At 39.8% G+C, this 288,358-nt stretch overlaps 1 protein-coding gene and 1 pseudogene across 6 annotated transcripts in view; one reads left to right on the top strand and one right to left on the bottom strand.

Annotated features, from left to right (window-relative positions):
- Window positions 1-7,706, bottom strand: part of LOC135610101 (uncharacterized) — an 11,269-nt gene extending 3,563 nt beyond the window's left edge. The window contains exons 1-4 of one of the 6 annotated variants that reach the window (XM_065104144.1): window positions 7,480-7,706; window positions 4,340-4,465; window positions 4,222-4,250; window positions 1-2,979 (exon numbers count right to left, since the gene is read on the bottom strand). The exon at window positions 1-2,979 is cut by the window's left edge and continues 15 nt beyond it. In XM_065104144.1, coding sequence (XP_064960216.1) covers window positions 1-2,979; window positions 4,222-4,250; window positions 4,340-4,465; window positions 7,480-7,491 — 3,146 coding nt within the window. In that variant the 5' untranslated portion in view covers window positions 7,492-7,706. The other 5 variants (XM_065104145.1, XM_065104147.1, XM_065104146.1 and 2 more) reach the window with 5 other exon arrangements.
- An 850-nt stretch (window positions 7,707-8,556) lies between these two features.
- On the top strand, window positions 8,557-9,774 carry LOC103974330 (serine carboxypeptidase-like 34; annotated as a pseudogene).
- Window positions 9,775-288,358: the final 278,584 nt, after the last annotated feature.

The raw sequence follows: 288,358 nt of genomic DNA, 5'->3' as shown, positions 1-288,358 counted from the left end.
CGTCGCCAAGGAGGCTGGTCAGATTCAAAATATTCAAAAAAAAGCTCCGCATGATCCATGTGAATGCTTTTATCAAAAATCTCCTCTGCAGCAGAAGAAGATGATTCTGATAAGCAAGCATTTGTGTCCTTAAGAGGTTGGGGCAATAACATCGATAAGTTTGGGAAAGAGCCCAAATATTTTTCTCTCTTATCTTCCTCACAAGTTATGGCTGCCTCTCCACTCCTATTGCAATATCTGGCACTCCTGGATTTTCCAAATAATTGAACAGCAGAAAGATAAGGTACAAAATATGCAGTAAACTCAGAACGACCATTATGTTGCCTTCTAGAATTGCAATAATCGTGTGCCCTCACTTCCAACCCAAAGCAGCCAGGCTCTTCATACCACTGCCAAATGCTCTTCAAGGCAATGTTAGGAATCTGATGGCAGCAAAAAGAGTTACTTATTAGTTGTTCTGGAAAACAACTGCTGCAGCTTCTGCTATGTTGTGTTTTTCTAATGACTGGGGAGGCAAGAAAAAGAAATTTCTCGAAGTTAGCACATGGATGGCCAGTTACCAATTGAACAACTTCTGCCATGGTCTGCAATTTGTAGGCATCATTAACAGCTTGTATTATCTTGTCTAATTCAGTTGCAACACTGTTAAATTCCTTGTCTTTCATTTCATTTGTTTGGAAATTGATCTCAGCATGTAGATCAGAAGCTTCAGCTGAACGAGGGCAGCTGCTCAACTTTTTGATCAATTTACTAGCTCCAGGATTTGAGAATTCTCCATCCTTGGAAACAGAAAATAATTTATTCAAACTTGAACCCACCAGTCCAGCAGCATTTGGATATGATCGATCAGTAACTGCATCATCTGTGATAGAAACCTTTTCAAAATAGCCCGTATCTGAATATACGGAATCTTTTCTCCCCACTGGGACCCACTTCTGTATCAGATTCCCAGCACTGCTTGACAGGCTGCTAGATTCTCGGTACTTTGTAGGACCAACTTCGGAATTACCTTCAATCTGCCTGTGACCAATCTGATTCATTGTTGTTGGAGTTTGGCCAATTTCACTATGAACAGCTGGCAAATCCATAAGACAAACTCCATTGCATGTGTTTCTTGGTGGCGTTGCCTCCTCAGTATGCACATGTATTTCCTTCTCTGGTTCTGGTTGACAACAGTCATCAGTTGGCTTAGCCAAACATCTTTGGGAAAAGCTATTGTTAGGTGATCTAAATCCTATGTTGTGGTCTTTATCAACAGCTGTGAATGATGAATTCCGCAAACATTCTTTTTGCTGAACATGATGCTTCAAGGCTTTGTCCATGTCACTCTTACCAGTATGAGATCCACTAATATTACATTGATTTGCATGTTTCACAGCTGAACTAGATTTGCTTTTCACACTATTTACTGAGTTTCCAACTGCGGATTTAGATAGAGGTTGAACTGTCTTAGGACAATTGGGTGCTGCTTGGCTTGCCTCTATCTTAAATGTATCATCTGGACAAGGGTATCTGTAGGTTGTTCCACACTGTTTTTGCTTTAGCCCAACAAATTTATCAAGTTTCATTTTTGTCTTGGTTTCCTTGGATGAAACCTCACCATGAGAAGACAAAACACTGACATTATTAGGTTTAGAAGCACCTTCCTTCCTTTCAATCTTCTGGACCTTCTGCCATATGGAGTAATTATTATCTTTACCTGTGTGACCATGATTGTTTGCAGTAAAATATCTGTTTGTTCCATTTAAACTACCATTGCCAATAATTCTTCTAGACCTTCTACCTCGCTTTCCAGCTATAACAGGATGGAAGTCATCGTTGCTGCCAGCCTGACTGCTGCAATCAGCTCTTTCAGTACTGCTGCAAGCATCAAGGACATCATTTGACAAATAGGCATCACTGGTGTAACAGTTATTTGATATGTCAGTATTCACACTGCATAAATTTACAGTTGTGTGAGATGAGGATTCATGTTGTATAAGCTCTTTAGAAGGTGAAAATATTTCACCTTCTGAAGAACTCGGTTGACTTTCATCCTTGACAGGTGACCGCATCACAGTGTCATCACTAGAGTTCTCGCCAATATCACTGTTAGAACCATCAAAAGATGAATCAACCACGGAATTATAATTATCCATAGAGATGCTTGAGAAATTATCATGAAAAATGTTGTTTTCTTTAAAAACTACTTCTCTAGTGCTCCCATCAGATGAAAATGGAACCATTACTGCATCTTTAATTGTGCTTGATAAATCCAGATAAGCTGTAGTGTTGCATCCGAATTCATCACGAGCAAATATCTGAGGTGAAGAAACTGGTTCAAAATCATCCATCTCATCGCTGTAAGATGTACATGACAATAAGGTTGTTGAACAGTCAACGAATTCAACATTATTTGCGCTATCATCCTTCTCTACAGTGACATCAGTAAACAACAAATCAGGGGGTGTTGCCTCATCTGACAATTTAATATCTAAAACATGTTTGGCTGAAGAAGATAGACTACTGCTTTCAGATGTTTCAAAAGCAGATGCGCTATAGTTGTTTTCCTCACATTGAACATTTGAGTCAGTCAAAACCTTTCTGGATGCAATTCGTTTATACTGCTTTCCTTTTTTTTTCCCTTTCTTTCGTGAATTTCTTTTAACTCTCTTGTCCACCTTTGGAATAGCACTTACCAAAAAATCTGACCCAACTGCACTTGGGTTATCACAAACTGAACCAGAAGAATTACCTGATATTAAGCAGCCAGGAAGAGAAGTAGTTGAACTGTCTAGAGAATTGGATAATTTGTTCCTGCTGTCAGAGTGGTCCAAACTACTTGCCTCACTGGAAATGCAAGATGAATTTAACATCACAGGATCCTTGAACACATTTGGAGATGGTGACTTGGAATTTTCCATATTAGAGGAAGATATAGATTCAAAATTCTTTCTACAAAATTCGCCTGGCAAGAGTGAAGGAAAAGGTGACACTTTCCTGGATGCATGAGTGTCAAGGAAAATGATTGTCAATAAAGGCAACCTGACAAGCAATTGTAGAATAGAATCAATAGATGTCACATTCTGAATTAAGAAGGAAAATGCAAAAATAATATATACAGAGAGATAAACATAAAAGGTCAAAATATAGCACAGGCCATTTTCATCTGTTAAAAACAGAAATTACCGAGGTAGGAAGTATAGGATTAGCTACAAAGAGCAAACCAAATACTAATTACATAAGGAACTAGACAGCATTTGAAACATCTGAAAAAGAATTCTAAAAGAACAGAATTACAGGAGAGCAAATGTAGTAAGTTTGTCAACCCAAGTCAACAAGCAACTTATGCACCTGCTGCCTTTTTAGTTTCAGATACAAAGCAAGTGCCTGGTCCTTTAAAAAATTCCTACACCTTCCTAGAGATAACATATCTATGATTTATTGGTTATTATGAATGCATGGTACTGTATTTGACATTTAAAATCTTCAACAAGTGTCTTCGACTTTTCTTTTTAAGGACTCCTTAGTCTTTTAGTCTTTAACATGAGTAAAAGGAATCCTATGACTGGGGAGAGTCCAGCAGAGAGTGAGTGACAGAGGGAGAGAGAGATTTCCTTTCTCTTGTAGATGCCTCATGCAGATAATTCGTCAGCATGGGCCCCGTGCCAATCAGCATAAACTAAATGCATTGCATAAGTGTTATTGGAAAACCTCCACCAACACATCATCCAACATTGACAGCTTATATGCACGAGATGTGCTGATAAATACACCTCAATATGTCAATATGGTAATCCTTAACTGAAATGCAAGCATTTATATCATTTCTTTGTACTTTCTTTGAGTCCTCCGGCCGCATACCAAATCCTTTAAACTATGCCTCTCAAGAGGTGATTATCCAGGAAAGACTAGCTATCTAGGGGTTTAAAACATTTTGAATCAAGGAAATTCTTTGTTCCTTCTTGATTGTAATATGACTTTGAATCACGAGGAAAGTTGAGTCCATAGAGATCCACCTAATGCAAGAACGAAATTAATAATTTTATCTAAAATGTAGAAAAATAAATGCCACCTAAACTTTATAAAAAAATGACAAAGCCTTGGTATGACCACTTTGAAAATATCAATAAGAACCAAACACAAATGGGAGAACAAAATTCAACAGAGATCAGAGTGGTCCATCTAACAAAGTCAACATGGCTAAGGTGGTAAATAATGTGATGACAAAAACAAAATTACCTCTGTTCAGAACTCCTAAAGCCGAATTCCTGAAGAAAAATGTGTGCATGCATCGTCAGAAACCTATGACATGAAAAGAAGCATTTAAAACAATATTCCACACAACAAAATCACCAACCTTTGAACAAGACTGGTAATTGTTCTGATCTATTGATCTCCTAAAGGTACTACGGATTCTCCTGTCTGCAGACTTTTCGAAGATACTGTCTGTCCTCCCATGTTCATAGGGCATTGTCAATCGTGCCTGTCTATACACAAAGAGATTAACTAAATGCACATAAACCAATAAGCAATGTCACTTAACTAAAACAGCAGAAAAGGTCAACAAAATATCTAAGATCACAAGCACACAATGGAGGAAAATTGAAAAGTTAAATATTCTTTAAGAAAATGTGTATGTTAGGCTATTTGTCAAATTAAGGAGCTCTCTAAGAAGTTTTAAATTTGAAAAAGAGCAGTACATGATTCTTTTGTATCAAGCAAATTAGATTTTGCCTGCATAGTGCTTGCTTTTGTATTAACTGCTTCTTCATCAATGCTAAAAAAAGACTAGATAATTTTAAAAAATCCAAGAAATTGGGTAGTATCATTAGTGAGTGCAATTTTATTCAACTATTGCAATGACAGCTTTAGGGTTTTCATTTCAAAATTTTGGCAGCAGAGAATTAAATTTTTGAAAAATAAAATCAATTAACCAATAGTTACTTGAATTTGTGTTCCTTCTGTATTTTGATTGCGATTTAACAGCTTGAACCTCCAAAGTGAACCTACATACTTGGGGATGTCATGCAAACAAGAATATTATTAACATGATAGGACAAAATGAAAAATTCAAATGTAAAAACTATTTTGGGAAAAAGATTAGTAAAAAAAGTGAAAACAATTCTATAGCCTACGAAGTAGGTTTTTACTGACTATAGGAACATATTGATGCAGTAGACAAGACATATTTGTATATGGTTTAGTAAGTTCTAAATAATATTGCTACAACTGGAGAGGTTTCCAATGCACTGCATTTCAATTGACAAAACAAACTTCTTCATGGTATCCCAAATCAAAGTGCATGAAAGATAATTCTTCCATAAAACAGCCAACAATTTGCTCAAATATACAGAAGATAAGGCCATTATGATTGTTATCATTAAGTCTCCTAAAAAATACATGTAAATTATCACTAAATTACTAATAAAAGAAGATGCCATGAGATTCGGAAAAGTTGTTTACTCTTCAATGAAACCAATATTTCCAGTTAACCCATGCAAAAATTCTCATGATAATCTCATGCTATTATCACTAAATTTCTAATAAAAGAAGATGCCACAAGACTTGAAAAAGTTGTTTACTCTTCAATGAAACCAATATTTCCAGTTAACCCATGCAAAAATTTCTCATGATAATCTCGTGCTAAATGCCACAAGGCACATACCCTTCTCATTGACATGCAATAAACAGACAACGATCAACCAAACATGCATACAAATAAAGATGCACCATCAGCATGAATCATAAACCCTGGAAACAGCTTATCATGCCCATTCTCAAGCTACATAGGATGTCATGGAAAGGAAAATTAAGCTACATTTTACAATAATAAGTTCTTTCTTTTTCAGGTAAAATCACAGTCCATCAAGACCGCAATTTAGCATGAACTTCATTTTAGGGATAAAAAAAAATGACCCAAAAATGAAAGTAGTACTGAAAGCAAGGCCTAGAGGCAAAGACAAAAAAGCAGCTCAACTCATCCATAATTTTCCAAGGTTAAACGATGTTACTGCCATTATCATACTCCAAGATCAGAAGGATACTGAGTAATATTGACTTATGATGAAATGCCAGGATATGTATACTCAAATTCCATATGTACAACTCTCCACGTTGAACCATTCAGATTATCACCATATAATATAAAATTATAGAAAGAATAAACCGGTTAACAAATAATCAGTAATGAGTGTACTGGTCTGATCGGTCAATTGTGTAGATCTTAAAAAGGTAGAAAATATTCAATTGCAATTCAACTGTTAAAAGCAAGGTTTGGTCACTAGCACAACCCACCCTGATCCTAGTCCTGTGAAATACTTGCCTATGCCATTCCACAAGGCTGTGCTAGCCAACACATTAAATTCTCCAAAATTATATCACCTTTGCATGCCATTCCAAAGCCCTGTTGGCACTATGTTTATTGATTTGCATAATGATCTTTGATCAAAATTCATGTTTCATCTATTCATAAATAAGTGTTCCACAACAAAGGAAAACCAGCCAAACCCTGGTAAGGCAGCAAAATCAAGTCCAAACTGTCATCTATATTTTAAGATGCATTGTAGAAAATTATACAGGAGAATAATTGGTCAACATGAGATGAGCTCTTAGGCCAAAAATACAGGGAAATAGAGCATGAAAGAACGGAAATACGAAGCCTGTAGCTGAAAATGAAGACCTAAGTTCCAAAAATCGAATTCCCGACCAAGAACCCATCGGTCACAGTCTTCTTAACAAAGTTCATACATCAGAGGGAAGAAGATGAGGGAAACCAAAATGAAATTCCTGACGTGCAACGATGTTCTTTAAGGAAAGATAGCCAACTATGCCATTAAATACCACACGAAAAACAAACTATTTACACCGCAGAATGAAACCTCCAGAGAACTATCTTCCCCAATTTTTACATACACATGAATTCGGAAAGAACGTCGAATGAAAGAAATCTCAACATTTCAGAAATCTTCGATTGGGAGGAGCGTGCACAACGTCGGAAGCATGACAACAAACTGCAAACTCTAACCACAAAACCCCCACTGCCCTATAGCCAAAGGCACCCGTACCGGCAGAGAAGAAAAAGAAGGCTAAATCGTCCCTCCCACGTAATCACCTCAATCAAAAATCCAGGATTGACGCATAAATTTGAAGAACAGGCAACAGAATTGAAAAGATCGAGATGACTACATACAAAAGAGCGCGACAACAACCACCGACCGGAGAGACTCCACCGCAAGCATGCGCGCGCCGGGCAAAGCAACGCGGCGGATACAAATCATTTCCGATCGAACAAGAAAGAGACGGAAAGGGGAAGATCAAAAAGGAAAGGGATTAGGAAAGGGAAGAAAGACAGCCTGTTTTACTAAGAACAGTAACAATCGGAATCATCGCACTCGATATAGGAGAAGCATTTACTAACTTTAGAGCACGGGAACGCCAGAATCCTCGGGCTGGAGGGAACCCAAATTAATCCAAGACAGAGAGGAGAGGGGACGAGACCTGCGAGCGCATCCGACAGCAGCAATAGCAACGGCGGCGCCGGACTTCCTTTCTCCACCCGTCTCCTCTCTCCTTCCTCCTTCGGCGATCGTGGAAGAGAGAGAGGTATTCCTCCTCTGGTGCGTGCAGTGTCGTTTTCGCGACTGCGAACTCGAAGCGCAGAGAAGAGGGCGACTGGCTGCGGGTTGGTGAGAGAATAGAAGATATTATCACGAGATAGGGGGAAGAGAAACCGGGGGGACGAGACCGAGGGTGCCCGAGGCCGTTAACCACTACCACTGTTGTCATTGGAAGGCGCCGGGGCCCATAGCTGGGCCACGCGACCCACCGGATTACGATCTGGGTATGGGAGTACAGGAAAGAACTCTGGGACGGGGGAGCGCAGGGGAAGCGTGGGGGGAGTGAACGGTCGGATCTCAATGCACAGGTTGATGCGTGCAAGGAAACTGCTTCCTTTCCGTTGCGGCTCCCTCCACCAAGCTATAAGCCCCCCGCAAATGCCGCGTCATGTCATGAGTCACCCAATCGACCCGTTCGATGTGCGCTGCATCGGCGAGGCGCGACAACAAATTGACATGTATTAATCCTAACCGGTTTAATTTAACCCAAATCAAACCGGATAATCACGGGTTCGAGTGTAGGAGTACTTCTTTTTTGCATGACGGGAAATGAATCAATCACTCGATAGGATGAAGGAGGTGCGATTTCGGGGAAAGGGGGACGATACGAGCGATGCGGGATCACACGAGAGACGCCTCCTCACAAGTTGCGTGAATCGGCCTCTGTTATGATACGAGATGAGAAAAAGAATGCTGGAATGAACCACAAGATCGGCGCCCTTTTGATAGGAGAAGAAGAATATAACAATATTCTTCCCCTCAAAACAGAGAAGAAGCTCGTCCACGATCCCCTCCGCAACCAAGATTCGTCCCCTCATCTCTCACTCTCTCTCTCTCTCTCTCTCTCTCTCTCTCTATATATATATATATATATATATATATATATATATATAAGCTATAAGAAAACCTCAAGAAATCAAGAAAAGAAGTGCAGTCAAATCAAACACATTAATTAATCATGGCTGCCTTCGCCTCTAAATCTCACGCACTCTGCGTTCTGCTGCTTCTCTCACTTTCTGCCGCCGCCTTGGGCCACTCGAGAAAGGTCCTGTACGAGGAGGAGGAGGAACAGGAACACAAGTTTGATCTCGTCAGCCGGCTTCGCGGGCAGCCGGAGGTGAGCTTCCGGCAGTACTCAGGGTACGTGACGGTCCACGAGTCCCACGGCAGAGCGCTATTCTACTGGTTCTTCGAAGCCACCCAAGACGTGGAGAAGAAGCCCCTCCTTCTGTGGCTTAATGGAGGTGGGGGAGTCTCTTCTGCCGACTGACGGCGTCGTTGCTCGGACTGATATCGATCGCTGTGTTATGTTCGGGGCCTGGTTGTTCTTCCATCGGCAATGGAGCGGTGGAGGAGCTCGGCCCGTTCTTGATGCAGAAGGGTGTTCCGGAGCTCGGGCTCAATGAATATTCCTGGAACAAAGGTAAGCAAGCATGCAACAATAGTTCCTAGTAAGCATGCAGAGATTCAAAGTTTGTTCTTTTCTGTGACACTGCTCCAAATCACCGAGGCAAATTTGCTGTTCCTCGAGTCTCCGTTTGGCGTTGGATTTTCCTACACGAACACAAGTTCCGACTGCGATGGCGCCGGCGACGAACTCACTGGTAAGTCCGACGATTAACCCTGTCATTGATGACAATATAATCTTTGATCTTCTCACTGCGTTACGGCAATCGACGCGCATGCTTTTCTCTTGAACTGGTTTAAGAGGTTCCCGCAGTTCAAGTCCCACGAGTTCTACATCGCTGGAGAAAGCTACGCAGGTAGAAAACCGCACCATATTCTTCTCCCCCTACCGCCGATCCTAACGGTAAAGCTACGCAGGAAGAAAACCGCACCATCTTCTTCTCCTCCTACCGTCGATCCTAACGGTTTTGTTTGCTCAGGGCATTATGTTCCACGACTCGCTGAGAACATCTACGAAGCAAACAAGAAGAGCAAGGAGGAAGATCGCATAAACCTTAAAGGATTCATGGTACGAACAATATCTGTATGTGAATCTCGTGTTGCTGGCACTCGAAACCTTTGCAGATGATGGGGTTTTCTTGTCTCGGTTCAGATCGGGAATGCGGCAATCGATGAGGAAACGGATTCTGCCGGCTTGGTGGATTACGCATGGTCTCATGCAGTTATCTCTGATGGCCTCTATCATCGCATAAGCAGACTTGCAACTTGAGCGTACCAGAAGATGATTCCTGTGATCTTTTGCTGGATATGCTATACGGAAACTACGGTGGCAACGACATCTACAACATATATGCGCCTGTATACATGTATAAATACTGAAAACATCACAACGAGGAATATAGCTTCTTCTACAATTTCTATCTTCTATCTTATTTGTTTAATTCTTTACACTGCTGCTTGCCTAGAGCAAACTCTCTTATCGTTGTCCGACGCTGACGCTGCCACTTTGCACTGGTACCTCTAGCATTGTAGACACTAGTGCTTCTTCCCTCACCTATTGCTCCATCCTCACCATCATCCTCACTAGCAACAGCAAACCACCTCTCTGCCATCGCTATCGATCCGATCTCCCGATCTGATTCCGCTAAGACTCTACTGTCGACCACCGAATCACTACTGGTAGATCTCCCCATCGTAGCCCTTGTTCATGCCAAAATTCCCCTATTTCATTGGTATGCTTGGTGGCCTGTTCTTTTCGTTGTCAACCAAATCGTAGCTTCATTCACCGCTGCCAGTGTTCTCCTACTAGAGACGACGGATTTTCTTTAAGGCCGCCTATCATTTCCTCTGCCTCGGCGCACCTCTAGCAACATTAATCTGAAGCAACAAGGGCATTCTTCCTCTCGGTGGCACATCTTCTACTTCTTCCTTTCTACGTTGGTTCTTACAAACCGACGGAGCAATGACCAATTCTTTATAGTCATCCTCACTCTAGTAGTTACCTCCCATCGCAGCCATGCGACCGCTTCCTGGTCGGAGTCCACCGCCTCCCCTTAGGTCGCAGTCGCAATCGCTCGACCATCTCTCCTCGCGGTGATGTCTTCGCCCCTCAATCGCATCACAACAGCTTCATCTCAAACAATACTTGGTGAACAATGATTGTCTTCTTCTCTCCGCCACCGCAACCATTCGCTGCAGCCTAACGCTGTTAGGATCAGGGTCAGCACTAAGAGGGGGGGTGAATTAGTGTAGCGGTAAAAACTACAACGGTTTAAAAACTTCTGTACGATAAAATCATTTCCGACGTAAAACCATTTTCGGAAACTTAACTTAAATTGAAAGCATACAGAAGTGTAGTTGATGTAAAGTGATGGAGGTAGTTTGCAGTTAAGATAAATAGTAGAAAGTAAATGTAAACCGAGATTTAGAGTGGTTCGGTCAATCTTGACCTATATCCACTTTTGGCTTCCTCCTCCGACAAGGTCATCGGCGTTTACTAAAGGCCTTCCTTCAATAGGCGAAGGCCAATCACCTTTTACACCCCTCTTCTCCTTTTACCAGGTTTAGGAGATAACCCTTACAAGCACTCACTTACTCCTCTCTTAAACTAGTCTAACACTTAAAAGAGGGAGAGGAGATCATACAAGATTTTAGCAGCGTTTCTTTCTTTTTAGACTCTCTGTGCTTGTGTGCTTTAACCAGGGATGAGAGGGGTATTTATAGGCTTCAAGTTAATTCAAACTTAGAGCCTAAAATTTTTCCATCCCGGTTCCCCGGGCACGGGTGGTACCACCACCTGCACTGGGCAATACCACCGTCCAGTGTCAGTCTGCCCTAGGCGGTACCACTGCACAGGTCTGGCGATACCACCACCTCGGGGGTAGTGCTAGGCGGTACCATCGCCTAGACTAGTGGTACCACCGCTTGGCACCCTGCCAAGGGTGGTACAACTGCCCAGACTAGCGGTACCACCACCTGACACAGTCTCGAAGACTGTGCCACAATGGTGAGACTTCTTGGGGCACTGTTTGGGCATCTTATTAGGCCCAACACAGTTCTTACATGGGCCTAGCTAGCCCCTAATTAGGTTGGTCCAAATCCAAGCCTAATTACGTGCTAACTATAAAATCCTAAGACATTTGCTAAGCTAAACAAGCCCCTATGTCTATTCTTCCGATGAGCTTCCAGTGATCTTCCGACGATCTCTCGGCAATGTTCCGGTAGACTCCCGGCGGGCTCCTGGACTTCATGACGATCTTCTTGGAGAGTTCCGATAAGCTTCTCTGGCAAGCTCCGAGACTTTTCGATTGGTTCTACCAGAACTTTCGACGAACATCCGGACTTTCGACGAACTCTCGAACTCCCAACGTGATCGCATCCTTGACTCCGAGACTTCATTTTGCTCCATGCCTTGCCATCGTAGTTAACCCTACACATGTAAAACATACTTCGATCTAGACAATTAATACTAAGTATTAATCAAGTTGTCCGGTATGTCATTGGTTCCTTGATGCTTCGTCCGATTCTTCGGTGCATCGTCCTTTCCTACGACCTATTGCCCAATTGGCCAGTTGACTCCGTAACTCCGATATCCTTGGCGCAATGTCCACTCTTCTTGGCCCGATGCCCGAATCTACGGCCCAAAGCCTTATGTCGATAAGTCGACCGATCCATTGACCCGACGTCCAATCTTTTGATATGTTCCTCCGGCCCAATATGATTTTTCCTACTTTAATTGTCTCATCCTAATCAAAGCATCCTGCGTCACTCAAAATGCAGATTAAAACAGAAACACATATCAATTGGTTTTATCATCAAAATACGAGATTTAACAATCTCTCCCTTTTTGATGATAACAATCAATCGACGACGGAGTTTACCTTAACTCCCGGAGTTTAAACAAATGCCCCCTATCAATATGGCATATTGATAGAAACTCTTCGATTCAAAAATCCAAGCAACATGTCATGATCAAATCATGCACGACATCAACATACTTCTCCCCCTTTGTCATCAACAAAAAGGAGAAGTTCCAACTCTTATGTGTTTAGAGATATAGATTCAAATCATTGCATGAAAAACATAGTGTCAAATTTTATCATCATACAATTTGTAAGCTAGAAAATTTAGCAAGTTCTATAATATACAAGTTAGCCAATTTTACAACATTTTAGAACATACAAGCTAGCAGTTTTGAGATATTCAAGAAAGCAACTCTTGCTTCTTGAAATATGCAAGTTGCAAGCTACCAAATTTTTTCTTCCTTTGCAATGTTTGAGCTCGCAATTTTGCTTCCATTGCAAAGTGCAAGTCTAGCATGTTTAGCATCTTGAGATAGGCAAGATAACACATTTTTATATTTTCTTGAGATTTCAAGCTAGCAATTATCGGTGATGTTCAAGATAACAATTTCTTCTTTTTTGAGAAGTACAATTTTTGCTTTCTTCTTGAATTATACAAGCTAGCTAGTTTGCCTCTTTTCATGATGTCCACGCTAGAAATTCTTGCTCCCCCTTTGTCATGGTCAAAAAGAAGGGAAGACCCATTACATCAATTTTCAAATTATGATAAAGGTAAGTAATTGTTCTTATTTGTGCATCATTATATTTTTAAATTAGAACATGCATAATTTTAAATCCTTACATTTTATTTTTTATGCACGATTCCGAAAAATAAATCATTCATCATAATGAGTATATCGATACTAAAACATTAAGCATTTATCAACATTTTGATTATGATACACATCATATGTATCACACATATCATCACAATAAAAGCATAAGTGTTGCATGCATCATTCCAAAACATTTCACGCCGTACAAGTCATAAATACAAGGAAATCATGTCATGAAAGATAAGACTACGTGAATACCAAAAGATATGATTCATAAATAAATTTTTTAATAAAATGCAAGAAGTCATGGTTACGATCTTGATTTACATAAAGTTTCAAAACATAATTATCAAGATCATGGTTAGTTTTATAGATCTCCTCTTTAGTAAATGGTAAAAGGAAACATAGGAGTACAAAGAAGATATCATGATTAAAAAAAATCTCAAATAATTTCAAGAGATTAAGATCATGATTTGAATGAAATCATTCAAATTTAAATCATCAAATCAAAATTATTTTCAAGAGATTCATACAAATCAATAAGATAGAAAAAAAGAATTTTCAAGAACGATGCTTTTCTCTTTTTAGTTGTTTAAATTCATTGATTTATTTCATTTATGCCAAATAAAAATTGTGCATTAACGTTTAGGATCGAAAAATGAATTTTATCATAAAAACCATCAAGTCCAATAACTCACAAAAATCATCATATATAACTTTAAAATCTCATACATAAAATCGTCAAATCATGGTATCAAAACTTCAATATTTTCATTATAACATCAAGCAAGGTTTCATTGAACATAATTTTGAATGATTCTTATAGATATCTAAAACTTCTTTAGTTTTAATTTATATAATTGACTTTATATTAGCATGCTTAAATTTTTGTTCTTATGTCAAAACCATACATCATGTTTAAAAGAAAAATAAAGACAAGGTTCATAAAAAAATATCAAGCCTTCCATACAAAAGCTATGCATCGTTATTGAAAAGCAATATGAAAATCATCAAAATACATATTCTTGCTTCTCAAGCACATACATAAGATTAATCTTACTAGGTGTACAATTATTAGATTTATATCTAACATTTTATTGCATTAACATAAAACATGTAATTTTTATTATCATTTTCAAAATTACGAGCATGATCATATTTTTGTATTTTCTTTTTTAAACATTTAATTTTCAAAAAAATTAATTCAAAACTAAATTATAAAAAAAATGCATTATGAAAAGCATCATGTAATTTCGAAGTAAATTAGGGAGATTTCAATTACCTCATATTTGAAAGCGGTTAAGGCGTAGTTTGCTACCTCGCCTTTCTTGATTTTCTTCTCATCTTCGGAGGAGCTCGATTCATCCCAATTTTTATTCTTCTTCTTGTGTTCAAAGCAAATAGTTCCATTTTTTTTATTCTTTAACTTTTGTTTAATGAACCTTTTAAATTTCATTTGTAGTTCAAGTTCACCATCACTTGAGCTTATGCTCGAGTGGTTTTCAATTGTTCTATGTCCCAAATCCTTCCTATTCTTTGGAAGGTTGTTCTCAAGTTCTCTTTTTGTCATATTATTTATTTCATAGGTCATTAAAGACCTAATTAGTTCTTCGAGTGGAAGATTGTTTAGGTTTTTAGCTTCTTATATGGTCGTTACTTTAGGTTATTTAGGTTTTTAGCTTCTTATATGGTCGTTACTTTAGAGTCCCAAGTTTTAGAAAGCGATTATAAAATCTTGTTTATAAGTTCAAAATCTGAAAAACTTCTACCAAGTGCTTTTAAACTATTGACAACATCCGTAAAATGGGTGTACATGTCAATAACGGTTTCACTTGGTTTCATATGAAAAAGTTCAAAATCATGCATTAAAAAGTTGACTCTAGAATCCTTAACTTTGCTAGTGCCTTCGTGTGTAATTTCGAGAGTGCACTATATGTCAAAAGCCATTTCGCACATAGAAATTCGATTAAACTCGGTTTTATCTAAAGCACAAATAGAGCATTCATAGCTCTAGCATTTATAGAAAATGTCTTCTTCTCCAAATCATTCGAATGGTTCATTGGAAGAGAAGACATTTGAAAATCATTTTCAACAATGTTTCATAGATTTAAATCTAACGAAAGTAAGAAAACTCTTATTCGAGTTTTTAAATAAGTGTAGTCCGTCCTCTTGAAAAAGGGAGGACGAATGAGAAAGTGACTCTCATGAAAGCCGAAATGAGTCATTTCTCTTGGGTGTTAATTCAAATAAGAAATCACGAGGCTCTGATACCAATTGTTAGGATCAGGGTCGGCACTAAGAGGGGGGAGTGAATTAGTGTAGCAGTAAAAACTATGACGGTTTAAAAACTTTCGTACGATAAAATCATTTCCAACGTAAAACCATTTTCGGAAACTTAACTTAAATTGAAAGCATACGGAAGTGTAGTTGACGTAAAGCAATGGAGGTAGTTTGCAATTAAGATAAATAGTAGAAAGTAAATTCAAACCGAGATTTAGAGTGGTTCGGTCAATCTTGACCTACATCCACTTTTGGCTTCCTCCTCCGACGAGGTCACCGACGTCCACTAAAGGCATTCCTTTAATAGGTGAAGGCCAATCACCTTTTACACCATTCTTCTCCTTTTACCGGATTTAGGAGATAACCCTTACAAGCACTCACTTACTCCTCTCTTAAAGCAGTCTAACACTTAGAAGAGGAAGAGGAGATCACACAAGATTTTAACAACATTTCTTTCTTTTTAGACTCTCTGTACTTGTGTGCTTTAACCAGGGATTAGTGGGGTATTTATAGGTTTCAAGTTGATTCAAACTTGGAGCCTAAAACTTTCCTATCCTAGGTTCCACGGGCATGGGCGGTACCACCGCCTGCGTTGGGTGGTACCACCGACTAGTGTTAGTCTAACGCTAACACTGCCCTGGGCGGTACCTGTTGGGAAATCTTGGGGGCGACATCAGATGCGCAGCGGAAGAACAAGAAAATAAAATCCCCGATTCCCAAAGAGATGTTCGTCATCGTGCGAAGAATGGTGCGCAAAATCCGCGAAACTGAAAAACTGCATATAGAGTAGATTGTGTTACCTAGGGAGATCGTATATCCCTGTTTCCTTGCAGATCTTTAGTAGAGGGTGAAGGAGGTCAAGCGTCCTCTTCTCTAGCGGTGATCCACACAGTAGGGCTGTGACGACGCTCCTCAAAACTCCAAGCCTGCTTTGAGGTGGAGAAGGGAAGGATAATAGGAGAGGCAAGCAAAGGCTCTAGCCTATGAGGCTTTGAATCCCTCCTATTTATAGAGGCCCCCTGTCAAACCCTAATGGGTCCTCCCCTAGTGGGTATTGGATCTACATCCAATAACCTAAACCTTTTAGATTAGTGGATCTCTATCCAATAATCTCTCATGGGCTCTTATTGGATCTTGTCCATGGGATCTAATAATTCAGGGGCTTATTGGATATCCAATAAGACAAGGGCTCCGTCGGATATCTCATATACGAACCTCTACTCACCGTAATGCCTACCATATGTGTGTGACCCTCTAGGCCCAATATCGAGCTGGCCGTGAGTCAAACCTGTCAGAACTCCTTCTAACTCAGTGAATTATTATCTCTGTAATAATTCACTCGACTCATCGACTACGGACGTGCTAGGCCACTACGTCGTAGTCCCTAGACGATACAGGGGAATCCAATCCATTGGACATGCCTGTCCTCAGTTTCTGTGTACCTATAGTCCCTCATCCATCTAATATCCCAGAGACCGTATATCGAGCATGGTGCTGTCAGACCCATACGGTTTCTACTCGAGTCTCGCTCTAATCGGATTCTCCTAGAGATCTCTTTTTCTCTCAACCCGAATGACCCTGGCCAGAGATTTATCTAAGCAAGAACATATGGGATATTCCTATCATGACGCCGAGAGTGGATGATCCTCTATTGACACTTAATAGCTCTCGTAAGGTCGACTACCACTCCCAATGACCAGCTGTACTAGAATTGGGACAGCCAAACCTATAAGTCTGGTATCAAAGAGTGGAGCACTCATACAAGACATCCTTGGTGTCTCAAGTCTAAGGACCAGATACACCACTAGGACTATGGAATCGCTGTCTGACAATAAGGCATCATCAACCATCTAGCATTCCATAAGCAGATCAACCAGTGAACTCATTCTCCAATGATAACCTGTACTATATCCATAGTGTCCCTACACGAGCAGCTATGAGACCAGGTGCATCCATCATATGGACGGGTATACAACACACCAGTCTATCCGGTTATCACGATGTCCCTCTCGAGTAACCTGTGACCGGGATTATTTATGATCTGTGTTTAAAGGTGAATCGATCTTATTATCGTGATCTCATCACGATCCGATTCCCATTGCACAAATCCAAGGACATCACAACATATATATATATATATATATATATATATATATATATATATATATATATATATATAATAGTTATAAAGTGATATATGCCAAAATATAATAAGCAAAAAGATTCTGTATCAAGTCACACATGCCATCACTCATGTGATTGGCTTGCTGGGCACGTATGACTAGCAATCTCCCACTTGACCTAAAGCCAATCACCTATGTGTCTGATCCCCATCAGACCCTTGTGACGCTCAAAGATAATATGAGACAACGACTTTATAAGTGGATCTGCAATGTTATCTTCGGATTAAACTCTTTCCACTGCTATATCTCCTTGGGTTACGATCTCTCTGATAAGGTGGAACCTCCTCATAACATGTTTAGATTTCTGATGAGACCTAGGTTCCTTCGCTTGAGCAATCGCCCCATTGTTATCGTAATATAAGGAGATCGGCTCCTCGCTACCCGACACGACTCCCAAATCTGTGATGAACTTCTTCACCCAGACTCCCTCCTTTGCTACATCTGATACATCAATGTACTCCGCCTCTGTGGTCGAGTCAGCAGTAGTATCTTGCTTGGAACTCTTCCAGCACACTGCTCCTCTATTCAAGGTGTACATATACCCTGAATTCGACTTGCTATCATCGACATCAGACTAAAAACTTGAGTCCGTGTAGCCTTCAACCTTGAGGCTACTACCTCCATATACTAGTAAAAGATCTCTAGTCCTTCTCAAGTACTTAAGAATACACTTTACTGCTTTCTAGTGCTCCAAGCCTGGATCCGCCTGATACCTGCTTGTGACACTCAGAGCATGCGCTATATCAAGCCTAGTACATAGCATGACATATATGATAGACCCTATTGCTGACCCATAAGGTATCATATCCATGTTCTCCCTTTCTTTTGGAGTCTTTAGGGACATACTCGTAGAAATCGATATCCCATGTCTCATCGGTATGAGACTTCTCTTGGAATTTTCCATGCCAAATCTTTTGACAATGGTTTCTATGTACTTGGACTGGGACAAGCCAAGTATTCTCTTGGATCTATCTCTATAGATTCTAATCCCCAAGATATAGGATACTTCCTCTAAGTCCTTCATGGAGAAGTGTCTAGATAACCAAGTCTTTACTATGGATAGCATTCCTACGTCATTCCCAATGATCAGGATGTCATCCACATATAACACCAAAAAGGTAATAGTGCTCCCACTTACCTTCCTGTACACAAGGCTCATCTTCGTTCTTAACGAAGTCATAAGATCTGATTGCCTCATCAAATCTTATGTTCCAACTTCGGGAAGCTTGCTTTAGTCCATAAATGGATCTAAGCAACCTACACACCTTATTTGGGCAATTCTTGGACACGAATCCCTCAGGTTGCATCATATACACCTCCTCCTCGAAGTTCTTATTGAGGAATGCAGTTTTCACATCCATCTGCCAGATCTCATAATCATAGTGTGCTGTAATAGCCAATAGAATTCTGATGGATTTTAGCATTGCTACGGGTGAGAAGGTTTCATCGTAGTCAACACCTTGCCTTTGATGATACCCCTTAGCCACTAGCCTTGCTTTATAGGTCTCTACCTTTCCATCTACTCCGATCTTTTTCTTAAAGATCCACTTGCAATCGATGGGTACAATACCTTCGGGCGTATCAACTAGGTTTCAAACCTTGTTGGAGTACATAGAATCCATCTCAGAATTCATGGCTTCTTGCCACTTCCCGGAGTCTATACTCATAATAGCCTCCTCGTAGGTTTAAGGATCAATATCCTCAACATCCTCTCCTCTAATATGTCCCACATATCTCTCAAGAGGATAAGATACTCTGTCAGACCTACGTAAAGTTGAAACTTGTGTATTAGGGTACCTGAACAGACTCGGGCTGTAGAGTGGTGCTTGAGCTTGGTTCTCCAACCTCGCTCAACTCTATCATGCTCCCACTATCTCCGCCAAGAATGTGTTCCTTCTCAAGGAACACTGCTCTCTTAGCTACAAAGACCTTTTGGTTCTCTAGATGATAGAATAATACCCACAAGTTTCCTTGGGGCATCACATAAATTTGTATCACTCTGTCCTCGATTCTAACTTATCGGGGTTGTGTCTTTTAACGTGGGCAGGGCAGCCCCAAATCTTAATAACCTTAAGATCAGACTTCTTCCCTTTCCATATCTCATATGGTGTAGACACTACCGACTTAGTTGGAACTCTGTTCAGAAGGTAAGTTGTGATTTCTAGGGCATATCCCCAGAATGAGATGGGTAGGTCAGCGAAATTTATCATGGACCGAACCATGTCTAATGGCGTTCGATTTCTCCTTTCAGAGACACCATTGAGCTGAGGTGTATAAGGAGGTGTCCATTGGGATAATATCCCATTGTCCTTGAGGAATTGAGTAAACTCTGTACTTAAGTACTCACCTCCTCGATCTGATCGAAGAGTTTTGATATTTTTTCTAGTCTGGTTCTCTACCTCATTCTTATACTCTTTGAATTTCTCAAAGGCCTCGGACTTGTACTTCATTAAGTGTACATATCCATACCTTGAGAAATCATCAGTAAAGGTAATGAAGTAGGAGTAACCACCAATGGCATGAGTTGACATGGGTCCACATACATCACTATGTATGAGTTCCAACAGCTTAGTGGCTCTCTCTCCAGTTCTACTAAATGGAGAGTTGGTCAGTTTTCCACGAAGGCAAGACTCGCAAGTTGCATATGACATATAGTCGAATGGATCTAGATATCCATCATTTAGCAACTTTTGAATCCTTCTTTCATGGATGTGACCTAGCCTACAATGCCACAGGTATGCACTGTTCATCTCATCTTGTTTCCTCTTTGACACATTTACATTCATGATATGTGGAGTAGTGTCTAACATAAATAAACCTTTATACAATATTCCTCTCGCCAATCTCCCCTCGGCTTTGCTAGAATTTACAATAAATTGTAGATGTGATAAGCAATTCTGGTATCCAATACCAATGCACTATCACAAAAATCTAACAATTGGAGATTGATCATGAATGTACCTGAAGCTTCTCCAAGCTTCTATTTCGCCCTCTCTGCAAGGTACTCTTTGCAGTTCCTCTTCCGGTGCCCATCTTTGCCATAGTGGAAGCACTGGCCTTTGTCCTTTGTTGAGTCTTTCTTAGCAACCTTTGCTTTACCTAGTCTGCCCTTGCCCTTTCCCTTCTTAAGGGACCTTTCTGCTTTCCTTTTCTTTCTGGTCTCGCTAGTGTAGAGAACTGGCTTCTCTTTCTTAATAGTACTCTCTGCCTCCCTCAACATATTGATGAGCTCTAGGAGAGTCACCTCAAGCTTGTTCATATTAAAATTCATTATGAACTGTGAAAAGGAATCTGGTAGGGACTGAAGCACAATGTCCACACACAAGTTATCCTCTAGGACCATTCCTAGACTTGTGAGTTTCTCTATCCACTCAATTATCTTTAGGACATGGTTCTGAACCGGTGTCCCCTCAGTTATCCTAGCGCGGAAGAGGCTCTTGGATATCTCATATCGCTGAGTCCTTCCCTATTCCTCAAATAATTTGCTGACATGTAGGAGAATGGATCTGGCATCCATCTTTTCATGTTGTCTTTGTAACTCAAGAGTCATAGAGCCCAACATATAGCACTGAGTAAGAGTGGAGTCATCAATGTACTTCACGTAGCGAGCGATCTCATCAATATAGTAAGAGTGGAGTCATCAAGGACGTACACGATTTCTCCGCCGTGAGAATAATTCTCAAGTTATGGAGCCAATCCATATAATTTGGACCAGTGATGCAGTTGACATCAAGTATGCCACGTAAGGGATTTGAAAATGACATTTTCTGTAAATAAAGATGCAGTAGAAATGAATAACATGCAGATTTTGCAAGAAATAAACTATCAAGATATGGACTTCTATCTTAATATGCTCCCACTATTTTACTAATGAGTCATGCGACACCCTCAGCACGTGAAACGGAAGTCTCCGGCAGACTTCTAGTGGGGATCAAGATCCAATCAGCGTCTTAGTGTAACCTCGAGGGACTTGACCATTCACACTAAGCCTAAAAGGTAGGCAACTCTTGCTGATCACAACTCCTTATGATTCCCATCATGTTCGGCCTCCGAATCACCATGGTTTCGAGGGACTCGACCAACCATGATGCTCGGTTAAGTCAACACCTTCGTTACAAGATGAGTCTGATTTGATGATATACCCTCGAGGGACTCGACCAAGCATACCATGTCCTCAGGTCACCGGTGACATCTCTATGTCATAAGCAAGATAGCGAATCACGATATAGGTGAGTCTCGAAGGACTCGACCAACTCAACCTACACCGGGAATAGGTTCCTACTTATAACGATGGAAGGCCACGTGGGTCAATCTAATTGCCTCATATTTACCGATTTAATATTATCGGGAGAGATGTTTCTATTATTTGGTCTCCTAATATGACATGTCATACATATACATATTTAATATATATCTACATCGCATGCAAATATATATACATATCTAGTATGTGTATAAGCAATCACACCAGATGATCAAGGACCGCAACCTAATGTGATTAGGCCCGAGCCAGTAGGCCTAATCACTCACATCAAGATCTATGTGTGCAACGATGCATCTTCATGCCCTTTGATCATCCATCTCATCATCGTCGGTTCCGTCGACATCTCGATGCATCTTCATGCATAGCTTTTTGGATTCCGCGTATACTGGGGGATTCTTTTTATACTGAACTGAGTCGACGAAGACATCAGCAGCAATGATTAATACAGTTTCTTATTGCAGTTGAGTTTGTATACGTTGTTTGGTGTCTACGGGATAGGTATAGTGATCATCCGTCTCGTGGGTCCCGCTATCGCATCCACGCTCCCGCTGCACCTCCTCATGTGATTATAACTTAATCATAGGCACGCAGGCCCGATAATAAACGAGAAATATAATGGAGGCTCATAGACCCCAATAATAATAATCACAAGTACACACATCACACGGTCTATGATCATAAGTCCACACATCATACATCACATGTATAAATAATCATCATCATGTAGGACTACTAGATAATAATAAAAATAATAATCAACTAAACTTTTTAATTAATTAGTATTTTATGAAATCAGGAACATATAGGGAATTTCTTAATTCCTAGGGGTATTTTCATAATTTAGACAAAAGATAGAAATTGGAATTTCTTAAATTCACAAGGGCAAAACTATCTTTTTGTGCAAAACCCTAAGCCCCTCTCCCTCTCCTACTACTGTCGCTACCGCCATCCTACCGGTGGCGGGCTGTGCGGTGGAGGGCGGGGTCGCTGCCCTCGCCAGCAGGCGGCATGCTCACTAGCGGTGCTGCCCCTACAACTGGGCGCCCCTCGCCTACAGGCGGCATGCTCACTAGCGGGGTCGCTGCCCCTATGGGCACCACCCCCCTCCGCGGGCGGTTCTGCCCGTGAGGCAACGCTCGCTGTTGAATCTCGGATTTTGATGATGAAATCAATTGTCAATTGTTTGTCTAATCTGTGTGTTGAGATAAGTGTGCAGGATTAACTACGATGAAAGTAAGACATGCAGCAGGAGTTGCGCCGGAGTCATGACAATGATCACGTTGGGAGTTCGAGAGCTCGACGGAAGTTCGGATAGTTGTCGGAGGTTCTACGGGAACAAATCCGAGAAGTCCAGAAGCTTGCCAAAGGAGCTCGTCGGAACTTGCCAAGTGGATCGTCGCAAGTCCAGGAGTTTGCCGGAAGTCCGCAGGAGGATCACCGAGGGTTCGTCGGATGATCGACGGAAGTTCGCCGGAAACTCGTCGGAAGAAGCTGCAGAATATGTCTTAGGAAATAATTGTAGTTAGCACATTGATTAAGTTAGAAATGGGAGGTGATCCCATTAGCTTAATCTTAGGGCAATTGGGCCCCTGAAAGAATCAAATTGGGCCGAATGGATTAACCCATTCGGACCCTGATTACTGTGGGAGGTGCAACCGCCCAAGCCAGGAGGTAGCACTACCTAGGCTGTTAGGATCGGAGCGGCACTAAGAGGGGGGGGTGAATTAGTGCAGCGGATTAAAACTTCGATTTTAATAAAATCTTTCGTACGTTAAGAACAAAACTTGAGAAATTTAATTTGAAGGTGTATTCTTAAAGTTGCGCAGCAAGAGTAATAAGGAACTAAAGCAGTAAGAAGATTTGCAGTAATGTAAATGACAATAATAAAAAGCAAACCAGAGATTACGCCGATTTTTAGAGTGGTTCGGTCAAATGACCTACTCCACTTGCGAGGACCCTCTTCGATGAGGCTCCCACCTTCCACTAGCAAGTCTCTTGAAATGGAAGGGTAAACACCCCTCTTACAACTCTTTACAAGCAGTTCACTCTCTTACAAATTTTTAGCAAGAATGAAGGAGGTGAACACTAGCAAATTGAAAACAAGACAAGCTAACACTTTTCTAAGGCCTTTCTCTCAAACACTTGCTGCTCCAAAAAGTTGTTCTCTCAGCTGAGATTTGAGGGGTATTTATAGGCCTCAAGAGGATTCAAATTTGGGCTTCAAAATTTGAATTCTCTTTGGGTTCCCGCTGTTGGAGGTGCCACCGCCCAGCCAAGCGGTGCCACCGCCCAGCGCTCGGGTGCTGGGCGGTGCCACCGCCCAGCCAGGAGGTGTCACCGCCCAGCTAGGCGGTGCCACCGCCTACAGTGTTTTCAGCCCAACTACAGTGTTTTCAGCCACTAGTTGGGCTTTAATCTTGGCTCTCTAGTTCGCTGGTTTAGCTTAATTTTTAGCCTAAACCAACTCTGACTTTAGGCCCAGTTGGCCCCTAACCAGGATATAGGATTATCTCTTAATCCTAATCCTAATTACAAGTGAACTACATAACAAAAACACATCCTAAGCAAGCTTTCAACCGCGAACGTCGAGTCTTGTTTCGGCGAGCTTTCCGACGAACTTCTTCCGACGGACTCCCATCAAGCTCCCGATCTTGTGATGACTTTAACGAGTAGCCGAGCCTTCTCGGTGATCTCCGTGAACCTCCGACGATCTCTTCGGCGAACTTCCGATAGGTTCCCGATTTCTTCTCGGTTGGTTCCGGCAGCATCTCCGACGATTCTTCGGACTCTTAAACGTCCATCGATCTTGACTCCGGTATTCTTGCTTTATGTTTTCTGGTTATCGTAGTTAATCCTGCACACACAAGCAAACACTCTACTCCGATCTAGACAATTATTATAACGCAAATTGACATTCTGTTGCCCGGCACGTCATTGGTTGGCGCTTCGTCCGATTCTTCGGTGCATCATCCTCTCTTGCGGCTTGTTGCCCAATCGGCGGTTGACCTCCGCAACCCTGATATCCTTGGCGCAATTTCGCTCTCCTTGGCCCGATGCCCGACGCCCGAAGCCTTCTGCCATCCAATATCCTGACGTGATCTCCTCCGACGCAACGTCAATTCCTCCTGCGTTAATTGTCTAATCCTGATCGAGTAGACCTGTATCACTCAAAATGTAGTCAAACATTTAAACACAATCAATTAGTTTCATCATCAAAATCCGAGATTCAATATAGGCTATGTCTCCCAGCGAGACTGGGCGGTGCAACCGCCCCAGCCAAGAGGTGGCACCGCCCCGGGCTCAGTCTCCGAGCGAGACTGGGCGGTGCAACCTCTTCTGTCAAGAGGTAGCACTGCCAGAGCTCAAGTTTCGATCTCTGCCAGGCGGTGCAACCTCCCCAGTCAGGCGGTGCAACCTCCTGAGCTCGGTCTTCGAGCTCTGGCAGAGAGGTACAACCGCCCCTGACAGAGGTGGCACCGCCTAGAGGCTCAGTCTTCGAGCTCTGCCAAGCGGTGCAACCGCCACAGTGAGGAGGTGCAACCGCCTGATCCCGGAATTCCGGGAATTGACAGATTTGAGCTCCAAATTTGAACTGGGTTGGGGCCTATAAATACCCCACCCATTCAGCACTGAAAGCACAGAACACACACTCGAAATCTTGCTGTCTTTCTGTGGTTCTTAGAGCTCAAAACTGCTAGTTCTCCTCTTTCTGTTCTTCAAAGTTTGAGTTGTAAAGAGAGGAGAGAAAACTTCTGTAAGGGTTGTCTCCTAAGCCCGTCAAAAGGAGTGAATATGTAAGAAGGTGGTTGGCCTTCGCCTATTGAAGGAAGGCCTCTAGTTGACGTCGGTGACCTCATGGTGGAGGAAGCCAAAAGTGGAGTAGGTCAAGATTGACCGAACCACTCTAAATCTCGGTTTGCATTTCCTTTAAGCATTTTACCTTCACTATAAACTTCTCAATAGTTACTGCCCTCTGCGATTTTATAAACAAGTTTCAACGTTTAGACGTAAATCTGCGTTTAGACGTAAATCTGCGTTTAGACGTAAATCTGCTTTTTCGTATGATCATCATATTGCAGATTACATTTACGTTTTGAGCTTTACCAATACTGCACACTGCCTTTATACTCCTGCTTAAACTGCGTCTTATCTAATCAAGTGATTTACGAATCAGCATTTAGACGTAAATCAGTTCTTTCGTACGAACTTCGGATTTCAGTTTGCGCCGATATTCTGGTTTTCATCATAGCTGCAAACTGCCTGCTTAGTTTGACATTAACATTGATTAGTATCAACTTTCATACAGAAGTTGTTTTTATCGGTCGAACGCAGCTTTCGATTTTAATTGCAGAAAGTTTTCCGCTGCACTAATTCACCCCCCCTCTTAGTGCTCTCGATCCTAACAATTGGTATCAGAGCACGGTTAACTCTCAAACGGATTAAAACCCAAGAGAGATGGCTTACGCCGGAAACCAAGAGGGTCATTCTATTACACGTCCACCCATGTTTAATGGGACGGACTACACCTATTGGAAGACCCGAATGAGGATCTTTCTTATCTCTATGAATGTTGAACTTTGGAATCTTGTCGAAAATGGTTTTTCGAAGTCTTCTCTTCCAATGATCGATTGGAATGATTTGGAGAAGAAGGCTTTCGCTCTCAATGCAAAGGCTATGAATGCCTTATTTTGCGCACTTGATAAAAACGAGTTTAATCGTGTTTCTATTTGTGAAATTGCATTCGATATTTGGCATACACTCGAAGTGACTCATGAAGGCACAAGTAGAGTGAAAGAGTCAAAAATCAATCTTTTGTTACACTCTTTCGAACTTTTCCGAATGAAACCGAGTGAGACTATTGGTGACATGTTTACCCATTTCACGGATGTCGTCAACGGTCTAAAAGGACTCGGAAAAAGTTTTTCGGATTTTGAGCTCGTAAATAAGATTCTAAGATCCCTTCCTAAGAGTTGGGATCCTAAAGTCACTGCTATTCAAGAGGCAAAAGATCTAAACAACTTCCCTCTTGAAGAACTAATTGGGTCATTAATGACCTATGAGATGACTTTCAAAGCTCATGAAGAGCAAGAAGACATCCTTCCAAAGAACAGGAAGGATATGACACTTAGAACTTTGGAAGACCACTTGAAAGAAAACTCAAGTGATGAGGACTGTGACGATGACTTGGCACTTCTAACAAGAAAATTTAAAAAATTCATTAAAAAAACAAGTTTAAGAATGACACTAAAAATAAACTTGAACCCAAGAAGGACCAAATTATTTGCTATGAGTGCAAAAAGCCGGGACACTACAAGAGTGATTGTCCCCAAGCCAAAAAGAGAACAACAAAGAAGAAGGCGCTCAAAGCAACATGTGATGATTCGAGCGCATCCGAAGAAGAGGAGTCCAACACCGAGCAAGTTGCTCATTACGCCTTAATGGCCATCGGAGATGAGGTAACGAATTTATTAGATGCTGATTTATCTTTCGATGAATTATTAAATGCCTTCCATGACTTATTTGATGAATGCAAGATTATCAATAGAAAATACAAATTGCTAAAAAAGGAGCATGATAGTCTTACTTGTGATTTTGATAAGTTAAAAACTGAATATCATGATAGTTTAAATTCATATATCAAATGCCATGATCTAGAAACTCTCCAAAAAGAAAACCTGCTACTTAAGGACACCTTGAAGAAATTCGAGGTTGGTAGCAAGTCATTGAACATGATCCTTGCAAACAAGGGTCACGTTCCAAAAAGGAGTGGAATTGGATTTGTGAGAAGTCCTCACCGAAATCCAACCACCTTCATAAAAGGCCCCATCTTACATGTTCAACACCAAACCAAATGCAACTTTTGTTACAAATTTGGACACAAGACGCATTATTGTCCATTCAAGAAAATAAGTCCAAACAAACTGACTTAGGTTCCTAAAGGAACCATGATAAACTCTATGCAACATGATAAACAATGTAGATCTATCTTTGAGGCACCCAAAAGCAAATGGGTACCTAAAAATCATCCTTTCTTGTAGAAACCCACACCATCGCAAGCTAGGAGCAAGAGATGGTACCTTGATAGTGGATGCTCAAGGCATATGACCGGAGATCCATCTCAATTCTCTAAGCTCACTAGCATAGACGAAGGCTATGTCACCTTCGGAGACAACAACAAGGGTAAAATCACAAATGCGACCTAGATACAATCCTGTTTAACTTTTCAGAATTAGAAACATATGATTCCCAAATTCACATATCCCTGGATTTTCGAACCCATCAATTTCATCCGTTCATAACCTTCGAATTTAACTCTATATCATGAAATGACTAACTCTGTCATGAACTTGCAAGACTTATCAACTTGAAGAAACTATCACAAACATGTGTACGACATTAAGAATGTGCACGTTAAAAATCTACCTTGATCGTGCAAAAGTCCCTGTCTTAAAATGAAAATTCTTACGTAATTACGTAAGTAAAGTTGATTGCTGTGAATGAAAATTCTCCTCAAGACAGAAAAATTGTCAGATCAGAACAAGTGCTCACCAGGCGGTGGCACCGCCCCAGTTGGAGGTAGCACCTCCAGCTGTCACGTGTTGCAAGCGGTTGCACCGCTCCAGCCAGAGGTGCAACCGCCCGCAACTCTGCCCCTTTATAACTCAAGCTAGGGCCGGCGGTGAAACCGACCCCAACTCATTTCCTTCCCTCCTCTACTCTCCCAAGCCTCCTCCATCCCCATTTCCCCCATCTTAGCATCCCAAATACCCTTCATTTCGAAGCAAAGCATCAACATTCCTTCCCTCTCTTGAAGATCTCATTAAGGTACTCTCTAAGAAGCCCTTAAACTCTGTTTCTTGATTCATTTACTTTTGCTCATCACTATTATTCTAAACAGCAGTAGTTATGGGATCTAGAAGATCCTCAAGGGACAAAGGAAATAGGAGATTAGTAGAAGACTTTGATTCCACCCTTTTCGATTCAAAATACCATGCTGAAAAATTTTCCTCTTTTGAACTTAGGAGTGTCAACAAGGGAAAATACGTAGAGTTAAGTGAGCTAAGAGACTTAGAGACAATCTAGTGGTTTGCAAACTTAGATATACTCCCTATCTTACAAATTAATGAACCCATCTATCCAAGACTAGTAAGATTGTTTTACAATAACATACTAGTAGATGAAGAAGAAAGGATGTCCACCTATCTCTTAGGACAACACATTTCAATTACGGATAGATTCATTTACGATATGATAGGCATTCCCATGAAAAGAAGAGGACTTTACTTTAGAGGATCATGGGATGATGAAAATGTTGGAACAACATACGTTGAAGCCCTACAAACAATTTTTGCCAATCCGAACTTAGCATTTGTTCCTAAAAGTTGTGAACATTTACTGCCTCTAAACACTAAGGTACTTCATCACATCCTAACTAGCATCATTCTTCCTAAACAATATCATCATGATGAAGTAAGCCAATTAGAATTAGGAACTATGTATATGATCATGAAAGGACATGACATCTGTCTTGGTTATCTTATCCAACAAAACATGTTAGAACTATCTAAGAAAGACATGATGCTCCCATATGGTGGTATAATAACTAGAATAATGAAAGCCTACGATATTCTAATACCACCGGAAGAAGAAGTAATAAAAGTAGATAGATTCAGCATAATTAATAAAAATCTACTTCACCGACTAAGATGTTTTTATAGAAACGATAACTGGGTTAGAATGCCAAGAAGAACTGATCCCCCTCAACCAGAACCAGAACCAGAAACACCAGTCTTTAGGGGTACCCAATCTCCTTCGATCTGTCCCTTTGAGGAAACACATCCATTTGAGCAAACTCACACATCATCTGTCGAAGATATTGGGATTCGGATGGACCGATTCGAACAAAGACAAGAACGGCTTGAACATCGACAAGATCAAATCCTAACTGAGCTGCAGCAAATTCATCGACAATTTGACTCTTTATTTAGGCACTTTAACTTTCCACCTCATGAATGAGCTTGTATGAACACAATCATCCGTTGTTGTTATAAACTCCTCATGATGGACTTTGTCTTTAATATGACATGTTGTAAACTCCGTATGTTACTCTTTATTTACCTTGATCTGTGAGCATATATGCAAAGGTTCAAACATCTCTTGTTGTTTATCTCGGATTTTACATTGAAACTAAATGTTTTGAAAACCTTGTGCCTTGATAAATATAAAGTGACATACTAATGTAGTTGATAAGTCAGTAATATGACATTGATACGAAACATCAACTAGCTGATATCTTTACAAAACCTCTAAGTGAAGAACAATTTGATTTCATAAGAAGAGAATTAGGAATGTTGATGTGTCCGAATACTTAAACCAGTTAAACTTATTTTTCGGACTTTATTGAATGATCAAATCACTTGATTACTATTACATGCCTTGGTATCACTTGATCAAATAACTTACTTATGTTTGAATGCATGGAAGAGTTCATTTCATTTTCGGATTTGCTTAATAATTTGAATGCTAAAAATCGGATTTTCCTGTACACTCTTATGTAATTTTTTTTTTTTTGGAAAAATGAGTTTCCTCCTTCATGCACAAAGAATTATAACATACAAGGAGAAGAGGTATTCAAAGCATTATACGTGTCATGCCTTCCTTTATGTGCTTGATAACCTGCTTATATTGTTCTCCTGGAATCACATCTACCATGCTTTTTGTTGATGACAAAGGGGGAGAAATATATGAATTGATATGTTTGCTATCACTGATGTTGATATGGTTGCTATCACTGATGCTGATATGTTTGCTATCACTGATGTTGATATGGTTGCTATCACTGATGCTGATATGTTTGCTATCACTGATGTTGATATGGTTGCTATCACTGATGCTATGATTAGGCCATACTTGCATCACCAAGAAATATATGATTGCTATCATTGCTATGATTAGGCCATACTTGCATCACCAAGAAATATATGATTGCTATCATTGCTATATGCCCTGTATCAAGATATCAAACAAATTTGCATCGTACGAACTGATTTCTTACCATGTGATGCAATGCTACACTTGCTAAATATTCATATCATGTAATGATATCAAAATCTTGCTTCACAGCTTTACATATCGATATCTTACAATATGATGAATTGCTACAATTACCATCATTCAAACTTGTTATATTTGAAAATGAATGTCAAGCCTTGACATCATCTTCAAAGAGATACATCATGATAGAAATTATGATAGGAATATGTCTCTTGAATTTATAAAGTTTTTAAATTCAAGAAGTATGGCATATAGACAGGGGGAGTTAAGGTTAACTCCATTATCAATTGATTGTCATCATTAAAAAGGGGGAGATTGTTGAATCTCGGATTTTGATGATGAAATCAATTATCAATTGCTTGTCTAATCTGTGTGTTGAGATAAGTGTGCAGGATTAACTACGATGAAAGTAAGACATGCAGCAGGAGTTGCGCCGGAGTCATGACAATGATCACGTTGGGAGTTCGAGAGCTCGACGGAAGTTCGGACAGTCATCGGAGGTTCTGCGGGAACAAATCCGAGAAGTCCAGAAGCTTGCCAAAGGAGCTCATCGGAACTTGCCAAGTGGATCGTCGCAAGTCCAGGAGTTTGCCGGAAGTCCGCAGGAGGATCACCGAGGGTTCGTCGGATGATCGATGAAAGTTCGCCGGAAACTCGCCGGAAGAAGCGATTGACGCACCGGAGCAAGCTGCAGAATATGTCTTAGGAAATAATCGTAGTTAGAACATTGATTAAGTTAGAAATGGAAGGTGATCCCATTAGCTTAATCTTGGGGCAATTGGGCCCCTGAAAGAATCAAATTGGGCCGAATGGATTAACCCATTCGGACCCTGATTGCTGTGGGAGGTGCAACCGCCCAAGCCAGGAGGTAGCACCGCCCAGGCTATGTCTCCCAGCGAGACTGGGCGGTGCAACCGCCCCAGCCAAGAGGTGGCACCGCCCCGGGCTCAGTCTCCGAGCGAGACTGGGCGGTGCAACCTCTTCTGTCAAGAGGTAGCACTACTAGAGCTCAAGTTTCGAGCTCTGCCAGGCGGTGCAACCTCCCCAGTCAGGTGGTGCAACCGCCTGAGCTCGGTCTTCGAGCTCTGGCAGAGAGGTGCAACCACCCCTGACAGAGGTGGCACCGCCCAGAGGCTCAGTCTTCGAGCTCTACCAGGCGGTGCAACCGCCCCAGTCAGGAGGTGCAACCGCATGATCCCGGAATTCCGGGAATTGACAGATTTGATCTCCAAATTTAAACTAGGTTGGGGATCCACACAACAGGGCTGCGACGACACTCTTCAAAACTCTAAGCTTGCTCTGAGGTTGAGAAGGGAAGGAGAATATGAGAGGCAAGTAAAGGCTCTAGCCTATGAGGCTATGAATTCCTCTTATTTATAGAGGTCCTCTGTCAAACCCTAATGGGTCCTCCCCTAGTGGGTATTGGATCTGCATCCAATAACCTAAGCCTTTTAGATTATTGGATCTCTATCCAATAATCTCTCATGGGCTCTTATTGGATCTCGTCCATGGGATCCAATAATTCAAGGGCTTATTAGATATCTAATAAGACAAGGGCTTCGTCGGATATCTCATATCCGAACCTCTACTCATCATAATGCCTACCATATGTGTGTGACCCTCTAGGCCCAATATCGAGCTGGCCGTGAGTCAAACCTGTCAGAACTCCTTCTAACTCAGTGAATTATTATCTCTGTAATAATTCACTCGACTCATCAACTACGGACGTACTAGGCCACTACACCGTAGTCCCCAGACGATACAAGGGAATCCAATCTGTTAGACCTGTCTGTCCTCAGTTACCATGTACCTATAGTCCCTCATCCATCTAATATCCCAGAGACCATATATCGAGCTTGCTGGTGTCAGACCCATATAGTTTCTACTCGAGTCTCGCTCTAATCGGATTCTCCCGGAGAACTCTTTTTCTCTCAACCCGAATGACCTTGGCCAGGGATTTGTCTGAGTAAGAATACATGTGATATTCCTCTCATGACGCCAAGAGTGGATGATCCTCTATTGACACTCAATAGCCCTCGTAAGGTCGATTACCACTCCTAATGATTAGCTATACTAGAACTGGGACAACCAAACCTATAAGTCTGGTATCAAAGAGTGGAGCACTCATAGACTCAGATATACCACTAGGACTATGAAATCGTTGTCTGACAATAAAGCATCATCAACCATCCAGCATTCCGTAAGCGGATCAATCAGTGAACTCATTCTCCAATGAGCACCTGTACTGTATCCCTAGTGTCCCTACACGAGCAACTATGAGACCAACTGCATCCATCATATGGACAGGTATACAGCACACCAGTATGTCCGGTTATCACGATGTCCATCTCGAGTAACCTGTGACCGGGATTATTTAGGATCTGTGTTTAAAGGTGAATCGATCTCATTATCGTGATCTCATCACGATCCGATTCCCATTGCACAAATCCAAGGACATCACAATATATATATATATACATATATATATATATATACATACATATATATATATATATACATATATATATATATATATACATACATATATATATATATATACATATATATATATATATACATATATATATGCAATAGTTATAAAGTGATATATGCTAAAATATAATAAGCAAAAAGATTCTGTATCAAGTCACACGTGCCATCACTCACGTGATTGGCTTGCTGGGCACCTATGACTAGCAGTACCATCGCCCAGGTTTGGCGGTACCACCACCTAGGGGGTAGTGCTAGGCGGTACCACCGCCTGACACAGTCTCGAAGACTGTGCCACGATAGTGAGACTTCTTGGGGCACTGTTTGGGCCTCTTATTGGGCCCAACACAATTCTTCCATGGGCCTAGCTGGCCTCTAATTGGGTTGGCCCAAATCCAAGTCTAATTACGTAGTAACTACGAAATTCTATGATATTTGCTAAGCTAAACAAGTCCCTATGTCTATTCTTCCAGCGAGCTTCCGATGAGCTTCCGGCGATCTTCTGACGATCTTCCGACGATCTCTCGGTAATGTTCCGAAAGACTCCCGGCAAGCTCATGGACTTCACAGCGATCTTCTTGGCAAGTTCCAACGAGCTTCTCTGGCAAGCTCCGAGACTTCTCGGTTGGTTCCGCTAGAACTTCCGACGAATGTCCGGATTTCCGACGAACTCTCAAACTCCCAACGTGATCGCATCCTTAACTCCGGGACTTCATTTTGCTCCATGCCTTGCCATCATAGTTAATCCTGCACATGTAAAACATATTTCGATCTAGATAATTAATACTAAGTATTAATCAAGTTATCTGGTATGTCATTGGTTCCTCGACGCTTCATCCGATTCTTTGATGCACCGTCCTCTCCTGTGACCTGTTGCCCTATCGGCCAGTTGACTCCGCAACTCCGATATCTTTGGCATAATGTCTGCTCTTCTTGGCCCGATGCTCGAATCCATGGCCCGAAGCCTTCTGTGGATACGTCGACCAATCCACCGGCCCGACGTCCAATCTTCTGACATGTTCCTCCGGCCCAACATGATTTTTCCTGCTTTAACTGTCTTATCCTGATCGAAGCATCCTGCGTCACTCAAAACGTAGATTAAAACATAAACACATATCAATTGGTTTCATCATCAAAATACGAGATTGAACAAACACAGCACTTGCAACTGCTGGTATTAGATCGCACCCACTACCGCAACAGCAGAGATTGAGACGACGGTGGTGTCGCCGCTATTGCAGTCATTGTTGCTTGCAGCAGCATCAACAATAATAATAGTGGCAGCATGGATCTCATTGCTTGCTTGAAATTAATGCCCAAGTGAAGACTTGCCAAGGAGAAACCATCATACGACAAATACAAGAAGACTCTTTTGCTTTGAAAGTTGGAAAGTAACGCATAGATCCTGTCCAAATCTTCTTTAAAATTCCTGAAGGTTGGAGCTGTGATCGGTACAAGAGGCCTCCTCGCAGCAAAATAGACCTGCTCTTCCTGCAACCCCTCCCTCTCAATCGCTATGCCCACTGCATCGACACTTCTTCCAGCTTGATGACCACACGCCACTACATCTAAAACCCCAAGACTAAGCCACCATGGAAGCAGCGTCATCTTCTGCTCCGATCAAGTGCCTCTTGAAGCAGCTAGAACTACTAGTGTAGTTGTGGATACCACACGAGCAACACCAGTCACCAAGCTTCACATCCCAACTCCAGCTTCTACTTTGGCACATCCACAAACATCATCAACTCGGCTGCAGAGCCACCGCCCACATCTCCGACCGTAACGTAAACATAGGACTACTGTTGTAGTCCACCCTCTCCACGCCCAGCTTGAGCTCACTGCATCATTGGCATGAGTCCCGTGAACACTATTGCAATCTCATTCCCCTGGTTCCTGATCGTTGCATCTTGCTGCGCTTTGCTGTTGCTTGCCGCTAGCCTCTTGTCACTACTGCCATCTAGCGAAAGTGTGGTGGGCTCCTGTGCTCACCTATATTCTGCTCTACACAGCGAGGACACCCATGTCTTCCTCCGACGGGTGTGCTTCTCCAATCACAGGCCACACCTTCATCCACCATCCACTACTCGGCTGTTAGAACCCTTGCAAATTCTAAACTTGGGGTTGATCTCTTTAGGGGATCGGCCTCCTTAGAACTCTATAGGGGTTCCTCCCTCCAAGTTGCTGCTTAAAGACTGCAGAAAAGATTCATTTATTGCTTATGAAAAGAGAAGGAATACATGGCTATTTATAGGGCTTCTAAACCCTAACTCCTAATAGGACTCCTACTTAAGACTCTTACTTCTAACCAACTCCTAATAGGACTCCTACTCAAGACTCCTATTCCTTTACAACTCCTAATTCTTCTATAAGAAAAAACCTCCTACATGAATGCCCCTCTCAATTAGGACTCTCCTAGCTAGAGTCCTAACAGAATGTCCCTCTCAATTAGGACTCTCCTAGCTAGAGTCCTAACAGTTTTACATGAATGTCCCTCTCAATTAGGACTCTCCAAGCTAGAGTCCTAACAGACCCGCCCTCTTCAAATCAGCCTTGTCCTCGAGGCTGATGATTCGTGAATTCTGGGAATTTGATCTTCAAGTCGTCATAGTTCTCCCAAGTGACATCTTCTATTGGTAGGTTCACCCATTGTATTAGCACTTCATTAGTGGGTCGTCGTCGTCGAGTCACGATCCGTCGATCAATAATGGCACTTGGCTAGGTCTGGAGTTCTCTTTGGGTAGTCATATTTAGTGGGTGGCTTTGGGCTATCTCCAAGCACCTATTTAAAACTTCCGTCTGGCTGTTGGTTTGTGGGTGATATGTAATACTCCTTTTCAATTTAGTACCCTGCATATGGAATAACTTTGTCCAAAATATGCTTTTGAAGATGCAAGTAGAATTTGTTACAAGCACAATGTATCCCTTATAGCATAATTCTTTTGAGTCCCGATTGTAATGAGCCACGGAGCTTGGTGCTTCCTCTAATTTTTTTTATATCTTACTGGTCTCCGAATCTTCCTGCCATTCCATCTTAATATCCTCAAGGAAGTCGCTGGTTGGAAGTAAAACGACCGAAAATTCAGCTTGCTCAGGTAGTTGCGAAAGCGCATCTGCAACAACATTCTCTTTCCACATTTTGTAAGTTATTTCATAATCAAATCCAAGAAGTTTTGTTACCCATTTTTGCTGCTCGGGGGAAGATATCTTCTGCTCCAAGAGATATTTTAGGCTTTTATGGTCGGTCTTGATTTGAAAGTATCACCTGATCAAGTACGATCTCCACCTCGTTGCTGCGTGCACAATGGCGAGCATCTCCTTATCATATGTTAACATGTTTTGATAGGGGGGAGACAATGTCTTGCTAATGTATGTGAGTGGTCGACCATCTTGCATGAGAACGTCTCCCATTCTGTCTCCAGATGCATCGGCCTTAATGACGAAGGGTCGGTTGAAATCTGGTAGCGCTAGCACCGACGTCGTCGTTATGGCTGCCTTAAGTTTGTCGAAGGTAGTGGAGGCTCTATCCGACCATTGGAAGACATCTTTTTCCAGTAAGGAAGTAAGTGGTGCACTGATCTTTCCATAGTTTTTCACGAACTTACGGTAGTAGCCTGTTAAACCCAAAAAGCCATGTAGCAATTTTATGTTCCTCGGGGTAGGCCAGTTTTGTAGTGCTTCAATTTTGAAGGGGTCCACCATCACACCTTCCTCTGATATGATATGCCCAAGATATTTCACCTTTTGTTGAAGAAAGTAAAAATTCGTAGTGGCCGTTGTGTGTTCGAAAGGCGGTTTTCGGTATGACTTCTTCATACACTCGTATTTGATAATACCCGGATCGAAGGTCCAGCTTTGTGAAGATTTGTGCTCCCTTTCATCTAGCAATTCATCTGCTATTGGAATAAGGTATTTGTTCTTGATGGTTATGCCATTGAGAGCTCGGTAATCAACGCATATTCGCCATGTTCCGTCCTTCTTGTGTACAAGTAGCACCGGTGAAAAGTAGAGGTTGCAACTTGCCCGAATAACTCCTGTTTCAAGTATCACTTTTAAAATCCTTTCTATTTCATCATTCTGGAGATGTGGATACCGATATGGCTAAGTATTTGCTGGAGATTTGACTAGAAAAATCATTATACAATGATCATGCCGACGAGTAAGAGGTAGGTTGTGTGGCTCATCAAATATATCTGAAAATTCAGCAAGCAAAGGAAATAGGTTTGGAACTTCAAATTCTATTGGCTCTCCTTTAATTTGCTACTCAAGTTGTACCAAAAAGCCCCTGCATGCTTTATGCAAAACCTTCTCCATTTGTTGTGTGCAAATCATTGTTACGTCGCCCTCACGTTTCCCATGCAGTATAACTTGTTTCTCCTTACTGTAAAATTTTATAAATAGTTGCATAAAATTCTAAGAAATATCACCTAATGTCATCAACCATTTAATTCTAAGTATGGCCTCATGATCATCAAGAGGGAGGAGGAAGAAATCTGCAATTATCTCTTGGTCCTGCAGCAACAGTTTCACCTGCGGGCACCTATGATCACACTTCAAAATCCGTCCATTGGCGACCTTAACGACAAACCTGCTGCAATTCTCAATAGGTAAGTTCATATGGACAGCAACCTTATTGTTTAGGAAGTTATTAGTGCTGCTCGTGTCGATGAGAATAGTGATCGGTTGTTGTTTGAGAAGGCCTCCAACTTTCATCGTTTGCGGGTTTGAGTAGCTAGCTAGTGTATGTATCGTAACTTCGGTCGGTTGTGGCTCTTCTTCTGCATCTTTTTCTTCATGTTCAAGGCTCTCTTCTGAATGTTCAATGACCTCTTCTTCTATCGGTTCAATCATAAGAAGTCCTCCATTACTACAGCGATCCTCACGGCTCCACGGCTCGTCACAATGCCAACATAACCCCTTCGCATATCGCTCCCGAAGCTCTTCTCTTGTTAACCTCTTTGGTGTAGGGACTTGGTCAATAGTAGGGGGGGGCTTCAATATTACTGGTTGAGGAGCGACCCTAGTCCTCCGAGCTTCATGGTTCAATTGGTCCTCTTGATGTCGTGTGAAAGAGATGGCTGCCATAAGCGTATACGGTTGTCGCGCTTTAACTTCTCCTCGGATCTCCGGCTTCAAGCCCTCAATGAAGGTCCTCAATAGCTGTTTTTGAGACCAATCATGAGTTTGATTAGATAACCTTTCAAACCTGGTTTGGTACTCCTGAATGGTGGAAGTTTGTCGGATCTTTGCTAGTTGTCCATCAATATTCTCGTAATCGGTTGGTCTGAAGCGGATCAGCAGTCCTTCTTTGAATTGTTACCATGAAAGGACTCCATAAGTATGTTCAAACCAGTCAAACCACTGTATAGCATCTCCTTCAAGATGTATAGCTGCAATTTTCACCATAGATACATCCGTGGTTTTGTAGTATTGAAAATATTGCTCCGCGCGCGAGATCCAACCAATCGGGTCTCTTTCTTCCCATCTAGGGAAGTCCACTCTCATGCATGGATAGTTGGGTTCAGTCATAGAGCCTCCCCTCCCTTGGAACTTACCTCTTCGAGCCTAGTGCGATTGGGCAAAGTTCTCTCCGTGATATGATTTTTTCGGGCTTAGTGGTCGGCCCAATATGAGTTCGGTAAAGAGCGTCCGAATCTTATCCTCCATTCGCGCCTCCAAGGCTTCGAATTTAGCATTGATTGCCTCCTTAGATGTCATAGTATATGCCTCCAAATCTATGATGTTAAGATCTCTCTTTTGTTGTCAGGTTAAAGTTATGTATAGTTGAGAGAAGTGATGGTCGAAAGGATTGGTGGATCGATGGATGTAGGCTACGATTTAGGCTTGTTTTGTGGCTGTTTTGGGTACAGTTTGAGGGTGTGGTTTAGTGGAGTTTTAGGGCTATGGATGAATATTTTGGATCTGTGGTAGATGGTAGCAAAGGTTTGATAGAAATCAGTGGAAGTTTGTTAGGACTCTAGCTTGGAGAGTCCTAATCGAGAGGGACATTCATGTAAAACTGTTAGGACTCTAGCTAGGAGAGTCCTAATTGAGAGGGACATTCTGTTAGAACTCTAGCTAGGAGAGTCCTAATTGAGAGGGGCATTCATGTAGGAGGTATTTTCTTAGAGAAGAATTAGGAGTTGTAAGGGAATAGGAGTCTTGACTAGGAGTCCTACTAGGAGTTGGTTAGAAGTAAGAGTCTTAAGTAGAAGTCATATTAGGAGTTAGGGTTTAGAAGCCCTATAAATAGCCATGTATTCCTTCTCTTTTCAGAAGCAATAGATGAATCTTTTCTGCAGCCTTTGAGTAGCAACTTGGAGGGAGGAACCCCTATAGAGTTCCAAGGAGGCCGATCCCCTAAAGAGATCAACCCCAAATTTAGAATCTGCAAGGGTTCTAACACCTGGTATCAGAGCAGCGTTCTTGGCATCTCGCTGCCCTTCCACTGCCATCCATTAGCCCTCCACAACCACCCAAAGCAATTCCCGCAATTGCTTAAAAGATCATCGCCGAATTCCGTCATCATCTCCACCACCGCGGATCATCCTTTGATCTCCCCGTGAAATGCAACAGGTTCTGATTTTCTACCTTTCTGCTACTGCAATTTAGTTATCCTTATTCAAAAATCCAAAAAAAAAAAAAACTGTTCCTATATTGCTGCATAAACCTTTCGTCACAAAGTTTTCATCTCTACGACGAAAGATACATTGTAGAATTCCAGCCGCATAGTACCATTTGTTTGATCTTGCTACTATGCTTTTTCTATCCAAATTTCTAGGAAATTTTTATGACATCTTTGACACTTCCTAACAGCAGATTTCCCTTTGGTTTTTCCAAAAAATTCTCAATATAAACCATTGATCTTTTACGTCAAATCTGCTATACTTGAAAATCTGCACTGTAAAATTTCAGCCGCATAGTACTGTTTGTTTGATCTTGATACTATATTGTTTCTAACCAAATCTCTACGAAATTTTTATGATATCTTTGACACTTCCTAACAGTGGATTTCCCTTTGGTTTCATCCAAAAATTATCAATATAAACCATTGATCTTTTACGTCCAATCTGCTATACCTAAAAATCTGTGCTGCAGAAAATTTCAGCCGCATATTGTTGCCTTAACCCATCTATTTGCAATCTTTTTTGAATAAAATTTCTTATACACTTCATAGATCATCTTGGCTTCTATATAAGATTTATATATTAAGAAATTCATCTCCAAAAATGATTTTATGTTGCTGCAAATTTTCATCGTAACCCGCTGAAATTTTTCGACGAGAATTCTGCAATCTCAATTTGCACCAATTTCCTTGCTGTTATAATGCCGAAATTTTCTTGATTAAATTAGATATCCTTGCTGTCATATAAATTAGATATCCACCAACCCTTTCGACCATCACTTCTCTCAACCTATACATGTCTTTGGAGAGAGATATTAACATCATAGATTTGGAGGCATATACTATGGCCTCTAAGGAGGCAATCAATGCTAAATTCGAAGCCTTGGAGGCACGAATGGAGGATAAGATTCGGACGTGTTGAATCTCATATTTTGATGATGAAACTACTTGATATATGTTTATGATTTAATCTGCGTTTTGAGTGACGCAGGATGCTTCGATCTGGATGAGACAATTAAAGCAGGAAAATCATGTTGTGCAGGAGGAACATGTCAGAAGATTCGACGTCGGGCCGGAGGAACAAGTCTATTGTTATTTCTCGATTTTGAGTATATGAAATCATGTTCAATTTGAAGTTATGATTAATGAGTATACATTTTTGAAATTATGTATGATGATTCTTGATTATCGATTTTCATGATAATAACAGTGGCTTTAAAAAATTGATGCATGTTTTCATAAATGAAAAGGCATGCTAACATGAAATCGACCACTTAAAATGAAACACTTAAAAAAGGGGAAAATATATTATCAATGAAATCATGAATCTATTTATGTTATAAATTTTGTGAGCCATAAAAATGATTTTGATGATTTAAATTTGAAATGAGTTTTATCAAAATCATGATCTTGATTTATCAAATTGAATGAATTGAAAATGAATGATGATTTTTCTCTTGAATGATTGTGACTTGTATTCCTTGTATTCATGATATGATTTTTATGCAATTCTTTGTATTCATGAAATATTTTTCTCATCACCCAATTATTTTTTTTCAATATTCCTCAAGTGATGATATGAATGCATGAGATATTCATGAATTTATTTTGATGTATGTAAATGAGAAGTTTCGATCATGCATGGTAGGATGCAATGTGACAAATTAATACCATGATGATTTGAAATAATTATGATTTGGAATGATGCATATGCTTTTTATTATGATAATGTATGATGTGTATCATGAATGCTTAAAAAAAAAAATTAAATAAATAAATGTTTATATCATGTTGGATGGTTCTACATATTATGCATGATAAGCTATAGTGATGAGTGAAACAATGATTGAAATAATATGAATGATGATTTGGAATCATGCATATAATAATGAGTTTGTATGTTTTGAAAATGTGCATGTTTTAATTTGAAAAATATAATGATGCACAAATGAGATTAATACTAACCTTTGTCATGATTTAAAAATTGATGTAAAGGGTTTTTCCCTTCTTTTTGACAATGACAAAAGGGGAGATAGCTAGCTTGCACAATTCTAGAAGAAAGTAAAAATTGCACTTCTCAAAAGAGAAGAAATTGCTATCTTGAACATCACCAAGAAGCGCTATCTTGCAAATCTCAAGACACACAAATGCAATCATGCAAAATTTGTAATTTTGCACATCATTAAAATTTATGATGCTTTGGTGATTATGCATGTTCTAAAATGTTATATAATTCACTAGCTTGCATGATGTAGAACTTAGCTATATTGAACATCACAAAGGAATGCTATCTTGCCTATCTCAAGAAGCAAAAAGTTAACTTGCACATCTAGCAAAATTTATATTTCAAGAAGCAAGAGTCGCTTCTTGAACATCTCAAAATTGCTAGCTTGCGGGCCTTAAAATGTAAAATTTTTTTACTAGCTTGTATATGGTAAACTTGCTATCATACTACCATGATGATGAGCATGCCTTATCTTCATGATTATATTTGAAAAACTATGGCAAAAATATGTCCGAATGATTAAACGTGTTAAAATTATTTTTCGTACTTTTTTGATTGAATGATCAAATCACTTGATTGCCATAATGATTTTACACAATTACTTGCCATGATTACATGTTGGAAATTATGTGCTTAAATACAAAAATTTCCATGATAATAAGCATGTTTTACCTTCATGATTGTAATTGAATATCTCTAGTAAAACCCTGTCCGAATGTATGAAAGTGTCAAATTTCATTTTCGAATTTTCTTGATCCTAACAATTGGATTTTCTTGATACATCATCCTTTTCCGAACTTAACAAGCATATGTCATATCAAGTTTAATTCACATCATTGATTTTTAACATATGGAATCATCTAGCAAATGCACTTATCATGTGAAAAATATTTTTCAAGAAACATATTTGATGATTCCCTCTTATAAAAGGATGATATTTTTATATACAAGGATTTGACTCACTTACATATCTTAATCCTTGCAAAAATGAAGTGTGCTTTAATATCTTATCGATTTGAACTTCACATATGGCTTTCCTCCTTCATGTAAAAAGATAACAAATAAAAAGGAAGAAGCAATAAAAGCTATCTCCATGTCATGTTTTCCTCGAGATGTTTGCATAATTGGTATCCTATCACTCACTATTGGAAAATGACATAAACCAACTTATGGCATCGCACTTATATTTAAAATTTGCTTATATCGTTCCCCTTGTTGTTGATGACAAAGGGGGAGAAATATATAAATTGATACTATGAGTGCCATATTTGAAGAATATGAATAGATGTCATGAATGCCATATTATGATGAGATATCAAAAGCAGCATTCATATGAATAGGTGCTATGAATGTCATATCATGTTAAGATATCAAGAACTTGAATCACAATTTTACATGTTGATATCTTACCATTTGATGATAGCAAACTTGCATGATGGTAACAATAGATATTATGTTTTTTATGCAATGAGTTAAAACTTACATCACAAACACTTGATTGTGGTACTTCTCCTTTTTGTTGATGACAAAGGGGGAGACGTATGTTGATGACATCACATGTTATGCATAAGTTTATGATGACATGTTGCTTGGATTTTTGAATCCAAGAAGTTTCTATCAATATGGCATATTGATAGGGGGAGTTTGTTTAAACTCTGGGAGTTAAGGTTAACTCTGTTTATGATGACATGTTGCTTAGATTTTTGAATCTAAGAGTTTCTATCAATATGACATTGATAGGGGGAGTTTGTTTAAACTCCGGGAGTTAAGTTTAACTCCGTCATCAAGTGGTTGTCATCATCAAAAAGGGGGAGATTGTTGAATCTCGTATTTTGATGATGAAACTACTTGATATATGTTTATGATTTAATCTGCGTTTTGAGTGACGTAGGATGCTTCGATCTGGATGAGACAATTAAAGCAGGAAAATCATGTTGTGCCGGAGGAACATGTCAGAAGATTGGACGTCGGGCAGGTGGATCGGTCGACGTATCGACAGAAGGCTTCGGGCCGTGGACTTGGGCATCGGGCCAAGAAGAGCGGGTATTGTGCCAAGGATATCGGAGTTGTGGAGTTAACTGGCCGATTGGGCAATAGGCTGCAGGAAAGGACGATGCGCCGAAGAATCGGACGAAGCATCGAGGGACCAATGACATGCCGGACAACTTGGTTAATTGCTTAGGATTAATTGTCTCGATCGAAGTTTTTGTTTTTGTGTGTGTAGGAGGAGTTGCACCGGAGTCATGACAATGATCACGTTGGGAGTTCGAGAGCTCGACGGAAGTTCGGACAGTCGTCGGAGGTTCTGCGGGAACAAATCCGAGAAGTCCAGAAGCTTGCCAAAGGAGCTCGTCGGAACTTGCCAAGTGGATCGTCGCAGTCCAGGAGTTTGCCGGAAGTCCGCAGGAGCATCACCAAGGGTTCATCGGATGATCGACGGAAGTTCGTCGGAAACTCGCCGGAAGAAGCGAGTGACGCACCGAAGCAAGCTGTAGAATATGACTTAGGAAATAATCGTAGTTAGCACTTTGATTAAGTTAGAAATGGGAGGTGATCCCATTAGCTTAATCCTGGGGCAATTGGGCCCCTGAAGAACTCAAATTGGGTCGAATGGTTCAACCCATTCGGACCCAGGTTGTTGTGGGAGGTGCAACCGCCCAGGCAGGGAGGTAGCACCGCCCAGGCTATGTCTCCCAGCGAGACTGGGCAGTGCAACCGCCCCAGCCAAGAGGTGCAACCACCCAGGGCTCAGTCTCCGAGCGAGACTGGGCGGTGCAACCTCCTCTGTCAGGAGGTAGCACCGCCAGAGCTCAAGTTTCGAGCTCTGCCAGGCGGTGCAACCTCTCCAGTCAGGCGGTGCAACCGCCTGAGCTCGGTCTTCGAGCTCTGACAGAGAGGTGCAACCGCCCCTGACAGAGGTGGCACCGCCCAGAGGCTCAGTCTTCGAGCTTTGCCAGGCGGTGCAACCTCTCCAATCAGGAGGTGCAACCGCGTGATCCCGGAATTCCGGGATTTGATCGTTTTGAGCTCCAAATTTGAACTGGGTTGGGGCTTATAAATACCCCACCCATTCAGCACTGAAAAGATACAGAACTACATCGAATTCTTGATCTTTTCTGTGAATCTAAGAGCTCAAATTTGTGTAAAGTCCAAAAGTTCTCCTCTTTCTGTTCTTCAAGTCTTGAGTTGTAAAGAGAGGAGAGAAAGGTTCTGTAAGGGTTGTCTCCTGAGCCCGTCAAAAGGAGTGAAACTGTAAAAGGGCAGTTGGCCTTTGCCTATTGAAGGAAGGCCCCTAGTTGACGTCGGTGACCTAGTCGGTGGAGGAAGCCAAAAGCGGAGTGGGTCAAGACTAACCGAACCACTCTAAATCTCTGGTTTGCTTTTATTTTGAGCACTTTATCATTACTGCAAACCTCCTACATAGCTACTGCTCTTCTGCGCTTTTACGAACGAGTTTCTTTACAGTTTTCGTTTATGTCTTGATTCCACTTGTAACTGCAAACTGTCTTCTGCGCTTTTACGAACGAGTTTCTTTGCAGTTTACATTTACGTTTTGATTCTATTTATAACTGCAAACTGTCTTCTACAATTTTACGAACGAGTTTCAAGGTTTAGACGAAAATCTGCATTTAGACGTAAAACTGCATTTAGACGTAAATCAGCTTTCCTCGTACAATCATCAGATTTCAGTTTACGTTTACGTCTTGATTTCAACTGCATACTGCCTTCTGCGAGTTTACAAACGAGTTTCAAAGTTCAGACGTAAATCTGTGTTTAGACGTAAATCTGCTTTTTGCAGATTACTTTTTGAGCTGTACAATAGCAGCACACTGTCTTTATACTTCTGCTTAAACTGCTTTTGATCTAAACAAGTGATTTACGAATCGACACTTAGACGTAAACCTGTTTCTTCGTACGAACGTCAGATTTCAGTTTACGCCGATATTCTGGTTTTCTTCATAGCTGCAAACTGCCTTCATAGATTGACTACAATCTTTCTTAGTATCAACTTTCATATAGAGCTGTCTTTATCGTTCAAACGCAGCTTTCGATTTTAATCGTACAACGTTATCCGCTGCACTAATTCACCCCCCCCCTCTTAGTGCTCTCGATCCTAACAGGACGCTCTTTACCGAACTCAGATTGGGCCGACCACTCAGCCCGAAGAAATCATATCAAGGAGAGAGCTTTGCCCATTCACACCAAGCCCAAAGATATGACTTCCAAAAGAGGGGAAGCTCTATGACCAACCCCAACTATCCATGCATGAGAGTGGACTTCCCTAGATGGGAAGAAGGAGACCCAATTGGTTGGATCTCGCGCGCGGAGCGAAATTTTCGGTACCATAAAATCGCGGATGCATCTATGGTGAAAATTACAGCTATATATCTTGAAGGGGATGCTATACAATGGTTTGACTGGTTTGAACATACTTATGGAGTCCTTTCATGGCGATAATTCAAAGAAGGACTGCTGATCCGCTTCAGACCAACCGATTACGAGAATATTGACGGACAACTAGCAAAGATCCGACAAACCTCTACCATTCAGGAGTACCAAACCAGGTTTGAAAGGTTATCTAATCAAACTCATGATTGGTCTCAAAAATAGCTATTGAGAACCTTCATTGAGGGCTTGAAGCCGGAGATCCAAGGAGAAGTTAAAGCGCGACAACCGTATACGCTTATGGCAGCCATATCTTTCGCACGACATCAAGAGGAGCAATTGAACCATGAAGCTCGGAGGACTAGGGTCGCTCCTCAACCAGTAATATTGAAGCCCTTAGCCCCCCCTACTTTCGACCAAGTCCCTACACCAAAGAGGTTAACAAGAGAAGAGCTTCGGGAGCGATATGCGAAGGGGTTATGTTGGCATTGTAATGAGCCGTGGAGCCGTGAGCATCGCTGTAGTAAAGAGGGACTTCTTATGATTGAACCGATAGAAGAAGAGGTCATTGAACATCCAAAAGAGAGCCTTGAACATGAAGAAGAAGATGCAGAAGAAGAGCCACAACCGACCAAAGTTACGGTACATACACTAGTTGGCTACTCAATCCCACAAACGATGAAAGTTGGAGGCCTTCTCAAACAACAACCGATCACTGTTCTCATCGACACGGGCAGCACTAATAACTTCCTAAATAGTAAGGTTGCTGTCTATATGAACTTACCTATTGAGAATTGTAGTAGATTTGTCGTTAAGGTCGCCAACGGACGGATTTTGAAGTGTGATCATAGGTGCCCGCAGGTGAAACTATTGTTGCAGGACCAAGAGATAATTATAGATTTCTTCCTCCTCCCTCTTGATGATCATGAGGCCATACTCAGAATTAAATGGTTGATGACATTAGGTGATATTTCTTGGAATTTTATGCAACTAATTATAAAATTTTACAGTAAGGAGAAACGGGTGATACTGCATGGGAAACGTGAGGGCGACGTAACGACGATTTGCACACAACAAATGGAGAAGGTTTTGCATAAAGCATGCAGCGGCTTTTTGGTACAACTTGAGCAACAAACTAAGGGAGAGCCAACAAAATTTGAAGATCCAAATCTACTTCCTTTGCTTGCTGAATTTTCAGATATATTTGACGAACCGCGCAACCTACCTCTTACCCATCGGCATAATCATTGTATAATGATTCTTCCAGGCAAATCTCCAGCAAATGCTCAGCCATATCAATATCCACATCTCCAGAAGGGTGAAATAGAAAGGATTGTAAAAGAGATGCTCAAAACAGGAGTTATTCGGCCAAGTTGCAGCCCCTACTCTTCACCGGTGCTCCTCATACGAAAGAAGGATGGAATATGGCGATTATGTGTTGATTACCAAGCTCTCAATTGCATAACCATCAAGGATAAATACCCTATTCCAGTAGTAGATGAGTTGCTAAGGGAGCACAAATCTTTACAAAGCTGGACCTTCGATCCGGGTATCATCAAATACGAGTATGCGAAGAAGACATACCGAAAATCACCTTTTGAACACACAACAACCACTATGAATTTTTGCTTTCTTCATAAGAAGGTGGAATATCTTGGGCATATCATATCAGAGGAAGGTGTGGCAGTAGACCACTTCAAAATTGGAACAATGCAAAACTAGCTGACCCTGTGGAACATAAAATTACTACATGGCTTTCTGGGTTTAACAGGCTACTACTGCAAGTTCATGAAAAACTATGGAGAGATCAGTGCACCACTTACTTTCTTACTGAAAAAAGATGTCTTCCAATGGTCGGACAGAGCCTCCGCTGCCTTCGACAAACTTAAGGCAGTCATGACGACGACACCGGTGCTAACACTACCAGATTTCAACCGACTCTTCATTATTGAGGCCGACGCATTTGGAGTCGGAATTGGAGTCATTCTCATGCATGATGGTCGACCACTCATATACACTAGCAAGGCATTATCTCCCTCCCATCAAAATAAGTCAACATATGATAAGGAGATGCTTGCCATTGTGCGCGCAGCAACGAGGTGGAGACCCTACTTGATTGGCCGACGATTTCAAATTAAAACTAACCATAAAAGCCTCAAGTACTTTTTGGAGCGAAAAATATCATCCCCTGAGCAGCAAAAAAGGGTAATAAAACTTCTTGGATTTGATTATGAAATAACTTATAAAAAGGGGAAAGAGAATGTTCTTGTAGATGCGCTTTCACAGCTACCCGAGCAAGTTGAAGTTTCGGCCGTTTCACTTCCGACCAGCGACTTTCTTAAGGATATTAAGATAGAATGGTAGGAAGATTCATAGACTAGTAAGATTATAAAAAAAATTAGAGGAAGCACCAAGCCCCATGGCTCATTACAATTGGGACTCAAAAGAATTACACTATAAGGGACGCATTGTGCTTACGATAAATTCTACTTGCATCTTCACGAGCAGATTTTGGACAAAGTTATTCCATATGTAGTGTACTAAATTGAAAAGGAGTATGGCATATCACCCACAAACCGACGGCCAGGCGAAAGTTTTAAATAGGTGCTTGGAGACAGCCCAAAGCCACCCACCAAATATGACTACCCAAAGAGAACTCCAGACCCAGCCAAGTGCCATTATTGATCGACGGATCGTGACTCGACGACGATGACCCACTAATGAAGTGCTAATATAGTGGGCAAACCTACCAATAGAAGATGCCACTTGGGAGAACTATGACGACTTGAAGATCAAATTCCCAGAATTCACGAATCATCAGCCTCGATGACAAGGCTGATTTGAAGAGGGCGGGTCTGTTAGGACTCTAGCTTGGTGAGTCCTAATTGAGAGGGACATTCATGTAAAATTGTTAGGACTCTAGCTAGGAGAGTCCTAATTGAGAGGGACATTATGTTAGGACTCTAGCTAGGAGAGTCCTAATTGAGAGGGGCATTCATGTAGGAGATGTTTTCTTAGAGAAGAATTAGGAGTTGTAAGGGAATAGGAGTCTTGACTAGGAGTCCTACTAGGAGTTGGTTAGAAGTAAGAGTCTTAAGTAGGAGTCATATTAGGAGTTAGGGTTTAGAAGCCCTATAAATAGCCATGTATTCCTTCTCTTTTCAGAAGCAATAGATGAATCTTTTCTGCAGCCTTTGAGCAGCAACTTGGAGGGAGGAACCCCTATAGAGTTCCAAGGAGGCCGATCCCCTAAAGAGATCAACCCCAAGTTTAGAATCTGCAAGGGTTCTAATAAAGTTGCAGCAAGTATGTGCTTTCTTGTAAGAGTAGAATTGTCGTCGAAGAAACAACGGTTTCTCGACGTAATTTCCACCAAAAACTTGAGAGAATTGAGGGGGGAATTGATAGCAAAATCACAGTTTATATGACAGCAAGGATATCTAATTTAATAAAAAAAATTTCGGCAGTATAACAGCAAGAAAATTGGTGCAAGTTGCGATTGTAGAATTCTCGTCGAAAAATTTCAGCGGGTTACGACGAAAATTTGCAGCAACATAAAATCGTTTTTAGAAATGAATTTCTTAATAGATCAATCTTAGATGGAAGCTAAGATGATCTATGAAGTGTATAAGAAATTTCATTCAAAAAAGATTATAAATAGATGGGTTAAGGCAACAATATGCGGCTGAAATTTTCTGCAGCACAGATTTTTAGGTATAGCAGATTGGACGTAAAAGATCAGTGGTTTCTATTGAGAATTTTTTGATGAAACTAAAGGGAAATCTACTGTTAGGAAGTGTCAAAGCTATCATAAAAATTTCGTAGAGATTTGGATAGAAACAATATAGTATCAAGATCAAACAAATAGTGCTATGCGGTTGAAATTTTACAGTGCAGATTTTCAAGTATAGCAGATTTGACGTAAAAGATCAATGGTTTATATTGAGAATTTTTTGAAAAAACCAAAGGAAAATCTGCTGTTAGGAAGTGTCAAAGATGTCATAAAAATTTCATAGAAATTTGGATAGAAAAAGTATAGTAGCAAGATCAAATAGATGGTACTATGCGGCTGGAATTCTGCAATGTATCTTTCGTCGTAGAGATGAAAACTTTGTAACGAAAGGTTTATGCAGCAATATAGGAAGAGTTTTTTTCCTGTTGCAATTCATGAGGAGATCAAAGGATGATCCGCGGAGGTGGAGATGATGGTGGAATTCGGCGACGATCTTTTAAGCAATTGTGGGAATTGCTTTGGATGATTGTGGAGGGTTGATGGATGGCTGTGGAAGGGCAGTGAGATGCTAAGAATGCTGCTCTGATACCAGGTGTTAGAACCCTTGCAGATTCTAAACTTGGGGTTGATCTCTTTAGGGGATCGGCCTCCTTGGAACTCTATAGGGGTTCCTCCCTTCAAGTTGCTGCTCAAAGGCTGCAGAAAAGATTCATCTATTGCTTATGAAAAGAGAAGGAATACATGGCTATTTATAGGACTTCTAAACCCTAACTCCTAATAGGACTCCTACTTAAGACTCTTACTTCTAACCAACTCCTAATAGGACTCCTACTCAAGACTCCTATTCATTTACAACTCCTAATTCTTCTATAAGAAAAAACCTCCTACATGAATGCCCCTCTCAATTAGGACTCTCCTAGCTAGAGTCCTAACAGAATGTCCCTCTCAATTAGGACTCTCCTAGCTAGAGTCCTAACAGTTTTACATGAATGTCCCTCTCAATTAGGACTCTCCAAGCTAGAGTCCTAACATCGGCCTCAGATCAGTACACATCCTCAAGGATGTCTTCATTATCTTCTTTTGATGTTCTAGTTACTATTTATGTAGGGAATCATAGTACTTCTCCACATATAGGACTTATCTCCATCAATGCTGCCACGTTAATTCCTTTTAAATTATCCAAAGGTGGCAACTATGTATCCTAGCAGGCCCAGTTTTCTAATCTCCTATTTGGATATGACTTACTAGGCTACGTTGATGGCTCTCTCAGTTGTCCACCAGCCATGATCAATATCCATAGAGAACCCAGTCCAATACCAAATCAAGCTCACAAACTATGGCTACGTCAAGATCGTCTTATCCTCCAAGCTATTCAAGCCTCAGTTGCTAGATTCGTCGCTCCATTGATATCTTCATGTGCAACTGCTGTAGAAGCATGGTGTAAGCTACAAACAACCTTGGTGAATCATTTGTGTACTCACAGCTGAGTCTTCTATCTAGTCTAATGAAAACAAAATAAGAGGGAAGTATTATCGCTGATTATCTACAAAATATCAAAGTTATAATCGATGACTTGGCTTTGATAGGTCATTCCCTATATGACAAAGAAGTCATCATCCATATCCTTAATGGCCTCGGAGACGAGTACAAGGAATTGATAGCCACAATTCGGGCACGTGACTCACCAATGTCATTTAAAGAACTCTATGATAAGTTGACTAATTATAAGACATATTTGAAGTGCGAGGACAAATTGTCCGAACCGACCATCACAGCTCAAGTCAGTCACAAGTCCAAGAGGAAAAGCAACCAGCACAATACGACCATCACCAAAGGTTTGGCCAAGATATCTCTTGCCCCTATGGGTCCCAAGTAACCCCCCTTATCCTCATCATCATAATTTCTCACAAAGTGGCAACTCCAATCCTCATCAGCCTTGGCATCCTACCCTCATAAGCCAACAAAGAGTCGTCTGCCAACTATGTGATAAAATCGGCTACTCTGCTAAAGTTTGTCGGTCTCAACTCCAACTCCTTGCTTCGTCACAATGGCCTCAGGCGAATCTCATAACTACTCTAACCACTAGCCAACCCAATTGGATTGTGGACTCTAGCGCCTCCTATCACATCATCTATGATCTTCAGAATTTGTCTATCCACAACAACTATGATGGGAATGAAGATATCATCATCGGTGATGGTAAAGGACTTCCTATCACTCATACTGGTTCCACAATGCTTATTTCTGATACTACAACCTTGACACTCGATGATGTTCTATGTGCCTCTCATATTAAACGAAACCTTGTTTATGTTTCTCAATTTTGAAAACACAACAATACTTCAATTGAATTATTTCTTAATTCCTTTATTGTTGAGGACTTGAGTACGGGGGCATCCTTGGTCCAAGGCCCGAATAGAGGCAACATTTACGAATGACCGTTAGCTCCATAAATAACCCAATCCATTGTTCACTCTTCAATTGTAGCTCCAATTGATGTGCGACATTGTCGTCTTGGTCATCCCTCGTCCCTTATTCAGCAAAAAATACTTTCTTGTTACTCTCTTCCTATTTTAAATCAAGTAGTTCTATAATGCATTGTGATGCATGTCTTAGCAATAAAAGTCATCGACAACCCTTTGGCACATCTTCCATATCATGCTCTAAACCATTTGAAATTATTTATACCGATGTTTGGGGCCCTGCTCCAATCATTTCTTTTGACAAATTCAGATTTTATGTCATTTTTATAGATTACTTCATTAACTACACATGGTTATATCCTCTTCATCATAAATCTGAAGTGTCCACAATCTTTACCAACTTTCTAAAGTTAGTTGAGAACTACTTTTAGTCTACAATCAAAATAGTTTACTCTAATGGTGGAGGTAAACATCAAGCCCTGATATCCTATCTCTTAGCTTGTGATATACAACACCTCAAGTCAACCCTGCATACTCCTCAATTAGTTAGCTCTGTCGAACGTAAACATCGGCATATAATTAAAACTGGTCTCACACTTTTACATCAGGCCTCTATGCCTTCAACCTTTTGGACAATAGCCTTTCAAACTACAGTCTACCTTATTAATCAAATGCTTACACCAGTCCAACAATACTAGTCCCCATTTGAAAAAATGATTCACAAACCTCCAAACCTTCATAAACTCAAAGTATTTGGTGTTGGGAAATCTTGGGGGCGACATCACATACACAGTGGAAGAACATGAAACAAAATCCCCAATTCCCAAATATATGTTCATCGTCCTGCAAAGATTAGTGTGCAAAAATCCACAAACTAGAAAACCACGTATGAGATAGATTGTGTTACCTAGGGAGATCGTATGTCCATAAATCCCTACAGATCTCTTGGAGAGTGTGAAGGAGGTCAAGCGCCCTCCTCTCTAGCGGCGATCCACACAATAGGGCTACGATGATGCTCCTCAAAACTTCAGGCCTGCTTTGAGGTGGAGAGGAGGAGGAGAATAGGAGAGGAAGCAAAAAGCTCTAGCCTATAAACTATTGAAACCCTCTTATTTATAGAGATCTCATGTCAACTTAACCCTAATGGATTCTCCCGTATTAGGTATTGGATCTCCATCCAACTACCCAAGCCTCTTAGATTAGTGGATCTCTATCCAATAATCTCTCATGGGCTCTTATTGGATCTCATCCATAGGATCAAATAATTTAGGGGCTTATTGGATATATTTAAGATAGGGGCTCCGGTGGATATCTCATATCTGAATCTCTACTCATCACAATACCTACCATATGTGTGTGACCCTCTAGGCCCAATATCAAGCTGGCCATGATTCATATCTGTCAGAACTCTTTCTAGCTTATTGAATTATTATCTCCATAATAATTCAATCGACTCATCGATTGCGGACGTATTAGGCCACTACGCCATAGTCCCTAGACGATAAAGGTGAATCCAATCCATTGGACCTATCTGTCCTCAATTACTATGTACATATAGTCCCTCATCCATCTAATATCCCATAGATTGTATACTGGACATGGTGCTGTCAAACCCATACAGTTTCTACTCGAGTCTCGCTCTAATCAGATTCCCCCGGAGAACTCTTTCTCTCTTAACCCGAATGACCCTAGCTAGAGATTTGTCTGAGCAAGAATGTTAAATCTCATATTTTGATGATGAAACTAATTAATATGTGTTTATATTTTAATCTATGTTTTGAGTGATGCAGGATGCTTCGATCAGGATGAGATAATTAAAGCTGGAAAAACCATGTTGTGCTGGGGGAAAACATGTCAGAAAATTGGATGTCGAGCCGAAGGAATGATTGACGTATCGACAGAAGGCTTTGGGCCATGGATTCGGGTATCAGGACAAGAAGAGCGAATATTGCGCTAAGGATATCGGAGTTACGGAGTCAACTAGCTGATTGGGCAACAAGCCGCAAGAGAGGATGATGCGCCAAATAATCGGATGAAGCGTCGAGGGACCAATGACATGTTGGACAACTTGATTAATGCTTAGTATTAATTATCTAGATCAAAATATATTTTACATATGTAGGATTAACTACGATAGCAAGGCATGTAGCAAAATGAAGTCCCGGAGTCAAGATCGAGATCATGTTGGGAGTTTGAGAGTTCGTCGGAAGTCCGAACATTCGTTAGAAGTTTTGTTAGAACCAGCCGAGAAGTCTCAGAGCTTGCTAGAGAAGCTCGTCGGAACTCGCCAAGAAAATCATCATAAAGTCTAGGAGCTTGCTGGGAGTCTGCCGGAACATTGCCGAGAGATCGTCGGAAGTTCGCCGGATGATCGTCGGAAGAATAGACATAGGGACTTGTTTAGCTTAGCAAATGTCTTAGGATTTCGTAGTTATCACGTAATTGGGCTTGGATTTGGGTCAATCCAATTAGGGGCTAGCTAGGCCCATATAAGAACTATGTTGGGCCCAATAAGAGGCCCAAACAATGCCCCAAGAAGTCTCACCGTCATGGCACAATCTTCGAGACTGTGTCAGGCAGTGGTACCGCTAGTCTGGGCAGTTGTACCGCCCTTGGCAGGTGCCAGGCAGTGGTACCACCCAGCACTACCCCCTAGGTGGTGGTACCGCCCAGGGCAATGTCAATGTCAGACTAACATTGGGCGGTGGTACCGCCCGTGCCCGGGAAACCTGCGATGGGAAAGTTTTAGGCTCCAAGTTTGAATCAACTTGAAGCCTATAAATACCCCTCTCATCCTTGGTTAAAACACATAAGCACAGAGAGTCTAAAAGCAAAGAAACGCTACTGCAATCTCTTTAGAAATTTCCTCCTCCAAGTCTAAGTGTTAGAATTCTGTTTAAGAGGGGAGAGTGAGTGCTTGTAAGGGTTGTCTCCTTAGCCCAGCAAAAGGAAAAAAGCTATAAATGGGTGGTTGGCCTTCACTTATTGAAGGAAGGCCTCTAGTGGACGCCGGTGACCTCGTCGGAGGAGGAAGCCGATAGTAGATATAGGTCACGTTGACCGAACCACTCTAAAATCTCGGTTTGTATTTTACTTTGAGCAATTTATCTTTACTGCAAACCTCTTTAATAGCTTACCGCCTTCAATTTATTACGTATGCTTTCAAGATAAGTTTTCGAAATTGATTTTTTGTCGGAAACGGTTTCATCATATAAAAGAATTTTCGAAATCGACATTTTTATCCGCCGCACTAATTTACCCCCTCTCTTAGTGCCGACCCCTGATCCTAATAATGAATACCTGGGACATTCCTCTTATGACACCGAGAGTGGATGATCCTCTATCGATACTTAATAACCCTCGTAAGATTGACTACTACTCTCGATGATTGGTTGTGTTAGATCTGGGACATCCAAACCTATAAGTTAGGTATCAAAGAGGGGAGCACTCATATAGGACATCCTTGGTTTATCAAGTCTAATGACTAGATACACCATGGGGACTATGGAATCACTATCTGACAATAAGGCATCATCAACCATTTAGCATTTCATAAGCAGATCAATTAGTGAACTCATTCCTCAATGAGCACCTGTATTGTATCCCCAATGCCCCCACACAAGCAGCTATAAGATAGCTGTATCCATCACATGGACGGGTATATAACATACCAGTATGTCCGGTTATGTCGATGTCCTTCTTGAGTAACCTATGACCGGGATTATTTAGGATATGTATTTAAAGGCGAATCAGTCTCATTATCATGATCTCATCACGATTTGATTCCTATTGTATAGATCCAAGGATATCATAATATATATATGCATATATGCAACAAACAATATAAAGTGATAAATGCTAAAATATAATAAGGAAAAAGACTACGTGTCAAGTCACATGTGCCATCACTCACGTGATTGGCTAGTAGGGTACCTATGACTAGCAATCTCCCACTTGATCTAAATCCAATCACCTATGTGTCTGATCTTCATCAAACTCTTGTGCCACTAAAAGATAATATGAGACAACGACTTTGTCAGTGGATCTGCAATGTTATCTTTGGATGGAACTCTTTCCACTGTTACATCTCCTCGAGTTACGATCTCTCCAATAAGTTGGACCATCCTCAGAACACTTCTGATGAGACCCGGGTTTCCTCATTTGAACAATCGCCCCGTAGTTATCGCAATATAAGAAAATCGGCTCCTCGCTACTCGGCACGACTACCAGATCTGTGATGAACTTCTTCATCCAATCTCCCTCTTTTATTGTCTCTACTCCAGCAATGTACTCCACCTCTGTGGTCGAGTCAACAGACTGAAAACTCGAGTTTGTGTAGCCTTCAATCCTGAGGCTACTACCTCTATATACTAGTAAAAGATCCTTAGTCCTTCTCAAGTACTTAAGAATACACTTTACTGCTTTCCAGTACTCCAAGCCTAGATCCGCTTGATACCTGCTCATGACACTCAGAGCATACATTATATCAGGCCTGGTACATAGAATGACATACATGATAGACCCTATTACTGAGGCATAAGGTATCCTATCCATATCCACCCTTTATTCAGGAATCATTGGGGACATACTCTTAGAAAGAAATATCCCATGTCTCATCGGTATAAGATCTCTCTTGGAATTTTCCATACCAAACCTTTTGACAATGGTGTCTATGTACTTGGACCGGGACAAGCCAAGCATCCTCTTGGATCTATCTCTATAGATCTGAATCCCCATGATATAGGATGCTTCCCCTAAGTCATTCATGGAGAAGTATCTAGATAACCAAGCCTTTACTATGGGTAATATTCCTACATCTTTCCTAAAGATCAGGATGTCATCCACATATAACACTAGGAAGGTGATAGCGCTCCCACTTACCTTCTTATACACACAAGGCTCATCTTCGTTCTTAACGAAGTCATAAGTTCTGATTGCCTCATCAAATCTTATATTCCAACTTCGAGAAGCTTGCTTTAGTCCATAAATAGATCTAAGCAACCTGCACACCTTATCTAGGTAGTCCTTGGACACAAATCCCTCAGGCTATATCATATACATCTCCTCGAGGTTGCCATTGAGGAATATGATTTTCACGTCCATCTGCCATATCTCATAATTATAGTGTGCCACAATAGCCAATATAATTCAGATGAATTTTAGTATGGCTACGGGTGAGAAGGTTTCGTCATAGTAAACACCTTGCCTTTGACGATACCCCTTAGCCACTAGCCTTGCTTTATAGGTCTCTACCTTTCCATCTATTCCGATCTTTTTCTTAAAGATCCACTTGCAATCGATGAGTACAATACCCTCGGGTGCATCAACTTAGTTTCAAACCTTGTTATAGTATATGGAATCCGTCTCAGAATTCATGACTTTTTGTCACTTCCCGGAGTCTATACTCATAATAGCCTCATCATAGGTCAAAGGATCAATATCCTTAACATCCTCTCCTCCAATATGTCCCACATATCTCTTAGGAGGATGGGATACTTTGTTAGACCTACATAAAGTTAGAACTTGTGTGTTAGGTGCCTGAACAGACTCGGGCTGTGGAGTGGTGCTTGAGCTAGGTTCACCAACCTCGCTCAACTCTATCATGCTCTCACTATCTCCACCAAGAATATGTTTCTTCTTAAGGAACACCACTCTTTTGGCTATAAAGACCTTTTGGTCCTTGAGATGATGGTATCCCATGAACTTGCACCGCTCTATCTTGGATTTCAACTTATCAAGGTTGTGTCTTTTAATGTGGGCAAGGCAGCCCTAAATCTTAACAACCTTTAAGATCGGGCTTCTTCCCTTTCCATATCTCATATGGTGTAGATACTACCGACTTAGTTGGAACTCTGTTCAGAAGGTAAGCTACGGTCTCTAGGGCGTATCTCTAGAATGAGATGGATAGGTCAGCGAAACTCATCATGGATTGTACCATGTTTAACAACGTACGATTTCTCCTTTCAGATACACCATTGAGCTTAGGTGTATAAGGAGGTTTCCATTGGGATAGAATCTCATAGTCATTGAGAAACTGGGTAAACTATGTTAGGATCGAGAGCACTAAGAGGGGGGGGGTGAATTAGTGCAGCGAAAATCTTTCAACGATTAAAAACGAAAGCTGCGTTCGTTTGATAAAAACTATTTTGATGCAAAAGCCGATTCTAAGAATACTTATGATTAAGTGCAGTTTATGTCTAAACACAGTTTGCGTCTAAGCGCAGTTTACGCAGTTTGCGTCTAAATGCAGTTTGCGTCTAAATGCAGATTGCGTTTAAGCCCAGTTTGCGTCTAAGCGCAGTTTGCGTCTAAGATCAGATTGCGTCTAAGCGCAGTGCAGTTTGCGTCTAAATGCAGTTTTACGTCTAAACACAGTTTTACGTCTAAACACAGTTTTACGTCTAAACGTAGTTTTATGTCTAAACGTAGTTTGCGTCTAAACGTAGTTTTACGTCTAAACGTAGTTTTACGTCTAAACGCAGTTTGCGTCTAAACGCAGTTTTACGTCTAAACGTAGTTTTACGTTTAAAAGTAGTTTACGTCTAAAACACAGTTTTACGTTTAAACACAGTTTGCGCAGTTTACGTCAAAAACACTGTTTTGCAGAATCAAAACGTAAACGTAAACTGTAACGTATGAAAACACCGATTTACGTCTGAATGCAGATTCGGAAAGATCAGCACTTAGAAACTTGTTCGTAAAGGCGCAGAGAGCAGTGGCTATGTAGGAGGTTTGTAGTAATGATAAAGTGCTCAAAATAAACGCAAACCAGAGATTTAGAGTGGTTCGGTCAGTCTTGACCTACTCCACTTTTGGCTTCCTCCACCGACGAGGTCACCGACGTCAACTAGAAGCCTTCCTTCAATAGGCGAAGGCCAACTACCCTCTTACAGATTCACTCCTTTTGACGGGCTTAGGAGACAACCCTTACAAAAGTTTTCTCTCCTCTCTTTACAACTCAAACTTGAAGAATAGAAAGAGGAGAACTAGCAGTTTTGAGCTCTAAGAAACATAGAAAGATAGCAAGATTTCGAGTGTGTGTTCTGTGCTTTCAATGCTGAATGGGTGGGGTATTTATAGGCCCCAACCCAGTTCAAATTTGGAGCTCAAAACGATCAAATCCTGAAATTCCGGGATCAGGCGGTTGCACCTCCTGACTGGAGAGGTTGCACCGCATGGCAGAGCTCGAAGACTGAGCTCAGGCGGTTGCACCTCCTGAGTCTGGCTCGGAGATTGAGCCCCAGGCGGTGCCACCTCTTGACTGAGGGGGTTGCACCTCTCTGCCAGAGCTCGAAGACCGAGCTCAGGCGGTGCCACCTCTCTATCAGGGAGGTTGCACCGCCCAGTCTCGCTGGGAGGCTTAGCCCAGGCGGTGCCACCTCCTGGCTGGGGCGGTGCCACCTCTTTCACTATTTCAGCTCACTTGGTTTGGCTCCAAACTTGGCCCAAACCAGTCCGAACTTGGGCCTAATTGGCCCCTACTTGGGTTATAGGATTAACACCTAATCCTAACCCTAATTAATGTGCTAAGTATGATTTTAAAGATATTTTCTAAGCTATTACAAAGTTCACAAGTCAAGACTTCTTCTGGCGAGCTTCCGGCAAACTTCCGGCGGTCTTCCGATAAACTCTCGGAAACCATTCTGCGGACTCCCGGCAAGCTCCTAGACTTCACGATTTGTTCTTAGCGAGTTCCAACGAGCTTCTTCGGCAAGCTCTGATCTTTCTCGGCGAGCTCCGCGAACTCCCAACGAACCTTCCGGCGAGCTTCCGAAAAACCCTTCGGCAAGCTCCCAACTCATTCTCGGCTAGTTCCGGTAGCATTCCCGACGAACCTTCGGACTTCCGTCGAACTCTCGAACTCGCAACAAATCCTTCGCGCTTGACTCCGACACTTTGTTTCACTTTATGTCTTCATCGTTATCATAGTTAATCCTGCACAATTAAAACAAAACTTCGATCGAGACAATTAATCCTAAGCAATTAACCAAGTTGTCCGGCATGTCATTGGTCCCTCGACGCTTCATCTGATTCTTCGGCGCATCGTCCTCTCCTGCGGCCTATTGCCCAATCGGCCAGTTGACTCCGTAACTCCGATATCCTTGGCACAATAACCGCTCTTCTTGGCCCGATGCCCGAGTCCACTGCCCGAAGCCTTCTGTCGATACGTCGACCGATCTACCGGCCCGACGTCCAATCTTCTGACATGTTCCTCCGGCACAACATGATTTTCCTGCTTTAATTGTCTCATCCTGAACAAAGCATCCTGCGTCACTCAAAACACATATTAAATCATAAACATATATCAAGTAGTTTCATTATCAAAATACGAGATTCAACAATCTCCCCCTTTTTGATGATGACAACTACTTGATGACGGAGTTAAACTTAACTCCCGGAGTTTAAACAAACTCCCCCTATCAATATGCCATATTGATAGAACCTTGAATTCAAACTGAATTCAAGTCATTGCAATATTCATCATGAATACTTGCAACACGTCAACATGAACATATGCATAAACTTATGCATCACATGTCATGTCATCAACATACTTCTCCCCCTTTGTTATCAACAAAAAGGAGAAGTATCACAATCAAGTGTTTGTGATATAAGTTTTAGCTCATTGCATGAAAAACATAATATCAAGTTTTATCATCATGCAGTTTTGAAGCCAGAAAATTTAGCAAATGTTACATCATGCTTAGAACATTCAAGCTATCAAGTTTTAGATATGCAAGTTTTACAGCATACAAGATAGCACTTTTATGCAAGCTAGCAATGTTGCAACATTTTAGAACTTGCAAGCTAGCAATTTAGAGATGTTCAAGAAGGCAACTCTTGCTTCTTGAAATATGCAAGTTGTAAGCTAGCAAATTTTTACGATATGCAAGTTTTGCTTCTTGAGATAGGCAAGATAGCACTTTTGCAAATTTTTGTTTGGCAAGCTTGTGATGTTCAAGATAACAAGCTCTTTCTTCTCTTTTGAGAAGTGTCATTTTTGCTTTCTTTGCAAAGTGCAAGCTAGCAAAATGCCAAACTAGCAAGAGATAATGTTTTACATGAGGCAAGCAAACAATTTGGCAAGTGTTACATTTGCATCTTCTCTTTATATGTGCAAGAAAATAAATAAGTTTTTGCATTTTCTTGACATTTCAAGCTAGCAATTATCGGTGATGTTCAAGATAGCAATTTCTTCTCTTTTGTAATTTTTGCCCTTTTTTTTTTTTTGAATTGTGCTAGCAAGTTATCTCCTCCTTAGTCATTGTCAAAAAGAAGGGAAAACCCTTTCTGTCAATTTCTAAATCATGACAAAGGTGAGTAATCATCCTTATTTCAAAATTCCATAATTGAGATAAACCTTGAATTCAAATCAAGGCAATTTTAATCAAGGTTCATATCATATGCAATACATTACGTAGAAAGCATAAGTATTGCATGCATCATTTTAGCAACAAATCGTATCATTTCATCACATGGCAAGATATCATCAAGTAGAATTACGATGCAAGTTCTTGATATCTTAACATGATGAAAATTCAAATATGGCACTTATAGTATCAATTCATATATTTCTCCCCCTTTATCATCAACAAAAGGAGAAGTAGCTCTAGCTATTTTAAAATATATGCAAGTTTTTATAACATGAAGCTATATTTTCATCACAACATATAAGCACAAAAGCATAGCAAGATTCTTAGGTTCAATCATGGCAATTCAACACTTGCTTCATGTGCAAGATTGTACTTGCTTTTCTTTGCATGTTCTAACTAGCAAAAGCTTTCTCCCCTTTGTTTTTGTCGAAAAGAAGGGAGAAATCAATGGCCAAAAATTTTTAATTATTATACAGGCCATATTATAAAATCTTGTCATGATATCAAGAAAGTTCAAAAAGGACATGATCCATTCAACAAATCCTTTTAATAGGGCAAAATAATTATATAACCAAGAATCATGATTAAAATATTTCAATATCATAGATCAAGTCATGATTCGTGATTCATCATAAAGCAAATTAATTTTCAGTCATCACATAAGGCATTTAAAGAATTTTTGAAACATAGAAGAATGATTAATTTAAGCATGTAATGTTTCAATCAAAATCAAGTCATGAATACCAATACTTTCATATTGTGAGTATCAATTCATGAATACCAAAAGATATTATTTGTGATTTCAATTTTGCAAGATCATGATTATGATTTAGACATAACTTATTCAAATCAAATCGTCAACTTGAAACTCATAATCAAGTCATTAAAATTAATTTCAAAATTCACAAAATATCATGAAATCAAAAGACAAGTTGCATTTCATTTGAAGAACTCCTTTTTGATAAATGTAGGGAGCATAATGAACGATCTTGATTTATAAAGAGCTTCATGTTATAATTATCAAGATCATGATTTTAATAATTATTCTCTTTAGCAAAGAATCACAAAAGCACTTTATTTTTGCATAAGAAATCTCATTGTATTATGATTTATAAATTCTTTTTCTGCATATGAATCATAGGAGATATGTATGTGAAACAAATCTTTGCAAGCAAAGACACTATCATTCATATTTCAAGATGGAATTTATAAGCAGGAATCATTTCATCAAATCCATTTTAGAAAAATATTTTTCAAAAGTGTATGAGAAAATCCGATTGTTAGGATACCAATTGTTAAGTGAATCCGAAAATGAAACTAGTACTTTCATGCATTCGGATAAGATTTTGCTATAGATTTTCAAGTTCAATTATGAAGATAAAACATGCTCATGATCATAAAAATTTATGTATCCAAAACATATAATTTCCAACATGTTATAGTGTAAAATCATCATGGCAATTAAGTGTTTTGAACATTGAATCAAGAATGTTCGAAAAATAATCTTAACACGTTCATGCATTCGAGCACATTTTTGCCATAGTTTTTCAAATATACTCATGAGAATAACACATGCTTATCATCGGCTTAAAATCTCATGCATAAAATTGTTAATCAAAATATTTAATTTCATCATTATGCATTTCTTCAAATCAAACATGATCTTTAATCAAAATCGAGAAATAACAATGGAAATCAACGTAATACACATTATTACTTCTTAACCATGATTTCATATTTTCAATCAAGATCATTTTATTTGTTTATCATAAAATATGCAATATTATCATTTTCAAAATTACTTAGTATGATCATAATATTTTTTTTTTTTTAACATGTAATTTTTAAGAAAATTAATTCTAAACTAAAAGAGAAAAATACATCATGAAAGCATCAAGTAATTTCAAAATAAATTAGGGGGATTTCGATTACCTCATCATTGTAGGCTGTTAAGGCGTAGTTTGCCGCCTTGCTTTTGTTGACTTTCTCTTCTTCGGAGGAGCTCGATTCATCCCAATTTTTATTCTTCTTCTTGCGTTTAAAGCAAGTAGTTTGATTCTTTTTGCTTTTTTATTTTCGTTTCATTTGTAGTTTAAGTTCACCATCACTTGAGCTTATGCTCGAGTGGTCTTCAAATGTTCTATGTCCCAAATCCTTCCTGTTCTTTGGAAGGTTGTTTTGTTCATCATTGTCCTCATCACTTGAGTCATCGCTCAAGTGGCATTCATTTGTCCAGAGTTCCAAATCCTTCCTGTTCTTTGGAAGGTGATTGTGTTCAACATGTTCATCATGTGCATTGTGCACCATTTCATATGTCATCAATGAACCAATTAGTTCTTCAAGTGGTAAGTTGTTTAGGTTTTTAGCTTCTTGTATTGCAGTTACTTTTGAATCCCACTTCTTAGAAAGAGAACGCAAAATCTTGTTTACGAGTTCAAAGTCCGAAAAACATTTTCTAAGAGCTCTTAAACTATTGACGACATCCGTGAAACGGGTGTACATGTCGCCTATAGTCTCGCTTGGTTGCATTCGAAAAAGCTCGAAATCATGCAATAAAAAGTTAACTTTCGAGTCTTTGACACTACTAGTTCCCTCGTGCGTGATTTCAAGTGTTCGCCAAATGTCAAAAGCTGTTTCGCATGTAGAAATCCGATTGAACTCATTTTTGTCCAAAGCACAAAATAAGGCATTCATAGCCTTTGCGTTTAAAGAGAAATACTTCTTCTCCAAATCCGACCATTCGTTCGTCGGTTTAGAGGGAAGTTGAAAACTATTTTCAACGATATTCCATAAATCCAGATTTAGAGAAATCAAGAAAACTCTCATTCGAGTTTTCCAATAAGTGTAGTCCAATCCGTTAAAGAATGGTGGACGAAAGATCGAAAAGCCCTCTTGAAGAGCCATTTCTCTCGGGTGTAAATCCGAAATGAGAAATACCCCGCTCTAATACCAATTGTTAGGATCGAGAGCACTAAGAGGGGGGGGGGGGGGGGGGTGAATTAGTGCAGCGGAAATCTTTCAGCGATTAAAAACGAAAGCTGCGTTCGTTTGATAAAAACTATTTTGATGCAAAAGCCGATTCTAAGAATACTTATGATTAAGTGCAGTTTATGTCTAAACACAGTTTGCGTCTAAGCGCAGTTTACGCAGTTTGCGTCTAAATGCAGTTTGCGTCTAAATGCAGATTGCGTCTAAGCGCAGTTTGCGTCTAAGTGCAGTTTGCGTCTAAGATCAGATTGCGTCTAAGCGCAGTGCAGTTTGCGTCTAAACGCAGTTTTACGTCTAAACACAGTTTTACGTCTAAACACAATTTTACGTCTAAACGTAGTTTTACGTCTAAACGCAGTTTGCGTCTAAACGCAGTTTTACGTCTAAACGTAGTTTTACGTCTAAATGCAGTTTGCGTCTAAACACAGTTTTACGTCTAAACGTAGTTTTACGTTTAAAAGTAGTTTATGTCTAAAACACAGTTTTACGTTTAAACACAGTTTACGCAGTTTACGTCAAAAACATAGTTTTGCAGAATCAAAACGTAAACGTAAACTGTAACGTATGAAAACACCGATTTACGTCTGAATGCATATTCGGAAAGATCAGCACTTAGAAACTTGTTCGTAAAGGCGCAGAGAGCAGTGGCTATGTAGGAGGTTTGCAGTAATGAACGCAAACCAGAGATTTAGAGTGGTTCGGTCAGTCTTAACCTACTCCACTTTTGGCTTCCTCCACCGACGTCAACTAGAAGCCTTCCTTCAATAGGCGAAGGCCAACTACCCTCTTACAGATTCACTCCTTTTGACGGGCTTAGGAGATAACCCTTACAGAAGTTTTCTCTCCTCTCTTGACAACTCAAACTTGAAGAATAAAAAGAGGAGAACTAGCAGTTTTGAGCTCTAAGAAACACAGAAAGATAGCAAGATTTCGAGTGTGTGTTCTGTGCTGAATGGGTGGGGTATTTATAGGCCCCAACCCAGTTCAAATTTGGAGCTCAAAACGATCAAATTCCGGAATTCCGAGATCAGGCGGTTGCACCTCCTGACTGGAGAGGTTGCACCGCCTGGCAGAGCTCGAAGACTGAGCTCAGGCGGTTGCACCTCTCTGTCAGGGGCGATTGCACCTCCTGAGTCTGGCTCGGAGACTGAGCCCCAGGCGGTGCCACCTCTTGACTGAGGCGGTTGCACCTCTCTGCCAGAGCTCGAAGACCGAGCTCAGGCGGTGCCACCTCTCTGTCAGGGAGGTTGCACCGCCCAGTCTCGCTGGGAGGCTTAGCCCAGGCGGTGCCACCTCCTAGCTGGGGCGGTGCCACCTCTTTCACTATTTCAACTCACTTGGTTTGACTCCAAACTTGGCCCAAACCAGTCCGAACTTGGGCCTAATTGGCCCCTACTTGGGTTATAGGATTAACACCTAATCCTAACCCTAATTAATGTGCTAACTATGATTTTAAAGACATTTTCTAAGCTATTACAAAGTTTGCAAGTCAAGACTTCTTCTGGCGAGCTTCCGGCAAACTTCCGGCGGTCTTCCGATGAACTCTCGGAAACCATTCTGCGGACTCCCGGCAAGCTCCTAGACTTCACGATTTGTTCTTAGCGAGTTCCAACGAGCTTCTTCGGCAAGCTCCGATCTTTCTCGGCGAGCTCCGCGAACTCCCAACGAACCTTCCGACGAGCTTCCGAAAAACCCTTCGGCAAGTTCCCAACTCATTCTCGGCTAGTTCCGGTAGCATTCCCGACGAACCTTCGGACTTCCGTCGAACTCTCGAACTCGCAACAAATCCTTCGCGCTTGACTCCGACACTTTGTTTCGCTTTATGTCTTCATCGTTATCATAGTTAATCCTGCACAATTAAAACAAAACTTCGGTCGAGACAATTAATCCTAAGCAATTAACCAAGTTGTCCGGCATGTCATTGGTCCCTCGACGCTTCGTCTGATTCTTCGGCGCATCGTCCTCTCCTGCGGCCTATTGCCCAATCGGCCAGTTGACTCCACAACTCCGATATCCTTGGCATAATAATCGCTCTTCTTGGCCCGATGCCCGAGTCCACTGCCCGAAGCCTTCTGTCGATACGTCGACCGATCTACCGGCCCGACGTCCAATCTTCTGACATGTTCCTCCGGCACAACATGATTTTCCTGCTTTAATTGTCTCATCCTGATCAAAGCATCCTGCATCACTCAAAACACATATTAAATCATAAACATATATCAAGTAGTTTCATTATCAAAATACGAGATTCAACAAACTATGTACTTAAGTACTCACCTCCTTGATCTGATCGAAGTATCTTGATACTCTTTCTAGTCTGGTTCTCCAATTCATTCTTAAACTCTCTCATTTTCTCAAAGGCTTTGAACTTTTACTTCATTAAGCACACATGTCCATACCTTAAGAAATCATCAGTAAAGGTAATGAAGTAGGAGTAACCACCAATGACATGAGTTGATATGAGTCCACATACATCACTATGTATGAGTTCCAGTAGTTCAATGGCTCTTTCTCTAGTTCCACTAAATTGAGATTTGGTTAGTTTTCCATGAAGGTAAGGCTCACAGGTTGCATATGACTCATAGTCAAATGGATCTAGATATCCATCCTTTATCAACTTTTGAATCCTTCCCTCATGGATATGACCTAGCCTACAATGCTATAGGTATGCACTGTTCACCTCATCTCGTTTCCTCTTACACACTTATATTCATGATATATGGAGTAGTGTCTAGCATAAACAAACCATTATGTAATGTTTCTCTCGTGATGATCTCATCATCTAATAATATTGAACAATCATTTTTCTCAAAAACTAATTTATATCCACTAATTGGCAAACATGAAATGGAAATAATATTTTTGATAATAGAAGGAATAAAATAACATGCATCCATTGCAATAATAGCTCCACTAGGTAGATGTAGGGCGACCTCACCAATAGCTACTACAACAACTTTTGCTTCATTACCTATCTTGAGGTCCATCTCGTCTCTTGCCAGTCTCCTAGGCCTTGCTAAAACCTGCAACAAATTACAAATATGATAAGCACTACCGGTATCTAATACCCATGTGTTATCATAAGAGTCTAAAAAATAGAGATTGATCATGAGTGTACTTGAAACTTCTCCAAACTTCTGTTTCGCTGTCTCTACAAGGTATTCTTTGTAGTTCCTCTTCTAATGCCCATCTTTTCCGTAGTGGAATCTGTTGAATCTCGGATTTTGATGATGAAACCAATTGATAGTATTTATGATTTGATCTACATTTTGAGTGATGCAGGAAGCTTTGATCAGGGAGAGACAGTTAAAGTAGGAAGAGTCATGTTGGGCCGGAGTAGAACATGTCAGAAGATTGGATGTCGAGACGAAGGATCAATCGACATATCGGTAGAAGGCTTCGGGCCATGAGTTCAGGCATTGAGCTAAGAAGAGCGGAAATTATAGTAAGGATTTCAAAGTTACAGAGGTCAACTGGCCGATTGGGTAATAGGTCGCAAGAGAGGACGATGCGCCGAAGATTCGGACGAAGCACCGATGAACCAATGACATGCCGGATAACATTTGGTTTGCTCTATTATAATTATCTAGATCGAAGTAGGTTTTAAATATGCAGGATTAACTATGATAGTGATTAAGGCATAAAGCAAAATAAAGTCCCGGAGTCAAGAACGAGATTTCATTGGGAGTTCGAGAGTTCATCGGAAGTCTAGACGTTCACTAGAATTTCTGTCGAAATTGACCGAGAAGTCCAGGAGGTTACCAGAAAAGCTCATCGGAACTTGCTTAGAAGATCGTCATGAAATCAAGGAGCTTGCCGAGAGTCCATTGGAACATTGTCGAGAGATCATCGGATGTTCGCTAGAAGATCTCCGGAAGCTCGCTGGAAGAAACCTAGACTTACAGACTATTTTAGCTTAGTAAATGTCTTAAATTTTATAGTTAGCACATAATTGTATTGGAATTGGGCCAACTCAATTAGGAGCTAATTGGGCCCAATGTTCAATTGTGTTGGGACAAGTGAAAGGTCCAAATAGTGACCCAATAGGTGGAATTGTCATGGCACAATCTCCGAGATTGTGTCAAGCGGTGGTACCATCGGTTTGAGCAATGGTACCACCCAGACTCAATCTCCAAGATTGTCAGGCTGTCACAAACAAAGTTCTAAATAGGATATTTAATGTAGTACTTATGTATGTCTGTATCTTTTGGTTTGTTCATGCTTTGCACAACATGTAGAGGGACGGTTGAAGGCTTAACAGCTCCATTTTAGTTGGGTTTGGTGGCCTTCTTAGACTTGTAAATAAAGGTTATGTCATGTGGACACTTGTGAGAGATATTCGGTCTGTAGTAGACCATTTTGACCCTTTGTTGTGCAACCGTTCAGAGTTTATAAAGTTTGTTTATAATTTGCAATGTCTATGAATTGTTTCCTGAAATGTTTGCTTGTGGATCCCGAGTTAGGCGCTTTCTCTATCAGTTTTCTCTTTTGTATGTCCTAAGGGATCATGGGAGGTTTCGGGGAGACTGATCTTTGTGGACGGACATGCAAGGGTGCCACACGACTTAGGTAAAACCAACTAAGTCCGTGACAGATGGTATCAAAGCAGGACAAGCACTCATAGAAACACTTGCATGCAAATGTGGGGGACCTAGCGGGGCTGCATTTTCATTCTTGCAATTTATCTTGACTGCAAACTGCCATACATCCTTATTGTTCTCACTATGCTCCCCATACTCTTTCAAGTTAATATCTTAACAAAACAGTTTTCATTAAAATCAATTTTTATCGTATGAAGATTTTTCGAACTGGTGATTTTATCCACTACACTAATTCACCCCCCCCCCCTCTCTTAGTGTCGACTCATTCCTAACAGAAGCATTGGCCTTTATCCTTTGCCGGGTCTTTCTTAGCAATCTTTGCTTTACCTAGTCTGCCCTTGCCTTTGCCCTTCTTAAGGGACTTTTCTACTTTCCTTTTCTTTCTGGTCTCACTAGTTTAGAGAACTGACTTTTCTTTCTTGATAGTACTTTTTGCCTCCCTCAACATATTGAGGAGCTCTGAGAGAGTCACCTCAAGCTTGTTCATATTAAAATTCATTATGAATAGTGAAAAGGAATCTAGTAGGGACTGAAGCATAAGATCCACACACAGGTTATCCTTTAGGACCATTCCTAGACATGTGAGTTTCTCTATCCACTCAATCATCTTTAGGACATGGTTTTGAACCGATGTCCCCTCAGTCATCCTAGTGTAGAAGAGGCTCTTAGATATCTCATATCGTCGAGTCTTTCCCTATTCCTCAAACAGTTTGCGGACATGTAGGAGAATGAATCTGGCATCCATCTTTTCATGTTGTCTCTGTAACTCAGGAGTCATAGAGCCCAACATATAACATTGAGTAAGAGTGGAGTCATCAATGTACTTCACGTAACGAGCGATCTCATCCTCGCTTGCCCTTTCCTCGGGCGTAGGCATCACTGTATCAAGGATGGACGTAATTTTCTCCACTGTAAGAACAATTCTCAAGTTACGAAGCCAATTCGTATAATTTAGACTAGTAAGGCGGTTGGCATCATGTATGCCACGTAAGGGATTTAAAAGCGACATTTCTGAAAATAAAGATGCAGCAGAAATAAATAATATGCAGATTTTACAAAAATAAACAATCAAGATATGGACTTCTATCTTAATATGCTCCCACTATTTTACTGGCAAGTCACGTGACACCCTCAGCACATGAAAAGGAAGTCTCTGGCAGACTTCTAGTGTGGACCGAGATCCAATCATCGTCTTAGTGTAACCTCGAGGGACTCGACCAATCACACTAAGCCCAAAAAGTATTCAACTCTTGTCGATCACAACTCCTTATGATTCCCATCCTATTTGGCCTTCAAATCATCATGATCTCGAGGGACTCGACTAACCATGATGTTTAGTTAAGTCAACACCATCGTTACAAGATAAGTCTAATTCGATGATATACCCTCGAGGGACTCGACTAAGCATATCATGTCCTCAGGTCACCGGTGACATCTCTATATCATAGGCAAGATAAGGAATCATGATATAGGTGAGCCTCGAGGGACTCAACCAACTCAACCTACACCGAGAATCGGTCCCTACCTATAACGATGGAAGGCCACGTGGGTCAATCTAATTGCCTTATGTTTACCGACTTAATATTGTCGAGAGAGGGGTTTCTTTGATTTGGTCTCCTAATATGACATGTCACATACATACATATTAAATATATATCTACATCGCAAGCAAATATATATATACATATCTAGTAGGTGTATAAACAATCACATATCATATGAGCAATTACACCAGATGATAATGGACCATAGTCTAATGTGATTAGGCCCGAGCCAGTGGGCCTAATAACTCACATCAAGATCTAATGTGCAGCGGTGCATCTCCATACCTTGTGATCATCTGTCTCGTCCTCATCGATTCTGTCGGCATCTCGACGCATCTCCATTCATCGCAATCGTTTGTTTCGTGGGTCCCTCTATCGCTTCCACGCTCCTACTATGCCTCCTCATGTGATTATAACTTAATCATAGGCACGTAGGCCCGACAATAAACAAGAAATAAAATAGAGGCTCGTGGGCCCCAATACTAATAATCACAAGTACACACATCACATGGTCTATGATCATCCATCCATATATCATATATCATATGTATAAATCATCATCATGTAGGACTACTAGATAATAATAAAAAATAATCAATTAAATATTTTAATTAATTAATATTTTTCTGAAATCAGGGACATGAGAGGAATTTTTTAAATTCTGAGGGGCATTTTCATAATTTAGGTAAAAGATAAAATCTAGAATTTTTAAAATTTCGAGGAGCAAAACTATCTTTTACCTAGAAAACCCTAAGCACCTTTCTCCCTGTCCCTTACTACGGCCGCCGCCACCTTGCTAGCGGCGGCCCCTATGCGGCGGGGGGCACGGGGGCACCGCCCTTACCCTCGCAGGTGGGTGCCCGTGCGTCAGGCGGTTCTGTCCGCGGGCATAGTTCCCGCAGGCATCGTAGTGCTATGGCACCTCACCCCATGGGAGCAACAACCGTAGGCGCCGTTGCCCTCGGTGCCGCTGCACGCGGACACAACGACAACAAGCATCACTGCCCCACGGCGCCTCTGCACACGGGCTGCCAGTGGCAGCGCTAGCGGCTGTAGGCTGCTGGCCCCTGGCCGCTGGTAGCAAGCCTGCTGCACGTAGATGGTAGTGAGGGCAGCAACAGTTGATGCCCTTTCTCACTTTTTCGTTAACGATTTTGACGTCAAAGGCTTCTCCAAAACACAACATACATAGTTCAAAACCAATTTTCGCATGAACAACCAGAAAACAAAATCTCCAATTCCCAAATATATGTTCATCGTCATGCGAATATTGGTGTGTAAAAATCTGTATAATAGAAAATCACGTGTAAGATAGATTGTGTTACCTAGGTAGATTGTATATACCTGAATCCCTACAGACCTTTTAGAGAGGGTGAAGGAGGTCAAGCGCCCTTCTCTCTAGCGGTGATCCACACAACAGGGTTGTGATGATGCTCCTCAAAGCTTCAGGCCTACTCTGAGATGGAGAGGGGGAGGAGAATAGGAGAGGAAGCAAAAAGCTCTAGCCTATAAACTATTGAAACCCTCTTATTTATAGAGATCCCTTATCAACTTAACCCTAATGGATCCTCCTGTATTGGGTATTTGATCTCCATCCAACTACCCAAGCCTCTTAGATTAGTAGATCTCTATCCAATAATCTCTTATGGGCTCTTATTGGTACTAGTCATAGGTACCCAACAAGCTAATTACGTGAGTGATGACACATGTGATTTGCAAAGAATCTTTTTGCTTATTATATTTTGACATTTATCACTTTATATTGACTATTGCATATATGCATATGTATATTATGATGTCCTTGGATCTATGCAATGGAAATCGGATCGTGATGAGATCACGATAATGATATCGATTCGCCCTTAAACACATATCCTAAATAATCCCAATCATAGGTTACTCGAGAGGGGCATCGAGATAACCGAACAAACTAGTATGCTGTATATCCATCCATATGATGGATGCAGCTGGTCTCATAGCTGCTCGTGTGGAGACACTAGGGATACAGTACACGTGCTTATTGGAGAATGAGTTCACTAATTGATTCGCTTACGGAATACTGGATGGTTGATGATACCTTATTGTCAGACAGCGATTCCGTAGTCCTAGTTGTGTATGTAGTCCTTAAACTTGAGACCCCAAGGATGTCCTGTATGAGTGCTCTATTCTTTGATACCAGACTTATAGGTTTGGATGTCCCCGATCTTGTACAACTGATCATTAGGAGTGGTAGTCAACCTTACGAGAGCTATTGAGTGTCGATAGAGGATCATCCACTCTCGGTATTATGAGAGGAATATCTCATGTGTTCTTGTTCAGGCAAATCCCTGGCCAGGGTCATTCGGATTGAGAGAGAAAGAGTTCTCCGAGAGAATTTGATTAGAGCAAAACTCGAGTAGAAACCGTATGTTTCTGACAAGACCATACCCGGTATATGGTCTCTGGGATATTAGATGGATGAGAGACTATAGATACACGATAACTGAGGACAGACATGTCCAATGGATTGGATTCCCCTATATCGTCTTGGGACTATGGCGAAGTGGCCTAGTACGTCTGTAGTCGATGAGTCGAGTGAATTATTATGGAGATAATAATTCACTAAGCCAAAAGGAGTTCTAATAGGCATGACTCACAACCAGCTTGATATTGAGCCTCGAGAGTTACACACATATGGTAGGCACTACGATGAGTAGAGGTACGGATATGAGATATCCGTTGGAGCCCCTATCTTATTGGATATCTAATAAGCCTCTTAATTATTGGATCATATGGATGGGATCCAATAAGAGCCCATGAGAGATTATTGGATAGAAATCCATTAATCTAAGAGGCTTGGGTAGTTGGATGCAGATCCAATACCCAATAGGGGAGGATCCATTAGGGTTTGATAGGGGACCTTTATAAATAAGAACGATTTAGTGGTTCATAGGCTAGAGCTTTTTCTTGCCTCTCCTATTCTCCTTCACATCTTCACCTGAGAGCAGGCTTGGAGTTTTGAGGAGCGTCGTCGCAGCCCTACTATGTGGTTCACCGCTAGAGAGGAGGACGCTTGACCTCCTTCACCTTCTCTTAGAGATCGGTAGGGAAATAGGGATATACAATCTTCCTAGGTATCACAATCTATTCTATACGCAGTTTTAAGTTTCACGGATTTTTGCGCACCAATCTTCGAACGACGATGAATATCTCTTTGGGAGTAGGGGATTTTATTTTATGTTCTTCCGCTACGCATGTGATGTCGCCCCCAAAGATTTCCCAACAGTGGTATCAGAGCTAGGTTGTTCGTGCGATAGATTGGTTTTGAACCACGTGTGTTGTGTTTTGGAAAAGCTTTTGGTGTCAAAATCGTTGACGCAAAAGCGAGAAAGGGCAGTAATTATTGCTGCCCTTGCTGCCGATGGCAGCGCTGCCATCTGCGTATAGGCAGGCCCCCTACAGCCGTGCCCGCAGGCAGGGCCGCAGGCATGGCGGCCACTTGCGTGTGGGCACTATGCCCGCGCACAAGGGTGGCGCCTACGGGTGCTGGACCCATAGGCAGATGCACCATGGGGCGAGGCACCTATGGCCGCGGCACCCGCGGGCAGAGGCGTCGCAGGGCGAGGCGCCTGTGGGCTTAGGCACTACAGGAAGCGGCATCTGCAGCTGCTGCTCTTGCGAGCAAAATCCCCCGTAGGGCCGACCGCCCGGTTCAACCTTTTATCCAAATTATGAAAATACCCTTAAGAATTCAGAAAATTCCCTACATGTCCCATATTTCAAAAAATATTAATTAATTAAAATATTTAATTGATTATTATTTTATTATTATCTAGTAGTCAGATATGATGATGATTTATACATGTGATGTATGATGTGTGGACGGATGATCATGGACCGTGTGATGTGTGTAATTGTGATTATTGTTATTGGGGCCTTCGAGCCTCCATTTTATTTATCGTTTATTGTCGGGCCTACATGCCTATGATTAAGTTATAATCACATGAGAAGGTCCAGCGAGAGCGTGGAAGCGATAGTGGGACCCACGAGACGGACGATCGCGATGCATGAAAATGCATCGAGTTGCCGACGGAACCGACGAGGACGAGATGGATGATCACAAGGCATAGAGATGCATCGCTGCACACATAGATCTTGATGTGAGTAATTAGTTCTACTGGCTCGGGTCTAATCACATTAGGCTATGGTTCATGATCATCTGGTATGATTTCTTATGTGATGTGTGATTGCTTATACACCTACTAGATATGTATGTATATATATATATATATATATATATATATATATATATATATATATTTGCATACAGTGTAGATATATATTAAATATATATATATATATATATGTGTGTGACATGTCATATTAGGAGACTAAATCATATAAACCCCTTTCTCGATAATATTAAGTTAGTAAACCTGAGGCAATTGGATTGACTAACGTGGCCTTCCATCGTTATAAGTAGGGACCGATTCCCGATGTAGGTCGAGTTGGTTGAGTCCCTTGAGACTCACCTATATCACGATTCGCTATCTTGCCTATGACATAGAGATATCACCAATGACCTGAGGACATGGTATGCTTGGTCGAGTCCCTTGAGGATATATCATCGAATCAGACTCATCTTATAACGATGGTGCTGACTTAATCGAATATCATAGTTGGTCGAGTCCCTTGAGACCATGGTGATTCGGAGGTCGAACAGGACGAGAATCATAAGGAATTGTGATCGGCAAGAGTTACCCACCTTTTGGGCTTAGTGTGATTGGTCGAGTCCCTCAAGGTTATACTAAGACGCTGATTGGATCCTGATCCCCACTTTCTATCTGTCGGAGACTTCTGTTTAAAGTGTTGAGGGTGTCGCGTGACTCACAAGTAAAATAGTGGGAGCATATTAAGATAGAAGTCCATATCTTGATTATTTATTTTTACAAAATCTGCATGTTATTTATTTCTACTACATCTTTATTTTTAGAAAATGTCGCTTTCAAATCCCTTATGTGGCATACTTGATGTCAACCACCTCACTGGTTCAAATTATACAGATTGGCTCCATAACTTGAGAATTATTCTCATGATAAAGAAAATCATGTACATCCTTGATACAGTGATGCCTACGCCCGAGAAAGGGGCAAGCGAGGATGAGATCGCTTATTATGTGAAGTACATTGATGACTCCACTCTTGCTCAGTGTTACATGTTGGGCTCTATGACTCCTGAGTTACAGAGACAATATGAAAAGATGGATGCCAAATCCATTCTCCTACATGTTTGCAAACTGTTTGAAGAACAGGGAAGGACTTAGTGATATGAGATATCCAAGAGTCTCTTCCACGCTAGGATGACTAAGGGGATACTGGTTCACAACCATGTTCTAAAATGATTGAGTGGATAGAGAAACTCATAAGTCTAGGAATGGTTCTAGATGATAACTTGTATGTGGACATTGTGCTTCAGTTCCTACCAGATTCTTTTTCATAGTTCATAATGAATTTTAATATGAACAAGCTTAAGGTGACTCTCTCGGACCTCCTCAATATGTTGAGGGAGGCAAAGAGCACTATCAAGAAAGAGAAGCTAGTTCTCTGTTGAATCTAGTATTTTGATGATGAAACCACTTGATATGTGTTTATAATTTAAACTGCATTTTGAGTGATGCAGGTCTACTCAATCAGGATTAGATAGTTAACGCAGGAGGAATTGATGTTGCGCCGGAGGAGATCACGTTAGGATATTGGATGGCAGAAGACTTCGGACGTCGGGCATCGGGCCAAGAGCGAAATTGCGCCAAGGATATCGGGGTTGCAGAGGTCAAATGCCGATTGGGCAACAAGTCGCAAGAGAGGACGATACACCGAAGAATCGGATGAAGCGCCAACCAATGACGTGCCGGGCAACAGAATGTCAATTCGCGTTGTAATAATTATCTAGATCGGAGTAGAGTTTTAGCTTGTGTGTGCAGGATTAACTACGATAATGATGAAGACATAAAGCAAAACAAAGTGTCGGAGTCAAGCACGAAGGATTCATTGCGAGTTCGAGAGTTCGACGGAAGTCCGAAGGTTCGTCGGGAATGCTGCTGGAACTAGCCGAGAATGAGTAGGGAGCTTGCCGAAGGGTTTTTCGGAAGCTCGCCGGAAGGTTCGTTGGAAGTTCGCGGAGCTCGCCGAGAAAGATCGGAGCTTGCTGAAGAAGCTCGTTGGAACTCGTCAAGATCAAATAGTGAAGTCTAGGAGCTTGCCGGGAGTCCGTAGAATGGTTTCCGAGAGTTTATCGAAAAACCGTCGGAAGTTCGCCTGAAGCTCGCTGGAAGAAGTCTTGACTTACGGACTTTGTAATAGCTTAGAAAATGTCTTTAAATTCATAGTTAGTATGTTACTTAGGGTTAGGATTAGGTGTTAATCCTATAAACCAAGTAGGGGCCAATTGGGCTCTAGTTCGGACTGGTTTGGGCCAATTTTGGAGCCCAACCAGTGAGCTGAAATAGTGTAGGCGATGGCACCGCCTAGCACCCGAGAGCCAGGCGGTGGCACCGCCAACATCGGGAACCAAAGAGAATTCAAATTTTGGAGCCCAAATTTGAATCCTCTTGAGGCCTATAAATACCCCTCAAATCTTAGCTGAGATTACAACCTTTTGAAAAGCAATAGTTTGAGTTAAGAGCCTTAGAATAGTCTTTGTAAGCCTTGTTTTTCATATTACTTAAGTGTTCACCTCCTCCCATCTTGTTGAAAAGAATTGTAAGAGTGTGAATCACTTGTAAAGGTTGTAAGAGGGGTATTAGTCCTTCCCCTACAAGAAATTTGCTAGTGGAAGTTAGAAGCCTCTTCGAAGAAGGCTTCGCAAGTGGATGTAGGTCATTTTGACCGAACCACTTTAAAAACTTCTGCGTTATTTGGTTTGCATCCTACTCTTGCCATTTACATACTGCAAACTTCTCTACTTAGTTACTACACTTCCATACGTTTTTAAGTTATCAAGCTTCTAAAATCGGTTTCCATTGATATTGCTTTTCATCGTACGAAAGATTTATCAAAACCGAAGTTTTAATCCGCTGCACTAATTCACCCCCCCTCTTAGTGCCGCTCCGATCCTAACAATTGGTATCAGAGCCCGGTATTTCTCATTTCGGATTTACACCCGAGAGAAATGGCTCTTCATGGCTTTCAAGAGGGCTTATCGGTTTTTCGTCCACCATTGTTTAATGGATTGGACTACACTTATTGGAAAACTCGAATGAGAGTTTTCTTGATTTCTATGAATTTGGATTTATGGAATATCGTTGAAAACCGTTTTCAACTTCCCTCTAAACCGATGAACGAATGGTCGGATTTGGAGAAGTATTTTTCTTTAAACGCAAAGGCTATGAATGCCTTATTTTGCGCTTTGGACAAAACTGAGTTCATTCGGATTTCAACGTGTGAAACGACTTTTGATATTTGGCGAACACTTGAAATCACGCACGAGGGAACTAGTAGAGTCAAAGACTCGAAAGTTAACATTTTATTGCATGATTTTGAGCTTTTTCAAATGCAACTAAGCGAGACTATAGGTGACATGTACACCCGTTTCACGGATGTCATCAATAATCTAAGTGTTCTTGGTAAATCATTTTCGAATTTTGATCTCGTGAGCAAGATCATCCCTTCCAAAAAGGTGGGATCCTAAAATAACCGCAATATAAGAAACAAAAGATTTAAATATTTTTCCACTTGAAGAACTAATTGGTTCATTGATGACATATGAAATGGTTCACAATACACATGACGAACATGATGAACAAAATCACCTTCCAAAGAATAAGAAGGATTTGGAACTCCGGACAAATGAATACCACTTGAGCGATGACTCAAGTGATGAGGACAATGTTGAACTTGAACTTCGAACACTAAATCTTAATAAGTTTATTAAACAAAAATCTAAAATAAACAATGAACTTGAACGGAGGAAGAGGCCAAAGAAGAGGAAGACAACCAAGGATGAATCAAAAACTTCCAAAGGTGAAACGGCGAATTGGGCTTTGACGGGCTTCGACTACAAGGTGAGTAACTCAACTCTCTTGAATTATTTTGAAATTACTTAAAGCCCTTCATGAGTGCTTAATTTAGATAGTAGGAATAGGAAATAAAAATTTGTTTTTCAAAAATTATATCATGTTTTTCTTTGTAGCATCTTTGAAAAATTAAAAATTTGATCATGAAAAGTATATTGCAAAGGTTTCATGCATGTTATGTTTTGAAATGTTGAATGATGTATGCAACATTATAGATGATAGTTATATGATATGTGATAATGCTTAGGATTAATCCATGCATGTGTATTTTGATGATTTTATGTCATGCATGAGTTTTTGAAGTAAATGTTGATTTGATACTCTCATTTTGGATTAATATGATTTTGGTTTAATCATTTTTATGACGAATTAAGATGACATTCTCATGACATATTAAAATAACATAATGCATGTACATATATGTATGAATTTCTTGATAGTCTTTTGATGATAGATGTGATATCATGATGTTTTTATTTTTGATATGTTTGGTCTTGACGGCTTTATGACAAAACTTATGTTTTGATTTTAAATGATAATACATGTATTCATAAAAAGACTTGAATACCCTCACATGAAATAAATTGTATGAAATGGAAATAATTTTCTATCCTATTGAGATTAATGAATTTATTTTACTAATCTTGTGAATCTCATGAAAATAAACATGATGAATATTTTATAAACGAGTTGTCTTATAAGATTTTGCCTTTATGTCTTGAACTTTCATGCTTATATTGATTTGGCATATAAAGACTAAGGCATGCTTAGATGAAAAAGAATCACTTAAAAAATGCTTTTCCCATCTGATCGAGATTAATGATTTCATGATATTTTGTGAATCTTAAAATTGATTTTGATGACTTGATTATGAGTTTCAAGTTACCGATTTGATTTGAATAAGTTTTATTTAAATCATAATCTTGATCTTGCAAAATTGGAATAACAAATAATATCTTTTGGTATTCATGAATTGATACTCACAATATGAAAGTATTGGTATTCATGACTTGAATTTGATTGAAACATTACACGCTTAAATTAATCATTCTCCTATGTTTCAAAAATTTTTTAAAAGCCTTATGAGATGACTGAAAATTAATTTGCTTTATGATGAATCACGAATCATGACTTGATCTATGATATTGATATATTGGTTGTATAATTCTTTTGCTCTATTAAAAGGATTTATTGAATGAATCATGTCCTTCTTGAATTTTCTTGATATCATGACATGATTTTGTAAGTTGGCTTGTATAATGATTAAAATCTTTTGGCCATTGATTTCTCCCTTCTTTTCGGTAATGACAAAGGGGGAGAAATATATGAATTGATACTATGAGTGCCATATTTAAATGATAAATATATGAATTAATGCTATAAGTGCCATATTTGAATTTGAATTATGTTAAGATATCAAAAGAAGCTTGCATCGAAATATATGGTAAATTGATAATCGAAATGCTATGATTGCCATATGCCATGTTTGCATCATATTAAGATATCAAGAACTTGCATTGTAATTTTACTTGCTGATATCTTGTCATGTGATGAAATGCTACGATTGTTGCTAAAATGATGCATGCAATACTTATGCTTTTTATGTGATGCATTACATATGATGTGAATCATGATTAATATTGCCTTAATTTGAATTCAAGGTTTAACTCAATTATGGAATTTTTAAATAAGAATGATTACTCACCTTTGTCATGATTTAGAAATTGACATAATGGGTCTTCCCTTCCTTTTGACAATGACTAAGGGGGAGATAGCTAGCTTGCACAATTCAAGAAGAAAGCAAAAATTACACTTCTCAAAAGAGAAGAAATTTCTATTTTGAACATCACCGAGAATTGCTAGCTTGCAAGTTCTAAAATGTTGTAAAATTGCTAGATTGCATGATAATAAAAATTTAATATTATGTTTTTCATGCAATGAGTTGAACCCATATAACAAACACTTGATTGTGGTACTTCTCCTTTTTGTTGATGACAAAGGGGAAGAAGTATGTTGATGACATGACATGTGATGCATAAGTTTATGCATATGTTCATGATGATGTGTTGCAAGTATTCATGATGAATATTGTAATGACTTGAATTCAGTTTGAATTCAAGGTTCTATCAATATGGTATATTGATAGGGGGAGTTTGTTTAAACTCCGGGAGTTAAGGTTAACTCCATCATCAAGTGGTTGTCATCATCAAAAAGGGGGAGATTGTTGAATCTAGTATTTTGATGATGGAACCACTTGATATGTGTTTATAATTTAAACTGCATTTTGAGTGATGCAGGTCTACTCGATCAGGATTAGACAGTTAACGCAGGAGGAATTGACGTTGCGTTAGAGGAGATCACGTTAGGATATTGGATGGCAGAAGACTTCGGACGTCGGGCATCGGGCCAAGAGCGAAATTGCGCCAAGGATATCGGGGTTACGGAGGTCAATCGTCGATTGGGCAACAAGTCGCAAGAGAGGACGATGCACCGAAGAATCAGACAAAGCGCCAACCAATGACGTGCAGGGCAATAGAATGTCAATTCGCATTGTAATAATTATCTAGATTGGAGTAGAGTTTTAGCTTGTGTGTGCAGGATTAACTACGATAACGATGAAGACATAAAGCAAAACAAAGTGTCAGAGTCAAGCACGAAGGATTCATTGCGAGTTTGAGAGTTCGACAGAAGCCCGAAGGTTCGTCGGGAATGCTGCCGGAACTAGCCGAGAATGAGTAGGGAGCTTGCCGAAGGGTTTTTCGGAAGTTCGCCGGAAGGTTCGTTGGAAGTTCGCGGAGCTCGCCGAGAAAGATCGGAGCTTGCCGAAGAAGCTCGTTGGAACTCGTCAAGATCAAATCGTGAAGTCTAGGAGCTTGCCGGGAGTCCGCAGAATGGTTTCCGAGAGTTTATCGGAAAACCGTCGGAAGTTCGCCGGAAGCTCGCCGGAAGAAGTCTTGACTTACGGACTTTGTAATAGCTTAGAAAATGTCTTTAAATTCGTAGTTAGCACGTTACTTAGGGTTAGAATTAGGTGTTAATCCTATAAACCAAGTAGGGGCCAATTGGGCTCTAGTTCGGATTGGTTTGGGCCAATTTTGGAGCCCAACCAGTGAGCTGAAATAGTGTAGGTGGTGGCACCGCCAGATTTGGCGGTGGCACCGCCTAGCACCCGAGAGCCAGGCGGTGACACCGCCCAGCACCCGAGAGTTGGGCGGTGGCACCGCTTGGCTGGGCGGTGGCACCGCCAGCATCGGGAACCAAAGAGAATTCAAATTTTGGAGCCCAAATTTGAATCCTCTTGAGGCCAATAAATACCCCTCAAATCTCAGCTGAGATTACAACCTTTTGAAAAGCAATAGTTTGAGTTAAGAGCCTTAGAATAGTCTTTGTAAGCCTTGTTTTTCATATTGTTTAAGTGTTCACCTCCTCCCATCTTGTTGAAAAGAATTGTAAGAGTGTGAACCACTTGTAAATGTTGTAAGAGGGGTATTAGTCCTTCCCCTACAAGAAATTTGCTAGTGGAAGTTGGAAGCCTCTTCGAAGAAGGCTTCGCAAGTGGATGTAGGTCATTTTGACCAAACCACTTTAAAAACTGCTGCGTTATCTGGTTTGCATCCTACTCTTGCCATTTACATACTGCAAACTTCTCTACTTAGTTACTACACTTCCATATGTTTCTAAGTTATCAAGCTTCTAAAATCGGTTTCCATTGATATTGCTTTTCATCGTACGAAAGATTTATCAAAACCGAAGTTTTAATCCGCTGCACTAATTCACCCCCCCACTTAGTGCCGCTCCGATACTAACATTCTCTACACTAGTGAGACTAGAAAGAAAAGGAAAGTAAAGAAATCCCTTAAGAAAGGTAAGGGCAGACCAGGTAAAGCAAAGGTTGCTAAGACAGACTCGGCAAAGGACAAAGGCTAGTGCTTCCACAGTGGCAAATATGGGCACTAGAAGCGGAACTGCAAAGTGTTGAATCTCGTATTTTGATGATGAAACTACTTGATATATGTTTATGATTTAATATGCGTTTTGAGTGACGCAGGATGCTTTGATCAGGATGAGACAATTAAAGCAAGAACATCATGTTGTACCGGAGGAACATGTCAGAAGATTGGACGTCGGGCCGGTGGATCGGTCGACGTATCGATAGAAGGCTTCGGGCCGTGGACTCGGGCATCGGGCCAAGAAGAGCGGTTATTGTGCCAAGGATATCAGAGTTGCGGAGTCAACTGGCCGATTGGGCAATAGGCCGCAGGAGAGGACGATGCGCTGAAGAATCAGACGAAGCGTCGAGGGACCAATGACATGCCGGACAACTTGGTTAATTGCTTAGGATTAATTGTCTCGATCAAAGTTTTGTTTTAATTGTGCAGGATTAACTATGATAACGATGAAGACATAAAGCGAAACAAAGTGTCGGAGTCAAGCGCGAAGGATTTGTTGCGAGTTCGAGAGTTCGACGGAAGTCCGAAGGTTCGTCGGGAATGCTACCGGAACTAGCCGAGAATGAGTTGGGAGCTTGCCGAAGGGTTTTTCGGAAGCTCGCCGGAAGGTTCGTTGGGAGTTCGCGGAGCTCGCCGAGAAAGATCGGAGCTTGCCGAAGAAGCTCGTTGGAACTCGCTAAGAACAAATCGTGAAGTCTAGGAGCTTGCCGGGAGTCCGCAGAATGGTTTCCGAGAGTTCATCGGAAGACCGTCGGAAGTTTGCCGGAAGCTCGCCAGAAGAAGTCTTGACTTGCGGACTTTGTAATAGCTTAGAAAATGTCTTTAAAATCATAGTTAGCACATTAATTAGGGTTAGGATTAGGTGTTAATCCTATAACCCAAGTAGGGGCCAATTAGGCCCAAGTTCGGACTGGTTTGGGCCAAGTTTGGAGCCAAACCAAGTGAGCTGAAATAGTGAAAGAGGTGGCACCGCCCCAGCCAGGAGGTGGCACCGCCTGGGCTAAGCCTCCCAGCGAGACTGGGCGGTGCAACCTCCCCAGCCAGGAGGTGGCACCGCCTGAGCTCAGTCTTCGAGCAAGACTGGGCGGTGCAACCTCCCTGACAGAGATGTGGCACCGCCTGAGCTCGGTCTTCGAGCTCTGGCAGAGAGGTGCAACCGCCTCAGTCAAGAGGTGGCACCGCCTGGGCTCAGTCTTCGAGCTCTGCCAGGCGGTGCAACCTCTCCAGTCAGGAGGTGCAACCGCCTGATCCCGAAATTCCAGGATTTGATCGTTTTGAGCTCCAAATTTGAATTGGGTTGGGGCCTATAAATACCCCACCCATTCAGCACTGAGACAGCAAGAACTTACCCGAAATCTTGATCTTTTCAGTGGTTCTTAGAGCTCAAAACTACTAGTTTTCCTCCTTCTGTTCTTCAAGTTTGAGTTGTAAAGAGAGAGAAAACATCTGTAAGGGTTTTCTCCTAAGCCCGTCAAAAGGAGTGAATCTGTAAGAGGGTAGTTGGCCTTCGCCTATTGAAGGAAGGCCTCTAGTTGACGTCGGTAACCTCATCGGTGGAGGAAGCCAAAAGTGGAGTAGGTCAAGACTGACCGAACCACTCTAAATCTCTGGTTTGCGTTTATTTTGAGCACTTTATCATTACTGCAAACCTCCTACATAGCTACTGCTCTCTGCGCTTTTACGAACGAGTTCTGTGCAGTTTACGTTCACGTCTTAATTCCATTTACAAACTGCAAACTGCTCTCTGCGCTTTTACGAACGAATTCTGTGCAGTTTACGTTTACGTCTTGATTCCATCTACAAACTGCAAACTGTCTCTCTGCGCTTTTACGAATGAGTTCTGTGCAGTTTACGTTTACGTCTTGATTTCATTTACAACTACAAACTGTCTTCTGCGCTTTTACGAACAAGGTTCTGTGCAGTTTACGTTTACGTCTTGATTTCATTTAGAACTGCAAACTGTCATCTGCGTTTAGACGTAAACTGCGCTTAGACGCAAACTGCGTTTAGACGCAAACTGCGTTTAGACGTAAACTGCATTTAGACGTAAACTACGCTTAGACGCAAACTGGGTTTAGACGTAAACTGCGTTTAGACGTAAACTGCGCTTAGACGCAAACTGTGTTTAGACGCAAACTGCGCTTAGACGCAAACTGTGTTTAGACGCAAACTGTGTTTAGACGCAAACTGCGCTTAGACGCAATCTGCGCTTAGACGCAAACTGCACTTAGATACAAACTGTGAATCAGCTTTTGCATCATAATAGTTTCTATCGAACGAACGCAACTTTCGGTTTTAATCGCTGTAAAATTTCCGCTGCACTAATTCACCCCCCCCACCTCTTAGTGCTCTCGATCCTAACAATTGGTATCAGAGCGGGGTATTTCTCATTTCGGATTTACACCCGAGAGAAATGGCTCTTCAAGAGGGCTTTTCGATCTTTCGTCCACCGTTCTTTAACGGATTGGACTACACTTATTGGAAAACTCGAATGAGAGTTTTCTTGATTTCTCTAAATCTAGATTTATGGAATATCGTTGAAAACGGTTTTCAACTTCCCTCTAAACCGATGAACGAATGGTCGGATTTAGAGAAGAAGTATTTTTCTTTAAACGCAAAGGCTATGAATGCCTTATTTTGTGCTTTGGACAAAAATGAGTTCAATCGGGTTTCTTTGTGCGAAACGGCTTTCGATATTTGGCGTGCTCTTGAAATCACGCACGAGGGAACTAGTAGAGTCAAAGACTCGAAAGTTAATATTTTACTGCATGATTTCGAGCTTTTTCATATGAAACCAAGCGAAACCGTTGTTGACATGTACACCCGTTTTACGGATGTCGTCAATGGTTTAAATTCACTTGGTAAAAGCTTTTCGGATTTTGAACTCGTTAACAAAGTTTTGCGCTCACTTTCTAAAACTTGGGATTCAAAAGTAACTGTTATTCAAGAATCGAAAAACTTGAACCAATTTCCACTTGAAGAACTAATTGGTTCATTGATCACATATGAAATGACGTGCAATGCACGTGAAGAACTTGAGAACCACCTTCCAAAGAATAGGAAGGATTTGGGACATAGAACATTTGAAGACCACTCGAGCATAAGCTCAAGTGATGGTGAACTTAAACTACAAATGAAACGAAAATTAAAAAGCAAAAAGAATCAAACTACTTCCTTTAAACGCAAGAAGAAGAACAAAAATTGGGATGAATCGAGCTCCTCCGAAGAAGAGAAAGTCAACAAAAGCAAGGCAGCAAACTATGCCTTAACAGCCCACAATGATGAGGTAATCGAAATCCCCCTAATTTATTTTGAAATTACTTGATGCTTTCATGATATATTTTTCTCTTTTAGTTTAGAATTAATTTTCTTAAAAATTACATGTTAAAAAAATTATTATGATCATACTAAGTAATTTCGAAAATGATAATATTGCATATTTTATGATAAACAAATAAAATGATCTTGATTGAAAATATGAAATCATGGTTAAGAAGTAATAATGTGCATTACGTTGATTTCCATTGTTATTTCTCGATTTTGATTAAAGATCATGTTTGATTTGAAGAAATGCATAATGATTAAATTAAATATTTCGAATGACAATTTCATGCATGAGATATACATGATGATTTTTGTGATTGATGGTTTTATGATGAAATTCATTTTACGATCCTAAACGTTGATGCATGTTTTCATTTGACATAAATGAAAAGGCATGCTAACATGAAATCGATCACTTAAGATGAAACACTTAAAAAAGGGGAGAAATATATGAATTGATGCTATAAACACTATGCTATGATTATCCCATGCTTGCATCATCAAGAGATATATGAATTGATGCTATGATTGCCAAATTTGCATTATGCCATGTTTGCATCATGCGTTAAGATATCAAGAACTTGTATCGTAATTTTACGCATTGATATCTTACCATATGATGAAATGCTACAATTGATGAACACTTGAAATGTAATCCTCTATCTTATTGATCTTTCAATAAATCTATGCTTGTCATATATGAATTTATTGAATGTAATTTTGAGGATGATTTCAGATTTGTCAAATGCTTGATTCGTATTTACGACATAAGATACACTTTAAATATGAAACATGCTTCAATCATGTTAAATGCTTCAATCATTTTCTATCTCTAGAGTTCTCGATTTTGATGAAATACAAGTGATAAATTCATTTATGATATCTTGTAAATCACTTGAATTATGAATGAGTTTTTTATGATGTGTTAAAAGAATCACTTAAAAAGAAAATGCTTTTCCCATCTTATCGAGATTAATGATTTCATGATATTGTGTGAATCTCGAAATTGATTTTGATGAAATAGTAATAACGTTATTCATGTTATGAATCTCAAAAATGATAATATGCTTCATGTGATAATATGAATACACGAAACACTTATGATATGATTTTTATACAATTCCGTGTATGCATAAAATATTTATCTCCTCATCCAATAACTTTTCTTTATATTCCTTATGAGATGAAATGAAATAATGCATGAAATACAAATGAGGAGTTATTGATCATGCATGATAGGATATAATTTGACAAAATTGATACCATCATGATATGAAACATTTATGATTTGCAATTATGCATGCAATACTTGTGCTTTCTAATTATGATGTGATGTATTGCATATGATGTAAATCATGATGAGTGCTAAGTTACACATTTTGAGAAGAAATTGCTATATTGAAACATTAATGTAATTATGAATGATGATATGATATTATGCATATAATACTTCAACTTATGATAATGCAATGATAAAATATTCATGATGAAAAATTGTCTTGATATTCATAACTTGATTATTCATCCTTTGTCATGATTTTGAAATCGTTGTAAAAGGAAAAAGAACTACAAAACTGTATTCTTCCTTTCTTTTTGACAATGACAAAGGGGGAGATAGCTAGCTTGCACAAGTCAAGAATATGCAAAAACTTGATTGCTAGCTTGCCTATCTTAAGTAGCAAAGATTGCTAACTTGCTTATTTCAAGAAGCAAAAGTTGTCTTCTTGAACATCACCATCTTGAATATCTCAAGAAGCAAGACTTGCAACCTGCACATTACAATAGGAAGCAATAATCATGAGCCTACACAAGAAAGTTATCTTGCATTTGCTTTCGAAGTTTTTGCTAACTTGTATATCGTAAAAAAATTGCTAGCTTGTAGTCTAAAGAGAAGCGAAAAGTTGCTATCTCAAAAGAAGCAAATGTGCTATCTTGCCTATCTCAAGAGGCAAAAATGCTAACTTGCACATCTAGCAAAACTTGACAAATTTGCATATCTCAAGAAGCAAGAGTTGCTTTCTTGAACATCTCTAAATTGCTAGCTTGCATGTTCTAAAAGTGCTATCTTGTATACTGTAGAACTTGCATATCTGAAACTTGATAGCCTGAATATTCTAAGCATGATGTAACATTTGCTAAATTTTTTGGCTTCAAAACTGCATGATGATAAAACTTGATAATATGTTTTTCATGCAATAAGTTAAACCAATATCACAAACACTTGATTGTGATACTTCTCCTTTTTGTTGATGACAAAGGGGGAGAAGTATGTTGATGAAAGTATGTTGATGACATGACATGTTATGCATAAGTTTATGCATATGTTCATGTTGACGTGTTGCAAGTATTCATGATGAATATTGCAATGACTTGAATTCAGTTTGAATTCAAGGTTCTATCAATATGGCATATTGATAGGGGGAGTTTGTTTAAACTCCGGGAGTTAAGTTTAACTCCGTCATCAAGTGGTTGTCATCATCAAAAAGGGGGAGATTGTTGAATCTCGTATTTTGATGATGAAACTACTTGATATATGTTTATGATTTAATATGCGTTTTGAGTGACGCAGGATGCTTTGATCAGGATGAGACAATTAAAGCAGGAACATCATGTTGTACCGGAGGAACATGTCAGAAGATTGGACATCGGGCCGGTGGATCGGTCGACGTATCGACAGAAGGCTTCGGGCCGTGGACTCGGGCATCGGGCCAAGAAGAGCGGTTATTGTGCCAAGGATATCGGAGTTGCGGAGTCAACTGGCCGATTGGGCAATAGGCCGCAGGAGAGGACGATGCGCCGAAGAATCAGACGAAGCGTCGAGGGACCAATGACATGCCGGACAACTTGGTTAATTGCTTAGGATTAATTGTCTCGATCAAAGTTTTGTTTTAATTATGCAGGATTAACTATGATAACGATGAAGACATAAAGCGAAACAAAGTGTCGGAGTCAAGCGCGAAGGATTTGTTGCGAGTTCGAGAGTTCGACGGAAGTCCGAAGGTTCATCGGGAATGCTACCGGAACTAGCCGAGAATGAGTTGGGAGCTTGCCGAAGGGTTTTTCGGAAGCTCGCCGGAAGGTTCGTTGGGAGTTCGCGGAGCTCGCCGAGAAAGATCGGAGCTTGCCGAAGAAGCTCGTTGGAACTCGCTAAGAACAAATCGTGAAGTCTAGGAGCTTGCCGGGAGTCCGCAGAATGGTTTCCGAGAGTTCATCGGAAGACCGTCGGAAGTTTGCCGGAAGCTCGCCAAAAGAAGTCTTGACTTGCGGACTTTGTAATAGCTTAGAAAATGTCTTTAAAATCATAGTTAGCACATTAATTAGGGTTAGGATTAGGTGTTAATCCTATAACCCAAGTAGGGGCCAATTAGGCCCAAGTTCGGACTGGTTTGGGCCAAGTTTGGAGCCAAACCAAGTGAGCTGAAATAGTGAAAGAGGTGGCACCGCCCCAGCCAGGAGGTGGCACCGCCTGGGCTAAGCCTCCCAGCGAGACTGGGCGGTGCAACCTCCCCAGCCAGGAGGTGGCACCGCCTGAGCTCAGTCTTCGAGCAAGACTGGGCGGTGCAACCTCCCTGACAGAGAGGTGGCACCGCCTGAGCTCGGTCTTCGAGCTCTGGCAGAGAGGTGCAACCGCCTCAGTCAAGAGGTGGCACCGCCTGGGCTCAGTCTTCGAGCTCTGCCAGGCGGTGCAACCTCTCCAGTCAGGAGGTGCAACCGCCTTATCCCGAAATTCCGGGATTTGATCGTTTTGAGCTCCAAATTTGAATTGGGTTGGGGCCTATAAATACCCCACCCATTCGGCACTGAGACAGCAAGAACTTACCCGAAATCTTGATCTTTTCAGTGGTTCTTAGAGCTCAAAACTGCTAGTTTTCCTCCTCCTTCTGTTCTTCAAGTTTGAGTTGTAAAGAGAGGAGAGAAAACATCTGTAAGGGTTGTCTCCTAAGCCCGTCAAAAGGAGTGAATCTGTAAGAGGGTAGTTGGCCTTCGCCTATTGAAGGAAGGCCTCTAGTTGACGTCGGTAACCTCATCGGTGGAGGAAGCCAAAAGTGGAGTAGGTCAAGACTGACCGAACCACTCTAAATCTCTGGTTTGCGTTTATTTTGAGCACTTTATCATTACTGCAAACCTCCTACATAGCTACTGCTCTCTGCGCTTTTATGAACGAGTTCTGTGCAGTTTACGTTCACGTCTTAATTCCATTTACAAACTGCAAACTGCTCTCTGCGCTTTTACGAACGAATTCTGTGCAGTTTACGTTTACGTCTTGATTCCATCTACAAACTGCAAACTGTCTCTCTGCGCTTTTACGAATGAGTTCTGTGCAGTTTACGTTTACGTCTTGATTTCATTTACAACTGCAAACTGTCTTCTGCGCTTTTACGAACAAGGTTCTGTGCAGTTTACGTTTACGTCTTGATTTCATTTAGAACTGCAAACTGTCATCTGCGTTTAGACGTAAACTGCGCTTAGACGCAAACTGCGTTTTGACGCAAACTGCGTTTAGACGTAAAATGCGTTTAGACGTAAACTACGCTTAGACGCAAACTGCGTTTAGACGTAAACTGCGCTTAGACGCAAACTGCGTTTAGACGCAAACTGGGTTTAGACGTAAACTGCGTTTAGACGTAAACTGCGCTTAGACGCAAACTGTGTTTAGACGCAAACTGCGCTTAGACGCAAACTGTGTTTAGACGCAAACTGTGTTTAGACGCAAACTGCGCTTAGACGCAATCTGCGCTTAGACGCAAACTGCACTTAGATACAAACTGTGAATCAGCTTTTGCATCATAATAGTTTCTATCGAACGAACGCAGCTTTCGGTTTTAATCGCTGTAAAATTTCCGCTGCACTAATTCACCCCCCCCCCTCTTAGTGCTCTCGATCCTAACACAAAGAGTACCTTACAGAGAGGGCGAAACAGAAGCTTGGAGAAACTTCAGGTACATTCATGACCAGTCTCTAGTTGTCAGATTTTTGTGATAGTGCATGGTATTGGATATCGGTAGTGCTTATCACATCTATAATTTATTACAAATTCTGGCAAAGCCTAGGAGATTGGCTTAAGGATCTTTGCATAATGGTTTATTTATGCTAGATACTACTCCACATATCATGAATGTCAGTGCGTCCAAGAGGAAATGAGATGAGGTGAACAATGCATACCTGTTGCATTGTAGGCTAGGTAACATCTATGAGGGAAGGATTCAAAAGTTACTAAAGGATGGATATCTAGATCCATTAGACTATGAGTCATATGCGACTTGCGAGCCTTGCCTTCGTGGAAAACTAACCAACTCTCCATTTAGTGGAACTGGAGAGAAGGCCACTGAGCTATTGGAACTCATACATAGTGATGTATGTAGACCCATGTCAACTCATGTTATTGGTGGTTACCCTTACTTTATTACCTTCACTAATGATTTCTCAAGATATGGATATGTGTACTTAATGAAGTATAAGTTCGAGACCTTTGATAAATTCAAAGAGTATAAAAATGAAGTGGAGAACCAGACTAGAAAGAGTATCAAGACTCTTCGATCAGATCGAGGAGGTGAGTACTTAAATACAGAGTTTACCTAGTTCCTCAAGGACCATGAGATATTATCCCAATGGATACCTCTTTATACACCTCAGCTCAATGGTGTGTTTGAAAGGAGGAATCATATGCTTTTAGACATGGTATGGTCTATGATGAGTTTCATTGACCTACCCATCTCATTCTGGGAATATGCCATAGAGACCGCAACTTACCTTTTGAACAAAGTTCTAACTAAGTTGGTAGTGTCTACACCATATGAGATATGGAAAGGGAAGAAGCCCGATCTTAAGGTTGTTAAGATTTAGGACTACCTTGCCCATGATAAAAGACATAACCCTGATAAGTTGGAATCAAGGACAGAGTGGTGCAAGTTCGTGGGATACCTCAAGGAGACTTGTGGGTATTATTTCTATCATCTCGAGGACCAAAAGGTCTTTGTAGCCAAGAGAGCGATGTTCCTTAAGAAGGAATATATTCTTTGTGGAGACAGTAGGAGCATGATAGAGTTGAGCGAGGTTGGAGAACCTAGCTCAAGCACCACTCTACAGTCCAAGTCTGTTCAGGTACCTAATACACAGGTTCCAACTTTACGTAGGTCCGGCAGAGTATCCCATCCTCCTAAGAGACATGTGGGATATATTAGTGGAGAGAATGTTGAGGATATTGATCCTTAGACCTACGAGGAGGCTATTATGAGTATAAACTCCGGGAAGTGGCAAGAAGCCATGAATTATGAGATGGATTCCATGTACTCCAACAAGGTTTAGAACCTAGTTAATGCACCCGAGGGTATTGTACTCATCGGTTGCAAGTGGATCTTTAAGAAAAAGATCGGAGTAGATAGTAAGGTAGAGACCTATATAGCAAGGCTAGTGGCTAAGGGGTATCGTCAAAGGCAAGGTGTTGACTATGACGAAACCTTCTCACTGGTAGCAATGCTAAAATCCATCCGAATTCTATTGACTATTGCAGCACACTATGATTATGAGATATGGTAGATGGATATGAAAATCACATTTCTCAATGGGTCTCTGGGACATTAGATGAATGAGGGACTATAGATACATGGTAATTGAGGATAAACAAGTCCAATGGGTTGGATTCCCCTGTATTGTCCAGGGACTGTGGCGTAGTGGCCTAGTACGTCCGTAGTCGATGAATCAAGTAAATTATTATGGAGATAATAATTCACTAAACTAGAAGGAGTTCTGACAGGTATGACTCACGGCTAGCTAGATATTAGGCTCAGAGGGTCACACACATATGGTAGGCATTACGATGAGTAGAGGTACGGATATGATATATCCGTCGGAGCCCCTGTCTTATTGGATATCCAATAAGCCCTTGAATTATTGGATCCTATGGATGAGATCCAATAAGAGCCCATGAGAGATTACTGGACAAAGATACACTAATTTAAGAGGCTTGGGTAGTTGGATGTAGATCCAACACCCAATAGGGGAGGATCCATTAGGGTTTGATAGGGGACCTCTATAAATAGGAGGGATTCAGTGGTTCATAGGCTAGAGCTTTTGCTTGCCTCTCCTATTCTCCTCCCTCTCTCCACCTCAAAGCAGTCCTGGAGTTTTGAGGAGCATCATCACAGCCCTGTTGTGTGGATCACCGCTAGAGAGGAGGGCACTTAACCTCCTTCACTCTCTCCTAGAGATTTATAGGGAAACAGGGATATACGATCTCCCTAGGTAACACAATCTATTCTATTCGTAGTTTTAAGTTTCATGAATTTTTGCGCACCAATCTTTGCATGACGACGAACATCTCTTTGGGAATAGGAGATTTTATTTTCTGTTCTTCCGTTATGCATATGATGTCGCCCCCAAAGATTTTTCAACAATTGGATCTCATCCATAGGATCCAATAATTTAGCGGTTTATTAGATATCCATTAAGATATGGGCTCCATCAGATATCTCATATTCGTACCTCTACTCATCGCAATGCCTACCATATGTATGTGACCCTTTAGGCCCAATATCGAGCTGGTCGTGAGTCATACCTATCAGAACTCATTCTAGCTCAGTGAATTATTATCTCCATAATAATTCACTCGACTTATTGATTACAAACGTACTAGGCCACTACGTCGTAGTCACTAGATGATACAGGGGAATCCAATCTATTGGACATGTATGTCCTCAGTTACCATGTACCTATAATCCCTCATCCATCTAATATCCTAGAGATCGTATACTGGGCATGGTGCTATCAGACCCATACAGTTTCTACTTGAGTCTCGCTCTAATCGGATTCTCCCGGAGAACTCTTTCTCTCTCAAACTGAATGACCATGGCCAGGGATTTGTCTGAGCAAGAACACATGGGACATTCCTCTCATGATACCGAGAGTGGATGATCCTCTATCGACACTCAATAGCCCTCGTAAGGTTTGTTGAATCTCATATTTTGATGATGAAACCAATTGATAAGTATTTATGATTTGATCTATACTTTTAGTGACGTAGGATGCTTCGATTAGGATGAGACAATTAAAGCAGAAAGAATTATGTTGGGCCGGTGGAACATGTCAGAAGATTATACGTCAGACCGGAGGATCGGTTGACGTATCGACAGAAGGCTTTGGGCCATGGATTCGAGCATCGGGCCAATAGGCTGTAAGAAAGGATGATACGATGAAGAATCGGACGAAGTGTCGATGGACCAATGACATGCCAGACAACATGATTTAAGCTTAGTAATAATTGTCTAGATCGAAGTGTATTTTTACATGTGCAGGATTAACTACGATAGCAAGGCATAAAGCAAAATAAAGTCTCGGAGTCAAGAACACGATTTCGTTGGGAGTTCGAGAGTTCGTCGGAAGTTCGGACGTTCGTCAGAAGTTCTACAGGAACCAACCGAGAAGTCTTAGAGCTTACCAAAGATGCTCATTGGAACTTGCCAAGAAGATCATTGTAAAGTCCAGGAGCTTGCCGGGAGTCCGTTGGAACATTGCCAAGAGATCGTTGGAAGTTCGCCGAAAGATCGCCGGAAGCTCTCTAAAAGAAACTAGACTTACGGACTTGTTTAGCTTAGGAAATGTCTTAGAATTCATAGTTAGCATGTAATTGGGATTGGATTTGGGCCAACCCAATTAGCGGCCAGTTGGACCTATGTAAGGACTGTGTTAGGCCCAATGAAAGGCTCAAACAATGATCCAAGAAGTAGCACCATCGTGGCACAGTCTTCAGACTATGTCAAGTGGTGGTACCACCAGTATGGGCGATGGTACCACCCCTGATAGGGTGCCAGGCGATGGTACCGCCAGTCTGGGCATTGGTACCACCCAGTGGCCTAGTGTTAGGCAGTGGTATCGCTAGACTGGGCAGTGGTACCGCCTAGTGCAGTGTTAGTGTCAGACTGACACTAGCGGTGGTACCGCCCAGTACAGGTGGTGGTACCGCCCGAACCCAGGAAACCCAGGATGAGATATTTTTAGGCTCCAAGTTTGAATCTACTTGAAGCCTATAAATACCCTACTCATCCCTGGTTAAAAGACACAAGCATAGAGAGTTTAAAAGTGAAGAAACACTATTTCAATCACTTGAGAAATCCTCTCCTCTAGTCTAAGTCTAGAATTCTGTTTAGGAGGAGTGTGTATGCTTGTAAAGGTTGTCTCCTAAACCTATGAAAAGGAGAAGAGGAGTGTAAAAGGTGGTTGGTCTTCGCCTATTGAAGGAAGACCGATAGTGGATGCCGGTGGCCTCGACGGAAGAGGAATCAACGAAGTGGATGTAGGTCACACCGACCGAACCACTCTAAAATCTTGTTTGCATTTCGTCTTAACCAAGTTACTTTACTACAAACTATTTTACTTGCTTACTGCCTTCAATACATTTACGAATACGCTTTCAAGTTAAGCATTTTCAAGTTCGGCTTTTATCGTATGAAAAGTTTTCGGAACCGACGTATTTTACCGTTGCACTAATTCACTGTTCCTAACAATTGGTATCAAAGCCTCGTTATTTCTCATTTGGTTTAACACCCAAGAGAAATGGCTCTTTTCAGCTTTCAAGAGGGACTTTCTCTCATTCGTCCTCCCTTTTTTAATGGGACGGACTACACTTATTGGAAAACTCAAATGAGAGTTTTCTTGCTTTCCATTGATTTAAATTTATGGAATATGGTCGAAAACATATTTCAAAGGTCTTCTCTTCCAACGAATGATTGGAATGATTTGGAGAAGAAAACTTTTTCCTTAAATGCTAGAGCTATGAACGCTCTATTTTGCGCTTTGGATAAAACTGAGTTTAATCAAATTTCTATGTTTGAAACGACTTATGACATATGGCACACTCTTGAAATCACACACGAAGGCACTAATAGAGTAAAAGATTCGAAGATTAATTTTTTATTGTATGATTTTGAGCTATTTCAAATGAAGCTGAGCGAAACTATTGTTGACACGTACACCCGCTTTACGGATATCGTCAATAGTTTAAAAGCTCTTGGCAAATGTTTTTCGAATCTTGAACTTGCGAATAAAGTTTTATGCTCACTTTCTAAAACTTGAGAATCAAAAGTAACAGCTATTCAAGAATAAAAAAACTTGAACCATTTACCAATTGAAGAATTTGTAGGGTCTTTTATGACCTATAAAATGACGTGCAATCCACGTGAAGAACTTGAGAACTACAAACCAAAAAACAGGAAGGATTTTGGACTTAGAACAATTGAAGACCACTCGAGCATAAGTTCAATTGATGGTGAACATAAACTCATCACTATAAAATTTAAAAGGTTCATGAAACAAGAATTAAAGAACAAAAATAAAAAGAATGCAACTACTTACTATGAACGCAAGATGAAGAAAGCTCTTTGGGATGAATCAAGCTTATCTAAAGATAAGGAGAAAATCAACAAAGGCAAGGTGACAAACTACACCTTAACGGCTTTCGACGATGAGGTAATCAAAATCCCCTTAGTTTATTTCGAAATTACATGATATTTTTCATGATGCATTTTAAATTTAGTTTAGAATAATTATTTTTCTTAAAAATTACATATTTAATAATGTTTAATGAAAATGCAAAAATAAAATTGGATCATGCTTACCTTTCTAGTGATTTTAAAAATTGTATGTTTTATGATAAACAAATAAAATAATTTTGATTAAAAATGCCTTATGAAATCATGCTTGATGAAATAATGTAATGATGATTTGATATCATGCTTAATGAGTTTATATTTAGAAATGATTTATGATGATCTTTGCAATTTTTACCATAATGAAAGTTGCTTTTTTGGTTTTGAAAATGATGCATGTTTGGATTTGGCATAAATGAAAAAGATATGTTTATATGAAATAATGTAAGTATTTTGCTTGATGATTTTATATTTAAATTATGCATGAGACTTTGAAGTTATTCATGATGAAATGTTGCTTTTTCGGTTTTAAACAAGATGGAGGGTTTTTATACAAAAAATTTAGCATATTGATTTGAAATCATGTTTAATGGTTTTATAATTCAAAATTATGTATGATGAATCTTGCGATTTATGGATTATTGATTTTTACCATAATGAAAGTGGCTTATCGATCTTTGTCGTAATAAATCTTGCACTTTTGTTTTAAACAATGATATATATATATATTTTCATTTAGCATAAAAAAAGGGAGGGGGACAATGGCATGCTTCTATGAAATAAATCACATGAATTGAAACAACTAAAAAGAGAAAAATATTTTTCTTGAAATTTTCTTTTTCTCTATCTTATCAATTTTTCACTAAGAGATTGATAAAGTTGTTTATTTCATTTTGAATCTCTTGAAAGTGATTTTGATGATTTGAATGACATCTAACCATGATTTTTATCTTGATTTCTCAGAACTATAACTTGAAAATTCTTTTTATAAATCAAGATTGTCTACTATAATTTTTTTACTATTTGAGTTATTAAAAAAGAATCAAATATGTCTTTTGATATTCATAATTTATCTTCATTATTTATGCATCTCATCACCAAAATTCTCTTGATATTTTTCATGTGATGATATAAAATTATGCATGAAATACTCTTGATATTATTTTGATGTATACAAATATGAAGTTATGATCATGCATAGTAGGATATAATGTAATTTGACTTTTTGATACCATCATGATTTGAAATATTTATGATTTGTATATCGCATGATATGATTGAATCATTATTATAAAAGAAAAAGGAGATTGTTAGCTTGCACATTGCAAAGAAGAACAAAAAATATATGCTAGCTTGAATGATAAACATGAGATTGTGTTTATAATGCAAATTTATTGTTATCATGATGTGAAAATTGATATAAAGGGAAAAGAACTACAAAATTGTTTTCTTCCCATCTTTTTGATAATGACAAAGGGGGAGAAAGAGTTGCTAATGTGCACATTGTTAGGATCAAGAGCAATAAGAGGGGGGGGGGGGGGGGGGGAGTGAATTAGTGCAGCGAAAAACTTTCGACGATTAAAACTACATTCGTACGATAAGAGCGATTTCGATAGAAAAGCCGATTCGTAAATCACTTTAACTTATGATCAAGCAAGATGCAGTTAAAGCGAATCTATAAAGGCAGTTTGCAGTTATGATGGAAATCAGAATGTAAGCGCAAACTGAAATATGATGTTCGTACAATAAAACTAATTTACGTCTAAACACCGATTCGGAAAATACTGAACTTTGAAACATGATCGTAAAAGCGCAGAAGGAAGTAAGCTATTGAGGAGGTTTGTAGTAAAGATAATATGCTCAAAGTAAATGCAAACCAGAGAGCACTGTGATTTTAGAGTGGTTCGGTCAATCTTGACCTACATCCACTTCTGGCTTCCTCCACCGACGAGGTCACCGACGTGCACTAGAGGCCTTCCTTCAATAGGTGAAGGCCAACCACCCTTTTACAGTTTCACTCCTTTTGACGGGCTTAGGAGACAACCCTTATAGAATTTTCTCTCCTCTCTTGAAAGATCATAACTTGGAAGAAAAGAGGGAGGAGAACTTCTAGACTTTACAACACTTTTGAGCTCTAAAAATCACAGAATAAGATCAGGATTTTGGTGTTTTTGTTGCCCTTTCATTGTTGAAAGGGTGGGGTATTTATAGGCTCCAACCCAGTTTGAATTCTGAGCTCAAAACTGTTAATTCCCGAAATTTCGGGGTCTGGCGGTTGCACCGCCTAGCAGAGCTCGAAGACTGAGCCTCTGGGCGGTGCCACCTCCTGTCAGGGGCGGTTGCACCTCCTACCAGAGCTCGGAGACCGAGCTCAGGCGGTGCCACCGCCTGACTGGGGCGGTTGCACCGCCCAGCTAGAGCTCGGAGACCGAGCTCAGGAGGTTGCACCTCTGTCAGAGGCGATTGCATCGCCCATCCAGAGCTCGGAGACTGAGCCCTGGGCGGTGCCACCTCTGGCCAAGAAATTTGGGTCCGAATGGGTTGATCCATTCGGCCCAATTTGGGTCTGTCAAGGGCCCAATTGCCCCAAGATTAAGTTAATGGGATCACCTCCCATTTCTAACTTAATCATTGTGCTAACTATGAATTTCTTAAGACATGTATTGCAACTTGCTCCAGTGCGTCAATCGCTTCTTCCGGTGAGCTTCCGGCGAACTTCCGGCGAACATCCGATGAACCTTCGGCGATGCTCCGGCGGACTTCCAGCAAACTCCTGGACTTGCGACGATCCACTTGGTGAGTTCCAATGAGCTTCTTTTGGCAAGCTCCTAGACTTCTTGGATTTGTTCCTGCAGAACCTCCGACGACCGTCCGGACTTTCGTCGAGCTCTCGAACTCCCAACGTAATCATAGTCTTGACTCTGACGCAGCTCCTATTGCATGTCTTACTTTCATCGTAGTTAATCCTACACACTTATCTCAACATATGGATTATATAACAAATGACAATTGATGTCATCATCAAAATCCGAGATTCAACAATCTCCCCCTTTTTGATGATGACAATCAATTGATAACGGAGTTAACCTTAACTCCCCCTATCTATGTGCCATAATTGAGATAAGTCATTCTTGAATTCAAAGCCTTTAAATTTAAGAGACATATTGATAAGTTTAAATCATTTAACCTTATCAATTCTCTCATCATGATTCCCATCATGATGTATCTCTCTGAAAATGATGTATGATGTCAAGACTTGACATCTATTTTCAAATTTTAAATGTGAATTATGGTAATGATAGCAATTCATCATATGGTAAGATATCAACATGTAAAATTTCGAAGTAAGATTTTGATATCTTAACATGATGCAAACATTTCAAGTCTATTAGCAATCATAGCATTTCATCACATGGTAAGATATCAACACGTAGGACTACGATGCAAGTTCTTGATATCTTAACATAATGCAAACGTGACATATTGCTAATATGGCAATCATAGTTATCATTAATTCATATATTTTCGATGATGCAAGTATGGCATAATCATAGCATCAATTCATATATCTACTTTTTTTTCAACATAATATGGCATTTATAGCATCAATTCATATATTTCTCCCCCTTTGTCATCAACAAAAAGGAGAACAATATAAACAACATTTAAATATACGTGTGATGCCATAAATAGGTTCATGTCATTTATCTACATAGAGTGATAGGATACAAACATCTCAAGAAAAACATGACATGAAGTGAAAACTTCTTCCTTTTTATTTGTTATTATCTTTTTGCATGAAGGAGGAAAGCCAATTGTGTAGTTCAAATCGATAGGAAATTAAGGTATGCTTTACAAGGATCAGGATATTTGTATGAATCAAATCCTTGCACAAAAAAATATCTTGCTTTTATAAGAAGGAATCATCAAATTTATTTCTCAAAGGGAATATTTTTCGCATGATAAGTCTAAAAGATATGCATTTGCTAGATGATTTTATTTGTCAAAATTCAATGGTGTGAATCAAAGTCCGAATGAGAATAATGTATTCATGAAATCCGATTGGAACTGAAAATTTAATTTAACACTTTCATGCAATCAGACAAGACTATACAATCATGAAGACATGCTCATTGTTATGAAAATTTTTGTATTAATTTCCAACATGTTATTTTAGGCATGTAATGATAATTAAATGATTTGATCATTCAATCAATAAAGTCCGAATAATAAATTTAACAAATTTATGCATTCGGACATATCAACATTCCTAATTCTCTTCTTATGAAATCAAATTGTTCTTCACTTAGAGGTTTTGTAAAAATATCAGCTAGTTGATGCTTAGTATCTATGAACTCTATAATTACATCATGATTAGTAACATGATCTCGTATAAAGTGATGTCTAATATCAATATGTTTTGTTCTTGAGTGTTGAATGAAATTCTTTGTTAAACATATTGCACTTGTGTTATCACATTTAATGGGAATGTTTTTAAGATAGACTTTATAATCTTCTAAGGTGTTTTTCATCCATACAACTTGTGCACAGCATGCACTAGCTACAATATATTCAGCTTTAGTTGTTGATAGAGCAACCGAGTTTTGTTTCTTAGATGACCAGGAAACAAGGGAATGTCCCAAAAATTGACATGTTCCTGATTTGCTTTTTCTATCTAGTCTATGTTGGGAAATCATTGGGGGGGCGACATCATATGCGCAGCGGAAGAATAAGAAAACAAATCCCCGATTCCCAAAAAGATGTTCGTCATCGTGCGAAGATTGGTGCGCAAAAATCCGCAAAACACAAAACTGCGTATAGAGATTGTGTTACCTAGGGAGATCGTATATCCCTGTTTCCTTGCAGATCCTTAGGAGAGGGTGAAGGAGGTCAAGCGTCCTCCTCTCTAGCGGTGATCCACATAGCAGGGTTGCGATGACGCTCCTCAAAACTCTAGGCCTACTCTGAGGTGGAGAGGGAGAGGAGAATAGGAAAGGCAAGCAAAGACTCTAGCCTATGAGGCTGTGAATCCCTCCTATTTATAGAGATCCCGTGTCAAACCCTAATGGGTCCTTCCCTAGTGGGTATTGGATCTGCATCCAATAAGACAAGGGATCCGTCGGATATCTCATATCCGAACCTCTACTCATCGCAATGCCTACCATATGTGTGTGACCCTCTAGGCCCAATATCGAGCTGGCCGTGAGTCATACCTGTCAGAACTCCTTCTAACTGAGTGAATTATTATCTCTGTAATAATTCACTTGACTCATCGACTACGGACGTACTAGGCCACTACGCCGTAGTCCCCAGACGATACAGGGGAATCCAATCCATTGGACCTGTCTGTCCTCAGTTACCATGTACCTATAGTCCCTCATCCATCTAATATCCCAGAGACCGTATATTGAGCATGGTGCTGTCAGACCCATACGGTTTCTACTCGAGTCTTGCTCTAATCGGATTCTCCCGGAGAACTCTTTCTCTCTCAACCTGAATGACCCTGGCCAGGGATTTGTCTGAGCAAGAAAACATAGGATATTCCTCTCATGACGCCGAGAGTGGATGATCCTCTATTGACACTCAATAGCCCTCGTAAGGTCGACTACCACTCCCAATGACCAGTTGTACTAGATCTGGGGACAGCCAAACCTATAAGTCTGGTATCAAAGAGTGGAGCACTCATACAGGACATCCTTGGTGTCTCAAGTCTAAGGACCAGATACACCACTAGGACTACGGAATCGTTGTCTGACAATAAGGCATCATCAACCATCCAGCATTCCGTAAGCGGATCAATCAGTGAAGTCATTCTCCAATGAGCACCTGTACAGTATCCCTAGTGTCCCTACACGAGCAGCTATGAGACCAGCTGCATCCATCATATGGACGGGTATACAGCACACCAGTCTATCCGGTTATCACGATGTCCCTCTCGAGTAACCTATGACCGGGATTATTTAGGATGTGGGTTTAAAGGTGAATCGATCTCATTATCGTGATCTCATCACGATCCGATTCCCATTGCACAAATCCAAGGACATCACAATATATATATGCACATATGCAATTGTTATAAAGTGATATACGCCAAAATATAATAAGCAAAAAGATTAGGTATCAAGTCACACGTGCCATCACTCACGTGATTGGCTTGCTGGGCACATATGACTAGCAATCTCCCACTTGACCTAAAGCCAATCACCTATGTGTCTGATCCCCATCAGACTCCTGTGATGCTCAAAGACAATCTGAGACAACGGCTTTATCAGTGGATCTGCAATGTTATCTTCGGATGGAACTCTTTCCACTGCTACATCTCCTCGGGTTACGATCTCTCCGATAAGTTGGAACCTCCTCAGAACACTTCTGATGAGACCCGGGTTTCCTTATTTGAGTAATCACCCCATAGTTGTCGCAATAAGGGAAGTCGACTTGTCGCTATCTGTATCGACTCCCAAATCTGTGATGAACTTCTTCACCCAGACTCCCTCCTTTGCTGCATCTAATGCAGCAATGTACTCCGCCTCGGTGGTCGAGTCAGCAGTGGTATCTTGCTTGGAACTCTTCCAGCACACTGCTCCTCCATTCAAGGTGTACATATACCTTGAATTCGACTTGCTATCATCGACATCAGACTGAAAACTTGAGTCAGTGAAGCCTTCAACCTTAAGGCTATTACCTCCATATACTAGTAAAAGATCCTTAGTCCTTCTCAAGTACTTAAGGATACACTTTACTGCTTTCCAGTGCTCCAAGCCTGGATCCGCCTGATACCTACTCGTGACACTCAGAGCATGCGCTATATCAGGCCTAGTACATAGCATGACATACATGATAGACCCTATTGCTGAGGCATAAGGTATGATATTCATGTTCGCCCTTTGGAATTTTCCATGTCAAACCTTTTTGACAATGGTTTCTATGTACCTGGACTGGGACAAGCCAAGCATCCTCTTGGATCTATCTCTATAGATTCTAATCCCCAAGATATAGGATGCTTCCCCTAAGTCCTTTATGGAGAAGTGTCTAGATAACCAAGTCTTTACTGTGGATAGCATTCCTACGTCATTCCCAATGATGAGGATGTCATCCACATATAACACCAAAAAGGTGATAGCGCTCCCACTTACCTTCCTGTACACACAAGGCTCATCTTCGTTCTTAACGAAGTCATAAGATCTGATTGCCTCATCAAATCTTATGTTCCAACTTTGGGAAGCTTGCTTTAGTCCATAAATGGATCTAAGCAACCTACACACCTTATCTGGGCAGTTCTTGGACACGAATCCCTCAGGTTGCATCATATACACCTCCTCCTCGAGGTTCCCGTTGAGGAATGCGGTTTTCACATCCATCTGCCAGATCTCATAATCATAGTGTGCTGCAATAGCCAATAGAATTCTGATGGATTTTAGCATTGCTACGGGTGAGAAGGTTTCGTCGTAGTCAACACCTTGCCTTTGACGATACCCCTTAGCCACTAGCCTTGCTTTATAGGTCTCTACCTTTCCATCTACTCCGATCTTTTTCTTAAAGATCCACTTGCAACCGATGGGTACAATACCTTCGGGCGCATCAACTAGGTTCCAAACCTTATTGGAGTACATAGAATCCATCTCAGAATTCATGGCTTCTTGCCACTTCCCGGAGTCTATACTCATAATAGCCTCCTCGTAGGTCTGAGGATCAATATCCTCTACATCCTCTGCTCTAATATGTCCCACATATCTCTCAGGAGGATGGGATACTCTATTATACCTACGTAAAGTTAATACTTGTGTATTAGGTACCTGAACAGACTCGGGTTGTAGAGTGGTGCTTGAGCTTGGTTCTCCAACCTCGCTCAATTCTATCATTCTCCCACTGTCTCCGTCAAGAATGTGTTCCTTCTCAAGGAACACTGCTCTCTTAGCTACAAAGACCTTTTGGTCCTCGAGATGATAGAAATAATACCCAAAAGTTTCCTTGGGGTATCCCACAAATTTGCATCGCTCTGTCCTTGATTCTAACTTATCGGGGTTGTGTCTTTTAACGTGGGCTGGGCAGCCCCAAATCTTAACAACCTTAAGATCAGGCTTCTTCCCTTTCCATATCTCATATGGTGTAGACACTACCGACTTAGTTGGAACTCTGTTCAGAAGGTAAGCTGCGGTTTCTAGGGCATATCCCTAGAATGAGATGGGTAGGTCAGCGAAACTCATCATGGACCGTACCATATCTAATAAAGTACGATTTCTCCTTTCAGATACACCATTGAGCTGAGGTGTGTAAGGAGGTGTCCATTGGGATAATATCCCATGGTCCTTGAGGAACTGAGTAAACTCTGTACTTAAGTACTCACCTCCTCGATCTGATCGAAGAGTTTTGATACTCTTTCCAGTCTGGTTCTCCACCTCATTCTTATACTCTCCGAATTTCTCAAAGGCCTCGGACTTGTACTTCATTAAGTACACATATCCATACCTTGAGAAATCATCAGTAAATGTAATGAAGTAGGAGTAACCTCCAATGGCATGAGTTGACATGGGTCCACATACATCACTATGTATGAGTTCCAACAACTCAGTGGCTCTCTCTCCAGTTCCACTAAATGGAGAGTTGGTCAATTTTCCACGAATGCAAGGCTCACAAGTTGCATAAGACATATAGTCGAATGGATCTAGATATCCATCATTTAGCAACTTTTGAATCCTTCTTTCATGGATGTGACCTAGCCTACAATGCCACAGGTATGCACTGTTCAACTCATCTCGTTTCCTTTTGGACACATTTACATTCATGATATGTGGAGTGGTGTCTAACATAAATAAACCATTATGCAATGTTCCTTTCGTGATGATCTTATCATCTAATAATATCGAACAACCATTGTTCTCAAAAATAAATTTATATCCACTAACTGTTAAACATGAAATGGAGATAATGTCTTTGATAATAGAAGGAACAAAATAACATGCATCTAATGCAATAAAAGCTCCACTAGGCAGATGTAGGGCGACCTCGCCAATAGCTAATACAACAACTTTTGCTCCATTACCCATCTTGAGATCCATCTCGCCTCTCTCTAGTCTCCTAGGCCTTGCCAGAACCTGCAACGAATTGCATATATGATAAGCACTACCGGTATCCAATACCCATGTGTTATCATAAGAGTCTGACAAATGGAGACTGATCATGAATGTACCTGAAGCTTCATCAAGCTTTTGTTTCGCCCTTTCTGCAAGGTACTCTTTGCAGTTTCTCTTCCAGTGCCCATCTTTACCATAGTGGAAGCACTGGCCTTTGTCCTTTGCTGGGTCTTTCTTAGCAACCTTTGCTTTACCTTATTTGCCCTTGCCCTTTCCCTTCTTAAGGGACCTTTCTGCTTTCCTTTTCTTTCTGGTCTCACCAGTGTAGAGAACTGGCTTCTCTTTCTTAATAGTACTCTCTGCCTCCCTCAACATATTGAGGAGCTCTGGGAGAGTCACCTCAAGCTTGTTCATATTAAAATTCATTATGAACTGTGAAAAGGAATCTGGTAGGGACTGAAGCACAATGTCCACACACAAGTTATCCTCTAGGACCATTCGTAGACCTGTGAGTTTCTCTATCCACTCAATCATCTTTAGGACATGGTTCTGAATCGGTGTCCCCTCAGTCATCCTAGCGCGGAAAAGGCTCTTGGATATCTCATATCGTTGAGTCCTTCCCTATTCCTCAAACAATTTGCGGACATATAGGAGAATGGATCTGGCATCCATCTTGTCATGTTGTCTCTGTAACTCTGGAGTCATAGAGCCCAACATATAGCACTGAGCAAGAGTGGAGTCATCAATGTACTTCACGTAGCGAGCGATCTCATCCTCGCTTGCCCCTTCTTCGGGCGTAGGCATCACTGTATCAAGGATGTACACGATTTTCTCCGCTGTGAGAACAATTCTCAAGTTACGGAGCCAATCCGTATAATTTGGACCAGTGAGGCGGTTGACATCAAGTATGCCACGTAAGGGATTTGAAAGCGACATTTTCTGAAAATAAAGATGTAGCAGAAATGAATAACATGCAGATTTTGCAAGAAATAAACTATCAAGATATGGACTTCTATCTTAATATGCTCCCACTATTTTACTAACGAGTCACGCGACACCCTCAGCACGTGAAACGGAAGTCTCCGGCAGACTTCTAGTGGGGATCAGGATCCAATCAACGTCTTAGTGTAACCTTGAGGGACTCGACCAATCACACTAAGCCTAAAAGGTAGGCAACTCTTGCCGATCACAACTCCTTGTGATTCCCGTCCTGTTCGGCCTCCGAATCACCATGGCCTCGAGGGACTCGACCAACCATGATGCTCGGTTAAGTCAACACCTTCGTTACAAGATGAGTCTGATTTGATGATATACCCTCGAGGGACTCGACCAAGCATACCATGCCCTCAGGTCACCGGTGACATCTCTATGTCGTAAGCAAGATAGCGAATCGCGATATAGGCGAGTCTCGAGGGACTCGACCAACTCAACCTACACCGGGATTCGGTTCCTACTCATAACGATGGAAGGCCACGTGGGTCAATCTAATTGCCTCACGTTTACCGACTTAATATTATCGAGAGATGTTTCTATGATTTGGTCTCCTAATATGACATATCACACATATACATATTTAATATATATCTACATCGCATGCAAATATATATACATATCTAGTATGTGTATAAGCAATCACACCAGATAATCATGGACCACAACCTAATATGATTAGGCCCGAGCCAGTAGGCCTAATCACTCACATCAAGATCTATGTGTGCAACGGTGCATCTCCATGCCCTGTGATCGTCCATCTGGTCCTCGTCGGTTTCGTCGACATCTTGATGCATCTCCATACAACACGATCGTCCGTCTCGTGGGTCCCGCTATCGCATCTACGCTCCCGCTGCGCCTCCTCATGTGATTACAACTTAATCATAGGCACGCAGGCCCGACAATAAACGAGAAATATAATGGAGGTTCGCAGACCTCAATAATAATAATCACAAGTACACACATCACACGGTCCACGATCATCCGTCCACACATCATACATCACATGTATAAATAATCATCATCATGTAGGACTACTAGATAATAATAAAAATAATAATCAACTAAACCTTTTAATTAATTAATATTTTCTGAAATCAGGGACATGTAGGAAATTTCTCAATTCCTAAGGGTATTTTCATAATTTGGACAAAAGACAGAAACTAGAATTTCTCAAATTCCGAGGGGCAAAACTGTCTTTTTCCTAGAAAACCCTAATGCCCTCTTACTGCTGCCGTTGCCGCTGCCGCCACCCTGCTGGCGGCGGCCTGTGCGGCGGGGCGAGGGCGCTGCCCTCGCCTGCAGGCGGCACGCTCGCTGGCGGCGCTGCCGTTGCAGGTGGGCTCCCCCTTCGGGCGTCGCTGCCTCCGCAGGCGGTGCTGTCCCGCCGGGTGGGGTTTCGCCCGCGGGAGCAACGGCGGCAGGCGTCGCTGCCCTGCGGCGCCTCTGCCCGTGGGCTGCCTGCCCTGCCAGCAGCAAGCCTGCTGCAAGCAGACCGCCGGCCGGCTACTGCAGGCGCAGCCCCTACACTGCCCGCCTTCGGCTGCGCTGCACGTACGCAGATCGAGGGCAGTAATTGTTGCTGCCCTTTCTCGCTTTTGCGTCAACGATTTTGACGTCAATATTTTTCCTAAACACAACACACGTAGTTCAAAACCAATCATTCGCACGAACAACCTGGCTCTGATACCACTGTTGGGAAATCATTGGGGGGGCGACATCATATGCGCAGCGGAAGAACAAGAAAACAAAAATCCTCGATTCCCAAAAAGATGTTCGTCGTCGTGCGAAGATTGGTGCGCAAAAATCCGCAAAACACAAAACTACATATAGAGATTGTGTTACCTAGGGAGATCGTATATCCCTGTTTCCTTGCAGATCCTTAGGAGAGGGTGAAGGAGGTCAAGCGTCCTCCTCTCTAGCGGTGATCCACACAGCAGGGTTGCGACGACGCTCCTCAAAACTCCAGGCCTACTCTGAGGTGGAGAGGGAGAGGAGAATAGGAAAGGCAAGCAAAGACTCTAGCCTATGAGGCTGTGAATCTCTCCTATTTATAGAGATCCCGTGTCAAACCCTAATGGGTCCTTCCCTAGTGGGTATTGGAACTGCATCCAATAAGACAAGGGCTCCGTCGGATATCTTATATCCGAACCTCTACTCATCGCAATGCCTACCATATGTGTGTGACCCTCTAGGCCCAATATCGAGCTGGCCGTGAGTCATACCTGTCAGAACTCCTTCTAACTGAGTGAATTATTATCTCTGTAATAATTCACTTGACTCATCGACTACGGACGTACTAGGCCACTACGCCGTAGTCCCCAGACGATACAGGGGAATCCAATCCATTGGACCTGTCTGTTCTCAGTTACCATGTACCTATAGTCCCTCATCCATCTAATATCCCAGAGACCGTATATCGAGCATGGTGCTGTCAGACCCATACGGTTTCTACTTGAGTCTTGCTCTAATCGGATTCTCCCGGAGAACTCTTTCTCTCTCAACCCGAATGACCATGGCCAGGGATTTGTCTGAGCAAGAACACATAGGATATTCCTCTCATGACACCGAGAGTGGATGATCCTCTATTGACACTCAATAGCCCTCGTAAGGTCGACTACCACTCCCAATGACCAGCTGTACTAGATATGGGGACAGCCAAACCTATAAGCCTGGTATCAAAGAGTAGAGCACTCATACAGGACATCCTTGGTGTCTCAAGTCTAAGGACCAGATACACCACTAGGACTACGGAATCGCTGTCTGACAATAAGGCATCATCAACCATCCAGCATTCCGTAGCAGATCAATCAGTGAACTCATTCTCCAATGAGCACCTGTACTGTATCCCTAGTGTCCCTACACGAGCAGCTATGAGACCAGCTGCATCCATCATATGGACGGGTATACAGCACACCAGTCTATCCGGTTATCACGATGTCCCTCTCGAGTAACCTATGACCGGGATTATTTAGGATGTGTGTTTAAAGGTGAATCGATCTCATTATCGTGATCTCATCACGATCCGATTCCCATTGCACAAATCCAAGGACATCACAATATATATATGCACATATGCAATTGTTATAAAGTGATATACGCCAAAATATAATAAGCATAAAGATTATGTATCAAGTCACACGTGCCATCACTCACGTGATTGGCTTGCTGGGCACATATGACTAGCAGTCTACACCCAGCAAAATCCGTATTAGCGTAAGCAATTAACTCAAAATTTTCAGATTTTGGATACCATAATCCTAGATTTGTGGTACCTTTAAGATATCTAAGTATTCTTTTAACCGCTTTGAGATGAGATATCTTAAGGTTCGATTGAAACCTAGCACAAAGTCTTACACTGAATATGATATCTAGTCTAGTTGCAGTGAGGTAAAGTAAACTTCCTATCATACCCCTATAAGTTTTTTGATCAAAGCTTTCTCCACTCTCATCAACTTCTAACTTAGTGGAGGTGCTCATAGGAGTGTTAATAGCCTTTGAGCTATCCATATTAAATCTTTTCAGTGGGTCTAAAGCATGTTTAGTTTGACTAATAAAGATGCCATTGGTTTTAGCAAAAGATTCACAAAGAGATTTATTCGTAGAACCGAAGATAATATCATCAATATAAATCTGAACAATGAGAAAATTATTTTCAAAATTCTTGATAAACAATGTAGTATCGACCTTGCCTTTTGTGAAATTGTTTTCAATAAGAAAAGTACTTAGTCTATCATACTAAGCCCTTGGGGCTTGTTTTAAACCATAGAGAGCTTTGGTTAATTTAAATACATGATTAGGGAGGCTATTATTTTCAAATCCGAGAGGCTGTTCAACATAAACTTCTTCAGAAATAAAGCCATTAAGAAAAGCGCTTTTAACATCCATTTGAAATAACTTAAAATTATTATTACTAGCATAGGCAAGGAGCATCCTTATGGCTTCTAATCTAGCCATAGGAGCGAAGGTTTCTTCGTAATCGATACCTTCTTGGTTGAAACCTTTGGCCACTAATCTAGCCTTGTTTCTCACCACGATACCATATTCATCTTGCTTGTTTCTAAAGACCCATTTAGTACCAATAACTAAATGGTCATTTGGCCTAGGAACAAGCTTCCACACCTTATTTCTCTCAAATTAATTTAACTCATTTTGCATTGTGATAATCCATGAATTATTTTTCATGGCTTCGTTAATACATTTATGTTCAATTTGGGAGAGAAAAGCGGCGTTGGCACAAAAAATTTTAAGAGATGAACGTGTTTAAACCCCCTTAGATGTGTCTCCTAGGATTAGCTCCTTAGGATGAGCATCTACATACTTCCAATCCTTGGGTAAGGATGTTTCGGAAGTGGATGCATCCAAGTTGCTAGTTGAAAAAGAGGTTTCATTTAAATTCAAAGAATCGAAATTAACATCATCATCAAAGTCATTTTTCTTGATTTCAGAAATCTCATTGAAAACAACATGAATGAATTCTTCTATAATTAATGTCCTTTTATTGAAGATACGAAAAGATTTAGAAACCGAAGAATAACCAAGAAAAAATCTTTCATCGGATTTAGCATTAAATTTTCCTAAGGCTTCTTTTTCATTCAAGATAAAACACTTACACCCAAAAACTTTAAAATATGAAACGTTGGGTTTTTTATTGTTCCACAACTCATAGGGAGTTTTGGTGAGTAAGGGTCTTACTAAAACTCTATTCAAAATATAGCATGTAGTGTTTACAGCTTCGGCCCAAAAATATTTGGGTAGGCTATGTTCATTCAACATGGTTCTTGCCATTTCTTGTAATTTTCTATTCTTTCTTTCTACTACTCCATTTTGTTGAGGATTTCTTGGAGTAGAGAAATTATGGTTGTATCCATTAGATTTACAAAATTCTTGGAAATCACGATTTTGAAATTCACCACCGTGATCACTTCAAATTGATGAAATCATAAAACCCTTTTCATTTTGAACAAGTTTGCAAAACTTGGTGAAATATCTAAAGCATTCATTTTTGTGTTTCAAGAAATAAGTCCATGTGTATCTACTATAGTCATCTACAATGACGAAGGCGTATTTGCTACCTCCTAGGCTTGATGTAGAGATTGGTCCAAACAAGTCTATATGGATCAATTGTAAGGGCCTAGATGTGCTTATTTGATTATTAGATTTGAAACTACTCTTAATTTATTTTCCTAATTGACAAGCATCACACACATTACCTTTGATGAACTTGATGTGAGAAATTTCTCGTACAAGTTCTTTGGATGATATTTGAGTGATTAGTTTCATGTTAGCATGACCTAATCTCCTATGCCAAAGCCAAGCATCCTCATTCAAAACTGAGAAACATACTTCATTGCAAAGATCATTGATGTTAATGGTGTATATGTTATTCTGTTTTAATGCAATCATAGATGTGTTTTTGTGTGGTTTTTCAATGATGCAAGCATTAGATTCGAATTTGACGATATATCCTTTATCAAATAATTGACTAATACTTAAGAGGTTATGTTTTAAACAATCAACTAACAAAACATCTTCAATAAAGAAGTTAGATTTGTTACCTATGGTTCCTTTGCCAATGATTTTACCCTTGTTGTTGTCTCCGAAGGTGACATAGCCTTCGTCTATGCTAGTGAGCTTAGAGAATTGAGATGGATCTCCGGTCATATGCCTTGAGCATCCACTATCAAGGTACCATCTCTTGCTCCTAGCTTGCGATGGTGTATGTCTCTACAAGAAAGGATAATTTTTAGGTACCCATTTACTTTTGGGTGCCTCAAAAACTGATATACATTGTTTGTCATGTTGCATAGAGTTTATCATGGTTCCTTTAGGAACCCAAATTAATTTGTTCGGACTAATTTTCTTGAATGGACAATAATACGTTTTGTGTCCATGTTTGCAACAAAAGTTGCATTTGCTTTGGTGTCGAACATGTAGGATGGGGCCTTTTATGAAGGTGGTTGGATTTTGGTGAGGATTTCTTACAAATCCGATTCCACTTCTTTTGGGAACGTGACCCTTGTTTGTAAGGATCATGTTCAAAGACTTGCTACCAACCTCGAATTTCTTCAAGGTGTCCTTAAGTAGCAAGTTTTCCTTTTAGATAATTTCTAGATCATGGCATTTTATACAAGAACCTAAATTATCATGATATTTAGTTTTTAACTTATCGAAATTACAAGTAAGACTATCATGCTCCGTTTTTAGCAATTTGTGTTTTCTACTAATAATCTTGTATTCATCAAATAAGTCATGGAAGACATTTAATAACTCATCAAATGATAAATCTGCATCAATTAAATTTGTTACCTCCTCTCCGATGGCCATTAAGGCGTAATGAGCAACTTACTCGGTGTTGGACTCCTCTTCTTCGGACGCGCTCGAGTCATCCCACGTTGCTTTGAGCGCCTTCTTCTTTAATGTTCTCTTCTTGGCTTGGGGACAATCACTTTTGTAGTGTCCCGACTTTTTGCACTCGTAGCAAATAACTTGGTCCTTTTTGGGTTCAAGTTTATTTTTTGTGTCATTTTTAAACTTGTTTCTCTTAATGAATTTTTTGAATTTCTTTGTTAGAAGTGCCAAGTCATCATCACAATCCTCATCACTTGAGTTTTCTCTCAAGTGGTCATTTGAAGTTCTAAGTGCCATATCCTTCCTATTCTTTGGAAGGATGTCTTCTTGCTCTTCATGAGCCTTGTATGTCATTTCATAAGTCATTAATGACCCGATTAGTTCTTCAAGAGGGAAGTTGCTTACATCTTTAGCCTCTTGAATAGCATTGACTTTAGGGTCCCAACTCTTAGGAAGGGATCTTAGAATCTTATTTACAAGCTCAAAATCTGAAAAACTTTTGTCGAGTCCTTTTAGACCATTGACGACATCTGTGAAACGAGTGTACATGTCGCCAATAGTCTCGCTCGGTTTCATTCGGAAAAGTTCGAAAGAGTGTATCAAAAGATTGATTTTTGACTCTTTCACTCTACTTGTGCCTTCGTGAGTCACTTCGAGTGTGTGCCAAATATCAAACACAGTTTTACAAACCGAAACACGATTAAACTCATTTTTATTAAGCGCACAAAATAAGGTATTCATAGCCTTTGCATTAAGAGCGAAAGTCTTCTTCTCCAATTCATTCCAATCGATCATTGGAAGAGAAGACTTTGAAAATCCATTTTCGACAAGATTCCAAAGTTCAAAATCCATTGAAATAAGGAAGATCCTCATTCGGGTCTTCCAGTAGGTGTAGTCCATCCCATTGAACATGGGTGGACGTGTAATAGAATGGCCCTCTTGGTTTCCGGCATATGCCATCGCTCTTTGGTTTTAATCCGTTTGAGAGTAAATCCCGCTCTAATACCAATTGTTAGGATCAAGAGCACTAAGAGGGAGGGGGGGGGGGGGGGGGGGGGGTGAATTAGTGCAGCGGAAAACTTTCGACGATTAAAACTGCGTTCGTACGATAAGAGCGATTTCGGTAGAAAAGCCGATTCGTAAATCACTTTAACTTGTGATCAAGCAAGATGCAATTAAAGCGAATCTATAAAGGCAGTTTGCAGTTATGATAGAAATCAGAATGTAAGCACATATTGAAATATGATGTTCGTATGATAAAACTGATTTACGTCTAAACACTGATTCGGAAAATACTGAACATTGAAACACGATCGTAAAAGCGCAAAAGGCAGTAAGCTATTGAGGAGGTTTGCAATAAAGATAATATGCTCAAAGTAAATGCAAACTAGAGAGCATCGTGATTTTAGAGTGGTTCAGTAAATCTTGACCTACATCTACTTCTGGATTCCGGCTTCCTCCACCGATGAGGTCACCGACGTGCACTAGAGGCCTTCCTTCAATAGGCGAAGGCCAACTACCCTTTTACAGTTTCACTCCTTTTGACAGGCTTAAGAGACAACCCTTATAGAATTTTTTCTACTCTCTTGAAAGATCAGAACTTAGAAGAAAAGATGGAGGAGAACTTCTAGACTTTACAAAACTTTTGAGCTCTAAAAATCATAGAATAAGATCAGGATTTCGGTTGTTTTGTTGCCCTTTCATTGCTGAAAGGGTGGGGTATTTATAGGCTCCAACCCATTTTGAATTCCGAGCTCAAAACTGTCAATTCCCGGAATTTCGGGGTCTGGCGGTTGCACCGCTTGGCAGAGCTCGAAGACTGAGCCTCTGGGCGGTGCCACCTCCTGTCAGGGGCGGTTGCACCTCCTGCTAGAGCTCAGAGACCAAGCTCAGGTGGTGCCACTGCCTGACTGGGGCGGTTGCACCGCCCAACTAGAGCTCGGAGACCGAGCTCAGGCGGTTGCACCTCTGTCAGATGCGGTTGCATCACCCAGCCAAAGCTAAGAGATTGAGCCTTGGGCGGTGCCACCGCTGACCCAGGCGGTGCCACCTCTGGCCAAGAAATCTGGGTCCGAATGGGCTGATCCATTCGGCCCAATTTGGGTCTGTCAAGGGCCCAATTGCCCCAAGATTAAGTTAATGGGACACCTCCCATTTCTAACTTAATCATCGTGCTAACTACGAATTTCTTAAGACATTTACTGCAACTTGCTCTGGTGCGTCAATCGCTTCTTCCGGCGAGCTACCGGCGAACTTCCGGTGAACATCCGACGAACCTTCGGCGATGCTCCGGCGGACTTCTGGCAAACTCCTGGACTTGCGACGATCCACTTGGCGAGTTCCAACGAGCTTCTTTTGGCAAGCTCCTGGACTTCTCGGATTTATTCCCGCAGAACCTCCGACGACCGTCCGGACTTCCGTTGAGGTCTCGAACTCCCAACGTGATCATAGTCTTGACTCCAGCGCAACTTCTGTTGCATGTCTTACTTTCATAATAGTTAATATTGCACACTTATTATTGAATCTCGGATTTTGATGATGAAGTCAATTGTCATTTGTTGTCTAACCTATATGTTGAGATAAGTGTGCAGGATTAACTACGATGAAAGTAAGACAAGCAGCAGGAGTTGCGCCGGAGTCATGACAATGATCACGTTGGGAGTTCAAGAGCTCGACGGAAGTTAGGACAGTCGTCGGAGGTTCTGCGGGAACAAATCCGAGAAGTCCATAAGCTTGCCAAAGAAGCTCGTCGGAACTCGCCAAGTGGATCGTCGCAAGTCCAGGAGTTTGCCGGAAGTCTGCAGGAGAATCACCGAGGGTTCATCGGATGATCGACGAAAGTTCGCCGTAAACTCGCTGGAAGAAGCGATTGACGCACCGGAGCAAGCTGCAGAAATTGTCTTAGGATTTATCGAAGTTAGCACAATGATTAAGTTGGTAATGGGAGGTGATCCCATTAGCTTAATCTTGTGGTAATTGGGCCCCTGAAAAACTCAAATTGGGCCGAATGGATCTACCCATTCGGACCCTGATTGATGTGGGAGGTGCAACCGCCCAAGCCAGGAGGTAGCACCACCTGGGCTAAGTCTCCCAGGGAGACTGGGCGATGCAACCGCCCCAACCAGGAGGTGCAACCACCTGGGTCAGTCTCCAAGCGAGACTGGGCGGTGCAACCTCTCCTGACAGGAGGTAGCACCGCCTGAGCTCGGTCTTCGAGCTCTGGCAGGCGGTGCAACCGCCCCAGTTAGGAGGTGCAACCGCCTGAGCTTGGTCTTCTAGCTCTGGCAGAGAGGTGCAACCGCCCCTGACAAAGGTGGCACCGCCCAGAGGCTCAGTCTTCGAGCTCTGCCAAGCAGTGCAACCGGCCCAGTCAGGAGGTGCAACCGCCTGATCCCGGAATTCCGGGAATTGACAGTTTTGAGCTCAAAATTTGAACTGGGTTAGGGCCTATAAATACCCCACCCATTCAGCACTGAAAGATAGAACTTACACTCGAAATCTTGATCTTTTTCTGTGATTCTTAGAGCTCAAAATTGTTGTAAAGTCCAAAAGTTCTCCTCCCTCTGTTCTTCAATGTTTTGAGTTGTAAAGAGAGGAGAGAAAATTTCTGTAAGGGTTGTCTCCTAAGCCCGTCAAAAGGAGTGAAACTGTAAAAGGGTGGTTGGCCTTCGCCTATTGAAGGCCTCAAGTTGATGTCGGTGACCTCGTCGCTGAAGGAAGCCAAAAGTGGAGTAGGTCAAGATTGACCGAACCACTCTAAATCTCAGTTTGTATTTACTTTGAGCATTTTATCTTTACTGCAAACCTCCTAAATAACTACTGCCTTCTGCGCTTTTACGAATGAGTTTCTAAGTTCAGAGCTTTCCGAATCTATGTTTAGACGTAAATCGGCTTTTTCGTACTATCATTACATATCAGTTTATGTTTACGTTTTGATTTCAATCATAACTGCAAACTGCCTTCGGCGCATTTATAAAACGTATCTCAAAGTTCAGTATCCTCAAAATTGGCATTTAGACGTAAACTAGTTTTATCGTACGAACGTCGCATTTCAGTTTGCGCTTGCATTCTGATTTTTATCATAAACTGCAAACTGCCTTCGTAGATTTACTTTAACGTTATCTCGCTTAATCTTAAGTTAAAGTAATCATAGAATTGGCTTTTACATCGAAATCATTTTTATCAAACGAACGCATATTTCGATTTTAATAGTGAAAGATTTCCGCTGCACTAATTCACCCCCCCCCCCTCTTAGTGCTCTTGATCCTAACAATTGGTATCAGAGTGGGGTTAACTCTCAAACGGATTAAAACCCTAGAGAGATGGCTTACGCCGGAAACCAAGAGTGCCATTCTATTACACGTCCACCCATGTTCAATGGGACGGACTACACCTATTGGAAGACCCGAATGAGGATTTTTCTTATTTCTATGGATTTTGAACTTTGGAATCTTGTCGAAAACGGTTTTTCGAAGTCTTCTCTTCCAATGATCGATTGGAATGATTTGGAGAAGAAGGCTTTCGCTCTTAATGCAAAGGCTATGAATGCCTTATTTTGTGCACTTGATAAAAACGAGTTTAATCGTGTTTCGATTTGTGAAACCGCATTTGATATTTGGCATACACTCGAAGTGACTCATGAAGGCATAAGTAGAGTGAAAGAGTCGAAAATCAATCTTTTGTTACACTCTTTTGAACTTTTCCGGATGAAACCGAGTGAGACTATTGGCGACATGTTTACCCGTTTCACGAATGTCGTCAACGGTCTAAAAGGACTCGGAAAAAGTTTTTCGGATTTTGAGCTCGTAAATAAGATTCTAAGATCCCTTCCTAAGAGTTGGGATCCTAAAGTCACTGCTATTCAAGAGGCGAAAGATCTAAACAACTTCCCTCTTGAAGAACTAATTGGGTCATTAATGATCTACGAGATGACTTGCAAAGCTCATGAAGAGCAAGAAGACATCCTTCCAAAGAACAGGAAGGATATGGCACTTAGAACTTTGGAAGACCACTTAAAAGAAAACTCAAGTGATGAGGACTGTGACGATGACTTGGCACTTCTAACAAGAAAATTTAAAAAATTCATTAAAAGAAACAAGTTTAAGAATGACACTAAAAATAAACTTGAACCCAAGAAGGACCAAGTTATTTGCTACGAGTGCAAAAAGCCGGGACACTACAAGAGTGATTGTCCCTAAGTCAAAAAGAGAACAACAAAGAAGAAGACGCTCAAAGCAATATGGGATGATTCGAGCGCGTCCGAAGAAGAGGAGTCCAACACCGAGCAAGTTGCTCATTACGCCTTAATGGCCATCGGAGAAGAGGTAATGAATTTAATAGATGCAGATATATCTTTCGATGAATTATTAAATGCCTTCAATGACTTATTTGATGAATGCAAAATTATTGAAAGAAAATACAAATTGTAAAAAAGGAGCATGATAGTCTTACTTTTGATTTTGAAAACTTAAAAACTGAATATCATGATAGTTTAAATTCATGCATCAAATGCCATGATCTAGAAACTTTCCAAATGGAAAACTTGCTACTTAAGGACACCTTAAAGAAATTTGAGGTTGGTAGCAAGTCACTGAACATGATCCTTGCAAACAAGGGTCACGTTCCCAAAAGAAGTGGAATTGGATTTGTGAGAAGTCCTCACCAAAATCCAACCACCTTCATAAAAGGCCCCATCCTACATGTTGGACACCAAAACAAATGCAACTTTTGTTGCAAATTTGGACACAAGACGCATTATTGTCCATTCAAGAAAATTAGTCCAAACAAATTGATTTGGGTTCCTAAAGGAACCATGATAAACTCTATGCAACATGATAAACAATGTAGATCTATTTGTGAGGCACCCAAAAAAGCAAATGGGTACCTAAAAATTATCCCTTCCTGTAAAAACATTAAAAACATAAAAATTTTAGGCTGGAGCAAGAAATAATATTCTGCTCCTTGATTCTCAATATTCATAACCTAAGATCCAAAAAGGAACTCGCAATGCTCTCTAGCCTAAATTACAGACGGAGATTATAAATTTAAAATCACAAATGCGACTTAGATACAACCTTATTTGACTTTTCAGAATTAGAAACGTATGATTCCCAAATTCACATATCCCCTGGATTTTCGAACCCATCAATTTCATCCGTTCATAACCTTCGAATCTAACTCTGTATCATGAAGTGACTAAGTCTGTCATGAACTTGCAAGACTTACCAACTTGAAGAAACTATCACAAACATGCGTACGACATTGAGAGTATGCACGTTAAAAATCTATCTTGATCGTGCAAAAGTCCTTGTCTTAAAATAAAAATTCTTACGTAATTACGTAAGTAAAGTTGATTGCTCTGAATGAAAATTCTCCTCAAGACAGAAAAACTCTCAGATCATATCACACTGATCAGAACAAGTGCTCACCGCCTGTAGGCGGTGGCACCGCCCCAACTGGAGGTAGCACCTCCAGCTGTCACGTGTTGCAAGCGGTTGCACCGCTCCAGCCAGAGGTGCAACCGCCCGCAACTCTGCCCCTTTTTAACCCAAGCTAGGGCCGGCGGTGAAACCAACCCCAACTCACTCCCTTCCCTCCTCTGCTCTTCCAAGCCTCCTCTATCCCCATTTCTCCCATCTTAGCATCCCAAATACCCCTCATTTCGAAGCAAAGCATCAACAATCCTTCCCTCTCTTGAAGATCTCACTAAGGTACTCTCTAAGAAGCCCTTAAACTCTATTTTTTTATTCATTTACTCTTGCTCATCACTATTGTTCTAAACAGCAGTAGTTATGGGATCTAGAAGATCCTCAAGGGACAAAGGAAAGAGGAGATTAGTAGAAGATTTTGATCTCACCCTTTTCGATTCAAAATACCATGCTGAAAAATTTTCCTCTTTCGAACTTAGGAGTGTTAATAAGGGAAAATACGTAGACTTAAGTGAACTAAGAGACTTAGAGACAATCCAATGGTTTGCAAACTTAGATCTACTTCCAATTTTGCAAATTAACGAACCCATCTATCCAAGACTTGTTAGATTGTTTTACAACAACATACAAGTAGATGAAGAAAAAAGAATGTCCACCTATCTTTTAAGACAACACATCTCAATTACGGATAGATTCATTTGCGACATGATAGGCATTCCCATGAAAAGTAGAGGACTTTACTTTAGAGGATCATGGGATGATGAAACTGTTGGAACAATATACGTTGAAGCCTTAGGAACAATTTTTGCCAATCCCAACTTAGAATTTGTTCCTAAAAGTTGTGAACATCTACTACCTCTAAACACTAAGGTACTTCATCATATCCTAACTAGCATCATTCTCCCTAAACAATACCATCATGATGAAGTAAGCCAATTAGAATTAGGAACTATGTATTTGATCATGAAAGGACATGACATCTGTCTTGGTTATCTTATCCAACAAAACATGTTAGAACTATCTAAGAAAGACATGATGCTCCCATATGGTTGTATAATAACTAGAATAATGAAAGCCTATGATATTCTAATACCACCGGAAGAAGAAGTAATAAAAGTAGATAGATTTAGCATAATTAATAAAAATCTACTTCACCGATTAAGATGTTTTTATAGAAACGGTAACTGAGTTAGAATGCCAAGAAGAACTGATCCCCCTCAACCAGAACCAGAACCAGAAACACCAGTATTTAGGGGTACCCAATCTCCTCCGATCTGTCCCTTTGAGGAAACACATCCATTTGAGCAAACTCATACATCATCTGTCGAAGATATTGGGATTCGGATGGACCGATTCGAACAAAGACAAGAATGACTTGAACAACGACAAGATCAAATCCTATCTGAGCTGCAGCAAATTCCTCGTGAATTTGACTCCTTGTTTAGGCATTTTAATTTTCCACCTCATGAATAAGCTTGTATGAACACAATCATCTGTTGTTATTGTAAACTCCTTATGTTACTCACCATGATGTGCTTTGACTTGATCCTTGATATGGTTACCTGATATATTTTGAGCATATGTAGAGTTGTAAACGTCTATCATGGTAAATATATGCCCTGTGCCTGGTGGTAAATATAAACTAAATGGTTATCTCAGATTTTATATTGAAACAAAAAGTTTTGATAACCTTGTGCTTTGATTTCCATGATAAATATAGTTTGAAAAAGTGATATACCAATGCAGTTGATAAGTCATTGTCATTGATACTAAACATCAACTAGCTGACATGTTTTGATTTCATAAGAACAATTTGATTTCGTAAGAAGAGAATTAGGAATATTGATGTGTCCGAATAGATAAACCAGTCAAAATTATTTTTTGGACTTTATTGAATGATCAAATCACTTGATTGCCATGTGTTGAAATGTTTTAATTTTTGAAAAACTATAGCATAATCTTGTCCGAATACATGAAAGAATTCATCTCATTTTCGGATTCGCTCAACAGTTGGAATGACAAAAATCAAATACACTCTTATGAAAAATATTTTGAAATGGATTTGATAAAATGACTTTCCTCCTTCATGCACAAAGGATTATAACAAAAAAAGGGAGAAGAAGTATTCAAAGCATTATACGTATCATGCCTTCCTTTATATGCTTGATAACTTGCTTATATTGTTCTCCTAGTATCACATCTATCATGCTTTTTGTTGATGACAAAGGGGGAGAAATATATGAATTGATTTGATGCTATAAACACTGATGCTATGATTATGCCATGCCTACATCATCAAGAGATATATGAACAGATGCCATATATAGAAATGCAACACTTGCTAAAATATTTGAAATGTGTACATCATGTAATGATATCAAAATCTTACTTCATAGTTTTACATGTTGATATCTTACAATATGATGAATTGCTTCAATTATCATCATTCAAAATTATTATGTAAGAATGAATGTCAAGCCTTGACATCATCTTCAGAGATGTCACTTGAATTCTTAGGTCTTGAATTCAAGAATGACTGATCTCAAGTATGGCATGTAGACAGGGGGAGTTAAGGTTAACTCCATTATCAATTGATTGTCATCATCAAAAAGGGGGAGATTGTTGAATCTCGGATTTTGATGATATAGTCAATTATCATTTGTTGTCTAACCTATATGTTGAGATAAGTGTGCATGATTAACTACGATGAAAGTAAGACATGCAGCAGGAGTTGCGCCGGAGTCATGACAATGATCACGTTGGGAGTTCGAGAGCTCGACGGAAGTTAGGACAGTCGTCGGAGGTTCCGCGGGAACAAATCCGAGAAGTCCATAAGCTTGCCAAAGAAGCTCGTCGGAACTCGCCAAGTGGATTGTCGCAAGTCCAGGAGTTTGCCGGAAGTCCGTAGGAGAATCACCGAGGGTTCATCGGATGATCGACGGAAGTTCGCCGGAAACTCGTCGGAAGAAGCGATTGACGCACCGGAGCAAGCTGCAGAAATTGTCTTACGATTTATCGAAGTTAGCACAATGATTAAGTTGGTAATGGGAGGTGATCCCATTAGCTTAATCTTGATTGGGCCCCTGAAAAACTCAAATTGGGCCGAATGGATCTACCCATTCGGACCCTGATTGATGTGGGAGGTGCAACCGCCCAAGCCAGGAGGTAGCACCGCCTGGGCTAAGTCTCCCAGGGAGACTGGGTGGTGCAACCGCCCCAGCCAGGAGGTGCAACCGCCTGGGCTCAGTCTCCAAGCGAGACTGGGCGGTGCAACCTCTCCTGACAGGAGGTAGCACCGCCTGAGCTCGGTCTTCGAGCTCTGGCAGGCGGTGCAACCACCCCAGTCAGGAGGTGCAACCGCCTGAGTTCGGTCTTCGAGCTCTGGCAGAGAGGTGCAACCGCCCCTGACAGAGGTGGCACCGCCCAGAGGCTCAGTCTTCGAGCTCTGCCAGGCGGTGCAACCGGCCCAATCAGGAGGTGCAACCGCCTGATCCCGGAATTCCGGGAATTGACAGTTTTGAGCTCCAAATTTGAACTGGGTTGGGGCCTATAAATACCCCACCCATTCAGCACTGAAAGGTAGAACTTACACTCGAAATCTTGATCTTTTTCTGTGATTCTTATAGCTCAAAATTGTTGTAAAGGCCAAAAGTTCTCCTCCCTCTGTTCTTCAAAGTTTTGAGTTGTAAAGAGAGGAGAGAAAATTTCTGTAAGGGTTGTCTCCTAAAACCGTCAAAAGGAGTGAAACTGTAAAAGGGTGGTTGGCCTTCGCCTATTGAAGGAAGGCCTCTAGTTGATGTAGGTGACCTCGTCGGTGAAGGAAGCCAAAAGTGGAGTAGGTCAAGATTGACCGAACCACTCTAAATCTCAGTTTGTATTTACTTTGAGCATTTTATCTTTACTGCAAACCTCCTAAATAGCTACTGCCTTCTGCGCTTTTACGAACGAGTTTCTAAGTTCAGAGCTTTCTGAATCTGTGTTTAGACGTAAATCGGTTTTTTCGTACGATCATTAAATTTCAGTTTACGTTTACGTTTTGGTTTCAATCATAACTGCAAACTGCCTTCTGCGCATTTATAAAATGTATCTCAAAGTTCAGTATCCTCAAAATTGACATTTAGACGTAAACCGGTTTTATCGTACGAACGTCGCATTTCAGTTTGCGCTTGCATTATGATTTTTATCATAAACTGCAAACTGCCTTCGTAGATTTACTTTAACGTCATCTTGCTTAATCTTAAGTTAAAGTAATCTTAGAATCGACTTTTACATTGAAATCGTTTTTATCAAACGAACGCAGCTTTCGATTTTAATAGTGAAAGATTTCCGCTGTACTAATTCACCCCCCCCCTCTTAGTGCTCTTGATCCTAACACTTATCTCAACTTATGGATTAGATAACAAATGACAATTGATGTCATCATCAAAATTCAAGATTCAACACACATTTCAAAGAGAAAAATGCTAGCTTGCACAATTCAAGAATGAAGCAAAATTTGCTAACTTGAGCATCGCAAAGAAAAGCAACAGTTGCTAGTTTGGATATCATAAAGAGAAGCAAAAAGCTTGCTTATATCAAAAGATGCAAAACTTTTATATATGTAAAATTTGCTAGCTTGTACATTGCAAAGGAAGCAAAATTGACACTTCTCAAAAGAGAAGAAAGAGCTTGCTATCTTGAAAATCACTAGATTGCCTATCTTAACAAGCAAAAATACAAACTTATAAAATTTACAATAAAGCACATCTTTAAAATTAATGATGATTTGGTGATTATGCATGTTGTAAAGTGATAGAAAATTGCTAGCTTACACTTTCTAAAATGATGATAAATTTTGCTAGCTTGTATGATGTAGAACATGCTATCTTACTACCTTGCATATCTAAAACTTGATAGCTTGCATGTTCTAATATGATGTAGCACTTGCTAAATTTTTACTAGCTTGCATGATGATAAAAATGGAGATTATGTTTATTATGCAATTAGTTGAACTTATATTTCCAAACACAAGAAAGTTACACTTCTCCTTTTTGTTGATGACAAAGGGGGAGAAGTATGATGTTATGCATAAGTTTTTGATAACATGTTGCTTATATTTTTGAATCCAAGAGTCTCTATCAATATGGCATATTGATAGGGAGAGTTTGTTTAAACTCCGTCATCAATTGTTTGTCATCATCAAAAAGAGGGAGATTGTTGAATCTCGTATTTTGATGATGAAACTAATTGATAAGTGTTTATGATTTGATCTGTGTTTTTAGTGACGCAGGATGCTTTGATCAGGATGAGACAATTAAAGCAGGAAGAATCATATTGGGCCGATGGAACATGTCAGAAGATTGGACGTTAGGTCGGGGGATCGGTTGACGTATCGACAGAAGGCTTCGGGCCATGGATTCGGGCATCGAGCCAAGAAGAGCATATATTGAGCCAAGGATATCGGAGTTGCAGAGTCAACTGGACAATTGGGTAATAGGCCGCAAGAGAGGACAATGCGCTGAAGAATCGGATGAAGCGTCAATGGACCAATGACATGCCAGATAACATGATTCAAGCTTAGTAATAATTGTCTAGATCGAAGAGTGTTTTTAAATGTGCAAGATTAACTACAATAGCAAGGCATAAAGCAAAATGAAGTCCCGGAGTCAAGAACGCGATTTCGTTAGGAGTTTGAGAGTTTGTCGGAAGTTCGGACGTTTGTTGGAAGTTTTGTAAGAACCAATCGAGAAGTCTCGGAGCTTGCCAGAGAAGCTTGTCGGAACTCACCAAGAAGATCATCATGAAGCCTAGGAGCTTGCCGGGAGTTTATTGGAACATTGCCGAGAGATCGTCGGAAGTTTGCTGGAAGATCGCCGAAAGCTCGCCGGAAGAAACTAGACTTATGGACTTGTTTAGCTTAGGAAATGTCTTAGAATTCGTAGTTAGTACATGATTAGGATTAGATTTGGGCCAACCCAATTAGGGGCCAGTTGGGCCTATGTAAGGACTGTGTTGGGCCTAATGAAAGACCCAAACAATGACCCAAGAAGTACCGCCCGGACCTAGGAAACCCGGGATAAGATATTTTTAGGTTCCAAGTTTGAATCAATTTGAAGCCTATAAAGACCCCTCTTATCCCTGGTTAAAAAACACAAGCACAGAGAGTTGAAAAGTAAAGAAATGCTGTTGCAATCACTTAAGAAATCCCCTCCTCTAGTCTAAGTTTAGAATTCTGTTTAGGAGGAGTGTGTATGCTTGTAAAGGTTGTCTCCTAAACCTGTGAAAAGAAGAAGATGGGTGTAAAAGGTGGTTGGTCTTCACCTATTAAAGGAAGACCGATAGTAGATGCCGGTGGCCTCGACGGAAGAGGAATCGACGAAGTGGACATAGGTCACGACGATCGAACCACTCAAAAATCTGGTTTATATTTCGTCTTGAGCAATTTACTTTACTGCAAACCATTTTACTTGCTTACTACCTTCAATACATTTATGAACACGCTTTCAAGTCAAGCATTTTCGAGTTTGGCTTTTATAGTATGAAAAGTTTTCAGAACTATTTTACCGCTGCACTAATTCAATCCCCCCCCCCCTCTTAGTGCCGACTCTGTTCCTAACAAGGTTGGCTACCACTCCTGATGGCCGGTTGTGTTAGATCTGAGATATCCAAATTGTTGAATCTCATATTTTAAAGATGAAACCAATTGATAGTGTTTATGATTTGATCTGCATTTTGAGTGATACAGGAAGCTTCGAACAGGGAGAGACAATTAAAGCAGGAAGAATCATGTTGGGTCAGAGAAAAATATGTAAGGAGATTGGACGTCGAGCCAAAGGATCAGTCGATGTATCGATAGAAGGCTTTGGGTCATGGGTTTGGTATCGAGCCAAGAAGAGCAGAAATTGAGCCAAGGAAATCGGAGTTGCGGAGGTCAACTGACCGATTGGGCAATAGACTGTAGGAGAGGACGAAGCGCCGAATAATTGTACAAAGCATCGAAAAACCAATGACATGCTAGACAATATTTGATTAGCTTTGTAATAATTGTCTAGATCGAAGTAGGTTTTAAGTGTGTAGGATTAAATACGATAGCAAGGCATAAAGCAAAATGAAGTCCCGGAGTCAAGAACGAGATTTCGTTGGGAGTTCAAGAGTTCATCAGAAGTCCGGACGTTCCTCGAAAGTTTTATTGGAATTGACTAAGAAGTCCATGAGCTTACCAGAGAAGCTCATCGAAACTTGCCAAGAAGATCATCGTGAAGTTCAAGAACTTGCCGGGAGTCCGTTGGAACATTACCGAGAGATCATTAGAAGTTCGCTGGAATATCGCGGGAAGAAACCTGGACTTACGAACTTATTTAGCTTAGTAAATATATTAAAATTTATAGTTAGCATATAATTGGGTTAGAATTGGACCAACTCAATTAGGGGCCAATTGGGCCAAGTTTGGATTGTGTTGGACCAAGTGAAAGGCCAAAATAGTAACCCAACAGGTGGAACTATCGTGGTATAGTCTCCAAGACTATGTTAGGCGATGGTTCGGAGACTATGTTAGGCGATGGTACCGCCAGTTTGGGTGATGGTACCACCCAAACACAATCTTCTAGGTGGTGGTACCACCTAGACATAGTCTTTTAGGCAGAGGTAATGCCCCGTGCAGGCGGTGGTACCGCTCGTACCTTAAAATTTCGGGGATTTAAATTTTGGCTCCAAGTTTTGAAGCCATTTTGGGTCTATAAATACCCTAGCTATTCCTGCATGGAGTAGTAAGAAAAGTGAATGAAAACTCTATGTTTCTAGAGTTCAAAACCCTTGTAAAGTATAGAGTCCCTCCTCCTAAAGTTTAAAGACCATTCTAAAGGAGACTATGAGGGAAGCTTTATAAAAAAAGGGTGTAAAGGTTCTCTTCTGAACCAGTTAAAAGGAGAATTGAGTTGTAAGGGTAGTTGATCTTTGCTCATTGAAGGAAGATCGTCAGTGAATGCTGGTGGTCTCTACAGAAGGAGAATCAGCGGAGTGGATGTAGGTCACGATGACCGAACCACTATAAAACTTGGTTTGCATTTACTTTAAGCTCTTTACTTACATTGCAAACCACCTTACTTGCTTTACCTTCTAAATATACTCTTCCATACGCATTCAAGTTAAATTTATCTTTATGAAATGGTTTTCATCGGAATCAATTTTTCATCGTACGAAGAAATATCAAAATCAGTGATTTTTTCACTGTACTAATTCATCCCCCCTCTTAGTACCGACTAGTTCCTAACACAAATCTATAATTCTGGTATCAAAGAGTGGAGTACACATACAAAACATCCTTGGTGTCTTAAGTCTAAGGACTAGATAGACCACTAGGACTACGGAATCGCTGTCTGATAATAAAGCTGTTGAATCTCGGATTTTGATGATGAAGTCAATTGTCATTTGTTGTCTAATCTATGTGTTGAGATAAGTGTGCAGGATTAACTACGATGAAAGTTAGACATGCAGTAGGAGTTGCATCGGAGTCAAGACAATGATCACGTTGGGAGTTCGAGAGTTCGACGGAAGTTCGGACAGTCGTTAGAGGTTCTGCGGGAACAAATTCGAGAAGTCCATAAGCTTGCCAAAAGAAGCTCATCGGAACTCGCCAAGTGGATCATCGCAAGTCCAGGAGTTTGCCGGAAGTCCGTAGGAGCATCACCGAGGGTTCATCGGATGAATGACAGAAGTTCGCCGGAAGAAGCGATTGACGCAACGGAGCAAGCTGCAGAAATTGTCTTAGGATTTATCGTAGTTAGCACAATGATTAAGTTGAAAATAGGAGGTGATCCCATTAGCTTAATCTTGCGGCAATTGGGCCCCTGAAAAACCCAAATTGGACCGAATGGATCTACCCATAGGACCCTGATTGCTGTGGGAGGTGCAACCGCCCAAGCCAGGAGGTAGCACCGCCTGGGCTAAGTCTCCCAGGGAGACTGGGCAATGCAACCGCCCCAGCCAGGAGGTAGCACCGCTTGGGCTCAATCTCTGAGCGAGACTGGGTGGTGCAACCTCCCCTGACAGGAGGTAGCACCGCTTGAGCTCGGTCTTCGAGCTCTGGCAAGCGGTGCAACTGCCCCAGTCAGGAGGTGCAATCGCCTGAGCTCGGTCTTCGAGCTCTGGCAGAGAGGTGCAACCGCCCCTAACAGAGGTGGCACCGCCCAGAGGCTCAGTCTTCGAGCTCTGCCAGGCGATGCAACCGCCCTAGTCAGGAGGTGCAACCGCTTGATCTTGGAATTCCGAGAATTGATAGTTTTGAGCTCCAAATTTGAACTGGGTTGGGGCCTATAAATACCCCAACCATTCGGCACTGAAAGAGAATAACTTACTCTCGAAATCTTGATCTTTTTATGTGATTCTTAGAGCTCAAAATTGTTGTAAAGGCCAAAAGTTCTCCTCCCTCTGTTTTTCAAAGTTTTGAGTTGTAAAGAGAGGAGAGAAAATTTCTGTAAGGGTTGTCTCCTAAGCCCGTCAAAAGGAGAGAAACTGTAAAAGGGTGGTTGGCCTTCGCCTATTGAATGAAGGCCTCAGAGTTGACGTCGGTGACCTCGTCGGTGGAGGAAGCCAAAAGTGGAGTAGGTCAAGATTGACCGAACCACTCTAAATCTCGGTTTGCATTTACTTTGAGCATATTATCTTTACTGCAAACCTCCTCTAAAGCTTACTGCTTTCTGTGCATATACGATCGGGTTTCAAGCTTTGCACTTTCCGAATCGGCGTTTAGACGTAACTTAGTTTTATCGTACGATCATCATATTTCTGTTTGCGTTTACGTTTTGATTTCTATCATAACTGCAAACTACCTTTATATCCTTGCTTAAACTGCATCTCGCTTAATCAAGTGATTTACGAATCAGCATTTAGAGTAAATCAGTTTTTTCGTACGAATATCATATTTCAGTTTGCGTCTACTATCTGAAGTAGGTCAAGATTGACCGAATCACTCTAAATATCATATTTCATTGGTGGAGGAAGCCAAAAGTGGAGTAGGTCAAGATTGACCAAACCACTCTAAATCTCGGTTTGTATTTACTTTGAGCATTTTATTTTTACTGCAAACCTCCTAAATAGCTACTGCCTTCTGCGCTTTTACGAATGAGTTTCTAAGTTCAGAGCTTTCCGAATCTGCGTTTAGACGTAAATTGGCTTTTTCGTACGATCATTACATTTCAGTTTACGTTTACGTTTTGATTTCAATCATAACTGCAAACTGCTTTCTGCGCATTTATAAAACGTATCTCAACGTCCAGTATCTTCAAAATTGTCATTTAGACGTAAACCGGTTTTATCGTACGAACGTCGCATTTCAGTTTGCGCTTGCATTCTGATTTTCATCATAAACTGTAAACTGCCTTCGTAGATTTACTTTAACGTCATCTCGCTTAATCTTAAGTTAAAGTAATCTTAGAATCGGCTTTTACATCAAAATCGTTTCTATCAAACGAACGCAGCTTTCGATTTTAATATTGAAAGATTTCTGCTGCACTAATTCACCCCCCCCCCCCCCCTCTTAGTGCTCTTGATCCTAACAATTGTTATCAGAGCGGGGTTAACTCTCAAACGGATTAAAACCCAAGAGAGATGGCTTACGCCGGAAACCAAGAGGGCCATTCCATTACACGTCCACCCATGTTCAATGGGACGGACTACACCTATTGGAAGACCCGAATGAGGATCTTTCTTATTTCTATGGATTTTGAACTTTGGAATCTTGTTAAAAACGGTTTTTCGAAGTCTTCTCTTCCAATGATCGATTGGAATGATTTGGAGAAGAAGGCTTTCGTTCTTAATGCAAAGGCTATGAATGCCTTATTTTGTGTACTTGATAAAAACGAGTTTAATCGTGTTTCGATTTGTGAAACCGCATTTGATATTTGGCACACACTCGAAGTGACTCATGAAGGCACAAGTAGAGTGAAAGAGTCAAAAATCAATCTTTTGTTACACTCTTTTGAACTTTTCCGGATGAAACCGAGTGAGACTATTGGCGACATGTTTACCCGTTTCACGGATGTCGTCAACGGTCTAAAAGGACTCGGAAAAAGTTTTTCGGATTTTGAGCTCGTAAATAAGATTCTAAGATCCCTTCCTAAGAGTTGGGATCCTAAAGTCACTGCTATTCAAGAGGCGAAAGATCTAAACAACTTCCCTCTTGAAGAACTAATTGGGTCATTAATGACCTACGAGATGACTTGCAAAGCTCGTGTAGAGCAAGAAGACATCCTTCCAAAGAACAGGAAGGATATGACACTTAGAACTTCAGAAGACCACTTGAGAGAAAACTCAAGTGATGAGGACTGTGACGATGACTTAGCACTTCTAACAAGAAAATTTTAAAAAATTATTAAAAGAAACAAGTTTAAGAATGACACAAAAAACAAACTTGAACCCAAAAAGGACCAAGTCATTTGCTATGAGTGCAAAAAGCCGGGACACTACAAGAGTGATTGTCCCCAAATCAAAAAGAGAACACCAAAGAAGAAGGCGCTCAAAGCAACATGGGATGATTCGAGCGCATCCGAAGAAGAGGAGTCCAACACCGAGCAAGTTGCACATTACGCCCTAATGGCCATCGGAGAAGAGGTAACGGATTTAATTGATGCAGATTTACCTTATCATGAATTATTAAATACTTTCCATGAATTATTTGATGAATGTAAGATAATTAATAGAAAATACAAATTGCTAAAAAAGGAGCATGATATTCTTATTTGTAATTTCGATAAGTTAAAAGATGAATATCATGATAGTTTAAGCTCATGCATAAAATGCCATGATCTAGAAACTCTCCAAAAGGAAAACTTGCTACTTAAGGACACCTTGAAGAAATTCGAGGTTGGTAGCAAGTCATTAAACATGATCCTTGCAAACAAGGGTCACGTTCCCAAAAGAAGTGGAATTGGATTTGTGAGAAGTCCTCACCAAAATCCAACCACATTCATAAAAGGCCCCATCTTACATGTTCGACACCAAAGCAAATGCAACTTTTGTTGCAAACTTGGACACAAAATGCATTATTGTCCATTCAAGAAGATTAGTCCGAATAAATTAATTTGGGTCCCTAAAGGAACCATGATAAACTCTATGCAACATGATAAATAATGTAGATCTATCTTTGATGCACCCAAAAGCAAATGGGTACCTAAAAATCATCCTTTCCTGTAAAAATATATAAAAAAAATTATAAGCTAGAGCAAAAAATAATATCCTGCTCCTTGGATTCGCGACATTCATGATCCAAGATCCAAAAAGAACTCGCAATGCTCTCTAGCCTAAATAGCGAATGAAGATTAAATACTTAAAAATCACAAAAGCGATTTAGATACAATCCTATTTGATTTTTCAGAATTAGAAACGCATAATTCACATATCCTCTGGATTTTCGAAGCCATCAATTTCATCCGTTTATAACTTTCGAATCCAACTCTATAACATGAACTGACTAAGTTTGTCATGAACTTACAAGGCTTATTGTAACATCCCCCATTTTTAAAAATTTAGTAAAAGGTTTGTTTGTAAAAATAAGGATTATTTAATAATTATTTTATATTCAATAATATTATATTAAAATTTTATGGCTAGGGACCTAAGAGTAAATATTAGACGTTTGATATAATTTATGAAAGATTCAGATTTAAGTTAAAAAAAAATAATAATATATAGTGGACATGTGTCACTAGCTAACCTAAGGTTGGTGCCACTTATCTTTGCTCTAAAGATGACACCTAGCCCCTTTCATGCATGCATGACACCTTGCAACTTTTGCATTAGCCAAAACCCAAATAATTAGATGAAAGGTTAAAGAAAACAAACCTGAAGAGTTGCAGCCAACGTGAGCTTGAGAAAAGAAGAAGAAGAAGAAGAAGAAGAAGAAGAAGAAGAAGAAGAAGAAGAAGAGCTTGAGGTTTTTCATCATTTTTCCCACATTTGGGATTCAAATAATTTTAAGGCAAGTTTTCTAACCCCATCCCCACAGTAACCTTAATCTCTGTTTCCATTTTTATTCTGCAAAATTGGAAAGATTTCAACTGAGAACCAGACCTTCTTTCGTTTTGATATAAAGCTATGAATCTGTAATTTTTCGGTAATCTGATCTTTATGCAATTTTTCGGTCATAACATTTTGTAATAAACTCTGATTTAGACAAGACCTATTCCATTTGAAAGTAGACAAAAACATATTTATTTTGATACTAAGATCGAATGATTTGGAGTTTAAATGCCTACTAAGACTTCTATTTAAATTAACCCTACAGATTCTGCAAAATAGGGACTGAAATTTCTGACCTCTTATTGTTTAACTACTTATAACTTTCTGTTGTGAACTCAGATTCATACAAAGTATAATTTATTCGAAGTTAGACTCAAAATGCTTTCTGTATATACCTGATTTGAAATTTTTGGAGTACAATTGCTAACTGAAACATCTGCTTTCATCGACCCTATGGATTCAGTAAAACAGAGCTAATATTTTCAAACCTTTCGCTATGAAATTATCTGTAACTCCCTGTTGTAAATTCCAATTCTTGTTAAACTTGATTTGCCTAAAACTAGATTGACAAATCTTTCTAATGACACCTATTTTGTATAAATTGGAGCATAATTGGTTATCCAAATAGTTCATACAATGTTCCTATCAAATTCTGCCAGAATCGAGCTTTGCTCGATTTCGGCTTTCCTTGTTTCTTCTCTTTGGAAATCGATTTCGGCAAAAACCCTTACTTCATTTAAGCTTTACATTATTACCTTAAATTCTTGTATACTTTTGTCCTTTATTTATTTATACATCTGCAGCTATCATCTAAAGATCCTGTTTGCATCGTAATGATTCGGCACATGCATCCCATTGTTCCGCATTTGCTTTCGATATGTGCCTCTTCCAGTTTCATTTCTTTGGACATTGAACTTATCTAACTTTCTTATTTCAATTGAGCTATATATGGTTTCTTGAAATCCTTGTATGCTCTTGCTTTTGTTTCCTTTCAAATCTGAATACATTGTGAAAGATTATGTTTGTATCGTATTGACTCGAAAGGCATATGTACATTTCATTGTTCGGCATGTGCCTCCAATATATGCTAATTTCATTATTCATACTGTCCCTTTGTACTCCGGTGTTTGTGGGATAAATGTGAACCTTTGCCAGAAATGGTAAAGGGAGTTATGCTTAGAGCCCGCGATGCTCTGCCGGCCCCCTATGACTTCACTCAGACGTGGGTGGATGGAGCTGCCCAGACGTGGGAGACTTATGTTTGTTGGTCATTCAGAAATGGATGGACCATATTATGTTATGATCCCACTTCACTTTCTATGTGTTTGATATGATATCCAAAGCTTTGGCTATGTTTCTATGCATGCTTTGGATAAGAATGAAATGAATGTATCGTCATGTGACATTTGAGCTTCTATTCATGTTTTGTTCTTTGATATATTTCTGAAATGTTATAAGTCTTTGTTATACCTTGAAAGCTACCATATGTCATCGATATGCTCCTTATGCCAATGATATGCTCCAATTACCTTTCCTCGATTGTATGAATAAAACGTGCTTCGAACGATATGATATTGTAATTCTGCATTCAAACAAAACATGCTACTGTTTCATCCTGTATCTCTGCTTTGTATTTTGATACCTCATTCGTTTGAAAACTGTCCTCTTTGCTATGGATATGTTAGTCATTTGCTGAGCTTTATATGCTCACCCCGTTGCTATATAAATTTTTCAGGATAGCTTATCGCTCACTAAAATGTGTAAATTGGGTTGAGGCAGTGGAAGACTAGAAGATTTTGTGGCAAATATTTTGTACTTGATAGGTTGATGTTGTATAAGTTCTTTTTGGGTGTAATGAAATATCAATGACAAATCTAGATTGATGTATCTTGTAAATATTTGAAAAGTACCTCTTATGTCAGGATTTTGGAAATGTTAAGTCTAAACTGTGTACTGATATAAACATGTAGTACATGTTGGTTTTGTGATTGCATTAATTGCCACGCTTATGGATTTATGATATAGTCATGGTTTAGTTAAGTTGCTTTTGGATTTTAAAAATCATCTAGTGACATGATATGTGATTATAGACTACACAGGTTTTGTGAATTGTGGATTGTAGAGGTGAATGACTTGAATGTTTTTTCTTAGTGATCTCAAATATGTGATTGGATCCTGGATTGTTTGATGAATTATAATATTATCAAATTTGAGTTAGGTTCACACCTCCTGAATAAAAATTATATTCGAGGGGGCGTGACACTTATCAACTTGAACAAACTGTCACAAACATTTGTACGACATTGAGAGTATGCACGTCAAAAGATCTATCTTGATCGTACAAAAGTTCTTATCTTAAAATGAAAACTCTTACGTAATTACGTAAGTAAATTTGATTGCTCTGAATGAAAATTCTTCTCAAGACAAAAACTCTCAAATCAGATCACACTGCGATCAGAACAAGTGCTCACCGCCTGCAGGCGGTGGCACCGCCCCAGCTGGAGGTAGCACCTCCGGCTGTCACGTGTTGCAAGCGGTTGCACCGCCCCAACCAGAGGTGCAACTGCCCGCAACTCTGCCCTTTTTAACCCAAGCTAGGGCCGGCGGTGAAACCGACCCCAACTCACTCCCTTCCCTTCTTTACTCTTCCAAAGCTCCTCAATCCCCATTTCTCCCCTTATAGCATCCCAATTACCTCTCATTTCGAAGCAAAACATCAACAATCCTTCCCTCTCTTGAAGATCTTACTAAGGTATTCTCTAAGAAGCCCTTAAATTATGTTTTCTTTCATTTACTCTTGCTCATCACTACTCTTCTAAAATAGCAGTAGTTATGGGATCTAGAAGATCCCCAAGGGACAAAGGAAAGAGGAGATTAGTGGAAGATTTTGATCTCACCCTTTTCGATTCAAAATACCATGCTGAAAAATTTTCCTCTTTCGAACTTAGGAGTGTCAATAAGGAAAAATATGTAGATTTAAATTAGCTAAGAGACTTAGAGACAATCCAATGGTTTGCAAACTTAGATCTACTCCATATCTTACAAATTAATGAACCCATCTATCCAAGACTTGTTAGATTGTTTTACAACAACATACAAGTAGATGAAGAAGAAAGAATGTCCACCTATCTCTTAGGACAACACATCTCCATTACGGATAAATTTATTTGCGACATGATAGACATTCCCATAAAAAGTAGAGGACTTTACTTTAGAGGATCATGGGATGATGAAGCTGTTGGAACCACATATGTTGAAGCTTTAGGAACAATCTTTGCCAATCCCAACTTAGCATTTGTTCCTAAAAGTTGTGAACATCTACTGCCTCTAAACACTAAGGTACTTCATCATATCCTAACTAGCATTATTCTCCCTAAACAATACCATCATGATGAAGTAAACCAATTAGAATTAGGAACTATGTATTTGATCATGAAAGGAAATGACATATGTCTTGGTTATCTTATCCAACAAAACATGTTAGAACTATCTAAGAAAGACATGATGCTCCCATATGGTGGTTTAATCACTAGAATAATGAAAGCCTACGATATTCTAATACCGCCAGAAGAAGAAGTAATAAAAGTAGATAGGTTCAGCATAATAAATAAAAATCTACTTCACCGATTAAGATGTTTTTATAGAAACGGTAACTGGGTTAGAATGCCTAGAAGAACCGACCCCATCAACCTGAGCCAGAATCGGAAACACTAGTCTTTAGGGGTACTCAATCTCCTCCGATCTGTCCCTTTGAGGAAACACATCCATTTGAGCAAACTCATACATCATTTGTCGAAGATATTGGGATTCGGATGGACCGATTCGAACAAAGACAAGAACGGCTTGAACATCGACAAGATCAAATCCTATCTGAGCTGCAGCAAATTCATCAACAATTTGACTCTTTATTTAGGCACTTTAATTTTCCACCTCATGAATGAGCTTGTATGAACACAATCATCTGTTGTTGTTGTAAACTCCTTATATTACTCACCATGATGGGCTTTACCTTGATCCTTGATATGGTTACCTGATATATTTTTCTTGTGAGCATATGCAGAGTTACAAACTTCTCTCACTGTTTATCTCGGATTTTACATTGAAACTAAATGTTTTGAAAACCTCGTGCCTTGATTTCCATGATAAATATAATTTGAGAAAGTGATACACCTATGCAGTTGATAAGTCATGACATTGCTATGATGTTGATACTAAATTAGCCGATATTTTTACAAAACCTCTAAGTGAAGAACAATTTGATTTCATAAGAAGAGAATTAGGAATGCTGATGTGTCCGAATACATAAACTAGTTAAAATTATCTTTCGGACTTTATTGAATGATCAAATCACTTGACTGCCATTACATGCCTAAATAACATGTTGGAAATTATGTGTTGAATACAAAAATATTTTATCTTTTGATTGTATTTGAAAATCTGTAGCATAGTCTTGTCCGAATGCATGAAAGAGTTAATTTCATTTTCGGATTTGCTTAACAATTGGAATGCTAAAAATCGGATTTTCTCGTACACTCTTATAAAAAATATTTTTCTGAAATGGACTTGATGAAATAATTCCATGGATGATAGCATTTCTATTTACAAAAAGTTGTTTCACATATCTTGACTCAAAGTAAACTCACAAATAGCATGAATCAAAGCAATCAACATATCATGTTTTCCTTTATGTGCTTGAACAATTAATTTCCTATCATTTACTATTGGAAATAACATGAATCAAGTAAAGGCATGAAACAATCATCGCACTTATACTCAAAATTTACTTGTATTGTTCTCCTGATATCACAACTACCATGCTTTTTGTTGATGACAAAGGGGGAGAAATATATGAATTGATGCTATAAATTGATGCTATAAACACTGATGCTATAATTATGCCATGCTTGCATCACCAAGAGATATATGAATAAATGCTATGATTTGCATTATGCCTTGTATCATGTCAAGATATCAAACATCATAATTTTACAAGTTGATATCTTACCGTGTGATGAAATGTAATACTTGCTCAAATATTTGAAATGTGTACTTGAAATGTATTCATCATGTAATGATATCAAAATCTTACTTCACAGTTTTACATGCTGATATCTTACAATATGATGAATTGTTACTATTACCATCATTCAAACTTGTAATGTAAAATTTGAAAATGAATGTCAAGCCTTGACATCATCTTCAGAGAGATACATCATGATAGGAATCATGATGGGAATATTGATAAGTTCAAATGATTTTAACTTATCAATATGTCTCTTGAATTCTTAAGGTTTTGAATTCAAAAATGACTTATCTCAAGTATGGCATATAGACAGGGGGAGTTAAGGTTAACTCCATTATCAATTGATTGTCATCATCAAAAAGGGGGAGATTGTTGAATCTCGGATTTTGATGATGAAGTCAATTGTCATTTGTTGTCTAATCTATGTGTTGAGATAAGTGTGCAGGATTAACTACGATGAAAGTTAGACATGCAGCAGGAGTTGCGCCGGAGTCAAGACAATGATCACGTTGGGAGTTGGAGAGTTCGACGAAAGTTCGGACAGTCGTCGGAGGTTCTACGGGAACAAATCTGAGAAGTCCATAAGCTTGCCAAAAGAAGCTCGTCGAAACTCGCCAAGTGGATCGTCGCAAGTCCAAGAGTTTGCCGGAAGTCCGCAGGAGCATCATCGAGGGTTCATCGGATGATCGACGGAAGTTTGCCGAAAACTCGCCGAAAGAAGCGATTGACGCACCGGAGCAAGCTGCAGAAATTGTCTTAGGATTTATCGTAGTTAGCACAATGATTAAGTTGGAAATGGGAGGTGATCCCATTAGCTTAATCTTGGGGCAATTGGGCCCCTGAAAAACACAAATTGGGCCGAATGGATCTACCCATTCGGACCCTAATTGCTGTGGGAGGTGCAACCGCCCAAGCCAGGAGGTAGCACCGCCTGGGCTAAGTCTCCCAGGGAGACTGGCGGTGCAACCGCCCCAGCCAGGAGGTAGCACGGCCTGGGCTAAGTCTCCGAGCGAGACTGGGCGGTGCAACCTCCCCTGACAGGAGGTAGCACCGCCTGAGCTCGGTCTTCGAGCTCTGGCAGGCGGTGCAACCGCCCTAGTCAGGAGGTGCAACTGCTTGAGCTTAGTCTTCGAGCTCTAGCAGAGAGGTGCAACCGCCCCTGACAGAGGTGGCACCGCCCAGAGGCTCAGTCTTCGAGCTCTACCAGGCGGTGCAACCGCCCCAGTCAGGAGGTGCAACCGCCTGATCCTGGAATTCCGGGAATTGACAGTTTTGAGCTCCAAATTTGAACTGGGTTGGGGCCTATAAATACCCCACCCATTCAGCACTGAAAGAGAATAACTTACACTTGAAATCTTGATCTTTTTCTATGATTCTTAGATCTCAAAATTGTTGTAAAGGCCAAAAGTTCTCCTCCCTCTGTTCTTCAAAGTTTTGAGTTGTAAAGAGAGGAGAGAAAATTTCTGTAAAGGTTGTCTCCTAAGCCCGTCAAAAGGAGTGAAACTGTAAAAGGGTGGTTGGCCTTCGCTTATTGAAGGAAGGCCTCTAGTTGACATCGGTGACCTCGTTTGTGGAGGATGCCAAAGTGGAGTAGGTCAAGATTGACCGAACCACTCTAAATCTCGGTTTGCATTTACTTTGAGCATTTTATCTTTACTACAAACCTCCTAAATAGCTACTACCTTCTGCGCTTTTACGAACAAGTTTCTAAGTTCAGAGCTTTCCAAATCTGCGTTTAGACGTAAATCGACTTTTTCGTACGATCATTACATTTCAGTTTACGTTTACGTTTTGATTTCAATCATAATTGCAAACTGCCTTCTGCGCATTTATAAAACGTATCTCAAAGTTCAGTATCTTCAAAATTGACATTTAGACGTAAACCGGTTTTATCGTACGAACGTCGCATTTCAGTTTGCGCTTGCATTCTGATTTTCATCATAAACTGCAAATTGCCTTCGTAGATTTACTTTAACGTCATCTCGCTTAATCTTAAGTTAAAGTAATCTTAGAATCGGCTTTTACATCGAAATCTTTTTTATCAAACGAACGCAACTTTCGATTTTAATAGTGAAAGATTTCCGCTTCACTAATTCACCCCCCTCTTAGTGCTCTTGATCCTAACAAAAGCATCATCAACCATTCAATATTTCGTAAGCGGATCAATCAGTGAACTCATTCCCTAATGAGCACCTGTATTGTATCCCTAGTGTCCCCACATGAGTAGCTATGAGACCAGCTGCATCTATCATATGGTGATTTATGTTTAAAGGTGAATCGGTCTTATTATCGTGATGTCCAGTTATTATACAACACACCAGTCTGTCCAGTTATCTTGATGTCCCTCTCAAGTAACCTTTGGTCGGGATTATTTAGGATCTGTGTTTAAAGGTGAATCGATCTTATTATCGTGATCTTATCACGATTTGATTCCCATTACACATATCTAAGGGCATCACACACACACACACAGACACACACACACACACACACACACACACACACATATATATATATATAAAGTGATAAATGCAAAAATATAATAAGCAAAAAGACTGCATGTCAAGTCACACATGTCATTACTCACGTGATTAGCTTGTAGGGCACCTATGACTAGCATTTAGCTGTCTATATTATCTATGGTTACGTCCCTATACCTCCCATAAGATAACATCAAGATTTAAGCCTTGCATCTTTATAGGATACTCTCTTGAACATAATGCTTTCCGATGTTATAATCTCCACACTTACAAAGTCTTTATATTACGTCATGTTATTTTTGTTAAGTCTATCTTTCCTTCCCAAAACCATGAGTCTTCCGCCATGCGGACCACTCCAATAAACATTCCTCACTGGAATATACCTCTAATCCAATCGGACGAGCCTCTCATAACACCGTCCAATTCCTCCCCTTAGGATCCACACTCTATTACTACTCCATTTCAGCAAGTACCTATTCCCTCTATTACTACTCCACTCATTTCTTCTTAAATTGATGAGGTAATATGTTCAGAAACACAACCATTGACTTTACCTTCTTCTAGACCAAGTGACACTAAGGTACCTCAACCTGACCCGGCCTGTATCAATGACTCTCCACTGCTTATTCTAACAACACAATCTCATAATCTGGTAGCGTCCAAACATCCTATGATAACATGCTCCAATAGTGGTATTTTCAAACCACGTCAAGTCCTTGACCTACATGCTATCACAGAATCCTCATCTAATACCATTGAACCCACCACCTTTACTCAAGCTCAAAAATCTCCACACTGGCATAACGCCATGTGTGAGGAATATGATGCCCTCCTCCATAACTCAACATGGAACCTAGTACCCTTTCATCATACAAAAAATATCATCGGGTGTAAATGGGTCTTTCGAATTAAGTGGAATCCAGATGGATCTATTGCTCGATATAAAGCATGTCTTGTCACCAAAGAGTTTCATTAATGACCTAGAGTTGATTTTACTGAGACATTTAGTCTCATTGTTAATCCCATAAAAATCTAACTTATCCTATGTTTGACCACCACTAAAGGCTGGCAATTACGATAATTGGATGTTAATAATGCCTTTTTACAAGGGCCTATAACTGAAGATGTTTTTATGCAACAACCTCCTGGTTTCATTCATCCTTAGTATCCAAAGCATGTTTACAAACTTCAAAAAGCTATTTATGTACTTCATTAGGCTTCAAAAAGCTATATATTGTACACTGAACTTGGCTCATTTTTTACTTCAGTTGGTTTTATCAACTCCAAGTCTGATACTTTGTTATTTCTATGACAATAACATGGAGGCACAATATATATTCTAGTGTATTTGGATAATATTACTGTCACAGGCAATTATTCTATAGAGATCCAAGCATTCATCAAGCAATTGGTAGATCGATTCTCTCTTAAAGATCTAGGAACCTTGAACTACTTTCTGGGCGTAGAAGCAACATACACATCTTTAGGTCTCCTCCTCTCATAAAGAAAGTACATTCAAGATTTATTATCAAAGACAAACATGCAAGATGCAAATGCGGTTATAACGCCCCTCTCTACTAGTGAACCTCTCAAATTATCTGATGGATGTCTTGCTACAGAACCCATTAAATACTGACAAGTAGTTGGCTCTTTGCAATACTTAGCTCTCACCCATCCAGACATCTCATTTGCCACCAACAAATTATCATAATTTATGTAGCGGCCATCTACTATGCACTAGTCTGTAGTCAAATGAATCCTATGATATCTTAAAGGGACCCTTAATCATGGTCTCTTTCTCCACAAACACTCTCAACTTCATCTTCATCCTTTGCCAATGCTGATTAGGTAGGCAACTTTGATGATAGAACATCCATATCGAGGTATATTGTCTTTCTGTTAGGATCAAGAGCACTAAGAGGGGGGGGTAAATTAGTGCAGCGGAAAACTTTCTGCGATTAAAACGAAACTGCGTTCGAACGATAAAAATGATTTCTGTGTGAAAGCCGATTCTAAGCAAGATAATATTAAAGTCAATCTATGAAGGCAGTTTGCAGCTATGATGAAAACCAGAATATAGGCGCAAACTGAAATACGACATTCGTACGAAGAAACTGATTTACGTCTAAATGCTGATTCGTAAATCACTTGATTAGGCAAGATGCAGTTTAAGCAAGAGTATAAAGGCAGTTTGCAGTTATGGTAGAGCTCAAAATGTAAACGCAATCTGAAATATGATGATCGTACGAAAAAATAAATTTACGTCTAAACGCTGATTCAGAAAGTGAAAGGCTTGAAACCCGATCGTATATGCACAGAAAGCAGTAAGCTTCAGAGGAGGTTTGCAGTAAAGATAATATGCTCAAAGTAAATGCAAACCGAGATTTAGAGTGGTTCGGTCAATCTTGACCTACTCCACCTTTGGCTTCCTCCACCGACGAGGTCACCGACGTTAACTAGAGGCCTTCCTTCAATAGGCGAAGGCCAACCACCCTTTTACAGTTTCACTCCTTTTGATGGGCTTAGGAGGCAACCCTTACAGAAATTTTCTCTCCTCTCTTTACAACTCAGAACTTGGAAGAACAGAGGGAGAAGAACTTTTGGCCTTTACAATAATTTTAAGCTCTAAGAATCACAGAAAGGATCAAGATTTCGGTGTTAGTTCATGCTCTTTCAGTGCTGAATGGGTGGGGTACTTATAGGCCCCAACCCAGTTCAAATTTGGAGCTCAAAACTGTCAATTCCCGGAATTCCGGGATCAGGCGGTTGCATCTCCTGACTGGAGCGGTTGCACCGCCTGGCAGAGCTCGAAGACTGAGCCTCTAGGCAGTGCTAGCTCTTGTCAGGGGCGGTTGCACCTCTTGCCAGAGCTCGAAGACCGAGCTCAGGCGGTTGCACCTCCTGACTGAGGCGGTTGCACCGCCTGGCAGAGCTCGAAGACTGAGCTCAAGCGGTGCCACCTCCTGTCAGGGGAGGTTGCACCGCCCAGTCTCGCTCGGAGAGTGAGCCCAAGCGGTGCCACCTCTTGGCTGGGGCGGTTGCACCGCCCAGTCTCACTCGGAGACTTAGCCTAGGCGGTGCTACCTCCTAGCTTGGGCGGTTGCACCTCCCGCCATAAATCAGGGTCCGAATGGGTTGATCCATTCGGCCCAATTTGGGTTTTTCAGGGGCCCAATTGCCCCAAGATTAAGTTAATGGGATCACCTCCCATTTCCAACTTAATCATTGTGCTAACTACGATTTTTCCTAAGACATTTACTGTAACTTGCTCCGGTGCGTCAATCGCTTCTTCCGACGAGCTTCTGGCGAACTTCCGTCGATCATCCGATGAACCCTCTGTGATGCTCCTATGGACATCCGACAAACTCCTGGACTTGCGACGATCCACTTGGCGAGTTCCGACGAGCTTCTTTGGCAAGCTCATGGACTTCTCGGATTTGTTCTCACAGAACCTTCGATGACTGTCCGAACTTCCGTCGAACTCTCGAACTCCCAATGTGATCATTGTCTTGACTCCAGCGCAACTCTTGCTGCATGTCTTTCTTCTATCGTAGTTAATCTTGCACACTTAAAACAAAACTTCGATCGAGTCAATTAATCCTAAGCAATTAACCAAGTTGTCCAGCATGTCATTGGTCCCTCGACGCTTCGTCCGATTCTTCGGCGCATCATCCTCTCCTGCAGCCTATTGCCCAATCGGCCAGTTGACTCCGCAACTCCGATATCCTTGGCACAATACCCGCTCTTTTTGGCCCGATGCCCGAGTCCACGGCCCGAAGCCTTCTGTCGATACGTCGACCGATCCACCGGCCCGACGTCCAATCTTCTTACATGTTCCTCCGGCACAATATGATTTTCCTGCTTTAATTGTCTCATCCTGATCGAAGCATCCTGCGTCACTTAAAATGCAGATTAAATTATAAACATATATCAAGTAGTTTCTTCATCAAAATACGAGATTCAACAATCTCCCCCTTTTTGATGATGACAACCACTTGATGACGGAGTTAAACTTAACTCCCGGAGTTTAAACAAACTCCCCCTATCAATATGCCATATTGATAGAACCTTGAATTCAAACTGAATTCAAGTCATTGCAATGTTCATCATGAATACTTGCAACACGTAATCATGAACTTATGCATAAACTTATGCATAGCATGTCATGTCATCAACATACTTCTCCCCCTTTGTCATCAACAAAAAGGAGAAGTACCACAATCAAGTGTTTGTGATATTGGTTCAACTCATTGCAAGAAAAACATAATATCCATTTTTACCATCATGCAAGTTTGCAATTATCAAATGGTATGATATCAACATGTAAGATTGCAATGTAAGCTTTTGATATCGTAACGCAAACATTTCAAGTGTTTATCAATTGTAGCATTTCATCACATGGCAAGATATCAATAAGTAAAATTACGATACAAGTTCTTGATATCTTAACGCATGATGCAAACATGGCATAATGCAAATTTGGCAATCATAGCATCAATTCATATATCTCTTGATGATGCAAGCATTGCAAATATGGCAATCATATTAATTCATATATCTCTTGATGATGCAAGCATAGCATCAGTGTTCATAGCATCAATTCATATATTTCTCCCCGTTTGTCATCAACAAAAACGGAGAACGATATAAGCAAATTTTAAGCGTAAGTGCTTGTAATTATTCATGTCATAACTAGGTTCATGTCATTTTTCAATAGTGTGTAATAGGATATCAATTATACAAATATCTCAAGGAAAACATGACATGGAGATAGCTTTGAAAACTTCTTCATTTTTTATCTATTATTATCTTTTTGCATGAAGGAGGAAGACTATTTGTGATACAGCTATTTATGAGTTTACTTCGAGTGAAGTTAGAATCGATGAGAGATTAAATCATGCTTCATTTTTACATGGATCAAGATATGTATGTGAAACAAATCCTTGCAAGTAAAAACACTTTCATCCATATTCATCAAATCCATTTCTCAAATATTTTTCACATGATATGTGTATGAGAGATGTATTTGCTAGTTGATTACATATGTCAAAAATCAATGATATGAACTAAACTTGATATGACATATGCTTGTTAAGTTCGGAAGAGAGTAATGTATCGAGAAAATCTGATTGTTAGGATCAAGAGAATCCGAAAATGAAATTTGACTCTTTCTTGCATTCGGACAAGGTTTTGCTATAGATATTCAATTACAATCATGAAGGTAAAGCATGCTTGTTACCATGGAAGTTTTGTATTCAAGCACATAATTTCCAACATGTAATTGTGTAAAATCATTATGGCAATCAAGTGATTTGATCATTCAATCAAGAAAGTTCAAAAAATAATTTTAACACGTTCAATCATTTGGACGTATTTTTGCCATAGTTTTTCAAATACAATCATGAAGATAAAGCATGCTCATCATCATGGTAGTACGATGGCAAGTATACAATTTTAAGACACGCAAGCTAGTAATTTTGAGATGTTCAAGAAAGCAACTCTTGCTTCTTGAAATATAAGTTTTGCTAGATGTGCAAGTTAACTTTTTGCTTCTGCAAGATATCATTCCTTGGTGATGTTCAATATAGCAAGTTCTACATCATGCAAGCTAGTGAATCTTATAACATTTTAGAACATGCATAATCACCAAAGCATCATAAATTTTAATGATGTGCAAAATTACAAATTTTGTATGTTTGCATTTGTGCATCTTGAGATTTGCAAGATAGCACTTCTTGGTGATGTTCAAGATAGCAATTCCTTTTCTTTTGAGAAGTGTAATTATTTTCTTTCTTTTTTTTGAATTATGTGAGCTAGCAAATTAGCTTTCAAGCATGTTTTGCTCCCCCTTTGTCATTGTCAAAAAGAAGGGAAGACCCTTTACGTTAATTTCTAAATTATGACAAAGGTAAATAGCATTGATGAAAATTCAAGTCTTGAATATCAAAACAATTATTTTATCATGAATATTTCATCATTGCATGCATCATTATCATCATATATATTTTTAAAACATATAAACTCATTATTATATGATTCCAAATCATCATTCCTATTATTTCAATCATTGTTTCAATCATCTTTATAGCTTATCATGCACAATATGTCAAACCATCTAACATGATACAAACATTTATTTTCAAAGTATTTATCAGTATTTTCATGTATGATAATAAAGTGTTAATGATACCGAACATTAAATCAATATTTTTTAAGTATTTATCACTTCATTTTGATCATGAGACCAAACATTCATCATTTAGAGCATTCATGACATTAAATCAACATTTATAATACTTCATTTTAGCAACAACTCATAGCATTTTAAATAATGATTCACATCATATGCATCACATCATAATTAAAAAGCTCAAGTATTGCGTGCATCATTGCAAATCATAAATGTTTCATATCATGATGGTATCAATTTTGTTAAATTATATCCTACCATGCATGATCCTAACTTTTCATTTGTATACATCAAAATAAATTAATGAATATTTCATGTATTCATATCATCACATAAGGAATATCAAGAAGAAAATAATTGGGTGATGAGGTAAACCTTTCATGAATACAAAGAATCATATCATGAATACAAGGAATACATGTCACAATCATTCAAGAGAAAAATCATCATTCATTTTCAATTCATTAGGTTTTGACATTTGGCGAACACTTGAAATCACGCACGAGGGAACTAGTAGAGTCAAAGACTCAAAAGTTAATATTTTATTGCATGATTTTGAGCTTTTTCGAATGCAACCAAGCGAGACTGTAGGCGACATGTACACCCATTTCACGGATGTCGTCAATAGTTTAAGAGCTCTTGGAAAATATTTTTCGGATTTTGAACTCGTAAACAAGATTTTGCATTCTCTTTCTAAGAAGTGGGATTCAAAAGTAACTGCAATACAAGAAGCTAAAAACCTAAACAACCTACCACTTGAAGAACTAATTGGTTCATTGATGACATATGAAATGGTGCACAATGCACATGATGAACATGATGAACAAAACCACCTTCCAAAGAACAGGAAGGATTTGGAACTCCGGACAAATGAATACCACTTAAGTGATGAGGACAATGATGAACTTGAACTTCGAATACTAAATCTTAATAAGTTTATTAAACAAAAATCTAAAATAAACAATAAACTTGAACGAAGGAAGAGGCCAAAGAAGAAGAACACAAAGTGGGATGAATCGAGCTCCTCCGAAGACAAGGAGAAAATCAAGAAAGGCAAGGTGGCAAACTATGCCTTAATCGCTTTCAAAGATGAGGTAATCGAAATCCCCCTAATTTATTTCGAAATTACTTGATGCTTTCATGATGTATTTTCTTTTTTAGTTTAGAATTAATGTTTAAAAAATATTATGATCATGCTAGTAATTTCAAAAATGATAATATTACATATTTTATGATAAACAAACAAAATGATTTTGATTGAAAATATGAAATCATGGTTAAGAAGTAATAATGTGTATCATACTTCTTCTCCAAATCCGACCATTCGTTCATCCGTTTAGAGGGAAGTTGAAAACCGTTTTCAACGATATTCCATAAATCCAAATTCGTAGAAATCAAGAAAACTCTCATTCGAGTTTTCCAATAAGTGTAATCCAATCCGTTAAACAACGATGGACGAACAACCGATAAGCCCTCTTGAAAGCCATGAAGAGTCATTTCTTTCGGGTGTAAATCCGAAATGAGAAATACCGGACTCTGATACCAATTGTTAGGATCAAGAGCACTAAGAGGGAGGGGTGAATTAGTGCAGCGGAAATCTTTCTGCGATTAAAACGAAACTGCGTTCGAACGATAAAGATGATTTCTGTGTGAAAGCCGATTCTAAGCAAGATAATGTTAAAGTCAATCTATGAAGGCAGTTTGCAGCTATGATGAAAACCAGAATATAGGCGTAAACTGAAATACAACGTTCGTACGAAGAAACTGATTTACGTCTAAATGTTGATTCGTAAATCGCTTGTTTAGGCAAGATGCAGTTTAAGCAAGAGTATAAAGGCAGTTTGCAGTTATGGTAGAGCTCAAAACGTAAACGCAATCTGAAATATGATGATCGTACGAAAAAATAGATTTCCGTCTAAACACTGAATCGGAAAGTGAAAGGCTTGAAACCCGATCGTATATGCGCAGAAAGCAGTAAGCTTCAGAGGAGGTTTGCAGTAAAGATAATATGCTCAAAGTAAATGCAAGCCAAGATTTAGAGTGTCTCGGTCAATCTTGACCTACTCCACTTTTGGCTTCCTCCACCGACGAGGTCACCGACGTCAACTAGAGGCCTTCCTTCAATAGGCGAAGGCCAACCACCCTTTTACAGTTTCACTCCTTTTGACGGGCTTAGGAGGCAACCCTTACAGAAATATTCTCTCCTCTCTTTAGAACTCAGAACTTGGAAGAACAGAGGGAGAAGAATTTTTGGCCTTTACATCAATTTGGAGCTCTAAGAATCACAGAAAGGATCAAGATTTCGGTGTTAGTTCATGCTCTTTCAGTGCTGAATGGGTGGGTTATTTATAGGCCCCAACCCAGTTCAAATTTGGAGCTCAAAACTGTCAATTCCCAGAATTCCGGGATCAGGCGGTTGCACCTCCTGACTGGAGCGGTTGCATCTCTTGCCAGAGCTCGAAGACGGAGCCTCTGGGCGGTGCTACCTCTTGTCAGGGGCGGTTGCACCTCTTGCCAGAGCTTGAAGACCGAGCTCAGGCGGTTGCACTGCCCAGTCTCACTCGGAGACTTAGCCTAGGCGGTGCTACCTCCTGGCTTGGGCGGTTGCACCTCCCGCCATAAATCAAGGTCCGAATGGGTTGATCCATTCGGCCCAATTTGGGTTTTTCAGGGGCCCAATTGCCCCAAGATTAAGCTAATGGTGTTAGGATCGGAGCGGCACTAAGAGGGGGGGGGGTGAATTAGTGCAGCGGATTAAAACTTTGATTTTAACAAAATCTTTTGTACGATAAGAACGGAACTTGAAAAGTTTAACTTGAAAGCGTATTCTTAAAGTTGCACAACAAGGGTAATAAGGAACTAAAGCAGTAAGAAGATTTGCAGTAATGTAAATGACAATAATAAAATGTAAACCAGAGATTACGCCGATTTTTAGAGTGGTTCGGTCAAATGACCTACTCCACTTGCGATGCCCCTCTTCGATGAGGCTCCCACCTTCCACTAGCAAATCTCTTGAAATGGAAGGGTAAACACCCCTCTTACAACCTTTTACAAGCAGTTCAACCTCTTACAAATTTTCAATAGGAAAGAAGGAGGAGAACTCTCTAGCAAATTGAAAACAAGACTTGCTAAGACTTTCTACGACTTTTCTCTCAATCAAAATGCTTCTCAAAAGTTGTAACCTCAGCTGAGATTTGAGGGGTATTTATAGGCCTCAAGATGATTCAAATTTTGGACTCCAAAATTTGAATTCTCTTAGGGTTCCCGGTGCTGGAGGTGCCACCGCCCAGCCAGGCGGTGCCACCGCCCAGCGCTCGGGTGCTGGACGGTGCAACCGCCCAGCCAAGGAGGTGTCACCACCCAGCCAGGCGGTGCCACCGCCTGGCACTCCGATTTCACTGGTTTGGCTTAATTTAAGCCCAAACCATATCTGACTTTGGGCCCAGTTGGCCCCTAACCAGGATATAGGATTATCTCTTAATCCTAATCCTAATTACAAGTGAACTACATAACAAAAACACATCCTAAGCAAGCTTTCAACCGCGAACGTCGAGTCTTGTTTCGGTGAGCTTTCCGACGAGCTTCTTCCGACGGAAACCCATCAAGCTCCCGATCTTGTGATGACTTTAACGAGTAGCCGAGCCTTCTCGGTGATCTCCGTGAACCTCCGACGATCTCTTCGGCGAACTTCCGAAAATTCCGATAGGTTCTCGATTTCTTCTCGGTTGGTTCCGGCAGCATCTCCGACGATTCTTCGGACTCTTAAACGTCCATCGATCTTGACTCTGGTATTCTTGCTTTGTGTTTTCTGGTTATCGTGGTTGATCCTACACACTTAACTCAATAATATGGATTAGATCAATTAACCCATCAATTGATTTCATCATCAAAATCCGAGATTCAACAAATGGGATCACCTCCCATTTTCAACTTAATCATTGTGCTAACTACGATTTTTCCTAAGACATTTACTGCCACTTGCTCCGGTGCGTCAATCGCTTCTTCCAGCGAGCTTCCGGCAAACTTCCGTCGATCATCCGATGAACCCTCAGTGATGCTCCTGCGGACTTCCGGCAAACTCCTGGACTTGCGACGATCCACTTGGCGAGTTCCGACGAGCTTCTTTGGCAAGCTCATGGACTTCTCGGATTTGTTCCCGCAGAACCTCCGATGACTGTCCGAACTTCCGTCGAACTCTCGAACTCGCAACGTGATCATTGTCTTGACTCCGGCGCAACTCTTGCTGCATGTCTTTCTTCTATCGTAGTTAATCCTGCACACTTAAAACAAAACTTCGATCGAGACAATTAATCCTAAGTAATTAACCAAGTTGTTCGGCATGTCATTGGTCCCTCGACACTTCGTCCGATTCTTCGGCGCATCGTCCTCTCCTGTAGCCTATTGCCCAATCGGCCAATTGACTCCGCAACTCCGATATCCTTGGCACAATACCCGCTCTTTTTGGCCCGATGCCTGAGTCCATGGCCCGAAGCCTTCTGTTGATACGTCGACCGATCCACCAGCCCGACGTCCAATCTTCTGACATGTTCCTCCGGCACAACATGATTTTCCTGCTTTAATTGTCTCATCCATATCAAAGCATCATGCGTCACTTAAAACGCAGATTAAATCATAAATATATATTAAGTAGTTTCATCATCAAAATACGAGATTCAACACTTTCTTGGCGCTAATCCAATCAGTTGGAGTTCTAAGAATCAAAAGACAATCGCATGGTCTACAACTGAAGCTGAATACCATGCTATTGCCACTACCATTGCAGAACTCAATTAGGTCACAAATCTGCTTAAGGAACTCAACATCTATTCCACTCCTATTTCTACAATATATTGTGATAATGTTGGAGCTACCTATCTATGTGCCAATCCGATGTTCCACTCCCACATGAAACATATTGTTATCAACTTCTACTTCATGTGAGATCAAGTCGTCCGATGTCAACTACATCTTTCTCCTGTACATTTGGTTAATCAATTAGTAGACTCACTCACAAAGCCTCTTGCTCATAAACTCTTTGCATTGCATCGGTCCAAGATTAGTATCCTTAATACGAGCATCATCTTGCACGGGCATGATAGCAAATAAGATTTCTCTAATTGTATGAGGAAATCTCGCTGCTCTGTTAAGGGAAATCCTCCCTCCTAACCTGTATAAATAAGGAGAACATCTCAATGAGGAATATAGCTTATTCTACAATTTCTATCTTTTTTGTTTAATTCTTTACAGCCTCGACAAAAACTTTGAGAGCAGTAGTAGATCCTTGCCGGCGATTGAAGAAGGTAGGCTCAAGTTGTTTGATATACTTGAAGAAGAACTTTGAACTCAAATGTGCAGAAACAGAGCTACAAAATGATAGCAGCTAAGATTTTCCTTTATAACAGCTAAGATTTTCCTAATTATATGAGGAAATATCATAGTTCTATTAAGGGAAATCCTTCTTCCTAACGTGTATAAATAGGGAGCATCATGTCAAACACAAATAACATCTTCTTCATTTCATATCTAACATGGTATTAGGGTCACTTTCACCAAGGCAACTCTGATCTCATAGCCATCGCTGATGCTGCAGCACCCTCTCTCTTTCTCTATAGTGATTCGTTGTTGGCCACCCCTTCCCGATACATTGCATCTCTCTGGTGGAAGGTGATCAAGAAGGAAATCCCACTCGTCCCCCTCTTGGTCTTCGTTTTCTCCTGACGAAGGTTATTCTCCTCTATCAATCTCGTAGGCTGGCGGAAGGCGATCAAGAACCTAGCCCATCTTCTCCCTGGTCCATCTCCCTCCTTGTCTTCATCTTCGTCTTCTCCCTACCAAGATTGTTTCTCTTTCTCTACTTTGGCAAAGTAAAAGAAATATAGCCCAAACTCGTAGAGCATATAGTTAATCCGGAAGAAACTCTTTGTCGCTGTCCGACGTCACCCCGCTACCAGTTTTCTCCTCCCTATGTTGGCGTCTTCTCTTCTCCCACCTAAGCCGATGGTATTCTTGCGGCCACCTGCTTCAACAGCTTGCTCCCTACGGTGGTTGTTTTCCCTGCGATGACTGTCACTTATCTAGAAAATGGCAGTTGTCTTCCCCTGCTGCCATGACACATCTCTACCCTCATCCTCCTAGATTGGTGAGTAGCTTCACCACTTCTTAAAGACTGGTGCCCTCTCCTTCGTCGTCACCAATAAGGGTGTGGCCGCAGGTTCCTGGAGCACCACCTCGATGACTACTTCCCCTTAACTCCTCCGCCTCGTTGAGCAGCATTCAGAACTGGTTGACGCACTTAGTGCAGACCACGAGCCGCTTCCTCTCTGGCCCAATGTGCACTGTGGCATTTGAAGTCGCAACCTCTCACAGAACTACATATCTCTCATAGATCTGTGACGAGAACTACATATTGGCAAGAATTGCATATCTCTCCTAAGCGATCTCCAAAACCTTTAGCCCACACCAATCGAGGTAGTCTTCACTAGTGCATCCTGCACATGTACTGCATGGGGTAGAGAACTCACCCTGTTACGAGCTTCTCTTCTCCATGGATGACGCTCCTAAAGGAAACACAGTTGTAGCCTCTATTTCTATCGTCGACTATTGCTTCCTCGCCAACTGAAGTCTTCAGCTGAAGGTTCCTTCTGCTTCTTCCTCCGTCGAAGCCTCCTTCAAGTTGGCTTTGTGATTTTGCCATCTGCCTCCTCTACCGAGGGCTTCTCTCCCTCAGACTCTGTTGCACTTCTGGCCACCGAACTTGGTTGCAAGTTGTGATCTACACCAATCGCAACCGTCATCGCCTATTGTGAACCACTGCCTCATCATCAACTACCACAAGCACAGCTCAGAGTAGAACAAACCTGCTCTTCCAGGCCATGTTGAATCTCATATTTTAATGATGAAACCAATTGATAGTTATGTTTATGTTTTAATCTGTGTTTTGAGTGACGTAGGATACTTCGATCAAGATGAGACAATTAAGGTAGGAAAATCATGTTGGGCCGGAGGAACATGTCAGAAGATTGGACGTCGGGCCGGTGGATCGGTCGACGTATCGATAGAAGGCTTCGGGCCATGGATTCGGGCATCGGGCCAAGAAGAGCAGACATTGCACCAAGAATATCGGAGTTGCAGAGTCAACTAGCCAATTGGGCAATAGGCCGTAGGAGAGGACGATGAGTCGAAGAATCGGACGAAGCGTCGAGGGACCAATGACATGCCGGACAACTTGATTATTGCTTAGTATTAATTGTCTAGATCGAAGTGTATTTTTTACATGTGAAGGACTAACTACGATAGCTTAAAGACATAAAGCAATTTTTGTCGAAATCGATTTTTATCGTATGAAGATATTTTAAACTGACACTTTTATTCGCTACACTAATTCACCCCCCCCCCCCCCCCCCCTCTTCTTAGTGTCGACTCATTCCTAAAAGTTGGTATTAGAGTTACGTTATTTCTTATTTGATTTAACACCCAAGAGAAATGACTCTTTTGGATTTCAAGAGGGTTTTTCTATCGTTAGTCCTCCTATTTTCAATGGGACGGACTACACTTATTGGAAACTCGGATGAGAGTTTTCTTACTTTCCTTGGATTTAAACTTATGGAATATCATTAAAAATGGCTTTTAAAAGTCTTCTACTCAAATGAATGAATGGAATGATTTAGAGAAAAAAACTTTTTCTTTGAATGCTAGAGCTATGAACGCTCTATTATGAGCTTGAGCAAAAATGAGTTTAATCAGGTTTCTACTTGTGAAACGACCTTTGATATTTGGCACACTCTTGAAATCACACACGAAGGCACTAGTAGAGTTCAAGATTCGAATATTAATATTTTGATGCATGATTTTGAGTTATTTCGAATGGAACCAAGTACGACTATTGGAGACATGTACACCCGTTTTACGGATGTCGTCAATAGTCTAAAAGCTCTTGGTAAAAGTTTTTCGAACCTTGAACTTGTGAACAAAATTTTACAATCTCTTTCTAAAAATTAGGATTTTAAAGTAACGGTCATTCAAGAGGCCAAGGATTTAAATAACTTTCCTCTCGAAGAACTTATCGGGTCACTAATGACCTATGAGATGACTTGCAATGCTCATGAAGAGCTTAAGAACTACCTTCTAAAGAAAATGAAAGATTTTGTACGTAGAATATTAGAAGACCACTCGAGCGAAAACTCAAGTGATGATGAACTTGAACTTCTCATAATAAAGCTTAAAATTTTTTTAAAACAAGAATCAAAGAACAAAAATAAACATAAAAAGAACACAACTACTTGCTATGAACGCAAGAAGAAGGAAGTACATTGGGATGAATCGAGCTCATCCAATGACGAGGAGCAAACCAATGAAGATGAAATGAAGAACTTCGCTTTGATGACTCTCGACAATGAGGTAAACAACTCAACGAAACTCCTTTACTTTATTTCGAAATTACATGATGCCTTTCATTAGTTGTTCTTAAATTAGTTTAGAAATATTATTATAATTTTTTTAGTTGCTTGATAAAAATTAAAAAAAATTTAGGAATCATGTTTATCTTTCTAGTAATTTTGAAAATGATCATGAAAATTACTTGCATTATGATAAATGAATAAAATGTTAGACTTAAATCTAATGCTTAAGATAGATCCTATATATGTTTTTAAAGCATTAATGTATATCTTAATGATTTCCATATTTCTTTTCAATTTTATTTAAAAATATTTTATGATTAATGAAATCATACTTGATGATTTAATGATGCATAATGATGATTTAAAATCATGTTTAATGGTTTTATATTTCAAAATTATGCATGATAATTTTTATGATTTATGGATTATCAATCTTTGCCGGAATGAAAGTTCTTTTTCGGTTTTAAACATTGATGCATGTTTGGCATGCTTCTATGAAACAAATCACATGAATTAAAACAACTAAAAAGAGAAAAGTATTTTTCTTGAAAATTTTGTTTTCTCTATCTTATCAATTTTTTCACTAAGAGATTGATAAAGTTGTTTATGTCATTTTGAATCTCTTGAAAGTAATTTTGATAATTTGATGATTTGAATTTGAATTAGCCTTATCTTGATTTTTCAAGATTTATAACTTGAGATTTCTTATGCATGAATCAAGATATTATATTATTTGATCTCCTTGTTTCTTTTTATCATTTATAAAAAAAATGGAAGAGATTTGTTCAAATAAATCATGTCTTGTGGTATTCATGATTTGATATTAATATCTTTCATATCATGATTTTCATATGATTACCTTTGTATTTATGTGATTCTTAGAGCATTGATGTAAGAAATAAATAAATTGCACCATTAAGAATTCTTCTTTCTTATTTATAATGACAAATGGGGGAAAGAAAATCACTTGCATTTAGAGAGATTGATAAATAGCTTTATTTTATTTTGAATCTATTGGAAGTGATTTTGTTGATTTGATAAATTGAATGAGTTGAAAATAATGATGAATATTTTAAAAATAATTGTTTGTATTATGTTTGATGATACATTTTGATATTGTGCATGATGAGTTGAAGTGATGATGGTTTAAAAAATATTTAGTTAAATGCATGAATCAACAATCTTTTTGTCAAATAAATCATGATTTTTCTTGTGAATTTTTAGAATTAAAACATAAGATTTTTTTTTTATGAATTAAGATCATTTACTATGATTCTTCTTTTCGCTATTTGAGTCATCCAAAAAGAATCATAATTTGTCTTTTGATAGTCGCAATTTGTCTTCATGAATTGTATACCTCATCACCAAGTTAATTTTTCTTGATATATTTCATGTGATGATTTGAAAAATCATGTAATGGGAAAAGTTTTGCATATTAAGGGAGAGTTTTACTAGCTTAGATAAATTGGTGTAAAACTTACTTGATATGCTTTTAAATACTTGCATTGTTAAATGATTCTCCTTTTTGCCCATGACAAAGGGGGAGAAAGAACTAGCTTGCATGTTCTAAAATGATGTAAAATTTGCTAGCTTGCATGGTGTAAAATTTGTTAGCTTGCTTGATGTAAAACTTGCTATCTTACTAGCTTGCATATCTAAAACTTGCTAGCTTGCCCAACTCAAAAGAGAAGCAAGAATTACTAGCTTGCATATCCCAAGTAGAAGCAAAATTGCTAGCTTGAACTTCTCAAAAGAGAAGAAAGAACTTGCTATTTTGAATATCACCAAAAACTTGCTAGCTTGCAATCTTAAGAGAAGAAAGAGTACTATCTTGCACATCTCAAAAGATGCAAAAATTTTGCCAACTTTCATATGTGAAAAATTTACTAGCTTGAATATTCTAAACTTGTTATTTACTATCTCTCATTCAAAAACTTGCTAGTTTGAACATCATAAAGAAAATCAAACATGCTAAGTTTTACATCTAGTAAAAATTATAAATTTGCAAAACTTAAAATTGTTGCTAGCTTGCATGTTGTAAAATGATATGAAATTTTGTTAGCTTACACTTTGCAAAGGAAGCAAAAATTTGCACTTCTCAAAAGAGAAGAAAGAAAATTACTAGCTTGCATAATGATATATGTAATGATGAAATTATGTAATGATTTAAAATTATATATCAAAAACTTGCTAGTTGCACTTCTCCTTTTTGTTGATGACAAAAGGGGAGAAGTTATGTTGATGATCATGCATGGAATGATGTATTGAAAAATTAATTATGCATGATTTTATATTGCTTGGACTCATAATGATTTCATGATTAAATTTGCCTTGACTTGAATTCAAGGTTCTATCAATATGACATATTGATAGGGGGAGGTAAGGTTAACTCCGTCATCAATTGGTTGTCATCATAAAAAAAGGAGAGATTGTTGAATCTTATATTTTGATGATGAAATCAATTGATGAGTTTGGGATCTACTCTGCATTTTTGAGTGATGTAGGACTAGCTTCGATTAAGGAGAGGCAAATTGATTAAAGCAGGAAGAATCATATTGGGTTGGAGTGAACATGTCAAAAGATTGGATGTTGGGCTGGAAGATTGGTCGATGTGTCGATAGAAGACTCGTGCTGTGAATTCGAGCATCGGCCTGAAGGAGCAGACATTGCGCTAAGGATATCGGAGTTGCGGAGGTCAACATACTGATTGGGCAAAAGGCTACAAAAAAGGACGATGCGCCGAAGGATTGGAGGAGTGTTGGATGAACCAATGACATGTCGGATAAAAGATTCATGCTTTGTAATCATATGTCTAAGATTGAAGCAGTTTAGGAGGCTAATTGAGTTAGCTTTTGGTGTAATCATGCTAACTCAATTAGGGGCCAATTGAGCCTTAATTGGGACTAATTTGGGCTTATTGGGAGGCCCATTTAGTGACCCAAAAGTTAGGTCAAGCGGTGGCACCACCAGAACAGGTGGTGGAATCGCTTGTGAGTTGGAAAACTCAAAAAACCTAGTCTCCGAGGTTGTCAGGCAGTGGTACCACTAGTCTAGGCAGTGGTACCACCTAGACATAGTCTTCGATGCGGTAGTACCACCAAATTGGGTGGTGGTACAGCCCAGTGTTAGGCTATAGGCGGTGGTACTGCTAGTATCTTGAAATCTTAGGGATTTGAATTTTGGGTTACAAATTTGAATCCATTTGGGGCCTATAAATACCCCACTCTTTCCTGCTTAGAATAGTAAGAATTGGGTAGAAAGGGGGAAAGAATCCTTGATGAAAAAGAGTTGAAAAAGCTTGAAAAGTGTTGAGTGTTCCCCTCCACCTCTTAAAGTATAGAGTTCATTCTAAGAGAGGTGTGAAACTTATAAAGATTCTCTCCTGAGCCTGTCAAAAGGAGAATAGAGTTGTAAGAAGGTGGTTGGTCTTCCTGTTAGGATCGGAGCGGCACTAAGAGGGGGGGGGTGAATTAGTGCAGCGGATTAAAACTTCGATTTTAACAAGTTCTTTCGTACGATAAGAACGGAACTTGAAAAGTTTAACTTGAAAGCGTATTCTTAAAATTGCGCAGCAAGGGTAATAAGGAACTAAAGCAGTAAGAAGATTTGCAGTAATGTAAATGACAATAATAAAATGCAAACCAGAGATTACGCCGATTTTTAGAGTGGTTCGGTCAAATGACCTACTCCACTTGCGATGCCCCTCTTCGATGAGGCTCCCACCTTCCACTAGCAAATCTCTTGAAATGGAAGGGTAAACACCCCTCTTACAACCTTTTACAAGCAGCTCAACCTCTTACAAATTTTCAATAAGAAAGAAGGAGGAGAACTCTCTAGCAAATTGAAAACAAGACTTGCTAAGACTTTCTAAGACTTTTCTCTCAATCAAAATGCTTCTCAAAAGTTGTAACCTCAGCTGAGATTTGAGGGGTATTTATAGGCCTCAAGAGGATTCAAATTTGGGCTCCAAAATTTGAATTCTCTTTAGGTTCCCGAATGCTGGAGGTGCCACCGCCCAGCCAGGCGGTGCCACCGCCCAGCGCTCGGGTGCTGGACGGTGCAACCGCCCAGCCAAGGAGGTGTCACCGCCCAGCTCTCGGGTGCTGGGCGGTTTCACCGCCCAGCCAGGCGGTGCCACCGCCTGGCTCTCCGATTCATTGGTTTGGCTTAATTTTAGCCCAAACCAAATCTGACTTTGGGCCCAGTTGGCCCCTAACCAGGATATAGGATTATCTCTTAATCCTAATCCTAATTACAAGTGAACTACATAACACAAAAACATCCTAAGCAAATTTTCAACCGCGAACGTCGAGTCTTGTTCCGGCGAGCTTTCCGACGAATTCCTTCCGACGGACTCCCTGCAAGCTCCCAATCTTTGTGATGACTTTAACAAGTAGCCGAGCCTTCTCGGTGATCTCCGCGAGCCTCCGACGATTTCTTCGGCGAACTTCCGACACGTTCCCGATTTCTTCTCGGTTGGTTCCGGCAGCATCTCCGATGATTCTTCGGTCTCTTAAACGTCCATCGAGCTCGACTCCGGTATCCTTGCTTTATGTTTTCTGGTTATCGTAGTTAATCCTGCACACTTAACTCAATAATATGGATTAGATCAATTAACCCACCAATTGATTATATCATCAAAATCCGAGATTCAATAATCTCCCCTTTTTTTATGATGACAATCAATTGATGACGGAGTTAAACATAACTCCCCCTATCTATATGCCATATTATGAGAAGATAAAAAAACACTTGAATTCCATCCCATTGGATTCAAGCATAACCCGATAAGTTCTAATCGTAGAGCTTATCGTTATCCTCATTAAACAATAGTAAGTACGAAACTTCGATGAAAATGATAAGGGACGAATTTTGCTACGACAGAAGATAAAGATTTTCAATATAAATTTCATGATATCAATCTTGTGATATTTTCAAGGATTTGTAAGTCATATAAGACATTCATATCACACAAGTTTTTGTAATTTATATTAGTCATGCTATCGTTCTGGTGTAAGTCATCACTTCTCCCCCTTTGTCATCAACAAAAAGAGACAAGCCAGCTAATTGATGATCATAGAAAAAGGTTTAGCATTTATCAAAGTTCATCATTCAAATTTGCCAGAAATAGTTTATCCAAAAGACATCATCATCTATGCAGATTAAGACAGTAGTTATCTAAAAGGAAAGATCAGTTATCGTTCAATCGATGACAAACTTGAACTTGTTGTTAAAAGCAAACAGAACAAAATAAAAAGATACATCAATTTAATCCTTAGGAGGTAATCCACAGTGCTGATACATGATATCTATTTTTTCATTCATCTGTCGTAGTGTCTTCAAAATTTCAACTTGTTGATTCTGAATTTGTTCTTGCTGTGATTTGATCTGAGATAGCTCCGCCATAATGATATCTTCAGAGGAGGAAACAGGAGCTGAAGGTGCTGTGCCAAAGGGACTAGGAGGAGGAGATTCATTTCCCATAAGAATTGGTGTTTCGGGTTGTTCTATTGGTGTAGGAATTGGATCCGTCCTTCTAGGCTGCCTAACCCATATGCCATTGCTAAAAGTGCACCTAAGTCTTTTCAGCAGGTTTTTTTTATTTATTATGTTATATCGATCATTTTGAATAGATTCTTCATCGGGTGGAATGCAAATGTCATAGGCATGAAGAATTCTAGTGATTAACCTCCCATATGGCAATATAGTATCTTTAGTCATAATATCCTGCATGTGTTGGCGAATTAAGTACCCAAAACAATTATGCTGACCGGTCATAATCCAATACATGGTTCCTATCTCTATTTGACTTACTTCGTCAAGATGAAATTGTTTGGGGAATATGATGCTTGTGATAATGTGATGAAGAATTTTAGAGTTGAAAGGCATTAAGTGTTCACAGCTCTTGGGTAAGAAGTCAAGGTTTGGATTTTCAAAAATTGTTTTTACGGCTTCGGCATAGGTTGCTCCTATTTTTTGACGTCCCATTTACCTTTAAAATAGCATCCCCTATCTTTTTCAGTTATGCCAATTTGCTCACAAATGGTGCTGTCAAATATTCTAATGGGTGTTCCTAGAATGTAAGTGCTTAGGCTATCATTGTCCTCATATAGGTTGGCATAGAATAATCTCACTAACCGTGGATAGATTGGTTCCTCTATTTATAGTAGAGGTAGAGCTTCTAGGTGTGCAAACCACCTAATGGGATCTAAGTCCTCTAGTTCATCCAAATCAATGTATTTTCCCTTATGGACACATCGTGTTTCAAATTTTGGAAAGCTAAGGGCTACCTCTTTTGATCTAAAAAGGTCATGGTTATATGAATCTCCTTCAATCCTTATTCCTTTTGATCTCTTAGGAGCCATGTTCTAGACAAGATGATGATGAAATTGTGAAAAATAAGCAAGAGAAAGAGAAAAGAAAAGAGGGATTTCAAGTGTTACCTTGTGGAGATTATGTTGAGAGATGGAAAGCTTGGACCACCAAGAATCCTTCTCCAATGTTTCTAAGAGTTAGAATGAGGGTTAGAGGGAATGGGAGAGGGTTTTTGAGAGGTTTTTCTTCGGGTTGGGGGCGGTGTCACCGCCGGCCCTAACCCCTCGGGTTAAAAGGGTTACTCGGTCGGTGTCACCGCCAAACCGGTCGGTGTCACCGCCTGGCGCCCGAGCGCCAGGCGGTGCAACCGCCGAATCTGGCGGTGCCACCGCTGGCATCACGCGGAGGAAAGAAAACAATTTTTCTTCCTTCCTTTTGTTTAGCTTCTTCCCTCAAGATCATAAGTTATACTTTAATGGATCATTTTGAATTGAAGAAGAAGGAAGAATTCAAATTCATAATCGAAGGGAAAAGAACGAGTCCTTTTTGTGAAGTTCATTTTAGGGACAATTTAGCATGCCTAATTCCCTTCGGATGAATTCAAATTGGTCTTCATTCAAAGCTTTTGTAAATATATCTGCTAATTGATGCTTTGTGTTAATGAATTCTAGAACAACATCATTGTTAAGGACATGATCGCGTATGAAATGATGCCTAACGTCGATGTGCTTAGTTCTAGAGTGCTGAATTGGATTTTTAGTAAGGCATATGACACTAGTATTATCGCATTTTATGGGAATATTTTTAAAGTGAATTCCATAGTCTTCTAATGTATTTTTCATCCAAATTACTTGTGCACAACATGCACTTGCAGCAATGTATTCGGCTTCCGCCGTAGATAGTGCAACTGAATTTTGTTTCTTGGAAGTCCAAGAAACAAGTGCATGTCCTAAAAATTGGCATGTTCCGGATGTACTTTTTCTATCTATCCTGTATCCGCCAAAATCGGCATCTGCATAAGCTATTAGATCGAATTTTTCAAATTTTGGATACCACAATCCTAAATTTGGAGTTCCTTTAAGATACCTAAATATTCTTTTAACACTCTTAAGATGAGATAATTTAGGATTAGATTGAAACCTAGCGCAAAGTCCTACACTAAACATAATATCAGGTCTAGTCGCGGTGAGGTAGAGTAGACTACCTATCATTCCCCTATATATTTTTTGATCGAAATTTTCACCACTTTCATCCATATCTAACTTAGTCGCAGTACTCATAGGGGTGTTTATTGCTTTTGAATTATCCATGTTAAATCGTTTTAACAATTCTAATGTATATTTAGATTGGTTAAGAAATATACCATCACTAAGTTGTTTGATTTGTAATCCCAAAAAGAAGGTTAATTCACCCATTAAACTCATTTCAAATTCAAGACTCATACATTTGGCAAATGATTCACATAGTGATTCATCCGAAGAGCCAAAAATAATATCGTCAATATAAATTTGCACAATAAGAAAATTATTTTCAAAATATTTAATAAACAATGTAGTATCAACCTTGCCTTTAGTAAAATTATTTAAAATAAGAAAGGAACTAAGCCTTTCATACCAAGCTCTAGGAGCTTGTTTCAAGCCATAGAGGGCCTTAGTCAATTTGAATACATGATTAGGAAGAAGAGAATTTTCAAATCCGGGAGGTTGTTCGACATATACTTCTTCGGAAATAAAACCATTCAAGAAAGCACTTTTAACATCCATTTGAAATAGTTTAAAATTATTACTACTAGCATAGGCAAGGAGCATCCTTATGGCTTCTAATCGAGCCACGGGAGCGAAGGTTTCTTCGTAATCGATACCTTCTTCTTGGTTGAAACCTTTGGCCACTAATCTAGCCTTGTTTCTAACCACGATACCATTTTCGTCTTGCTTGTTTCTAAAGACCCACTTAGTACCTATGACTAAGTGGTCACTTGGTCTAGGAACAAGCTTTCATACCTCATTCCTCTCAAATTGGTTCAATTCTTCCTGCATTGCAATGACCCAAAAATCATCTTTTAAGGCTTCGTCAATGCATTTAGGTTCAATTTGAGAAAGGAAAGCGGCGTTAGCACAGAAATTTTTGAAAGAAGAATGAGTTTGAACCCCTTTTGATGTATCTCCTATAATTTGCTCTTTTGGATGAGCATCTACATACTTCCATTCTTTTGGTAAAGAAATTTCGGAAGAAGATGCATTCAAATGGCTATTTTGAGGAGAGTGTTCATTTAAATTCAAATTATCAAAACCAAAATCATCATCAAAATTATTTTTCTTTAAATCGGAAATTTCATTAAAAACTACATGAATAGACTCTTCTATTACTAAGGTTCTTTTATTAAAAATCCGAAAAGCCTTAGAAACGGAAGAGTAGCCAAGAAAGATGCCTTCATCGGATTTAGCATCAAATTTACCTAAGGAATCCTTTTCATTTAAAATAAAGCATTTACAACCGAAAACTTTTAAATAAGAAATATTTGGTTTTTTGTTATTCCATAATTCATAGGGAGTTTTTGATAGAGATGGTCTTATTAGAACCCTATTCATGATGTAGCAAGCCGTATTTACGGCTTCGGCCCAAAAATATTTGGGTAAACTATGTTCATTTAACATAGTTCTTGCCATTTCTTGTAGGTTTCTATTTTTTCTTTCAACTACACCATTTTGTTGAGGATTTCTTGGAGTTGAGAAGTTGTGATTGTATCCATTAACTTCGCAAAAATTTTGAAAGTCATGGTTTTGAAATTCACCACCGTGATCACTCCGAATTGATGAAATCATGAAGCCTTTTTCGTTTTGAGTGAGTTTACAAAATTTAGAGAAACACTTGAAGCAATCACTTTTGTGAGCTAAGAAATAGGTCCAAGTGTATCTAGAGTAGTCATCCACAATCACAAAAGCATATTTGCTTCCACCTAGACTTGTTGTATCAATTGGTCCAAATAAGTCCAAATGGATCAATTGTAATGGTCTAGTGGTGCTAATTTGATTTTTTGGTTTGAAGCTTGTTTTTATTTGTTTGCCTAGTTGACATGCATCGCATACTTTGTCTTTAATAAACTTTATATTTGGAATTCCTCGTACTAATTCTTGAGATGAGATCTTAGATATTGTTTTCATGCTTGCATGGCCTAATCTCCTATGCCAAAGCCAAGCATCATCATTTACGACGGAGAAACACATTTCATTACTTAGTTCATCAAGATTGATGGTATAGACATTATTTTGTTTTAAAGCAATCATAGTCATGTTATGATTTGGTTTTTCAATAATGCACATATTTGATTCAAATCTAACGATATAACCTTTATCGCATAGTTGACTAATACTCAAGAGATTATGTTTCAATCCATCAACTAGTAAGACATCATCAATAGAAAAATTAAATTTGTTACCAATAGTTCCCTTGCCAATGATTTTACCTTTGTTGTGTCTCCGAAGGTAACGTACCCTTCTTCTTTGCTAGTGAGCATAGAGAAATGAGATGGATCTCCAATCATATGTCTTGAGCATCCACTATCGAGATACCATCTCTTGCTCCTAGCTTGTGGGTTTGTCTACAAAAGAGGATGATTTTTAGGTACCCATTTGATTTTGGGTGCCTCAAAAATTGACCCACTAACTTTGTTATATATTATTGAAACCTTTATAGTTCCTTTAGGAACCCATATTAATTTTTGTGAACTAATTTTCCTAAATGGGTATTTGTAGGCAATATGTCCGGATTTGCAACAAAAGTTGCATTTCATATAAGAGGAAACATGTAATGTAGGTCCTTTTATGAAAGTGGTAGGATTTTGATGTAATCCTTTTACAAATCCAATTCCATTTCTATTTGCGATGTGACCCTTGTGTGCAAGGATCATATCTAATCCTTTGCTACCGACCTTAAACTTGTTTAAGGTTTCCTTAAGAAGCAAATTTTCATTTTTTATTGCTTCTAAATGCTCACACTTAGAGCATGGAGGAGTTTGAAGACTATCAAACTTATCTTGTAGCAAAGCATGCTCTTTCTTTAAGATACTTAACTTCTTGCTAATAGTTCTACATTCATCAAATAATTCATGAAAAGCGATAGAGAGTTCTTCAAAAGATAAATCTTCATTAAATAAATCACATACCTCTTCTCCTAAAGCCATTAGCGCGTAATGAGCAACTTGCTCTGTGTTGGACTCCTCTTCTTCGGACGCACTTGAATCATCCCATGTTGCCTTGAGCGCCTTCTTCTTTGATGTCCTCTTTTTGGCTTGAGGACAATCGTTCTTGTAGTGTCCCGGTTTTTTGCATTCATAGCAAATCACTTGGTCCTTCTTTTGTTCAAATTTATGTTTTATATTATTTTTAAATTTGTTCTTTCTTAAATATTTTTTAAATTTTTGAGTCAAAAGTGCAATGTCATTGTCACTGTCATCATCACTTGATGTTCCTTTCAAGTGGTCTTCTTGTGATTTGAGTGTCATATCCTTCCTGTTCTTTGGAAGGGGGTTCTCGAGCTCGTCATGAGCTTGACATGTCATTTCGTAGGTCATTAGAGACCCAATGAGTTCTTCAAGAGGGAATGCTTTAAGGTCTTTGGCCTCTTGAATGGCCGTAACTTTTGGATCCCAACTTTTAGGGAGGGATCTTAAGATTTTAGTTACTAGTTCAAAGTTAGTAAAATCTTTACCAAGAGCTTTGAGTCCATTGATGACATCCGTAAATCGGGTGTACATGTCTCCGATGGACTCACTTGGTTTCATTCGGAAAAGTTCGTAAGAGTGCACAAGGATGTTGATTTTGGACTCTTTCACTCGGCTAGTGCCTTCATAAGTGACCTCAAGAGTTCTCCAAATATCAAAAGCCGAATCACACATTGAAACACGATTAAATTCGTTCTTGTCTAATGCACAAAACAAGGCATTCATAGCCTTTGCATTTAAAGCAAAAACCTTCTTCTCCGATTCATTCCATTCGCTCATCGGAAGAGAAGATTTTTGAAATCCATTCTCGACAATAGACCAAAGCTCAAAGTCCATAGAAATGAGGAAGATCCTCATGCGAGTCTTCCAATATGTGTAATCCGACCCATTAAACAAAGGTGGTCGTGCAATAGAATGGCCCTCTTGCATGCCAGAGTAAGCCATCTCTCTTGGGTATTAAACCAAATATGAGAGATAACCTAGCTCTGATACCACTTGTTAGGATCGGAGCGGCATTAAGAGGGGGGGGGGGTGAATTAGTGCAACGGATTAAAACTTTGATTTTAACAAGTTCTTTCGTACGATAAGAACGGAACTTGAAAAGTTAAACTTGAAAGCGTATTCTTAAAATTACGCAGCAAGGGTAATAAGGAACTAAAGCAGTAAGAAGATTTACAGTAATGTAAATGACAATAATAAAATGCAAACCAGAGATTACGCCGATTTTTAGAGTGGTTCGGTCAAATGACCTACTCCACTTGCGATGCCCCTCTTCGATGAGGCTCCCACCTTCCACTAGCAAATCTCTTGAAATGGAAGGGTAAACACCCCTCTTACAACCTTTTACAAGCAGCTCAACCTCTTACAAATTTTCAATAAGAAAGAAGGAGGAGAACTCTCTAGCAAATTGAAAACAAGACTTGCTAAGACTTTCTAAGACTTTTCTCTCAATCAAAATGCTTCTCAAAAGTTGTAACCTCAGCTGAGATTTGAGGGGTATTTATAGGCCTCAAGAGGATTCAAATTTGGGCTCCAAAATTTGAATTCTCTTTAGGTTCCCGAATGCTGGAGGTGCCACCGCCCAGCCAGGCGGTGCCACCGCCCAGCGCTCGGGTGCTGGACGGTGCAACCGCCTAGCCAAGGAGGTGTCACCGCCCAGCCAGGCGGTGCCACCGCCCAGCCAGGCGGTGCCACCGCCTGCTCTCCGATTCATTGGTTTGGCTTAATTTTAGCCCAAACCAAATCTGACTTTGGGCCCAGTTGGGCCCTAACCAGGATATAGGATTATCTCTTAATCCTATTCCTAATTACAAGTGAACTACATAACACAAAAACATCCTAAGCAAATTTTCAACCGCGAATGTCGAGTCTTGTTCCGGCGAGCTTTCCGACGAATTCCTTCCGACGGACTCCCTACAAGCTCCCAATCTTTGTGATGACTTTAACGAGTAGCCGAGCCTTCTCGGTGATCTCCGCGAGCCTCCGACGATTTCTTCGGCGAACTTCCGACACGTTCCCGATTTCTTCTCGGTTGGTTCTGGCAGCATCTCCGATGATTCTTCGGTCTCTTAAACGTCCATCGAGCTCGACTCCGGTATCCTTGCTTTATGTTTTCTGGTTATCGTAGTTAATCCTGCACACTTAACTCAATAATATGGATTAGATCAATTAACCCACCAATTGATTATATCATTAAAATCCGAGATTCAACACTTCCCCTATTGAAGGAAGGCCGTTAGTGGATGTCGGTGGGCCTCGACGGAAGAGGAATCGTGAGTGGATGTAGGTCACGATGACTGAACCACTATAAAATGGTTTACATTTATATTTAAGCAATTTATCTTTACTGCAAACTACTTAACTTACCTACTTCTTTCACTACCTTATGAAACACTTTCATGTTAACATCTCTCCGAAATGGTTATTGTTAAAATTGGTTTTTATCGTACGAAGATATTTTAAACCGACACTTTTATCCGCTGCACTAATTCACCCCCCCTTCTTAGTGACGACTCATTCTTAACAGGATGGAGGCCATCAATATCATTGGATGGAGATTAGATTGCACTTGGATAGAGGCCATCAGATTACATTGACTTCAAAATTGGAGCCCAAAAAGGTCTCATCCCGGGTTTCCCAGGTCCTAGCGATACCACCGCCTACAGCACTGACACTGGGCGGTACCACCGCCTGATGCTGTTCGGAGACAATGTTTGGGCAGTACCACCGCCCAGACTAGTGGTACCACTGCTGGACACAGTCTCAAAGACTGTGCCACTAACGGTTCCACCTATTGGGCTATTGTTTGGGCCTTTCACTTGGCCCAACACAGCCCAATTAGCCCCAAATTGAGTTGGCCCAATTCTAACCCAATTACACATAAAACCTACTTTGATCTAGATAATTATTACAAAGCTAAATCAAATGTTGTCCGGCATATCATTGGTTTATCGATGCCTTGTCCGATTCTTCGGCACATCATCCTCTCTTACAGCCTATTACCCAATTAGCCAGTTGACCTCCGCAACTTCGATTTCCTTGGCACAATTTTCGCTCTTCTTGGCACGATGCCCGAACCCATGGCCCAAAGCCTTCTGCTGATACATCAACCGATCCTCTAGCTCGACATCCAATCTTCTGACATATTCCATTCCAACCTAACATGATTCTTCCTACTTTAATTGTCTCTCCTTGATTGAAGCTTCCTACGTCACTCAAAACGCAAATCAGATCACAAACACATCAATTGATTTCATCATCAAAATTTGAGATTCAACAAGGAGGAGAAGGGGAGAGGAGAATAAGAAGTGACAACTTAGAATCCCCAACCTATGAGCCTTTAGTTCCATCCTATTTATAGAGGCCCTAGTTAACCCTAATGGATCCTGCCCTACTGGGTATTGGGTCTCCATCGAATTACCCAAGCCTCTTAGATTAGTGGGTCTCTACCCAATAATCTCTTATTAACTCTTATTGGATCTCATTCATGAGATCCAATAATTCAGGGGCTTATTGGATATCCACTAAGATAGGGGCTCCAGCGAATATCCGAATCTTTACTCGGCGCAATACCTACCATACGTGTATGACCCTCTAGGCCCAATATTGAGCTGACCATAAGTTATTCCTATCAGAACTCATTCTGGCTTAGTGAATTATTATCTCCATAATAATTCACTCGACTCATTGACTACGGACGTACTAGGCCACTACGCTGTAGTCCCCAAACGATATAGGGGATCAAATCCTTTGGACCTATCTGTCTTTAGTTACCATGTACTTATTGTCCCTCAATCATCTAATATCCTAGAGACCATATATTAGGCATGGTGCTGTCATGCCCATATGGTTTCTCCTCGAGTCTCGCTCTAATCAGATTCTCCTGGAGAACTCTTTCTCTCTAATTCGAATGACCTTAGCCAAAGATTTGTCTGAGCAAGAACACACGAGATATTCCTCTCATGATTCTGAGAGCAGATGATCCTCTGTCGACACTTAATAACCATCGTAAGGTTGGCTACTACTCCCAATAACCGGTTGTACTAGATTTGGAACTTCTAAACCTAAAGTCTAGTATCAAAGAGTGGAATACTCATATAGGACATCCTTGGTGTCTCAAGTCTAAGGACCAGATACACCACTAGGACTATGAAATCATTGTCTGACAATAAGGCATCATCAACCATCCAGCATTCCGTAAACGGATCAATCAGTAAACTCATTCTCTAATGAGCATTTGTACTGTATTCCTAGTGTCCCCACATAAGCAACTGTGGGACCAGCTACATCCATCATATAGATGAGTATACAATACACCAATCTGTCTGGTTATCTCGATATCCTTCTCGAGTAACCTATGATCATAATTATTTAGGGTCTGTATTTAAAGGTAAATCAGTGTTAGGACTCTAGCTAGGAGAGTCCTAATTGAGAGGGACATTCATGTAAAACCTACCTAAGCTGACCCCTATTAAAGAGGTGAAGAGGCCGGCTAGGGTTAGGAGGTTGTTTCTTAGAGATGAATTAGGAGTTGTAAAGGAATAGGAGTCTTGAGTAGAAGTCCTATTAGGAGTTGGTTAGAAGTAGGAGTCTTGAGTAGGAGTCCTATTAGGAGTTAGGGTTTAGAAACCTTATAAATAGCCATGTATTCCTCCTCTTTTCAGAAGCAATAGATGAATCTTTTCTGCAGCCTTTGAGCAGCAACTTGGAGGGAGGAACCCTTATAGAGTTCCAAGGAGGCCGATCCCCTAAAGAGATCAACCCTAAGTTTAGAATCTGCAAGGGTTTTAACACCTGGTATCAGAGCAGCGTTCTTGGCGTCTCGCTGCCCTTCCACAGCCATCCATCAACCCTCCACAACCTCCCAAAGCAATTCCCACAATTGCTTAAGAGATCATTGCCATATTCCACCGTCATCTCTACCACCACGTATCATCCTTTGATCTCCCCGTGAATTGCAACAGGTTTTGGTTTTCTACCTTACTACTGCTGCAATTTAGTTATCCTTATATAAAAATCCTAAAAAAATTATTCCAATATTGCTGCATAAACTTTTAGTCATAAAGTTTTCATCTCTACGACGAAAGTTACATTGCAGAATTCCAACAGTATAGCACCATCTGTTTGATCTTACTATTGTGTTTTTTTCTATCCAAATCTATACAAATTTTTTATGATATCTTTGACATTTCCTCACAGCAGATTTCCTGTGGTTTTGTCAAAAAATTCTCAACATAAACCATTGATATTTTACGTCTAATCTGCAATACTTGAAAATCTGCACTGTAATATTTCAGCTGCATAGCACTGTTTGTTTGATCTTGATACTACGTTGTTTCTATCCAAATCTCTACGAATTTTTTATGATAGCTTTGACACTTCCTAACAGTGGATTTCCCTTTGATTTCATAAAAAAATTCTCAATATAAACCACTGATCTTTTACGTCCAATCTGCTATACTTAAAAATCTGTGCTGCAGAAAATTTCACTGATCTTTTACGTCCAATCTGCTATACTTAAAACTCTGTGCTGCAGAAAATTTCAGCCACATATTGTTGCCTTAACACATCTATTTGCAATCTTTTTTTAATGAAATTTCTTATACACTTCATAGATCATCTTGGCTTCCATCTAAGATTGATTTATAAAGGAATTCATCTCTAAAAATGATTTGTGTTGCTGCAAATTTTCATCGTAAACCGCTGAAATTTTTCGATGAGAATTATGCAATTGCAACTTGCACCAATTTCCTTGCTGTTATACTACCAAAATTTTCTTGATTAAATTAGACATCCTTGCTGTCATATAAACTGTGATTTTGCTATCAATTCCCTCCTCAATTCTCTCAAGTTTTTGGTGGAAATTACGTCGAGAAACCATTGTTTCTTCGACGATAATTCTACTCTTACATAACAGCACATACTTGCTGCAACTTCCACTGATTTCTATCAAACCTTTGCTACCATCTATCACAGATCCAAAACTTTCATCCATAGCCCTAAAACTCCACTAAACCACACCTTCAAACTGCACCCAAAATAGCCACAAAATAAGCCTAAACCGTAGCCTACATCCACCAATCCACCAACCCTTTTGACCATCACCTCTCTCAACCAATATATGCCTTTAACCTGACAAAAAAAGAGAGATCTTAACATCACAGATTTGATGGCATATACTATGGCATCTGAGGAGGTAATCAATGCTAAATTCGAACCTTCGAGGCGCGAATGGAGGATAAGATTCGGACACTCTTTACCGAACTCAGATTGGGCCGACCACTAAGCCCGAAGAAATCACATCAAAGAGAGAGCTTTGCCCAATCACACCAAGCCCGAAGATATGACTTCCAAGAGAGGAGAAGCTCTATGACCGACCCCAACTATCCATGCATGAGAGTGGACTTCCCTAGATGGGAAGAAGGAGACCCAATTGGTTGGATCTCGCGCACAGAGCGATATTTTCGGTACCACAAAACCGCGGATGCATCTATGGTGAAAATTGCAGCTATACATCTTGAAGGGGATGCTATATAGTGGTTTGAATGGTTTGAACATACTTATGGAGTCCTTTCATGGTGACAATTCAAAGAAGGACTGTTGATCCGCTTCAGACCAACCGATTACAAGAATATTGACGGACAACTAGCAAAGATCCGACAAACCTCCACCATTCAGGAGTACCAAACTAGGTTTGAAAGGTTATCTAATCAAACTCGTGATTGGTCTCAAAAACAGCTATTGAGGACCTTCATTGAGGGCTTGAAGCTGGAGATCCTAGGAGAAGATAAAGCGCGACAACCGTATATGCTTATGGCAGCTATCTCTTTCGCACGACATCAATAGGAGCGATTGAACCATGAAGCTCGGAGGACTAGGGTCACTCTTCAACCAGTAATATTGAAGCCCTCAGACCCCCCTACTGTCGACCAAGTCCCTGCTAGTCATAGGTGCCCAGTAAGCCAATCACGTGAGTGATGGCACGTGTGACTTGATACAAAATCTTTTTACTTATTATATTTTGGCGTATATCACTTTATAACTATTGCATATGTGCATATATATATATTGTGATATCCTTGGATTTGTGCAATGGGAATCGGATCGTGATGAGATCACGATAATGAGATCGATTCACCTTTAAACACATATCCTAAATAATCCCGATCATAGGTTACTCGAGAGGGACATCGTGATAACCGGACAGACTGGTGTGCTGTATACCCGTCCATATGATGGATGCAGTTGGTCTCATAGCTGCTCGTGTAGGGACACTAGGGATACAGTACAGGTGCTCATTGGAGAATGAGTTCACTGATTGATCCGCTTACGGAATGCTGGATGGTTGATGATACCTTATTGTCAGACAGCGATTCCGTAGTCCTAGTGGTGTATATGGTCCTTAGACTTGAGACACCAAAGATGTCCTGTATGAGTGCTCCACTCTTTGATACCAGACTTATAGGTTTGGCTGTCCTAGATCTAGTACAGCTGGTCATTGGGAGTGGTAGTCGACCTTACGAGGGCTGTTGAGTGTCGATAGAGGATCATCCACTCTCGGCGTCATGAGAGGAATATCCCATGTGTTCTTGCTCAGACAAATCCCTGGCTAGGGTCATTCGGGTTGAGAGAGAAAGAGTTCTTCGGGAGAATCCAATTAGAGCGAGACTCGAGTAGAAACCGTATGGGTCTGACAGCACCATGCTCGATATACAGTATCTGGGATATTAGATGGATGAGAGACTATAGGTACACGGTAACTGAGGACAGACAGGTCCAATGGATTGGATTCCCCTGTATCGTCTAGGGACTACAGCGTAGTGGCCTAGTACGTCCGTAGTCGATGAGTCAAGTGAATTATTATAGAGATAATAATTCACTGAGTTAGAAGGAGTTATAATGGGTATGACTCACGGCCAGCTCGATATTGGGCCTAGAGGGTCACACACATATGGTAGGCATTGCGATGAGTAGAGGTTCGGATATGAGATATCCGACGGAGCCCTTGTCTTATTGGATGCAGATCCAATACCCACTAGGGGAGGACCCATTAGGGTTTGACAGGGGACCTCTATAAATAGGAGGGATTCTTATTCTCCTCTCCCTCTCTACCTCAGAGCAGGCCTGGAGTTTTGAGGAGCGTCGTCGCAACCCTACTGTGTGGATCACTGCTAGAGAGGAGGACGCTTGACCTCCTTCACCCTCTCCTAAGGATCTGCAAGGAAACAGGGATACACGGTCTTGTTAGTGTTGAATCTCGGATTTTGATGATAAAATCAATTGATGGGTTATTTGATCTAATCCATATTATTGAGTTAAGTGTGCAGGATTAACTACGATAACCAGAAAACATAAAGCAAGGATACCGGAGTCGAGCTCGATGGACGTTTAAGAGACCGAAGAATCATCGGAGATGCTGCCGGAACCATCCGAGAAGAAATCGGGAACGTGTCGGAAGTTCGCCGAAGAAATCGTAGGAGGCTCGCGGAGATCACCGAGAAGGCTCAGCTACTCGTTAAAGTCATCACAAAGATTGGGAGCTTGCAGGGAGTCCGTCGGAAGAAGTTCGTCGGAAAGCTCGCCGGAACAAGACTCGACGTTCGCGGTTAAAAAAACTTGCTTAGGATTTTTTTTTGGTTATGTAGTCCACTTGTAATTAGGATTAGGATTAAGAGATAATCCTATATCCTGGTTAGGGGCCAACTGGGCCCAAAGTCAGAGTTGGTTTAGGCTAAAAATTAAGCTAAACCAGCGAACTAGAGAGCCAAGATTGAAGCCCAACTAGTGGCTGAAAACACTGTAGTCGGGCTAAAAACACTGTAGGCGGTGGCACCGCCCAGCACCCGAGAGCTGGGCGGTGACACCTCCTTGGTTGGGCGGTTGCACCGTCCAGCACCCGAGCGCTGGGCGGTGGCACCGCCTGGTTGGGCGGTGGCACCTCCAGCACCGAAAACCCTAAGAAAATTTAAATTTTGGAGCCCAAAATTTGAATCCTCTTGAGGCCTATAAATACCCCTCAAATCTCAGCTGAGGTTACAACTTTTGAGAAGCATTTTGATTGAGAGAAAAGTCTTAGAAAGTCTTAGCAAGTCTTGTTTTCAATTTGCTAGAGAGTTCTCCTCCTTCTTTCCTATTGAAAATTTGTAAGAGGTTGAGCTGCTTGTAAAAGGTTGTAAGAGGGGTGTTTACCCTTCCATTTCAAGAGATTTGCTAGTGGAAGGTGGGAGCCTCATCGAAGAAGGGCATCGCAAGTGGAGTAGGTCATTTGACCGAACCACTCTAAAAATCGGCGTAATCTCTGGTTTGCATTTTATTATTGTCATTTACATTACTGCAAATCTTCTTACTGCTTTAGTTCCTTGTTACCCTTGCTGCGCAATTTTAAGAATACGCCTTCAAGTTAAACTTTTCAAGTTCCGTTCTTATCGTACGAAAGATTTTGTTAAAATCGAAGTTTTAATCCGCTGCACTAATTCACCCCCCCCCCCCCCCCTCTTAGTGCCGCTCCGATCCTAACAGTTAGGACTCTAGCTTGGAGAGTCCTAACTGAGAGGGACATTCATATAAAACTATTAGGACTCTAGCTAGGAGAGTCCTAATTGAGAGGGACATTCTGTTAGGACTCTAGCTGGGAGAGTCCTAATTGAGAGGGGCATTCATGTAGGAGGTTTTTTCTTAGAGAAGAATTAGGAGTTGTAAGGGAATAGGAGTCTTGAGTAGGAGTCCTATTAGGAGTTGGTTAGAAGTAAGAGTCTTAAGTAGGAGTCCTATTAGGAGTTAGGGTTTAGAAGCCCTATAAATAGCCATGTATTTCTTCTCTTTTCATAAGCAATAGATGAATCTTTTCTGCAGCCTTTGAGCAGCAACTTGGAGGGAGGAACCCCTATAGAGTTCCAAGGAGGCCGATCCCTTAAAGAGATCAACCCCAAGTTTAGAATCTGCAAGGGTTCTAACACCTGGTATCAGAGCAGCATTCTTGGTATCTCGCTGCCCTTCCATTGCCATCCATCAGCCCTCCATAATCTCCCAAAGCAATTCCCACAATTGCTTAAAAGATCGTCGCTGAATTCCGCCATCATCTCCACCACCGTGGATCATCCTTTGATCTCCCCGTGAATTGCAACAGGTTCTGGTTTCCTACCTTACTGCTACTGCAATTTAGTTATCCTTATTCGAAAATCCAAAAAAAAAAAAACTGTTCCTATATTGCTACATAAACCTTTCGTCATAAAGTTTTCATCTCTACGACGAAAGATACATTGCAGAATTCCAGCCGCATAGCACCATTTGTTTGATCTTGCTACTGTATTTTTTCTATCCAAATTTTTATGAAATTTTTATGACATCTTTGACACTTCCTAATAGCAGATTTCCCTTTGGTTTTTTCAAAAAATTCTCAATATAAACCATTGATCTTTTATGTCTAATCTGCTATACTTGAAAATTTACACTGTAAAATTTCAGCCGCATAGCACTATTTTTTTGATCTTGATACTATATTGTTTCTATCCAAATCTCTACGAAATTTTTATGATTGCTTTGACACTTCCTAACAGTGGATTTCTCTTTGGTTTCATCAAAAAATTCTCAATATAAACCACTGATCTTTTACGTCCAATCTGCTATACTTAAAAATCTGTGCTACAGAAAATTTCAGCGGCATATTGTTGCCCTAACCCATCTATTTGCAATCTTTTTGAATGAAATTTCTTATACACTTCATAGATCATCTTGGCTTCCATCTAAGATTGATATATTAAGGAATTCATCTCGAAAAATAATTTTGTGTTGCTGCAAATTTTCATCGTAACCCGCTGAAATTTTTCGACGACAATTCTGCTATCGCAACTTGCACCAATTTTCTTGCTGTTATACTGCTAAAATTCTCTTGATTAAATTAGACATCCTTGCTATCATATAATCTGTGATTTTGCTATCAATTCCCTCCTCAATTCTCTTAAGTTTTTGGCAGAAATTACATCGAGAAACCATTGTTTCTTCGACGACAATTCTACTCTTACAAGACAGCACATACTTGCTGCAACTTCCACTGATTTCTATCAAACCTTTGCTGCCACCTACCACAGATCCAAAACTTTCATCCACAACCCTAAAACTCCACTAAACCACACCCTCAAACTGTACCCAAAACTGCCACAAAACAAGCCTAAATCATAGCCTATATCCACCGATCCACCAACCCTTTCGACCATCACTTCTCTCAACCTATACATGCCTTTAACCTAACAACAAAAGAGATATCTTAACATCATAGATTTGGAGGCATATACTATAGCATCTAAGGAGGCAATCAATGTTAAATTCGAAGCCTTGGAGGCGCGAATGGAGAATAAGATTCTGACACTCTTTACCGAACTCAGATTGGGCCGACCACTAAGCCCGAAGAAATCATATCAAGGAGAGAGCTTTGCCCAATCACACCAAGCCCAAAGATATGACTTCCAAGAGAGGGGAAGCTCTATGACCAACCCCAACTATCCATGCATGAGAGTGGACTTCCCTAGATGGGAAGAAGGAGACCCAATTGGTTGGATCTGCGCGCGGAGCGATATTTTCAGTTCCACAAAACTGCGGATGCATCTATGGTAAAAATTGCAGCTATACATCTTGAAGGGGATGCTATACAATGGTTTGACTGGTTTGAACATACTTATGGAGTCCTTTCATGGCAACAATTCAAAGAAGGACTGTTGATCCGCTTTAGACCAACCGATTACGAGAATATTGATGGACAACTAGCAAAGATCCGACAAACTTCCACCATTCAGGAGTACCAAACCAGGTTTGAAAGGTTATCTAATCAAACTCATGATTGGTCTCAAAAACAGCTATTGAGGACCTTCATTGAGGGCTTGAAGCCAGAGATCCGAGGAGAAGTTAAAGCGCGACAACCGTATATGCTTATGGCAGCCATCTCTTTCGCACGACATCAAGAGGAGCAATTGAACCATGAAGCTCGGAGGACTAGGGTCGTTCCTCAACTAGTAATATTGAAGCTCTCAGCCCCCCCTACTATTGACCAAGTCCCTACACCAAAGAGGTTAACAAGAGAAGAGCTTCAGGAGCGATATGCGAAGGGGTTATGTTGGCATTGTGACGAGCCGTGGAGTCGTGAGCATCGCTGTAGTAAAGGAGGACTTCTTATGATTGAACCAATAGAAGAAGAGGTCATTGAACATTCAGAAGAGAGCCTTGAACATGAAGAAAAAGATGTAGAAGAAGAGCCACAACCGACCGAAGTTACGGTACATACACTAGCAGGCTACTCAAACCCGCAAACGATGAAAGTTGGAGGCCTTCTCAAACAACAACCGATCACTGTTCTCATCGACACGGGCAGCACTAATAACTTCCTAAACAGTAAGGTCGTTAAGGTCGCCAACAGACGGATTTTGTAGTGTGATCATAGGTGCCCGCAGGTGAAACTGTTGCTGTAGGACCATGAGATAATTGCATATTTCTTCCTCCTCCCTCTTGATGATCATGAGGCCATACTCAGAATTAAATAGTTGATGACATTAGGTGATATTTCTTAGAATTTTTGCAACTATTTATAAAATTTTACAGTATGGAGAAACAGGTGATACTGCATGGGAAACGTGAGGGCGACATAACGATGATTTACACACAACAAATGGAGAAGGTTTTATATAAAGCATATAGGGGCTTTTTGGTATAACTTGAGCAGCAAATTAAAGGAGAGCCAATAGAATTTAAAGTTACAAACCTATTTCCTTTGCTTGCTGAATTTTCAGATATATTTGACGAGCCGCACAACCTAACTCTTACTCGTCGGCATGATCATTGTATAATGATTTTTCCAGTCAAATCTCCAGGAAATACTCAGTCATATCGGTATCCATATCTCCAGAATGATGAAATAGAAAGGATTTTAAAAGAGATGCTTGAAACAGGAGTTATTCGGCCAAGTTGCAACCTCTACTTTTCACCGGTGCTACTTGTACACAAGAAGGACGGAACATGACAAATATACGTTGATTACCGAGCTCTCAATGGCATAACCATCAAGAACAAATACCTTATTCCAATAGCAGATGAATTGCTAGATGAAAGGGAGCACAAATCTTCACAAAGCTGGACCTTCGATCCGGGTATTATCAAATACGAGTGTATGAAGAAGTCATACCAAAAATCGCCTTTCGAACACACAACGGCCACTATGAATTTTTACTTTCTTCAACAAAAGGTGAAATATCTTGGGCATATCATATCAGAGGAAGGTGTGACGGTGGACCCCTTCAAAATTGAAGCAATGCAAAACTTGCCTATCCCGAGGAACATAAAATTGCTACATGGCTTTTTGGGTTTAACAGGCTACTACCGTAAGTTCGTGAAAAACTATGGAAAGATCAGTGCACCACTTACTTCCGTACTGGAAAAAGATGTCTTCCGATTGTCGGACAGAGCTTCAACTACCTTTGACAAACTTAAGGCAGCTATAACGACGACGCTGGTGCTAGCGCTACCAGATTTCAACCGACCCTTCATTACAATCGGGACTTAAAAGAATTATGCTATAAGGGACGCATTGTGCTTGTGACAAATTCTACTTGCATCTTCAAGAGCAGATTTTGGACAAAGTTATTCCATATGCAGGGTACTAAATTGAAAAGGAGTACGATATATCACCCACAAACCAACAGCCAGACGGAAGTTTTAAATAGGTGCTTGGAGACAGCCCAAAGCCACCCACCAAATATGACTACCCAAAGAGAACTCCAGACCCAACCAAATGCCATTATTGATCGACGGATCGTGACTCGACGACAACGACCCACTAATGAAGTGCTAATATAGTGGGCGAACCTACCAATAGAAGATGCCACTTGGGAGAACTATGATATGACGACTTGAAGATCAAATTCCCAGAATTCACGAATTATCAGCCTCGAGGACAAGGCTGATTTGAAGAGGGCGGGTCTGTTAGGACTCTAGCTTGGAGAGTCCTAATTAAGAGGGATATTCATGTAAAATTGTTAGGACTCTAGCTAGGAGAGTCCTAATTGAGAGGGGCATTCATGTAGGAGGTTTTTTCTTAGAGAAGAATTAGGAGTTGTAAGGGAATAGGAGTCTCGAGTAGGAGTCCTATTAGGAGTTGGTTAGAAGTAAGAGTCTTAAGTAGGAGTCCTATTAGGAGTTAGGGTTTAGAAGCCCTATAAATAGCTATGTATTCCTTCTCTTTTCATAAGCAATAGATGAATCTTTTCTGCAGCCTTTGAGTAGCAACTTGGAGGGAGGAACCCCTATAGAGTTCCAAGGAGGCCGATCCCCTAAAGAGATCAACCCCAAGTTTAGAATCTGCAAGGGTTCTAACAGATCTCCCTAGGTAACACAATCTACTCTATACGCAGTTTTAAGTTTCGCAGATTTTTCGCATCAATCTTCGCACGACGACGAACATCTCTTTGGGAATCGGAGATTTTGTTTTCTTGTTCTTCCGCTGCGCATATGATGTCGCCCCCAAGATTTCCCAACAGTAGTATCAGAGCCAGGTTGTTCGTGCGAATGATTGGTTTTGAATTGCGTGTGTTGTGTTTAGGAAGAATTTTGACGTCAAAATCGTTGACGCAAAAACAAGGAAGGGCAGCAACAGTTACTGCCCTCGATCTGCGTACGTGCAGCGCAGCCGAAGGCGGGCAGTGATAGGATCAAGAGCACTAAGAGGGGGGGTGAATTAGTGTAGCGAAAATCTTTCGATGATAAAAACGTTCGAACGATAAAAACAATTTCGGTGTGAAAGCCGATTCTAAGATTACTTTAACTTAAGATCAAGCGAGATGACGTTAAAGTCAATCTATAAAGGAAGTTTGCAGTTATGATGAAAACCAGCATACGAGCGCAAATTGAAATATGACGTTCGTACGAAGAAACTGATTTACGTCTAAATGCTGATCATAAATCACTTGATTAGGCGAGATGCAGCCTAAGCAAGAATATTAAGGCAGTTTGCAGTTAAGATAGAAATCAAAACTTAAAAGCAAGCTGAAATATGATGATCGTACGAAAAAATAGATTTACGTCTAAACGTTGATTCGGAAAGTGCAAAGCTGAAACCCGATCGTATATGCGCAGAAAGCAGTAAGCTTTAGAGGAGGTTTGCAGTAAAGATAAAATGCTCAAAGTAAATGCAAACCGAGATTTAGAGTGGTTTGGTCAATCTTGACCTACTCCACTTTTGGCTTCCTCCACCGACGAGGTCACCGACGTCAACTAGAGGCCTTCCTTCAATAGGCGAAGGCCAACCACCCTTTTACAGTTTCACTCCTTTTGACGGGCTTAGGAGACAACCCTTACAGAATTTTCTCTCCTCTCCTCTCTTTACAGCGCAGAACTTGGAAGAAAAGAGGGAGAAGGACTTTTGGCCTTTACAACAATTTTGAGCTCTAAAAATCATAAAACAAGATCAAGATTTCGGAGTGTATTCTGTCTCCTTTCAGTGTTGAATGGGTGGGGTATTTATAGGCCCCAACCCAGTTTAAATTTGGAGCTCAAAACTGTCAATTCCCGGAATTCCGGGATCAGGCGGTTGCACCTCCTGACTGGAGCGGTTGCACCGCTTGGCAGAGCTCGAAGATTGAGCCTCTAGGCAGTGCCACCTCCTGTCATGGGCGGTTGCACCTCCTGCCAGAGCTCGAATACCTAGCTCAGGCGGTGCAACCTCTTGACTGAGGCGGTTGCACCGCTCAGCCAATGCTCAGAGACCGAGCCCAGGCGGTGCCACCTCTTGTCAGGGGAGGTTGCACCGCCCAATCTCGCTCGGAGACTGAGCCCAGGCGTTGCCACCGCTTGGCTGGAGCGGTTGCACCTCCTAGTCTCGCTCGGAGACTGAGCCTAGGCAGTGCAACCTCCTGCGTTGGGCGGTTCAACCGCCTAGCAGAAATCAGGGTCCGAATGGGTTGATCCATTCGGCCCAATTTGGGTTTTTCAAGGGCCCAATTTCCCCAAGATTAAGTTAATGGGATCACCTCCCATTTCCAACTTAATCATTGTGCTAACTATGACATTCCCTAAGACATTTACTGCAACTTGCTCCGGTGCGTCAATCGCTTCTTCCGGCGAGCTTCTGGCGAACTTCTGTCGATCATCCGATGAACCCTCGGGGATGCTCCTGCGGACTTCCGGCAAACTCCTGGACTTGCGATGATCCACTTGACGAGTTCCGACGAGCTTCTTTGGCAAGCTCATGGACTTCTCGGATTTGTTCCTATAGAACCTCCGACGACTGTCCGAACTTCCGTCGAACTCTCGAACTCCTAACGTGATCATTGTCTTGACTCCGGCGTAACTCCTGCTGCATGTCTTACTTTTATCGTAGTTAATCCTGCACACTTATCTCAACATATGGATTAGATAACAAATGACAATTGACTTCATCATCAAAATCCGAGATTCAACAATCTCCCCCTTTTTGATGATGACAATCAATTGATAATGGAGTTAACCTTAACTCCCCCTGTCTATATGCCATACTTGAGATAAGTCTTTCTTGAATTCAAAACCTTTGAATTCAAGAGACATATTGATAAGTTAAAATCATTTAAACTTATCAATACTCCCATCATGATTCCCATCATGATGTATCTCTCTGAAGATGATGTCAAGGCTTGACATTCATTTTCAAATTTTACATTTCAAGTTTGAATGATGGTAATAGTAGCAATTCATCATATTGTAAGATATCAACATGTAAAACTGCGAAGTAAGATTTTGATATCATTACATGATGCACACATTTCAAATGATGTTTTAGCAATTATCACATGGTAAGATATCAATACGTAAAATTACGATGCAAGTTTTTTGTTTGATATCTTGACATGATGCAAACAAGGCATAATGCAAATTATAGCAATCATGACATCTCTTGGTGATGCAAGCATGGCATTAATACTCATATATTTCTCCCCCTTTGTCATCAACAAAAAGCATGGTAATTGTGATACCAGGAGAACAATATAAGCAAATTTTAAGCATCAGTGTAATAATTGTTCATGCCTTTACTCGGTTCATGTTATTTTTCAATAGTAAGTGATAGGAAATAAATTATACAAGCATGATATGTGGATCACTTTGAATATTTTTTCCTTTTTATTTGTTATAATCTTTCTGCATGAGGAGGAAGGTCATTTGTGATACCAGCTATTTGTGAGTTTACACTAAGTGAAGTTAAAATCGATCATTGTTCAGGTATCAAGATATGTATGTGAAGCAAATCTTTGCAAGTAAAAGCACTATCATTCATATTTCAAGATGGAATTCATAAGCAGGAATCATTTCATCAAATCCATTTCAGAAAAATATTTTGCACATATAAGTGTATGAGAAAATCCGATTTTTAGGATACCAATTGTTAAGCGAATTCACACATGAAATGAACACTTTCATGCATTCGGACAAGACTATGCTACAGATTTTCAAATACAATCATGAAGACAAAACAAGCTTATGTTATGGAAATTTTTGTATTCAACACATAATTTCCAATATGTTATTTAGGCATGTAATGGTAGTCAAGTGATTTGATCATTCAATAAAGTTCGAAAGATAATTTTAACTAGTTTATATACTCGGACACATCAACATTCCTAACTCTCTTCTTATGAAATCAAATTGTTCTTCACTTAGAGGTTTTGTAAAAATATCAGCTAGTTGATGTTTAGTATCAATGAATTCTATGATTACATCATGATTAGTAACATGATCTCGTATAAAGTGATGTCTAATATCAATATGTTTTGTTCTTGAGTGTTGTATAGGATTTTTCGTTAAGCGTATTGCACTTGTGTTATCACATTTAATGGGAATATTTTTAAGATGAATTTTATAATCTTCTAAGGTGTTTTTCATCCATATAACTTGTGCACAGCATGCACTTGCTGCAATATATTCAACTTCGGTTGTTGAAAGTCCAACCAAGTTTTGTTTCTTAGATGACCAGGAAACAAGGGCATGTCCTAAAAATTGACATGTTCCTGATGTGCTTTTTCTATCTAGTCTACAGCCAGCACAGTCCGCATCAACATAAGCAATTAACTCAAGATTCTCTGATTTTGGGTACCATAATCCTAGATTTGTGGTGCCATTAAGATATCTAAGTATTCTTTTAACTACTTTGAGATAAGATATCTTAGGGTTTGATTGAAATCTAGCACAAAGTCCTACACTGAACATGATATCTGGTCTAGTTGCAGTGAGGTAAAGTAAACTTCCTATCATACCCCTATAAGTTTTTTGATCGAAGCTTTCTCCACTTTCATCAATTTCTAACTTAGTGGAGGTGCTCATAGGAGTGTTAATAGCTTTTGAGTTATTCATATTAAACTTTTTCAGAAAATTCATAGCATATTTAGTTTGACTAATAAAGATGTCATTGCTTAGTTGTTTGATTTGTAAGTCTAAGAAGAATGTTAATTCTCCCATTAAACTCATTTCGAATTCAAGACTTATAGTTTTAGCAAAAGATTCACAAAGAGATTCATTCATAGAACCAAAGATAATATCATCAACATAAATCTGAACAATGAGAAAATTATTTTCAAAATTCTTGATGAACAATGTAGTATCAACCTTGCCTTTTGTGAAATTATTTTCAATAAGAAAAGAACTAAGTCTCTCATACCAAGCCCTCGGAGCTTGTTTTAAACCATAGAGAGCTCTTGTTAATCTAAACACATGATTAGGGAGGCTATTATTTTTAAATCCAGGAGGTTGTTCAACATAGACTTCTTCGGAAATATAGCCATTTAGAAAAGTGCTTTTAACATCCATTTGAAACAACTTAAAATTATTACTACTAGCTTAGGCAAGGAGCATCCTTGTGGCTTCTAATCGAGCCATAGGAGCGAAGGTTTCTTCATAATCGATACCTTCTTCTTGGTTGAAACCTTTGGCCACTAATCTAGCCTTGTTTCTAACCACGATACCATATTCATCTTGCTTGTTTCTAAAAACCCATTTAGTACCAATAACTAAATGGTCATTTGGTCTAGGAACAAGCTTCCACACCTCATTTCTCTCAAATTGATTTAATTCATCTTACATTGCGATAATCCATGAATCATCTTTCATGGCTTCGTCAATACCTTTGGGTTCAATTTAGGAGAGAAAAGCGACGTTGGAACAAAAATTTTTAAGAGAAGAACGTGTTTGAACCCCCTTTGATGTGTCTCCAAGGATTAGCTCCTTAGGATGAGCATCTACATACATCCAATCCTTGGGTAAGGATGTTTCGGAAGTGGATGCATCCAAGTTGCTAGTTGGAGACGGGGTTTCATTTAAATTCAAGGAATCAAAATTAACATCATCATCAAAATCATTTTTCCTGATTTCGAAAATCTCATTGAAGACAACATGAATGGATTCTTCAATAATTAAAGTTCTTTTATTGAAGATACGAAAAGCTTTAGAAACCGAAGAATAACCAAGAAAGATTCCTTCATCGGATTTAGCATCAAATTTTCCTAAGTTATCTTTTTCATTCAAGATAAAACACTTACACCCAAAGACTTTAAAATATGAAACATTGAGTTTTTTGTTGTTCCATAACTCATAGGGAGTTTTGGTGAGTAAGGGTCTTACTAGAACTCTATTCAAAATATAGCATGCAGTATTTACGGCTTCGGCCCAAAAATATTTGGGTAGGCTATGTTTATTCAACATGGTTCTTGCCATTTCTTGTAAATTTCGATTTTTTCTTTCTACTACTCCATTTTGTTGAGGATTTCTAGGAGTAGAGAAATTATGGTTGTATCCATTGAGTTCACAAAATTCTTGGAAATCATGGTTTTGAAATTCACCACCGTGATCACTTCTAATTGACGAAATCATAGAACCCTTCTCATTCTGAACAAGTTTACAAAACTTGGTTAAATATCTAAAGCATTCATTTTTCTGTTTGAAGAAGTAAGTCCATGTGTATATGCTATAGTCATCCACAACGACGAAGGCGTATTTACTACCTCCTAGGCTTGATGTAGAGATTGGTCCGAACAAGTCCATATAGATCAATTGTAAGGGCCTAGAGGTGCTTATTTGATTCTTAGATATGAAACTGCCCTTAATTTGTTTACCTAATTGGCAAGCATCATATACATTATCTTTGATGAACTTGATATGAGGAATACCTCTTACAAGTTCTTTAGATGATATTTGAGTGATTAGTTTCATGCTAGCATGACCTAATCTTCTATGCCATAGCCAAGCATCCTCATTCAAAACCGAAAAACACATTTCATTACACAACTCATTGATGTCAATAGTGTATACGTTATTTTGTTTTAATGCAATCATGGACATGTTTTTGTATGGTTTTTCAATGATGCAAGCATTAGACTCGAATCTGACAATATATCCTTTATCACATAATTGACTAATGCTCAAGAGGTTATGTTTTAAACTATCAACTAACAAAACATCTTCAATAAAGAAGTTAGATTTGTTACCTATGGTTCCTTTGCCAATGATTTTACCCTTGTTGTTGTCTCCGAAGGTGACATAGCCTTCGTCTATACTAGTGAGCTTAGAGAATTGAGATGGATCTCCAGTCATATGCCTTGAGCATCCACTATCAAGGTACCATCTCTTGCTCCTAGCTTGCAATGGTATAGGTTTCTACAAAAAAGGATGATTTTTAAGTACCCATTTGCTTTTGGGTACCTCAAAAATATATCTACATTATTTATCATGTTGCATAGAATTTATCATGGTTCCTTTAGAAACCCAAATTAATTTGTTTGGACTAATTTTCTTGAATGGACAATTATGCGTTTTGTGTCCAAGTTTGCAACAAAAGTTGCATTTGCTTTGGTGTCGAACATGTAAGATGGGGCCTTTTATGAAGGTGGTTGGATTTTGGTGAGGACTTCTCACAAATCCGATTCCACTTCTTTTGGGAACATGACCCTTGTTTGTAAGGATCATGTTCAATGACTTGCTACCAACCTCGAATTTCTTCAAGGTGTCCTTAAGTAGCAAGTTTTCCTTTTGGAGAGTTTCTAGATCATGGCATTTTGTGCATGAACTTAAACTATCATGATATTCAGTTTTTAACTTATCAAAATTACAAGTAAGACTATCATGCTCCTTTTTTAGCAATTTATATTTTCTACTAATAAATAATCTTGCATTCATCAAATAAGTCATGGAAGGCATTTAATAATTCATCAAATGATAAATCTGCATCTATTAAATTCGTTACCTCCTCTCCGATGGCCATTAAGGCATAATGAGCAACTTGCTCGGTGTTGGACTCCTCTTCTTCGGACGCGCTCGAGTCATCCCATGTTGTTTTGAGCGCCTTCTTCTTTGATGTTCTCTTCTTGACTTGGGGACAATCACTCTTGTAGTGTCCCGGCTTCTTGCACTCATAGCAAATAACTTGGTCCTTCTTGGGTTCAAATTTATTTTTTGTTTCATTCCTAAACTTGTTTCTTTTAATGAATTTTTTAAATTTCCTTGTTAGAAGTGCCAAGTCATCGTCACAGTCCTCATCACTTGAGTTTTCTCTCAAGTGGTCTTCTGAAATTTTAAGTGTCATATCCTTCCTATTCTTTGGAAGGATGTCTTCTTGCTCTTCATGAGCTTTGCAAGTCATCTCGTAGGTCATTAATAACTCGATTAGTTCTTCAAGAGGGAAGTTGTTTAGATCTTTCGCCTCTTGAATAGCAGTGACTTTAGGATCCCAACTCTTAGGAAGGGATCTTAGAATCTTATTTACGAGCTTAAAATCCGAAAAACTTTTTCCGAGTCCTTTTAGACCGTTGACGACATCCGTGAAACGGGTAAACATGTCGCCAATAGTCTCACTCGGTTTCATCCGGAAAAGTTCGAAAGAGTGTAACAAAAGGTTGATTTTTGACTCTTTCACTCTACTTGTGCCTTCGTGAGTCACTTCGAGTGTGTGCCAAATATCAAATGCGGTTTCACAAACCGAAACACGGTTGAACTCGTTTTTATCAAGTGCACAAAATAAGGCATTCATAGCCTTTGCATTAAGAGCGAAAGCCTTCTTCTCCAATTCATTCCAATCGATCATTGGAAGAGAAGACTTTGAAAATCCATTTTCGACAAGATTCCAAAGTTCAAAATCCATAGAAATAAGAAAGATCCTCATTCGGGTATTCCAATAGGTGTAGTTCGTCCCATTGAACATGGGTGGACGTATAATAGAGTGGCCCTCTTGGTTTCCAGCGTATGTCATCTCTCTTGGGTTTTAATCCGTTTGAGAGTTAACCCCGCTCTGATACCAATTGTTAGGATCAAGAGCACTAACAGGGGGGGCTGAATTAGTGCAGCGAAAATCTTTCGACGATAAAAACGTTTGAATGATAAAAATGATTTCGGTGTGAAAGCCAATTCTAAGATTACTTTAACTTAAGATCAAGTGAGATGACGTTAAAGTCAATCTATGAAGGCAGTTTGCAATTATGATGAAAACCAGCATACGAGCGTAAACTGAAATATGACGTTCGTACGAAGAAACTGATTTACGTCTAAATGTTGATTCGTAAATCACTTGATTAGGCGAGAGGAAGCTTAAGCAAGGATATTAAGGCAGTTTGCAGTTAAGATAGAAATCAAAACTTAAACGCAAACTGAAATATGATGATCGTACGAAAAAATAGATTTACGTCTAAACGTTGATTCGAAAAGTGCAAAGCTGAAACCCGATCGTATATGCGCAGAAAGCAGTAAGCTTTAGAGGAGGTTTGCAGTAAAAATAAAATGCTCAAAGTAAATACAAACCGAGATTTAGAGTGGTTCGGTCAATCTTGACCTACTCCACTTTTCGCTTCCTCCACCGACGAGGTCACCGACGTCAATAAAATGCGAAGGCCAACCACCCTTTTATAGTTTCACTCCTTTTGATGGGCTTAGGAGATAACCCTTACAAAATTTTCTCTCCTCTCCTCTCTTTACAGCTCAGAACTTGGAAGAAAAGAGGGAGGACTTTTGGCCTTTACAATAATTTTGAGCTCTAAAAATCACAGAACAAGATCAAGATTTCGGAGTGTATTTTGTCTCCTTTCAGTGCTGAATGGGTGGGGTATTTATAGGCCCCAACCCATTTCAAATTTCGAGCTCAAAACTGTCAATTCCCGGAATTCCAGGATCAAGCGATTGCACCTCCTGACTGGAGCGGTTGCACCGCTTGGCAGAGCTCGAAGACTGAGCCTCTAGGCGGTGCCACCTCCTGTCAGGGGCGGTTGCACCTCCTGCCAGAGCTCGAAGACCGAGCTCAGGTGGTGCAACCTCCTGACTGAGGCGATTGCACCACTCAGCTAGTGCTCGGAGACCGAGCCCAGGCGGTGCCACCTCTTGTCAGGGGAGGTTGCACCGCCCAGTCTCGCTCGGAGACTGAGCCCAAGCGATGCCACCGCTTGGCTGGAGTGGTTGCACCTCCCAATCTCGCTCGGAGACTGAGCCCAGGCGGTGCAACCTCCTACCTTGGGCGGTTCAACCGCCTAGCAGAAATCAGGGTCCGAATGGGTTGATCCATTAGGCCCAATTTGGGTTTTTCAGGGGCCCAATTGCCCCAAGATTAAGTTAATGGGATCACCTCCCATTTCCAACTTAATCATTGTGCTAACTACGACATTCCCTAAGACATTTACTGCAACTTGCTCCGGTGCGTCAATCGCTTCTTCCGGCGAGCTTCCGACGATCTTCCGTCGATCATCCGATGAACCCTCGGTGATGCTCCTGCGGACTTCCGGCAAACTCCTGGACTTGCGACGATCCACTTGGCGAGTTCCGACGAGCTTCTTTGGTAAGCTCATGGACTTCTCGGATTTGTTCCTGCAGAACCTCCGACGACTGTCCGAACTTCCGTCGAACTCTCGAACTCCCAACGTGATCATTGTCTTGACTCCGGCATAACTCTTGCTGCATGTCTTACTTTTATCGTAGTTAATCTTGCACAGTTATCTCAACATATGGATTAGATAACAAATGACAATTGACTGCATCATCAAAATCCGAGATTCAACAAGCAGCACAGGGGCTGCGTCTGCAGCAGCCGGCCGGCGTCCTGCTTGCAGCAGGCTTGCGTCCGGCGGGTCTGGCATCCCGCGGGCAGAGGCGCCTACGGCCGCTTCTCCCGCGGGGTGAGCAGCGGCGCTTGCCACCGCTGCTCCCGCAGGCGAAACCCCCCCCCCCCCCCCCCCCCCCCACAAGGGCGGCCGCCCGGCGTGACAGCACCACCTGCGGGCGTTGCCCTACCGACAGAACCGCCTGCGGGGGCGCCCACCTGCAGCGGCAGCGTCACCAGCGGGCGTGCCGCCTGTAGGCAAGGGCAGCGCCCTCGCCCCGCCACATAGGCCGTCGCTAGTAGGGTGGCGACGACGGCAGTAGTAAGAGGGAATTAGGGTTTTGGGCAAAAAGATAGTTTTGCCCTTGTGAATTTGAGAAATTTCATTTTCTGTCTTTTATCTAAATTATGAAAATACCCTTACGAATTGAGAAATTCCCTACATGTCCCTGATTTCAGAAAATATTAATTAATTATAAGGTTTAGTTTATTATTATTTTTATTATTATCTAGTAGTCCTACATGATGATGATTATTTATACATGTGATGTATGATGTGTGGACGGATGATCATGGACCGTGTGATGTGTGTACTGGTGATTATTATTATTGAGGTCTGCGTGCCTCCATTATATTTCTCGTTTATTATCGGGCCTGCGTGCCTATGGTTAAGTTGTAATCACATGAGGAGGCACAGCAGGAGCGTGGATGCGATAGCGGGACCCATGAGACGGACGATCGTGATGCATGAAGATGCATCAAGATGTCGACGGAACCGACGAGGACGAGATGGACGATCACAGGGCATGGAGATGCACCATTGCACACAAAGATCTTGATGTAAGTGATTAGGCCTACTGGCTCGGGCCTAATCATATTAGGTTGTGGTCCATGATCATCTGGTGTGATTGCTTATACACATACTAGATATGTATATATATTTGCATGCGATGTAGATATATATTAAATATGTATATGTGTGACATGTCATATTAGGAGACCAAATCATAGAAACATCTCTCGATAATATTAAGTCGGTAAACGTGAGGCAATTAGATTGACCCACGTGGCCTTCCATCGTTATAAGTAGGAACCGATTCCCGGTGTAGGTTGAGTTGGTCGAGTCCCTCGAGACTCACCTATATCGCAATTCGCTATCTTGCTTACGACATAGAGATGTCACCGGTGACCTGAGGGCATGGTATGCTTGGTCGAGTCCCTCGAGGGTATATCATCAAATCAGACTCATCTTGTAACGAAAGTGTTGACTTAACCGAGCATCATGGTTGGTCGAGTCCCTCGAGGCCATGGTGATTCGGAGGCCGAACAGGACGGGAATCACAAGGAGTTGTGATCGGCAAGAGTTGCCTACCTTTTAGGCTTAGTGTGATTGGTCGAGTCCCTCGAGGTTACACTAAGACGCTGATTGGATCCTGATCCCCACTAGAAGTCTGCCGGAGACTTCTGTTTCACGTGCTGAGGGTGTCGCGTGGCTCGTTAGTAAAATAGTGGGAGCAAATTAAGATAGAAGTCCATATCTTGATAGTTTATTTCTTGCAAAATCTGCATGTTATTCATTTCTACTGCATCTTTATTTTCAGAAAATGTCGCTTTCAAATCCCTTACGTGGCATACTTTATGTCAACCGCCTCATTGGTCCAAATTATACGGATTGGCTCTGTAACTTGAGAATTGTTCTCACAGCGGAGAAAATCATGTACGTCCTTGATACAGTGATGCCTACGCCCAAAGAAGGGGCAAACGAGGATGAGATCGCTCGCTACGTGAAGTACATTGATGACTCCACTCTTGCTCAGTGCTATATGTTGGGCTCTATGACTCCTGAGTTATAGAGACAACATGAAAAGATGGATGCCAGATCCATTCTCCTACATGTCCGCAAATTGTTTGAGGAACAGGGAAGGACTCAACGATATGAGATATCCAAGAGCCTCTTCCGCGCTAGGATGACTGAGGGGACACCGGTTCAGAACCATGTCCTAAAGATGATTGAGTGGATAGAGAAACTCACAGGTCTAGGAATGGTCCTAGAGGATAACTTGTGTGTGGACATTGTACTTCAGTCCCTACCAGATTCCTTTTCACAGTTCATAATGAATTTTAATATTAACAAGCTTGAGGTGACTCTCCCAGAGCTCCTCAATATGTTGAGGGAGGCAGAGAGTACTATTAAGAAAGAGAAGCCAGTTCTCTACACTGGTGAGACCAAAAAGAAAAGGAAAGCAGAAAAGTCCCTTAAGAAGGGAAAGGGCAAGGGCCGACCAGGTAAAGCAAAGGTTGCTAAGAAAGACCCAACAAAGGACAAAGGTAAGTGCTTCCATTGTGGTAAAGATGGGCACTAGAAGAGGAACTGCAAAGAGTACCTTACAGAAAGGGCGAAATAGAAGCTTGGTGAAGCTTCAGGTACATTCATGATCAATCTCCAATTGTTAGATTTTTGTGATAGTGCATTGGTATTGGATACCAGTATTGCTTATCACATCTATAATTTATTGTAAATTCTAGCAAAGCCGAGGGGAGATTGACGAGAAGAATATTGCATAAAGGTTTGTTTATGCAAGACATTACTCCACATATCATGAATGTAAGTCTCCAAAAGGAAATGAGATGAGTTGAACAGTGCATACCTGTGGCATTGTAGGCTAGGTCACATCCATGATAGAAGGATTCAAAAGTTACTAAATGATGGATATCTAGATCCATTCGACTATGTGTCATATGCAACTTGTGAGCCTTGCATTCGTGGAAAACTGACCAACTCTCCATTTAGTGGAACTGGAGAGAGAGCCTTTGAGTTATTGGAACTCATACATAGTGATGTATGTGGACCCATGTCAACTCATGCCATTGGAGGTTACTCCTACTTCATTACATTTGCGGATGATTTCTCAAGGTATGGATATGTGTACTTAATGAAGTACAAGTCCGAGACCTTTGAGAAATTCAGAGAGTATAAGAATGAGGTGGAGAACCAGACTAGAAAGAGTATCAAAACTCTTCAATCAGATCGAGGACGTGAGTACTTAAGTATATAGTTTACTCAGTTCCTCAAGGACCATGGGATATTATCCCAATGGACACCTCCTTACACACCTCAGCTCAATGGTGTATCTGAAAGGAGAAATCGTACTTTATTAGATATGGTACGGTCCATGATGAGTTTCGCTGACCTACCCATCTCATTCTAGGGATATGCCCTAGAAACCGCAGCTTACCTTCTGAACAGAGTTCCAACTAAGTCGGTAGTGTCTACACCATATGAGATATGGAAAGGGAAGAAGCCTGATCTTAAGATTGTTAAGATTTGGGGCTGCCCTACCCATGTTAAAAGACACAACCCCGATAAGTTAGAATCAAGGACAGAGCGATGCAAATTTGTGGGAGACCCCAAGGAAACTTGTGGGTATTATTTCTATCATCTCAAGGACCAAAAGGTCTTTGTAGCTAAGAGAGCAGTGTTCCTTGAGAAGGAACACATTCTTGGCAGAGACAGTGGGAGAATGATAGAGTTGAGCGAGGTTGGAGAACCAAGCTCAAGCACCACTCTACAGCCCGAGTCTGTTCAGGTACCTAATACACAAGTTTCAACTTTACGTAGGTCTGATAGAGTATCTCATCCTCTTGAGAGATATGTGGGACATATTAGAGGAGAGGATGTTGAGGATATTGATCCTTAGACCTACGAGGAGGCTATTATGAGTATAGACTCCGGGAAGTGGCAAGAAGCCATGAATTCTAAGATGGATTCTATGTACTCTAATAAGGTTTGGAACCTAGTTGATGCGCCCGAAGGTATTATACCCATCGGTTGCAAGTGGATCTTTAAGAAAAAGATCGGAGTAGATGGAAAGGTAGAGACCTATAAAGCAAGGCTAGTGGCTAAGGGGTATCGTCAAAGGCAAGGTGTTGACTACGACGAAACCTTCTCACCCGTAGCAATGCTAAATTCCATTAGAATTCTATTGACTATTACAGCACACTATGATTATGAGATTTGGCAGATGGATGTGAAAACTGCATTCCTCAATGGGAACCTCGAGGAGGAGGTGTATATGATGCAACCTGAGGGATTCGTATCCAAGAACTGCCCAGATAAGGTGTTTAGGTTGCTTAGATCCATTTATGGACTAAAGCAAGCTTCCCGAAGTTGGAACATAAGATTTGATGAGACAATCAGATCTTATGACTTCGTTAAGAATGAAGTTGAGCCTTGTGTGTACAGAAAGGTAAGTGGGAGCGCTATCACCTTCCTGGTGTTATATGTGGATGACATCCTCATCATTTGGAACGATGTAGGAATGCTATTCACAGTAAAGGCTTGGTTATCTAGACACTTCTCCATGAAGGACTTAGGGGAAGCATCCTATATCTTGGGGATTAGAATCTATAGAGATAGATCCAAGAGGATGCTTGGCTTGTCCCAATCCAGGTACATAGAAACCATTGTCAAAAGGTTTGGCATGGAAAATTCCAAGAGAGGTCTCATACCGATGAGACATAGGATATCGCTTTCTACGAGTATGTCCCCAAATACTCCAGAAGAAAGGGCGAACATGAATATGATACCTTATGCCTCAGCAATAGGGTCTATCATGTATGCCATGATATGTACTAAGCCTAATATAGCGTATACTCTGAGTGTCACGAGCAGGTATTAGGCAGATCCAGGCTTGGAGCACTGGAAAGCAGTAAAGTGTATCCTTAAGTACTTGAGAAGAACTAAGGATCTTTTACTAGTATATGGAGGTAGTAGCCTTGAGGTTAAAGGCTACACAGACTCAAGTTTTCAGTCTGATGTCGATGATAGCAAGTCGAATTCAGGGTATGTGTACACCTTGAATGGAGGAGCAGTGTGCTGGAAGAGTTCCAAGTAAGATACTACTGCTGACTCGACCATAGAGGCGGAGTACATTGCTGCATCAGATGCAGCAAAGGAGGGAGTCTGGTTGAAGAAGTTCATTACAGATTTGGGAGTCGTTCCAGATAGCGAGAAGTCGACTTCCTTATATTGCGACAACTATGGGGCGATTACTCAAATAAGGGAACCCGGGTCTCATCAGAAGTGTTCTGAGGAGGTTCCAACTTATCAGAGAGATCATAACCCGAGAAGATGTAGCAGTGAAAAGAGTTCCATCTGAAGATAACATTGCAGATCCACTGACAAAGTCGTTGTCTCATATTGTCTTTGAGCGTCATAGGGGTCTGATAGGGATCAGACACATAGGTGATTGGCTTTAGGTCAAGTGGGAGATTTCTAGTCATAGGTGCCCAGCAAGCCAATCACGTGAGTGATGGCACGTGTGACTTGATACAGAATCTTTTTGCTTATTATATTTTAGCGTATATCACTTTATAACTATTGCATATGTGTATATATATATTGTGATTTCCTTGGATATATGCAATGGGAATCGGATCGTGATGAGATCACGATAATGAGATCGATTCACCTTTAAACACATATCCTAAATAATCCCGGTCATAGGTTACTCGAGAGGGACATCGTGATAACCGGACAGACTGGTGTGCTGTATACTCGTCCATATGATGGATGCAGTTGGTCTCATAGCTGCTCGTGTAGGGACACTAGGGATACAGTATAGGTGCTCATTGGAGAATGAGTTCACTGATTGATCCGCTTACGGAATGTTGGATGGTTGATGATGCCTTATTGTCAGACAGCGATTCCGTAGTATTAGTGGTGTATCTGGTCCTTAGACTTGAGACACCAAGGATGTCCTGTATGAGTGCTCCACTCTTTGATACCAGACTTATAGGTTTGGCTGTTCTATATCCAGTACAGCTGGTCATTGGGAGTGGTAATCGACCTTACGAGGGCTATTGAGTGTTGATAGAGGTTCATCCACTCTCGGTGTCATGAAAGGAATATCTCATGTGTTCTTGCTCAAACAAATCCCTGGCCATGGTCATTCGGGTTGAAAGAGAAAGAGTTTTCCGGGAGAATCCGATTACAGCGAGACTCGAGTAGAAACCGTATGGGTCTGACAGCACCATGCTCGATATACGGTCTCTGGGATATTAGATGGATGAGGGACTATAGGTACACGGTAACTGAGGACAGACAGGTCCAATGGATTGGATTCCCCTGTATCGTCTGGGGACTACGGCGTAGTGGCCTAGTATGTCCGTAGTCGATGAGTCGAGTGAATTATTACATAGATAATAATTCACTGAGTTAGAAGGAGTTCTGATGGGTATGACTCACGGCCAGCTCGATATTAGGCCTAGAGGGTCACACACATATGGTAGGCATTGCGATGAGTAGAGGTTCGGATATGAGATATCTGACGGAGCCCTTGTCTTATTGGATGCAGATCCAATACCCACTAGGGGAGGACCCATTAGGGTTTGATAGGGGACCTCTATAAATAGGAGGGATTCAGAGCCTCATAGGCTAGAGTCTTTGCTTGCCTTTCCTATTCTCCTCTCCCTCTCCACCTCAAAGCAGGCCTGGAGTTTTGAGGAGCGTCGTCGCAACCCTGGTATGTGGATCACCGCTAGAGAGAAGGAAGCTTGACCTCCTTCACCCTCTCCTAAGGATCTGCAAGCAAACAGGGATATACGATCTCCCTAGGTAACATAATCTACACTATACGCAGTTTTAAGTTTCGCGGATTTTACGCACCAATCTTCGCACGACGACGAACATCTCATTGGGAATCGGGGATTTTGTTTTCTTGTTCTTCCGCTGCGCATATGATGTCGCCCCCAAGATTTCCCAACAGTCCCTACACCAAAGAGGTTAACAAGAGAAGAGCTTTGGGAGCGATATGCGAAGAGGTTATGTTGGCATTGTGATGAGTCGTGGAGCCGTGAGCATCGCTGTAGTAAAGGGAGACTTCTTATGATTGAACCAATAGAAGAAGAGATCATTAAACATTCAGAAGAGAGCCTTGAACATGAAGAAGAAGATGTAGAAGAAGAGTCACAATCGACCGAAGTTACGGTACATGCACTAGCCAGCTACTCAAACCCGCAAACGATGAAAGTTGGAGGCCTTCTCAAACAACAACTGATTACTATTCTCATCGACACGGGCAGTACTAATAACTTTCTAAACAGTAAGGTTACTATCTAGATGGCCTTACCTATCGAGAATTGCAACAGGTTTGACGTTAAGGTTGCCGATGGATGGATTTTGAAGTTTGATCATAGATGCCCGCAAATGAAACTGTTGTTGATCATGAGTCCTTACCAAGAGATAATTGCATATTTCTTCCTTTTCCCTCTTGATGATCATGAGGCCATGCTCATAATTAAATGGTTGACGACATTAGGTAATATTTCTTGGAATTTTATGCAACTAATTATGAAATTTTACAGTAAGGAGAAACATGTGATATTGAACGGGAAACATGGGGGCGACGTAACGACGATTTGCACACAACAAATGGAGAAGGTTTTGCATAAAGCATGTAGCAGATTTTTGGTACAACTTGAGCAGCAAACTAAGGGAGAGCCAATAGAATTTGAAGATCCAAACCTACTTCCTTTGCTTGCTGAATTTTCAGATATATTTGACGAACCGTACAACCTACCTCTTACCCGTCGGCATGATCATTATATAACGATTCTTTCAGGCAAACCTCCAGCAAATACTCGACCATATTAATATCTACATCTCCAGAAGGATGAAATAGAAAGGATTGTAAAAGAGATGCTCGAAACAGGAGTTATTCGGCCTAGTTGCAACCTCTATTCTTCACCGGTGCTACTTGTACGCAAGAAGGACGGAACATGGAGAATATGCGTTGATTACCGAGCTCTCAATGGCATAACCATCAAGGACAAATACCTTATTCCAATAGTAGATGAATTGCTAGATGAAAGGGAGCACAAATCTTTACAAAGCTGGACCTTTGATCCGGGTATCATCAAATATGAGTGTGCGAAGAAGACATACCGAAAACCACCTTTTGAACACACAACAACCACTACGAATTTTTGCTTTCTTCAACAGAAGGTGAAATATCTTTGGCATATTATATCAAAGGAAGGCGTGATAGTGGACCCCTTCAAAATTGAAGCAATGCAAAACTAGCCTACCCCGAGGAACATAAAATTGCTACATGGCTTTCTGGGTTTAACAGGCTACTATCGTAAGTTCGTGAAAAACTATGGAAAGATCAATGCACCACTTACTTTCTTACTGGAAAAATATGTCTTCCAATGGTTAGACAGAGCCTCCACTGCCTTCGACAAACTTAAGGCAGCCATGATGACGACGCCGGTGCTAACACTACCATATTTCAACCGACCCTTCATTATTGAGGCTAACGCATATGGAGTCGGAATTGGAGCCATTCTCATTCAAGATGGTCGACCACTCGCATACACTAGCAAGGCATTATCTCCCTCCCATCAAAATAAGTCAACATATGATAAGGAGATGCTCGCCATTGTGCGCGCAGCAACGAGGTGGAGACCCTACTTGATTGGTCGACGAATTCAAATTAAAACCGATTATAAAAGCCTCAAGTACTTTTTGGAGCGAAAGATATCATCCCTTGAGCAGCAAAAATGGGTAACAAAACTTCTTGGATTTGATTATGAAATAACTTACAAAAAGGGGAAAGAGAATGTTCTTGCAGATACGCTTTCGCAACTACCCGAGCAAGCTGAAGTTTCGACCATTTCACTTCTGACCAGCGACTTCCTTGAGGATATTAAGATGGAATAGCAGGAAGATTCAGAGACTAGTAAGATTATAAAAAATTTGGAGGAAGCACCAAGCTCCGTGGCTCATTACAATTGGGACCCAAAAAAATTACACTATAAGGAACGCATTGTGCTTATGATAAATTCTACTTGCATCTTCACGAGCAGATTTTGGATAAAGTTATTCTATATGCAGGGTACTAAATTGAAAAGGAGTATGGCATATCACCCACAAATCGACGGCGAGACAGAAGTTGTAAATAGGTGCTTAGAGACAGCCCAAAGCCACCTGCTAAATAAGACTATCCAAGGAGAACTCCAAACCCAGCCAAGTACCATTATTGTGTTGAATCTCGGATTTTGAAGATGAAATCAATTGATGGGTTAATTGATCTAATCCATATTATTGAGTTAAGTGTGCAGGATTAACTACGATAACCAGAAAACACAAAGCAAGAGAACCGGAAACAAGATCAATGGACGTTTAAGAGTCCGAAGAATCGTCGGAGATGCTGCCGGAACCAACCGAGAAGAAATCGGGAACCTATCGGAATTTTCGAAAGTTCGCCGAAGAGATCGTCGGAGGTTCACGAAGATCACCGAGAAGGCTCGGCTACTCGTTAAAGTCATCACAAGATCAGGAGCTTGATGGGAGTCCGTCGAAAGAAGCTCGTTGGAAAGCTCGCCGAAACAAGACTCGACGTTCGCGGTTGAAAGCTTGCTTAGGATGTGTTTTTGTTATGTAGTCCACTTGTAATTAGGATTAGGATTAAGAGATAATCCTATATCCTGGTTAGGGGCCAATTGGGCCCAAAGTCAGATATGGTTTGGGCTTAAATTAAGCCAAACCAGTGAAATTAGAGTGCCAGGCGGTGGCACCGCTTGGCTGGGCGGTGACACCTCCTTGGCTGGGCGGTTGCACCGTCCAGCACCTGAGCGTTGGGCGGTGGCACCGCCTGGCTGGGCGGTGGCACCTCCAGCACCGGGAACCCTAAGAGAATTCAAATTTTGGAGCCCAAAATTTGAATCCTCCTGAGGCCTATAAATACCCCTCAAATCTCAGCTGAGGTTACAACTTTTGAGAAGCATTTTGATTGAGAGAAAAGTCTTAGAAAGTCTTAGCAAGTCTTGTTTTCAATTTGCTAGAGAGTTCTCCTCCTCCTTTCTTATTGAAAATTTGTAAGAGGTTGAGCTGCTTGTAAAAGGTTGTAAGAGGGGTGTTTACCCTTCCATTTCAAGAGATTTGCTAGTGGAAGGTGGGAGCCTCATCGAAGAGGGGCATCGCAAGTGGAGTAGGTCATTTGACCGAACCACTCTAAAAATCAACGTAATCTCTGGTTTGCATTTTATTATTGTCATTTACATTACTGCAAATCTTCTTACTGCTTTAGTTCCTTATTACCCTTGCTGTGCAACTTTAAGAATACGCTTTCAAGTTAAACTTTTCAAGTTCCGTTCTTATCGTACGAAAGATTTTGTTAAAATCGAAGTTTTAATCCGCTGCACTAATTCACCCCCCCCCCCTCTTAGTGCCGCTCCGATCCTAACAAGTGGTATCAGAGCGAGGTTATCTCTCATATTTGGTTTAATACCCAAGAGAGATGGCTTACTCCGGCATGCAAGAGGGCCACTCTATTGCACGACCACCTTTGTTTAATGGGTCGGATTACACATATTGGAAGACTCGCATGAGGATCTTCCTCATTTCTATGGACTTTGAGCTTTGGTCTATTGTTGAGAATGGATTTCAAAAATCTTCTCTTCCAATGAGCGAATGGAATGAATCGGAGAAGAAGGTTTTTGCTTTAAATGCAAAGGCTATGAATGCCTTGTTTTGTACATTAGACAGAAACGAATTTAATCGTGTTTCAATGTGTGATTCGGCTTTTAATATTTGGAGAACTCTTGAGGTCACTCATGAAGGCACTAGCCGAGTGAAAGAGTCCAAAATCAACATCCTTGTGCACTCTTACGAACTCTTCCGAATGAAACCAAGTGAGTCCATCGGAGACATGTACACCCGGTTTACGGATGTCATCAATGGACTCAAAGCTCTTGGTAAAGATTTTACTAACTTTGAACTAGTAACTAAAATCTTAAGATCCCTCCCTAAAAGTTGGGATCCAAAAGTTACGGCCATTCAAGAGGCCAAAGACCTTAAAGCATTCCCTCTTGAAGAACTCATTGGGTCTCTAATGACCTACGAAATGACATGTCAAGCTCATGACGAGCTCGAGAACCCCCTTCCAAAGAACAGGAAGGATATGGCACTCAAATCACAAGAAGACCACTTGAAAGGAACATCAAGTGATGAGGACAGTGACAATGATATTGCACTTTTGACTCAAAAATTTAAAAAATATTTAAGAAAAAACAAACTTAAAAATAATATAAAAAATAAATTTAAACAAAAGAAGGACCAAGTGATTTGCTATGAATGCAAAAAACCGGGACACTACAAGAACGATTGTCCTCAAGCCAAAAAGAGGACATCAAAGAAGAAGGCGCTCAAGGCAACATGGGATGATTCAAGTGCGTCCGAAGAAGAGGAGTCCAACACCGAGCAAGTTGCTCATTACGCGCTAATGGCTTTAGAAGAAGAGGTATGTGATTTATTTAATGAAGATTTATCTTTTGAAGAACTCTCTATCGCTTTTCATGAATTATTTGATGAATGTAGAACTGTTAGCAAGAAGTTAAGTACCTTAAAGAAAGAGCATGCTTTGCTACAAGATAAGTTTGATAGTCTTCAAACTCCTCCATGCTCTAAGTGTGAGCATTTAGAAGCAATAAAAAATGAAAATTTGCTTCTTAAGGAAACCTTAAACAAGTTTAAGGTTGGTAGCAAAGGATTAGATATGATCCTTGCACACAAGGGTCACATCACAAATAGAAATGGAATTGGATTTGTAAAAGGATTACATCAAAATCCTACCACTTTCATAAAAGGACCTACATTACATGTTTCCTCTTATATGAAATGTAACTTCTGTTGCAAATCCGGACATATTGCCTACAAATGTCCATTTAGGAAAATTAGTTCAGAAAAATTAATATGGGTTCCTAAAGGAACTATAAAGGATTCAAAAATAAATAACAAGGTTAGTGGGTCAATTTTTGAGGCACCCAAAATCAAATGGGTACCTAAAAATCATCCTCTTTTGTAGACAAACCCATAAGCTAGGAGCAAGAGATGGTATCTCGATAGTGGATGCTCAAGACATATGACTGGAGATCCATCTCATTTCTCTATGCTCACTAGCAAAGAAGAAGGGTACGTCACCTTCGGAGACAACAACAAAGGCAAAATCATTGGCAAAGGAACTATTGGTAACAAATTTAGTTTTTCCATTGATGATGTTTTACTAGTTGATGGATTAAAACATAATCTCTTGAGTATTAGTCAACTATGCGATAAAGGTTATATCGTTAGATTTGAATCAAATATGTGCATTATTGAAAAACCAAATCATAACATGACTATGATTGCTTTAAAACAAAATAATATCTATACCATCAATCTTGATGAACGAGGTAATGAAATGTGTTTCTCCGCCGTAAATGATGATGCTTGGCTTTGGCATAGGAGATTAGGTCATGCAAGCATGAAAATAATATCTAAAATCTCATCTCAAGATTTAGTACGAGGGATTCCGAATATGAAGTTTATTAAGGATAAGGTATGCGATGCATGTCAACTAGGCAAACAAATAAAAACAAGCTTCAAACCAAAAAATCAAATTAGCACCACTAGACCATTACAATTGATCCATTTGGACTTATTTGGACCAATTGATACAACAAGTCTAGGTGGAAGCAAATATGCTTTTGTGATTGTGGATGACTACTCTAGATACACTTGGACCTATTTCTTAGCTCACAAAAGTGATTGCTTCAAGTGTTTCTCTAAGTTTTGTAAACTCACTCAAAACGAAAAAGGCTTCATGATTTCATCAATTCGGAGTGATCACGGTGGTGAATTCCAAAATCGTGACTTTCAAAATTTTTGCGAAGTAAATGGGTACAATCATAACTTCTCAACTCCAAGAAATCCTCAACAAAATGGAGTAGTTGAAAGGAAAAATAGAAACCTACAAGAAATGGCAAGAACTATGTTAAATGAACATAGTTTACCCAAATATTTTTGGGCCGAAGCCGTAAATACGGCTTGTTACATCATGAATAGGGTCCTAATAAGACCATCTCTATCAAAAACTCCCTATGAATTATGGAATAACAAAAAACCAAATATTTCTTATTTTAAAGTTTTCTTTTGTAAATGCTTCATTTTAAATGAAAAGGATGCCCTAGGTAAATTTGATGCTAAATCCGATGAAGGCATTTTTCTTGGTTACTCCTCCGTTTCTAAGGCCTTTCGTGTCTTTAACAAAAGGACCTTAGTAATAGAAGAGTCTATTCATGTAGTTTTTAATGAAATTTCTGATTTAAAGAAAAATAATTTTGATGATGATCTTGGTTTTGATAATTTGAATTTAAACGAACCCCCTCCTCAAAATAGCCATTTGAATGCATCTTCTTCCGAAATTTCTTTACCCAAAGAATGGAAGTATGTAGATGCTCATCCAAAGGAGCTAATTATAGGAGATACAACAAAAGGGGTTCAAACTCGTTCTTCTTTCAAGAATTTTTGTGCTAACGCCGCTTTCCTTTCTCAAATTGAACCTAAATGCATTGACGAAGCCTTAAAAGATGATTTTTGGGTCATTGCACTGCAAGGAGAATTGAACCAATTTGAGAGGAATGAGGTATGGAAGCTTGTTCCTAGACCAAGTGACCACTTAGTCATAGGTACTAAGTGGGTCTTTAGAAACAAGCAAGACGAAAATGGTATCGTGGTTAGAAACAAGGCTAGATTAGTGGCCAAAGGTTTCAACCAAGAAGAAGGTATCGATTACGAAGAAACCTTCACTCCCGTGGCTCGATTAGAATCCATAAGGATGCTCCTTGCCTATGCTAGTAGTAATAATTTTAAACTATTTCAAATGGATGTTAAAAGTACTTTCTTGAATGGTTTTATTTCCGAAGAAGTATATGTCGAACAACCTCCCGGATTTGAAAATTCTCTTCTTCCTAATCATGTATTCAAATTGACTAAAGCTCTCTATGGCTTGAAACAGGCTCCTAGAGCTTGGTATGAATGGCTTAGTTCCTTTCTTATTTTAAATAATTTCACCAAAGGCTAGGTTGATACTACATTGTTTATTAAACATTTTGAAAATAATTTTCTTATTGTGCAAATTTATGTTGACGATATTATTTTTGGCTCTTCGGATGAATCACTATGTGAATCATTTGCCAAATGTATGAGTCATGAATTTGAAATGAGTTTAATGGGTGAATTAACTTTCTTTTTAGGATTACAAATCAAACAACTTAGTGATGGTATATTTCTTAACCAATCCAAATATACATTAGAATTGTTAAAACGATTTAACATGGATAATTCAAAAGCAATAAACACCCCTATGAGTACTACGACTAAGTTAGATATGGATGAAAATAGTGAAAATTTCAATCAAAAAACATATAGGGGAATGATAGGTAGTCTACTCTACCTCACCGCAACTAGACCAGATATTATGTTTAGTGTAGGACTTTGCGCTAGGTTTCAATCTAATCCTAAATTATCTCATCTAAAGAGTGTTAAAAGAATATTTAGGTATCTTAAAGGAACTCCAAATTTAGGATTGTGGTATCCAAAATCTGAAAAATTCGATCTAATAGCTTATGCAGATGCCGATTTTGGTGGATGTAGGATAGATAGAAAAAGTACATCCAGAACATGCCAATTTTTAGGGCATGCACTTGTTTCTTGGACTTCCAAGAAACAAAATTCAGTTGCACTATCTACGGCGGAAGCCGAATACATTGCTGCAAGTGCATGTTGTGCACAAGTCATTTGGATGAAAAATACATTAGAAGACTATGGAATTCACTTTAAAAACATTCCCATAAAATGTGATAATACTAGTGCCATATGTCTTTCTAAAAATCCAATTCAGCACTCTAGAACTAAGCACATCGACGTTAGGCATCATTTCACACGCGATCATGTCCTTAACAATGATGTTGTTCTAGAATTCATTGACACAAAGCATCAATTAGCAGATATATTTACAAAAGCTTTGAATGAAGACCAATTTGAATTCATTAGAAGGGAATTAGGTATGTTAAATTGTCCCTAAGAATAAACTTGGTTGAATGGATTTTCCATAAAGTTTTTCATTCTTTCTCCGTTCCTCGGTGACTTGTTAAATTATCTTATCCTATCTTGAGTCAAACACCGCTTCCATCTGATCAAGATTAATGATTTTATGATATTTTGAATCTCGAAATTGATTTTGATGGCTTGATTATAAGTTTCAAGTTGACGAATTGAATTTGAATGGATTTGTATTCGAATTATGATCTTGACTTATTGGAGTTACTACTTAAAATTTTTTTTCTTATCCCAATCTCTTCTTTGTACATCTACAATTTTTGTTATTTATAAAAAGAAGAGATTTGATAATATGGATGAATGCTGAATTTTCCTTTAAGATGAACTCTGCGTAAATATTTTAGCATACTTAATTTTGAATGATAAAATCTTTGTATGATCAATGATAATATAGATGAGTGATGTATGATCAATGATAAAATCTTTGTATGATAAATTATGTGCTTCAAGTCTCATTCCCTTTTTGTTGATGACAAAGGGGGAGAAAAGTGATGACTTGTATCATTTTAATAGCATGACTTATATGAATTGCAAAAGCTTGTGTGATATGAATGTCTTATATGCCTTGCAAAATCCTTGAGAATATCACAAGATTGATTGATCATATTGAAAGCATGCCTTACATCGATATCATGAAATTCATGTTGAAAATCTTTATCTCCTATCGTAGTAAAAATTGTCCCATATCATTTGACTTATGATTTTCATCGAAGTTTCGCATTTACTATTGCTTAATGAGAATAACGATAAGCTCTACGGTTAGAACTTATCGGTTTATGCTTGAATTCAATGGATGAAATTCAAGTGTTTTCATCTTCTCATAATATGGCATATAGATAGGGGGAGTTATGTTTAACTCCGTCATCAATTGATTGTCATCATCAAAAAGGGGGAGATTGTTGAATCTCGGATTTTGATGATGAAATCAATTGATGGGTTAATTGATCTAATCCATATTATTGAGTTAAGTGTGCAGGATTAACTACGATAACCATAAAACACAAAGCAAGAGAACCGGACTCAAGATCGATGGACGTTTAAGAGTCCGAAGAATCGTCGGAGATGCTGCCGGAACCAACCGAGAAGAAATCGGGAACCTATCGAAATTTTCGGAAGTTCGCCGAAGAGATCATCGGAGGTTCACGGAGATCACCGAGAAGGCTCGGCTACTCGTTAAAGTCATCACAAGATCGGGAGCTTGATGGGAGTCCGTGGGAAGAAGCTCGTCGGAAAGCTCGCCGAAACAAGACTCGACGTTCGCGGTTGAAAGCTTGCTTAGGATGTGTTTTTGTTATGTAGTTCACTTGTAATTAGGATTAGGATTAAGAGATAATCCTATATCCTGGTTAGGGGCCAACTGGGCCCAAAGTCAGATATGGTTTGGGCTTAAATTAAGCCAAAGCAGTGAAATCGGAGTGCCAGGCGGTGGCACCGCCTGGCTGGGCGGTGGCACCGCCCAGCACCCGAGAGCTGGGCAGTGACACCTCCTTGGCTGGAAGGTTGCACCGTCCAGCACCCGAGCGCTGGGCGGTGGCACCGCCTGGCTGGGCGGTGGCACCTCCAGCACCGGGAACCCTAAGATAATTCAAATTTTGGAGCCCAAAATTTGAATCCTCTTGAGGCCTATAAATACCCCTCAAATCTCAGCTGAGGTTACAACTTTTGAGAAGCATTTTGATTGAGAGAAAAGTCTTAGAAAGTCTTAACAAGTCTTGTTTTCAATTTGATAGAGAGTTCTCCTCCTCCTTTCTTATTGAAAATTTGTAAGAGGTTGAGCTGCTTGTAAAAGGTTGTAAGAGGGGTGGTTACCCTTCCATTTCAAGAGATTTGCTAGTGGAAGGTGGGAGCCTCATCGAAGAGGGGCATCGCAAGTGGAGTAGGTCATTTGACCGAACCACTCTAAAAATCGGCGTAATCTCTGGTTTGCATTTTATTATTCTCATTTACATTACTGCAAATCTTCTTACTGCTTTAGTTCCTTATTACCCTTGCTGTGCAACTTTAAGAATACGCTTTCAAGTTAAACTTTTCAAGTTCCGTTCTTATCGTACGAAAGATTTTGTTAAAATCGAAGTTTTAATCCGCTGCACTAATTCACCCCCCCCCCCCTCTTAGTGCCGCTCCGATCCTAACAAATTGTAAATAGGTGCTTAGAGACAGAAGTTGTAAATAGGTTCTTAGAGACAGCCCAAAGCCACCTGCTAAATAAGACTATCCAAGGAGAACTCCAGACCCAGCCAAGTACCATTATTGATCGACGGATCGTGACTCGACGACGACGACCCACTACTAAAGTACTAATATAGTGGGTGAACCTACCAACAGAAGATGCCACTTGGGAGAACTATGACGACTTGAAGATCAAATTCCCAAAATTCATGAATCGTCAGCCTCGAGGACAAGGCTGATTTGAAGAGAGCGGGTCTGTTAGGACTCTAGCTAGGAGAGTCCTAATTGAGAGGGACATTCATATAAAACCTACCTAAGCCGACCCCTATTAAAGAGGTGAAGAGGCCGGCTAGGGTTAGGAGGTTATTTCTTAGAGATGAATTAGGAGTTGTAAAGGAATAGGAGTCTTGAGTAGAAGTCCTATTAGGAGTTGGTTAGAAGTAGGAGTCCTATTAGGAGTTAGGGTTTAGAAACCCTATAAATAGTCATATATTCCTCCTCTTTTGATAAGCAATAGATGAATCTTTTCTGCAGCCTTTGAGCAGCAATTTGGAGAGAGGAACCCCTATAGAGTTCCAAGGAGGTCAATCCCCTAAAGAGATCAACCCCAAGTTTAGAATCTACGAGGGTTCTAACAATCGATCTCATTATCGTGATCTCAACACGATTTGATTCTCATTTCACAGATCCAAGGACATCACAATATATATGTGCATATGTAATAATTAATATAAAGTGATAAAATGTCAAAAATATAATAAGCAAAAGATTACGTGCCATCGCTCACGTGATTAGCATGTAGAGTACCTATGACTAGTACAATAGTCCTAAGGAAGAAGTATGGCTCACCGCACCTAATTGCTGCAGTCGTCTCTATTGAATCTCAGAATTTGATGATGAAGTCAATTGTCATTTGTTATCTAATCTATATGTTGAGATAAGTGTGCAGGATTAACTACGATGAAAGTAAGATATGCAGCAGGAGTTGCACCGGAGTCAAGACAATGATCACGTAGGGAGTTCGAGAGTTCGACGGAAGTTCGGACAGTCGTCGAAGGTTCTGCGGGAACAAATCCGAGAAGTCCATGAGCTTGCCAAAGAAGCTTATCGGAACTCGCCAAGTGGATCGTCTCAAGTCCAGGAGTTTGCCGGAAGTCCGCAGGAGCATCACCGAGGGTTCATCGGATGATCGACGGAAGTTCGCCAGAAGCTCGCCGGAAGAAGCGATTGACGCACCGGAGCAAGTTGCAGTAAATGTCTTAGGAAATATCGTAGTTAGCACAATGATTAAGTTGGAAATGGGAGGTGATCCTATTAACTTAATCTTGGGGCAATTGGGCCCTTGAAAAACCCAAATTGGGATGAATGGATCAACCCATTTGGACCCTGATTTCTGCCAGGCGATTGAACCGCCCAAGCCAGGAGGTGGCACCGCCTAGGCTAAGTCTCCGAGTGAGACTGGGCGGCACAACCACCCCATCCAGGTGGTGGCACCGCCTGGGCTCAGTCTCCGAGCGAGACTGGGCGGTGCAACCTCCCCTGATAGGAGGTGGCACCACCTGAGCTCGGTCTTCGAGCTCTGGCAGGATGTGCAACCGCCTCAGTCAGGTGGTGGCACCGCTTAAGCTCGGTCTTTGAGCTCTGGCAGGAGGTGCAACCGCCCCTGATAGGAGGTGGCACCGCCCAGAGGCTTAGTCTTCGAGCTCTGCCAAGCGGTGCAACCGCCTCAGTAAGAAGGTGCAACCGCCAGATCCCAGAATTCTGGGAATTGATAGTTTTGAGCTCCAAATTCAAACTGGGTTGGGGCCTATAAATAACCCACCCATTCAGCACTGAAAGGGCACTGAAGTCAGGAGGTGCAACCGCTAGATCCTAGAATTCCGAGAATTGATAGTTTTGAGCTCCAAATTCAAACTGGGTTGGGGCCTATAAATACCCCACCCATTCAGCACTGAAAGGGCACTGAACATACACCGAAATCCTGATCTTGTTCTGTGATTTTTAGAGCTCAAAATTGTTGTAAAGGCCAAAAGTTCTTCTCCCTCTTTTCTTCCAAGTTCTGAGCTTTAAAGAGAGGAGAGAAAATTCTGTAAGGGTTGTCTCCTAAGCCCGTCAAAAGGAGTGAAACTGTAAAAGGGTGGTTGGCCTTCGCCTATTAAAGGAAGGCCTCTAGTTGACGTCGGTGACCTCGTTGGTGGAGGAAGCCAAAAGTGGAGTAGGTCAAGATTGACCTAACCACTCTAAATCTCGGTTTGCATTTACTTTGAGCATATTATCTTTACTGCAAACCTCCTCTAAAGTTTACTGCTTTCTTTGCATATACGATCGGGTTTCAAGCTTTGTACTTTCCGAATCGGCGTTTAGACGTAAATCAGTTTTATCGTATGATCATCATATTTCTGTTTGCGTTTACGTTTTGATTTCTATCATAGTTGCAAACTACCTTTATATCCTTGCTTAAACTGCATCTCGCTTAATCAAGAGATTTACGAATCACCATTTAGACGTAAATCAGTTTTTTCGTATGAATATCATATTTCAGTTTGCGCCTACTATCTTATTAGAATCATAACTGCAAACTGCATTTATATCTTTGCTGCATCTTGCTTAAACAAAAGTTAAAGTGATTTATGAATCGGCTTTCTTACCAAAATCACTTTTAACGAACGAACGCAGTTTTTATTTTTCGTAGAAGGTTTTCCGCTGCACTAATTCACCCCCCCCTCTTAGTGCTCTTGATCCTAACAGTCTCACCCACCTTTTATCATTGTAGACTCCCACTTTGCTTCCTCAGATTGGTATATATCCTTAACATGTCCTCATCATCTATATTTGACGCTCTAGTTACTGTCCCCGTAGGAAACCATATTACTTTTTCCTCTACAAGCATTATATTTCCATCAATGCTACAACTCTCATCCCCTTCAAGTTATCCGAAGGTGGCAACTATGCATCTTGGCATGCTTAATTTTCTAATCTCCTATTTAGCTATGATCTACTAGGCTACATCAATGACTCTCTTTATTGTCCACCAACAATGCTCAACATCCCAAGAGCACCCAATCCAGTACCATGGTTTCCTCCAAGCAATTCAAGCCTTAGTCACTAGATCCCTTGCCCCACTTATATCTTCATGTAACACTACTACCGAAGCCTAGTGCAAGTTGCAAACCACCTTAGCATATCATTCATATACTCACATGCTTAGTCTCCTATCTAGCCTTATGAGAAAAAAAACACGAGGGAAGTACTATTGCTGATTATCTACAAAATATAAAAGTTATCATCGATAACTTAACCTTGATAGGTCATTCTGTCAGTGATGAAGAAGTCAGTGTCCACACCTTTAACGGCCTAGGGGACAAGTACAAGAAACTAGCAGTAGTAATACGGTCACGTGGCTCACCAATGTCATTCGAAAAACTCTACGATAAGTTGGCTGACTTTGAGACATATCTCAAGCGAGAGGATAAATTGCTAGGATCTTCCATCATAGCTCATGTCAGTCAAAAATCCAAAAAGAGAGGCAACCAGTATAACAAGACTGCTAACAAAGGTTTGACCAAGATGTCTTCTAAAGTTATGAGCTCCAAGCAAACCATCCCTCCTCCACAGCATCAACATTTTAATCACAACTATCAAGGCAACTACTTCAATTATCCTCAGCCCTGGCATCCTGAATATCAAAGTAAACAAAGAGTTGTCTGTCAACTGTGTGACAAAGTCGAACACTCTGCAAAAGTCTGTCGATCTTGACCCAGACTTCCTCCTCCATCACATCGGCCCCAAGCAAATCTCACGACTACTCCGAATACCAGTGAACACAATTGGATTATGGACTCTGGCATATCCCATCATATTACCTTTAATCTAAAAAATTTGTCCATCCACAACAACTATGATGGAAATGAAGATATTATCATTGGTGATGGTAAAGGAATTCTCATTACTCATATTGGTTCCAAGATGCTTAATTCACATAAGGTTAACTCCATTATCAATTGATTGTCATCATCAAAAAGGGGGAGATTGTTGAATCTCGGATTTTGATGATGAAGTCAATTGTCATTTGTTATCTAATCTATATGTTGAGATAAGTGTGCAGGATTAACTACGATGAAAGTAAGATATGCAGCAGGAGTTGTGCCGTAGTCAAGACAATGATCATGTTGGGAGTTCGAGAGTTCGACGGAAGTTCGGACAGTCATCGACGGTTCTGCGGGAACAAATCCGAGAAGTCCATGAGCTTGCCAAAGAAGCTCATCGAAACTCGCCAAGTGGATCGTCGCAAGTCCAGGAGTTTGCCGGAAGTCCACAGGAGCATCACCGAGGGTTCATCGGATGATCGATGGAAGTTCGCCGGAAGAACGCCGGAAGAAGCGATTGACGCACCGGAGCAAGTTGCAGTAAATGTTTTAGGAATTATCGTAGTTAGCACAATGATTAAGTTGGAAATGGGAGGTGATCCCATTAACTTAATCTTGAGGCAATTAGGCCCCTGAAAAACCCAAATTGGGCCGAATGGATCAACCCATTCGGACCCTAATTTCTGCCAAGCGGTTGAACCGCCCAAGCCAGGAGGTGGCACCGCCTAGGCTAAGTCTCCGAGCGAGACTGGGCGGTGCAACCGCCCCAGCCAGGAGGTGGCACCGCTTGGGCTCAGTCTCCGAACGAGACTAGGTGGTGCAACCTCCCCTGACAGGAGGTGGCACCGCTGGAGCTCGGTCTTCGAGCTCTAGTAGGTGGTGCAACCGCCTCAGTCAGGCAGTGGCACCGCTTGAGCTCGGTCTTCGAGCTCTGGTAAGAGGTGCAACCGACCCTGACAGGAGGTGGCACCACCTAGAGGCTCAGTCTTTGAGCTCTGCCAGGCGGTGCAATCGCCTCAATCAGGAGGTGCAACCGCCAGATCCCAGATTCCGGGAATTGACAATTTTGAGCTCCAAATTTAAACTGGGTTGGGGCCTATAAATACCCCACCCATTCAGCAATGAAAGGGCTCTGAACATACACCGAAATCCTGATCTTGTTCTGTCATTTTTAGAGCTCAAAATTGTTGTAGAGGCCAAAAGTTCTTCTCCCTCTTTTCTTCCAAGTTCTGAGCTTTAAAGAGAGGAGAGAAATTTCTGTAAGGGTTGTCTCCTAAGCCCGTCAAAAGGAGTGAAACTATAAAAGGGTGGTTGGCCTTCGCCTATTGAAGGAAGGCCTCTAGTTGACGTCGGTGACCTCGTCGGTGGAGGAAGCCCAAAGTGGAGTAGGTCAAGATTGACCGAACCACTCTAAATCTCGGTTTGCATTTACTTTGAGCATATTATCTTTACTGCAAACCTCCTCTAAAGCTTACTGCTTTCTGCGCATATACGATCGGGTTTCAAGCTTTACACTTTCCGAATCGGCGTTTAGACGTAACTCAGTTTTATCGTACGATCATCATATTTCTGTTTGCGTTTACGTTTTGATTTCTATCATAACTGCAAACTACCTTTAAATCCTTGCTTAAACTGCATCTCGCTTAATCAAGTGATTTACGAATCAGCATTTAGACGTAAATCAGTTTTTTCGTACGAATATCATATTTCAGTTTGCGTCTACTATCTGATTAGAATCATAACTGCAAACTGCATTTATATCTTTGCTGCATCTCACTTAAACAAAAGTTAAAGTGATTTACGAATCGGCTTTCTTACCAAAATCATTTTAATGAACGAACGCAGTTTTTATTTTTCGTAGAAGGTTTTCCGCTGCACTAATTCACCCCCCCCTCTTAGTGCTCTTGATCCTAACAATTGGTATCATAGCAGGGTTAACTCTCAAACGGATAAAAACCCAAGAGAGATGGCATACGCCGGAAACCAAGAGGGTCATTCTATTACACGTCCACCCATGTTCAATGGGACGGACTACACCTATTAGAAGACCCGAATTAGGATCTTTCTTATTTCTATGGATTTTGAACTTTGGAATCTTGTCGAAAATGGATTTTCGAAGTCTTCTCTTCCAATGATCGATTGGAATGAATTGGAGAAGAAGGCTTTCGCTCTTAATGCAAAGGCTATGAATGCCTTATTTTGTGCACTTGATAAAAACGAGTTTAACCATGTTTCGGTTTGTGAAACCGCATTTGATATTTGGCACACACTCGAAGTGACTTACGAAGGCACAAGTAGAGTGAAAGAGTCATAAATCAATCTTTTGTTACATTCTTTCGAACTTTTCTGGATGAAACCGAGTGAGACTATTGGCGACATGTTTACCCATTTCACGGATGTCGTCAACGGTCTAAAAGGACTCGGAAAATTTTTTTCGGATTTTGAGCTCGTAAATAAGATTCTAAGATCCCTTCCTAAGAGTTGGGATCCTAAAGTCACTGCTATTCAAGAGGCAAAAGATCTAAACAACTTCCCTCTTGAAGAACTAATCGGGTTATTAATGACCTACGAGATGACTTGCAAAGCTCATGAAGAGTAAGAAGACATCCTTCCAAAGAACAGGAAGGATATGGCACTTAGAACTTCAGAAGACCACTTGAGAGAAAACTCAAGTGATGAGGACTGTGACGATGACTTGGCACTTCTAACAAGAAAATTTAAAAAATTCATTAAAAGAAACAAGTTTAAGAATGACACAAAAAATAAACTTGAACCCAAGAAAGACCAAGTTATTTGCTATTAGTGCAAAAAGCCGGGACACTACAAGAGTGATTGTCCCCAAGTCAAAAAGATAACATCAAAGAAGAAGGCGCTCAAAGCAACATGGGATGACTCGAGCGCGTCCGAAGAAGAGGAGTCCAACACCGAGCAAGTTTCTCATTACACCTTAATGGCCATCGGAGAGGAGAAACCTATACCCTCGCAAGCTAGGAGCAGGAGATGGTACCTTGATAGTGGATGCTCAAGGCATATGACCGGAGATCCATCTCAATTCTCTAAGCTCACTAGCATAGACGAAGGCTATGTCACCTTCTGAGACAACAACAAGGGTAAAATCATTGGCAAAGGAACCATAGGTAACAAATCCAACTTCTTTATTGAAGATGTTTTGTTAGTTGATGATTTAAAACATAACCTCTTGAGCATTAGTCAATTATGTGATAAAGGATATATTGTCATATTCGAATCTAATGCTTGAATCATTGAAAAATCACACAAAAACACGTCTATGATTGTATTAAAATAAAATAATGTATGGACTTGTTCATCAAAATTACTTTAAAGAACTTGTAAGAGGAATTCCTCATATCAAGTTCATCAAAGATAATGTATGTGATGCTTGCCAATTAGGTAAACAAATTAAGGGTAGTTTCAAATCTAAGAATCAAATAAGCACCTCTAGGCCCTTACAATTGATCCATATGGACTTGTTCAAACCAATCTCTACATTAAGTCTAGGAGGTAGCAAATACGCCTTCGTCATTGTGGATGACTATAGCAGATACACATGGACTTACTTCTTAAAACAAAAAAATGAATGCTTTAGATATTTTACCAAGTTTTGTAAACTTTTTCAAAATGAGAAGGGTTCTATGATTTCGTCAATTAGAAGTGATCACGGTGGTGAATTTCAAAACCATGATTTCCAAGAATTTTGTGAACTCAATGGATACAACCATAATTTCTCTACTCCAAGAAATCCTCAACAAAATGGAGTACTAGAAAGAAAAAATCGAAATTTACAAGAAATGGCAAGAACCATGTTGAATGAACATAGCCTACCCAAATATTTTTGGGCCGAAGCCGTAAACACTGCATGCTATATTTTGAATATAGTTCTAGTAAGACCCTTACTCACCAAAACTCCCTATGAGTTATGGAACAACAAAAAATCTAATATTTCATATTTTAAAGTCTTTGGGTGTAAGTGTTTTATCTTGAATGAAAAGGATAACTTAGGAAAATTTGATGCTAAATCCAATGAATGAATCTTTCTTGGTTATTCTTCGGTTTCTAAAGCCTTTCGTATCTTCAATAAAAGAACTTTAATTATTGAAGAATCCATTCATGTTGTTTTCAATGAGATTTCCGAAATTAGGAAAAATGATTTTGATGATGATGTTAATTTTGATTCCTTGAATTTAAATGAAACCCCGTCTCCAACTAGCAACTTGGATGCATCCACTTCCGAAACATCCTTACCCAAGGATTGGAAGTATGTAGATGCTCATCCTAAGGAGCTAATCTTAGGAGACACATCAAAGGGGGTTCAAACACGATCTTCTCTTAAAAAGTTTTGTGCCAACGCCGCTTTTCTCTCCCAAATTGAACTCAAATGTGTTGATGAAGCCATGAAAGATGATTCATGGATTATCGCAATGCAAGATGAATTAAATCAATTTGAGAGAAATGAGGTGTGGAAGCTTGTTCCTAGGCCAAATGACCATTTAGTTATTGGTACTAAATGGGTTTTTAGAAACAAGCAAGATGAATATGGCATCGTGGTTAGAAACAAGGCTAGATTAGTGGCCAAAGGTTTCAACCAAGAAGAAGGTATCGATTACGAAGAAACCTTCGCTCTTGTGGCTCGATTAGAAGCCATAAGGATACTCTTTGCCTACGCTAGTAGCAATAATTTTAAGTTGTTTCAAATGGATGTTAAAAGCGCTTTTCTTATTGGCTTTATTTCCGAAGAAGTCTATGTTGAATAACCTCCTGGATTTGAAAATAATAGCCTCCCTAATCATGTGTTTAGATTAACTAAAACTCTATATGGTTTAAAACAAGCTCCGAGGGCTTGGTATGAGAGACTTAGTTCTTTTCTTATGGAAAATAATTTCACAAAAGGCAAGGTTGATACTACATTGTTCATCAAGAATTTTGAAAATAATTTTCTCTTTGTTCAGATTTATGTTGATGATATTATCTTTGGTTCTACGAATGAATCTCTTTGTGAATCTTTTGCTAAAACTATGAGTCTTGAATTCGAAATGAGTTTAATGGGAGAATTAACATTCTTCTTAGGCTTACAAATCAAACAACTAAGCAATGGCATCTTTATTAGTCAATCTAAATATGCTATGAATTTGCTAAAAAAGTTTAATATGAATAACTCAAAAGCTATTAACACTCCTTTGAGCACCTCCACTAAGTTAGAAATTGATGAAAGTGGAGAAAGCTTCGATCAAAAAACTTATAAGGGTATGATAGGAAGTTTACTTTACCTCATTACAACTACACCAGATATCATGTTCAGTGTAGGACTTTGTGCTAGATTTCAATCAAACCCTAAGATATCTCATCTCAAAACAGTTAAAAGAATATTTAGATATCTTAATGGTACCACAAATCTAGGATTATGGTACCCAAAATCAGATAATCTTGAGTTAATTGCTTATGCTGATGCGGACTTTGCTGGCTGTAGACTAGATAGAAAAAGCATATCAGGAACATGTCAATTTTTAGGACATGCCCTTGTTTCCTGGTTATCTAAGAAACAAAACTCGGTTGCACTATCAACAACCGAAGCTGAATATATTACAGTAAGTGCATATTGTGCACAAGTTGTATGGATGAAAAACACCTTAGAAGATTATAAAATTCATCTTAAAAATATTCCCATTAAATGTGATAACACAAGTGCAATACGCTTAACGAAAAATCCTATACAACACTCAAGAACAAAACATATTGATATTAGACATCACTTTATACGAGATCATGTTACTAATCATGATGTAATCATAGAATTCATTGATACTAAACATCAACTAGTTGATATTTTTACAAAACCTCTATGTGAAGAACAATTTGATTTCATAAGAAGAGAATTAGGAATGTTGATGTGTCCGAACACATAAACTAGTTAAAATTATTTTTTGGACTTTATTGAACGATCAAATCACTTGACTGCCATTATATGCCCAAATAACATGTTGGAAATTATATGTTGAATACAAAAATTTCCATAACAATAAGCATGTTTTGTCTTCATGATTGTATAGCATAGTCTTGTCTGAATGCATGAAAATGTTAATTTCATTTTCGGATTCGCTTAACAATTGGTATCCTAAAAATCAGATTTTCTCATACACTTATTATATGAAAAATATTTTTCTGAAATGGATTTGATGAAATGATTCCTGCTTATGAATTTCATCTTGAAATATGGATGATAGTGTTTTTACTTGCAAAGATTTGTTTCACATACATATCTTGATACCTGTAAAAATGAAGCATGATTCAATTTCTCATCGACTTTAACTTCATGATTTAATCTCTCATCGGTTTTAACTTCACTCAAAGTAAACTCACAAATAGCTGATATCACAAATGGACTTTGTAATCACATCAAATATTTAAGTTGGGAATTGATTTTCTTTCCTTACTTGTTATTATAATTTAAGGAAATCCTAATCTACTTCCTTGTTTGTTGATATGAATTAAAGAAATAACTAGTAAGTATTCCAAATATGATGATATCATATTTGGTAGTATATTAAATGGAAATAATTTATATTAAATAAATAAGAAAATTAAAATTTATTTCCCTTAATAGCGGCTCACCTCCTCCTATTTAAAGGGGAGGGATCTGTCTCCTTCGTTCCTCACCTAGTCGAGCCTGGCAGCGGGAGGAACGAGGAGTTACACCGTGTTGACAAGAGAACGAGGAGTTACACCTGTTGACAAGAGGTAGGTTTCCTTGTCTTTCTTAAATTTAAAAGTTTTAGTTTTTATTTTGATTCTTTGAATGTTGAAAGCTTGTAGTTTGAAAAATGTTTATCAATTCTTTAAATGTTAATTTTTTTTTATTATTACATTAAAGTAATCACTTGTATAATGTTGACCCATGATTAAGTTTTTATTGTAGATTTAAAGATGTTAAAAAAAAATTATATGTTTTATCTTATATTTCCTAATATTACTGTTTATCTTTAATCTTATCTGGATTAAAATATTATTAGATTAAAATATATTATCTAAAATATTTTGTGATATTCATTAATTTGAAATTTAGAATATGCTATTCTGAATGATTTAGAATTTGACTAGAATATGTTGAAAATTTATATGTATTGAAAGCATGATTTTTATGTGAATTTAGAAGGTTATTTCATTATATTAAAGTTTATGTCTTTTAATGTATTATGATTTCCATTTAAATTACAATGTTATTTCCTTGTTTTAAAGCTTATCTCCTTGTCTATCATTCAATGCGTTATTATATTTTTTGTTTATATTGCTAATGAATATATGTTGCGGTATGAAATTATATATTATTTGGATTGAAATTGCTCACAGGCCAGGCCCAACCCATAGGTCAGGCCACAGCCTATTGGCTAGGCCTAATCAGTAGACCAGGCCCAGCCCGTAGGCCAAGCCCAACCCACGGATCAGGCCTTGGCCCATAGGCTAACCCAGCCTAACCATCATGGGTGGTCACATGCGATGCACATGACCAGTCCATGGGCCAAGGCTGGGCCAGCTTTGTGTGATGAATGCCCAGTCATATATAATGCACATGACTAGTAGATGAGCTGGCTTAATCTAGCTCAATATTATTGTTGGATTTGAGCCCAAGTATTGATTGAACTAAACTAGGCTTAATTAGTCTAAATCAATTCAGGGTGATTCCAAAATGATTGACTTATTCAAGTTAGTTTAACCTAAATTGAACCTAATCTAATCCAAATTATACTAGTCTAGGGTGGTTCCAGACCAGTTAAATAAGGATTAGAGATCGGTTCAGTTAGGTCCTAGTAAATTTAGTTCAATTGGATCAATTGAACTAGAGTTCAAGTCAATTGAGGGCTAATTTGTATTATTTGGTATTGATGATATTTGAAAGAAATGTTTAAATGTGTTATTTCATCCCTATATGGACATGACTAGTGTGAGATTATGTTATTTCCCAACCAAGGGCAGGTAGGGCGATTCCCTTCGGGGATTAGCGGGCCGTCAGACGTGGCGGCTGGACGGTTCCTCCATTCGCTGTTGGGAGGAACGTGTCCCCACTTTGGCGGGTGTGGGACACCACTCCATCCGCTGTTGGGAGTGTGATATGAGTTTGCCTCCATCCGCTGTTGGGAGAACACAAACTCATCCCGTAGGATAAAGCCTCTCCATCCGCTGTTGGGGGAGTGCTCCTTCGGGTACTTGATATACGCCAATGGGGTGATTGATTGAATTTTGATCATATATTCATCTTGATTTGACTTTTGGGGTTCCTACTCAGCGTTGCTGAATTTTCTTTATTTTTGATTTTCAGAGCAGCCTCCCTCTAGTACTAAATCGGATTCCAGTGGAGAGCGGACCTTCCTCTACCGCTAGGTAGAGCCACTTGGATGACTCTTGAAGTTAACATCACTATGTTTACTTTTCTATTTGTAATTTGATAAATAAATGAATTGTAATAAATGGTTATAGATGATGAATAAAGTGATGTTTATCTATTTGGCCTATGTGGAAAGATATATATATATATATATATATATATATATATATATATATATATATATATATATATATATATATATATATATATATTCCAGGATGTGACATCTTTTTATGGTATTAGAGCATGGTCTAGGGCCTGTAGGTGTATTAGGTCCCTTGATTGACTCTAACCGATGATTGTCTTTAACATATTATTGGAGTAATGGAGCCAATTCCAGAGATTAGTGGTCCTGTCACTCGGGGTGCTTATGGTCGCAATGCTATTGGTCTACGCACTCGGAGAGGTGTTCAAACAAATAATAACTTGGAAGCTCCACGCATCGTAGAGCAAACCCAGTCCTCCCGTACACTTGTCACTAATTATGGGCCAGCTTCTCCGACTTCGCAGAATGCCCCTCATGCCCCAGCACCCGTCAATGCTCAAGATGACGTACATGGAGTCCTCAATGCTATTAGAGGATACTTTGAGCGTCAGGAGGAACGAGATGAAATTCCACGGGGTAGGAATAATACTTTAGATCATTTTAAGAGATTGGGACCACCAATTTTTGAGGGCAAGCCAGACCCAATCTTTGCTGAACGTTGGATTCGTCAAGTGGAAAAGACATTCGAAGCTATCGAATGTAGGGAAAATCAGAAAGTGCTTTTCGCTTCTTTCATTTTGAAAGGGAAGGCAGACACTTGGTGGACCTCAAAAAGGAGGATGTTAGAGGCTAGAGGTAATGTGGTAACTTGGGAGCAGTTTAAAGATGCATTTTATGAGCAGTTCTTTCCTGATTCAGTTCGCTTTGAGAAACAACAAGAGTTCCTTAGCATCCACCAAGGAAATAGAACTGTAATGGAATATGATCATCATTTCACTGAGTTGGCTCAGTTCTCTCCACATATTGCTTTTAATGAAAGTTAAAGAGCTCGTCATTTTGAGAGGGGACTTCGATCATCAATTAGAAAGTCTGTTGCAGTACTGATTTTACCAACATATGCTGAAGTGTTAAATCGAGCTTTGGTGGTAGAGAAATTGGATAATGAATTACAACAAGCAAAGGATCGAAAGCGACCTTTTAGTGCTGCACCATTTACGTATGGGGGATCACATTCTGGACCCTCAAAGAAAGGAAAAGGCAAATAGTTCAGGCATCAACAAGCAGGAGCTCCTAGCAATCAAGTTGTTATAAGATGTTATTTCTGTGGGAAGACATATCATGTTTCCACCTCATGCCCCATGGGACAACGTGTATGTTTTTATTATCAACAACCCGGGCACATGTCGAAGGATTGCCCACGGAAGCAACATCAACGCCGAGCTCCACCCCAAACAACTGGACAACAACAGCTACGACCGAGAGAGGAAGGACATGCAAGAGTCTACGCACTGACTCACCAAGATGCTGAAGCCTCGGGATCTATTATTAAAGGTATCATCACACTCTGTGGTATGCCAGCATCTGTGCTTATTGATTCTGGTTCTACGCATTCTTTTATATCACCTTGTTTTGCTATGAAACTGCATAAGAATCGTGAGACGATGAATAAAACATTAATGGTAGTAACACCAGTTGGAAACTCTTTGATAGTTGATCAAATATATAGAAACTGTGTTATTACAATTGAAAGTCATCATTTGCTAGTAGATCTTATTCTACTAGAATTTCAAGATTTCGATGCTATCTTGGGTATGGACTGGCTTTCCGCATACCATGCAAGTGTCGATTGTTTTTAGAAGACTGTTACATTCTCACCTCTAGATCAACCACCTTTCAAGTTCATTGGGATTCAAGAAAAGTTCCCTTCTATTATTTCAGCCTTGAGTGCTACCCAACTATTACTGAAGGGATGTCAAGGATACTTGGCCTTTATTTCTGGAGAAGAATCTAAGAAGCCAGTATTAAAGGACATCCCCATTGTACGAGATTTTTCAGATGTTTTTCCTGAAGATCTACTTGCACTGCCACCAAATAGACAGATTGAATTTACAATTGATCTTCTACCTGGTACTGCACCTATTTCTAAACCTCCATATAGAATGGCACCAATTGAGTTGGAGGAGTTAAAGAAACATATCCAAGAGCTTTTGGACAAGGGTTTTATTCCACCTAGTGTATCACCTTGGGGTGCCCCTGTCCTATTTGTGAAGAAGAAAGATGGATCTATGCGACTATGCATTGATTATAGACAACTCAACCAAGTGACCATAAAGAATAAATATCCTCTTCCTCGAATAGATGACCTGTTTGATCAACTTCAAGGTACTCAGGTATACTCAAAGATTGATTTGAGATCCGGGTTTCATCAACTAAAGATAAGGGAAGGAGACATACAGAAAACTGCCTTTAGAACAAGATATGGTCATTATGAATTCTTAGTAATGCCTTTTGGACTCACAAATGCACCAGCTGCCTTCATGGATCTCATGAATAGAGTGTTCCGCCCTTATCTTGATAAATTTATAATTGTGTTCATTGATGATATCCTGATCTACTCCAAAAGCATAGCAGAGCATGAACACTATCTTAAGACAGTTCTGGAAGTCCTAAGGCAAGAGAAACTATATGCCAAGTTAAGCAAGTGCAACTTCTGGCTCAATGAAATTATGTTTCTCGGTCATGTAATTTCGAGCGATGGCATATCTGTTGACCTTCACAAGATTGAAGCTGTGATAAAATGGAAGCAGCCTTCTAGTGTTTCAGATATTAGAAGCTTCTTGGGTTTGGCTGGATACTATAGAAGATTCGTAGAAGGCTTTTCAAAAATAGCAGCACCATTGACCAAGTTGACACAAAAGAACATAAAATTCATGTGGGATGATAAATGTCAACAAAGTTTTCAAGAATTGAAGAAGAAATTAACCAGTGCTCCTATCTTGGTGATTCCTTCAGGGGGAGAAGGTTTTGTAGTGTATAGTGATGCCTCACTACAAGGGCTTGGTTGCGTTCTAATGCAAAACGAGAGGGTAGTTGCTTATGCATCGAGGCAATTAAAGCCTCATGAAAAGAACTATCCTACTCATGACTTAGAGCTAGCAGCTATCATTTTTGCACTGAAAATTTGGAGGCATTATCTCTATGGACAGACTTTCGAAATCTTCACAGATCATAAGAGTCTCAAATATATTTTCACACAGAAAGATTTAAATATGAGACACAGAAGGTGGTTGGACTTTCTAAAGGATTATGATTTTAATATCAACTACCATCCTAGGAAAGCTAATGTAGTTGTTGATGCCTTAAGCAGAAATACCTATAGTCTTGTAGCCTATATGAATATTCAAAGGAATTCTATGATAACGGAGTTAGCAGACTTAAAACTTAAACTTTTATCGGAGACAAATAAAGGTTTTCTTGTGTGTTTGATGGCACAATCATTTTTGGTGGAAAAGGTTAAAGAAGGTCAAAAGGAAGATACATATCTTCAAATGATAGTTAAGGAAATAGCTCAAGGATCTAGACCTGAATTCCTTCAAGCTGAAGATGGTTCTATTACATTCCATAATCGACTTTGTGTTCCCGAAAGCCATCCAGTAAAGATGCAATTATTAGAGGAGGCACATAGATCAAAATTTAATATCCATCCCGGGACTACTAAGATGTATCGAGATTTACGCCAAAACTATTGGTGGCGTGGTATGAAGAGAGATATAGCAGAGTTTGTTTCTAAATGTCTGATATGTCAACAGGTGAAGATAAAACATCGAGTACCTGCGGGAAAGTTACAAAGGATTTTGATTCCTGAATGGAAGTGGGAGCAAGTCACTATGGATTTTGTGACAGGATTACCCAAGACTGTGAAAGGATATGACGGAATTTGGGTAATAGTAGACAGACTTACTAAATCTGCTCACTTCCTTCCAATTAACAAGAAGTATTCATTGGATAAACTAGCAAGCTTATATATTAAGGAAATCATTCGATATCATGGGGTGCCAGTTAGCATTATCTCAGATAGAGATCCAAGATTCACCTCCAAATTTTGGGGAAGTCTACAAAAATCTTTGGGCACGCAGTTAAAGTTTAGTACAGCCTTTCACCCCCAAACTGATGGTCAATCTGAAAGGACAACACAAACTCTTGAAGATCTCTTAAGAGCATGTGCTTTGGACTTTGGTGGGAGTTGGGATATGCACTTACATCTAATTGAGTTTTCTTATAATAATAGTTACCACTCTAGCATACAGATGACTCCATTTGAAGCTCTTTATGGAAGAAAGTGCAGATCACCTGTATATTGGGATGAGGTGGGAGAACGGAAGCTTTTGGGGCCTCAATTAATTCAAAAAGATGCTGATAATATTTGAATTATACGCCAAAGATTATTAACAGCTCAAAGTCGTCAGAAAAGTTATGCAGATCGAAGGCGAAGAGAAGAGATCTAGAGTTCGAAGTTGGTGAGCACGTCTTCTTAAAGGTGTCGCCAACCAAGGGAGTTCTGAGGTTTGGTCAAAGGGAAAGTTAGCCCCAAGATTTATTGGCCCATTTGAGATCTTACAAAAGGTTGGGCCTGTAGCATACAGATTGGCATTGCCCCCGGCTTTGGCTAGCATCCATGATGTATTCCACGTGTCAATGCTTTGAAGATATATTAGGGATCCATCACATGTCATATCTTACCAACCTCTACAATTACGAGATGATGCCACTTTTAGAGAACAACCAACCCAGATCTTGGAAAGAAAAGAACATGTTCTAAGGAACAAAATTATACATTTGGTAAAGATTTGTTGGCAACACCATTCAGACCAAGAGGCAACATGGGAAAGAGAAGAAGATATGCGAGAGCAGTATCCTCATCTATTCTATTAATGAAAGCTAAATTTGGGGACCAAGTTTCCTATAGGAGGGGAGAAATGTAATCACATCAAATATTTAAGTTGGGAATTGATTTTCTTTCCTTACTTGTTATTATAATTTAAGGAAATCTTAATCTACTTCCTTATTTGTTGATATGAATTAAGGAAATAACTAGTAAGTATTCCAAATATGATGATATCATATTTGGTAGTATATTAAATGGAAATAATTTATATTAAATAAATACGAAAATTAAAATATATTTCCCTTAATAGAGGCTCACCTCCTCCTATTTAAAGGGGAGGGATCTCTCTCCTTCGTTCCTCACCTAGTCGAGCCTGGCAACGGGAGGAACGAGGAGTTACACCCTATTGACAAGAGAACGAGGAGTTACACCCTGTTGACAAGAGGTAGGTTTCCCTGTCGACAAGAGGTAGGTTTCCCTGTCTTTCTTAAATTTAAAAGTTTTAGATTTTATTTTGATTCTTTGAATGTTGAAAGCTTGTAGTTTGAAAAATGTTTATCAATTCTTTAAATGTTAAATTTTTTTTATTATTACATTAAAGTAATCACTTGTATAATGTTGACCCATGATTAAGTTTTTATTGTAGATTTAAAGATGTTAAAAAAAATTATATGTTTTATCTAATATTTCCTAATATTACTATTTATCTTTAATCTTATCTGGATTAAAATATTATTAGATTAAAATATGTTATCTAAAATCTTTTGTGATATTCACTAATTTGAAATTTAGAATATGCTATTATGAATGATTTAGAATTTGACTAGAATATGTTGAAATTTTATATGTATTGAAAGCATAATTTTTATGTGAATTTAGAAGGTTATTTCATTATATTAAAGTTTATGTCTTTTAATGTATTATGATTTCCATTTAAATTACAATGTTATTTCCTTGTTTTAAAGCTTATCTCCTTGTCTATCATTCAATGCGTTATTATGTTTTTTGTTTATATTGCTAATGAATATATGTTGCGGTATGAAATTATATATTATTTGGATTGAAATTGCTCACAGGCCAGGCCCAACCCATAGGTCAGGCCACAACCTATTGGCTAGGCCTAATCAATAGACCAGGCCCAACCCATAGGCCAGGCCCAACCCACGGATCAGGCCTTGGCCCGTAGGCTAACCCAGCCTAACCATCATTGGCGGTCACATGCGATGCACATGACCAGTCCATGGGCCAAGGCTGGGCCAGCTTTGTGTTATGCATGCCCAGTCATATATAATGCACATGACTAGTAGATGAGCTGGCTTAATCTTGCTCAATTTTATTGTTAGATTTGAGCCCAAGTATTGATTGAACTAAACTAGGCTTGATTAGTCTAAATCAATTCAGGGTGATTCCAAATTGATTGACTTATTCAAGTTAGTTTAACCTAAATTGAACCTAAACTAATCCAAATTATACTAGTCTAGGGTGGTTCCAGACCAGTTAAATAAGGATTAGAGATTGGTTCAGTTAGGTCCTAGTAAATTGAGTTCAATTGGATCAATTGAACTAGAGTTCAAGTCAATTGAGGGCTAATTTGTATTATTTGGTATTGATAATATTTGAAAGAAATGTTTAAATTTATTATTTCATCCCTATATGGACATGACTAGTATGAGATTATGTTATTTCCCTGCCAAGGGCAGGTAGGGCGATTCCCTTCGGGGATTAGCGGGCCGTCAGACGTGGCGGCTGGACGGTTCCTCCATCCGCTGTTGGGAGGAACGAGTCCCCACTTTGGCGGGTGTGGGACACCACTCCATCCGCTGTTGGGAGTGTGATATGAGTTTGCCTCCATCCGCTGTTGGGGGAACACAAACTCATCCCGTAGGATAAAGCCTCTCAATCCGCTGTTGGGGGAGTGCTCCTTCGGGTACTTGATATATGCCAATGGGATGATTGATTGAATTTTGATCATGTATTCATCTTGATTTGACTTTTCGGGTTCCTACTCAGCGTTGCTGAATTTTCTTTATTTTTGATTTTCAGGGCAGCCTCCCTCTAGTACTAAATCGGATTCCAGTGGAGAGCGAACCTTCCTCTACCGCTAGGTAGAGCCACTTGGATGACTCTTGAAGTTAACCTCACTATGTTTACTTTTCTATTTGTAATTTGATGAATAAATGAATTGTAATAAATGGTTATAGATGATGAATAAAGTGATGTTTATCTATTTGGCCTGTGTGGAAAGATATATATATATATATATATATAAAAAAATCCAGGATGTGACAGCCTTCCTCCTTCATTCAAAAAGATTATAACAAATAAAAAGAAAGAAGTATTCAAAGCGATCTACATATCATGCTTTCCTTTATATGCTTGTACAATTTGTTGAATCTCGGATTTTGATGATATAATCAATTGGTGGGTTAATTGATCTAATCCATATTATTGAGTTAAGTGTGCAGGATTAACTACGATAACCAGAAAACATAAAGCAAGGATACCGGAGTCGAGCTCGATGGACGTTTAAGAGACCGAAGAATCATCGGAGATGCTGCCGGAACCATCCGAGAAGAAATCGGGAACGTGTCAGAAGTTCGCCGAAGAAATCGTCGGAGGCTCGCGGAGATCACCGAGAAGGCTCGGCTACTCATTAAAAGTCATCACAAAGATTGGGAGCTTGCAGGGAGTCCGTCGGAAGAAGTTCGTCGGAAAGCTCGCCGGAATAAGACTCGACGTTCGCGGTTGAAAATTTGCTTAGGATGTGTTTTGGTTATGTAGTCCACTTGTAATTAGGATTAGGATTAAGAGATAATCCTATATCCTGGTTAGGGGCCAACTGGGCCCAAAGTCAGAGTTGGTTTAGGCTAAAAATTAAGCTAAACCAGCGAACTAGAGAGCCAAGATTGAAGCCCAACTAGTGGATGAAAACACTGTAGTCGGGCTGAAAACACTGTAGGCGGTGGCACCGCCTAGCTGGGCGGTGCCACCGCCCAGCACCCGAGAGCTGGGCGGTGACACCTCCTTGGCTGGGCGGTGGCACCGCCTGGTTGGGTGGTGGCACCTCCAGCACCGGAAACCCTAAGAAAATTCAAATTTTGGAGCCCAAAATTTGAATCCTCTTGAGGCCTATAAATACCCCTCTAATCTCAACTGAGGTTACAACTTTTGAGAAGCATTTTGATTGAGAGAAAAGTCTTAGAAAGTCTTAGCAAGTCTTGTTTTCAATTTGCTAGAGAGTTCTCCTCCTTCTTTCTTATTGAAAATTTGTAAGAGGTTGAGCTGCTTGTAAAAGGTTGTAAGAGGGGTGTTTACCCTTCCATTTCAAGAGACTTGCTAGTGGAAGGTGGGAGCCTCATCGAAGAGGGGCCTCGCAAGTGGAGTAGGTCATTTGACCGAACCACTCTAAAAATCGGCGTAATCTCTGGTTTGCTCTTTATTATTGTCATTTACATTACTGCAAATCTTCTTACTGCTTTAGTTCCTTATTACTCTTGCTGCGCAACTTCAAGAATACGCCTTCAAGTTAAATTTCTCAAGTTTCGTTCTTAACGTACGAAAGATTTTGATTAAAATCGAAGTTTTAATCCGCTGCACTAATTCACCCCCCCCTCTTAGTGCCGCTCCGATCCTAACAAGTGGTATCAGAGCAAGGTTATATCTCATATTTGGTTTAATACCCAAGAGAGATGGCTTACTCCGGCATGCAAGAGGGTCATTCTATTGCACGACCACCTTTGTTTAATGGGTCGGATTACACATATTGGAAGACTCGCATGAGAATCTTCCTCATTTCTATGGACTTTGAGCTTTGGTCTATTGTCGAGAATGGATTTCAAAAATCTTCTCTTCCGATGAGCGAATGGGATGAATCGGAGAAGAAGGTTTTTGCTTTAAATGCAAAGGCTATGAATGCCTTGTTTTGTGCACTAGACAAAAACGAATTTAATCGTGTTTCAATGTGTGATTCGGCTTTTGATATTTGGAGAACTCTTGAGGTCACTCATGAAGGCACTAGCCGAGTGAAAGAGTCCAAAATCAACATCCTTGTGCACTCTTACGAACTTTTCCGAATGAAACCAAGTGAGTCCATCGGAGACATGTACACCCGGTTTACGGATGTCATCAATGGACTCAAAGCTCTTGGTAAAGATTTTACTAACTTTGAACTAGTAACTAAAATCTTAAGATCCCTCCCTAAAAGTTGGGATCCAAAAGTTACGGCCATTCAAGAGGCCAAAGACCTTAAAGCATTCCCTCTTGAAGAACTCATTGGGTCTCTAATGACCTACGAAATGACATGTCAAGCTCATGACGAGCTCGAGAACCCCCTTCCAAAGAACAGGAAGGATATGGCACTCAAATCACAAGAAGACCACTTGAAAGGAACATCAAGTGATGAGGACAGTGATAATAACATTGCACTTTTGACTCAAAATTTTAAGAAATACTTAAGAAAGAACAAATTTAAAAACAAATTTGAACAAAAGAAGGACCAAGTGATTTGCTATGAATGCAAAAAACCGGGACACTACAAGAACGATTGTCCTCAAGCCAAAAAGAGAACATCGAAGAAGAAGGCGTTCAAGGCAACGTGGGATGATTCAAGCGCATCCGAAGAAGAGGAGTCCAACACCGAGCAAGTTGCTCATTACGTGCTAATGGCGTTAGGAGAAGAGGTATGTGATTTATTTAATGAAGAGTTATCTTTTGAAGAACTATCTATCGCTTTTCATGAATTATTTGATGAATGTAGAGCTATTAGCAAGAAGTTAAGTATCTTAAAGAAAGAGCATGCTTTGCTACAAGATAAGTTTGATAGTCTTCAAACTCCTCCATGCTCTAAGTGTGAGCACTTAGAAGCAATAAAAAATAAAAATTTGCTTCTTAAGGAAACCTTAAACAAGTTTAAGGATGGTAGCAAAGGATTAGATATGATCCTTGCACACAAGGGTCACATCGCAAATAGAAATGGAATTGGATTTGTAAAAGGATTACATCAAAATCCTACCACTTTCATAAAAGGACCTACATTACATGTTTCCTCTTATATGAAATGCAACTTTTGTTGCAAATCCGGACATATTGCCTACAAATGCCCATTTAGGAAAATTAGTTCACAAAAATTAATATGGGTTCCTAAAGGAACTATAAAGAATTCAATAATAAATAACAAAGTTAGTGGGTCAATTTTTGAGGCACCCAAAATCAAATGGGTACCTAAAAATCATCCTCTTTTGTAGACAAACCCACAAGCTAGGAGCAAGAGATGGTATCTCGATAGTGGATGCTCAAGACATATGACTGGAGATCCATCTCATTTCTCTATTCTCACTAGCAAAGAAGAAGGGTACGTTACCTTCGGAGACAACAACAAGGGCAAAATCATTGGCAAGAGAACTATTGGTAACAAATTTAATTTTTCCATTGATGATGTCTTACTAGTTGATGGATTGAAACATAATCTCTTGAGTATTAGTCAACTATGCGATAAAGGTTACATCGTTAGATTTGAATCAAATATATGCATTATTGAAAAACCAAATCATAACATGACTATGATTGCTTTAAAACAAAATAATGTCTATACCATCAATCTTGATGAACTAAGTAATGAAATGTGCTTCTCCGTCGTAAATGATGATGCTTGGCTTTGACATAGGAGATTAGGCCATGCAAGCATGAAAACAATATCTAAGATCTCATCTCAAGAATTAGTACGAGGAATTCCAAATATAAAGTTTATTAAGGACAAAGTATGCGATGCATGTCAACTAGGCAAACAAATAAAAACAAGCTTCAAACCAAAAAATCAAATTAGCACTACTAGACCATTACAATTGATCCATTTGGACCTATTTGGACCAATTGATACAACAAGTCTAGGTGGAAGCAAATATGCTTTTGTGATTGTGGATGACTACTCTAGATACACTTGGACCTATTACTTAGCTCACAAAAGTGATTGCTTCAAGTGTTTCTCTAAATTTTGTAAACTCACTCAAAACGAAAAAGGCTTCATGATTTCATCAATTCGGAGTGATCACGGTGGTGAATTCCAAAACCGTGACTTTCAAAATTTTTACAAAAGTAATGGGTACAATCACAACTTCTCAACTCCAAGAAATCCTCAACAAAATGGAGTAGTTGAAAGGAAAAATAGAAACCTACAAGAAATGGCAAGAACTATGTTGAATGAACATAGTTTACCTAAGTACTTTTGGGCCGAAGCCGTAAATACGGCTTGCTACATCATGAATAGAGTCCTAATAAGACCATCCTTATCCAAAACTCCCTATGAATTATGGAATAACCAAAAACCAAACATCTCCTATTTTAAAGTTTTTGGTTGTAAATGCTTTATTTTAAATGAAAGGGATGCTTTAGGAAAATTTGATGCTAAATCCGATGAAGGCATCTTTCTTGGTTACTCTTCCATTTCTAAAGCTTTTCGGGTTTTTAATAAAAGAACTTTAGTAATTGAAGAGTCTATTCATGTAGTTTTTAATGAAATTTCCGATTTAAAGAAAAATGATTTTGATGATGATCTTGGTTTTGATAATTTGAATTTAAATGAACCCTCTCCTCAAAATAGCCATTTGAATGCATCTTCTTCCGAAATTTCTTTACCAAAAGAATGGAAGTATGTAGATGCTCATCCAAAAGAGCAAATTATAGGAGATACATCAAAAGGGGTTCAAACTCGTTCTTCTTTCAAAAATTTCTGTGCTAACGCCGCTTTCCTTTCTCAAATTGAACCTAAATGCATTGACGAAGCCTTAAAAGATGATTTTTGGATCATTGCAATGCAAGAAGAATTGAACCAATTTGAGAGGAATGAGGTATGGAAGCTTGTTCCTAGACCAAGTGACCACTTAGTCATAGGTACTAAGTGGGTCTTTAGAAACAAGCAAGACGAAAATGGTATCGTGGTTAGAAACAAGGCTAGATTAGTGGCGAAAGGTTTCAACCAAGAAGAAGGTATCGATTACGAAGAAACCTTCGCTCCCGTGGCTCGATTAGAAGCCATAAGGATGCTCCTTGCCTATGCTAGTAGTAATAATTTTAAACTATTTCAAATGGATGTTAAAAGTGCTTTCTTGAATGGTTTTATTTCCGAAGAAGTATTTGTCGAACAACCTCCCGGATTTGAAAATTCTCTTCTTCCTAATCATGTATTCAAATTGACTAAAGCTCTCTATGACTTAAAACAAGCTCCTAGAGCTTGGTATGAAAGGCTTAGTTCCTTTCTTATTTTAAATAATTTTACCAAAGGCAAGGTTGATACTACATTGTTTATTAAACATTTTGAAAATAATTTTCTTATTGTACAAATTTATGTTGACGATATTGTGTTTGGCTCTTCGGATGAATCACTATGTGAATCATTTGCCAAATGTATGAGTCTTGAATTTGAAATGAGTTTAATGGGTGAATTAACTTTCTTTTTGGGATTACAAATCAAACAACTTAAGGATGGTGTATTTCTTAACCAATCTAAATACACATTAGAATTGTTAAAACGATTTAACATGGATAATTCAAAAGCAATAAACACTCCTATGAGTACTGCAACTAAGTTAGATATGGATGAAAATAGTGAACATTTCGATCAAAAAACATATAGGGGAATGATAGGTAGCCTACTCTACCTCACCGCGACTAGACCGGATATTATGTTTAGTGTAGGACTTTGCGCTAGGTTTCAATCTAATCCTAAATTATCTCATCTCAAAAGTGTTAAAAGAATATTTAGATATCTTAAAGGAACTCCAAATTTAGGATTGTGGTATCCAAAATCTGAAAAATTCGATCTAATAGCTTATGCAGATGCCGATTTTGGCGGATGCAGGACAGATAGAAAAAGTACATCCGGAACATGCCAATTTTTAGGACATGCACTTGTTTCTTGGACTTCCAAGAAACAAAATTCAGTTGCACTATCTACGGCGGAAGCCGAATACATTGCTGCAAGTGCATGTTGTGCACAAGTCATTTGGATGAAAAATACATTAGAAGACTATGGAATTCACTTTAAAAACATTCCCATAAAATGTGATAATACTAGTGCCATATGTCTTACTAAAAATCCAATTCAGCACTCTAGAACTAAGCACATCGACGTTAGGCATCATTTCATACGCGATCATGTCCTTAACAATGATGTTGTTCTAGAATTCATTGACACAAAGCATCAATTAGCAGATATATTCACAAAAGCCTTGAATGAAGACCAATTTGAATTCATTAGAAGGGAATTAGGTATGTTAAATTGTCCCTAAACAATAAACTTGTTTGATTGGATTTTTCGTAAAGTTTTTCATCTTCTTTCCATCTCTTATTCTCCTTCAAATTCCATATGACATGTTGTGAAATCTCGAAATCGACTTTGATGACTTGATTATGAATTTCAAGTTAGCAATTTGATTTAAATAAGTTTTATCTAAATCATAATCTTGATCTTGCAAAATTGGAATCACAAATAATATCTTTTGGCATTCATGAATTGATACTTACAAATATGAAAGTATTGGCATTCATGACTTGAATTTGATTGAAACATTGTATGCTTAAATTCATCATTCTCCTATGTTTCAAAAATTATTTAAATGCCTTATGTGATGATTAAAAAGTAATGTTGAGATTTTCATGAATTTGACGATTTGAATGAGTTTGTATTCGAATTATGATCTTGACTTCGTGAAATTACTACTTGAATTTTTTATCCCAATCTCTCTCTTATACATCTACAATTTCTATTATTCATAGAAAGAAGAGATTAGATAATATGAATGCATGCTGAATTTTCCTCTAAAATGAACTCTGCGTAAATATTTTTGCATACTTAATTTTGAATGATAAAATCTTTGTATGATCAATGATAATATAGATGAGTGATGTATGATCAATGATAAAATCTTTGTATGATCAATGATAATATAGATGAGTGATGTATGATCAATGATAAAATCTTTGTATGATAAATTATGTGCTTCAAGTCTCATTCCCTTTTTGTTGATGACAAAGGGGGAGAAAAGTGATGACTTGTATCATTTTAATAGCATGACTTATATGAATTGCAAAAGCTTGTGTGATATGAATGTCTTATATGCCTTACAAAATCCTTGAGAATATCACAAGATTGATTGATCATATTGAAAGCATGCCTTACATCGATATCATGAAATTCATGTTGAAAATCTTTATCTTCTGTCATAGCAAAATTCGTCCCGTATCATTTAACTTATGATTTTCATCGAAGTTTCGTACTTACTATTGTTTAATGAGGATAACGATAAAGTTCTACGATTAGAACTTATCGGGTTATGCTTGAATCCAATGGGATGGAATTCAAGTGTTTTTTATCTTCTCATAATATGGCATATAGATAGGGGGAGTTATGTTTAACTCCGTCATCAATTGATTGTCATCATCAAAAAGGGGGAGATTGTTGAATCTCGGATTTTGATGATATAATCAATTGGTGGGTTAATTGATCTAATCCATATTATGGAGTTAAGTGTGCAGGATTAACTACGATAACCAGAAAACATAAAGCAAGGATACCGGAGTCGAGCTCGATGGACGTTTAAGAGACCGAAGAATCATCGGAGATGCTGCCGGAACCATCCGAGAAGAAATCGGGAACGTGTCGGAAGTTCGCCGAAGAAATCGTCGGAGGCTTGCGGAGATCACCGAGAAGGCTCGGCTACTCGTTAAAAGTCATCACAAAGATTGGGAGCTTGCAGGGAGTCCGTCGGAAAAAGTTCGTCGGAAAGCTCGCCGGAATAAGACTCGACGTTCGCGGTTGAAAATTTGCTTAGGATGTGTTTTGGTTATGTAGTCCACTTGTAATTAGGATTAGGATTAAGAGATAATCCTATATCCTGGTTAGGGGCCAACTGGGCCCAAAGTCAGAGTTGGTTTAGGCTAAAAATTAAGCTAAACCAGCGAACTAGAGAGCCAAGATTGAAGCCCAACTAGTGGCTGAAAACACTGTAGGCGGTGGCACCGCCTAGCTGGGCGGTGGCACCGCCCAGCACCCGAGAGCTGGGCGGTGACACCTCCTTGGCTGGGCGGTTGCACCGTCCAGCACCCGAGTGCTGGGCGGTGGCACCGCCTGGTTGGGCGGTGGCACCTCCAGCACCGAAAACCCTAAGAAAATTCAAATTTTGGAGCCCAAAATTTGAATCCTCTTGAGGCCTATAAATACCCCTCTAATCTCAGCTGAGGTTACAACTTTTGAGAAGCATTTTGATTGAGAGAAAAGTCTTAGAAAGTCTTAGCAAGTCTTGTTTTCAATTTGCTAGAGAGTTCTCCTCCTCCTTTCTTATTGAAAATTTGTAAGAGGTTGAGCTGCTTGTAAAAGGTTGTAAGAGGGGTGTTTACCCTTCCATTTCAAGAGACTTGCTAGTGGAAGGTGGGAGCCTCATCGAAGAGGGGCCTCGCAAGTGGAGTAGGTCATTTGACCGAACCACTCTAAAAATCGGCGTAATCTCTGGTTTGCTCTTTATTATTGTCATTTACATTACTGCAAATCTTCTTACTGCTTTAGTTCCTTATTACTCTTGCTGCGCAACTTCAAGAATACGCCTTCAAGTTAAATTTCTCAAGTTTCGTTCTTAACGTACGAAAGATTTTGATTAAAATCGAAGTTTTAATCCGCTGCACTAATTCACCCCCCCCTCTTAGTGCCGCTCCGATCCTAACACAATTGATTTCCTATCACTTACTTTTGGAAAATAACTTGAACCTAGTAAAGGAATGAACGACTATCACACTTATGCTCAAAATTTGCTTCTATTGTTCTCCTGGTATCACAACTACCATGCTTTTTGTTGATGACAAAGGGGGAGAAATATATGAGTATTAATGCCATGCTTGCATCACCAAGAGATATATGAATAGATGTTATGATTGCTATAATTTGCATTATGCCTTGTTTGTAGCGTGTCAAGATATCAAAAAACTTGCATCGTAATTTTACGTATTGATATCTTACCATGTGATGAAATGCTATAATTGCTAAAACATTTGAAATGTGTGCATCATATAATGATATCAAAATCTTACTTCGTAGTTTTACATGTTGATATATGATGAATTGCTACTATTACCATCATTCAAACTTGTAATGTAAAATTTGAAAATGAATGTCAAGCCTTGACATCATCTTCAGAGAGATACATCATGATGGGAATCCTGATGGGAGTATTGATAAGTTTAAATGATTTTAACTTATCAATATGTCTCTTGAATTCAAAGGGTTTGAATTCAAGAATGATTATCTCAAGTATGACATATAGACAGGGGGAGTTAAGGTTAACTCCATTATCGATTGATTGTCATCATAAAAAAGGGGGCGATTGTTGAATCTCGGATTTTGATGATGAAGTCAATTGTCATTTGTTATCTAATCTATATGTTGAGATAAGTGTGCAGGATTAACTACGATGAAAGTAAGATATGCAGCAGGAGTTGCGCCGGAGTCAAAACAATGATCACGTTGGGAGTTTGAGAGTTCGACGGAAGTTCGGACAATCGTCGGAGGTTCTACGGGAACAAATCCGAGAAGTCCATGAGCTTGCCAAAGAAGCTCGTCGAAACTCGCCAAGTGGATCGTCGCAAGTCCAGGAGTTTGCCGGAAGTCCGCAGGAGCATCACCGAGGGTTCATCGGATGATCGATGGAAGTACGCCGGAAGCTCGCCGGAAGAAGCGATTGACGCACCGGAGCAAGTTGCAGTAAATGTCTTAGGAAATATCGTAGTTAGAATAATGATTAAGTTGGAAATGGGAGGTGATCCCATTAACTTAATCTTGGGGCAATTGGGCCCCTGAAAAACCCAAATTGGGTCGAATGGATCAACACATTCGGACCCTGATTTCTGCAAGGCGGTTGAACCGCCCAAGCCAGGAGGTGGCACCGCCTGGGCTAAGTCTCCGAGTGAGACTGGGCGGTGCAACCGCCCCAGTCAATGTCCACACCTTTAACGGCCTAGGGGACAAGTACAAGAAACTAGCAGCAGTAATACGGTCACGTGACTCACCAATGTCATTCGAAAAACTCTACGATAAGTTGACTGACTATGAGACATATCTCAAGCGAGAGGATAAATTGCCAGGATCATCCATCGTAGCTCATGTCAGTCAAAAATCCAAAAAGAGAGGCAACCAGTATAACAAGACTGCCAACAAAGGTTTGACCAAGAAGTCTTCTAAAGTTATGAGCTCCAAGAAAACCATCCCTCCTCCACAGCATCAACATTTTAATCACAACTATCAAGGCGACTATTATCCTTAGCCCTGGCATCCTGAATATTAAAGTAAACAAAGAGTTGTCTGTCAACTGTGTGACAAAGTCGAACACTCTGCAAAAGTCTGTCGATCTTGACCCAGACTTCCTCCTCCATCACATCGGCCCCAAGCAAATCTCACGACTACTCCGAATACCAGTTAACACAATTGGATTATGGACTCTAGCATATCCCATCATATTACCTTTAATCTACAAAACTTGTCCATCCACAACAACTATGATGGAAATGAAGATATTATCATTGGTGATGGTAAAGGAATTCTCATTACTCATATTGGTTCCACGATGCTTAATTCACATAACATAACTTTTACACTCGATCATGTTTTGTGTGTACCTCACATCAAATGAAATCTCATTTTTATTTCTCAATTTTATAAATAAAATAATATCTCAATTGAAATATTTCCTAATTCCTTTTTTGCCATGGATTTGAGCACGGGGGCATCCTTGGTCCGAGGCCAGAGTAAGGATAACATTTATGAGTGACAAATTACCCAACCTACTGCCTACTCTTCTATCGCAACTCCAATTGATGTGTGGCATGTCGTCTTGGTCATCCCTCATCCTCTATCCAGCAAAAATTACTTTCTTATTTTTTACATCCTACTCTTAAAATCAGTAGCATTATAACTTATTGTGATGCTTGTTTAAGCAATAAAAGTCATAGACTCTCTTTTGGAATGTCCTCCTGCTCTAAACCTTTTAAAATTATTTATACTAATGTTTGGGGCCCTGCCCCAATCACTTCATTTGAAAAGTTTAGATTTTATATCATTTTCATATACTACTTTACCAAATATTCATGGTTATACCCTCTCTATCATAAATATGATATTTCAACAATATTTTCCAACTTTAGAAGGTTGGTCGAGAACTTCTTTTAGTCTACAATCAAAACAGTTTACTTTGATGGCGCCGGTGAATATCAAGCCCTCACATCCTATCTCTCAGCTTGTGGTATACAACATCTTAAGTCACCCCCATGTACTCTTTAACTAGTTGGTTCACACTCTTCCATTAAGCCTCCATGCCAGCAACCTTTTGGTTTGTAGCCTTTTAAACTACTATTGAGCTCATCAATCGTATGCTCATTCCAATCCTTTATTACCAGTCACCATTTGAAAAACTATTTTACAAATCTCTAAACCTTTAAACACTCAAAGTATTTGGCTGTTTATGTTATCCATGGCTGTGTCCCTATGCTTCGCATAAGATAACATCAAGATCTAAGCCTTGCATTTTTATTGGATACTCTCTTGAACACAATGTCTTTCGATGCTATAAACCACAAACTCAAAAAAAATTTATATCACGTCATGTTATTTTTGTGGAGTCTATCTTTCTATTTCAAAACCCGAAGTCTCTTACTGTGTGCCCTACTCTAACAAATATACATCATTGGAGTACACCGTCGATCCCGTCAACTGAGTCTCCCACAACACTATCTAGTCCTTCTCCTCAAGATACATACTTTCTTGTTGTCCCGGTTTAGTAGCTCCTCACCCTCTTCATTGCTCCTATCGCTTCTTCACAAGGTTCCCCTACTACTGAAGTAATGCCCTCGAAAACACAACCACTACCTTTATCCTCTTTTAGGACTAGTGATACTGAAGTACCTCAACCACGTGTCAATACATCTTCACCGCCTATATCTACAACACAACCTATAGCCCCTAGACATCCAATGATAACACGCTCCAAAAGTGATATCTTTAAACCATGACAAGTCCGTGACCTACATGCTATCACAAAATCTTTGTCAGAGACCAATGAACCTACCACAATTACTCAAGCCCAAAATTTTCTATACTGGTGTAAAGTTATGTGTGAAGAATATAATACCCTCCATAATTCTACATGGACCCTTCTATCCTCTTATCCCACACAAAATATCATCGGGTGTAAGTGGATCTTTTGAATTAAGCAGAACCCAAATGGATCTGTTGCCAGATATAAAGTGCATCTAATTGCTAAAGGGTTTCATCAATGACCTAGTGTTGACTTCACAAATACATTTAGTCCCGTTGTTAAACCCACAACAATTCGACTTATTCTGAGTTTAACCATCTCAAAAGGCTAGCATTTATGACAATACGATGCTAACAATGCCTTTTTAAATGGGACTCTAACTGAAGATGTCTTCATGCAGCAACCTCTTAGCTTCATCCACCCTCAGTATTCAAGAAATGTTTGTAAACTACTAAAAGCTATTTATGGACTTTGTCAAGCTCCAAGAGCCTGCTTGTTAGAACCCTTGCAGATTCTAAACTTGGGGTTGATCTCTTTAGGGGATCGGCCTCCTTGGAACTCTATAGGGGTTCCTCCCTCCAAGTTGCTGCTCAAAGGCTGCAGAAAAGATTCATCTATTGCTTGGGAAAAGAGGAGGAATACATGGCTATTTATAGGGCTTCTAAACCCTAACTCCTAATAGGACTCCTACTTAAGACTCTTACTTCTAACCAACTCCTAATAGGACTCCTACTCAAGACTCCTATTCCCTTACAACTCCTAATTCTTCTCTAAGAAAAAACCTCCTACATGAATGTCCCTCTCAATTAGGACTCTCCTAACTAGAGTCCTAACAGAATGTCCCTCTCAATTAGGACTCTCCTAGCTAGAGTCCTAACAGAATGTCCCTCTCAATTAGGACTCTCCTAGCTAAAGTCCTAACAGTTTTACATGAATGTCCCTCTCAATTAGGACTCTCCTAGCTAGAGTCCTAACAAACCCGCCCTCTTTAAATCAGCCTTGTCCTCGAGGCTGACGATTCATGAATTTTGAGAATTTGATCTTCAAGTCATCATAGTTCTCCAAAGTGGCATCTTCTGTTAGTAGGTTTGCCCACTGTATTAGCAATTCAGTAGCGGATTGTCATCGTCGAGTCATAATCCGTCGATCAATAATGGCACTTGGCTGAGTCTGAAGTCCTCCTTGGGTAGTCATATTTGGTGGGTGGCTTTAGGCTATCTCCAAGCACCTATTTACAACTTCTGTCTAGCCGTCGGTTTGTGAGTGATATGCCATACTCCTTTTCAATTTAGTACTCTTATAGTGTAATTCTTTTGAGTCCCAATTGTAATGAGCTACGGAGCTTGGTGCTTCCTCCAATTTTTTTATAATCTTACTAGTCTCTGAATCTTCCTGCCATTCCATCTTAATATCCTTAAGGAAGTCGCTGGTCGGAAGTGAAATGGCCAAAACTTCAGCTTGCTCGGGTAGCTGCGAAAGCGCATCTGCAAGAACATTATCTTTCCCCTTTTTGTAAGTTATTTTATAATCAAATCCAAGAAGTTTTGTTACCCAGTTTTGCTGCTCAGGGGATGATATCTTTCGCTCCAAAAAGTACTTGAGGCTTTTATGGTCGGTTTTAATTTGAAATCGTCGACCAATCAAGTAGGGACTCCACCTCGTTGCTGCGCGCACAATGGCGAGCATCTCCTTATCATATGTTGACTTATTTTGATGGGAGGGAGATAATGCCTTGCTAGTGTATGCGAGTGGTCGACCATCTTGCATGAGAATTGCTCCAATTCTGACTCCAGATGCGTCGGCCTCAATAATGAAGGGTCGGTTGAAATCTGGTAGTGTTAGCACCGGCGTCGTCGTCATGGCTGCCTTAAGTTTGTCGAAGGCAACGGAGGCTCTGTCCGACCATTGGAAGACATCTTTTTTCAGTAAGGAAGTAACTGGTGCACTAATCTCTCCATAGTTTTTAACGAACTTGCAGTAGTAGCCTGTTAAACCCAAAAAGCCATGTAGCAATTTTATGTTCCTCGGGGTCAGCCAGTTTTGCATTGCTCCAATTTTGAAGGAGTCTACTACCACACCTTTCTCTGATATGATATGCCCAAGATATTCCACCTTCTTTTGAAGAAAGCAAAAATTCATAGTGGTTGTTGTGTGTTCAAAAGATGGTTTTCGGTATGTCTTCTTCGCATACTCGTATTTGATGATACCCGGATCGAAGGTCCAGCTTTGTGAAGATTTGTGCTCCCTTAGCAACTCATCTACTACTGGAATAGGGTATTTATCCTTGATGGTTATGCCATTGAGAGCTTGGTAATCAACACATAATCGCCATATTCCATCCTTCTTTCGTATGAGGAGCACCGGTGAAGAGTAAGGGCTGCAACATGGCCGAATAACTCCTGTTTTGAGCATCTCTTTTACAATCCTTTCTATTTCATCCTTCTGGAGATGTGGATACTAATATGGCTGAGCATTTGCTGCAGATTTTCCTGGAAGAATCATTATACAATGATCATGCCAACGGGTAAGAGGTAGGTTGCACGGTTCGTCAAATATATCTGAAAATTCAGCAAGCAAAGGAAGTAGATTTGGATCTTCAAATTTTGTTGGCTCTCCCTTAGTTTGCTGCTCAAGTTGTACCAAAAGGCCGCTGCATGCTTTATGCAAAACCTTCTTCATTTGTTGTGTGCAAATCGTCGTTATGTCGCCCTCACGTTTCCCGTTCAGTATCACCTGTTTCTCCTTGCTGTAAAATTTCATAATTAGTTGCATAAAATTCCAAGAAATATCACATAATGTCGTCAACCATTTAATTATGAGCATGGCCTCATGATCATCAAGAGGAAGAAGGAAGAAATCTGTAATTATCTCTTGGTCCTGCAGCAATAGTTTCTCCTGCGGGCGCCTACGATCACACTTCAAAATCTGTCTGTCGGTGACCTTAACATCAAACTTGCAGCGATTCTCGATAGGTAATGCCATTCGGATAGCAACCTTACTGTTTAGGATATTATAAGTGCTGCCCGTGTCGATGAAAATAGTGATCGGTTGTTGTTTGAGAAGGCCTCCAACTTTCATCGTTTGCGGGTTTGAGTAGCTGCCTAGTGCATGTACCGTAACTTCGGTCGGTTGTGGCTCTTCTTCTGCATCTTCTTTTGCATCTTCTTCTTTATGTTCAATGCTCTCTTCTGGATATTTAATGACCTTTTCTTCTACTGGTTCAATGATAAAAAGTCTCCCTTTACTACAGCGATGCTCATGGCTCCACGGCTCATCGCAATGCCAACATAACCCCCTTTGCAGATCGCTCCTAAAGCTCTTCTCTTGTCAACCTTTTCGGTGCAGGGACTCGGTCAACAGTAGGGGGGGCTAAGGGCTTCAATATTGCTGGTTGAGGAGTGACCCTAGTCCTTTGAGCTTCATGGTTCAATTTCTCCTCTTGATGTCGTGCAAAAGAGATGGTTGCCATAAGCGTGTACGGTTGTCGCGCTTTAACTTCTCCACGGATCTCCGGCTTCAAGCCCTCAATGAAGGTCCTCAATAGCTGTTTTTGAGACCAATCACAAGTTTGATTAGATAACCTTTCAAACCTAGTTTGGTACTCCTGAATGGTGGAGGTTTGTCGGATCTTTGCTAGTTGTTCGTCAATATTCTCGTAATCGGTTGGTCTGAAGCGAATCAGCAGTCCTTCTTTGAATTGTCGCCATGAAAGGACTCCATAAGTATGTTCAAACCAATCAAACCACTGTATAGCATCCCCTTCAAGATGTATAGCTGCAATTTTCACCATAGATACATCCGCGGTTTTGTGGTACCGAAAATATCGCTCCGCGCGCGAGATCCAACCAATCGGGTCTCCTTCTTCCCATCTAGGGAAGTTCACTCTCATGCATGGATAGTTGGGGTCAGTCATATAGCCTCCCCTCCCTTGGAAGTCATCTATTCGGGCTTGGTGTGATTGGGCAAAGCTCTCTCCTTGATTTGATTTCTTCGGGCTTAGTTGTCAGCCCAATCTGAGTTCGGTAAAGAGCATCCAAATCTTATCCTCCATTCGCACCTCCAAGGCTTCGAATTTAGCATTGATTGCCTCCTTAGATGCCATAGTATATGCCCCTAAATCTCTCTTTTGTTGTTGGGTTAAAGGCATGTATAGGTTGAGAGAAGTGATGGTTGAAAGGGTTGGTGGATTGGTGGATGTAGGTTGCGGTTTAGGCTTGTTTTGTGGGCTGTTTTGGGTACAGTTTGAGGGTGTGGTTTGGCAGAGTTTTAGGGTTGTGGATGAAAGTTTTGGATCTGTGGTAGATGGTAGCAAAGGTTTGACAGAAATCCGTAGAAGTTGCAGCAAGTATGTGCTGTCTTGTAAGAGTAGAATTATCGTCGAAGAAACAACGCTTTCTCGACGTAATTTCCACCAAAAACTTAAGAGAATTGAGGAAGGAATTGATAGCAAAATCACAGTTTATATGACAGCAAAGATATCTAATTTAATCAAGAAAATTTCGGCAGTATAACAGCAAGGAAATTGGTGCAAGTTGCAATTGCAGAATTGTCGTTGAAAAATTTCAATGGGTTACGATGAAAATTTGCAGCAACATAAAATCATTTTTAGAGATGAATTTCTTAATAGATCAATCTTAGATGGAAGCCAAGATAATCTATGAAGTGTATAAGAAATTTCATTCAAAAAAGATTGCAAATAGATGGGTTAAGGCAACGATATGCAGCTGAAATTTTCTGCAGCATAGATTTTCAAGTGCAGCAGATTGGACATAAAAGATCAGTAGTTTATATTGAGAATTTTTCGATGAAACCAAAGGGAAATCCACTGTTAGGAAGTGTCAAAGATGTCATAAAAATTTCGTAGAAATTTGGATAGAAAAAGCACAGTAGCAAGATCAAACAGATGGTGCTATGCGGCTTGAATTCTGCAATTCAAGTGCAGCAGATTGGACATAAAAGATCAGTAGTTTATATTGAGAATTTTTTGATAAAACTAAAGGGAAATCCACTGTTAGGAAGTGTCAAAGATGTCATAAAAATTTCGTAGAAATTTGGATAGAAAAAGCATAGTATCAAGATCAAACAGATGGTGCTATGCGGCTGGAATTCTGCAATGTATCTTTCGTCGTAGAGATGAAAACTTTGTGACGAAAAGTTTATGCAGCAATATAGGAACAATTTTTTTTTTTTTTTGATTTTCGAATAAGGATAACTAAATTGCAGCAGCAGTAAGGTAGGAAACCAGAACCTGTTGCAATTCACGGGGAGATCAAAGGATGATCCGTGGTGGTGGAGATGATGGCAGAATTCGGTGACGATCGTTTAAGCAATTGTGGGAATTGCTTTGGATGGTTGTGTTAGGATCGGAGCGGCACTAAGAGGGGGGGGTGAATTAGTGCAGCGGATTAAAACTTCGATTTTAATCAAAATCTTTCGTACGTTAAGAACGAAACTTGAGAAATTTAACTTGAAGGCGTATTCTTGAAGTTGCGCAGCAAGAGTAATAAGGAACTAAAGCAGTAAGAAGATTTGCAGTAATGTAAATGACAATAATAAAGAGCAAACCAGAGATTACGCCGATTTTTAGAGTGGTTCGGTCAAATGACCTACTCCACTTGCGAGGCCCCTCTTCGATGAGGCTCCCACCTTCCACTAGCAAGTCTCTTGAAATGGAAGGGTAAACACCCCTCTTACAACCTTTTACAAGCAGCTCAACCTCTTACAAATTTTCAATAAGAAAGAAGGAGGAGAACTCTCTAGCAAATTGAAAACAAGACTTGCTAAGACTTTCTAAGACTTTTCTCTCAATCAAAATGCTTCTCAAAAGTTGTAACCTCAGCTGAGATTTGAGGGGTATTTATAGGCCTCAAGAGAATTCAAATTTTGGGCTCCAAAATTTGAATTTTCTTAGGGTTTTTGGTGCTGGAGGTGCCACCGCCCAACCAGGCGGTGCCACCGCCCAGCGCTCGGGTGCTGGACGGTGCAACCGCCCAGCCAAGGAGGTGTCACCGCCCAGCTAGGCGGTGCCACCGCCTACAGTGTTTTCAGCCCGACTACAGTGTTTTCAGCCACTAGTTGGGCTTCAAGTCATCAAAGTCGATTTCAAGATTTCACAACATGTCATATGGAATTTGAAGGAGAATGAGAGATGGAAAGAAGATAAAAAACTTTACGGAAAATCCAATCAAACAAGTTTATTGTTTAGGGACAATTTAACATACCTAATTCCCTTCTAATGAATTCAAATTGGTCTTCATTCAAGGCTTTTGTGAATATATCTGCTAATTGATGCTTTGTGTCAATGAATTCTAGAACAACATTATTGTTAAGGACATGATCGCGTATGAAATGATGCCTAACGTCGATGTGCTTAGTTCTAGAATGCTGAATTGGATTTTTAGTAAGGCATATGGCACTAGTATTATCGCATTTTATGGGAATATTTTCAAGGTGAATTCCATAGTCTTCTAATGTATTTTTCATCCAAATTACTTGTGCACAACATGCACTTGCAGCAATGTATTCGGCTTCCGCAGTAGATAGTGCAACTGAATTTTGTTTCTTGGAAGTCCAAGAAACAAGTGCATGTCCTAAAAATTGGCATGTTCCGGATGTACTTTTTCTATCTATCGTGCATCCGCCAAAATCGGCATCTGCATAAGCTATTAGATCAAATTTTTCAGATTTTGGATACCACAATCCTAAATTTGGAGTTCCTTTAAGATACCTAAATATTCTTTTAACACTCTTAAGATGAGATAATTTAGGATTAGATTGAAACCTAGCGTAAAGTCCTACACTAAACATAATATCCGGTCTAGTCGCAGTGAGGTAGAGTAGACTACCTATCATTCCCCTATATGTTTTTTGATCGAAACTTTCACCATTTTCATCCATATCTAACTTAGTCGCAGTACTCATAGGGGTGTTTATTGCATTTGAATTATCCATGTTAAATCGTTTTAACAATTCTAATGTATATTTGGATTGGTTAAGAAATATACCATCACTAAGTTATTTGATTTGTAATCCCAAAAAGAAAGTTAATTCACCCATTAAACTCATTTCAAATTCAAGACTCATACATTTGGCAAATGATTCACATAGTGATTCATCCGAAGAGCCAAACACATTATCGTCAACATAAATTTGCACAATAAGAAAATTATTTTCAAAATATTTAATAAACAATGTAGTATCAACCTTGCCTTTGGTAAAATTATTTAAAATAAGAAAGGAACTAAGCCTTTCATACCAAGCTCTAGGAGCTTGTTTTAAGCCATAGAGAGCTTTAGTCAATTTGAATACATGATTAGGAAGAAGAGAATTTTCAAATCCGAGAGGTTGTTCGACAAATACTTCTTCGGAAATAAAACCATTCAAGAAAGCACTTTTAACATCCATTTGAAATAGTTTAAAATTATTACTACTAGCATAGGCAAGGAGCATCCTTATGGCTTCTAATCGAGCCACGGGAGCGAAGGTTTCTTCGTAATCGATACCTTCTTCTTGGTTGAAACCTTTGGCCACTAATCTAGCCTTGTTTCTAACCACGATACCATTTTCGTCTTGCTTGTTTCTAAAGACCCACTTAGTACCTATGACTAAGTGGTCACTTGGTCTAGGAACAAGCTTCCATACCTCATTCCTCTCAAATTGGTTCAATTCTTCTTGCATTGCAATGATCCAAAAATCATCTTTTAAGGCTTCGTCAATGCATTTAGGTTCAATTTGAGAAAGGAAAGCGGCGTTAGCACAGAAATTTTTGAAAGAAGAACGAGTTTGAACCCCTTTTGATGTATCTCCTATAATTTGCTCTTTTGGATGAGCATCTACATACTTCCATTCTTTTGGTAAAGAAATTTCGGAAGAAGATGCATTCAAATGGCTATTTTGAGGAGAGGGTTCATTTAAATTCAAATTATCAAAACCAAGATCATCATCAAAATCATTTTTCTTTAAATCGGAAATTTCATTAAAAACTACATGAATAGACTCTTCAATTACTAAAGTTCTTTTATTAAAAACCCGAAAAGCTTTAGAAACGGAAGAGTAACCAAGAAAGATGCCTTCATCGGATTTAGCATCAAATTTTCCTAAAGCATCCCTTTCATTTAAAATAAAGCATTTACAACCAAAAACTTTAAAATAGGAGATGTTTGGTTTTTGGTTATTCCATAATTCATAAGGAGTTTTGGATAAGGATGGTCTTATTAGGACTCTATTCATGATGTAGCAAGCCGTATTTACGGCTTCGGCCCAAAAGTACTTAGGTAAACTATGTTCATTCAACATAGTTCTTGCCATTTCTTGTAGGTTTCTATTTTTCCTTTCAACTACTCCATTTTGTTGAGGATTTCTTGGAGTTGAGAAGTTGTGATTGTACCCATTACTTTTGCAAAAATTTTGAAAGTCACGGTTTTGGAATTCACCACCGTGATCACTCCGAATTGATGAAATCATGAAGCCTTTTTCGTTTTGAGTGAGTTTACAAAATTTAGAGAAACACTTGAAGCAATCACTTTTGTGAGCTAAGAAATAGGTCCAAGTGTATCTAGAGTAGTCATCCACAATCACAAAAGCATATTTGCTTCCACCTAGACTTGTTGTATCAATTGGTCCAAATAGGTCCAAATGGATCAATTGTAATGGTCTAGTAGTGCTAATTTGATTTTTTGGTTTGAAGCTTGTTTTTATTTGTTTGCCTAGTTGACATGCATCGCATACTTTGTCCTTAATAAACTTTATATTTGGAATTCCTCGTACTAATTCTTGAGATGAGATCTTAGATATTGTTTTCATGCTTGCATGGCCTAATCTCCTATGCCAAAGCCAAGCATCATCATTTACGACGGAGAAGCACATTTCATTACTTAGTTCATCAAGATTGATGGTATAGACATTATTTTGTTTTAAAGCAATCATAGTCATGTTATGATTTGGTTTTTCAATAATGCACATATTTGATTCAAATCTAACGATGTAACCTTTATCGCATAGTTGACTAATACTCAAGAGATTATGTTTCAATCCATCAACTAGTAAGACATCATCAATGGAAAAATTAAATTTGTTACCAATAGTTCCCTTGCCAATGATTTTGCCCTTGTTGTTGTCTCCGAAGGTAACGTACCCTTCTTCTTTGCTAGTGAGCATAGAGAAATGAGATGGATCTCCAGTCATATGTCTTGAGCATCCACTATCGAGATACCATCTCTTGCTCCTAGCTTGTGGGTTTGTCTACAAAAGAGGATGATTTTTAGGTACCCATTTGATTTTGGGTGCCTCAAAAATTGACCCACTAACTTTGTTATTTATTATTGAATTCTTTATAGTTCCTTTAGAAACCCATATTAATTTTTGTGAACTAATTTTCCTAAATGGGCATTTGTAGGTAATATGTCCGGATTTGCAACAAAAGTTGCATTTCATATAAGAGGAAACATGTAATGTAGGTCCTTTTATGAAAGTGGTAGGATTTTGATGTAATCCTTTTACAAATCCAATTCCATTTCTATTTGCGATGTGACCCTTGTGTGCAAGGATCATATCTAATCCTTTGCTACCAACCTTAAACTTGTTTAAGGTTTCCTTAAGAAGCAAATTTTTATTTTTTATTGCTTCTAAGTGCTCACACTTAGAGCATGGAGGAGTTTGAAGACTATCAAACTTATCTTGTAGCAAAGCATGCTCTTTCTTTAAGATACTTAACTTCTTGCTAACAGCTCTACATTCATCAAATAATTCATGAAAAGCGATAGATAGTTCTTCAAAAGATAACTCTTCATTAAATAAATCACATACCTCTTCTCCTAACGCCATTAGCGCGTAATGAGCAACTTGCTCGGTGTTGGACTCCTCTTCTTCGGATGCGCTTGAATCATCCCACGTTGCCTTGAACGCCTTCTTCTTCGATGTTCTCTTTTTGGCTTGAGGACAATCGTTCTTGTAGTGTCCCGGTTTTTTGCATTCATAGCAAATCACTTGGTCCTTCTTTTGTTCAAATTTGTTTTTAAATTTGTTCTTTCTTAAGTATTTCTTAAATTTTTGAGTCAAAAGTGCAATGTCATTGTCACTGTCCTCATCACTTGATGTTCCTTTCAAGTGGTCTTCTTGTGATTTGAGTGCCATATCCTTCTTGTTCTTTGGAAGGGGGTTCTCGAGCTCGTCATGAGCTTGACATGTCATTTCGTAGGTCATTAGAGACCCAATGAGTTCTTCAAGAGGGAATGCTTTAAGGTCTTTGGCCTCTTGAATGACCGTAACTTTTGGATCCCAACTTTTAGGGAGGGATCTTAAGATTTTAGTTACTAGTTCAAAGTTAGTAAAATCTTTACCAAGAGCTTTGAGTCCATTGATGACATCCGTAAACCGGGTGTACATGTCTCCGATGGACTCACTTGGTTTCATTCGGAAAAGTTCGTAAGAGTGCACAAGGATGTTGATTTTGGACTCTTTCACTTGGCTAGTGCCTTCATGAGTGACCTCAAGAGTTCTCCAAATATCAAAAGCCGAATCACACATTGAAACACGATTAAATTCGTTTTTGTCTAGTGCACAAAACAAGGCATTCATAGCCTTTGCATTTAAAGCAAAAACCTTCTTCTCCGATTCATCCCATTCGCTCATCGGAAGAGAAGATTTTTGAAATCCATTCTCGACAATAGACCAAAGCTCAAAGTCCATAGAAATGAGGAAGATTCTCATGCGAGTCTTCCAATATATGTAATCCGACCCATTAAACAAAGGTGGTCGTGCAATAGAATGGCCCTCTTGCATGTCGGAGTAAGCCATCTCTCTTCGGTATTAAACCAAATATGAGAGATAACCTTGCTCTGATACCACTTGTTAGGATCGGAGCGGCACTAAGAGGGGGGGGTGAATTAGTGCAGCGGATTAAAACTTCGATTTTAATCAAAATCTTTCGTACGTTAAGAACGAAACTTGAGAAATTTAACTTGAAGGCGTATTCTTGAAGTTGCGCAGCAAGAGTAATAAGGAACTAAAGCAGTAAGAAGATTTGCAGTAATGTAAATGACAATAATAAAGAGCAAACCAGAGATTACGTCGATTTTTAGAGTTGTTCGGTCAAATGACCTACTCCACTTGCGAGGCCCCTCTTCGATGAGGCTCCCACCTTCCACTAGCAAGTCTCTTGAAATGGAAGGGTAAACACCCCTCTTACAACCTTTTACAAGCAGCTCAACCTCTTACAAATTTTCAATAAGAAAGAAGGAGGAGAACTCTCTAGCAAATTGAAAACAAGACTTGCTAAGACTTTCTAAGACTTTTCTCTCAATCAAAATGCTTCTCAAAAGTTGTAACCTCAGCTGAGATTTGAGGGGTATTTATAGGCCTCAAGAGGATTCAAATTTTGGGCTCCAAAATTTGAATTTTCTTAGGGTTTTCGGTGCTGGAGGTGCCACCGCCCAACCAGGCGGTGCCACCGCCCAGCGCTCGGGTGCTGGACGGTGCAACCGCCCAGCCAAGGAGGTGTCACCGCCCAGCTCTCGGGTGCTGGGCGGTGTCACCGCCCAGCTAGGCGGTGCCACCGCCTACAGTGTTTTCAGCCCGACTACAGTGTTTTCAGCCACTAGTTGGGCTTCAATCTTGGCTCTCTAGTTCGCTGGTTTAGCTTAATTTTTAGCCTAAACCAACTCTGACTTTGGGCCCAGTTGGCCCCTAACCAGGATATAGGATTATCTCTTAATCCTAATCCTAATTACAAGTGGACTACATAACCAAAACACATCCTAAGCAAATTTTCAACCGCGAATGTCGAGTCTTGTTCTGGCGAGCTTTCCGACGAACTTTCTGTCGACAGGCTTCTAGCAAGCTCCTGAACTTGTGATGACTTTAATGAGTAGCCGAGCCTTCTCGGTGATCTCCGTGAACCTCCGACGATCTCTTCGGCGAACTTCCGAAAATTCTGACAAGTTCCCGATTTCTTCTCGGTTGGTTCTAGCAGCATCTCCGACGATTCTTCGAACTCTTAAACGTCCATCGAACTTGACTCCGGTATTCTCGCTTTGTGTTTTCTGGTTATCGTAGTTAATCCTGCACACTTAACTCAATAATATGGATTAGATCAAATAACCCATCAATTGATTTTATCATCAAAATCCGAGATTCAACAGGTTGTAGAGGGTTGATGGATGGCTGTGGAAGGGCAGCGAGACGCCAAGAACGATGCTCTGATACCAGGTGTTAGAACCCTTGCAGATTCTAAACTTGGGGTTGATCTCTTTAGGGGATCGGCCTCCTTGGAACTCTATAGGGGTTCCTCCCTCCAAGTTGCTGCTCAAAGGCTGCAGAAAAGATTCATCTATTGCTTGGGAAAAGAGGAGGAATACATGGCTATTTATAGGGCTTCTAAACTCTAACTCCTAATAGGAATCCTACTTAAGACTCTTACTTCTAACCAACTCCTAATAGGACTCCTACTCAAGACTCCTATTCCCTTACAACTCCTAATTCTTCTCTAAGAAAAAACCTCCTACATGAATGTCCCTCTCAATTAGGACTCTCCTAACTAGAGTCCTAACAGAATGTCCCTCTCAATTAGGACTCTCCTAGCTAGAGTCCTAACAGAATGTCCCTCTCAATTAGGACTCTCCTAGCTAAAGTCCTAACAGTTTTACATGAATGTCCCTCTCAATTAGGACTCTCCTAGCTAAAGTCCTAACACTGCTACACCGAACTTGGCTCATTTTTTACATCAAATGACTTCATCAACTCTAAGTCTGATACCTTAGTATTTCTCCGTCACCAAAGTAGCAATACAATATATCTTATGGTATATGTGGATGATATTATTGTTGTTGAATCTCGGATTTTGATGATGAAGTCAATTATAATTTGTTTGATCTAATCTATATGTTAAGAAAAGTGTGCAGGATTAACTACGATAGCAGTAAGACAAAGCAGGTGTTGTGCTGGAGTCAAGATCGAGATCACGTTGGGAGTTCGAGAGTTCGTCGGAAGTCCGGATGTTCGTCGGAAGTTCTGCCAGAACTAACCGAGAAGTCCAGGAGCTTGCCAAAAAAACTTATTGGAACTTGCTAAGAAGATCATCCTAAATTCCAAGAGCTTACCGGAAGTCCACCGGAGCATTGCCGAGAGTTCGTCGGATATTCGCTAGAAGTACGTCGGAAGCTCGCCGAAAGAGCAATTGACACACTGGAATAAGAAGAGTTGTGATCATGTCTTAATTATCATAGTTAGAGCGTAAATTAAGTTAAGATTGAGAGGTAATCCCACTAACTTAATTAGAGGCCAATTGGGCCCTTAACATGGCTGATTTGGGTCGGATTGAATAGCCCAATCAGCCTCTGAAAACATGGCCAACGGTGGCACCGCCCAGAAGACCCAGTCTCCCAGGTGGTTTGGGCGGTGGTACCGCCTAGACTGGGCGGTGGTACCAGCAGTAGTTATTGCTGCTAGTTATGGTACCGCTCCTGTCAGGCTGTGGTACCACCAGAGCTCGGTATCCGAGCTTTGTCAAGCGATGATACCACCCAATGTTAGGTGTCAGGCGATGGTACTACCCAATAACGGCGGTGGTACTGCTAGGACCTTGGAAATCTAGGATTAGATGCTTTTTGGCTTCATTTTTGAAGCCATTGAGGCCTATAAAAAACCCACCCTTTTCTGCATGAAAGGACACGAAAGCATTGAGATAATCTTGCGTTGTTGGGGTGTAAAAATATTGTAAATAAGTGCTAGAGTCTTCCCCCCTTTCTAAGTATTGAGATCATTCAAGATAGGTGTGAGACTTGTAAAGGTTCTCTCCTAAACTCGTGAAAAGGAGAAAGCGCAGTAAAAGGTGGTTGGTCTTCACCTATTGAAGAAAGGCCTTTAGTGGACACCAGAGACCGTGTTGAAGGAGGAATCCAAAAGTGGATATAGGTCATGTTGACCGAACCACTCTAAATTATGGTTTACTTTTCATAAGTGTAATTTACTTTAACTGCAAATCATTTCATAGCAAACTGCTTCTTCTCCTCATCTTGCTTACGCTCTCATACGTTTCAAGTTGCTATCTAAATTCCGATTCGGTTTTCATCGAACGTACAAAATATTTTATACGAAAATCAAAGAATTTTTCACTGCACTAATTCACCCCCCCTCTTAGTGCTTCTCTTGATCCTAACAATTGGTATGAGAGCAAGGTTCACTCTCATTTGGTTTTAAACCCAAGAGAGATGGCATTTGCCGGCAACCTAGAGGGTCATTCAATTATACGTCCGTCCATGTTCAATGGGACATATTACACATATTGGAAGACTAAAATGAGGATCTTCATAATTTCAATAGATTTTGAATTATGAAATATTGTAGAAAATGGCTTTCAAAAGTCTTCTCTTCCAATGAATGATTGGAATGAATTGGAGAAGAAAACTTTCGCTTTAAACACAAAGGCTATGAATGTCTTATTTTGTGCATTAAATAAAAACAAGTTTAATCGAGTATCGATTTGTGAAATGGCTTTTGACATTTAGCACATACTCGTAGTGACTCGTGAAGGCACTAGTAGAGTGAAGGAGTCAAAAATTAATCTTTTGGTGTATTCTTATGAGTTGTTTCGAATGAAACCGAGTGAGGCCATTGGAGACATGTATATTTATGGATGACATCAATGGTCTAAAAGGACTTGGTAAAGGTTTCTCAAACTTTGAACTTATTAATAAAATTTTAAGACCCCTTCCAAAGAGTTGGGACCCTAAAGTAACGGTCATTCAAGAGGCCAAAGATCTAAATAATTTTCCTCTTAAAGAACTAATTGGGTTAATAATGACCTATAAAATGACATGTAAAGCTCATGAAGAGCTTGAGGACACTCTTTCAAAGAACAAGAAGGATATAGCACTGAGAACACAAGAATACCACTTGAAATAAAACTCAAATGATGATGACTTTGATGATGATGTGGCACTCTTAACAAAGAAGTTCAAAAGATTCATAAAAAGAAATAAATTTAAAAATGATACTAAAAATAAATTTGAACCTAAGAAAGAACAAGTAATATGTTATGAATGCAAGAAGCTGTGACACTTCAAGAGTGAATGTCCCTAAGCAAAGAGGAGGCAACTAAAGAAGAAGGCTCTCAAAGCTACATGGGATGACTCAAGTGCATCCGAAGAAGAGGAGCTTACCATCATCGAGCAAGTTGCTCACTATGCACTAATGGCCATTGGAGATGAGGTAACAAGTTCATTTGATGCAAATTTATCCTTTGATGAACTATTAAATGCTTTTCATGACTTATTTGATGAATGCAAATTAATTAGTAAAAAATATAAATTGTTAAAAAAAGGAGCATGCTTCTCTTGTTCATGATTTCGATAGTTTAAAAGTTGAGCACAACGATAGTTTAGCTGTATGTATGAAATGTGATGAACTAGAAACACTTAGAAAGGACAACTTGCTACTCAAGGAAACCTTAAAAAAAATTGAGATTGATAGCAATTCCTTGAACATGATCCTTGCCAACAAGGGTCACGTTTATAGAAAAGGCAGAATCGGATTTGTGAGTAGCTCTCACCAAATCCCTACCACCTTTGTTAAAGGCCCTACTTTGCATGTCTTGCCCCAAAACAAATGTAACTTTTATTGCAAATTTAGGCATGTAGCTTATCATTGTCCATTCAAGAAATTTTATTCACGTAGATTGATTTGGGTTCCTAAGAGAACCTCAAGTGACTCAATGCAACATGATAAGCTATATAGATTGATTTTTGAGGCACCAAAAGTTAAATGGGTACCTAAAAATCATCTATTTTTGTAGAAAAATGTATCATCACAAGCTAGGAGCAAGAGATGGTACCTTGATAGTAGATGCTCAAGGCATATGACCGGAGATCTATCTCATTTCTCTAAGCTCACTAGCCTAGACGAAGGATATATCACCTTCAAATATAACAACAAGGGTAAAATCATTGGCAAAGGAAACATAGGTAACAAATCTAACCTTCTTATTGAAGATGTATTATTAGTTGATGGTTTAAAGCATAACCTTTTTAGCATTAGTCAATTATGTGATAAAGGATATATCATTAGACTTGAATCTAATGTTTGTATTATTGAAAAACCATACAAAACCACATCTATGATTGTCCTAAAATAAAATAATATATACACTATCGAGATTAATGATCTTTGTAATGAAATGTGGTTTTCGGTTTTGAATGATGATGCTTGGCTTTGGCATAAGAGATTAGGTCATGCTAGCATGAAACTAATCTCTCAAATTTCATCTAAAGAACTTGCAAGAGGAATTCCTCATATCAAGTTCGTCAAAGATAATGTGTGTGATACATATCAACTAGGAAAATAAATAAAAGGTAGCTTCAAACCTAAGAACCAAATAAGCACCTCTAGACCTTTGCAATTGATCCATATGAACTTGTTCGGACCAATTGCTACATTAAGCCTAGGAGGTAACAAATACGCATTTGTTATCGTAGATGATTATAGTAGATACACATGGACTTAGATTTTGGCACACAAAAGTGAATGATTTAGGTATTTCTCTAAGTTCTATAAACTTGTTCAAAATGAAAAGGGTTTTATGATTTCATCAATTCGAAGTGATCATGGTGGTGAATTTCAAAACCATAATTTTTAAGAATTTTGTGAATCTAATAGATACAATCACAACTTCTCTACTCCAAAAAATCCTTAACAAAATAGAGTAGTAGAAAGAAAGAATAGAAACTTACAAGAAATGACAAGAACCATGTTAAACGAACATAGCCTACCCAAATATTTTTGGGCTGAAGTTGTAAATACGGCATGCTATGTTATGAATAGGGTTCTAGTAAGACCACTACTTTCCAAGACTCCTTATGAGTTATGGAACAACAAAAAACCCAATGTTTCATACTTTAAAGTTTTCGGATGTAAATATTTTATTTTGAATAAAAAAGATGCCTTAGGTAAATTTGATGCAAAATCTGATAAAGAAATTTTTCTTGGCTATTCCTTTGTTTCTGAAGTATTTTGTATCTTTAACAAAAGAACTTTGATTATAGAAGAATATATTCATGTTGTTTTTAATAAAATTTTTGAAGTTAAGAAAAAAGAACTTGATGATGATATTGATTTTGACACTTCGAATTTAAATGAAACCCCTTCTCCAAATAGCAATTTGGATGCATCTTCTTCTGAATCTTCTTTACCGAAGGAATGGAAGTATATAGATGCTCATCCTAAGGAGCTAATTATAGAAGAAACATCGAAAGGGGTTCAAACTCATTCTTCTCTTAAAAATTTTTGTGTCAATGCCGCCTTTCTCTCGTAAATTGAACCTAAATGCATTGAAGAGGCCATGAAAGATGATTCATGGGTCATTGCAATACAAGAAGAGTTAAATTAATTTAAGAGAAATGAGGTATGGAAGCTTGTTCCTAGACCAAATGACCATTTAGTTATTGATACTAAATGGGTCTTTAGAAACAAGTAAGATGAATTTGGTATTGTGGTTCGAAACAAGGCTAGATTAGTGATCAAAGGTTTCAACCAAGAAGAATGTATCAATTATGAAGAGACCTTCATTCTTGTGGCTCAATTAGAAGCCATAAAGATGCTCCTTGCCTATGCTAGTAGTAATAATTTTAAGTTATTTCAAATGAATGTTAAAAGTATTTTTCTTAATGGCTTTATTTCTGAAGAAGTTTATATTGAACAACCTTCAGGATTTGAGAATGATAGTCACCCTAATCATGTGTTTAAATTGACTAAAGTTCTCTATGGTTTAAAACAAGCCCCAAGGGCTTAGTATGAGAGACTTAGTTCATTTCTTATTGAAAATAATTTCTCTAAAGGCAAGGTCGATACTACATTGTTTATAAAAAATTTTAAAAATAATTTTCTTATTGTTCAAATTTATGTTGATGATATTATTTTCAGTTCCACAAATGAATGTTTTGTGAATCATTTGCTAAAAGTATGAGTCTTGAATTCGAAATGAGTTTGATGGGGGAATTAACTTTCTTTTTAGGCTTACAAATCAAATAACTAAGTAATGCCATTTTTTTATAGTCAAACAAAATATGCTTTAGATTTGCTAAAAAGGTTTAATATTGATAGCTCAAACGCTATCAATACTCCCATGAGTACCTCCACTAAGTTAGACATTGATAAAAGTGGAGAAAGCTTTGTTAAAAAAGCTTATAGGGATATGATAGGAAGTTTACTATACCTCACTGCAACTAGACCGGATATCATGTTTAGTATAGATCTTTATGCTAAGTTTCAATCTAATCCTAAGATATCTCATCTTAAAGTAGTTAAGAGAATTCTTAGATATTTTAAAGGTATCACTAATTTAGGATTATGGTATCCAAAATCTGAGAACTTTGAACTAATTGCATATGCTGATGTGGATTTTGCTGGATGTAGATTAGATAGAAAAAGCATATCTGGAACATATCAATTTTTAGGACACGCACTTGTTTCTTAGTCTTCCAAGAAACAAAACTCGGTTGCACTATCTACAACCAAAGTTGAGTATATTGAAGCTAGTGCATATTGTGTACAAATTGTGTGGATGAAAAACACTTTAGAAGATAATAAGATTCATCTAAAAAATATCCCCATAAAATGTGATAACACAAGTGCAACATGTTTAACAAAGAATCTCATTCAACACTCTAGAACAAAATATATTGATATTAGGCATCACTTTATACGAGATCATGTCACTAATCATGATGTAATCTTAGAGTTTATTGATACGAAACATCAATTAGCCGATATCTTTACAAAACCTTTAAGTGAAGAACAATATGATTTTATTAGAAGAGAATTAGGAATGTTAATTTATCCAAATGTGAAGAACAATATGATTTTATTAGAAGAACAATACCCTTGCTCCATCACTTAATGATTTTTGATACACTCAATCACTTCATGGATTTCATTGACAAATGCATCTCTCGGATTTTTCTCTTGTGAATTTTTAATGAGAAATGGATTTGAGGTGATCATTCATGGAATTTCTTTTATTAGAATTTCTTTTATCCTTCATATGATGATTCTTTCACATGAATTCTTTCTTAATGAAAGAAAAATCTTTATTATGAGATGAACACTTGCAAGAATGAGGAGTTGATTTCACATGAATATCTTTGTTAGAACCCTTGCAGATTCTAAACATGGGGTTAATCTCTTTAGGGGATCGGCCTCCTTGGAACTCTATAGGGGTTTCTCCTTCCAAGTTGCTACTCAAAGGCTACCGAAAATATTCATCTATTGCTTATCAAAAAAGGAGGAATACATGACTATTTATAGGGCTTCTAAACTCTAACTCCTAATAAGACTCTTACTCAAGACTCATACTTCTAACCAACTCCTAATTGGACTCTCAAGACTCCTATTCCTTTACAACTCCTAATTCTTCTCCAAGAAACAATCTCCTAACTATAAGGACTCTAGCTAGGAGAGTCCTAATTGAGAGGGACATTCATGTAAAACCTTGTTAGGACTCTAGCTTGGAGAGTCCTAATTGAGAGGGACATTCATGTAAAACTGTTAGGACTCTAGCTAGGAGAGCCCTAATTGAGAGGGACATTCTGTTAGGACTCTAGCTAGGAGAGTCCTAATTGAGAGGGGCATTCATGTAGGAGGTGTTTTCTTAGAGAAGAATTAGGAGTTGTAAGGGAATAGGAGTCTTGACTAGGAGTCCTACTAGGAGTTGGTTAGAAGTAAGAGTCTTAAGTAAGAGTCCTATTAGGAGTTAGGGTTTAGAAGCCCTATAAATAGCCATGTATTCCTTTTCTTTTCATAAGCAATAGATGAATCTTTTCTGCAGCCTTTGAGCAGCAACTTGGAGGGAGGAACCCCTATAGAGTTCCAAGGAGGCCGATCCCCTAAAGAGATCAACCCCAAGTTTAGAATCTACAAGGGTTCTAACACTTGGTATCAAAGCAGCGTTCTTGGCATCTCGCTGCCCTTCCATTGCCATCCATTAGCCCTCCACAACCTCCCAAAGCAATTCCCACAATTGCTTAAAAGATCGTCGCCGAATTCCGCCATCATCTCCACCACCGTGGATCATCCTTTGATCTCCCCATGAATTGCAACAGGTTCTGGTTTCCTACCTTACTGCTGCTGCAATTTAGTTATCCTTATTCGAAAATACAAAAAAAAAAAAACTGTTCCTATAGTGCTGCATAAACCTTTTGTCACAAAGTTTTCATCTCTACGACGAAAGATACATTGCAGAATTCCAGCCGCATAGCACCATCTGTTTGATCTTGCTACTGTGCTTTTTCTATCCAAATTTCTATGAAATTTTTATGACATCTTTGACACTTCCTAACAGCAGATTTCCCTTTGGTTTTTTCAAAAAATTCTCAATATAAACCAATAATCTTTTACGTCTAATCTGCTATACTTGAAAATCTGCACTGTAAAATTTCAGTCGCATAGCACTATTTGTTTGATCTTGATACTATATTGTTTCTATCCAAAACTCTACGAAAGTTTTATGATAGCTTTGACACTTCCTAACAGTGGATTTCCCTTTAGTTTCATCAAAAAATTCTCAATATAAACCACTGATCTTTTACGTCCAATCTGCTATACTTAAAAATCTGTGCTGCAGAAAATTTCAACGGCATATTGTTGCCTTAACCCATCTATTTGCAATTTTTTTTTAATGAAATTTCTTATACACTTTATAGATCATCTTGGCTTCCATCTAAGATTGATCTATTGAGAAATTAATCTCTAAAACTGATTTTGTGTTGCCGTAAATTTTCGTCGTAAACCGTTGAAATTTTTTGATAAGAATTCTGCTATCGCAACTTGCACCAATTTCCTTGCTGTTATACTGCCGAAATTCTCTTGATTAAATTAGACATCCTTGCTGTCATATAAAATGTGATTTTGCTATCAATCCTCTCCTCAATTCTCTCAAAGTTTTTGGTAGAAATTACATCGAGAAACCATTGTTTCTTCGACGACAATTCTACTCTTACAAGACAGCACATACTTGCTGTAACTTTCACTGATTTCTATCAAACCTTTGCTGCCATCTACCACAGATCCAAAACTTTCATCCATAGCCCTAAAACTCCACCAAACCACACCCTCAAACTGTACCCAAAACAGCCACAAAACAAGCCTAAATCGTAGCCTACATCCACCGATCCACCAACCCTTTCGACCATCACTTCTCTCAACCTATACATGCCTTTAACCTAACAACAAAAGAGAGATCTTAACATCATAGATTTGGAGGCATATACTATGGCATCTAAGGAGGTAATCAATGCTAAATTCGAAGCCTTCGAGGCGCGAATGGAGGATAAGATTCGGATGATCTTTACCGAACTCAGATTGGGCCGACCACTAAGCACGAAGAAATCACATCAAGGAGAGATCTATGCCCAATCGCACCAAACCCAAAGATATGACTTCCAAGAGAGGGGAAGCTCTATGACTGACCCCAACTATCCATGCATGAGAGTGGACTTCCCTAGATGGGAAGAAGGAGACCCGATTGGTTGGATCTCGCACGCGGAGCGATATTTTCAGTACCACAAAACCGCGGATGCATCTATGATGGAAATTGCAGCTATACATCTTGAAGGGAATGCTATACAGTGGTTTGACTAGTTTGAACATACTTATGGAGTCCTTTCATGGCAACAATTCAAAGAAGGACTGCTGATCCGCTTCAGACCAACCGATTACGAGAATATTGATGGACAACTAGCAAAGATCCGACAAACTTCCACCATTCAGGAGTACTAGACCAGGTTTGAAAGGTTATCTAATCAAACTCATGATTGTTCTCAAAAATAGCTATTGAGGGCTTGAAGCCAGAGATCCGAGGAGAAGTTAAAGCACGACAACCGTATACACTTATGGCAGCCATCTCTTTCGCACGACATCAAGAGGAGCAATTGAACCATGAAGCTCGGAGGACTAGGGTCGCTCCTCAACCAGTAATATTGAAGCCCTTAGCCCCCCCTACTATTGACTAAGTCCCTACACCAAAGAGGTTAACAAGAGAAGAGCTTCGGGAGCGATATGCGAAGGGGTTATGTTGGCATCGTGACGAGCCATGGAGCCGTGAGCATCGCTGTAGTAAAGGAGGACTTCTTATTATTGAACCGATAGAAGAAGAGGTCATTGAATATTTAGAAGAGAGCCTTGAACATGAAGAAAAAGATGCAGAAGAAGAGCCACAACCGACCGAAGTTACGGTACATACACTAGCTAGCTACTCAAACCCGCAAACAATGAAAGTTGGAGGCCTTCTCAAAAAACAACCGATCACTATTCTCATCGAAACGGGCAGCACTAATAACTTCCTAAACAGTAAGGTTGCTGTCTATATGAACTTACCTATTGAGAATTGCAGCAGGTTTGTCGTTAAGGTCGCTAACGGACGGATTTTGAAGTGTGATCATAGGTGCCCGCATGTCACGGACAAACTTCTGAACAAGATGTTGGATGTAATGCTTATGTGTGTCCATGTCTTTTGGGCATGTTCATGCCTTGTACAGCATAGAGAGGGGCGGCCAAAGGCTTCAAAGTCCCATTTGAGTTAGGTTGGTGGCCTCTTTAGGCTTGTAAATAAAGGTTGTGTCATGTGGACACGTGCGAGAGCTTTTCGATCTGTAATGGACCATTTTACCCTTTGTTGTGCCATTGTTTAGAGCTTGTAAAGTCTGTTTGTAACTTGCATTGTCTATGAAGTGTTTTTTCGAAGATGTTTGCTTGTGGATCCCGATTGAGGCGTTCTCTCTTGCCCGTTCTCTCTTTTGTTGGTCCTAAGGGACAATGGGAGTCTTCGGGGAGGCTGACCTTTACGGACGGACATGCAAGGGTGCCGCACGACTTAGGCAAAACCAGCTAAGTTCGTGTCACGCAGGTGAAACTGTTGTTGCAGGACCAAGAGAAAATTGCATATTTCTTCCTCCTCCCTCTTGATGATCATGAGGCCATACTCAGAATTAAATGGTTGATGACATTAGGTGATATTTCTTGGAATTTTATGCAACTAATTATAAAATTTTACAGTAAGGAGAAACAGGTGATACTACACGGGAAACGTGAGGGCGACGTAACGACGATTTGCACACAACAAATAGAGAAGGTTTTGCATAAAGCATGTAGTGGCTTTTTGGTACAACTTGAGCAACAAACTAAGGGAGAGCCAATAAAATTTGAAGATCCAAATCTACTTCCTTTGCTAGCTGAATTTTCAGATATATTTGACGAACCGCGCAACCTACCTCTTATCCGTCGGCATGATCATTGTATAATGATTCTTCCAGGCAAATCTCCAGCAAATGCTCAGCCATATCAATATTCACATCTCCAGAAGGATGAAATAGAAAGGATTGTAAAAGAGATGCTCAAAACAGGAGTTATTCGGCCAAGTTACAGCCCCTAGTCTTCACCGGTGCTCCTCATACGAAAGAAGGATGGAATATGGCGATTATGTGTTGATTACCGAGCCCTCAATGGCATAACCATCAAGGATAAATACCCTATTCTAGTAGTAGATGAGTTGCTAAGGGAGCACAAATCTTTACAAAGCTGGACCTTCGATCCGGGTATCATCAAATACGAGTATGCGAAGAAGACATACCGAAAACCACCTTTTGAACACACAACAACCACTATGAATTTTTGCTTTCTTCATAAGAAGGTGGAATATCTTGGGCATATCATATCAGAGGAAGGTGTGGCAGTAGACCACTTCAAAATTGGAGCAATGCAAAACTGGCTGACCCCGTGGAACATAAAATTGCTACATGGCTTTCTGGGTTTAATAGGCTACTACTGCAAGTTCATGAAAAACTATGGAGAGATCAGTGCACCACTTACTTTCTTACTGAAAAAATATGTCTTCCAATGGTCGGACAGAGCCTCCGCTGCCTTCGACAAACTTAAGGCAGCCATGACGACGACGCCGGTGCTAACACTACCATATTTCAACCAACCCTTCGTTATTGAGGCCAACGCATCTGCAGTCAGAATTGGAGTCATTCTCATGCAAGATGGTCGACCACTTGTATACACTAGCATGGCAATATCTCCCTCCCATCAAAATAAGTCAACATATGATAAGGAGATGCTCGCCATTGTGCGCGCAGCAACGAGGTGGAGACCCTACTTGATTGGCCGACGATTTCAAATTAAAACTGACCATAAAAGCCTCAAGTACTTTTTGGAGCGAAAAATATCATCCCCTGAGCAGCAAAAAAGGGTAATAAAACTTCTTGGATTTGATTATGAAATAACTTACAAAAAGGGGAAAGAGAATGTTCTTGTAGATGCGCTTTCGCAGCTACCCGAGCAAGTTGAAGTTTCGGCCGTTTCACTTCCGACCAGCGACTTTCTTAAGGATATTAAGATAGAATGGCAGGAAGATTCAGAGACTAGTAAGATTATAAAAAAATTGGAGGAAGCACCAAGCCCCATGGCTCATTACAATTGTGACTCAAAAGAATTACACTATAAGGGACGCATTGTGCTTACGATAAATTCTACTTGCATCTTCACGAGCAGATTTTGGACAAAGTTATTCCATATGCAGGGTACTGAATTGAAAAGGAGTATGACATATCACCCACAAACCGACGGCGAGACGAAAGTTTTAAATAGGTGCTTGGAGACAGCCCAAAGCCACCCACCAAATATGACTACCCAAAGAGAACTCCAAACCCAGCCAAGTGCCATTATTGATCGACGGATCATGACTCGACGACGATGACCCACTTGGGAGAACTACTAATAGAAGATGCCACTTGGGAGAACTATGACGACTTGAAGATCAAATTCCCAGAATTCACGAATCATCAGCCTCGAGGACAAGGCTAATTTGAAGAGGGCAGGACTGTTAGGACTCTAGCTTGGAGAGTCCTAATTGAGAGGGACATTCATGTAAAACTGTTAGGACTCTAGCTAGGAGAGTCCTAATTGAGAGGGACATTCTGTTATGACTCTAGCTAGGAGAGTCCTAATTGAGAGGGGCATTCATTTAGGAGGTGTTTTCTTAGAGAAGAATTAGGAGTTGTAAGGGAATAGGAGTCTTGACTAGGCATCCTGCTAGGAGTTGGTTAGAAGTAAGAGTCTTAAGTAGGAGTCCTATTAGGAGTTAGGGTTTAGAAGCCCTATAAATAGCCATGTATTCCTTCTCTTTTCATAAGCAATAGATGAATCTTTTTTGCAGCCTTTGAGCAGCAACTTGGAGGGAGGAACCCCTATAGAGTTCCAAGGAGGCCGATCCCCTAAAGAGATCAACCCCAAGTTTAGAATCTACAAGGGTTCTAACAAACCTACCTAAGCCAACCCCTATTAAAGAGGCGAAGAGGCCGGCTATGGTTAAGAGGTTGTTTCTTATAGAAGAATTAGGAGTTGTAAGTGAATAGGAGTCTTAAGTAGGAGTCCTATTAGGAGTTGGTTAGAAGTAGGAGTCTTGAGTAGGAATTTTATTAGGAGTTAGGGTTTAGAAGCCCTATAAATAGTCATATATTCCTCCTCTTTTTATAAGCAATAGATGAATCTTTTCTGCAGCCTTTGAGCAGCAACTTAGAGGGAGGAACCCCTATAGAGTTCCAATGAGGCTGATCTCCTAAAGAGATCAACCTCAAGTTTAGAATCTGCAAGGGTTCTCACACCTGGTATTAGAGTAGCATTCTTAGCATCTCGCTGCCCTTCTATAGCCATCCATTAGCCCTCCACAGTCGCCCAAAGCAATTCCCACAATTGCTTAAATGATCATCGCTAAATTCCACTATCATCTCCACCACCGCGGATCATCCTTTGATCTCCCCATGAATTGCAACAGGTTCTGGTTTCCTACCTTACTACTACTACAATTTAGTTATCCCTATTTGAAAATCCAAGAAAAAATTGTTCCTATATTGCTGCATAAACTTTTCATCCAAAAGTTTTCATCTCTACGACGAAAGATACATTGCAGAATTTCAGCCGCATAGCACTGTTTGTTTGATCTTGATACTTTATTTTTTCTATTCAAATCTCTATGAAATTTTTATGATAGCTTTGACACTTCCTATTAGTTGATTTTCCTTTGATTTCATCAAAAAATTCTCAATATAAACCACTGATCTTTTATGTCCAATCTGCGACACTTGAAAATCTATGCTGCAGAAAATTTCAGCCGCATATTGTTGCCTTAACCCATCTATTTGCAATCTTTTTTGAATAAAATTTCTTATATACTTCATAGATCATCTTTGTTGAATCTCGGATTTTGATGATAAAATCAATTGATAGGTTAATTGATCTAATCCATATTATTGAGTTAAGTGTGCAGGATTAACTACGATAACCAGAAAACATAAAGCAAGAATACCGGAGTCAAGATCAATGGACGTTTAAGAGTCCGAAGAATCGTCGGAGATGCTGCCGGAACCAACCGAGAAAAAATCGGGAACCTATCGGAATTTTCGGAAGTTCGCCGAAGAGATCGTCGGAGGTTCACGGAGATCACCGAGAAGGCTCGGCTACTCGTTAAAGTCATCACAAGATCGGGAGCTTGCAGGGAGTCCGTCGGAAGAAGTTCATCGGAAAGCTCGCCGGAACAAGACTCGACGTACGTGGTTGAAAACTTGCTTAGGATGTTTTTTTTTGTTATGTAGTTCACTTGTAATTAGGATTAGGATTAAGAGATAATCCTATAACCTGGTTAGGGGCCAACTAGGCCCAAAGTCAGTTTTGGTTTGGGCTAAAATTAAGCCAAACCAGTGAATCGGAGAGCCAGGCGGTGGCACCGCCCAGCACCCTAGGCTGGGCGGTGACACCTCCTGGGCTGGGCGGTGGCACCGCTTGGCTGGGCGGTGGCACCGCCAACATCGGGAACATAAGAGAATTCAAATTTTTGGAGCCCAAATTTGAATCCTCTTGAGGTCTATAAATACCCCTCAAGTCTCAGCTGAGAACACAACATTTTGAGCAGCAAGTGATTGAGAGAAAAGTCTTAGAAGAGTCTTTGCTAGTCTTGTTTTCAATTTGCTAGTGTTCACCTCCTTCTTTCTTGCTGAAAATCTGTAAGAGAGTGAACCGCTTGTAAAAGTTGTAAGAGGGGTATTTACCCTTCCCTTTCAAGAGATTTGCTAGTGAAAGGTGGGAGCCTCATCGAAGAGGGGCCTCAACGAAAACGTTACTTTTATCGTACGAAGTTTCCGAAAAGTGTTTAAATCGTGAAAAGTTTATCGCACTTCACCGCTGCACTAATTCACCCCCCCCCTCTTAGTGCCGCTCCGATCCTAACAATTGGTATCAAAGCAAGGTTATCTCTCATATTTGGTTTAATACCCAAGAGAAATGGCTTACTCCGGCATGCAAGAGGGCCATTCTATTGCACGACCACCTTTGTTTAATAGGTCGGATTACACATATTGGAAGACTCGCATGAGGATCTTCCTCATTTCTATGGACTTTGAGCTTTGGTCTATTGTCGAGAATAGATTTCAAAAATCTTCTCTTCCGATGAGCGAATGGAATGAATCAGAAAAAAAGGTTTTTTACTTTAAATGCAAAGGCTATGAATGCCTTGTTTTGTGCACTAGATAAAAATGAATTTAATCGCGTTTCAATTTGTGATTCGACTTTTGATATTTGGAGAACTCTTGAAGTCACTCATGAAGGCACTAGCCGAGTGAAAGAGTCCAAAATCAACATCCTTGTGCACTCTTACGAACTTTTTCGAATGAAACCAAGTGAGTCCATCGGAGACATGTACACCTGGTTCACGGATGTCATCAATGGACTCAAAGCTCTTGGTAAAGGTTTTACTAACTTTGAACTAGTAACTAAAATCTTAAGATCTCTCCCAAAAAGTTAGGATCCAAAAGTTACGGCCATTCAAGAGGCCAAAGACCTTAAAACATTCCCTCTTGAAGAACTCATTGGGTCTTTAATGACCTACGAAATGACATGTCAAGCTCATGACGAGCTCAAGAACCCCCTTCCAAAGAACAGGAAGGATATGGCACTCACATCACAAGAAGACCACTTGAAAGGAACATCAAGTGATGAGGACAGTGACAATGACATTGCACTTTTGACTCAAAAATTTTAAAAATATTTAAGAAAGAACAAATTTAAAAATAATACAAAAAATAAATTCGAACACAAGAAGGACCAAGTAATTTGCTATGAGTGCAAGAAACCAGGACACTACAAGAACGATTATCCACAAGCCAAAAAGAAAGCATCAAAGAAGAAGGCGCTCAAGGCAACATGGGATGATTCAAGCACGTCCGAAGAAGAGGAGTCCAACACCGAGCAAGTTGCTCATTACGCCCTAATGGCCTTCGAAGAAGAGGTAACGGATTTAATTAATGCAGATTTACCTTATCATGAATTATTAAATGCCTTCCATGAGTTATTTGATGAATGTAAGACAATTAGTAGAAAATACAAATTGCTAAAAAAGGAGCATGATAGTCTTACTTGTGATTTTGATAAATTAAAAATTGAATATCATGATAGTCTAGCTCCATGTGCTAAATGCCATGATCTAGAAACTCTCCAAAATGAGAACTTGGTACTTAAGGACACCTTGAAGAAATTCGAGATCGGTAGCAAGTCCTTAAACATGATCCTTACAAATAAGGGTCACGTTCCTAAAACGAGTGGAATCGGATTTGTGAGAAGTACTCACCAAAATCCAACCACCTTCATTAAAGGTCCTATCTTACATGTTCAACACCAAAGCAATTGCAACTTTTGTTGCAAATATGGACATATAACTTACCAATGTCCATTCAAGAAAATTAGTCCGAACAAATTGATTTGGGTTCCTAAAGGAACCATGATCAAGTCTATGCAACATGATAAACAAGTTAGGTTAGTTTTTGAGGCACCCAAAAGTAAATGGGTACATAAAAATAATTCCTTCTTGTAGAAACATACACCATCACATTCTAGGAGCAAGAGATGGTATTTTGATAGTGGATGCTCAAGGCATATGACCGGAGATCCATCCCAATTCTCCAAGCTCACTAGTATGGACGAAGGCTATGTCACCTTCGGAGACAACAACAAAGGCAAAATCATTGGCAAGGGAACCATAGGTAACAAATCAAGTTTTTCTATTGATGATGTATTACTAGTTGATGGATTGAAACATAATCTGTTGAGCATTAGTCAATTATGCGATAAAGGTTATATCGTTAGATTTGAATCAAATATGTGCATTATTGAAAAACCAAATCATAACATGACTATGATTGCTTTAAAACAAAATAATGTCTATACCATCAATCTTAATGAACTAAGTAATGAAATGTGTTTCTCCACCATAAATGATGATGCTTGGCTTTGGCATAGGAGATTAGGCCATGCAAGTATGAAAACAATATCTAAAATCTCATCTCAAAAATTAGTACGAGGGATTCCGAATATGAAGTTTATTAAGGATAAGGTATGCGATGCATGTCAACTAGGCAAACAAATAAAAACAAGCTTCAAACTAAAAAATCAAATTAGCACCACTAGACCGTTACAATTGATCCATTTGGACTTATTTGGACCAATTGATACAACAAGTCTACGTGGAAGCAAATATGCTTTTGTGATTGTGGATGACTACTCTAGATACACTTGGACCTATTTCTTAGCTCACAAAAGTGATTGCTTCAAGTGTTTCTCTAAATTTTGTAAACTCACTCAAAACGAAAAGGGCTTCATGATTTCATCAATTCGGAGTGATCACGGTGGTGAATTTCAAAACCGGGACTTTCAAAATTTTTGCGAAGTTAATGGGTACAATCACAACTTCTCAACTCCAAGAAATCCTCAACAAAATGGAGTAGTTGAAAGGAAAAATAGAAACCTACAAGAAATGGCAAGAACTATGTTAAATGAACATAGTTTACCCAAATATTTTTGGGCCGAAGCCGTAAATACGGCTTGTTACATCATGAATAGGGTCCTAATAAGACCATCTCTATCAAAAACTCCCTATGAATTATGGAATAACAAAAAACCAAATATTTCTTATTTTAAAGTTTTTGGTTGTAAATGCTTCATTTTAAATGAAAAGGATGCCTTAGGCAAATTTGATGCTAAATCCGATAAAGGCATTTTTCTTGGTTACTCCTCCATTTCTAAAGCCTTTCGTGTCTTTAACAAAAGGACCTTAGTAATAGAAGAGTCTATTCATGTAGTTTTTAATGAAATTTTTGATTTAAAGAAAAATGATTTTGATGATGATCTTGGTTTTGATAATTTGAATTTAAATGAACCCCCTCCTCAAAATAGTCATTTGAATGCATCTTCTTCCGAAATTTCTTTACCCAAAGAATGGAAGTATGTAGATGCTCATCCAAAGGAGCTAATTATAGGAGATACAACAAAAGGGGTTCAAACTCGTTCTTCTTTCAAGAATTTTTGTGCTAACGCCGCTTTCCTTTCTCAAATTGAACCTAAATACATTGACGAAGCCTTAAAAGATGATTTTTGGGTCATTGCAATGCAAGAAGAATTGAACCAATTTGAGAGGAATGAGGTATGGAAGCTTGTTCCTAGACCAAGTGACCACTTAGTCATAGGTACTAAGTGGGTCTTTAGAAACAAGCAAGACGAAAATGGTATCGTGGTTAGAAACAAGGCTAGATTAGTGGCCAAAGGTTTCAACCAAGAAGAAGGTATTGATTACGAAGAAACCTTCCCTCCCGTGGCTCGATTAGAAGCCATAAGGATGCTCCTTGCCTATGCTAGTAGTAATAATTTTAAACTATTTCAAATGGATGTCAAAAGTGCTTTATTGAATGGTTTTATTTCCGAAGAAGTATATGTCGAACAACCTCCCGGATTTGAAAATTCTCTTCTTCCTAATCATGTATTCAAATTGACTAAAGCTCTCTATGGCTTGAAACAAGCTCCTAGAGCTTGGTATGAAAGGCTTAGTTCCTTTCTTATTTTAAATAATTTTACCAAAGGCAAGGTTGATACTACATTGTTTATTAAACATTTTGAAAATAATTTTCTTATTGTGCAAATTTATGTTGACGATATTATTTTTGGCTCTTCGGATGAATCACTATGTGAATCATTTGCCAAATGTATAAGTCATGAATTTGAAATGAGTTTAATGGGTGAATTAACTTTCTTTTTAGGATTACAAATCAAATAACTTAGTGATGGTATATTTCTTAACCAATCCAAATATACATTAGAATTGTTAAAACGATTTAACATGGATAATTCAAAAGCAATAAACACCCCTATGAGTACTACGACTAAGTTAGATATGGATGAAAATATTAAAAATTTCGATCAAAAAACATATAGGTGAATGATAGGTAGTCTACTCTACCTCACCGCGACTAGACCAGATATTATGTTTAGTGTAGGACTTTACGCTAGGTTTCAATCTAATCCTAAAGTATCTCATCTTAAGAGTATTAAAAGAATACTTAGGTATCTTAAAGGAACTCCAAATTTAAGATTGTGGTATCCAAAATCTGAAAATTTGATCTAATAGCTTATGCAGATGCCGATTTTGGCGGATGCAGGATAGATAGAAAAAGTACATCCGGAACATGCCAATTTTTAGGACATGCACTGTTAGGATCGAGAGCACTAAGAGGGGGGGGGGGGTGAATTAGTGCAGCGGAAATCTTTCAGCGATTAAAAACGAAAGCTGCGTTCGTTCGATAAAAACTATTTTGATGCAAAAGCCGATTCTAAGATTACTTATGATTAAGTGCAATTTATGTCTAAACACAGTTTGCGTCTAAGCGCAATTTATGCAGTTTGCATCTAAATGCAGTTTGCGTCTAAGTGCAGATTGCGTGTAAGCGCAGTTTGCATCTAAACGCAGTTTGCGTCTAAGCTCAGATTGCGTCTAAGCGCAGTTTGCGTCTAAGCGCAGATTGCATCTAAGCGTAGTTTACGCAGTTTACAGTTATAAATGGAATTAAAACGTAAACGTAAACTGCAAAGAAACTCGTTCGTAAAAGCGCAGAAGACAGTTTGCAGTTATAAATAGAATCAAAACGTAAATGTAAACTGCAATGTAAAGATCGTACGAAAACACTGATTTACGTCTGAATGCAGATTCGGAAAGATCAGAACTTAGAAACTTGTTCGTAAAAGCGCAGAGAGCAGTAGCTATGTAGGAGGTTTGCAGTAATGATAAAGTGCTCAAAATAAAAGCAAACCAGAGATTTAGAGTGGTTCGGTCAGTCTTGACCTACTCCACTTTTGGCTTCCTCCACCGACGAGGTCACCGACGTCAACTAGAGGCCTTCCTTCAATAGGCGAAGGCCAACTGCCCTTTTACAGTTTCACTCCTTTTGACGGGCTCAGGAGACAACCCTTACAGAACCTTTCTCTCCTCTCTTTACAACTCAAGACTTGAAGAACAGAAAGAGGAGAACTTTTGGACTTTACACAAATTTGAGCTCTTAGAATCACAGAAAAGATCAAGAATTCGGTGTAGTTCTGTCTCTTTTCAGTGCTGAATGGGTGGGGTATTTATAGGCCCCAACCCAATTCAAATTTGGAGCTCAAAACGATCAAATCCCGGAATTCCGGGATCAGGCGGTTGCACCTCCTGACTGGGGCGGTTGCACCGCCTGGCAGAGCTCGAAGACTGAGCCTCTGGGCGGTGCTACCTTTGTTAGGGGTGGTTGCACCTCTCTGCTAGAGCTCGAAGACCGAGCTCAGGCGGTTGCACCGCCTGACTAGAGAGGTTGCACCGCCTGGCAGAGCTTGAAACTTGAGCTCTAGCGGTGCTACCTCCTGACAGAGGAGGTTGCACTGCCCAGTCTCGCTCGGAGACTGAGCCCTGGGCGGTTGCACCTCTTGGCTAGGGCGGTTGCACCACCCAGTCTCACTGGGAGACATAGCCTGGGCGGTGCTACCTCCCTGCCTGGGCGGTTGCACCTCCCACAGCAACCTGGGTCCGAATGGGTTGAACCATTCGACCCAATTTGAGTTCTTCAGGGGCCCAATTTCCCTAGGATTAAGCTAATGGGATCACCTCCCATTTCTAACTTAATCAAAGTGCTAACTACGATTATTTCCTAAGACATATTCTGCAGCTTGCTTCGGTGCGTCACTCGCTTCTTCCGGCGAGTTTCCGGCGAACTTCCGTCGATCATCCGACGAACCCTCGGTGATCCTCCTGCGGACTTCCGGCAAACTCCTGGACTTGCGACGATCCACTTGGCAAGTTCCGACGAGCTCCTTTGGCAAGCTTCTGGACTTCTCGGATTTGTTCCCGCAGAACCTCCGACGATTGTCCGAACTTCCGTCGAGCTCTCGAACTCCCAACGTGATCATTGTCATGACTTCGGCGCAACTCCTGCTGCATGTCTTACTTTCATCATAGTTAATCCTGCATACTCAAAACAAAAACTTCGATCGAGACAATTAATCCTAAGCAATTAACCAAGTTGTCCGGCATGTCATTGGTCCCTCGATGCTTCGTTCGATTCTTCGGCGCATCGTCCTTTCCTGCAGCCTATTGCCCAATCGGCCAGTTAACTCATCAACTCTGATATCCTTGGCACAATACCCGCTCTTCTTGGCCCGATGCCCGAGTCCACGACCCGAAGCCTTCTGTCGATACGTCGACCGATCCACCAGCCCGACGTCCAATCTTCTGACATGTTCCTCCGACACAACATGATTTTCCTGCTTTAATTGTCTCATCCTGATCGAGGCATCCTGCGTCACTCAAAATGCAGATTAAATCATAAACATATATCAAGTAGTTTCATCATCAAAATACGAGATTCAACATGCACTTGTTTCTTGGACTTCCAAGAAACAAAATTCAGTTGCACTATCTACGACGGAAGCCGAATACATTGCTGTAAGTGCATGTTGTGCACAAGTTATTTGGATAAAAAATACATTAGAAGACTATGGAATTCACTTTAAAAATATTCCCATAAAATGTGATAATACTAGTGCCATATGTCTTACTAAAAGTCCAATTCAGCACTCTAGAACTAAGCACATCGACGTTAGGCATCATTTCATACGCGATCATGTCCTTAACAATGATGTTGTTCTAGAATTCATTGACACAAAGCATCAATTAGCAGATATATTTACAAAAGCTTTGAACGAAGACCAATTTGAATTCATTAGAAGGGAATTAGGTATCTTAAATTGTCCCTAAAAATAAACTTGTTTGAATGGATTTTCCGTAAAGTTTTTCATCCTCTCTCTGTTCCTCGATGAATCTGATCCTTCTCTTTCGATTCTAAATGACATGTTAAATTATCTTATCCTATCTTGAGTCAAACACCACTCCCATCTGATCAAGATTAATGATTTTATGATATTTTATGAATCTCGAAATTGATTTTGATGGCTTGATTATGAGTTTCAAGTTGACGATGTAAATTTAAATGAGTTTGTATTCGAATTATGATCTTGACTTATTGGAGTTACTACTTGATATTTTTTAATCACAATCTCTTCCTTGCACACCTATAATTTGTGTTATTTATAGAAAGAAGAGATTTGATAAAATGGATGAATGCTGAATTTTCCTTTAGGTGAACTCTGCGTAAATATTTTAGCATACTTAATTTTGGATGATGGATTTTCATATGATCAATGCTGAATTTCTGATATTATAATCACAAGTTATATTCTTCAAGTCTCATTTCCTTTTGGTTGATGACAAAGGGGGAGAAAAGTGATGACTTGTACCATTTTGATAACATGACTTATATGAATTTCAAAAGCATGTGTGATATGAATGTCTTATATGCCTTGCGAAATCCTTGAGAATATCGCAAGATTGATTGATCATATTGAAAGCTTGCCTTACATTTATATCATGAAATTCATGTTGAAAATATTTATCTCCTATCGTAGTAAAAATTGTCTCTTATCATTCTACTTGAAAATGATTTTCATCGAAGTTTTGTATTTACTATTGCTTAATGAGAATAACGATAAGTTCTACGGTTAGAACTTGTCGGTTTATGCTTGAATTCTATGAATGGAATTCAAGTGTTTTCATCTTCTCATAATATGGCATATAGATAGGGGGAGTTATGTTTAACTCCGTCATCAATTGATTGTCATCATCAAAAAGGGGGAGATTGTTGAATCTCGGATTTTGATGATAAAATCAATTGATAGGTTAATTGATCTAATCCATATTATTGAGTTAAGTGTTAGAACCCTTGCAGATTCTAAACTTGGGGTTGATCTTTTTAGGGGATCGGCCTCCTTGGAACACAATAGGGGTTCCTCCCTCCAAGTTGCTGCTCAAAGGCTGCAGAAAAAATTCATCTATTGCTTAAGAAAAGAGAAGGAATACATGGCTATTTATAGGGCTTCTAAACCCTAACTCCTAATAGGACTCCTACTTAAGACTCTTACTTCTAACCAACTCCTAATAGGACTCCTACTCAAGACTCCTATTCCCTTACAACTCCTAATTCTTCTCTAAAAAAAACCTCCTACATGAATGCCCCTCTCAATTAGGACTCTCCTAGCTAGAGTCCTAACAGTTTTACATGAATGTCCCTCTCAATTAGGACTCTCCAAGCTAGAGTCCTAACAGACCCGCCCTCTTCAAATCAGCCTTGTCCTCAAGGCTGATGATTCGTGAATTCTGAGAATTTGATCTTCAACTCGTCATAGTTCTACCAAGTGGCATCTTCTATTGGTAGGTTTGCCCACTATATTAGCACTTCATTAGTGGGTCGTCGTCGTCGAGTCACGATCCGTCGATCAATAATGGCACTTGGCTGGGTCTGGAGTTGTCTTTGGGTAGTCATATTTGGTGGGTGGCTTTGGGCTGTCTCCAAGCACCTATTTAAAACTTTCGTTTGGCTGTTGGTTTGTGGGTGATATGTCGTACTCCTTTTCAATTTAGTACCCTGCATATGGAATAACTTTGTCCAAAATCTACTCTTGAAGATGCAAGTAGAATTTGTCACAAGCACAATGCGTCCCTTATAGCATAATTCAACTACCAACCCTTATAGCATAATACTTTTGAGTCCCGATTGTAATGAGCCACGGAGCTTGGTGCTTCCTCTAATTTTTTTTTTTTTTTTTTTATCTTACTGGTCTCCGAATCGTCCTGTCATTCCATCTTAATATCCTCAAGGAAGTCATTGGTTGGAAGTAAAACGACCGAAAATTCAGCTTGCTCAAGTAGCTGCGAAAGCGCATCTGCAACAACATTCTCTTTCCACCTTTTGTAAGTTATTTCATAATCAAATCCAAGAAGTTTTGTTACCCATTTTTGTTACTCGGGGGAAGATATCTTCTGCTCCAAGAGATATTTTAGGCTTTTATGGTCGGTCTTGATTTGAAAGTATCGCCTGATCAAGTATGATCTCCATCTCGTTGCTGCGTGCACAATGGCGAGCATCTCCTGTAATATCCCTCGCTTTTGAAAATTATTAATAAAGATTTATTTATAAATCGGGGGACCTATATGTAAATATGGAAATTTCAAGGACTAAACTGCTAAGTTGCAAAATGAAAAGAAAATAAAGAAAACCGAAAATTTCGGTTTTATCCCACCGCCTCCCATGCACTCGAGAAACAGAGAGGAGCGGTGGGGCGTGAGGAGTGAAGAAAAGAAGAAGAAGAGGGAAAAGAAGAGAGGAGGAAGAAGAGAGGAAGAAGAGAGGGAGAAGAGAAGAAGAAGAAGAGGAGGTGGCTGCAGCGAGGGCTGCAGCGAGGAGCTGTGGGGCGTGGGGAGAAGAAGAGAGGAAGAAGAGGGAGAAGAGGAGAAGAAGAAGAAGAAGAAGAAGAATAAGAAGAAGAGAGGAGGATAGCTGCGGCAAGGCTGCAGCGAGGAGGTGTGTGGCGTTGGGGAGGAAAAGGGAAGAGGAGAAGAAAAGAAGGAGAAGAAGAGGAAAAAGAGAGGGAAGAGGGAGAGGAGCGAGAGGTGGCAGCAGCTAGGGCTGCAGCACCTCTGGTTCCTGCAGGTGGAAACAGAGGAGAGGTGTGGGGCGTTCGAAGAGGAGAAGAAGAAGAAGAGGAAAAGAAGAAGAAGAGGAAGCAGGAGAAGAGGTTGTGATACCTCTGTTTCCTGCAGAGGAAACAGAGGAGGGAAGTAGAAGAGGAGAAGAAGAAGAGAAGGGAAAGGAGGAGCTGCGGCTGCGGCGGTGGAAGCTGCAGCTGGAAGAGAAGGAGAGGAAGAGATGGTGAGGAAGAAGAGAAGAAGTAGAAGCGGGTGAAGAGGCGGCACCTCTGTTTCCTCCAGGAGGAAACAGAGGAAAGGAGGTGCTGTTCGTCGGGGAGAAGAAGGGGAGGAAGGAGAAGAAGAGAAGAAGAAGAAAGGAAGGAGGAGGAAGAGGAGAAGGGAAAGAAGTAGCTGCGGCTGCATCTGTGGCAGGGAAAGAGGAAGAGGAAGGAAGAAGGGAAGGGGAGGAAGAAGAGAAGGGGAAGAGAAGGGGCTGCAGCTGCTGCGATGGCAGCTGCAGTTGGAAGAGAAGAAGGAGAGGAAGATGAGCAGGGGAGGAAGAAAAGGCTGTGGCCGTGGCTGAGGCTGCGACTGCAGCAGTGCAGCTGGGAAAGAAGACAAGGAAAGGAAGAAGAAGAGAAAAGAAGAAGGGAAGGAGAGGAAGAAGAGAAGGGGCTGCGGCAGCGGCGATGGCAGCTGCAGCTGGAAGAGAAGAAGGAGAGGAAGATGAGCAGGGGAGGAAGAAGAGGCTGTGGCCGTGGCTGAGGCTGCGACTGCAGTAGTGCAGCTGGGAAAGAAGAGAAGGAAAGGAAGAAGAAGAGAAAGGAAAAGGGAAGAAGAGAGGAAGAGGAGAAGGAGAGGCAGCTGTGGCAGTGGCAGCTGCAGCTGGAAGAGAAGGAGAGGAAATAGAGCAGGGGAGAAAGAAGAGGCTGCGGCTGTGGTGGCTGCGGCCATGGTTGCGACTGCGACTGCGGCAGTTGCAGCTGGGAAAGAAAAGAAAGGAAAGGGGGAAAAAGGGGCTGCGGACGGGATTGCGGCCGCAGCGGCAGCGACTGCGTATGCAGCAGTTATGTCTGCGAGAGAAGGGAGGAAGGAAGGTAGTGCGGTGAAGGGGCTGCGATTGTGGCAGCGGCAGCGGCGGCGGCTATGGCAGCTGCGTTTGGGAAAGAAAAAGAAAGAATGAGAGCAAGAGAGAGCAGGTGACTGTGCCTCGATGTTCGACACGTGGTGTAGTTGCGAAGAAAGGAAGAAAATGAGAGCACAAAACGAAACAGAGAGAGAACACGGAGGAAAAGTAGAAAAAGGATTCGAGCGTACACCTTCTTCGAATCTTTGGATCAAAACCTTCAAAAGGCAAGTGTTCTAACCTTTTCTATTGCAAGCTTTCTAATCTTTTCTCTTGCAAGTTCCCTGATCGTTTCTCCTATAATTGCTCTGATATGTCTTATTGCAAGTTCCCTGATCGTTTCTCCTATAATTACTCTGATTTGTTCAAAACTGATTTCATTGGAAACTAGACTCGTAGATCTTTCTTTTGACATATGGATTGAAAGATTTGGAATCCAAACACTTGCCCAGTTGTCTGTTGAATCTGACATTATGAATTCTGCCAAACAGAGATTTTGTTCTACGACACTTGCTTACCAAATTATTTGTAACTCTCTCTGTTGGACAGTTCAATTCATATGAAGCCTGTCTTATCTGAAAGTATTATCCAATGATTATTTCTGAGTAAATTGGAGCACGATTGATAGTTTGAATCATTTGTTCAATGTGCCTTCTGTATTCTGTCAGAAATCAAGCTTTGGTCGATTTCTCATATTCTGGTTTCATTCTTGTGGAAATTGATATCCTTTAGCTTTCTCATTCAATTGAGCTTTATAATACTGCTTTGAATTCTTGTATGCTCTTGTCCTTAAAATTATTGCATTCTTGAAAACTGTTGTGTAACGTTTATGCTATATCGTATTGACTCATATAGGCACATGTATATCCTATTGTTCCACATTTGCTTTCGATATGTGCCTATTCCAGTTTCATTCCTTTGGACATTGAATTCATCAAATCTTCTTATTGAATTGAGTTATATGTGATTGCTTGGATTCCATATGTGCCCTTGCTTTCAATTCCTTTCAAATCTGAATATACTTGTGAAAGATTATTGCTTACTTCGGATTGACTCGTAAAGGCACATGTACGCTTTGTTGTTCCGCGTGTGCTTCCGATATATGCTACTTATTGTTAAAACTACCCTCTTGTACTCTGGTGTGTGGGATTGTCTGGACCTTTGCCAGAAATGGTAAAGGGTATGCGCTTATTGCCCGCTATGTGGGGTCCCGCTATGTGGGGTCCCGCTATGTGGGATATTCTGGACCTTTGCCAGAAATGGTAAAGGGTATGCGCTTATTGCCCGCTATGTGGGGTCCCGCTATGTGGGATATTCTGGATGAATCACATTCTGACTGAGATCCCACTACACCTTCTATATGTTTGTTATGACATCCAGAGTTTTGGTGAGTTGTTTCTATTCATGCTCTGGATAAGAATGATATGATTGCAACGTCAAGGACGATGTTTGAGCTTCTGTACGATATTTGTTTTTGATATGCTCTGAAATGTTTCATTCACTGATAATATGCTTCGAAATGTTTCATATGTCGTTGATATGCTCCGGAACATTTCATCTGCCATTGATATGCTCCAATTACTCTGTGCTCCATTTGCTATGAACTGATATGTTCTGAAATGTCCTATCTGCCATTGATATGTTCCAATTACTCTGTGCTCCATTTGCTATGAACTGATATGTTCTGAAATGCCCTATCTGCCATTGATATGCTCCAATTACTCTGTACTCCATTTGTTATAAATCAAATATGTTTGAATGACAAGATACATATAATTTTGTATCTATTGAGATGGTATCCTTGAGAATTCTTGTATTCTGCCTTACATTATGATACCTTACTCGTTTGAAACCGTTCCTTTTGTTCTGAATATGCTTTGTCACTTGCTGAGCCGTTTTTGGCTCACTCCGTTGTTATATAAATCTTTCAGGTCAGCTTGTCACTCTTCGAGATGTTTGATTTGGGCTGAGGCAATGGATAGCTATTCAGAATGATGGGCAAGTCTGGTTGGTTATTACGATATTGTTGTATAAGTATGTCTTGTATGTAATGAAATGTTGTCGATGAACCGAAATGGATATACTGTGTCAAGTGTTAGGAGATCTCTCTTAGTTGGAATTTCTGAATGTTAAGTCTAATTCATGATGTTATGAACTTGTGGTGAATAGTTGGAGTTCTGATTGTATAATTTATATAGCTTGTGGATTTATAAATGTTGTTCATGTTTGTCAAGTTGGCTTGGGTTGCCATAAATGTGAATTATCGAGTGATGTGATATATGGTTATAAACTGCACAGGTTTTATAGATGTGAATATGAATAGAATGTTTTTCAGTGTCCTCAAACGTTAGTTTGGATCCTGGATGGATTGGTCTGTGATGAAAATTTTAAAAAAAAAATCATGGATATTTTGAGGGGCGTGACATCTCCTTATCATATGTTAACATGTTTTGATAGGGGGGAGACAATGTCTTGCTAATGTATGTGAGTGGTCGACCATCTTGCATGAGAACGTCTCCCATTCTGTCTCCAGATGCATCGGCCTTAATGATGAAGGGTCGGTTGAAATCTGGTAGCGCTAGCACCGGCGTCGTCGTTATGACTGCCTTAAGTTTGTCGAAGGCAGTGGAGGCTCTGTCCGACCATTGGAAGACATCTTTTTCTAGTAAGGAAGTAAGTGGTGCACTGATCTTTCCATAGTTTTTCACGAACTTACGGTAGTAGCCTGTTAAACCCAAAAAGCCATGTAGCAATTTTATGTTCCTCGGGGTAGGTCAGTTTTGCATTGCTTCAATTTTGAAGGGGTCCACCGTCACACCTTCCTCTAATATGATATGCCCAAGATATTTCACCTTTTGTTGAAGAAAGTAAAAATTCGTAGTGGTCGTTGTGTGTTCGAAAGGCTGTTTTCGGTATAACTTCTTCATACACTCGTATTTGATAATACCCGGATCGAAGGTCCGGCTTTGTGAAGATTTGTGCTCCCTTTCATCTAGCAATTCATCTGCTATTGGAATAAGGTATTTGTTCTTGATGGTTATGCCATTGAGAGCCCGGTAATCAACGTATATTCGCCATGTTCCGTCCTTCTTGTGTACAAGTAGCACCGGTGAAAAGTAGAGGTTGCAACTTGGCCGAATAACTCCTGTTTCGAGCATCTCTTTTATAATCCTTTCTATTTTATCCTTCTGGAGATGTAGATACTGATATGGCCGAGTATTTGCTGGAGGTTTGCCTGAAAGAATCGTTATATAATGATCATGCTGACTGGTAAGAGATAGGTTGTGCGGTTCGTCAAATATATCTGAAAATTCAGCAAGCAAAGGAAGTAGGTTTGGATCTTCAAATTCTATTGGCTCTCCCTTAGTTTGCTGCTCAAGATGTACCAAAAGGCCGCTGCATGCTTTATGCAAAACCTTCTTCATTTGTTGTGTGCAAATCGTCGTTATGTCACCCTCACGTTTCCCGTTCAATATCACCTGCTTCTCCTTACTGTAAAATTTCATAATTAGTTGCATAAAATTCCAAGAAATATCACATAATGTCGTCAACCATTTAATTATGAGCATGGCCTCATGATCATCAAGAGGGAGAAGGAAGAAATCTGCAATTATCTCTTGGTCCTGCAGTAATAGTTTCTCCTGCGGGCACCTACGATCATAATTCAAAATCCATCCGTTGACGACCTTAACGTCAAACCTGCTGCAATTCTCAATAGGTAAGGCCATCTGGATAGTAACCTTACTATTTAGAAAGTTATTAGAACTGCCCGTGTCGATGAGAACAGTGATCGGTTGTTGTTTGAGAAGGCCTCCAACTTTCATCGTTTGCGGGTTTGAGTAGCCGGCTAGTGCATGTACCGTAACTTCAGTCGGTTGTGGCTCTTCTTCTGCATCTTCTTCTTCATGTTCAAGGCTCTCTTCTGGATATTCAATGACCTCTTCTTCTATTGGTTCAATCATAAGAAGTCTCCCTTTACTACAGCGATGCTCACGGCTCCACGGCTCGTCACAATGCCAACATAATCCTTTCGCATATCGCTCCCGAAGCTCTTCTCTTGTTAACCTCTTTGGTGTAGGAACTAGGTCGATAGTAGAGGGGGCTGAGGGCTTCAATATTACTGGTTGAGGAGCGACCCTAGTCCTCCAAGCTTCATGGTTCAATTGCTCCTCTTGATTTCGTGCGAAAGAGATGGCTGCCATCAGCGTATACGGTTGTCGCGCTTTAACTTCTCCTTGGATCTCCGGCTTCAAGCCCTCAATGAAGGTCCTCAATAGCTGTTTTTGAGACCAATCATGAGTTTGATTAGATAACCTTTCAAACCTAGTTTGGTACTCCTGAATGGTGGAGGTTTGTCGGATCTTTGCTAGTTGTCCGTCAATATTCTCGTAATCGGTTGGTCTGAAGCGGATCAGCAGTCCTTCTTTGAATTGTTGCCATGAAAGGACTCCATAAGTATGTTCAAACTAGTCAAACCACTGTATAGCATTCCCTTCAAGATGTATAGCTGCAATTTCCATCATAGATGCATCCGCGGTTTTGTGGTACTGAAAATATCGCTCCGCGTGCGAGATCCAACCAATCGGGTCTCCTTCTTCCCATCTAGGGAAGTCCACTCTCATGCATGGATAGTTGGGGTCAGTCATAGAGCTTCCCCTCTCTTGGAAGTCATATCTTTGGGTTTGGTGCGATTGGGCATAGATCTCTCCTTGATGTGATTTCTTCGTGCTTAGTGGTCGGCCCAATCTGAGTTCGGTAAAGATCATCCGAATCTTATCCTCCATTCGCGCCTCGAAAGCTTCGAATTTAGCATTGATTACCTCCTTAGATGCCATAGTATATGCCTCCAAATCTATGATGTTAAGATCTCTCTTTTGTTGTTAGGTTAAAGGCATGTATAGGTTGAGAGAAGTGATGGTCGAAAGGGTTGGTGGATCGGTGGATGTAGGCTGCAGAAAAGATTCATCTATTGCTTATCAAAAGAGGAGGAATACATGGCTATTTATAGGGCTTCTAAATCCTGACTCTTAATATGACTCCAACTCAAGACTCCTACTTCTAATCAACTCCTAATTGGACTTCTACTCAAGACTCATATTCCTTTATAACTCCTAATTCTTCTCTAAGAAACAACCTCCTAACCCTAGCCAGCCTCTTCACCTCTTTAATAGGGTCGGCTTAAGTAGGTTTTATATGAATGCCCCTCTCTATTAGGACTCTCCTAGCTAGAGTCCTAACAATCTTGATCCTTATGAAAATTAAAGCATGATTTAATGAAACTTTGTTAACGTTTCTAACTTGATTCAAATCATTTTACAAAATTGGTTCTTAATAGATTTCCTCCTTACTTTCCTTCTTCATGCAAAGTTTTGATGATAAAAAAAAGGGGGAGGAGAAGTTGATGGAAGCTATCTCTTTAACTTTTAAATGTTGAGAACTTTTGAATAATACCATGAATGCTTGAAATATGATTGGTATGAATTTTTATAAATTAAAATGTGGCATGAATTGTTCTCCTTTTCGTTGATGACAAAGGGAGAGAAATAATACCAAAATATGATAAATTGATGACAAATGTATACAATGTATTTCATCATATATACTTGAAATGTTTGCTTGATAAATTTCTTTCATTATAAGAAGATATCTAGAGCTTAACTTGTAATTTTACAATGGATATCTTGTCATAAAATGATGAATTACTATCTTTGTCATCTTTCATATTTGAAATATCACACTTGAAAATGGATGTCATACCTTGGCATCATATTTTGAGAATATTAGATCATGATAGAAATCATGATGTGCATGTTGATAGTTTAATGAATTTAACTTATCGGTTTGATTCTTGAAGTCAAAAGGTCTTGAATTCAAGAATGTCTTTTCTCAAGTATGGTATATAGATAGGAGGAGTTAAGTTTAACTCTATCAGCAATTGATTGTCATCATCAAAAAGGGGGAGATTATTGAATCTCAGATTTTGATGATGAAGTCAATTGTAATTTGTTTGATATAATCTATATATTGAGAAAAGTGTGCAAGATTAACTACGATAGCAGTAAAACATAAAGCAGGTATTGTGCCGGAGTCAAGATCGAGATCACGTTGGGAGTTCGAGAGTTCATCGGAATTTCGGACGTTCGTTGAAAGTTCTGCTAGAACCAATCGAGAAATCCAGGAGCTTACTAAAGAAGCTCATCGGAACTTGCCAAGAAGATCATCATAAGGTCCAGGAGCTTGCCGAGAGTTCATCGGATGTTCACCGGAAGCACGCCGGAAGCTCACTGGAAGAGCAATTGACGCACCAAAATAAGAAAAGCTATAATCATGTCTTAATTATCGTAGTTAGAGTATAAATTAAGTTACGATTGGAAAATAATCCCACTAACTTAATTGGGGGCCAATTGGGCCCTTAATAGGGCTGATTTGGGCCGGATTGAACAACCCAATCAGCCCCTGAAAATATGGCCAGCGATGGCACCACCCAGAAGACCCAGTCTCCCAAGTGGTCTGGGTAATGGTACCGATAGCATTTATTGCTACCAAAAGTGGTACCACCCTTGTCAGGTGGTGGTACCACTAGAGCTCGGTCTCCGAGCTCTGTCAGGTAGTGGTACCGCCTAGATTGGGTGGTGGTACCGCCTAGTGTCAGGTGTTAGGCGATAGTATCACCAAGTAATGGCGGTGGTACCGCCAGGACCCCAGAAATCCAGGATTAAACACTTTTTAGCTCCATTTTTGAAGCCATTGGGGCCTATAAAAACCTCACCCTTTTCTACATGAAAGGGCACGAAAGCATTAAGATAATCTTGAGTTGTTGGGGTGTAAAAGTGTTGTAAACAAGTGCTAGAGTCCTCCTCCTCCCTTTCTAAGTGTTGAGATCATTCAAGAGAGGTGTGAAGACTTCTAAGGGTTCTCTCTTAAACCCATAAAAAGGAGAAAGCATTGTAAAAGAAGGTTGGTCTTCACCTATTGAAGGAAGGCCTTTAGTGGATGCCAAAGACCTCGTCAGAGGAGGAATCCGAAAATGGATGTAGGTCACATTAACCGAAGCACTTTAAATTATAGTTTGCTTTTCATAAGTGCAATTTACTTTAAGTGCAAATCATTTTGTAGCAAACTACTTCTCCTCCTCATCTTACTTACGCTCTCATACGTTTCAAGTTGTTATCTTCCGATTCGGTTTTCATCGAACGTATAAAATATTTTATACGAAAATCAAAGAATTTTTCACTGCACTAATTCACTCTCCCTCTTAGTGCCGCTCTTGATCCTAACAATTGTCATAGGCAACAATCCTCTAGAAATCAAAGCATTCCTTAGGCAGTTGGCAGATCGTTTCTCCCTTAAAGATCTAGGAACCTTGACCTACTTTTTGGAAGTGGAAGCAACATACATATCTTCAGGACTCTTCCTATCACAAAGAAAGTATATTTAAGATCTATTATTAAACATGCAGGATATAAAAGTGGTTACAACTCTTTTGTCTACTAGCGAGTCACTCAAACTATATGATGGAAGCCCTACTATGGACCCAATTCAATACTGTCAAGTACTTGGCTCCTTATAGTACTTATCTCTCACCCATCCAGATATCTCATTTGCGATCAATAAATTATCACAATTCATGCATCGACCATCTACTATGCATTGGTCTACAATCGAATAAATATTGTGATATCTTCATGAGACTCTCAATCATGGCCTCCTTTTCCGTAAACACTCCTCCATTCATCTCCATGCCTTTATTGATGTTGATTGGGTAAGGAATTTTGATGACAGAACATCCACATTGAGGTATATTATCCTCCTTGGAGCTAATCCAATTAGTTGGAGTTTTAAGAAGCAAAAGGCAGTTGCATGATCTACAACTGAAGTTGAATACCGTGTCATTGCAACCGTTGCTACAGAACTCAATTGGGTCATGAATCTACTCAAGGAACTTGATATTAACTCTACCTTTATTCTTACAATATATTGTAACAATGTCGGAGCCACTTACCTATGCGCCAATCTAGTATTTCACTCACGCATCAAACACATAGCTATCAATTTTTACTTCGTGCGAGAATAAGTTATTAGACGTCAATTACGTGTTTCTAATGTATATATGGCCGATTAACTAGCAGACTCACTCATGAAGCCTCTTGCCCGAAAACCATTTTCATCACATCGATCCAAGATCGACATATTTGGCAGGACCACCGTCTTGCAGGGGCATGATAGCAGCTAAGATTTTCTTTGATTACAGCTAAGATTTCTCCAACTACATAAGGAAATATCATAATTCTATTAAGAAAAATCCTCCCTCCTAACATATATATAAATATAAAACATCGTATCAAATACAAATACCATCTTCTTCGTTACACATCTAACATAAAATGCCTGCGATATACGATACATGCGTGCCCGACTACACCGAAGCCTTCTTTAACCGAGCAGATGTGCAGAAAGCATTGCATGCCAATGTCACCAACCTTTCCTACAACTGGACTTATTGCAGGTGTCATTAGCATTTCTTCAAACACCAAAGATTCGTATTTCTCCACTGGATCTCACGTTTTAATTGGATACAGTAATGTACTGACGTCATGGTCAGATGCTCCATTCTCCATGCTTCCCACCATCAAGAAGCTTGTCGACGGAGGCATCAGAGTCTGGGTTTTCAGGTGAGTTTGGCACACAGCAAACGCCTTCGCACACGATTTCCTCCACTGACATTATCAATCTCTGCGTGTGGACGAACACTGGGGACTTCGATGGAAGAGTTCCCGTGACCTCCACACGTTACGCACTGAACAAGCTGCGCCTCGACACCGTTGAAGAATGGACGCCATGGTACAGCGACAAACAGGTATAGCACTCCAGGTGTTTGTATGACAGCCCTCCTGCATGCGACTTGGTTTTGCTCACGACCATGGATTCTTTTTTTGTGATTTGTGTAGGTTGGGGGGTGGAGAGTCATCTACGACGGGTTGACCTTCGTTACAGTGCCGCCGGGCATGATGTTCCCACGTTCAAGCCGAAGGAAGCACAGCAACTCGTCGGGCACCTCTTGTCCAACCAGCAGCTGCCTGTGGAGCCATGTTAGTAGCTGCTGTCGGACCTTATCGCCTTCTTCCAAATAAAGCGGCAGCCATTGTTTGCCTGTGTGTCTGTAATTGGATTCTTTTAGAAGTCTTAAACAAATAAATAATCTGATGTAAGCCATTATTATTTAAGTGTCATTCTTTCGTTCTTCGATTCCTTGTCAAGTCAAACGTTAATAAAGATAAAATATTGCTAATAATCCTAAATAAATGAGATAAAATTTATTGCCGCTGCATCATCTGCTTCCACCAAAGCTGGCCTTCTTCTTCCAGCATGATTTGGACAATTCCATGCAGGTTACAACCTACAGTCCACTAAGAGAGATGATGCCGATCCACTGCATCAATCACTTTTTTGGAACGCCCATGCCGTCGAATCTTTATCAGATCTTTTGACTTTGTTTCAGCTCTCTCCTACGGCATCACTTGTGAATGCCGAAACACCAAGAAAGTGGGAAGTTCTACCAGCTCTTGGCTCGTGTTACAACTGCACGCAGGACTGTCACTGAAATCTTGAATCATGCAGTGCATCCTCTCTTTGTTTCAGCATCAACTGCCAATGAGATTTGATATGATTACTTGGGGAGATTTTAGATATTGTGGACAGTGACGTGATCCTTGTATCCCAGTTATTCTCTTGTGATTGTTGCTAGGGTTTAGGGCAAGAGATTGAGATTTGTATATTCAATATTCTTATAGTAGATTATCTCTAGTTTGCCCCGTGATTTTTACCCTTCACATTGGAGGGGTTTTCCACATATATCTTGGTGTTATATTTGATTGTGATTTCATTTAATTTCACTACATATCTGTTAGTATTTGTTTATATACAAAGGTTATTCAACTTTATATCTCATCACCATGAATCATCTTTCAAGGCTTCGTCAATGTATTTAGGTTCAATTTGAGAAAGGAATGCAGCGTTAGCACAAAAATTCTTGAAGAAAGAGCAAGTTTGAATCCCTTTTGATGTATCTCCTATAATTACCTCCTTTGGATGAGTATCTACATATTTCCATTCCTTGGGTAAGGAAATTTCAGAAGAAGATACATCCAAGTTGCTATTTTGAGGAGGGGGTTCATTTAAATTCAAATTATCAAAACTAAGATCATCATCAAAATTATTTTTCTTTAACTTAAAAATTTCATTAAAAACTACATGAATAGACTCTTCTATAACTAAGGTTCTTTTGTTAAAAACACGAAAAGCCTTAAAAATAGAAGAGTAACTAAGAAAGATATCTTCATCGGATTTAGCATCAAATTTTCCTAAGGCATCCTTTTCATTCAAAATAAAGCATTTTAAACTGAAAACTTTAAAATAAGAAACATTTGGTTTTTTCTTATTCCATAATTCATAAGGAGTTTTTGATAGAGATAGTCTTATTAGAATCCTATTCATGACATAGTAAGTCGTATTAACGGCTTCGGCCCAAAAATACTTAGGTAGACTATGTTCATTTAACATAGTTCTTGCCATTTCTTGTAAATTTCTATTTTTTCTTTCAACTACCCCATTTTGTTGAGGATTTCTCGGAGTAGAGAAGTTGTGATTATATCCATTGGATTCACAAAAACTTTGGAAGTCACGGTTTTGAAATTCGCCACCGTAATCACTCTAAATTGATGAAATCATGAAGTCTTTTTTGTTTTGAGTAAGTTTACAAAATTTAGAGAAACATTTGAAACAATCACTTTTGTGAGCGTTCAAGTGTATCTACTATAGTCATCTACAATTACGAAGGCATATTTGCTTTCTCGTTGTGTCAATTGGTCCAAATAAGTCTAAATGGATCAATTGCAATGGTCTAGTGGTGCTAATTTAATTTTTTAGTTTAAAACTAGTTTTTATTTGTTTTCCTAGTTGACAAGCATCACACACTTTGTCCTTAACAAACTTCATATTAGGAATCCCTCGTACTAACTCTCTAGATGAAATCTTAGATATTAGTTTCATACTTGCATGACCTAATCTCCTATGCTAAAGCCAAGCATTATCATTTAAAGTGGAAAAGCACATTTCATCAAGGTTGATGGTGTAGACATTATTTTGTTTTAAGGAAATCATTGATATATTGTTTAGTTTTTCAATAATGCACATATTAAATTCAAATCTAACGATGTAACCTTTATCGCATAATTGACTAATGCTTAAAAGATTATGTTTCAATCCATCAACTAGCAACACATCATCAATTGAAAAACTTGATTTGTTACTTATAGTTCCCTTGCCAATGATTTTACCTTTGTTGTTGTCTCCGAAGGTGACATACCCTTCTTCTTTGCTAGTGAGCATAGAGAAATGAGATGGATCTCCAGTCATGTGCCTTGAGCATCCACTATCAAGATACCATCTCTTGCTCCTAGCTTATGAGTTTGTCTACAAAAGAGGATGGTTTTTAGGTACCCATTTGATTTTGGGTACTTCAAAAATTGATCTACTAATTTTGTCATTCATCATTGAATTATTTATAGTTTCTTTAGGAACCCATATCAACTTATCTGGAATAATTTTCTTAAATTGACATTTATAAACAACATGTCCGGATTTACAATAAAAGTTGCATTTCAAATGAGGTGAAACATGTAATGTAGGTCCTTTAATGAAGGTGGTAGGATTTTGGTGGGATCCTCTCACAAAACCAATTTCACTTCTATTTGCAACGTTACCCTTGTTTACAAGAATCATGTCCAAGCCTTTGCTGTCAACCTTAAACTTGTTTAAGGTCTCTTTAAGTAGCAAATTTTCATTTTTTATTGCTTCTAAGTGTTCACACTTGGAGCATGGAGGAGTTTGAAGATTATCAAGCTTATTTTATAGTAAGGCATGCTCTTTCTTTAATAGATTGAACTTCTTACTAATAGTTCTACACTCATCAAATAATTCGTGAAAAGCGATAGAAAGTTCATCGAAAGATAAATCTTCATTAATTAAATCACATACCTCTCCTCCAAAAGCCATTAGCGCGAAGTATGCCTCCTCTTTGTTGCTAGCTTCTTCATTCTCAGAATCACTTGAGTTGTCCCAAGTTGCTTTTAAAGCTTTCTTCTTCTTTGGTTACTTCTTCTTGGCTTGGGGGCATTCATTTTTGAAGTGCCCTGACTTCTTGCATTCGTAGCATATTACTTGGTCCTTTTTATGTTCAAGTTTGTTTTTGGTATTATTTTCAAATTTGTTATTTCTTATAAATTTTTAAAATTTTTGAGTTAAAAGTGCAATGTCATCGTCACTATCCTCATCACTTGATATTCCTTTCAAGTGGTCTTCTTGTGTTCTAAGTGTCATATCCTTCCTATTCTTTGGAAGGGGGGTCTCGAGCTCTTCATGAGCATGACACGTCATTTCGTATGTCATAAGAGACCCAATAAGTTCTTCGAGAGGAAATGTTTTAAGATCCTTGGCCTCTTAAATGGCCATAACTTTTGGATCCTAACTCTTTGGAAGGGATCTTAAAATTTTAGTTACTAGTTCAAACTTAGAAAAACCTTTACCAAGAGCTTTGAGTCCATTGATGACATCCATGAAACGGGTGTACATGTCTCTGATGGACTCACTTGGTTTCATCCAAAAAAGTTCATAAG

Source organism: Musa acuminata, chromosome BXJ2-4, assembly GCF_036884655.1.
Source record: "Musa acuminata AAA Group cultivar baxijiao chromosome BXJ2-4, Cavendish_Baxijiao_AAA, whole genome shotgun sequence".
Classification (NCBI taxonomy): domain Eukaryota; kingdom Viridiplantae; phylum Streptophyta; class Magnoliopsida; order Zingiberales; family Musaceae; genus Musa; species Musa acuminata.
This window is presented reverse-complemented; position numbering and strand designations above follow the sequence as displayed.